General features: G+C 41.5%; 2 protein-coding genes and 1 long non-coding RNA gene across 3 annotated transcripts; 1 reads left to right on the top strand and 2 right to left on the bottom strand.

Moving 5' to 3' along the window:
- The first annotated feature begins 33,685 nt into the window (after positions 1-33,685).
- LBR (lamin B receptor) lies at positions 33,686-56,811 on the top strand. Its single transcript, XM_028724534.2, has 14 exons — positions 33,686-33,894; positions 43,645-43,817; positions 45,521-45,718; positions 46,269-46,352; positions 46,838-47,018; positions 47,895-48,091; positions 49,146-49,200; positions 51,252-51,446; positions 52,283-52,386; positions 52,832-52,957; positions 54,062-54,230; positions 55,513-55,593; positions 55,702-55,824; positions 56,433-56,811. Exons 2-14 carry the CDS (start codon positions 43,653-43,655, stop codon positions 56,591-56,593), a joined length of 1,839 nt encoding a protein of 612 aa, XP_028580367.2. The 5' UTR covers positions 33,686-33,894; positions 43,645-43,652; the 3' UTR covers positions 56,594-56,811.
- Positions 35,071-40,625, bottom strand: LOC144327225 (uncharacterized). The gene is made up of 2 exons (XR_013392158.1): positions 39,860-40,625; positions 35,071-37,273 (listed from the first exon to the last, which is right to left on the bottom strand). It is a non-coding gene; the product is annotated as an uncharacterized LOC144327225 (long non-coding RNA).
- Positions 56,812-59,461: 2,650 nt separating the features above from the next.
- On the bottom strand, positions 59,462-192,990 carry DNAH14 (dynein axonemal heavy chain 14). Its single transcript, XM_077925616.1, is given in 87 exon segments — positions 59,462-59,725; positions 60,351-60,497; positions 62,426-62,583; positions 64,021-64,154; positions 67,016-67,128; positions 68,280-68,476; positions 69,298-69,473; positions 69,889-70,088; positions 72,355-72,552; positions 73,888-74,115; positions 74,834-74,936; positions 76,625-76,835; positions 78,160-78,319; positions 80,125-80,213; positions 81,268-81,477; positions 83,099-83,312; positions 83,315-83,826; positions 84,582-84,826; positions 85,209-85,330; positions 86,492-86,719; positions 87,169-87,384; positions 88,780-88,920; positions 90,806-90,901; positions 91,996-92,127; positions 94,675-94,834; positions 95,396-95,490; positions 96,637-96,762; positions 99,564-99,672; positions 101,040-101,218; positions 101,858-102,046; positions 104,292-104,453; positions 106,215-106,412; positions 107,207-107,296; positions 108,649-108,816; positions 110,954-111,124; positions 111,980-112,147; positions 112,740-112,880; positions 113,985-114,113; positions 116,242-116,420; positions 119,559-119,620; positions 120,970-121,102; positions 122,071-122,220; positions 123,029-123,145; positions 125,001-125,230; positions 125,913-126,021; positions 126,522-126,774; positions 127,844-128,061; positions 130,329-130,398; positions 130,925-131,137; positions 132,926-133,060; positions 134,474-134,563; positions 135,114-135,288; positions 138,047-138,126; positions 139,372-139,558; positions 140,727-140,795; positions 142,103-142,248; positions 143,433-143,486; positions 144,731-144,959; positions 145,409-145,659; positions 146,492-146,579; positions 149,578-149,652; positions 150,405-150,523; positions 150,624-150,728; positions 151,573-151,744; positions 153,808-153,929; positions 156,316-156,561; positions 157,471-157,661; positions 159,001-159,394; positions 159,860-160,201; positions 162,373-162,720; positions 165,358-165,521; positions 166,679-166,776; positions 167,398-167,446; positions 169,770-170,058; positions 171,441-171,606; positions 172,025-172,281; positions 178,174-178,305; positions 179,294-179,432; positions 180,380-180,442; positions 181,726-181,838; positions 183,515-183,679; positions 184,570-184,703; positions 186,105-186,239; positions 186,719-186,915; positions 188,177-188,283; positions 190,923-191,087; positions 192,797-192,990. Coding segments are annotated over 86 exon segments (14,232 nt in total). The 5' UTR covers positions 191,067-191,087; positions 192,797-192,990; the 3' UTR covers positions 59,462-59,512.
- Between the last annotated feature and the right edge of the window lie 41,057 nt (positions 192,991-234,047).

Raw genomic sequence — 234,047 nt, 5'->3', positions numbered from 1 at the left:
AAACGTACCAAAACAGGAATGGTTTAAGAAATAAGCGACCAAGTGGTCTATTGCAGCCTTTGCCAATGTAGTCCAAAACATTTAGAAGGCACCGAGTTGGGGAAGGCTAGCCTAGTGGTATTTTAGAAGTTCAGTGTTTTAAAATATTTAAATGACATAAAAATGGATGACTGTCTTCAGTTACTTTCCAGCAATAGGAATCCCAAGTATCTGTTTTCATCCTGACAGGCAAAATCTGGGGAGAAAAGTAATGTTTTGGTTTTTCACAATCAGACACAATGCAGAAAGCACCTTGTATGGAACTTGCTTGACAGTAGACTCTCAGTCTGAGAGCTACTGTGCTATCTACATTATGTTTAAGACTTCATGTACCATATACCTACAAAACCAAAACAACACTTGAAAAGTAGTAAGTCCTTTCATTTAGCAACAATTTATCACTATATGGAAGCCATAATTGCTGCTGATGGTGCTGCCTACATTGGACTGCTTACTGAGAACCTTTGCAACTTAAGTTGATAGTTTCCTTGTAAATCAGAGCAGGCAAGTCAGACAAACATGAAAGTAACTTGGTGTTATGAAATTCTCTACTAGTATCAGATTCAAGTCCATTGCTTGTACTTAACATTCTTGTATTAACCTTTCATTCCCCGCTTAATTTTATATATACATTCATTTAACAGCAATAATTTCTTGCGAGTTTTGGGGAGGTGGTCTTTGGCTTGCTGTTGGCCCTTGCATTTGTAATAAAACCTGATCTAAGCTATAGTTATAATGGCACCTAACGTCTCTGTGTCGCTTAATAAAATGAACTCTAGACCTGCATGTCTTTTCCTTGGCAGCTACTGTGGTCTAACATAAATTTGTCTTAAAGTTGCAAACCACTAAGATAGGATGCTAACATAACCTAGTAAGGGGGGGTGTTAAGTAAATTAATTCAGTTTTTATATTGATAAGTACCTAATTCAAGACTTAGATTTGATAAAATGTGGTACATACAAATACATAGCTTAATTTTGTAAAAACCAGTTACAGCTCACATTGCTGAATTTTAGTGTGTGCATATATATATAATATATACGTGGTGCATATATGTGAAGTGTATATTTCACTAATCTGTAAAATATCCATGAATTGATTTGAGTTCTACTTTTAATATAAATTCAGTTCCAGTTGTAGCATTAACTGGGACAGGAGTTTTCTGCCAAAGTGACAAAACAGGGGGGAGGGGAGAGTGCAGACACAGTGTGTGTTCTCTATAAAACAAAAGTGCCTTAATCTCACATTAAAAACTGTATGAAATGCATGCTAATTTTCTGTAATCACTTCTATACCTAATGTGCATGGCATTAATATGTAAGTCTGCATAAATAATCATCATTGGAATCAGGTTGCTTTCTTCTGTCCTAGTTCTTCCATCATGTCCATTCTTTTTGCTTTGCTGGTTTTCTAGATGGTTTCTTACTCTGCCACTTGGTATCTAGTTACCTTATGAAATAAAAGTTAATCTTATGTAAAAAAAAGTGAACGTTGTATTATTTTACCCCATCCAAAGCTCTACTGAACCGTATACCTTGGCAGACCGTAAAGAGGACGTAACCTTAAGCACAAGGAAAACCAGTTTCTGTTTGCTTATTTACTTCTCTTTTCAAAGTTTTGTATCCTGTCCTCCAAATGCATTCACTTTACCGAGAGCAGCTTACAACAATCAAAATGCCACAGCCTGCGAAAACAATATAAAAACGGGCTCTGCAAACCCAGCACAGCAAAAGCTTGCTGGAACAGGAATGTTTTTGCCAACTGACAGCAAGTGGCGAGGGCAGAGGTTTTCTATAGTATGAGGGTGTCCAGTGAGAGCCCTTTCTCTCCTCCAAGCCAATTGCACATCTCCCAAAAGTCAGACCCAACAAAGGGCCTCTGCGGCTGGCACCAAATTTTGGGAAGTGGACAGGATGATTTAGAACAGGGTGGCCCAACTGTTCATATCAACTGGGGCTCAAAAGTCCTTCGACATGGAATCTGCAGGCTGCTTCCCAAAACTGGGGAAGTGCTAACTAGGCTTTGGGAACGGGGCTGGTGGATTCTGGGGCCCTGCCAGAGCCCTCACACCTCTGTCCCAAAGCCTAGCATCTTTCTTACCTGGGTTTTGGAAGGTAGCACAAGGGCTGTGGGGTGGGAGGACTCAAATGTTGCTGAGAGCTGCTAAAGAAGGCATTGAAGGCCCTGAGGCTGCATGTTGGAGCACCCTGATCTAGAAAGAGGCAGTCCTATTCAGCCCATTTAGAGGTTTTAAAGGTAGTTACTAACACGTTGAATTATGCTTGAAAACGAACTGGCAAGTATAGACGTTGATGGTTCAGATGCCGGCTAACAAATCGGCTTCAGTCCAGTGCTGATGCACAATTCAAATGTAGAAAAGCACTTTTGAAACAATGCCTGCAAAACTCGTGACCTGCCAAGGCAGGCGCCAGCCCAGTTGTGATGGATGGTAGTCAACCAGAATTTCTGATATATGCTTGATTCTGCTAAAACAAGGGAGTTGCTGCTGACAAGTCACGACACATTGCTGCTTGTCAGCTAATGACTTGGGCCGCCAAGTTTGAAATATAAAAATAAATGACAGTACCATAATGTGTTTACTATAAACTCTGTGATCAGATATACGATAAAATCCTCCTAAAAAGCTATTTTATTGATAAAATTTGTTTCCAGCTCCTCAGTATAACGTCCCAGGTGGGTTACAACAATATATTTTGCAATTATAAAACAAACAGTTCCAAATAGAACAGTTATGCTGCTGTTCACCATTGTTCTTCCTACTTGCAGTGTATGCCTGTATCACATCACACATATCTTTAGGTACACACCCAAAAAAATGTAATCCTTCCAAAGGGGGAAATGGCATAATGATCTCATACACATTTCCCCTTTCAATCAGTTAGAATTCACTTGAAACTGTTTTTGAGTTCCTTTGTTGAACGTTCTTAACAGGTGAGTAAAAATGCAACGCGCCAAGCCAAAGTTGTGTCTTAAATTAGTAAACTACTGTGTCATGCGCTGTACACTAAAAGAGTTTTATATGACAATTGGAACTAGTCCACCTCCCACCCCCATTGCCACAAAGATCGGGCTTTCTCAAGTCCAAATACTATACAAAATTACATCATAAGCTGTGTGAAAAGGTATCATTACTCCAAGAGTGATGTAAGTGTATGGCTCTCTAGAGAAGCTATTCCACAACCTCAGCGCTGCTGTGTAATTCCTAATGCAGGGATAGCAAATGACCACTTCTTTCCTAACGGTTTAAACCTGAAATGATCCATTCCTCTTCCACTTGGACCTTTTTTAAGTGAGGGTTTCACACACACACACCCATAGTAATAGGCCTGTTTGTATTCTATGCAAGGAGATGGATTATCACTGGGGAAGGTCTGAATCCATTGCTACGTTAGAACCAGACCACACTACTAACCCAGTTGGTTGCCTGTTTCCCAAAGGCATGGGAATGCACCCCATACAAGTATGTGTGAAGGTTGGACCCCCCTCTATTTTAGCTAGCCAGCCTCACTCTCTTAGGTTTCCTACATCATCCCTACAAAATGTTCTAGTATCTGACTTAATCCAAAATGGATGGGGATTGTTTCTTCTCCCATACACACACAGTACCCAAACGTTTGCCGAGTTTATTCTTCAGAATAAATGCTCTTTGGGCATGACCACTGAAGTCAGGAGAGGCTGTCAGTCCATGCGACCCTAGGCATGCCTAATCAGAAATGAGTCACACCACGTTCAGTTGCTCCTTGTAAGCTTGCACAGGATTTGCATTAGTATTAAAAGCAAACATTGTTTTAGGAATATAGGCAACTCTAAGGGGAAAGTGTGCTAAACAAACGCTGCCATGCAAAAATTGTTCTGCTTGACAGTAGTGCTAGCATATATCTGTCCAGCCATGAAAAGTTTTGCTTTGGAGGATAGAAATGGATGCATGTTTTAGTTTTGAAATTATTTTGTTTGCAAAGACTATGTGTTCATATCTGGATCATGGGTACCCTTAGTTGGGTCATCTATCTAACTCATTTTGATAGCTGCAGCCTTCTTTTTCACAGAGGCCTTAAAGAGCGCACTTCTTCTTTGGCGTTCACTCGTAGCCGAGTAAGATTGTCTTCCATAAACATGGTTTTAACAATGAGTCCGTAAGTGACTGTGGAGGCCAATTCTGGATCCACACGTACTTCCACAGTGGGGACATTGGTTTCCAGGCGGGATTTGATCACGGTGTGGATTTGCCAAGCGTGCCTTCCTGACTTAGCACGTTTCTCTCTTGCATCCTGAGTTTGAGTGTCTTCAAAGCCCATGACACTTTTGGTAAAGCCTGTTCTCCAACTGGAGCGCTCGCAGGCCAGTGTTTCCCAGTTGTCGGTGTTTATACTACATTTTTAAAGATTTGCCTTAGCGCTCTATCTGTAGCACAGTAGTGACATCTTGTGGCCCTTTTAGGCAGGTTCATTACTCATTTTTCAAGGTGCCTGAAGAGCAACCAATGTTACAACAAGGATGGCTTTGCGTTGGTTGAACTAGGAAGGTCTCCCTTCAACATCTTTAAAACAACTGTATTTTAATGATTTGAAAGGCCTCATCTAAAATCGTCTGATAGACTGATTGCCTTAACTGAAGATGTCTTCGACTAAGTCACACCTTTGGTGTACCTAGTTCAGTATTGTCTGCTGACCTCCAGGTTTCCAACAGAGGACTTTCCCAGCCTCTCCCTGAAACTGCTGCTAGGCACTGAAACTGGGACCTCTTGCATGAAATCTTGTGCTCTGCCACTGAGCTACAAGTCCCCTCCACCATGGTACTGTATATAATTGTCATGGACTGGCTGGATGCAGAGGAGTGGGGGAAGGCACCAGCTTGGGAACCCCGAGGGAACCCACAGGGGAAGATGGCTCAGAGCGGGGGGGGGGGAGGACGGAAGCTGAGGAGGTAACAGGGTTTAGTGAGCAGAAAGAAGCTGTGGAATAGAGCAGCCCAGAATCAGAGGCAGAAGCAGAGGGGGCCCAAGAAGCAGAGTGGAGGCAGGCTGCTGAAGAAGCCAGGGAGTCTCCCCCCTCCTGCTGTGACCAGCTGCCCTCCCCCCTGGTCTTCCAGAACACAGAGAGGAAAGAAGAGTGTGGAACAACAAGATATAAGGCCGACAGAGCCTCAGGCTGCTGGGAAAGGAACCTGTGGAGGACGAGCTGTGGGAAGGCAGAGACCTTGCCTCACTGGGGCAAGACCTATTGGGAAGAGTTGCCATGATCACGTTTCTTTGAATAAAGAGTCAACTTCACAGGCGCTGGCCTGCTCCCTAACAACAATTTATGCGGCTAGTGAGCAACACCAGCGTGGATAAGCATCTTGCAAAGCCACCCTAGAGTCACGCCTCTCCTTCCTCCCCAGCATGGCTGTGCTTTGCTGAAGCAACCTAAACAGGTAGCAGTAGGAGCAGTTGCAGAAAGAATAGCAATGCCTCTCCCTGCCTGCCCTCTGAGAAGGAATTGAGACTTCAAAGTAGCTGCAAGGCTCTGTGAAATGTTCGTTTTGTGGGACTTCCGGTCGGTGCCAGCGCTTAATGGCGGTCCTCCCTCCGAGCTCCGGAGAAGGACTGCTCCGCAAGTTCGGGTCTTACCCGCTACGGCGAGCGGGGGACCCCTAAAATCTCAGGCGCGGAAGCCTGAGAGCAAGGAGACTCGGTGGGCACCTTTGCGCCCCCCGGTACTGTGAAAGAGCCTTTTTAAAGGCTCCGGAGCGGCATCGGGAGTGAGCGCGGTGCTGAGAGTCGCTACCCAGCCTGCGGAGTGAAGCCGCGTCGCCATAAGCGGAGAGCGCTGATTCCTTCCTGAAAGAAAATCTGGACTGGATTCCCGTGAGTAAGAGCAGAAAAAAAAGGAACGGGACCTTTAAAATTTTGAAAATTTGGCTGAAAACGGGAGGGCATAAAATAAGGAAGTCTGCCCCCCCCGGACTGCAGAAATTTAAAGCAACGAAAGACCTCGCTGCAGTTACAAGAAACATAGTTGCGAGCTGTCAACCCTGAGCTGTCAAAAGTATCTCTTCCCCCCCGATCGGCAGGAGAAGGGGGGAAAAAGACAGTCTAGTGAAGATACTCTTAATTCAAAGGGAAACAAAGTTTTTCACTGCCCTGATCCCCTGGGGACGATCTGCCAGGAGTTAACACCGGGAAAATTGTTCTTTAAAATAGGTTTGAAGTGGACATAGACTATATCTTAAATGGTGAAAAAGTTTTAAGACTTTTAAGACTTGAACGGGACTTTGTTACAGATATTTGATTACTTAAATCTAACTGGATAAAAAGTTTCAAAAAAAAAAAACTTTAATGGCGGACTTTAGATTCTTTACATCCGGCTTTCTGTTTCTTTGTTTCCCCTAACTTGGATACTACTAATTGCTCCCTCTTGAGGACTAAGAGGGAAAAAACTGCAAAGTAACTGACTAACAGTGGGATTTTCCATTGCAAGTTTTTCTTGTGAGAACGGCCTTGGGATATGAGTGGCACGGCAGAGGAGATAAGAACCAGATCTAAAGCTAAAGTGACACAAAAGAAAAGAGCCTCAATCTCTGGCAATACAGTGCCTGCACCGGAAAGTGCGACAGCAGCATCAATGGAATCTATGACACAGGCACTGCTCAAAATAAATCAATCCCTAGAGGCCTTAACAAAGCAATCCACAGAAAATTCAAAGAAATTGACAGAACTTACAGCAAGATTGGACTTGAACACCACGTCAGTGGCGACTAATACAGAATCTATAAATAGACTGATTCAGGAATCCACAGAAACTAGGAAAATTGCAGAGAGTGCAAGATCTGTTGCAGGGGAGACACAGGAAAAACTTGCGCCGATAGAGAAAAAGGTGAATGAGCATGAAGCGGCCCTCTCCTTATTGGAACTACAACGGAAAGAACGGAATCTGAAATTAAGACAGGTTCCAGAGAATGAAGAGGACAATCTGACGGAATTTCTCACAGAGGCAATTTTGGAAAATTGGCAAGGAGATCTGGAGGAGGATGAAGTAGAGATAACAACTGCTTTCAGACTTGGCAGAAAGCAAAGCAAGAAGTCAAGGGATTGTCTGATTACCTTCAGAACAAAAGAGGAAAGAGACAAGATACTGAACCTCCATTATCAAAAAGCTTTGGTAATTGGAAACATCCAAGTCCAAATCTTTAAGGACATCCCTAAATACATCTTGGAAGTGAGGACTTTTTATAGAGACTTGGCCAATCTGCTGAGGAAGAACTTTATACTCTTCAGGTGGGAATTTCCACAGGGGTTGTCCTTTATATCTTCTGATAAAGTAAAAAAGAGAGGAGTAGTGATTTATGCAAAAGAAAAATTGGATCCAAAAATGAAATTTAAGGATGAAGAAGGAAGATATTTGGCAATTGAAGTACAGATTCAGGGGGGAAAATATTTGATAATTGGAATATACGCACCAAATGATGGGAAGGCAGAATTTTTTAAGAAGTTGCATGAGACCCTACTGGACTACCTCGACTGCAAAATAATAATGATGGGGGACATGAACGGAGTGGTCTCCACAAACATGGATAAGGCACAAAGACAGACAATTTCTAAAGAAGGAAGACTACCAAAGACTTTCTTCGAGATGACGGAAAATATGGACTTGATTGACATCTGGAGAACAAGGAACCCTCTCGAGAGAGAGGGAACTTTTTTCTCGGAATCTAAAATGACATGGACAAGAATTGACCAAATCTGGGTATCTAGTGTGATGGCTACAAAGATTAAGAAAGTAGAAATCTGCCCAAAAACCTGCTCCGACCATAACGCAGTAAAGATGGAAATGAAAATGACATCAACTGGATCCTTTAGATGGAGAATGAATGACTCCTTATTTAGAGATGAACAATTTTGTAAAAAGGCCCTAAAGACATTGAAAGATTACTTTGAGATAAACTTGAGAACAGAAGTTGAAAAAAGAACAATCTGGGACGCGAGTAAAGCCGTGATGCGAGGCTTCCTGATACAACAGAATTCAATCAAGAGGAAAAAGCAAAATGAAAGGAAAGAAAGAATTTTAGAAAAAATGAAGGAAGGAGAAAAGAAACTGAGGTCAAAACCAAAGTCTCAAGAAATTTTGAGAGAAATAAAGTATTACCAGATGCAATATATGGAACTGACAAATCAAGAGATAGAATGGAAAATCAAACAAATGAGACAAAGGACTTTCGAGTCAGCAGACAAATGTGGGAAGCTCCTTGCATGGCAATTGAAAAAGAGGCAAAAATTGAATACAGTCACCTGCTTGGAGATAGAGGGAAAGAATATTCATAAGCCAAATGAGATAAGTAATTGTTTTCAAAGTTTTTTTAGGAAATTATACACACAAGGGCCAGTAAACGAACAAGAAATAGATGAATTCCTTAAAAATCATGGACTACCTAAAATTTCAGAACAGGGCAAGTTGATTCTGAATGAGAAAATAACAGAACAAGAAATAGAGGAGGCCATTCAAAAAGCACAACTGGGAAAGTCTCCAGGACCAGATGGTTTGACGGCCAGATATTATAAAGCTTTGAAAGAATGTTTAGTGCAACCACTGAAAGAAGTCTGCAACGAAATACTGGAGGGGAAAAAGGCACCTGAAACGTGGAAAGAGGCTTTTATCTCACTTATACCAAAGACTGAGACTGAAAAGAATCAGGTTAAGAACTACCGCCCGATATCATTACTAAATGTGGATTACAAAATTTTTGCAGACATTTTAGCAAAAAGACTGAAGAAAGTATTGATAGGTGAGATTCATAAGGACCAAGCTGGCTTTCTCCCGGGAAGACATATGTCTGACAATGTGAGGAATATAATAGACATTGTGGAACTGCTGGAAATGAACATTAATAGAAAAGCGGTTTTGATTTTTGTGGACGCGGAGAAAGCCTTTGACAACATTTGTTGGAGTTTTATGAAAAAGAATCTCCAAGGGATGGGGGTAGGCCAAGGTTTTGAAAATGGTATAGGTGCAATATACTCTGAGCAGAAGGCAAAGCTAATTGTGAATAATGTGGTAACGGAAGAGATAGCTATAGAGAAAGGAACACGACAGGGATGCCCTATCTCCCCTCTACTTTTCATACTGGTCCTGGAGGTTTTGTTAAATATGATTAGAAAGGACCAGTTGGTTAAAGGAATTCAGGTCGGAGTGAAAGAGTATAAACTAAGGGCATTTGCAGATGACCTAGTTTTGACTCTGCAGCAGCCAAACACTAGTACAAAAAGAGTTTTAGAACTGATTGAGATATTTGGTCAAGTCGCAGGATTTAAATTGAACAAACAAAAAACTAAAGTGTTGGAGAAAAACCTAACAAATGAAGAAAAAGAGACATTTCAGAATGAAACAGGTTTGGGGATAGCAAAAAAAGTGAAGTACTTGGGGGTGAATTTGACAGCGAAAAATGTGAACTTATTTAAAGACAATTATGATAAATGTTGGACAGAAGTCAAGAAAGATTTAGACATATGGTCAAGGCTGAAACTTTCCTTGTTAGGTAGAATTGCTGTTATCAAAATGAATGTATTGCCTAGAATGTTATTTCTGTTTCAGACATTACAAATAATAGACAAGATGGACTGTTTCAAGAGGTGGCAGAAAGACATATCGAAGTTTGTTTGGCAGGGCAAAAAGCCAAGAATAAAATTTAAGACATTAACAGATGCAAAAGATAGTGGGGGTTTTGCCCTGCCGGACTTAAGACTTTACTATGAATCAGCAGCGTTTTGCTGGTTGAAAGACTGGCTGCTCCTCGAGAATACAGATATCTTGGATCTTGAAGGATTTGATAACAGATTTGGTTGGCATGCATATATATGGTATGACAAGGTAAAAGTGCACAAAGGTTTTAAGAACCATATGGTGAGGAAAGCTTTGTATAATGTTTGGATAAGGTATAAAGACTTGTTTGAAAGTAAAACCCCTAGGTGGCTGTCACCAATGGAGGCAAAAGAGGTGAAAAAATTGAATATGGGTTCTAATTGGCCTAAATATTCTGAAATCATAGAACAAGATGGTGAAAAAGTAAAATTGCAGAGTTTCGAGAAACTGAAGTCTAAGGTGAGAGATTGGCTACATTATCGACAGATAAATGAAGTATTTAAACAGGACAGAAAGAAAGGCTTCCAAGTGGAGAAGTCAAAACTAGAAACAGAACTGTTAGAACCCAATACTAAAAATTTGTCAAGAATGTACAACTTGCTGTTGAAATGGAATACCCAAGATGAAATGGTGAAATCTAGCATGATTAAATGGGCACAGGATATGGGGCATGACATTGAGCTTGCTGACTGGGAGCAGTTATGGACCACTGGTGTTAAATTTACGGCATGTAATGCCTTAAGAGAAAACATTATGAAAATGATCTACAGGTGGTACATGACTCCGGCTAAGTTAGCAAAGATCTATCATTTGCCCAATAACAAGTGTTGGAAATGTAATGAAACGGAGGGAACCTTCTATCACCTTTGGTGGACCTGCCCGAGGATTAAGGCTTTCTGGGAAATGATCTATAATGAAATTAAAAAAGTTCTGAAGAGAACCTTTATTAAAAAACCAGAAGCCTTTCTCCTGGGCATGGTGGGCCAAATGGTGCCAAAGAAGGATAGGACATTTTTTATGTATGCCACAACAGCAGCAAGAATACTTCTAGCAAAGTATTGGAAGACGCAAGATTTACCCACGTTGGAAGAATGGCAGACGAAGGTGATTGATTATATGGGACTGGCAGAGATGACTGGCAGAATTCGAGACCGGGGGAAAGAGGCGGTGGATGAAGATTGGAACAAATTCAAAGTTTATCTTAAAAACTGTTGTAATTTGGAAAATTAGGGGCTCAGGGTAATAAGAGATAAAGAACTACAGTTGTATTAATAACTTATGGAAGTTAAATTTATGAAATATAAACAAGTTTATTACGAAAGGGTTGCTGAAAAATCTGGAAACAAGAATGCAGAAAAGGGGTGGTACGGGGAAGTCGATATTGTGTTTGTTTATGTTTTTGCTTTGTTTCTTTTTTACTTATGAAAAACTAATAAAAATTTATTTTTTTTTTAAAAAAAGAAATGTTCGTTTTGTTTCTTCTACCCCTCCCAGCATGCCTTGCTACAACCTGAGATTTATTTATTTTTTACACTAGGTGTAGTCTAATTTATGGCATCTTTAAACCACCTCCTGCAGATCAGAGATCTGGCCCAAGGACCACATTCACCCTTAGCCAACCCTCTGGGCTTGCCAGTCGTGGACAGTGGCCAAAAGAGGGTCCTTTCTCACACACACACATACATACACAGAGGCAAAGGTAGGCAAACACACAGCCCTCTCCCTCAGCTGATCCATGGAGAGCAGAAGAGGAAATTTGCATCTCTATTAAGGCACTACACTCGGCTCACTCTAGCACTGTGTCTACTTTTTTCAAAAACGCTATCATCACTTGCTTGGGGGTCTTGGTGGGTCAGAAAGATTTTCAGGGTGGGGGGTCGAGTGGATCACGGCCCTGAATCAGGATTAGTCACCCCTGAGTTAATTCGTGCCTGAATCACTCTTGACATGTTTGTTCCTTGGCGGCTTGTTTCTCATATTCATACAATTGACAATCTATCCCTATAAAGTTTAGCGGTTTGTAACGCATTTTATGCCTTGTTTGGTTCTGAAATTATTGTGGCTTATTATGGGGTCCAAAGAACTCTGCAGTTAATTCTGCATGCCCACGGGGGAATTTGGTCTTGAGTTTCCTGAACAACAGCCCCTCTGACAAGCTAAATAGCAAACCACTTTAAAACAGAGGGAGCGCTCGAAAGCAATTTGCGGCATGGCATGGAAGTTTGATGTTAAAAGAAAAAGGGGGAAATGAAAATCCCATTAGCCCCGTGACCAAGCCCTCAGATGCTCCTGAAGTAGCTATTTGGATCTCCGCCAATAAGAAAAAAATTTATGCTGACTGTGATCATCTACCAGTAGGGCAACTGTGTTTTTAGAAAAGCAAGCTCTCTATAATTGTTCAGAAACTGTAGTATTTCCAAAGGTTAGGTTGAGAAACATAATTTTAGTGGTTTAACAAAGGACAGCAGTATAACAGGCCCCCAGGCAGAAAAAGACAAAGTGGTTATTATCTGTTCCAGCTCCTTTGGAAAATGTACTGTTTTGAATGGAGGCCCTCAAAAAACGGCAAGTTCAAAAAAGTAAGTTTTATAGAATGATTGTGCCCTGTGCATTAAATTGTGTGGGGGGGGGGGTTTCAGTGAAAACATACTGACAGCCCAGCAAAAATGTGTGGATTTGTGTGAAAGCCACAACCCCTTAGTAAAAACAATGCCTGATTATTTTGTTGCTGCTATGTGATGATGTGTATGTAATATGTGAGGGGAGGCAGAGCCTGTGGGAACTAAAGTGACACACATAATAAGGGTGTTTCTTCCACTTCACTGACATTATTACAATGCAGAGATTCTGCAAGGATGATAATCCATTATTAGACAAAGCTTTAAGGGAACTGGTGAGATGTCCCATAAAGGCACTGTTTTGAATATATAGTTGTGTTTTGTTCTGATGTGAACCTTGAAAGAACTTCTTTAAAGATAGCCTAGAATTTTTCCCGAAGTAAATATTGCCCAGTTATTATCTCTGTATATTGCACAGTATGTTCACATAATGTTGTTTCTTGGAACAGTACAGGGTGCCACCGGGGGTGGGAGGAGAGAGATCTCTTCCAACAGTGTCAACTGGGAAGAGGGTACTTAACCCTTGCCATCCCTACCCCAAGCTCCAACACCACTTTATTGTTACTTTTACTGATAGTTTTACAGATTACAATACTATCTGAATGGCAATAGGCTAGAGGCTAACCGGGGGAGTTGAACAAGAACAGGGACAGAGTACAGTGGTGGACGTAAAATAATCCTTTTACACAATCCTGCTGTCCAGAGTGTGGACCCTTTAAATGAGCTGTAGTGAGCTAGACCATTATTACTTGAAGCAAAATCTGCCATAACCCTTGCCTAATTTCACACAGTATTCCCTTTCAACATATGTCTGATGCATTCCAGGTGGCTAGACATTCACATAACTACACCAGCTGCTTTCCATATTGTAGTTCGGTCATCATTCTAGACAGCTGACTTTTGGAGAACCTCCAGAGATCTTTTTAGTCTTGGACTGTGTCTGAACTGAAGCTGGTTTTGCTCACACCTTTGGCAGTGCTTTGTCTTTCATTGTTCCCTCCAGTATTTTTGTACAATTGAGTGCAGGCAGGATTCTAATATGTGTTCCCTGCCCTACAGATGGCTTGATATGGCCTTCATTCTCAAACACTACCAATTACCTTTCTCTTTTCTTTCAAAACGACAACAAAAACGTGTGCGGTTGCTGCAAGGAAAGCTTGAAGCGAGTTGAACATGCTTAGCCTAGTGAAGATACAACTAAGAGACAATAGGATAGCCATCTTCAAAGACTGCCACACAGACGATGGAGCAAATTTGCTTTCAGTTCCTTCAGAGGGTAAGACCTGAACCAATGGGAATTTTGATGACGATGACAACAACTTACTTACTTACTTACTTACTTACTTACTTACTTACTTACTTACTTATACCCCGCCCATCCCCAGCCACTCTGGGCGGCTCCCAACAGAATATTAAAAATGCAATAAAACATCAAACATTAATAACTTCCCTAAACAGGGCAGCCTTCAGATGTCTTCTAAAAGTCAGACAGTTGTTTATTTCCTTGACATCTGACGGGAAGAACTTCCTGGCCGTATGAGCTGTTGAACAGTAAAGCAGACTGTCTTGGAAGATGATGGACTCTCCTTCATCACAGAGCTTTAGAGCTGTAAGCAGAGGCTGAGGGTGGAAACTCTGACTCTCAAAGGTTGGAATTGGGTGGCTAGGTACTCTCAAGGACTTTAAAAACGAAAGCAAAACACAACCACCCTGCCTTTCAACTCTCAAAGGGCCCCCAGGGGCAGCTTATGTTAAAGCATAAAATACAATAAAAATAACATATAATCAGTGCAGCAAGATCCAAATCACACAAATCCAATGACATGAAATCTATTTCCACTTTTGCTACACTCTCGTATGGTGAACTGGCATCTACAATGACAAAGGCCAACTGTTACCGCTCATTGTTCTCATGGGCATTTTATGGTAACCTTTTCCCTTAGCATTGTTATGAGGTAACAGCTACAATGAAACTCAGAAAGAATAGCAGCTTAAAAAAGCACACTCCCTTGAGCCACTGTGAACCCTAAATTAGGATATGATGGCCTTGAGCTTATTGCTCTGAGGTTATTTCCTATTTCTCAACTGTGTGGTTAGCACTGTGCTTCTTCTGCTAACATGCAGATGGTATCAGTTACATGCCAGTTTCTAATCAAACGTACCCTTGCAGTTGCTCAGAACTTGCCTGCCTCTTAAGAGTTTGTTCAGAAACATTACGTTGTGGTGAATCTCCCACTCCCCCCCCCCTTTTGTGACTTCAGTATTTCAAAAAGTGAAACATCGTTTTGTATTGATGATATCCCCTGGTCTGGTTTCAAAACTGTGGGGGCAAAGTTACCATACTAGGGTAGGGAATCAAATTGAGTGCCTTACAGTGCAACCTCGGGTTATGTACCGTCCTCCTTACAAACGCTTTGGGTAATGAGCTCCGCTAACCTGGAAGCAGATGCTCCTGGTAGCGAACTTTGCCCTGGGATGTGAGTGGAAGGCAAGTGGCGGCGGTGCTGTGGCAGCGGGAAGCCCCATTAGCGAAAGAGTGCCTCGGGTTAAGAACGGTTTCGGGTTAAGAACGGACCTCTGGAACGAATTAAGTTCGTAACCGGAGGTACCACTGTATTGTTTTATCTTACTGGTGTAGCCTACGCACTTTATGCAACCAGCTTCCCGGGGGGAACTTGATCACACAGCCAATCCCCTTGGGAACTGCTGCACACAGGGCTGCCCAAACACCTGACAGCCAGGTTTCTTTTATCAGTACAAATGCAAGAAGACTCTAGCTGGAAAGGGAATTTTTTGGAAATTTGAAGCATCTCACATCTGGCTTCCAGAAAGCATTAATATGGATATTGCTGTTGTAAAGAATTGTGAGGATAATGTAGAGGAGACAGTTGTCTCTAAGTGATGCTTTTGTGGGGCAGGGGTTGTGTTTGGTAGAGGCAGCATGGGAAAAAGGAACTCAGCTGCATCCTAGATTTCCAACTATATCAAGTAAGAGCCATGGTCCAAGGAAAAGGAAATGTGACTCTCCAGATGTTATTGGACTCTGTCTGACACCAGCCCTCTGCCAACATGGTCAATGGTTGGGGGTGATAGGAGTTGAAGTTCAACAATATCTTGAAGACTACAAATTCCCCTTCTATGGTACAGAATATGTTTTTCTGAACAGAATTTGAAATTTCCTGTTCAGTTTGTAATGGTGTGCAGTACCATACAAGTCCATAACATTTTGGCAGATGAGAAACAATAATATGGAGAAAGTTATTTCCGCCCTTTAGGTTTAACTGGTTCTAAGAGCCTTTTCAGCTGTTTTGGACTAGAACGAGAATTTGCAGAGACTGTGATCCAATTTGCTTGCTTCGCTTGACAAAAGCCCTCCATAGTCTTGCTGGTGCATTTTTTAGCAATGCTGCCAAGAGATCAACAGGCTGAACTCACTGACAGGAAATGATCTAAACCACAGCAGCTCTGAGACAGATGTGTGTGTGTGTGTGTGTGCCTGCAAAAGAAAAGCTCTCATTTAGCACAGCTAAAAGAAAAGAAAAGAAAAAGAAGAATGAAGATTTTCAGATTCATCACGGGGCAAAATGGCAACAAGAAAATAACAGGATGGAAAGTGCAGCTGCAGATCTTTCACACAAGTTCAGCTAATCTAGATGTGGGGAAAGGCTTTTCTAAATCCTGATAAGCATTTAGTGTAATTATCTAGTATTCTCTAGAGCTTAAGTCCATCTCATGGTGCTGCTTATCTTATAGGATCAATATATGTTCATGGTTTACAGATATGTTTTGGTGAATGTCAGCTGACAATCCCACAAAAATGCTGTGAATATCTGAAAAATAAAATCAGTGAATGTTGGGCCTCTTAGGTATTGCTGTCAGCATGGACTAGTGGATGTTCAACATATGGGGAATATTTCTCTGGTTTTGGGAACCAATGAAATTCATCTGCGATTTTTCAAGGTTCACCATTTTAGACATTCGCAGAATCACGTACAGACAAATGTATCACAAAAGAAGTGTAAATCAACACACTAGCTTGCTTTTGTGAATACAACACAGACTCTTGAAATCCAATGCAATAATGGTCACATTATTAAGAATGCATAATTTCTCCATAAGCTATTTTAATTGCTAATGGAAACCCACTGGTGAAGTCATCATTCAGAATGCAACACCCTCTGAGAGTTGGCCTTAACTGTTTTCTATTTAGCAGAAGGTATACTTGGGGAGGGGCTGGATGGCAAGAGCAAAGTAGGTCAAGGATGTCTCTTAGCTAGTGCTTAGAAATCCTAATCAAGTTGGTTGTCTCTGTCAGTTTAACTCTAACTGACCCTGCTGGACCTTTAAAATGCTGCTCCTGTTTTCACCAAAGCACGTCTGATTTTTCAGATACCTCCTGCCTTTTTGAGGTGAAGCCATGGGTTCTCATTTCCTTGATACCTCCCTTTTTAAAAGGCTAAATAAATTTGGTGGAAACCACTAGTCCGTTGTTGTTTTTTTAATTGCTGCTTTAAAAACAAAACAAAAAAGTGCACAATAAATGCTGCAATGCCCTCCAATTTTAATTTTAAAAAGAGTTTACAAAATAGGCAGCTGTGACTCATCACTGTTCACAATAAATCTCCACTTAGGTCAGTGATGCTGTCAGCACTCATAATAGCAATGAGTTATATTACTATCTGGAGGAAGAGAAGAACAGCATTCTCCCAAAGACAAAGTATAATAGCGGGGTGGTCTGAAAATGTGGGTGTTGCTTTGAGAGAAAATGTCTAAATGCCAGCAAAAAGATGGTGCTTCGAGAAGGAAGGGAGGGGTTCTTGGGCCAAGGCCTTGAGACTACCTTCACACACACACACCCTGCAAAAAAACAAAACAAAAAACAACTGCTGCCAAGTTCCATTATCCCCAAACCTAACTTCAGTTCTTCGTTTGCTTGTGGATTCAGTTGGCTACAGGATATCCAGAGGACAGCACTTCTCTGAGGGCTAGATCTGATTCAGGGGCTTCCAGCAACTGACTCTGTACAGCTATGGTATTCATTGGGTGGCTTCTGTTCTCCTTCACAGTGGGCAGTTGCTTACCGTATCTTAAAATGCACAATAAATTGTATGCTAGTTTGTCTACTACCTTGTAAAGTGCATAGCAACTCCGCATCTACATTATGAAAAAAAAATGGTCTGGAACAGCCCAAACCTGCATATTACGCCCTAAATGTTCTGGGGATTAGCTGTTTCTGAATTATTTCTAGTCAAGGGAGCATTTCCTCATATGCTGGCTCAGGATACAGCACTGATGTAAAAATCTGAGGCCCGCTTCCTGAATTCTGCTAAGCACAGTTCCTCTAATTTATACAAGAGATCTATTTGGCTTGGCAGCATTTTAAGATCAGAAGAAAGCTGCAAAAAGGTTTTAAAGAATGTTTAGTTTTCCTTGCTTATATCTAGATTTCCTTTTGTTTTTTTAACATTTATTATCCTAGGGCGGCAATCCTATTCACACTTCTGAGTAAATACCCATACGATCATACTGGAAAACAAGTACTGTAGTCATAGACATTGTAATGCTCAGTTGTAGCAAAAAAAAAAGAAAAAGAAAAAGTGATTCAATTATCTCATTTATGTTTGATGGGACTTATTCCCAGGTAAGTGTGCCTAGGATTACAGCCTAAGTCAAATATGAAGGTTTGTTGAATTGAACTGGTATATGCTGATTCAACCTGTAGTTTAGTTTCATCTTCCCACTCACTGGCGGAGGAAGGGGGTGCCGGTGGGTGTGGTTCGCCCCAGGCATCATCCCTGGGGGGGGGGTGACATCGCCATGCTGCTCCCCCCCCGGACTGCTCACTGCGGGTGGCTAGCCCCATCCCCATGGGCAGCTAGCCCCGCCCCTGGGTTCACAACATGTGCGCCACTCCGGGTGCCGGAGCCGCTAGCTCCACCTCTGTCCCCACTTGCGTGGGGGTTTTGTTCCCTTGCCCTGTCCCCTTTTGGCGCTGAAAATGCCACGTATGTCTGTGGGAGGGCACGTGCTGATTGCACGCAAATGGGGGAGTTGCCTAACTTAAAAAACCATGAAGAATTCAGTTTTCTTAATGTGATTTTTTTTTAAAAAAAGGGCAAAATAAGGTTTGTTATTTTATTGCTTTCTTCTTTTTTGCCTAAAAACTGGGGCTTTCAGCTTGAAAATAAAACATTCTGGGTCAAATAATTGCCTGTGCCACTTACCTGAACCATAATATTAAGCTGTATGTAGCCTTTTAAAATAATGAATGTAACAAATGTTATGAGAAAACCTGATTAATGATACACAGGTCTCAAGTTCTGTTACCATTTTATTTTTCTCCTGAGACACTAAATAAAAAGAGGGAGATAAAGTGCATTGGTACAAAAAAAGAAAGAAAACCCAATTGGTTATAGGTAGGATCTTTTTTCAATTGACCAAGTATCAAACTATTTAGCAGACAGACTAGGTATTTGAATCAGCTGTATGTTGAACAGGGGGAAAGATCCTGAGACTGATATTGTTCTGATTTGAACATCAACAGAACAGTTCTAGGGGAGAACATTTTGGGATGATAATGGTGTCTTAGGGACCAATTTGTAATAGAAAGAATTTACTTGTTAACTGTGGAATTAACAGAACTGTGGAGTTCTGTGGTGACAGTTAAGCTTTGTATATACATTTTTGTTCTGCTTATCAGCTTTGGTGTTTTTTATATCAGAAATCAGTTCATTTCTGCTCTGCCATCATTATAATGATTATCCCTTCTGCCTTGTTTTGAAGCCTGTTCCTGACTGAAGAAACATCTAATCTCTATTTTTTTGGCGGGGGGGGGAACCCCTCACTTTTACCAAAGATTCCAGTTCCATAGAATCTCTTATCCTTGATAGTTTGATCTGAAAACTCTGCATAATTGCCACAGTGGCCAAGACGAGCTCAGGTTTCAATGGAGAAAGTTGTAAAATCTGCAACTTGTAACAAAATTTTAATTAAAGGAGAAACTGCTTTCCTTGGCTGCCTTTTAATTAAATAGAGACAGAGATGATGTAGTAATTAGGCTAACCTGTCTGCAGAAAACATCCATCATTAAATTCAAATACTGCCCAAGGCACTTATGGCTGTTTTGTGAAAGGGAGCAAATACCTCAAAAAAAGGCCAAAGAGACAACTGGTGGGGAGGCAAATAAACTGAAATTAAAGCATTAAAATATGGGTGGAATGAATGGGGCTGAGAGAAGAATGAAGGTAAACCCATACTTTTCTTGTGTGTACTGTGACACAAACATGTACTTCTAATGTTGTGGCTGAGGTGTTGGACATTTGTGGTGGGAAATCAGTTAACATGGGAAAGAAGATGGATCCTTATACTGCTTGAAGATACCTGCGTTCCTGCTCTGCATTTCTTCTGAAGTAAGCTTTGCTCAGCACCCAGCTGACTTTATGCCCTTAGGTTAGAAGAGGGTCTATTCCACGCTTGCCACTGCTGCCATATTTAAATACTGGAACATTCATGTGAATCATATTTAGACAACATGAATGTGTAGGAGGTTGAGAACCCATCGCCTAAACTTGCAGATGCACCTGCTGTTCTGTGTCTAGGTGGGAAAGCTTTCCTAGACCAAGAGCCACAATCCCTTCTGCACAATATTCTAGGGGCCACATGCCAGTGCCGAGTGAGACCAGAGGCAAAAGTCTGTCGGCAGAGCAACAAATATTAATTTTACCTTTGTACAATAGGCTAGTTTCCTCATACTTCATAGAATCATAGAGTTGGAAGAGACCACAAGGGCCATCGAGTCCAACCCCCTGCCAAGCAGGAAACACCATCAGAGCACTCCTGACATATGGTTGTCAAGCCTCTGCTTAAAGACCTCCAAAGAAGGAGACTCCACCACACTCCTTGGCAGCAAATTCCACTGTCGAACAGCTCTTACTGTCAGGAAGTTCTTCCTAATGTTTAGGTGGAATCTTCTTTCTTGTAGTTTGGATCCATTGCTCCGTGTCCGCTTCTCTGGAGCAGGTGAAAACAACCTTTCTCCCTCCTCTATATGACATCCTTTTATATATTTGAACATGGCTATCATATCACCCCTTAACCTCCTCTTCTCCAGGCTAAACATGCCCAGCTCCCTTAGCCGTTCCTCATAAGGCATCGTTTCCAGGCCTTTGACCATTTTGGTTGCCCTCCTCTGGACACGTTCCAGTTTGTCAGTGTCCTTCTTGAACTGTGGTGCCCAGAACTGCACTTGCACTTCCCTCTCTATTTACTTATTGGATTTATATACCACCTTTCTGCCAAGGCACCCAAGACAGCTTACAATTTTTTAATACTAAAAATAAACATTATATAAAAAGCAGTGACAGAATCCCCTCAGTCCAACTGGGAGCTGATGGCACAAGCTCCTTGTCCTGGGCTCCCTCACTTATCCCTTCATGCAGGTCACATATACAGTGCTTTTTTCTGGGGGTACACAGGGGTACACATACCCCTAAACATTTTGTGAATCTTTGTACATATAGCTCCCGCTGGTTGTTGGTTCTGCCAGGAGTTGATGGTATGTGTGCTCCCTAGCCTGAGTTACCGTATTTTTTGCTCTATAAGACTCACTTTTTCCCTTCTAAAAAGTAAGGGGAAATGTGTGTGCATCTTACGGAGCGAATGCAGGCTGCGCAGCTATCCCAGAAGCCAGAACAGCAAGAGGGATTGCTGCTTTCACTGCGCAGCGATCCCTCTTGCTGTTCTGGCTTCTGAGATTCAGAATATTTTTTTTCTTGTTTTCCTTTTCCAAAAACTAGGTGCGTCTTGTGGTCTGGTGCGTCTTATAGAGCGAAAAATACGGCACCTCACTTTTGCTTTCCCTCAGGCCACACAGGTCTTTTTTCAGCAGCCCTAGGAATGGGCTCTCTCAGGCCATTCATGGTTTTGTCCTATGCGTCATCCAGGCAAGCAAGAAGCACGGTCAGAATTCAAGGACCTATGCCAGTCAGGCAAAAACACCCAAGAAGGTGCAAGAGTGTGGCTTGGGAGACTGTGACCTGGGAAGAGTTCTGAGGCCTGGATAGAGAGGCCTGGAGGGCTGCTTTCGATGCCTCAGCCTGAGGTGTCCCATCCCTGTAGAGAAGACCAGATGAATTTTTGGAGGATGCTGACTTCAGCCATGATCTCAACCCGCTTCCTTCACGTATTCACTGGTGATCTGAAAAGGCACATGGAAAATGAGTCAAGAAAGGCCCCAGAGTTTATATATATATATACATATATATATATACATATATATATATATATATATATATATATATATATATATATATATATATATATATTAGGTGCACACTCAGTCTTGAAGGGGCCTAGTATCAGCTGAAGTGCTGGATAGCCAATTTCCTTTGTGTTCTGGTTTAAATGTTATGGGGTGCCTGGATGGAAGCTGAGTGATTACCTTGTGAAAGGAACACCCAGTCTCTGAGACACATTGAGCTTCCTGTCATGAGACCCCATGTAACATTACATACCCAAATATTTTTGTGCTCCAGGAAAAATGAGCGAAGACTCAATGAGCTGGGCTGCTTCCTGCACCATTCCACTCCCTTAACCTTGGTTTTTGCTTGCTGACCTTATCTGACTCTGCTTGTGGTTCCTCCTCTTATGTGATAATCTAAGGGGACTTAACTGTACCTCATAAGCACTGGGAAGGCATGCTGCTAATCTATCAACTAATAATGTAGCAGACAGAGAAAGGGCTGTCCAATCTGCTTATTTCTTGGGAATGAATTTGTTGTTGTCTTAACCTTGTTCTGGTCTCATGGAGCAAAGCAAGTCGGTTGCTGGAGAACCAAGGAGCAATGTCCTCTAACAAGGCATGAAAGCGCACAGAGGTCTTTTGAGTCTCTGCCTTTCATATACTCCATCTATTTTTGGAAAGCTGGATACTCCTAAAGGGTAAACGCTCTCACTTAAAGATGTCCATTTATCCTATTTTGTGGTACACACTCTCCGCCATTGGACTGGGGATGTAGTGTGGGAGGCACCTGGTTTCTTGGGCCTGGGGGGGTCAGTGGTGTGAGTGTCCTGCTCGGGTACATGGGCCCTGGTGCTCTGTAATCTGATCTGGTGACCTCCTGCCTGACTGCCAGCCAGCCAGCCAGCCAGCCTCAGATTCAGTGGTCTGATTTCCAGTATCAGTGCCAAAACCCAATCTGGCCCCTCAGCCAGTGACACTGCAAGCTCTAGAAACAATCAAAGTCTTTCAGCCCTGAAAAATTAACAAATTTACTACGGCAGAAGCTTTCATGTACTCAAGACCATTTTGACAGATGCATGAAGCGAAGTCTTCTTCGTGGGCTGGCATGTGAAGGAGAAAGTAATAAGGTGGGAGTTGAACAGCAATGAGATTTTAAAAATTGCAGTCAGTGATAATTAGAGCTTAAACAGATGTTAAAATGGGAACGCCTCCAACCTTTCTGAGAAGCAGATTGGTAATAACTGCTGAGATGACGTTGGTGGGGCAGGGAACCATTCACAAGAAACAGTCATGGTAAGCACAGATATTCTAGCATTGATAGCTAATTAACCCATGTGGCATAATACAAGTCCTTTGTGCCTTGTGGAGAGAACCTAATTACTTCTTTCCTGGAATTAATTAATAGCTAAACAGAGGTATAACAGGATATGCTTATATAAAATATGACAAAGGGTCATCATTTTGGAGAAGATAGTTTTGTAGAGGGAAATGGTGTACATTATCTGTGTCTACATAAGAACAGCCTGTTAGTTCAGGCCAATGGCCCTTCCAGTCCTGAAACCTGTTCTCAGAGTGGCCAACCAGATGCCTGTGGGAAACCTGTAGTCAGCATTCGAACACAAGACACAAGATCACTGCTTCTAACTGTGGAGGCAGTAAATAATAATAATAATAATAATAATAATAATAATAATAATAATAATTTATTTATACCCCGCCCATCTGGCTGAGTTTCCCCAGCCACTCTGGGTGGCTTCCAGTCGAGTGTTAAAAACAATTAAATATTAAAAACTTCCCTGAACAGGGCTTCCTTCAGATGTCTTTTAAAAATAGGATAGCTGCTTATTTCCTTGACATCTGATGGGAGGGCGTTCCACAGGGTGGGCGCCACTACCGAGAAGGCCCTCTGTCTGGTTCCCTGTAGCTTTGCTTCTCGCAATGAGGGAACCGCCAGAAGGCCCTCGGCGCTGGACCTTAGTGTCCGGGCTGGATGATGGGGTGGAGACGCTCCTTCAGGTATACAGGACCGAGGCAGTACATAGCTATTGTGCCTAGCAGCCATCCATAGCACTCTCCTGCATGAATTTGTCTAACATTCTTTTAGCTTTGGCTGGCCCTACTGTATTACTTACGGTAAATAAAATTTACTGCTTCCTTGATGATCTGGCTCACTCTGCCTGTGTGTTTTAAGAATGAAGGAATGTGATATAGGCCTTGGGATGAGAAGCTAAGCAAGCAAGGATATCTGAAGAGAGAAGAAATCCGATATTGGCAGAGGAAGAGCTAGATGTGACCTTGGCTTTTTCTTGCTCTCACATCAGTTACATGAACCCTGCTGTGCAGCACATTTCCTTGCTTTTTTAAAAAAGGAAACTGCATTGATTACTGCTAGTAATCCTTTCCTCACCTGATAACAGGCTTAGGATTCAAAAGAGAACTTACTATGCATTAACTGCCTCTAAAAAACTTAGTAAAGAATGGAGGGAATCTTTTTTTATGAGAAAAGCATTATGTTTCATGGCCAAACCTTAATACTCCTTGCTCACTCTCATCTTAAAATACCACATCCATAATACAAATGCATTCACAATGCAAAAATTGATTTGCACACCAGGCAGTGACCTGGAGCCAAGTTGATTTTTATTTTTTTTAGGTCATTAGCATTAGTTGGTTGAGGGTGCGGCCCTTTGGATTTTGGCAGAAACAGCAGAAGCATTGTTCATCATAAGAGCTGCCCCCCCCCCCTTTTCTCTCAAAACACTTGACACTGAATATATATTTTTTAATTTTGAGGAATGGTAATGGTCTGAAAACAAGAGGTTCATAGCAGAAGTTAAAACTTGGTGCAGACCACTTGAAATTTTTAAATTTTGAAAGTCTTAATAAAAGAAAAAGCATTGCAGCAAGTGATTAAAGAGTGCTTAATGTTTGAGTTGCCTTAGGGAGGGAGTTTGCAATTCCCCTGCTTTTTTGTAGGCTAGGCTAGATGAAGAAACAACACAAATGTCTCAGAAGGACATTTAGTATTCTAAATGCTTATGTCATCTCTGTGGTTTTTTTTCTTTGGCTTGAGTTCCAGAGCAAGTCTTTATAACAGAAAACAATGTTCCTCACCCATTTAAAATGTTCACTTTGCTAAGCTGTAGGTTCTTATACTGATCTTTCCTACTGCCATAGAAAACCCATATCTGAAAGGTTAAGACTTTATACAACTGCATCACAACTCAGTGCTTAAACTCAAAGTTAGCCTGCTCATTTTGCAATGACTGAAATACTCGAAAAACTGAATTTCACATACCGATATCCAAAATACTGCACAAAACGTGTGCTGAAAAGTACTTAGGGTCTCTTCTGCGTAGTACGGGAAAGAGATCTTTCTTGTAACCCTAGCTTCAGTATCCTATGGAAGAACTCGCTCGGCTGCAAAAGAGATTGAAAAAGGAAATAGCATTCTGATCAGCTTTCTGTTTCTGAAGTAAGGGGAAATTATGTATGTTAAACATCTCTCCAACGCTAAGAAGAGATACTGAAGAACAAACGGGAAAGTATAGGTAAAAAAATTAACACCCTTGATGATTGGGGCAATAAGGGAACACACCTTTAAAAGGGGGGGGGTGCAGATGTTGAAAGAGGGAGGCCCTTGGAGCTTGTGAATGTTCAAAGGCTTCTTGGCAGCTGTGAACAGGAAGCCAAACAAAGAAAGTTCTACTTCAAAGCAATACCCATTTTCAAATAATATTTGAAACTTCCTTGGCTGAATATGAGCCCCTGTTAGGCTGGGGGGGCGGGGGGCGGGGCGGGGATGTTTTGTGAGAGTGTGGGTGGGTTTGTTTTTTTTATACAGGGTTACTTTCAGTCATTAGTGGTGTTTCATAGTGAAAAATAAGTCTTTTATTATGAAAATCCCACAGCTTCCCCACTTATGGACTGGTTTTCTTAAATATTCAAAGCAAATCCTTAAGTTTAACCACCTATAGGCAGTGTAGTTTGCTCGACTTCAGTATCCCAGCAGAAGATAAAACATTTTGTGACATTGCCTTTAAAAAGCAAATGTTTACTGCTGAGCCATCCTTCTTATAAAAGCACAGGAAAGCACCTCTGTATTTGATGCATATTTTCTAACTGCTCAAATATATTTTATTTCAAATGCTCCCTGATTTCACAAATATAGAATAAACTTCGGGAATAATTTTAGAAATGAATAATGCATTCCAGTGCTTTGGCTTTCACCTGTCTTATTAACACCATACTAAGTCCAAGTGATTGCCGAGTTGAAGCTGATGTAGTGAGCAGCTGAACTGCAGCATCTATTTTAAAAACATCTGGGAGCTGGTGCAGAGGCTCCTGGAAGTCAAAGAGTGCTTGTAGGAATCTTCCCTTCCGGTCCTCTTCCCAGCAGAACTTTACAAGATACAATACTGTAAAGTGTGGATAAACAGTGGTGGAGCTAGGTGCTCCAGCACCCGGAGCAGGGGGTGGGCTAGCTGCCCGTGGAGGTTCTCCGGCGGCAGGAGCCACTCAGGTGGGGGGTACTCCACTGTTTAATTAGGCAGTCACATTAACTATTGTTTACAGTGGTATTGTTTTTAATGGCATGTTTCATAGCTGTATAGCACCCTGATATTTTATATGACGAAAAGAAGTGCTTTAATAAATAATAAGAGTAATTGCCTCTCTCTCAGCTGCCAGCTAGGTAGGTAGGTAGGTAGGTAGGTAGAAAGAAAGAAAGAAAGAAAGAAAGAAAGAAAGAAAGAAAGAAAGAAAGAAAGAAAGAAAGAAAGAAAGAAAGATGCAGGTGATAGAAGAATGAGGCAAAGGGGGTGGCTCCTCCCCTTTTGCTTCTGGCCCCACCCACCAGCAGCATCTGTTCCCAAAGGGGTATATAGCTGCCAACAGGGGGGGGGAAACCCCGCCACCTTGTCTGTGGGTGACAAGGGTTATAGAGCTACCTTTGAGATAGGACTCTGCATTTTCCCCCTTCTTTCTTTCTGTGTTTCTGTATTATTTAAATTAGTTTCCTTTATCTTATTGTATTATAAAAAGCTTCAATGAAATCTTTTGAAAAAGAAATGGCAAAAAACCTCCACCTTTTGCTCTATAGTCTGACAGTTGTATTTAAGTTCTACTCACGAGTGGACCCGCTGAGATTAAGGGGCCTAAGTTTGTCATGGATTTCAACAGGTCTATTCTGAGTAGGACCAGTGTTGGATAGAACACAATTGGATCTCCTTCTCCGGAAAAGGGTAGTTTTAGTCATACAAAAAGCATACAGATTTCATTTTTGAAAATTGTCCCTTCATCTGTGTTTTGCCTTAAGCGTAATGTTGCTGGTGTACTTCAAAATGACAACACTTTCTTTAATCAGCAGGGGGACATAATTATTCAACCATATGCAGGAAACATCTTTGTTTTCATGCAAGGCTGCTTAGCTGCGATGCCACTGTCAGTTCAAGTTAACTCTCTTGTCTTCTTTAAAGCAAAGATTACCTCCTCAATCTCACAGCCAGGATTGCATTATTACTGTTGTGTGTACAATAATGGAGGAGAGAAGGAAAGACCTGTTGGTCTGTGTTGTTCCACAGAGCTCAGTGGGAGATGATTACCGCATGTCCCACAAATGTTCTGTTACTACAATATTCAATTATGATACATCTTCAATTAGCACCCAGTCCTTCATGGATTATGAAAAGTCTGAATTAATAAAATGGGGAAAAGGGTCAAACTAAACACGCCTTTAATAATGATTATGATCAGCCATGGGGCTGGCCATGACTTACAGAATCATAGGACCCATTTCACACATAATGCTAAGCCAAATAAGGGCTTAACACAAACAAGAAAATGTTTGGCTTCCTGGGGAGAAGTTGCGGCTGCTTTGCTCTCCTGGTCCTGTCACCGCATGGCTGCTCTGATCTCAGCCGTGTTTTGGCTTAGCATTCCATCTGAAGTCGAGCTTGTGGTTTATCTCACTCTGGACAAACCACAAGTGGTAAATCATAGAACAAACCTTGGCCACTGCTTGTGTTTTGTCTGGAGTGAAATAAGCAATGATCTTGAGTTCAGAAGTAGCGCTAAGCCAAATCATGGCTTAGATCACACCAGGGTGGCAGCATCAGGAGCAGAGAAGAAGCAAAGCAGCTGTAGTCTTCTCTCCATGAATCCACGTTTGCCCATTTGTGTGAAGCCATGGTTTAGCTTAGTGTTATGTGCAAACAGGATATTGGAATTAAGATGTTGGCAGGGACCATGTAGGTCACCTACTCCACACCCCACTTACTGTATGATCAAAATACCAGCCCCTGCTGTTTTTTTTTAAACATTTAATCCAGATTTCCCCTTCCTACTGAAAATCCAAATCTGTATTATGCAATAGCCCAAGAGATGGCTGCCCAGCTTTTGCGGAAATAGATCCAGTGAATGAGAGCCCACCACCTCCTAAGCCTTCTCTTCCTCTGTCAAACAGCTCTTACCATTAGGAATGTTTCCTAAGGTGTAGATGAAATCTTCTTATCAAATATGTCTGGCCTAGCATGATTTTGTGATGGCTAAAAGAAACTTTTTATGTCTCCACCTTCATCTTCCCCACTATTGTTCCTCATGATCATGAAAGTATCTAAACAACTGTTTTTCTGCATTATGCGACAATACTGGGAGATGTTAATAATCTCTTCAGGTTAATGATTCATTCACGTAGTTAAGTTGAATAGGAGATGTATATTTATATTCCTGTTAAATTGCTAACAATTTTTACAGTTCATTCTAAAATACCTGTTTGTTTGTTGCTTAGATATGATTGTCTGATATAGCTGTTGGAAACATAGTTTTGCATATTAATTATATCCAGATGGCAGATTGGATTAGAAGATGGGCACAGTGTCTTCACTTTCTCAGCTAACAATGAGAACACAGGATGAGTGAGGAGCTGATCACGAGATGGCACATAGCTGCTTTCAGTGTACAACAACAAATGGATTTAGTTCAGCTCTTAGAAGATGACACAAGTCCTTTCAGGTCATGACAAGAGACAGTGTAAGAAAGACAGGTGTGGTGAGTCATATAGCTTTTTACAGTACTTGTATACCTTAGAGGCATGCACTCTACCAATCTAAATGTATGTTTCAAAACCCTTTGGTGAAATGTATAGAACACTTCTTTTTTTTAATGCAACAGGCAAATAAATAATCGCTTAGAATGACACAAACCACATCAAAAGCCTGAGGCTTGTCGCAGTGCAAAAAAATAAAAATTATACTGAAGAAAATGTTTAGGATTGGGCATGGACAACTTCTAATCCCCTGCCCCTACACATTTTCCTAATGAAGATAGTTACAGTACATTGCAAATAAATAGCTAAGAACTGGTTTGGTAATTCTACCTTGTGATCAGGTCAGAAGGGTTGCAGATTGTTCTCAAGAACTTGTATACATTGCATTGTGTGTTGCAGGTGTTTTGTTACTGGGATTTTCCAGTACCTCTCGACACTCAATAGTTTCGCACAACCTCCTTCAAAGGCTTTTGAAGGTCCATATATTTGTAAAATTTCTGAGCCAGTTTGAAATGGAACAATAAAACCACATCCACTTTTAAAATTAGAAACACATAGCCAAATCAAAAATCGCAGTAGAACAGCAGCAACAGTGGCAAAAAACCCCAACAACTCTCAGCTTGAGGTTTTTAAAAATCATTTTTGTTTTATAATTAACAAATACCATGAAACACATGGCACACATGGCAGAAGGTGCACCAGTTGGCATGCAGAATCAAAGCTGCCAATGACTTTAAACTAAGACTCCTTAACATGATGATAGAAACTAATAAATAACCTGTGCAAGTTGGAGTACTGTGCTCTCTCCTGTTTAGACTGAGAGCCACTATATTCTGCATTAATCAAAACTTCCAAACTGTACTGAAGGACAGCCCAACGTAGAGCTTGTTACAGCAATCTACATGAGAGATTGCTATTGTATGAATGAATGGAGCCAGGCTTGTTCAGAGAGTAAAGATCACAGTTGCCTTCATGCCCAGTGTCACAAGGCGGCACATTTGGGTACTTGTTGGCCCATCAGGAGCAGGGGTGTGTGAACTTGAATAAAATATGGGGGGCGGGGCAGGTAAGCTCCGCCCCACATCATCAATCACAAAACACAGTGCACACACCCTATTTGAATGGCAATGTCCACCAGCTTTGGGGGTGGCACCCTCAAATATTTTAAGGGGGGGGAGCGAAGGGATCTTGACCTCTAAGGGTTGGTGCATATGGTCAGGAGGGTCTACCACTGACTCTGCTTCACCCCAGACCAGATCTCTCTTCCTTCCCCATTACCAAAAATCAGCCATGTGTTTGTGTATGCAAGGTACATCTGAGGTTTTTGGTTAAAAGAGAGCGTGCAAGCGCAGTTAGAGTGGCAGGAGCACCTATAGGTCTATGAAAAAATAAAGTCTGTTGTGTGTATAGTGTTACTGTAGAGTTTAGCCACTAGGAGGCACTGGACTTCTAGCTCTGCAGGTGGAGAAGGGAGCATGCACAACACTAATGCTTTGACTGGCCCCATTCAGATTTGGCAATGTAGCACTAAACCATGGTTTGGTGTTATGCAAATATACAGTGCTTTGCTGCTTGTACGGAACCTGAGATACTAAATTCTATATACCGTATTTATTCAAGTCTAATGCACACAGCGGGTGGCGCTGTGGGTAAAAGCCTCAGCGCCTAGGGCTTGCCGATTGAAAGGTCGGCAGTTCGAATCCCCGCGGCGGGGTGCACTCCCGTTGTTCGGTCCCAGCGCCTGCCAACCTAGCAGTTCGAAAGCACTCCCGGGTGCAAGTAGATAAATAGGGACCGCTTACTAGCGGGAAGGTAAACGGCGTTTCCGTGTGCGGCTCTGGCTCGCCAGAGCAGCGATGTCACGCTGGCCACGTGACCCGGAAGTGTCTCCGGACAGCGCTGGCCCCGGCCTCTTGAGTGAGATGGGCGCACAACCCTAGAGTCTGTCAAGACTGGCCCGTACGGGCAGGGGTACCTTTAATGCACCATCGCATATAATGCACACCTCCATTTTCAGAACCTTGAAACCAAAAAAAGCATTTGCTGGCGAATGTAAATGTGCCATTGAATCTAATGCATACCTTAATTTTCACAACGTAATTTGGCCAAAAGAGATGAGCATTAGATTTGAGTAAATACGGTATTACTTGGGGTCACAAGCATCAAGTCTCTGGCAGTGCTAGCCTCAACTAGCTTGGACATCACAGTGGTTGGTTGTGCATGGCAATAAAGCAGCATTGCCTATGCAGGAAATGGCTTTGAAGCAGTCTCAAACCTCTCTTTAATATAGCTGCTTATATTTCAGTTGTCCATAAGTGTTTTTTTTTCTTTTAAATTTAGTTTTTGCTTTGCAAAGTGTCAAAAATATGAATCAAATATTATAGGTGGTTGAGGTGGAGGAAACTCATTTTTCACGTTTGCTTTTTAATACGATTGCAACAACTGAAAGAAAAACGAGGAGGCCTAAGAAACTCAGCAATTGCAACCCAACATTTCATAATTCTCAGTATAATGATCATCTTTAAAAGAATGCTGGCTCAAATGTCTTAAGAAAATAGTTCAGGCTCTCCAACAGTCTTTAATCTAGAAAACATACACGCACACCAGCAATTGGCCTCCTTCCTACCCATGTAATCCATAGACTTTCTCACGGGATCAGTAACTGGAGCAATGCATGGAAAGAGAAAATGCTGAACACTTGCTGGAGTGGTACTATAGCATGTATATCTTATCATAATACACTGGAATAGAAGGGCTGCACAAACTTCCCTTATGCAACAACCGGGTGTTGTAAATGCACAATTGCAATTGCCACAGGCACCTAGACTGGAACATTGGAATCATATTGCTTACAGTATGATTTTGTTTTGGGTTTTTTCAACTTGTTTACAGAATCTCAAATTCAAATTACAAATTCTAAGGCACAAGTTTGCACCAAAAAAAGAGAAAGTTTTACATTGCACAAGCTGTTTGCAGCTCCAGCCACTATGTGTGTTTGTTATCTACATAAGCAGCTTTTAACAATTTGGGAACGTTTCCAAGAAGGCAAGTGTATTTAAAGGCTCATCCAAGAGAGTCATGTTAGTTACATCTTTCAAATACAGTAGGTGGGATTTTTGACCCAAGGTTTAGGCCCAACAATATATCAGCGCTAAATATTTTTTAAAAGAGTTACATACATGCCTTTTGTTTTCATGCCATGTGTATTGTTTAGGCGGTCTTAGAATGTTTGCTTGTTACACAGGCTGGATGAAGGCCTTTAGAGGCACTAAGCACTGAAAAGGTTATGGTGCCACCACCATGTAATTCAAAATAAAAACAATCCTAAACCATAACATTAAATTTTATTTTTCAAAATAGTTAGATTATACATTTTTATTTGCCTTAACACACCAGTGGGAAGTTCAATAACATATTTAGGCTCTGAGCTAAGATTAGTCAGGACTTACACTGTAAACCTATGAGTGTCCAGAATGTTTCCTGATGGGCCGCCAGAAACCAAATGGCTAGGTTGTACTCAGGTGACAAGCAAATGGAAGTAGGCTGTGGTAGCCTTAGAAGCCACTCACTGAAACATCACACATGATAAACCTGTTACGCACCCCCCCATATGCACTAACAAGCTTCCACAGCAGCTGTGGCTGCAGCTATAACAAGTTGTTTTTACATTTTGGACTTGATTGTGACAATAGCATGGGAACTGGCAGTGCAGGGGATCTTGCATGCATAAGCAGCACTTATTTCACAATAAACTCCCATCAGGAAGCATTCGTACACGGTTGCTGTCCTGACTGAATTCTGGCCTTAGGTAAGCATATGCCAGGGGTGAAACTAGGCTATTGCCATATTTCAAAAGGTGAAATTCCGAACACAAAAGTTGTTGAGCTCTTTTTTGGGGGGGGGGTTGGGGGGTTGGTTGGCATATGCATAGGATTGCAGCTGGTTCAATATGCCAATATGCTGGGACTTAAGGCACATAGTTACTATGCTAGCTGAATAGCCACTATTACCAATGCATTTTCAACAGGGGAGGGAAAACACACACAACCTGAACATGCAAAAATGGCAGGTGTCTTGCCACCCTGCAACACCAGGTGACACCACAGCACTTCCAGACTCACTGGCACAGCCAGCAGCAAACCTTACACGCTCCCAAACGGAGGTTTGAACCCCCTTATGTGCCTCACGCAATCCTTACAGAGCCAGCCTATTTTTAGTCTGTCTCTTCTCTTGTTCCCTATTGCTATGTTTATGGGTTGGTTTTGTATTGCATTCGTTCGTCAGACTTTTGATCACCGCCTTGGAACCTTTTGATGAAAGGCATTCAAGAAAATAAACGTCTAGCACGGTCTTGTTTCGAAATGAGGGTCACGCTCGTTCTCTCTACCATCAAAGCCATGGGGCAGAAGACAGCACTGCAAGTTAAAAAGACCATCGGCTGTTGGAAATAGAAGAGGTGTTTAAAATTTCGGACGTATGCAGTTCAGTAACAGTAAGGCACCAGTCGCAAATGGTTCTGTATATGCGAAGCTCTTCAAATTTCAGGGCGTGCGGCTTGCACCGCTTTGGACTTCCTGCATCTTTTGTTTTTCTTGGCATAAAGCGGTTCAGTGCACAGGGACTGGGTGGGCGGGTGTTGCCTGATCTGTGCTGACAGAAACGTGAGCGGATTGCTTTGCACACCCACCCAAACTCCCCGCGTGCGCGTTAAAACTATGCTTCGCCATCCACAGTGGGAGCGGGAACTTCTGGGCGGCGTCCCCACCACCCTTGATTTCATCTGGGAACCCGCTTATCGACACGTTTGCATCTGTTCAGATGTGCAAAGTGGAAGGAGAGGGGAAGAGCCCGCTCCCCTCTCCATCACTCGGAGAGAGCCGGACGAGCAGCAGCGAGCTTTGAGAGGAGGCGGGTCCTTTTGGCGCTCCGCTACAGGACTCTCAGCTCCCCGGAGTGAACTATGCCAACTGGCTGGAGCGGAGGCACAACTTGGACCGGAACTCGGGAGGTTGAGCGTCGGGGCGCGAGAGGGAGGAACGCGCCACCGACTCTCAGCCAATGGGAGGCCGCCGAGACGGATTCAAACGCCGCGGCTTGGCCAATGGCGGCGGTTGGCGCCTCGCCTTTCGCGCCTCCCAGCGGGACCCGGGGGAGGGATTTGGAACGTCGCCCGCTCTCGCTCCCGTAACCGTCGCTTGAGGCGGTTGGCTCTTGCTGCCGTTGAGTTCGCCCCCTTCCTTCGCCCGCTTGCCCAGGCTTCGCACTGCTCGGCCGAGACCTCCGTACCAGACGAGGCGGCGGGGGCGCAGCGACCAGGTGAGGACGCGTTGTTTGCGGGCCGGGACACACCCCTTCGGCGCCTGTCCTGCGAGGGAGGGTACCGGGCGGTCGCCGCCTCCTTCTGCTCCCACCCTCCCTCCTTCCTTCTCTCCCTCCGCCTCCATTTTCTGAGGCCTGGGTGCCGTCAGGCTGCAGCCTCTGCCTCCCACAGCCATCGCTCCGCGTCCCCCCCCCCATGGCCTTTCGCCAGGCTCTTTTGTTTCGAGAGCCGCGCGTCGCCTCTCTTTACTCCCCCCTCAGTCCCACCCGCGAGGGGCCGCTAAGTTTCTCTCGTGGGCCGTTTGGGGCGCCGCAGAGCCCGCGCGAGCGAGTTGTCCTCCCCTCTTGGCGGAAAGCGGATCCCGCCCCTGAGAGCCGCGAAGCGAAAAGGTCGGAGAGCATCGCAGGCACCTCGCGACACGCAGGAGGGGTCTGGAAGGGATGGCAGCAGCTCTTGAGGGCTGCGATGCTAAGCATCTTTACTAGGGGGTCAGCTCCACGGAACTTGGTGGAACTTGTTTTAGAATAATATTCCCGTTAGGATGGAAGTTCACCTTTTTAAAATAATAATGTTTATCTCCGGCTCTGACGTATGCACTCTTCTCGTTGGTCGTTTCTGGGGAGAAGTGAATAGAGGACACTTACTTATTTCATTTATATTCCACTTTCCCCCCAAGAAGCTCAAAATCTTGTGCGTGAATGTTGCGCTCCCCATTTTATTTTCAACCCTGGGAGGCTGAGACACAGTAGCCTAAGGTCACCCAGTGAGCCATATGGTTATTTGGGAATTTGCATTTCCGTCTGCAGTTTCCTAGGACGACTCACTCGGGCTTTTGATTTTTAGGTCCCCTTTGAAACCACTGCAAATGTGTGAATTTCATGTTAAATGGTTGTAAAACTGTAAATGCTGCTGGAAGGAATCCTAGGGCTGCAGTACTAATTAGCTGTTGAAGCTAATTAAGTGGCACCATCCAAATTTAAAACTGGCAATACTAGATGATCTTTGGGGTCCCTTCCAAGACTACAGTTCTATGATTCTACTTGTAATTAGTCTTCTACAAAAACCTGTTCCGCAGACAAATGTGTGAAAGTGAAGCCTTATTTACCTAGGGATCCATCAGCCTCGCCATCCCCGGACCTTGGAGGGAACAAAAGTACCAGGAAAGCAAAATCTTCTTTGGAGAAAAAGAGTTTATTGAAATCTGTGCACAGAGATAATCTGTACACAGAGACAACCAGCAGGATAGCTCCTGAAAACTGGCTGTAAATACATGGCATTTGGCAGGCATTCTTATACTGTAGGTACACATTTCTCCACCAATCACCAATTGCCAACCTATAGGTACACCTTCCTTCCACCAATCACCAATTGCCAACCTATAGGTACACCTTCCTTCCACCAATCACCAATTGCCAACCTATAGGTACACCTTAGGAGGATAATCACGTTAAGCACGTTCCTCACCCATTTCCCTGTCTTTTGGGCCTACGTGGCTTCTCTTATTCTTTACTTGACCAGTGTCACAAGCCAAACCTGCTCAAGCAATCTTTATTGGAATCTAAAGCCAAAGCTGCTCAGGCAATCTATATTGCAATCTATATTGCGACAGAGCTAAACCGTCCCTTCCTTCATTCCCTCCTCTTCTTTTGGACAGCCTTCTGGCTCGTCCAAGGCAATAGGCTGGTATTCACGCCTCAAAGCTATCACTCGGGGACCCATCATGCGCGACATTGTTTTGTGCACCATATTTTGCAAGCATTGCACCAAGCAGGGAATACAGAAGCAGAAAAGCAAAAGGATTATAAGTGTACTGTCAATACCATAATATGCCTGATTCAACCACCATCGGGGAGCCAATAATATAACCAATTCCATGGATCATGGATCACCTTCTGTAATTTTTAGCGGGGTTTCAGCTATCATTGTTTCCATGTGGTCAATTGTGGCCGAAATGCTGATATTTTACTCAATAACCTAGTCTCCATCTGACCATGTTCACCAGGTGCAGCACCTTCCTTGTCTCCTGCAACTAGGAGAACGAGGAACACTAGGAGGATCATCAAGGGGATAGAAGGATCGGGCCGTCGTCTCCCGCAGAGCCTATGACGCTCATGCCAGCAGAAAAAGAGACACATCCATGTGGCAAGGGCAGTTGAAATAACTCCCATCCACCAACCCCAATCACTCCATGGTTCCTCCCAGCAATATTCAGGGGGTGTGCTCATTGTTGAAGAGCCCACTGATATTTGTGCCCGATTACCTGTTGAGCCTCAAGGATGAGAGCCCACCGGTGAGCTGATGCTCCCACTATGTGGGTCAACTTTTCTACTAACCCTGTTGGGTGGATTGAACTCTCGTGCTGCCTCCCTACTGACCAGGGCATATGGAGGCTGAAATCCTGGGGTGGCAATTCTTATTTTGGGAGGCTCGAGCCACCACGATTGTCAGAGGTGGTGCTGCAGAATTTACTGGCACTTGTTCAGCAATTTCAATGCACACCTGGTTAAGGCTCCCACTCCTGTAATACTTGCATTAAGATAGGTTCTGTCCCATCTATTGCCTGGATTAAGAGTAGGACCTGGTCTATCAAATGAGGTTGGTACAGTGCTCTACCCCCCGAATGACAGTTGGTTACTTCCCCCCAACAGCAAGAGCAGTCCAGAACTTGATAGAATTCGACCGTCTCTGCAACTTCCCGTAGGAGCACTACCCACGCGTGCTGGATAGTGGTGTGGAAGAGGAGCCACAACGGGGAAGCGGGATGTTTCAATATGGTAACCTCATCAAACCCCTGTTTCCAATAGCCAATGAGCACGCCATCTCTTACCACCGGCAAGACGAACCAGTCATAGCAGAGGTCAGCAGGCCAGTAAGGGCGGTATGGCTCGGTGGGGTCAGGGCTGTGGGACATAGAGCAAATCAATACAGAATATAACAGAAAAAAAGAAAAGAGAAAGTCCTTATGAAAGTAGAACCTGGTGGACTTCCTGGATTAGTCCCGGCACGGGTTTTCACGTAGGGGACGCTGCCCGCGGGCGCCCCTCCCATCCAATTCTTCAGCTGTGCGTTGAGATATCAGCTTCTGGTGTGATATCAGCAGAGCGGTCGTCTGCCAGGCATCTGGAGATAGTCAGCCGAAGGGAGTTCTCTGGATCTGGTGTAACTGTCCAGTCTGAAATGGCTTTCTTCACTGAGTATGGTGGACCCAAGGGGTAATGCCGGCAACTTTCACGGCGGTGGGTGTGGAGAGCAGGACGGTATAAGGTCCCTTCCAGCACGGTTGTAGCGGCGTCCGTGCCCAATCTTTTACCCACACTTCATCACCTGGCTCGAACTGATGCAGCCAACACACAGGGGTTGCGAGCCTGGGTCCACCTGTTGAGACAGAAAACTTGGAAGAATATCTGGACTTAATTATTCAATTGCATATCTTGGCTAGCATATGGAGTTAACATTCTAACATATGGGACTGGTCTCCCAAACACCTTAATGGGAGACTATGGACCCTGAGTAATGCCAGGGGTAACATTGTCACCCAATTAGACCCAGTTTCCTGTGTCAGCTTGGATGGCTGATTCTAGGGTCTGTATGCTGTATGCAACTTTCAGTTATAGTGCCTTAGCCAACTCCTGCAACACTGAGTGAACAAAGGCTGGTCCATTGTCAGCTTCTGCCCCTTTGCCAGGTTTAGGGCTCTGGTGAGCGCTGTTATTTCTGCCAATTGTGCTGATGTTCCAGGTGGGAGTGGCTTTGCCTCGATCACCTGGTCTTCCAGGGCTACCACTGCGTAACCTGCCTTCCGGTGTCCAGCCTCAACAAAGCTGCTTCCATCCACAAACCGTGACGGCCACTGGGGGTCTGCTTCATCTTTAAGGTCAGGTCTGCTAGAGTACACCTCATCCATTACTTCAATGCAGTCATGCGTGAGCTCCTCACCTTCTCCTACCGGTAATAGGGCAGCTGGGTTGAGGGCTGTGGTGACTTGGAATTTCTAACGCGGATGCAGTAGTAGCATCTGACATTTCCTCATTTTAGCCTAGGAGAGGAAATACGTGCCGTTCGGCAGATGGCACGCTGACTCTTTCCTAAGCGGCCTCGCCCTCCTCCCCGGGCGGTTTCTCCCAACGGTGGACCTCCCGTCTTCAGGGCCATCAACTTCTCTGCCTGGTACTTCTCCTTTTTTTTTTCTGGGCCTCTTCCTCCCTCTGATTATAAGTGGTCTGGGCTAGTTCCAGCATCCATTCAAGGGTGTGGCCCATAAAAACCTTCAAATTTTTTTTTTAAATTTTATCGGGCGCTGCCTGGGCTACAAAGGCCACTTTGAGAATTGGGGCATTGGCAGCCTCATCTGGGTCCACAGGGGTATACTGGCGGTAGGCTTCCTTCAGCCTCTTTAAGTAGGCTCCAGGGGCCTCCTCTGTCCCTTGCACTCTCATGTGTGCTCGGGCTTCAGCATGAATTCGCCTATCCTCCTCTGTAGCTAGCAGGGCATCCATCAAATATTGCATATCATAAAAAGTGGGGTTGTATGTTTAAAAAATTCCCTCAAACAGCTTAATGATTTTGGCAGGGTTTTCTTCAAATGAAGGGTTTTGGTTCTTCCAATTACAAACATCTGCACTAGAGAAGGGGACATGTTGAACTGTATAAGTTCTATTGGGCACCACCCCATCAGGTCCCGCGGGGGCCGGAGGGTCATATACTCTATGGAGAGGCATCACTCTGGCCGCGCCCTTTTCCTGTGCTTCATGTGCCCTATGGAGGGTCACTCTTTTCACTGCCTTCCCCACTCTTTCTGCCACATTCTTCTCTGTTCCCCTATGCATCCTGCTGCTTTTAACAAATGGGGACTGACGTCCACTTCTTCTGCATAAGGTTCCACATACTTTCTCAAACGTTCTGCCTGTTCCTCTGTTCATATCTTTCCATCACTTGTCAACTTAATCTTCCTACAAATGCCTCATCCTCATCATCCTCTTCTCTTTCCTCCCTTTCTCCATCTTCGCCCAGGTTTAACAATGCATTGTCCACAGGATTGGGGCTGGGCCATCTGCTCCCTGTGGCGGGGGTGGTGCCAGGGCTGTTGCCGGGGCATAAGGCAGTGGGGGCATTAAAACTTTATCTTCTTCCCTCTCTAAATCCTGGAGGACTGGGGGGTTGTCCTCCTGTCTTCCTGACTGAGCAGATACGGCTGCCTGAGACTTTTTGGCAGCATGACTTCAGCCGGGGGGGGGGGGGTTCTGTTCCACATTGGTCTTCCATGTGGAAATGTAGGGGATTTGATCAGAATGGACATTCAAAATGTTCTGATCTAATAGATTAATGAGTTGCAAATCAAGGGTCCTGGTGGACGGCCAATTTATTCTTTTGGGTGGGCCAATCTAATTCACACAATGTCCTCATCCTCCCCTCATCAGCTTGAATCCCCAAAAGCCTTCCAAAGGGGTGCTTTTACTTTGGCCAGAACCCATTTCTTCCAGATACCCCGCTCCTATTCACAGTAAAAATTCTCTCACACTTCACACACAACAGACCTGCCAGAAAATGCACAACCCTGCAATCGCCCAAGGGGAACGCTAAGCCCCGACCTTCACACATCAAGACAAACACTGGAGTATCCGGTACACACACCACACAGAATACACCAAAAATCACAATATATATATATATCCCTCCCTCTTCTGTTCCAAACTTTTGCTGGTGGCACTCTAATGCACAACCCTGCAATCGCCCAGCCAAGGGGCACTAATACCCCGGCCCACACTTGACAATTCAATCACCGGAGTATCTGACATGCAACATACAACATACAAATCACAGCAATATAATTTCCCCTCTGTTTCCCTTTTATTTAACCTTACTGGCACACTTCTACCACGGCCAGTTCCCTTTTCCTGGCGGCACCTTTATTGCCACGGCCAGGTGAGGCTGATCAGGCCTCGCCCTTTCCCTTGGGCTTACCTTGCTTCCGCTGCGGACCTGTCCCCTCGGCGCCATCCTCTTGTTCTCCCTCAACTAGATGTCTCCACTCCAGAACAGTGTGGCTGGCTCCCCCCCACGAAACAGGTGGGGTGCGCACGGGAGCCTGCAAAACACTGCTGAGCTGTTCACCTTGGTTGAGCCTGGCCCTCCGGTCCGTATTGGGGGGGGGGAGGCTTATCCCGGACGAGCCCCCAAAGAAATGAAGCCTTATTTACCTAGGGATCCATCAGCCTCGCCATCCCCGGACCTTGGAGGGAACAAAAGTACCAGGAAAGCAAAATCTTCTTTGGAGAAAAAGAGTTTATTGAAATCTGTGCACAGAGATAATCTGTACACAGAGACAACCAGCAGGATAGCTCCTGAAAACTGGCTGTAAATACATGGCATTTGGCAGGCATTCTTATACTGTAGGTACACATTTCTCCACCAATCACCAATTGCCAACCTATAGGTACACCTTCCTTCCACCAATCACCAATTGCCAACCTATAGGTACACCTTCCTTCCACCAATCACCAATTGCCAACCTATAGGTACACCTTAGGAGGATAATCACGTTAAGCACGTTCCTCACCCATTTCCCTGTCTTTTGGGCCTACGTGGCTTCTCTTATTCTTTACTTGACCAGTGTCACAAGCCAAACCTGCTCAAGCAATCTTTATTGGAATCTAAAGCCAAAGCTGCTCAGGCAATCTATATTGCAATCTATATTGCGACAGAGCTAAACCGTCCCTTCCTTCATTAGCTTTTCATTCAGCCATGTGTATGCGCTGTGTATATGAGGATTTGCAAGCTGTAGTAGTAATAACATACAGTACTAATATTAGAAATATTTTTTAAAAATGATACTTTCTAGTCGCCCCCCAAAGCCTTGCAGAAGGAAACATACAGCAGCTATCTCTAAGCTTGCTGCTTTTCAAATCACTTTGGAGTGATGTTAAGATCCAGTTATACATCCAGTGAGGGTCTGCTGCCGGGGCACACTCTGAACCTACCCAAGTCTTAGCTGTAGTGAAGGAAAGCACTCAGGAGCCTATCATTCCATGGGATTGATATGCACTCCTTGAAGATGTCTTACGACTCCTCAGGGGGCTGATGGTACATCCCAAAGTCCCAATAAATATTAGCCTGCAGACATCAACAGGATTTTTGCTCTTTATTTTGAATTGCATAGATTAATTTAGTGGAGACGTCAGACAAGTGCACCTGACATACCGTAGTCAACAAGGAGTACTGTTGCACAAAAATCCAGTATAACATGGATGTGCTTAGTATTTTTTGCTTACAGGGCTAAATGTGTTATGTGGGAGACTTGTGCCTGTTGCATCAATCTTCGCAAGCACACCTGCAGTTTAAGATCTAATTTTGTTTCATTTGTGTTGTAAATTGCTACACCAAATAACAAGCACACACTTGAGAAATTTGGTATCATTGCAACTGTTATTTAATTCAGTACAGATACTATTTGACTTGCACTGTGTTTTTCTAGAAGTAAAAATTCCATTTCTTGCTCCACATTTATTTATTTTATAAACCTCTTCACTGTATAAAGCCACTGAGGTGGTATATGCTTAAACAGAGAGGCCTCTCCCCTCTGCACCTGAAATGCAGCTTGTTCTGTGTATTTTTACCAGGAAGTAAGCCCCACTAGGGACGCGGGTGGCGCTGTGGGTAAAACCTCAGCGCCTAGGACTTGCCGATCGCATGGTCGGCGGTTCGAATCCCCACGGCGGGGTGCGCTCCCGCTGCTCGGTCCCAGCGCCTGCCAACCTAACAGTTCGAAAGCACCCCCGGGTGCAAGTAGATAAATAGGGACCGCTTACTAGCGGGAAAGTAAACGGCGTTTCCGTGTGCTGCTCTGGCTCGCCATAGCAGCTTCATCACGCTGGCCACGTGACCCGGAAGTGTCTGCGGACAGCGCTGGCTCCCGGCCTCTAGAGTGAGATGAGCACACAACCCTAGAGTCTGGCAAGACTGGCCCGTACGGGCAAGGGTACCTTTACCTTTACCTTTAAGCCCCACTAATTTCAGTGGGCTTACATGTAAGTACGAATAGCAGTGCAGAGTTAACAGTTGTGTGTTGATTAAAGGAATGGATCCTTGTTCCAACTCTTGTTTATGAGCTAACTTCTGACAAGAAAGCAAGTCATTTAATGGATCTTCAGATGTCACCCTGGACCCAAAAATATTTTGGACCTGTCATAACCTTTTGAAATGGGGGCGTTTCATTGACATCAGTTCACTGAACTGGAGTCCAGCTACAGTCCAGCGCTAGGTTAAGCAGCCTTAAGCCTATTGACTGCAATAGGCAAAGCATAGATTGTAACCTCTGTAGCACATAGTGTGAATCTCTTGTACCTGTTTTCCCATTGTGTTTGTGCAGTTTCATATTTTTCCTGTGTGTGTGTTGAACTAATATATTTGAACAGATGGGAAAATCCTATACTCTTTTTTGCACCTGTGCAGCTTAGAACTCGAGTAAAATACAGTGGTACCTCGGGTTACATATGCTTCAGGTTACATACGCTTCAGGTTACAGACTCTGCTAACCCAGAAATAGTACCTCGGGTTAAGAACTTTGCTTCAGGATGAGAACAGAAATCATGCTCTGGCGGCGTGGCGGCAGCAGGAGGCCCCATTAGCTAAAGTGGTGCTTCAAGTTAAGGACAGTTTCAAGTTAAGAACGGACCTCCGGAACGTATTAAGTACTTAACCCGAGGTACCACTGTACTAGGGGCGCGGGTGGCGCTGTGGGTAAAACCTCAGTGCCTAGGACTTGCCGATTGTATGGTCGGCGGTTCGAATCCCCGTGGCGGGGTGAGCTCCCGTTGTTGCTGGTGCTGGCTCACCAGAGCAGCTTCGTCACGCTGGCCACGTGACCCGGAAGTGTCTTCGGACAGCGCTGGCTCCCGGCCTCTTAAGCGAGATGAGCACGCAACCCCAGAGTCGGTCACAACTGGCCCGTACGGGCAGGGGTACCTTTACCTGTACCTTTACCTTTACCACTGTACTAGTACTGTATAATGGTTGCTTTTTTAATGCCAATTTTTCTTTTTAAAAAGGGGTGTAACTATTATGCAGTGGTGACAACTACACTGTGAAATATGGTAAATACATAACCTAGGTCTTACCCTGCCCCACATGGAGAACCAGGAGGCTTGCTGCACAAGTCCTATCTCGGATGCATGCTCTTCTGTCGCTAGTTACCAGGCACTGGGCACACCCATGGGCCCCAACCGCTCACCTCTGGGCAAGACCTTGCCATCACATTTCTCCTCTGTCACTGGCTCTCAGACCAGACCTCAGCTGCCGCCGCCCTCACTCCCTGTGCAGGGCTGCCTCATCCTCTGTGGGCTGAGGGCTGACTTGGCCAACAGGCGAGTCCCACAGGCAGCCCTGGGCCCGCAGGGAAACAGGAAGAGGCTGGGAAACAGCTGCGCCAAGAGCCATTTCATTTACAAAAGCAGGGAAATGCTGTTGAGCAAAACAAAATGTCACATTGGCAAGGCATTTTCACCCCTGCAATGGAGGGATTGCTCTGGGGACCAATTTTAGGGTCCGAAAAAGAGGGGGTTCAACTGTTGCACGGTGGTGACCATTATGCGTTGAAATACAGTAACTCTTGTTAAGTGCTCATACATTTCTTCCGTTTAGCTCATTCAGCACATGGGTGATTTTGTTTAACTTCATTAGACTCAAAGCATGACTTGACTTTTGCAACATCTATGCTAACAACTTCAATTTCCTCCACTTTTCCCCCCGAGATTGAAACATGCCCAGGAGAAAGTTTGCTGATGAAGAAGTGGTAATGGGCCGGTGGCCTGGAAGTGTTCTGTATTATGAAGTACAAGTAACCAGCTATGATGACCGAACTCATCTTTACACAGTAAAATACAAAGATGGAACTGAGCTTCAGCTAAAAGAAAGCGATATGAGGGTAATTAGTCTTTAGAGTAAATAATCATAACAAGAAGGGCTCATTTGTTTACTAATGAACCCTTTGGGCTACACTTCAGTCATTAGTCCTAAATATTTGCTTCTGTGTATATTCCTGCAGTATGAGGATAAAACTATGGGGTGGTATCCAATGCACTTGCTCCATTAGCACAAGGATTTCCATTTGTATAACAGAAGGTTCATGCTGTGCCATCCCCAAAACTACTCCAGAATGTTGGTGGAACCCTCAGAGCATGTTGGGAGGCGAAGTGGAAGTTCCAGTGTGCAGCCAAAAGTGCTTGCACTGATGGAATGAGAGCATTGAATACTACCCATGGTTTGTAAAGTTGCACTATATATCAAGCCATTGTGCTTTTCCTTATTGATTTTGTATGTTTTAAGATTAGCCCATTTTAAAACGCTTTGATGGGCATTCTGTGCAGTATCAACAGAATTTTCCACATGCAGGTGTTGTACCATGGCCATGGAGTTTGTTGAACACTTGTAAAGTCATTGAACAAATTGTAATGCATGTACAGCCACATTTTTTAAAAATTGCTGGGGGCTCAGCTTTGAAAATTTGTAGTATATCAGGCATTTAGGAAACTGAAGAAATTTGTATCCTTTATTTTCAAGTAGATTCAGTAATAACTGCTCTGGTTGTATCAGTTCACATCTGACACACAATGTTTGGGGTTGCTGAATTTCTTAAAAATGCATATATCTCCCACATCTAATCAGCATGTGTGCTGAATATTTTAAAGTCCAAAATGAACTACTTTGGTATTTTAGGGTGTGTTATAGCAACTCAAATAAAAATCATATTTATTTTTCAAACAACTGTATTTAAATATATGTTGAATGTATGTTGAAATAAGCTGTGCTTTATTTTCAATATTGTTGCTAATGTTTGGGATTATGCAATTTCATATTTATTTATGTAGGGTTATCACCTACATAAATCACCATACATCTAGATTTCCCCCTAAGTAAGAGTGGACACACATCAACTTTCAAGGATGAGCACATTTGTTATGGTTTTACTGCTAGCTTGGTTTTAGACTGAGGAGGCAGTTGTGCTTTACAAATCCAAATCCTAAATCTGAAGCTTGAATAGTAAGGTGCAATACTATTTCTTCATTTCACCTCTTTTCAATTTCTTGATCCACCCTCAAGCGATGTTGCAAAAAAACTGAATTAATGTAAAATAATAATAATAATAATAATAATTTATTTATACCCCACCACTCTGGGTGGCTCCCAACAGAATATTAAAAATGCAATAAAACATCAAACATTAAAAACTTCCCTAAACAGGGCTGCCTTCAGATGTCTTCTAAAAGTCTGGTAGTTGTTTTTCTCTTTGACATCTGGTGGGAGGGCATTCCACAGGGTGGGTCCCACTACCGAGAAGGCCCTCTGCCTGGTTCCCTGTAACTTGGCTTCTCGCAGCGAGGGAACCGCCAGAAGGCCCTCTGCACTGGACCTCAGTGTCTGGGAAGAATGATGGGGTTGGAGATGCTCCTTCAGGTATACTGGACCGAGGCTGTTTAGGGCTTTAAAGGTCAGCACCAACACTTTGACTTGTGCTTGGAAATGTAATGTAAACAATGAATATTTTTAAATAGAAGATTTAGAGATATTCATAACTAACTACTAGTTTGTAAAGCTAATGATGTAACTATTTTTATTTTTATTTTTCAGTCTATGTCATCTTTTCGATTTAGAAAAAGTAGTTCCTCCTCCGGTTCCCCTTCAAGACGCAGTGGTAGCAGATCTAGATCAGGCTCCAGATCTCGTTCACCTGGTCGGCCAGCAAAACACAGACGTCGTTCTTCCTCTCAAAGCAGAGAACCAAAAAATGAAAAGAATATGATTGGGGAACCTAATTTGATTCCTTTGGTATTTGAGTTGATTTATTTTTATGTCTAGTCCCTTTGTCAAGCTATGTTCACATACAGATAAATGGAAATATAGAAAATTTTTGTGCAATATAGTTTGACAGTAGCTGCACTTTTTGTAGTTTGGAATCACAAAAAGATATAGCAACTGTACCTTGAACAAACCAGATTTCATGCACTATTCAATTTCTTTTTCCTTTCCAAAGAAAGTAGAAGGAATTGAGTATTGTCAAAAGAAAGTTGGCACAGACAAAAAAAAGTCAAGTATATGGAGCACACCACAGGTTCCATATACTTATTTTCCACTTCTCCACTGTTTCACAAATTCCTCTTCTACTTAGATTTGGAGACCGTTAAAACTAAACCAGGTACTTCCCAAAGTTATTTGTTTTAGAATTTCATTCAAGGGTTCCATAAAACCTGGTTCTCTTGTGTGTCTGTGCTACACATCAGAAATTTATAAAGGCAATCTATGATTGGTTGTGGAATGGAAGGTTTTCTGAAAAATATTTACTACAATGGAAACACTCAATTCTTTTTTTTTAATCCAGAAACTGAATGAAAACAATACCAACCAGTATAATGGGGAGCCAGATATCACAGAAGTGAATTACTCATCTCACAACACTCTAGAGGTAAGAAATAATAGTGTTCAACATACTCAAATCTCCATTGTTTCTGGAAACCTTGTTAGATGTTTAAAGTTAGCTGCTCTTCAGTCCTTGAGATTACAATATCTGCATTAAATGTATTGCTTGATAAAATGGATAGAATGTAGAAAAAGGATCTTGAATATTTTATAAAGAACTTTGACATGATAAAATGGATTGAATGTAGAGAAAGGATCTTGAATATGTTATAATGAGCATTGACAAAGGAATAGGTTGCTCTTATCCTGCTAAGAATGACTGCATTGTGTTGTAAATGTTTTGATGAAAAGGAATTGTGGGGGGTTTTTCCGAGGAAGAGGTATGAGAAGGGAGTGTATGGCAGTGTAGATTAGCAGAGTTGGGATCATAGAAATGAGGGGTTTTCAGGCAGTATTGAATGGAGGGATATATCCAGCAGGTGGTGCAATATGATTTCAAATGACTTCCTCTCCCTTCACTATGGTATTTAGCGCCAAAGAATTGAATCTGAGCGTGCCAGAGAGCGCATCCTCGAACGCTACAATTTGCATTCAAGGAAGGAGGAGAAGAGAACAGAAGAAATGTATTCAGAAGAGAGAATTTTTGAGAAACCCAAACCTGTTGTAAAAGTATGCATGAAGACAAAGGAACTAGAGTTTGGAGGAAAAATTGGTATGATAGTCTTGGCGTACTGCAGCATTCATATAGTTTTTTGCAAATTCCCAAATTCACTTTAGTGGAGGGAAGCAGCTCTGTATGCACATCATTGTATATACAGAGCTGGCATTTCCATTAGAAGTCAGTTTGAGACCTCTCCTGGTAGTGTTTTCTTGAATCCCAGCATACTCAATAAATAGTTACATAATGACAGTAGTTTTCATGAATTTTATTGCATAATCTTTTCCTAGTAATCATGCTTTCTGTGTGACATCAGCTACTATGCTTACATGTCATCAATATCTGGGCAAGTGACTAGAATTGGGACTAGAGTGGAAGCTCAGTTGCCGAATGCTTCGGAAGTCGAAAGTTTCGACTTTTGAACGCTGACAACCCAGAAGTGAATGCTTCCATTTTCAAACACCTCAGAAGTTGAATGGCTTCCGAGGCGTGTTTCTCCATTTTTTCAATGGATTTTGCTGACTGCCCAATGCGCCTTGGTTGTCGAACGTTTCGGAAGTCGAATGGTGTTTTCCAGAACATACTATGTTCGACAACTGAGGTTCCACTGTAGTTCTTGCATCTCTGTGGCCACCTGCTGCCGGCCAAGAGCCTTTGGTACCTTAAAGTTTAGACAAGATCATTTCTGTGCAATTGCTAGAAGTATACATGCAGTCTTTAATTATGTCACCCATTTCAAATTGTTCTCCATTAGGCAATGAAAGCATTATATCTTAAAATAGGTAACAGTCCTGGTATGTGTGTGGGGAGGGGGTGATCTTTGAGTTGCAATATTGTAACAACTGAGTAGTTTGACAACCGTTTTTCTGTTGTAGTAATGCTTCATTTTGTTTCCTGTTTAACTTCTGATTCTGTGTGTTTGTTTTGCAGGTGCCTTTTTAATGATTTTTCTCCTTCCTGGAACTGTATTTTACTTGTTGTTGATGTGTACTCAGAAAGACCCCAGTGTCCTGAATTTTCCTCCCTCCCTCCCAGCTTTGGAAAGTTTATGGGAGACAAGAGTGTTTGGTGTCTTTCTTCTTTGGTTCTTTCTCCAAGCTCTGTTTTACTTACTCCCAATAGGAAAGGTAAAACTTTAACTATAAATTTGTATACTGCGTTTACAAAAATGCATTTTTATTTTGTGTGTGTCACAATTTTTAAAAATATTATGGCTGTCATAAAGCAAAACCAATGAAAATGATGATTTGAGGGACCATATTTGATGAGGAGAATGATCATTGCAATTTTCAGTGTTCCTACTACATTCCTGCCAAACAGGAATGTACACAATTATATTTTACATGATAGATTCTATATGAAACCATTGGGATGGCCTTCAGGAGATCTGGGGCACTCAGCCCTGTTTCTCTGTTACATTTGACTTAGGAGTTACCCAGGCATGCTCTAGACACATGTCTTGATGGAGTGGTGAGCTGGATTGTGACAATCTCAATCACTGTGGTCTGCAGAGGCAGCCTTAGGAACCATGCCATGGACTGTAGATGTACATCTTACAGTGATGCTGAAAAGGGCTTTTTTACATAGTGGTTTCTGCCTTGTACATTGATCTGCCTGTGATGATCAAGCAGATTGATCATAGAATGTTTATGTTGACAAATGGAAATCTGTCTGCTTACCTGGGCATTTTCCTGACAATTAATACTGGCTTCTGGTTACTGTGATCAATATTTTAATTTGTTTTTTTCTGACCTGGTTTTCTTGTGATACATTGTTTTATTGATCTGTTAATCCCCTTAGTATTTCTTTTTTAAATCAAAGGTGGTATATAAATTATTAGAATTAATACAAATATTTCTTCTAGATATCTTATTTTTGTAGTTGTATGAGTGTTGCATTCTTCTATGCCAACTTTGGGATTTTTTATTGCATGGAAAGAGCCATGGTTAATCTATTTTTTATAGTTTTTAAACTACAGATTATTATGCAATCAGTTTTATATCATGGGGATTATCATATAATTGCAAGGTTTAGAATTTCCCCTTTTTCTTGGCTAAGTGGCTCTGTTATTCTACAAAATGTAGAAAGGCAACAGGTTCTTTAAAAAGTGATTGTTTCCCTATAATTTGGTTTACTACTCCTGAATCTAGGTGGAAAAGACTTTTTTCTTTTTCTTTTAAGATTGTAGAAGGGACCCCACTTTTGAATGGAATGAGACTGGAATACAGGATAAATGGTAATTAGGTTTTAAATTCAGCATTACTTTTGAACTGGTAACCTATAATTATTGAGATTGCAAACATGAGCATATATGGTTCAGTTTTCATGCCAAATGATGCTTTGGGTTTTCAGCTATATGGTTACAGCTGATTGTCTGCTTTTAATTTTCCACTTGCTTAGTACTTGTCTGTAGGTGTGGTAGCCTTCAGTAATGGGCAATGGCCATAACCATAGCTTGTTTTATACTTCTAGTGTAATAGGTGTCTAAATGGGCTAAATTTTTATGACACATATATTGTTGTAGTCATAATACAATTTGAATTCTTGTCCTTAACATACTTAGTCTGAGTTGCTGATGAACGATCTCCTTCAGGAGAGGGACAGGGAAATGTGACCATGTTGATTCTCCTGGAATTCTCAGTGGCTCTTGATACCATTGATCATTAGATTTGGAGCAAAGTGTCACTGCTTTGCTGATGACATCCAACTCTATTTCATTCGGTAATAACGGAATCAGGAAAGGCCATGCATGTCATAAACCATGCCGGGATGCAATCATGGACTAGATGTGGGCTGTAACTGAATCCTGAAAAGACAGAGTCTATGTGGATGGGTGATTCCCAGATGTGCCCAATGTGCTTTGTATTGGCTCTGGATGGGGTTGTGCTCCCTCTGAAGGAGCAAGTACTAAGCTGGTTTTCAAACAGCTTAGTTCTTGAACGCCTGAATGCCACAAATCCGGAAGTGACTGTTCCGGTTTGCGAACTATTTTTGGAAGCTGAAAATCTGACAGCGCTTCTGTGGCTTCCAATTGGCTGCAGGAGCTTCCTGCAGCCAATCAGAAGCTGCACTTTGGTTTCCAAACGTTTTAGAAGTCGAATGAACTTCTGGAACGGATTCCGTTCAACTTCTAAGGTATGACTGTACAGAGTTTGGGGGTGCTTGCTAGATCCATCACTAGAGACCTAGCTGACCTCAGTGGCTCAGGTCATCCACTACCAGCTTGGGTTGGTGTGCCAACTAAAACGGTGCCTTGACACAGATAGCATTGCCAAGGTGTAACATGAGTAACCTTACAATTAGTCTCATATATTATGCTATATGTTGGGCTGCTAGAATGTTTAGTAGGACACTCAGTTTTGAAAGCACTGGCTGCCTATTAGCTACCAAGTCAAGCTCAAGGCTTTGCTTTTGACATTTAAAGCTCAAAACACATCGGAACCGGAATACATAGCAGGCTGTCTTCCCCAGTACAGACCTAGCCAATCTCTTAAGATCTTCCAAGGATACCCTCCTGGTCATGGCACAACCAGCACATGGCCATATGGTGAAAGGAAACCAGCTAGATGATATTACCCACCTTCTGGATATTACCCACCCCCCCCCATGTAATTTGTGAGACAAATACAGTAATTAAAATGTATGTCAGAGCTTTCCAAACTCTGTTGCAACATATTAATGTGTTGGCTGCAGTGTGCAGGTGTGTTGAGCAAACACTCTTATAAGGGGTTAGTTTCACCTCCGGTGTGCTAGTGGAACTGAATTACTGTGTCACGAAATGATGCATGTAAAAAAAAGTGTGTCAACAACATGAAAAGTTTGGAAAGCTCTGATGTATGTGTTTAGCCAAGCTTGCCCAAGAACTTTCTGTTTATTTTTAACGAGGGAGGGCAGGGTTGGGGGGGGGACTAAGTGTTGGAAGAAATTTTATTGAATGTTGCATTGTTATTTTTGTTGTAAGCAGCTTAAAGTTTTTTTTTAATAGTAAATGGATTAATTTTTATATAAATAAGTCCCTTTGGGTAGTTAATTCCAAGGTAAATGAATACAGAATTGCAGACTTAGGGTTTCACATCGTGTATAAATATTGCCAAATTGGAAACCTTAAATACCAAAGATTTCTGGCATAAAATTTTGTATCGGAGCCCACTTTATTAAGATGGTTTAATTAGGAAAATGATTTACAATGTTTCTACGCATTAACTTTCTTAAGTGTGTTTTTAGAATAGTGGGGTTTTTTTTACTTGTGTCTCACATATCTCCTGTGGCTTTTTTCTCTCCTTCAAGGATTCTATGCTTTTATCCTAACAGCTGCAGCTGTAGGAATTTCTCTGTATTTTGAAATGGAGTTTTCCTATATATATGACCATTTCCTACAATTTGCTGTCTGTGCTACAATTTTTTCTGTGGTGTTAAGCATTTATCTCTATGCCCGTTCATTAAGAGCACCTGAACAAGAATTGTCACCTGGGGGGAATTCTGGTAAGTATTCAGTTGTGGAAACATACCGTGCTTGATTTATTTTATTTTACACTGGTGCCTCGCAAGGCGATAATAATCCGTTCCGCAAGTCTCTTCGTCTAGCGGTTTTTTCGTCTTGCGAAGCAACCCTATTAGTGGATTAGCGCTATTAGCGGTTTAGCGGCTATTAAAGGCTTAGCGGCTAAAAGGCTATTAGAGGCTTAGAAAAAGGGGAGGGGGGAAGCGAAAAAAAATCGCAAGACCATAGGGAAAATCGTCTTGCGAAGCAACTCAAAAACGGAAAACCCTTTCGTCTAGCGGGTTTTCGATCTTGCAAGGCATTCATCTTGCGGGGCACCATTGTATTTTATTTTTTGTTCTTATGCATTTCTGTTTGTCGAAAGAACTGTCATTACAAACTACATTAACCCCGTTCCTCTGCTCCATAGTCTCTGTCTTGGGGCTTTCAGTGAAACACTAAGGGGAATCATGCATTTAACTTCTAATGCATTTTTTGTCTGATTTAATCCACTCATGCTATTTACATAATTACTAATTTAATTTGCATGTACCTTGATAAAAAGCATTCTTATTGGGTTGTGTGCTCCTGTAAAGTTGTAATAAATTAAACTTATAGCATAGAAGAATGTATACCCACTTTTCTTTTCAGTGTATTTTAAGAATATGGGACAAGTTTGGCATAACTATGTCTTGTAAGAAGTTCTAGACAGAAATCCTGTCTGACTATCTTAAGTACATTAATTTCAGTGGGACTACTTTAACTGTGACTTGGATAAAACCCAGTAACAGTACAGTAGCCAATATTATACTGTGGTCTAATTTATTTTTATTTGTAGGGAATATATTTTATGACTTCTTTATGGGACGTGAATTAAATCCTCGCATCAGAAATTTTGACCTGAAATACTTCTGTGAGTTACGACCAGGGCTAATTGGCTGGGTGAGTAAGTGTTTAAATCTATTTTTGCATCATCTTTGATTTTACAAATAAGACAACTAAGTTCTTAAAATGAAAAATTTACTGCAGGAAAAGATTACAAAATATTGGAAATATCAACATTATGATGACACTATATTATATACTACAACAGCCGCATTATCACTGCAGCATTAGTTGTACAATGTTCACAGCTGCAAGTATCTCTCATTTTACACAGCTATTGTTTAATTTATAAGAGTTAAAATACAAATATGGGAAGATAAATAGAAAGGTTAAAGGGAAAAGAGCACACACTAGGTCAAACTCTGCTTATACATGAGTAAAATACTTCTTGTGAGCAGGAGAAAAATGGTTTGAAATGAAATTAACATTGAAATTTGTGTTACAGTTTCACCAGAGTTGTAAGATAAAAGTTGATTTTAATGTGCAACTTAATTTTTTTAAGGTTGTTATTAACTTGGCAATGCTGTTGACTGAGATGAAAGTGCAACATCTGAATATGCCATCTTTGTCCATGATACTGGTTAATAGTTTCCAGCTCCTTTATGTGGTGGATGCACTTTGGAATGAGGTAATGTTTATGGATATTTGGTAGGATATTTTTTTTTGCCTCCTTTTGAAGTTTTTTTTTTTTTTTAATGTGTTGTATTTCTGCAAACCTTGTGGTTCCTCTAATCCTGCTAGTGCCTCCCTTATGTTTCTCGGTATCCCCATTTTGGTTGTGGAGAAAACCATCTCTTATTTTTATATGATAACAAGAATATGATTGGCTCATCATCACGACGATTGGCTGAAAAACATTGTGGGCTAGGCTGTTCATGAAACGTATGAGGAAATTGTTGTATAACTTGTTCCCCTCTGTCAAGTGAAAGGGGTTGCATCTTTCTGTAGACTGCACATAGGTGGGCTTCTGGGGTCTTCCCTATGGATGCCAAAAACCAGACACCTTTCCCAACACCTGGAGCAACCTTCAGTGGCAGGGAAGACTGCTGTGGGCATTGGGGAAGGCATTTGGCTATATCTTGTCTGAATCCTGAAAATGAATCCTGAATCCTGGTCTGCCGTCTCAGAAGAGATGCCAGATCTAGCTCTAGCAGTCTTGCTCTAAGGGTTGACCACAGAATGAACCAGGCACCATGTCTGCCTGCTGGCTCTTCTTTCTCTGACAGGATAAGGGCATCAAGGATACAGCCCGCAAAGTGATTTCAGTTTTGGAACAGGGGGCATCTTGTACATTCTGTGGTGGCAATCTACAAGATTGGCTAACTTTCTTAGCCAAAGGGTTGAAGCACAAAATAGGTAGCTGTGCATTGGGGCAGGTTGTTTTGGGTGTGTGAGTATGAATGAGATAATGGATGGATGAATGGGGTAAGAGTTTTTGTGTGAATGGGTGTGATGTTTATGTGTGAGAGAAGGGAAAGCAGAGTGAGAAACTAGTACTAGTTTCTCCTGTTTTAGCTCTCGTCTGCCTATGTAGATATCTGAATTGTAAAAGGCATTGAGAGCTCATTGCTGAAAAACATTTGCTGATTTTTAGAAAAGTGTAAATTCAGTCTATGTGTGCTTTGCTGCATATTCCACATGTACACAACCCTAACAATACAGTATAGTGAAAATATTTTGGCCATTAACAAAAATTCAGATCAGTACTCATTTAATTCTTTTAACTTTTTAGGAAGCTATTCTGACAACAATGGACATCATCCATGATGGTTTTGGGTTCATGCTAGCATTTGGAGACTTGGTGTGGGTTCCTTTTCTCTACAGCTTGCAAGCCTTCTATTTAGTGAAACATCCGAATGAACTTTCTTGGTTATCAGCTTCTGCAATTGTAGCCTTGAATAGTAAGTGGCAATTAAAATGAAATACTGCTTTACTTAAAAGCATTCTGGATGCTTTATGGGAATGCTTAATAGATTGATTTATTTTCAGGATTTATTCAAATATTTTCAATCATAGAGTAAGAAAAATAAGCAGAAAAAATACAAAAATTACAAAATCATATAAGCAGGCTCAATAAGCAGCAAGTTAACAATTCTGTCATATTTTTTGTAAACAAGCAAAACTACAGTGACAAATTAAAATATCCAATTTAATCAAATACCTAAGTAAAAACCAAACACAAATCATTCATACAGGTTAAACAACCAGTGATCTTAGCAATGGTTCCCACATTGTTTTTCACTTAAGTCGCCCACTCACTCCCCATTACTCACACAAAGAGGGTCCCACTCTGTGCCAACGGACTCTCACCCTGTAGCTTTTGACTAAGTTAACACCTTTCACCCCCACTCCAACCCATTCAGACTCTCACCCTGAGTGGTATGAATTGTTGCTCACAAGCATCCACATCAAAAACCTCCCACCCCTTGTCCCAGAGAAGTAACAAAGAAAAAAGAAAAGAAGAAGGAGGTGCAGCAAGTTACAGCTGGTTTTTCTCTTGTGGGTCTCAAGGTTCACAAGGCTCCTAGGCTCCTACACACAGGTAGATTTACTGGCCTCTCATCAGCCAGCACAATTAACCTTCAGGTCTTGTGAAGGAATAATATTTCATGGTCAGTTGAGAAAGCCCTTTCCTGACCCAAACTGATGTCAACAATTCAGTTAGTAAATCAAGTAATTTTTAGAGAGGGTGTTTGCCATCAGTCTCTTTGAGTGTCATTGTTTAATAGCATTTCTTCAAGGTAGAGTAGCTATAAAAACTACAAATAGTTCCCCCTCTCTATTTCATATTGTATAGCAGTGGCTTTCAACGTGTGCTGTGACACCATGGGGTGCCTTGAATGATGGTCAGGGGTACTGTGGGCAACCTTCTTTCCTTCCCTCTCTCCTCTGATGCCCTCTTGTGTCTCTGCCTCCCAAAGCCTTGTGCGGCTGTTTCTTGCAGGCAAATGGTGCCTCTGGGGCTGGCCAGGTGTTCTCCAGAGCTGAGGCAGCCTCAGAGTAAGCAAGTAAATTTGTAATATCCACATCAATTATACTCACGATTAGAAAACTGGACAATAAATAGATGCCTAAGAACATTGCTCTTGTCATTGTTATTAATGTAAAATTGGAAAGACAATGGACTGTGTGCTGTTGGCAAGTTCTGCAAGGAAATAATAGTTGCTTCTTTCTTTTCTGAAGTTCTTGGCTATTACATTTTTCGTGGTGCGAATTCACAGAAAAACATATTTCGAAGAAATCCAAAGGATCCAAAAGTTGCTCGTAAGTACTGCTTAGGCAAATTGGTTTTCTATTAGTGCTTTCTATATATTAATATTACACAGTGTGTTCTCGTCTGCAGAGTATATTTATTTGTATTTCATTATACAGACTTGAAAGTTATTCCCACTGCAACTGGAAAAAACCTCCTGGTCTCTGGCTGGTGGGGCTTGGTGCGCCATCCAAACTACCTTGGAGATATCATCATGGCTCTGGCTTGGTCCTTACCGTGTGGTAAGATAGTAAAGTGTCTTTTAGTGAAATCTTTCATGTTTTGCATGGGTGGCAGGCCATCATGTGGGTGATACTTCACCACCTATTGTCCAAGGCAGAAAACAATTAAGAGTTGACTTCAAGGCTGCTTCCTGCCTGCACTTAAACCATTCATTCAGGGTGGAACTATTCAGCTTGGACACTGGCCTTGTGAATTTGTCTGTGTGAGAGTGTGTGCAATCCCATTGTTTAATTTGTGTTTTTACCTCTGACCTCTGTTTTTCAAATTCCTACCAGTGGTTGTTGTTAACTGAGATAACCACCCCTGATCTAATTAAAAATTGTCGTAAGATGACGGCTAGGTGGGATAATACACCATAAGTATATTGTTCTGTTTGTCTTTTTGACAGTAAGTTCTTTTTTTCTTTATCAGCATAGAAAACAGAGAAAATAAATTATGACTTGCACTCACAAATATGATGTTCAAGCTTGAAATCTAATCAAGAAACCGAAAGTCAATATTAAAACCCAGTCATAAATTATTAATGTTAAAGTGATGAACAAAAAAACCCCCTATTTACCTTTTCAGGTGAAGAGTGGAAAAAATAACTGTTTATGTGTTCTTACAGGGATCAACCACATCTTACCATATTTCTATGTCATATACTTTACTGGTTTGCTTATTCATCGAGAAGCCCGTGATGAACGTCAATGTAAGAAAAAATATGGCTTAGCATGGGAAAAATACTGTCAACGTGTACCATATCGCATATTTCCATATATCTACTGAGTATCTTCAAACTGGTGGATAATGCACCGCTTCTGCAGTCAAATCTTCATTGCAATAAACCACATACCTCATACCACTGCACTTGGTATACGTTAATTCTGCTAGATTTTCTTAAAAATTGTGATCAGATAGTAAAGCTGCAGATACCTTTACCAATAAACTACTAAAAATAGTCTTTTCCATATATTTTTAGCCATCTCCCCATTTCAAATTACACACTTCAGTTAAGCAATAAATTAGTTGCATAGCACATTAAAAGCCTGTCAAGCAATGCATATGCTGGATAATGTTAATTATCTGTTCCGGACATAGGAAAGACCATTTTAGGGTTTAATGCTGAAGATTTGCTTGTTTTGTGTAACTTTTGTATTTTTCATTCTTTGGGCTACCTTCAGAGCCCTTGGCCAAAATGCACCAGAAAATAGTAAACGTTACAGAGTCCAATGAAGAGTGACTTCCGATGCTACAGCTTTCTAATCATAGTAGTTCTCACTCAGGTCTGTCTCTTATAACTGGTTCTCTCAGGCTGAATCCCTAGTGGCTGTTGCAGAAGCAGGAATTGCTTCTGGGGAAGCAAATGGACAGGAGTTGCTTCTCTACCCCTTCACTCTGGAGAACAAAATCCCATTTTAAGTCTGAGTGATGGTTGTCATATGCCTCTTCCTTATACTATGTGCTGTAAAAAGTACATTGATTTAAGAGAATATTTTAAAATCCCTTACAGCTCATTCTTTGAGAGTGTCAGACCTCAAGAAGTGCAAGTGACAAAAAACAGTGATACAGGGTGTGGCATGTTGTACAGACTGTGAAAAAATAGGCAGTTTTTTCAGCTATTATAAACCATTGCTTTGTACTATAGCTTTTCTTTATATTGTAACATTGAAAGATTTTGTTGTACAGTGTTTTGAGTATAAGATGCAAATCTTTTTTACTAAAACCATTTCCAGTATTTTTGAAAAGTTTTATAAAGTATTGCTATGAAATTGAGTTGAACAATTGAAGTGCTCATTTAAATATTGCAATGACAAATGTGTTATGGAAGTATATGAAATTTATTCAAAGTTTTGTGAATTGGCATTGCTACCTCAAATGTAGGTTATTTTGCCTTTTTATACAGTTGAAAGTAGGAAAAATGCTAATTTTTCAAATTGCTATGTAAAGCAGCTTTTTAACATGATTAAAGTCAACCACTTTAATTGAACTTTTTAACAAATGTATTTTTGTATATTTGAGTTTTCATAGCAACTCATGCTATGTGGTTTTATGCTGTTTGTAGCAGAACATCTATAAAATTTTATTGAATAGTTTTTTACTGAATTGGCTATAAGGTGGAATTATTTACCTAAATGGAAGGAATAATTGCCATTTTAATATATTAAATTAGAAAGCAGGTCTGTTGAAATTTTTACAGCTGATAAAAATTATCCATTTAATAATAGCAAAGTACCCATTTTTAATTTGACTATATTTTGCATTTATGAATTTGTAGCATAGTTCTTGATAACAATTGTTTTCCGTTTAAAATGCATGATTGTGGATCACTGTAGGGCTTACTTAACGAATGCCCATATCCCCGTCTAACCAGTCCTCTTTGGAACATGAATAGCCTTGAGTGATGGGGATAACAGCACTCTTATGCCCTATGGGGATCCATATTGTACTCTGTATATTTGTATGAGCCATTTTAGTTACTGCTGTACAAGATTGTAAATTGACTGTGTGTGTTGTGTGGCAGAAATGATCATGACAACTTTCTTTAGCCTGCATAACATCTGTTTAGAGCAGAAAAAATCCTTATAAACATTGAGTGCTTCAAAATATCTATTGTAATTTGTTATGCAAAGAAAATTGTAGAAATACCACTATTTTCGGATAATTCTAAAATATCTTCTAAAGGAAAATGAGTAATCTTTTTATATGAGCATGTTCTCCCAGGAGTGTGGTTCCTGACTAATATAAACTGCAATGTGTCATGTTTGTTACACCTTTTTACATCTAAAATGTACTCCTTTAGATTGAACTTCATAAAAAGTAACTTGCATAATTAAAATTTAATCTAGAAATGATTTTGTGCAGATGTAATTATTTACTTGGAAGAGACTTCTAACATTTTTGTTTGCCCTTTGAATATATAAGTAGCTCTGATTGAAGATGTATCTGTGTCCTGGGATAGTTTAAGTTCTTAAGAGTTCTAGCCGAGTTCAGGTGAATTACATGCATTCTACCCAGAAAGAGGTTGAAAAGCTCACACTCCTACTCAGGAAATAAATAAACATAGGATCTGCCATATTCATTTGAGCCCTTCTCATACTACAGAGGTGGAAAACTCAGGGCTGCTTTGTCATGTTCACAAACCTCCCTGGTTGCATGATGGTAAATGGAGTCAGAGGTAAAAAGTGCAGAGCAATAGAAATGACTCATACTTTTTGTTCAGTAGGCATGCTACAGATTTGGATGGCTCAGTTGGTGCTGTTAATGCCAAAGTTGCAGGTTTGATCCCCGTATGGGACAGCTGCATATGCCTGCACTGCAGGGGGTTGGATTAGATGATCCTGAGGGTCCCTTCCAACTGTACAATTCTGATTCAAGACAGTGGCAATCACTTTAATGCCCTCATTGTAAGGCTCCAGCAGCATTGGGCTGGTCACTATTAGAAACAATACTGCGGTAAGCAAGCACTAGAAGTTTATTGCTGGAGCTGAGGAAGTCCAACTTTACCACATGGCTAGCTTGACACACATCTGACTGAACACAAATAAGTTTAATTAACCTGCTACTATGCTTATATAAATAAAGAGAAGATAAATCATAATGAAAACCACAATAAATACTGTTTATTCTTAAGCATCCATTTACCAAAACTGGTCCAACAGTCTGAAGAGTATCAAAGTTTAAGGGGTAATTATTTTTTCAATTTTCTCAGTCATCTAGTTGGCATAACAGTGCAACACCTCTTGTTATCCAGTGGCTGGGTGCTATAAGACTTGGTAGGTTAACTACTGTTATAAAATTAGTTGATATACCTGTAGAGGACAGTGTTCCTGATCTTTCAGGTGTCCTGTATAGTGGACATTCATAAAGTAGCCAGACTTCTTCCTCCTCTAGACAATGGGGTCTTGCATGGGAGGCCATCTTCAAAAGAGAAGTGTTGATGAATTAATAATACATATTAGCATAACACCGATCTTTTAAATAGACTGTATATGAGAGGAATATGAAAGAGTAGCACGCAAAACATACAGTATACAGTATGTGCATGCAACCAATATGCGAAGCAGGAAATCACAGCACAACATAGGCAAACTTTGTGTATCTGTCTCCTCTTTTAAGGGGGAAGGGGTTCTAGATGTTAGTATGAGCCTCTACCTTCAGCACCCATCTGGTGATGGAGCGGTGGGTGAGCTTTTTTTCTACACAAGTAGCCTGACAATTGTTTGCACAAGCACAGCACACTGTTAATTCGTCATAGATTCAGAACAGCCAGCCAGATGCACCACAACTGCCATAAACACCAGGCACATGCAACATGGACAAAAACACTTTACAGGTTGAAACTTGGAGTCAGAATAAGGGAGTGGGTGAGAAAAGGAGTGCATGATGTAGTAAAATGATACAAGGAAATCAAATGTTTCTCATTTCAGGTATAAATATAAGATTATATAGCTGCTCCCAACTTGCAAAATTTGTATCATTAGTGTTACCTGTTGCCACCCTGAGCTTTTGTTATAACACAGAATGTACATTTTATTCAAATCACCTTTTTTGGTAAAAAATGTATGTCTGGTAGTGGATAAAATCTCTGGTGAAGCTCAGGCTCTTCCAATGTCTTTGTAGTGGGATTCCAGCAAGCACCATCTATGTATAAGCCACAAACTATAACTCCAGTTTCACACCGAGAAGATTCCTGAAAGTCAACAAAAATGATAGATGAATGTTTGTTTTTAGTCCACGAGACTCCATAAAACCTTCAAAATTTATGACCAGCTATTATGGTACTGGAAGAGACTCTTGAGAGTCCCATGGACTGCAAGAAGATCAAACCTCCCCATTCTTAAGGAAATCAGCCCTGAGTGCTCACTGGAAGGACAGATCGTGAAGCTGAGGCTCCAATACTTTGGCCACCTCATGAGAAGAGAAGACTCCCTGGGAAAGACCCTGATGTTGGGAAAGATGGAGGGCACAAGGAGAAGGGGACGACAGAGGACGATATGGTTGGACAGTGTTCTCGAAGCTACCAGCATGAGTTTGACAAAACTGCGGGAGGCAGTGGAAGACAGGAGTGCCTGGCGTGGTCTGGTCCAGGGGGTCACGAAGAGTCGGACACGACTAAACGACAACAACATGATGATATAAATGTTTTAAGATAGGGAACTTGACCTGGCTGTCATGGTGTTCTCCTGAGAGGCACCTGACCTACAGGTAGCATTGGCAGGTGGGTCAGTACTACAGTCCTACCTCGGAAGTTGAACAGAATCTGTTCTGGAAGTCCTTTCTATTTCCAAAACATTTGGAAACCGAAGTGCGGCTTCTGATTGGCTACAGCCAATTGGACGTTTGGGTTCCAAAGACTGTTCGCATACCAGAACACTCACTTCCGGGTTTGCAGCATTCGGGAGCCAAAACGTTTGAATAGCAAGGCATTCGGGATCCAAGGTATGACTGTACTATGTTGGTCAAACAAAATCACTATCAACCCAATGGAAAAGGCATTGTTATGTATCAATTTTTCATGCATTCAGCAGTTAGTGAAGCAATCCTTTACAGAGGTAGAATGACGGCTATTCAGCCTCCACGACACCATCCTTCACATCTACATTCAGTGGTAACCTGTAAATTACATTTTAACTGATAGGCAACACAGTATGTTGGTCTTCCTATATGATGTTAAGCATGGCTGAAGCTCAGGAGTAGTCAGTGTGATGCCCTCAAAGTGCTGCAGGACTACAATTCTCACCAGCAATATCAGGATAGCACACTGTTGGCTACCACCTCCCTCCCCCTCCCCTGCATAAGGTGTTCTAGTACTTTTTAAACGGGCAAAAGGAGGCTGGCCCAACTGAATTTGAACTTAAGTAAAGTGTCTCGGAATGTGGGTGGTGCTGTGGATTAAACCACTGAGCCTAGGACTTGCCGATCAGAAGGTCAGTGATTTGAATCCCTGTGACGGGATGAGCTCCCGTTGCTCGGTCCCTCCTCCTGCCCACCTAGCAGTTCGAAAGCACGTCAAAGTGGAAGTAGATAAATAGGTACCGCTCTGGCGGGAAGGTAAACGTGCGCTGCTCTGGTTCACCAGAAGCGGCTTAGTCATGCTGGCCACATGACCCAGAAACTTTACGCTGGCTCCCTCAGCCAATAAAGCAAGATGAGCGCCGCAACCCCAGAGTTGGTCTCGACTGGACCTAATGGTCAGGGGTCCCTTTACCCTTTACTTTAAAGTGTCTCTTGATGCTCGAATTTTTGTGTGTGTGTAGAATTATTGAGTCCTGGCAGGAAGTCATTTGAGAGTTGCAGAAAGTGGTTCCTTTTCCTTTGAAAATGAAGTAACTGTGCTTCAGAAGGAAAATACTTTGGCACTGCAGAATTAGAAGGGTATTCACACCCTAACCTGCCCCTGCAACTTTCCCCCATAGGATTTTCTTCTCTATGTTGTTTCAGAAATGTGTTCCAGACACTCTTCAATAGTATCTTCCCAATATGATCAGAACATATCACATACATTTTCTCAGTATTTTTTTAAAAAAAACATTGTATAAGGCCATAACAATGACTTAGATTAATCATCCAGCTCAAAGCTCATTAACCATTATGCTACATGTGCTCTTTTTTTCTTACCTTAAATGCTTTGCTTATTATAGCTTCTTTTGCGCTGAAAAATCTAAGACCCTGATCTTCATCCTGAACGAATGGAAGAACTTTGTGGATAAAATTAAGAGAATCCACTGGCAATTCTTTCTGGCGAGCGTAATTCTGAAGAACTGCAGTAAGAAATCCTGCAGGAATAAAATACATGTATGAGTTTGTGAGCACATGTTGGAGCAAGAGGTGTGAGACTAGGCTTTAGTCAGCTTTAGTTGACTAAAAAGGAAAAATCTTTATCCACTTTTCCCTCACACTATGCATAACCTTATACACACCTATCATGTCTTCTTACTCTTTTTCTTAAACTAAAAAGCCCCAAATGTAATCTTTCTTCATAGGGAAGTTGCTCCAAACCTTTGATCATCTTGGTCGCCCTTTTCTGAACCCTTTTCAGCATTGCAATATGTTTTGTACAAATGTTTAAACATATTGTTGCACGCCACCCCAATCTGAGTGGCGCGAGACTCCAGGGGTTCTAGGCCTACTTACCAGGGTCTGTGCTTGTTGGACAATAAGGCACAGAGTAGACTATGGGGTCTTTATGGTATAGGCAAGCCCCGATTTGTGCAGGGCTTGTGTTCCGGGTCACTGCATGCTTGCGTGAAATCATGTAACTGAAACACCCCATTCTGCCTTTGCCTCACCCTGCCCCACCCTTTTAGTGAAGTCTTTTATTACATTTCCGGGTCAGTTCTGGGCATAGGGGCCATGGGGGCTTCGGCCCCCATAGTTGAGGGGGCAGGGTCTCCACAAAAATTGATAGACGTTCCCATTCAAATGGTGTGTGTGCACTACATCATGTGGCTGATTATATAGGACAGAGCTTACCTGGGCTCCCACAATATTTTATTCAAGTTGGCACCCCTGGTTCTGGCACTGTGCATATTGGTCATGCCTAAAACGGGGGTTGCCTGTATATGGTTTATTTACACATATATACAACCTGAGTTTAGGATTGGGTGTGGGGACTTCCAGTTTACATTCTAGAAGGGTCCTGTTTCTCTCATGGCTGCTATGTTGGGTTCAAACTGTCAATCCACATTGTGCTGTGACTCCCTTTTCTCCAACTTGCAAACTAATTCCCCGAAACAAAACTATTTTTCCTCTTGCTTACCTGAGCCCACTGCAATTCTGAAACCCCTCCCTCCCAGCTCTCTTGTCTTTTGCTAACTGCCCAGGGTGGGGCTCCACCCCTCTGCACCCAGCAGAGAATCTTTGTCTTGTTGATGGCTTCCTGTCACCAGCCAAAATGATCCACATATGCTACCCAGCACCACAGATCAATAAAATCTGTGCCTCAGCTGGAAAGCAAATTAAGGGGGCAAGTGGCTGGGGCCTCACTGGCACTGCACTTTGCAGTGCACCAAGCCACCCTATGAGGACTTCCTTATTAAAAAAAAAAAGTTTTGGAAAAAGGGGAGGGACATGAAATCTGGGGCCTGGCACAAGAGACGAAAGACTCAGCCCCTGCTATGCCAACCCCTAACAATGACCTGGTAGGCAGCCACAGTTCCCCACTCCTTATCTACACACTGCTGAAAATAGTAACTGTCCATGAAATTATGTACCTTGTGGAAAGAAGAAAGCTGGAAGCCAAAAGCAGCTGGGGTGTGCCTGAGAGCTGCCATCAAAGGGGTCAAGTTCCTCACCAGGTTGCATAGTTGTTTTGGTTAGCTTCTGAAGTACCACTAAATGCTGATGCCTTTAAGAATGATAAGTTTAGAAGTATATATTAATTATGGTTTTAAATGGTCAATTATACAATACAATAAATAATGACAATCTGCACTAGCCAAAGGCTTAACCACTATAAAAGTACAACCCATACATATGTAAGAGTAAATATAAGAGTGTCATCATGCAGCCCCCATTGGAGGATTTCTAGTACCACATCACAATCCTAGATTTTCATGAAGTCAGGGCTAAGAGCAAAAGGGAAGGCAAATTGCACAACAGCAGTGCCTATGGCATAGGAGCATAGGGAGGAACACGGGGGGGGGGTAGTTTAAAATAATGGGAGAGGTCACATTAATTTGGCTGATTAACAGACTATATTTTTGTAAATGTGTTTCTGGGCAGGGGGGTTATTGGCTTGGTTTGTTCTTGTTTTTATTATGTACTTTGTGATTTTATTCTGTGAATCAATCACCCTGGGATCTTCAGATGGGCGGTATGCAAATTCAGTAAATAAACAAATACTGTAAACTGCAAGCTGGTTGAGTCTGGTGAGACGAGCCACAAGGCTTAGTAGATCCCACCAATTCCTTCCAGCTGAAGGCATTAACCTGTGAAGAATGCCATCCATTATCCAAACAACGGCCTTTCCGAGGAATGAAAAATGGAATGGGAACAACAAGTATACATAACAGTAGAGGTGGTTCTTTCTCCCTTTCCACATGTGCCCATCATCCAGAAGGATGAATTGATTATTAAAGAAAAAGGCAGGTCTGGGGAAGATTCAGAAGTTACAGCACAGCTCTGAATGGAGGCAGTTACCGTATTTTTCGCTCTATAACACGCTCCCAACCATAACACGCACATAGTTTTTAGAGGAGGAAAACAAGAAAAAAAATATTCTAAACAAAACAGTGGATGTATGATTTTTGTGGTTCATGCTGTGGCCACAGACATGTGATCTGACGGTGAGTTTGGGGTAGCCCAATGCAAAAATCCTGAGGATCCATGTGGATCCGTGCTTTGTAACCACGTTTTTGCACCACTGCGGCCCCAGGCAACAGTGGGTGCGTGATTTTTTTGGTGCAAGCTGTAGCCATGGACATGCTATGTGATCTGATGGTGAATTTGGGGTGACCCAGTGCAAAAATCCTGAGGATCCATGTGGATCCGTGCTTTGTAACCACGTGAATGAAGGAACTGTCAGTAATGTATGGTATCTCCAATACAGTGATGAAGGAAGAAGGGGGGGGGGAGCTCACACTTGTCCTAGGCAAAGCAGCCAACTCCTATGGGCCTAGGTGCCTTCACCCCCCCATTAAATATTTGAGGGAGTCATCACCCACCCCCCATTGTGGTATGTGAGTGGGGCTTACCTGGCTGTCCCCCCAATATTTTTTGAAGTTGGAAGAGGGAGGGAGGGAGGGAAGGAAGAGAGAGGGGGAGCTCACATTTGTGCAGCTGCCTTGCCTCGAACCGAAGCAAAAAGAGGAGGAGACGCAGGGACACAAGCCTTGTAAGCAGCTTTGTTTGAATTTACCGGTGAGGTGCTGGGGGAGGGACGGAAGGGGATGCCCTCTTTGTCCCTCCTTCCAGCTCATTGTAAAGAAAGCAGAGTAAGAGCCACTTACATGTGTGTAAGGGAGAGCCATAGAGCAGGCAGACACTGAGAAAGAGAGGCTGTCTCCCTTCTCCCACCTTGGCTTTTACAAGCTGCAGGCAGCTCTTGCCGGCTTCCAAGCTGCCTCCCTTCTCCCACCTCCCCAAAAAGCCATAGAGCAGGCAGACAGGAGGGAGAGAGGCTGTCTCCCTTCTCCCACCTTGGCTTTTACACGCTGCAGGCAGCTCTTGCCGGCTTCCAAGCTGCCTCCCTTCTCCCACCTCCCCAAAAAGCCATAGAGCAGGCAGACAGGAGGGAGAGAGGCTGTCTCCCTTCTCCCACCTTGGCTTTTACACGCTGCAGGCAGCTCTTGCCGGCTTCCAAGCTGCCTCCCTTCTCCCACCTCCCCAAAAAGCCATAGAGCAGGCAGACAGGAGGGAGAGAGGCTGTCTCCCGACACTCAGCTGTTGCTCAGCTGTTGCCAGCTTCTCAGCAAGCCAAGCGGAGGAAGAGAGGCTGCCAAATAGCCAGCAAGAGCGGCTCCTCCTGCCTGCATTCGCTCCATAACACGCACACACATTTCCCTTTACCTTTTAGGGGGAAAAAACTGAGTGTTATGGTGCGAAAAGTACGGTATTTGTGAAGCAGCAGTAGTGCCCAAGGTTTACAGAGATACAAAAGAAAAAAACTTTAGAGAGAGAGACCCAAAGAGGGGCCTCCTGCACCCCACTACTAATCCAAGAACCACGGACATAGAATGCCAACTGACTTTTACAGGGAAAATAGAAAATATGGAAGGGAAAGGGAATGGAAGGGAGTGGCTGAGAACTTGAACAGGAGCAGTCCAAATGAAAAAATTCATTCGAGAACCGGCTCTGCCCCTGTGGAGCTGGCTACGTAGAGACTGTGTCACACGTTCTCTTGTCTTGCTCCCTATATAAAGATCTCAGGGACGAGACCATCACGCCGCTCCTATCTGCCATCCCGGGCCACTCTTGTGAAGCCAAATTGTTCTCACTCCTAGCCGACCAGAACAGCTCGACAACAGAGAAGGTTGCAGTCCAAATGCCAACACTTTGCTGCAGATCCCATATACGTATCAGGTTCAAAATAGGAATTTGCCTGCACTGGATATGTCATGTTCATAATTTGTTTCTGGATTTCTATAGTAGGTATCAGAAAATTTACAATTCCAATGTTAACCGTGGCATTTTAACTCTACTCTTGCCAAAGCCATTTCTTTATATACTTCACCAGAATCTTTACTGTTCTAATATTTTGCATTTTACCTTGATTCCATAAAGGTGATAACTTGTTTAGCCCACATGGAAAAGAAAGTCACTCGTAAAACAAGGTCATCAATCCAGGATCCCAGAGGTTTAAGTGATTTATAGGAATGTTGCTGTTATGTAATAGCAGAAAAAGCACAATATCATGTTTTTAAAATTTACAAAAATAAAATTGATCATTCATTCTTCCCACTCAGGTAAAAGAGTTGTGTAATCTCTGAGCAGATGCATGCAAAAACACACACACACACTATACAGGACATGGAAACCCTACTCAACCCCTGGCAGCTGGAAATAGTATGGAAAGAAACAACTTTATGTGATTTAAAAGGCATTGTCCACTCAAGCAGTTTTTTTTACTATGGAGGCTAGAAACCCACTTTTAAAGAGAAAAATAAAAATAGACTGCTGAGATTCTGAAGATGTTAAGAATTACTGCCAGGATTCCATTCTGGTTTTGTGAACTGCTAGGGAATCGTGGTATCAGGACTAAGGGGGATCAGCTGTCTTGGACCTGATCCTCACCAACAGAGAGGAGCTGATTAACAAAGTAGAAATACTGGGAACCTTGTGATGAAGTAATCATGTCCTCGGGTTTCATGATACAGAGGCAAGGTAAAGCTGAGTGTAGTCAGACATGCATTCTGGACTTTAAGGCGGTTCTATGACTTGAAAACAGAGACTCTGTAAGTTACTAAAAAAATAAGGCTGATTCAAAAAGCTTAAGGATGTGATCTCAGAGCCTCTATCTATAATCTTGGAGAATTCTTGGATAACAGGTGAGATCCCTGCAGACAGGCAAACTGGTTTGTTTCACTTGAATAAACCATGATAACTAATACAACAACAAACCATGATTTGAGGCTAGCTAGTGAGTGTAGTTAGTTACAGTGAAACAAATCACGATCTAGGGTTGAGATATAGTATCTCCTTTCTGGTTTTCTTTGGTGGACATGCAGAGACTGCAGTGGGGAAGCAAAGAAGGGGAAATCACATTTGGTGAGCAAAAGTCTGTTCTGCAGGTGGACAGCCACAACTGGGGCTGGAAGTAGACACATCAAAGCAGTGTTTCAGTTAAACACATTGTAAATTTTGTATGAGAAATCAGGTTGGCAAAAACGAAACTCCACAGCGCCATCTTGTGTTGTAGTGCTATAATGCACATACAACACATGTAAAGTGCTTTTTGGGGGCCAATGTAGCTAAGTCCATAATCTCATCCTAAAAGTTTATTTTTTGATTCACAGAGAAACTGTTCACCTACCTGCCACAGTTCAGGAACTTTGTTTTTCAATACTGAATTATAAAGCTCTTCTAGTGCTGTGGTAAAGATAATCTCGCCTTTGATACCTTGTTGAAGTCCATGTAATGACTGCATTATTATGGATAATAAATGATTATACCTTTTAATCTCCTGATGCAAGACAATTAGCAAAGTTGAACTCATAAAAGAACCAGGACCTACAATAGAAAATAAGACCCACTGGTTATCTCACTGATAAGTAGAGCAAGTTAGCTGCATCGAGCTGAATATTTGGGGCACTACTAAAAGGCAGAAAACTGTCAATAATATACAAATATTATTATATTTTTTCTTAGAGAGGGGACACTATTTGGATCTTCTGCTTCTGGCATATTGGTCAGTACCAACTTACAGTATTTACTTATTTAAAACATTTTTAGGGGTCCTTTCTAGACAAGTCCTCTAAAAGCAGCATACAACAAGAAACACAAAGCTAAAGAATCGCAAAATTATTATTAAAGTTTTAAAATTACAAAAACTTAAAGACAAGCAAAAACACTGAAAAATATCAAACAGTCAACGTAAAATAAGTGTCATTAACCACAGTAATAAAGCAATAAATTAACAGCATATTCAATAAAGCACATCAATTAAAAGTAGCTAGAAACATAGTTGTTAAAAGGTTTAACCAAGAGAGAAGGTGTTTGCCTACAGACACACACCCCTGAGCAAATTCTGGACTAATTCTTATGCATTTAGTTCCAAGATATTCCAGCTGTGACACAATGCCATAAATTCCTCCTGCTTCCATGTAAGAATACTCACTGCCAACACTCAGCATCAAATTGCTAATTAGGAGAAATCACCTAATCTTAGATGTTGGAGTGCTATATATTTTATCATTATTTATTGATTTTATTCCTCATTATGTATTCTCAACAATAATAAACAGACCAGAACTATATATACGTATATTCCTTCTTGCAAGATAAAGATAAAGCTAAATTTAATTTTACATTATGTGAATCAAAGTTCTGACCTTTTGCAACCTTTGCAAGTGCAGCCCAAACTGAGCCTGACTTGAAGCTTTCAAATGTAACTTTTTCTTTGGGTTCAGTTTCAGGTGTCTGTCCCATAACTTCTACAGTCAGTGGTAGCCTAATTTGAATGTCAGATGCTATTTCCAATACTATTTCATCTGGAGTCTTTTTGCCACTAGAACAAACAAATAAACACCCAATGTCTTAGAGTTATCAATCATTATCAATCAAGTTAATGCCCCCCTTGTTTCACTGCATGTTGCTCATTGTTCATTGTCAAATAAATAATCCTAGGCATTCTTTGTGGGGTAGTGCACCTGATTTTGCATATTACAGTACATATGCAAAAATTGGTTAATGCTAATATTCTCATGTTTATGTTGTCAATCCCACATGTAACTCCGAGAAGGTGTTGGGAAAATGAACAACAAAAGGAAATTAGAAGAGGTGAGAAGCTGCAACGAGCGGAGTCAGTAATGGGATCTTTTCTCTTCTCTGTTCTGTGTGAGGTTAGGTGATTTAAGCATGCTTAACTCTATTAGTTTGTGGTCATATTCCAGAAACAGAAGAAGAAATCTACAAAGAGTGACCTGATGATGAGAGTGTCTGTAGTCATTGCTGGTTGAGTCCTGGCAACTGACTCAATAAATAACTGTGCTTGAGACTTTAGGTATGCTCTTTCTGCACAATGATGCATTCCAAAGAGTTCTGGAGAATCGCTCTCCGGAAGAGATCGTAGATAGGCTCTGCATTCTTTCAAAGTATCTTTTTCAGATATGGGTTGATATACCTGCAAAACCAATGAAAAATGCTTTTCATCTACTAATGTCTTCAGCCCACATCCTCACAGGAGAACACTAGAAACCAAATAGAGCCATTGTTCAAGGTAGATCAGAATTCACCTTCAAGAATAGATCCATACAAAATAAGTTCGCTCACAAAGCTAGGGAACATTGCATCGGTAGGAATGTCAAGTATATTCTGAATGATATTTATTTCCTAGTATAGGCCTATGAACTTTCACAGGCAGGATAGAATAGAATAGAATTTTATTATTACGGTCACAGACCAGATCCAGGTCACTTACAATATCAGGAAAATCATAAAATACAACAGGAATACATTGAATTGCAATTGGGTATGACAGAGACAATTCAGATATAGCGGCAGTTTAAAAATATATTAAATCTTGATCACTAAAATATAACATAAAATTATCATTTAAAACCTTAATCATTTTGGTAGTACAGCTTGTTCCCTAAGTTTTATGACAGTCGCACAGAATTTGGCCACCCTTAGTGTAATCTCCAGATCCTTGTCTTTTACCAGGAGTTTTAGACATTGAAGTTCGAACCCATTTGCAGATTTTTGTATAACAGGAGTGATAAATACGGCAGCGTAACAAGACATGAGAGACAGTTTCTACCTCCATCAAGCCGCAGGGGCAGACTCATTCCATGTATGGTTCCCCCTCGAATCTGCCCTGCAATAAGGCAGATGGCAGCACGTTGCACAGGCAGGATGTATGTGCTTTGGGAGATGGCGAGGTAGGAGCTGCCACCCAAAGTGGCAAGACAAACCAGTGTTTCATTGGGGGGGTGCTGCTGCTGCACCTCCAGCCACTTCACTGCCAGCAATAGTGCCACCACTCCCCACACCATCATGCACCCCCTCTCACAACTGGAACAGGCACCCCCCACTGCCACTTCCTGCCTCTTGCCACCAGGAACCTGGCACTCAGTACTTGCCACTGCCAGGCGCTTACTGCTGCTAGGTGCTCCTTGGCCCTGATGGCTGCAGTGGCACACTCTTCTACTTGCCCTTGGGCCACCATCTTCCTTCTGCTCACCCTCTTCAGGGCAGCCCAGGGATGAGAAGAGGAGCATTCAACCACCATCCATGAGCACACCTCTGGGGTTGAGGAGCAGGAGGCAGCAAGCAAGTGCCAGTCGCCAGGTGGGGGGGCAGGAGGTGGGGGACAACACTGGGGGTTTTGCCTCTAGTGGAAAGACGTCCTGGGCTGTCCCTGGTTATCAAATATGTCTGAACTCAGGGAATTCACTCTAAGAGAAGAAACAAGGTTCTGAAGCCATGGTTTGAGCCTGACTGGTCATTTAAACTCTCATATGCTCTAGCCAGCCAGTGTTAGAATTCCTGCTCCCTGATTGCAGTCATGGGATTTTTGTCTATCACATGACGGTGTATGTTTTGACTCCACAGAAGTGACAGAAACAGGATGTTTGTGTTACTGTGTTCCGTGAAGTGGGACTATTGTCCTTTGTTTTTTCTCTTTGCTGTCTGATGCTAGAGAGAGAGGGAGCCATGTTGCAGTGCTCCGTGTGTGTTTATTTGTAAATAAAGTAGATAAGCCAAAACACTGAGTTGCTGAGGTCTGTTACGCAAGCTGCGACGACTCTGTGGATCCCTGATTGTGTCGATGTCTGTTGGCATCAGTTGCTGTGATGTTCGGGCAGAAGAAAGCTTTTAAAGCTCCCGAATGATCGACCAGGAGGAAGGGAACTTGTCAGTCGGGCATGTGTCTCTGCCAGGGTCCTACTCGAGAGTAGGACAAGCTCCTGACACTGAGTTCTCTGAGTCCAGATAACAGTTTTTCCATGGCTAGTTCTGCCCTTTTCTCCTCTTGGCAGTGTATATTGGGTTCCAGTCTAGAGGCATTAAGATGCTCGTAGGTGAGCGATATCTCTGCAGTGCAGAGCTGTCCATGCAAAACAAGTCTTTTGGACCAAAATGTACAAAACAGCCAAAGTAAGAGTATCACATCTGGCACTTAGACCCTTTTTGACTACAGTTTTATAACAGAAAACTGTGGTTAGTTTAAAATCACAACAGAAAGTTTTTAATCTCCTTTTGCATGCAAAAGAGGGACACAGGTGAGAAGGGAGGGTAAAATGTGATCCTAAGTCTTACTATGGTGCATGCGCATACAGTAGTAGGAAACCACGATTTCCTGTTAGGGCTGAACCAACCCTTTATATAACAATGTACAGGTTGTTAAAGTGCTGTAAAATAATGAAAAAATAAATGGCTTCCCCTACCCAATCAGCAGTGTAAGCAAAATCCTCCTGCAATACAGAAGGGTTATAGAAATTATCCAAAATGTTAAGAATGCACCGACGATCCCAATTATCAGTTACACGGCCTCCATATGTTACTTCGCCAGTCATATAACGCAGTGCTTCCCAAGGAATCTTCTTTTGATTCCCAAGAAGAATCTCCAGCACCTGGATCGAAATCTTGGGAAGAAAATTTGAAAAAAGGTATTTTCTATTGTAGCATTATTGCTGTGGTTATGTCTTGTCACTACATTTCCTTTTTTACAGAGACAAGCACTATGATTCAAAGAATGAAGCGACTAGCTCTGCCCCCCAGGAGAGCTTTGGACTTGTGTGTCCTGAGGTGTCACTATCTGTACCATATGATGAACTATTTTTTGAAACGGAGATGAATTTAAAGAATAATTAAAGACATAGAATGAGGGTGTATTGCTTAAAGGAAAAAATATATAAAAGCCACACAAGGCATGCCCAAACTATTATAATTTTCTGAAGTATCAGACTACATGAAGCACTTCTAGGTGTAAATGCTTCATTCAGTAGTCCTTTTGCTGGTATTGTAAACAAGACATGTATTTAGTGTCCTTTGTGGCTGGGTCTTGTCATAGGGGTGTGAAAGGGGTGTGCCCAAGCATTCCCTAAAGTTTTTTTAAAAAAAACTGGGGATCGTGGCAATGAGGAGAGTAAAGAGTACAACTTACAGGCAACTGGAGGTGGGGGAAGAAGAGGCAGGAGGCAAGAAGCACACGAATAAGAGATGCATTCAGATTTAAAGGTTTGGAAAGGACCTAGAATGGATTTTCTGCTTCTGCCTGTGTCTGTCTCTGGATTGTGGTGATGGAGTGACTGGCTCCAACAGCAGCGGTAAGTGGGGGGGAGGAGGGGCAAATCATCTCACCACTGCTTTCAGAGACAGATACAGGCAAAAGCTGTAGACCAATATTGGCCTTTTTCTTTTGCCTGTGCCTTTCTCTTATAGCTCTGTCTCCACCTGAGCTTCGCTCACCACCTTCTATGGAGAGAGATCCATGGGGGTGACGGGGTGCTTTTGTAATGTGCAAGCAAGGAGGAGAAGGAGCATCATCAGATAATTACAGTGAGGTGACTGAGGAGTTTAATCCCATAACACTAGGTGAGCGACATCTTATTCTCTAGGACAGGAAGATGTTTTCATCAATTTTGGTTAGTGCACCTGGTTCAAGATAAAAATAATCAGAAATGACTGTATCTATACACTTGGTTATCACTACAGCAGAAATTTGGTATTTTGTTTCCATTGTTTAAGCTGGTACTCATTAAGTACACATTTAGTGTTAATTTAAAAAAATAAATTTTCATTTATTTGTGAATATTGGGTATGCCTTGGCAATTACTTGCTTCTGTATCTGCTAGATTTATGGAGGCATGGAAGCACTACTAGGCGCAGTTTGGAAATTATGGTTATAATAGGTATTATTTTAAGATGATACTATTTACAATCATGCTTTTATTTCGGTCTGCAAGACTTCCTCTTACCTCTAAATCTGAAGAATTAAATTCATATGGAATGTTCCAGCCCAAAGCTCCATATTTCTTTCTTTCATGAACTACAGCACTGAAGAAGCACAGACTGAACAGCAACCTTTTCCATGATGGCCCACAGGTGGTGGTGTTGAATACAGCTTCCGTTACTATTTCAGTACCACTTACTCCAAATGTTTGAAGAAGTGTTCCCTTTAGTCCATGGGGAGGTTCTATTACAATCTTTAGAAAATATGCAGGACGGTTTATGAAAAAAACAAGCAGACTTCAGCAAAATAAATATATTACCTTCTAGTGAATCACGGAAAGATTATTGTAAATACATTTAATTACATGGAAGTCCTCTGAAAGCAGCTGGACTTTCCTTTAGCTGGATGTAATTCTGAGAGAGGTACAGTGGTGCCTCGCAAGACGAAAAGAATCCGTTCCGCGAGTCTCTTTGTCTTGCGGTTTTTTCGTCTTGCGAAGCAAGCCCATTAGCGGCTTAGCGGGCTTAGCGGATCAGCTGTTAAGCGGCTTAGCGGCTTAGCGGATCAGCTGATAATCGGCTTAGTGGCTTGGGAAAAAGGGGGGGGGGAGGAAAAAACCCCTGCAGGAACTCGCAATACATTTTCGTCTTGCGAAGCAAGCCCATAGGAAATTCGTTTTGCGAAGCACCTCCAAAACGGAAAACCCTTTCGTCTAGCAGGTTTTCCGTCTTGTAAGACATTCGTCTTGCGGGGCACCACTGTATATTCAAGTCCCAGTGAAATCAACAGAGTATAAATCTTCTACCAAGATGTTGGTTTATTTGCTTTTAAAGTACTCTACCTTCCCATAACCACAAGGCAGCTTATGTAACACAGCCATTCAGGTGTGCAGGCCAACTGGTTGTTTGAATTATTCACCTCAAGGCCTCTGAACCATCCCCTCTAATTGAAGGGATTACTTTAAATCTTACCTTAAGGCCCTTGCGCAAGATAGGTATAGGGAAAGATGGATCTGGCGTTGAACTTAACCAGAGTCTAAACTGAGGGTCTATATTTGTCTGTGATCCAGTAAATCTGTAGATAGAACAAATTTTGTAACACCACCACTGTCTAAAAACAGACTATGAAGTTGTACTGCACGGCGTTCAATATTATTTAACCAAGAATTCATCTTTACAAGAAGTGGTATAACAACAACTGTACACATACCTACAAATGCAGCTGTATCTCACAATCCCCTTACATAGATATAATTACTACTACTTATTTTTATTATAATAAATTTATATATTGCTTATTTGCCAAAATGGCTTCGGAGTGGTTTACAAATGTAAAACCAATTATAAAAATACATCCCATTAAAAGAGTGAAACAATTAAAACAGCATTAAAAGGGTTACAACAGGAGGATCAGGTCAAGGGATCAGGAGAATGCTTGTCTAAACAGGTTGTCTTCAAGAGCTGGCACAATGTCAATATTGATGGGGCCTCTTGCATTTCAGCAGGGAGACCATTACACAAAACTGTTGCTACTCCACCAGTGAAAAAACATCTCGAATACAGTGTAGCTGAATCTCTCCACCTAGTCAAGCATCTAGTACTCCAACCTTCGACTCCGAGGGCCAGGTCACAAAAACTAACAGCATTGATTCTCTTCATACCATCACATTCTGATGTAGGAAACTGTTTAGGAAGGCTTAAGTTTGAAGTTAAACTGCTTGCTTAACATGGGGACAGCAACAGTATTTTTGTGTGATTTTCCAAGCAACTGTGACAGTGTAAAATTTAATAGTAATGAGGGATAGAGAACATTGTAATAAGATAAACACTGACAGAATATAGTCTTCCCTATAGGGAACTGCATTCCAAATATGAAATTTCTTAATAACTGTTAACCACTGGTGCTATTTCTCTCTATCATGTTACTCTAAAGTCAGAATCCATAGAAATGTGTTTATGAAGAGAATTAAATGCAGAATTAAAATGCTGGTAAATGTTCATGAAGTGTGCTTTTTTTAATTGTAAATTGCTTCAGAAATGTGGAGAACTGAATTTAAAAGTGGAAAAATGAGAAACCGAGAAAACAAAAATTGACAGATCCTTCCATCCCTGTGTAAGAGTAACACTTCTCACTCAGACCAGAAGTTTATCTTGTTTTGAATTCTGTTCTCACACAAACCAACCAGATAGGAAGTCAACAAGCAAGACATGAGTGCTATAGCACCTCCCACTCATATTCCCAGGAACTGGTATTCAGAGACCTACTACTTCTGATAAGGGAGGTAATATATAGCTAATTTATAGCATTTTCTTCCATGAATTTGTGCGATCTCTTTTTAAAGCCATCCATCTTAGATCCTTGAGCTAAGTGGAGAAAATTGTTCAAAATATAGACTACTCCCTATTAATTGAGTGATAGTCAGCATAATTCCCTAGCAGTAATTTAATTCAGCTTCGGGCAAGCTCAAAATAACTGGTGAATAGCTGCAGAACAGGAATGAGCAACCTATGGCTGTCCAGATGTTGTTAAGACTTGGACTCCTATCAGCTTCAGCCAGCATACACAATGGTCAGGAAAGCAGGGAGTTCAGAAAGTGGTTGAGAATGAGAAGGCAATTAATAAATCAAAGGTAATAATAATAAATAAAAAAAACTATATTTGATTCCTACAAGGCAAATGGTGCAGTAATGCCAGCCTACTCTGGTCCTCACTCATCTGAACAAAACTGCATATACAAATAAATGCTAGGGGGAAACACTTACGATTCAACAATTTTGCAGAGTCTGGGCATAAATGAAGCTGCAAGATGACAGTTCTGGAGGAATACCCACTGTCCCTGCAGTATGCTTGATTTATATATCAAATCTTCAGCTTTGCTCCCTTGACCACGTCCCAGAGATATCATTTTCACATGTTGTGTACTTCCTTTTATTTCCTGGGCAAGGCGTAGAAAGAGAGCTGCAATATCTACACCTGTGTAGCATACATAATAACGGTTTTATTTCCACATCCAGAAACCTATTATATTGGGTCAATTAAAAGGTGTGCATATACGGTAATACTTTATGTAAAATGTATGCTGCTCTACAGAAGAATGAGCAGACCTAACATAGTATTCTATATTGCATCATTAACACGATGCCACAGGAATGAAATGACTAGATGGTTTTAAAGGGGGGAAATAATTTGGCATCTCTTTTTTGTGTTTGCCTGCTATCATTTTCAGGCTGTTGTGCACAAATTTACTGTGCACACTTACTTGGAAATAATAGACCTCAGTGGGAAATATCTGTGTAAACATGAACATGATTCTGCTGTAGAAACTAAGTAGGGTAACGCAGAGGCATGGGCCATCTATAAAACAAATAAACTTTTCAATACAATTTATGCCATTGTTATACACTTTACACTAACATACCCAAACCAGCTAAGCGACTGTATTAAATTTTATTACTTTCAATTGACTATTAACAACTAGCACCAAATAGATTGGGCCATATATTTTCTTCCTATGTTTTCTTCCTATATACATAAAAATGTAAGGCAGTTGTCATGCTGCATTTTGCATGGCCATCAACAGGCAGCCATACAAGCTCCAGCTTGACAACAGAATAGCAGGCAGGCAAGGGAGAGAGCAAGCAAGCAGTGTGGGCAGGCAAGCAGTGTGGGGAGAGCAAGAGAGCAAGCAAGCAGTGTGGGGAGGTGCTTGGAGGGAGCTAGGGGGGGTTGGGTGAGGTGTAAAGAGAGAAGAGTTTGCTCAGGTATAAAGGGAGCAGGGATTGGCCAGGTGTCAAGTAAGGTGGTTGGCAAAGGGGTTGGCAGGGTTGCCAAGTGGAGCAAGCAGGGTCAGCAGCGCATGGTATACTCATATAAACATAGTAGGGCAAAGCAATCAAACCCACCCCCTTTTACAGGACTGGCGAGGGGGTTGGATTAGGTAGAAGTGACCCTCTGCCCAACTCTCCCAGTTTAGCTGGGCTCCCACCGGCCACTAAATTTGCAGTGTTCTGAGAGTAGGGCTGAACTGCCCCAGGATCTGCTGGATCTCAAGTGTATCTTACTGCCATAATGTGAAGGCATCAGGTCTGAGTACTGTGTCAGACTGAAGCTGGCGAAGTGTTTAGGTCCACATTTGGCCAGATTGTCCTCCCCTTCTTCCACTGCAGTCTTCGTGTGTGGCAAGCCTGTGAATGTATTGGCAACCCTGCTACTCTGCAAAGCCACATGGGGGGGGCATTCAGATTGTACCCTAATTCATAAAGCAGGTTTTACATACTCATCCTTTATAAATGCTCACCTTGAGTATGAATAAGAATTATTGGAGTTATGGCATTAGATTCTTCTTCATATACTGCTTTCAAATTAATTCCTCCAATCTGAAGATAGTAATTCCCCAATTTCTCAGCTACAAATGTATGTACTGCACTAGTTAAGCTTTCTAACCGAAGAACTTTTATCTATTAAAAAAAATATGATAATATCACTGAATTCATGAAAGATATGATTCAGCAAAGTGAAGCACCTTTAAATTCCATTGAGTTCATTGTGAAAGCACAGCACATGTATCTCTCTCCCCCGTTGAAATACATGCAACTTAAATGTGCTTAACTATGAAAGGATTGCATCTGAATTCCTTAAAACTATCACTTCCTTAATTGCTGTGAGGGAATTTGTGCCCTCAAAAGCTCAAAATATTTGCAAGCAGAAGCTAAATATAAAGTGATCCCTATTGACTAGATTCCACTAACAAGTACTGCAACATATAAACATAAGGAGCAACCTGCGGGATCAGGCCATTGGGCCATCTAGTCTGGTATCCTGCTCTCACAGAGGTGACCAGATGCCTGTGGGAAACCAGCAACAAGATCTGAACACAATAACGTTCTCCCCTCCTGTGGTTTTCAGCAACTGGTACAGTGGAACCTCGGTTGTCGAATGTAATCTGTTCCGGAAGACTGTTCGACTTCCGAAACGTTCAACAGCCGAGGCGCAATTGCCAGTCGGCAAATCCCTTTTTAAAAATGGAGAAACACACCTCAGAAGCCGTTCGACTTTTGAGGCGTGTTTGAAAACAGAAGTATTCACTTCCGGGTTGTCGTTGTTCAGGTTCCGAATTGTTCGACTGATGAAGTTTTCGACAACCGAGGATCCACTGTATTCAGAAGCATCACAACCCTGGCCTCTGACTGTTGAGGTAGAGCATAGCCATCTTGGCTAATAGGCATCAATAGGCCTCTCCCGCATGAATTTGTTGAATCTTCTTTTAAAGCCATCCAAGCTGGAGGCCATCATTGCCTCCCATGGGAGCAAGTTCCATAGTTTAACTATACAGTGGTACCTCGGGTTAAGTACTTAATTCGTTCTGGAGGTCCGTTCTTAACCTGAAGCAACACTTTAGCTAATGGGGCCTCCTGCTGCCGCCGCGCTGCTGGAGCACGATTTCTGTTCTCATCCTGAAGCAAAGTTCTTAACCCAAGGTACTATTTCTGGGTTAGTGGAGTCTGTAAGCTGAAGCATATGTAACCTGAAGCGTATGTAACCTGAGGTACCACTGTACTTGATTTTGGCTAAAAATATTAGTAATTTTGGACACTGACATTTATTTATGTACACTAACTGTACCACTGTACACTGTGTGAACAAGTACTTTATTTTATCTGTCTTGAAACTTCCAACATTTAGCTTCATTGGATGTTCGCAAGTTCTAAAGTTACACGAGAGGGAGAAAAAACTTTTTCCTATCCACTTTCTCCATGGCATGCATAGTTTTATAAATTTATATCATGTCACATCTTACTTGACTTTTCTCTAACACTGCAATCTTTTAAAGATGAAACCTGTGCAAAGACATCTCCTAGTGCAATTGAACTTGCCCCCCTTCTCCTTCCTTGTGCACCTCCCAAATGGCTCTGAGGGAGACATGTGAACCCCCAGAACAGCATGTGGAAGGAGGGGGAAAACATTCTGTTGAGCAAGGAGAAATCCTTGCACTGATGGAGCATTTGCAATAGCACAATAGTGAAATCCTCCCAAAAGATACCAAGTTGTATTCAATGTATCACTAAAGTGAATGATCTGTCAGCACATAGATTTCTTCTTGTGTAATAAAATGTTCTCCACCTCTTCTCCCCCATTCCTCCTACCAAATCTGTTCTGGGGTGTTTCAGAGGAGATTTGGGAATAGTGGGTGGGTGGTGGTGGAATAAAATCCCATTGTGCTAGCAAGAATTTAGTTGAATACTTCCCACTTGATTTTACTTACCAAAATAAGTCTTTCGAATGCAGAAAGTTTCTCCCAAGGGAAAATTAAAGGTCCACTCTCCTGCTCATCACTTTCTCTCAGCTTTGGGTCTGTAAGAGATTAAATAGTAATTTACAACATTACTGAAACTTTGAAACAGTTGAAACCATATAAAAATGTTGCAACAAATTTGTAACTTTTATACAGCAATATAATTGAATAACATAACTGCCAGGATAAAAGTGAAGTGTGGTAGTTCTCAAACGTTTCCCTGAGCTACACTTTCAGAATAAAAATTTGCTCATACCACACCAATTTTTAAATTGGTAAGAAATACACTGGAAAACAAAAATAGACAACTCTTGGCAGTACTTGATTTATAACACAGAGTACAACTACCTTATGACCATGGGACATCTAGAAAGTATCAAACATTGCAGCTACAGAAAAACATGAACCATTCTCCAAATATAATTATAAACGAGCCTCTTACATATGTTATGTATACAAACTCAGTGAGAGGTGTGAGCTTGCTTTAGCTGGGTAATCTCATTTATATTAGGTCTAATTTGAGACAAACTCTCAAATCATCTACACGAATAAGCCTTTCTCTTCTCTGATCTTTCATATTTGTCAGAGTTGTAAATCTCTGTTCACAACAATAGAACTGTAGAATAGCTATTGTTCTTGAAGAGAGGAGTAGAAACAACTGGCTGGGAAGCCAGAGGGCCAGAGCGATGCTTGATTTCTGTCTGAATCCAAGGCAAGCAAGACCCTAATACTGTTGACTCCTCCACTGGAGGCTCAGGTTGTATATATGTGTAAATAAAGACATCACAATCTCTGATGTAACCCTATTCCAAAGGAAACATGAACCCCAGGTAAACACCAGAAACCCCTGGAATCTCACACCACTCAAGAGATTGGGGTGGCATGCAACATTACAAAAGCCTTTTGTGGACTGGAGTCTCACTACATCAGATGCATGGATTGTGATTCTAAGTTGTCAGGTGCAAATTTCCAATGCTCTCTCATCCAAAGGAAACTAACCCCAGGAGCATTGCTTCTTCTATTTTTCATGGTTTGGGAATACAGGGAGTGTTTTCAACAATAGGTTAGAAAGGCATGCTGAAAATCAACACATAGTTTTACATCAACACTTACCTTGCCTTGGTGACACTGGTCTATAGCTTGTACTGATCAAATAATATACATTCTGACTATTTAGAAAAGCTCTCCATTGCTGAGAATTTGTTGAAAGGGAATCACACAACAGGCTGAATGCTGGCATGTGAGTGCTCATGTACCTGCATTCTTTCCACATCATGTCAGTAATCCAATGGAGTGGAGGAGTTTTCTTGAATGCACGTGAACCTAATTGAGGAATAATAATTATATTATACATTTAATTAGTGTACATATCTACTTTTGAGATTTGCAGTCCTGGGATGCCTTAGATTTAAGTTCAATGGATTTCAATCAGGCCTGCTCTCAGATAAATGGGTATAGGATTGCAGCCCTAGAGGAAGTTGTTTCTACTCAGAAATTGGCCGTACACGATATAACAGTATTCCATTGATATTACTTCCACTTTGTTTGAACTTTTGTCAAAAACTACATCACAATAGGGAAGATTCTAACACTTGTTAAATTCAGAATTTAAGTGCAATAGTTCCTTAGTAATTCACCCCAAATCTTTATAACTATTCTTAAAATAATTATAATCACTATAAATGGAGGTGTCTGTCTACATGTGTCTCCAGACTGTCTGTATTTTGAAGGAAGGATTCATACCTGGAAATTTAGGTTTTCACAATTAAAGTGGATTAAATCACTCTATCAGCCTAGTACGACAATTTCTTTAAAAAGAAGCAGACTTTTTGGTGTTAGGATCAATGAAAGATCAATGGGGTGGGGAAACATCCACAAGTACATCAGAATGAATGCTTAATAAATACCAGATATAATCTAATCTCTATGTGAGATTTGTGCAAGGAATTAACGATAGCTCAATATATTGGAGGAGGTCCACAACTACTTTTTTGGTAGCTTGTCCTACGGTCCTCTAACTGTTGTTTTTTAGTTCATGGATGGCAGGAGTGCCAAGTATAGGGGATCCTGGGGACTCAAGCATCCTCAAAAAGTTTGTTCTGGGTGCTCAGCACCCACACCGCAGGGCCCCTGACACAACTTCTGGTGCCTCGCAAAGCACCAGAAGTCACATCTGAGGCATTGTGAAACCTCAGGTATGCTGTCCAAGGCCTTACAAGACCTCGACCTTCAGGTTCTAAGGCCATGGGGTACATGACATCATGACGTCACATCACAGTGTGTGCTGGGCACCCATAACCTGGGGCCCAAGTGTTTCTTCCATCCCCACAAGTCCATGATTTCTGCATTGCAGGAGGTTGGACCAAGTGACCCTTTGGGACCTTCCATCTCTACAGTTCTACCCATTGAAGTGCCTTTACTTGAGTTTAGAAATTAGAAAAGGGCATGCCTAATTAGTACATCTTTAAAAAATGAAAAACAGATTTTTTCCCCTTAGATTTTTCAGTTTCCATCATTGCCAAATTTCATTCTCACTTGTAGAGACAGGAAAAGAAATCTGTGTTTGTAGTATAACAGATCTAAAGAATCTCTAATGTGAGGGAACAATGGAAATTTTAAAGATATTGCACTGGACTCAGGCTACCCGTGGGCAGAAGCTGCCTGTGGGAAGTTCTATTTGAAGAAGGGGTATAAGTGGCGATTTGCCGTTTTGTGCTCCCTGAAAAGGTACTCTGAAGGATTAGAGGACCCTCCAAACATAATGGGGGCGGTGCTGGGGACTGCAGGGGAAACAGCATATATCAATTCTCTCCTATTGGGAGTTTCCACTGATGTGTCTTTTCTGCAAGTAAAAGGAGCTGTTTTAGAAATGGCAAGTCTATTTCTGAGAGGTGCCTGAGAGTACAATTTGACTTATACATTTACTGAATGTGGCCTTCTTTACCAGTAGTCTCAGAGTCCTGCGTGTCCATAATATTTGCCATTATGCTAGACTGAAGGAAGAACTTCCACTGATTCTCTGGTATAAATCCAAGCTTGTTAATAAATAGATTTCCATCATACTTATTTTTCATAATTGCTGTACACATCAGAAAAGCAAAGCATAGCTGATTCTCACTGAACAGAGCTGAAGAAACTCTCTGTTGAATAAGAAATTTAATAAAAACACATTATATTTTACAGATACTAGTATTAGCCAAAAATCATTTGTGGAATAAATACAGGTACACACCTTATAAACATTTTTTGTTAATTTCTCTATTATAGCATTAATATGTCCTTGGAAATTGACTGCGATACTCTCTATTTCGTTCTCATCTTCTCTGGCAGGAAGTCTCTCTGATTGAGTCCTAAAAAGTGACCGAGGCTTAAAAATTCCTGGGGCACTCAACGAAACCCCAATTTTTACTTTGAGTACGTACTCTACAGAGTCTTCAAAGATCTTATGAAACCACTCCAGGGGAAACTGATACATATAGTTGATATGAGAAAGATCTGATACTACAAAGTAGAGGATGGCGCCATGAGTTGCAATAGGAAGATAGCTTTCACGCAGTGCCTCTATTTTAACTTCTGTTGCTGCAGATGCTTCAACACGCTCAAAAATTTCTGTTGAGGTAATTTTAGATCTTTGCAAATTGTCAATAAGGTCTCCATCATCTAGAATATGTCCTACAATTTAAAGGAAGTTTACTTCAATTGTGGTGTAGAAATAAATCAAATAATGCATTATTGATTAAATATCCACTCTTCTGTAAAAAATTTTTTTTAATAAACTGGACTGTAATTGTGGATAAATCTAGTAAAAGAAACAAGGAACTTTTATGCTGCCCTTTAGTTACAGTATCTCCCAGTATGGCTAAAGTAAAATCCATAACAATAATAAGCAGGGTGAACAAGAACATCAATTAAATTAAATTAAGTTTAGCAAATCAGAACAATACAACTATCAGATTAAACTGAACACAGATGACAAGGCCTGGGCAAGAACAAAAGGTCCAAATTTGTTGCTAGTTACTACTGCCCTAATATCTAAAGGCAGGAGGGGTTGGAAGAGGGCCTCTGGGTTGATTTCAGTATTTGGCCAGGTTTGTGTGAGAGGTGGTCCTTTAATTACAATTAGAATGGTTTACAATTTACTTTGCACAGCAATTTATTTATGCAAGTAACTAAACAGAGCACTGTTTTAGACCCATGAGATAGATTAGGTTGAGAGCTTCATAGATGAGTGGGAATCTGAACCAGAACATCCAAACTAACATTCTAACCTCTGCCTGACACATGGAAACCGTTGCAGATTACCTTATTCATTTCATTTCATATAAAAAACAATTCATTTAATTTGTAATTTATTTAGTTACAGGTGCCTATAATTTGTTCAAAACATATGGATGACATTTCAAGGATTTCTGTACATTTTTCATTACCATCTGTTTTTTGGAGAAGCCTAAGTGACTTCTGTTCCAGTTCACGAAGTGTTATTAGGTCAGCAGATATGCTTTCTAGCAACTCACACCGCCGGTGTTCAACCTCTGGTTTCTCCTTAATTAGAACAGCAGATAAAAGCTGATCTTGCAAACCTTCAAATGTTACAGTGAAATTTATCATTGTCACAATACTGCATATTGCTGGCAGAAAATGGGGGTTGGGTTTTTGTGTTGTCAAGTATAATCTGAAACAATAATTAACAATAACATCAGGTGTGAGGCAAGTAAAGACATAGCTGAGTCAAACAAATATAGCTAATTTAAAATATAGTTAGTTTCAATTTACATAAGTAAAAAATTATATAGTGGTACCTCGGTTTAAGAACAGTCCTTAATACGAATGATTCGGTTTACGAACTCCGCAAAACCAAGAAGGAGTGTCCCAGTTTGAGAACTTTACCTCGGTCTAAGAATGGAATCCGAACAGTGGAAGGGCACTGGCAGCGGGAGGCCTCATTAGGGAAAGCGTGCCTTGGTTTAAGAATGGTTTTGGTTTAAGAACAGACTTCCGGAACGGATTAAGTTCGTAAACAGAGGTACCACTGTATCACAGAAAAGAACAGTTACCTGAAGTTTTGGTTGCACTCAATTTCAGAATCTCCTATTCTAATGAAGTCTTGCCCTGATTTGTTGTAGATTTCCTTTTTTAATATTGGCTTCATATTTGAATCCAGTGTTTCACTGAAATCCTACAAAGCACAAAACCAGGTGCTTAAACCTGAAATGCAGTATGTGAGGGTGTTGACATCATAACTGGATTTATCCCCTCGATCAGAAAACCCTTGCCCACCCATCTTTTTCACCTTCTTAGGAAGAGGGGACAGGGCAGGCTACTTTTGCCCCACAGCAGGCAGTGAGAATGAGAGGACAAGATGAAAGATGTGAACAGGGAGGTGTAGCAGCTGCAGAACAATCTACAGTTTGCAGATTTAGGCAGAAGACATTGCGTGGACAGGCGGAGTTCCCAGATCCCAAGCGGTCCCCCCTGTCATGTGGAATAACGAGTCAAGACAACATGCTATGGGATTAAATTGGCCACAACTTTATTAAATTTCAAATGTGGGTAGACCTTGGCTCAGGCATTGGGCGTTCTCCCTCCCCAGTCCCCAGCCGGGGACCTAGGGAGCATCAGGGTTATCCAGTGTGTGTGTGGGGGGGATGGGCCAGCTCTGGAGAACATATCTTCAAGCAGAGATAGCCGCCCCCGTTATGCCGCCGCCGCAGGGGAGAGCAATGACGACCTTTCGGCGTACGGTCAAAGCCTCCCTTCAGAAACCCCTTTAACGGGGAACCCTGGTATCGCCGCCGCAAAGAGGAAGATGGACTAAAGGATTCCGCCCAAGTCCTGATACCGCCAAAGTTGTGACGTTTTGCTACAGGAAAGGCGAAACCTGCCAATGCAGGGAAATTCCTTTCCGGCCCTTTAACAGCGACCTTAACGTAGCAGCGCCCGCATACCTGTGAAGAAAAGTTAACCTGCAAAACCTGTGAAGAAAAGTTAACTTGCAAAATAAGACATTAACTGAGGGTGGGTAGGGTGGGAGAAGCTCTGGAGCCAAGTGAGGATTCCCAGGTAAGATCCTCCCTCTATTGTGTGGGCAGGTAATCCCTCCCCTACCTGGCCTGGTCTCCTTGGCAACGCTTCCCCCAGGTGGGATTGGACAACTGAGGTAGGCGGAGATCTCCAGGTATCCCACCTGAGGGAAGGCAAGCCAAGCCTATGCTGATGGAGCTGCTCCAGATCTAGAGGCTGCGCGCGTCCACGCAAAGGGCGCCCCCCGTTTTAAGCAGGGAGCGGTCATTCTTGTTTAGGTATGACACTTCCTACTGGAGAAATGAGGCTGAACTACCTGTAGTAGGACTGATTCACCAAGACGCATAGAGTTTTCAAGTGTTCTAAAATAATGAGCATCCGTAACACGAATTTGGCGTAGTTTACCACTCATTTGACTTATCCATTTGTACGCTTGTCTTTCTGGATCAATTAGCAAAGGATAACGTTGTCCATACATAATATGTATAGCATTTTCTGTAGAGTACTGGTCAAGTGGCAAGCCTGCATTTTGCCACTTGCGGACCTGTAAAACACCAATTTTTAATACTTAAAGACTATTATCAACAATAATATTTGTTCCACAAATGATTTGAGTGATTCTGAATAATAACAAAAGAAGTATGATAGCTTGAATAAATCCCAAAAGATGATATAAATGGTAGAGGCATACTTTGGTATTTCAAATTTCAAGGTCACACAATACCAAAATTTGATGCCCCCCGCCTCTACATACAATTCTGTGTATGCACTATGTTATAGTTGTGAAGGTCAGCTTGGCATCCAATGGGGGGGGGGGCTGGTTGCACTGCCCTAAATCTACCTCTGCAAATGGGGCCTTTACCTAGTTAATTAGGTAGTGCCTCAGCCAGAAAAATTAGACTCTCTCTCTAAAAAAATCCCCACTCTCCTAGTTTAATTTAAATTTCAAATAAAACCTTGGAAATGTCATTCCCTCTGCCCATGCATTATTACCTCATTTTTTTCTGTCATGCAATTTACTAGCGAATAATTTGGAGATACTAGAATATTGCTTTCTTTGCAGAGTTTCAGACAGTCATTCACTAGTTGCTGACGATATGATGCTGATAATACTCCACTATAGGCAATACACGCTGCTGAAACAAAGGCATCACCCACGATTCCCTGCAACCTTTGATCGAAATTATTAACAGATTCTTTCCAGCGTGCCTAGGATATAAAAAACAATGTTTAGGGCCAAATATCACTGAGTACTGGACAAACTAGTTTGTTTAGAAAGTATAGCATTTGCAACATAATAAACCTATGACTTGTCAGTACGCAGCACATACTATAAGTGATTTTGTAACAATATTTACACTTGTGTAGATATTTATGTTGGGAGTATAAGAAATAGTTTAGTGCTGTGGTATTTGTGAAAAATGCTCTCATCCTACATTTGAAGGTACATAAATAAGCAGTAATTTTTTTTAGCCATTCTTCTCTGCTTTGATTTTGGAATAGCAATGATTTTTCTTTTTCTGAAATTTATCAATAGCTCAGTGAACAAAGACTCTCCTCCCTGAAAGAGAGGGGAGTGGTTGTGGACGGGAGCCCGAACACCGCTCCTAGCAGGGGGCATTGCCCCCTGCCTCCAGCTCACCTGGCTGGCACTCACGCCCCCCCCCCCCGGCGGCCGTCCAACCAGGTGCCATGGGGGGGGGGGCGTGTCCAGCAGCCTTTATGCTGCAGTGCCAGCCTCTCCTCCGGCCTCATTTCTCTTCGTCGTCCTGTGCGAGTCACCCACCCTCCACTCCCTTTGAGTTAGGGCTTAGGGCATTGGCCTTGCTATGGACCTTAGGTTGGTCGCCCCGGTTGCCCGGGGGGCCTGGTAGGAGTTTTTCCATTTGGCATTAGGCTTTTTGGTTTTTTCGCCTACCTCATAGCAATCGTCACAACTTTTTGGTGGTATTGGTGGGTAGGTTAGGCATTGGAATAATGTGTTGTGGTGTGTCGAAGTGCTAGGTGTGGCCATCGCCTATGCCTTCAATTTATAGGGGTATTCCGTTAAAGGAATCTGGCGGTCGTGTATTCCGTCCGAAGCCTGCTTGGCGGGAGGCCATGGCACGACCCTCGGTGACATCGGGGTGAGCCTATAGTTGGATTAGCATCAACAGGTGATGAACCCCTGGTGAATAAACCCACTTGTTTCGCGATCCAATGCCTAAGCCAATACCTTTTCATTGCTGTAATCAATAAAGTTGTGGCCTTTTTCTAGCCCATTAACCTTATATCACGTGTCCCTGTGTCTTCATTTTACTTCGCGGGGGTCGGGTCCTCGAACCACAATATACAGTACCTTGACACCTGAAAACAACCCTACAGTAGATGGTTAAATGCCTAACAACTTTATTACTCTTTCCCCTTTATCCTAGGGCTGTGGTGTGTGGCAATGCTGGTGGAAACAGCTAGCCTCTGATGGCAAACACAGAGTATTCTTCTCCACAAGAATACGGGAGGTTATATGATATGGAAAAGGACCAACAGAAAAGACAGTCTAAGACAAGTAAACAATGAAGCCTAATATTAATTAGAGTCAAACATTAGAGCAGAAAGAAGTAATACCATTTCATCCTTCAGAGCTGTGCTTAACACAGATGCACAGTGTAAACGGCGTGTTGTTTGATCTTTTCTAGCTGCTAGCATTTCTTGCTCAGCAATACTTTCTCCAAAACTTCTTTCTAAATTTTGCTGATGTTGTTCAATCTGAGGAGTTAGAAATTAAAGGAAAACATACTATAGTGGCATATATTGCTGCTATAGATCATACTTTTTATTTCTAGCTCTTTCTTTCAAAACTTACATGAGGTTCTCAGTGGGTTCCTAACAAGGTACTAGACAAGACAGCAACTACTTGCCTTCAATTCTGCTATAATTGGGTCTATACATTAAGACAGGTTGCTTATCTGTAACTGTTGTAACAGACATTGTGCAATCATAGTTGTGGGTTCTGTGCAGAGCAATGCTGGGAGCTTTCTAAAGCTAGGTGAAATAGTTTGGGCAAGAAGCCCATTCCCAACCCCCTGTAAACATGAACAAAGGAGCATAGCTCCAGTCTTTCTGCTTATAGTGGGGTGGGAGAGCTGGAAAAAAATTTCACATCTGGCAACCAAAGCACCACTTTGGTTTCAGATAGTCCATAGGTAGATAATTATAAAAAGCCCAGGACACAAATTTTCACAGCCCTCTTGCAGCTATAGTGGCTCATTTACCTGAAGTAATTTGTGTCCCAGGCTTTTAAGACTCATCTATGTACTAGGGACGCGGGTGGCGCTGTGGTCTAAACCACTGAGCCTAAGGCTTGTCGATCGGAAGGTTGGCAGTTCGAATCCCCACGACGGGATGAGCTCCCATTGCTCGGTCCCAGCTCCTGCCAACCTAGCAGTTCAAAAGCATGTCAAAGTACAAGTAGATAAATAGGTATCACTCTGGGGGGAAGGTAAACGGCATTTCCGGGCGCTGCTCTGGTTTCGCCAGAAGCGGCTTAGTTATGCTGGCCACATGACCTGGAAAAACTGTCTGCGGACAAACATCAGCTCCCTTGGCCAGTAAAGCGAGATGAGCGCTGCAACCCCAGAGTCGTTTGGGACTGGACAACTGTCAGGGGTCCTTTACCCCTGCACATTGGTTGCCAGATGTGAAATACTTTGGCATTATTTTCAGCTCTCCCACCCCACTATTAGTTCCTAACAAATCACTGCAGCAGCTATAAAGGAAGCACCAGAGTAAGAGCAGGTCAAAGAGCAACACCTGGCACAGAGAAAGAGAATGGTGTCATTTTTCCTCACGGCAGTTCCTTCTCAAAGTCAGTGAAATGCATGGATGGGAAGAGGTAGATGGGTCAAACTAAGCACTGATAATTCAAGGGCACATGATAAAAATTCAAAAAAATCCAAAGCACCATAAGATACCAATCCTGCCTCAGAGACATTTGAAGAGAGACACCATATATAAATTATTGATGATGATTATGATGATTAGCAGTAGTACTGTAGTAAATTTGTAGGACTACACAGAGATCACAGAGCAGAACGAACATAACATTGTTTCCCATTCTACTTATCTGCAATTTTCTCTGCTTGTTATCAAACTGAGCTGATTATTTATTATTCCTGATTTCTACTATTTCACCCCCTATAATACATATCAATCTTATTTTCTTAAAAGTTTTGGTATCCTTGCTAAGAAAAAAGAATTACATTTTAAAATGTACAGTATGTGTAAAAAGTGACTTATTTATTTAATACCCATATGTGAATATGTCATGGGAGGGGGAATGGCTCCTAGGAAAGCTGCTCTCTTCATACAATCATTATTCATACCCACACTCCAGTCCCCAGGTGGCCTTTGTCTTCACTTATTTCACACCCTTTAGGGAAGACTGAACTTTAACAGCAGATCATTCTAGATGCTCATTCCTAGGCTAGATGCTCCTGCTGAAATACTTTTTAATAAAAAAGTAGACAGATTTTTGCCTCCATAAGATTTTTTTAAATAAAACAATATATCCCAAACTGAGACAGACACAAACTTTATGTTATTTAACAAGCAATATAAATTCTATAGTATATAACAAGTAGAATTCTTTTACCAGCACTAAACTTCTTTGTTTATCAGTCAATTTTTCATGTGCAAGTTTTAGGAGCTCCTCTGCTTCAGCTACCTTCAATTGTTTTGGCTCTACAAACTATATAAGAAGATATATTTATAATTCAGCTTGAAGGAAGGAATATGTCTATACGGAACTCACTGGACAAACAGAAAAAATATTTATGTACAATACACATATGCAAATTACACATTCCGCTTCATATGATTTCATTGAAAACAGCACCTCTGTGTCAAGTTCTTTCCCCACTTTCTTATGTTTTGGCACACTTACTGATAATGTGCTATCATTACATTTCATGCTCATCTGTCCCCACCAGCCCATGATACATTGCAGAACTGTCAAAGTGCATAACACAATGACTTCCTAACTTGGGGAAATTTACCTAATAGTTGCAGTGAAGACTTGGGGATATGGGCTAGGGGATGGAGACTCAACATAAGGATGTTTTGTCTCTGTGGCCATCCCACGTTCAGCATAAACTGTGTTATTATCTCACATGTGCTTATAAGCAAAGTTGTAATAGAATGCACCAACACACACTTCCTTACACATAGCTGGCTGGAATAACCATAAGTAGGACTCTGGAGAAAATGTGGCTTTTGGTGTACTTATTTATGAGAATGGCTGTGGAGGATATAAAATAATCTATCCCCAGAGCTCAGAACATGGTGTCTGTTTCTCATCACATGGTGAGGAGCTATAGCAATGTTCCCAGTTATTTTTTTTTTAAAGAAGATACTAGTAGCCCACATAGCAGAACATCCCTGTTTTCATCAGAGAAATGTTGGAGGGTATGTGCATGCATGCAAAGGAATTTCCATACTAGACTTTATTCTTTTCTCCTGCACTAATAGTCTAATTTCCCCTCTTCTGTATGCACTGATTTGTATACATTGTAGAATATGCATATTTATACACGCAGGAGAGAAGGCAGATTGTGGCCTGTATAATCAGAAAGTTAACGTTCAAAAGGATACAGTGGTTTTGTTTTTTAATTCCTCAAATAATTTTGGCTGAAATACATTTGCAAAACTGAGTACAAATTCCTGTTTAATTCTATTTAGAATATCTCCCAACATAAACAAAACATATTTTTTAAAGTTTTTCTTATGAGGACATTAATTTAACAACTTTTTATGATGATTCAGAAACAGTAGCTGTAAAGATACCTTTTTTACAAGGTGATAGTGATCTAAAGCTAAAACCCATTGACACATGGAGCAGCAGGCAACAGACACAAGTCCTACTTTTAAGGGGTTGAAATCAGGCATCCTTACATATTTTTTCAACTGCAGAAGCACCTAAAATGAACACAGATCAGTTGTTAAAACCAATGAATTAAAACAATAATAGAGACTCAGCTATACAGCTGCAAATAAAACGTTTTAAGTGTCTTTTAAGTGCAATATACAATGTGACACTAGGTGGCGATGCTGAGCCGTATGGAAAATTTCATGTAGTATTAAAAATGCTTTTAAAAAAGCAGTGTGTAGCGAATAGGGGCAGGGATGTCATCAAATATTATAGGATGGAGGAGAAATTGTCTAACAGCTCTGGAGGAGCTTTAAAAAGAAACAATTTCCAAAAAAATTGCCAGGACATTATTTGCTGACCAGTTTTGGGTCAGTCCTGCTTTCATATTTTACCCAACTGAGTGACTACACCATTTAATTATTTAATGTATTTCTACCCTACTTTCCAGGGCAAGCCCTTACAAGGTAGCATACAATAAAATATTAAAACCTAAACAATGGACAAATCATGTAATGAACATAATACCAGATAAAACTCATATATGGGGAGTGAGGGGGGGGGAATCATTACATCCAAGACCAGATAACTTAATGACTTTGACAGCTGATATGTCAACAAATATTAAGTTACTTATGCTTACCAAAATCAGGTGAATACATAAGACTACATGAACTCAGGACTGGAGAGCTAATACATCCTATTACTCTGAAGCTCTGAAGCCGACTGAGGATTCCCAGGTAAGATCCTCCCTCTATTGTGTGGGCAGGTAGTCCCTCCCTTGCCTGGCCTGGTCTCCTTGGCAACGCTTCCCCCAGGCGGGATTGGACAACTGACTGAGGTAGGCGGAGACCTCCAGGTATCCCACTTGGGGGGAAGGCGAAGCCAAGCCTATGCTGATGGGGCCGCACTGGGTCCAGGGGCTGCGCGCATCCACGCAAAGGGCGCCCCCCGTTTAATGCAGGGAGCGGTCATTACCCCACATCATTCCACACATTGGAAACAGTGTGAAATTTGCCCCTTTGTGCCTTTATAAATATACAAAGAAGAGTGAGTATGCCATATAAGACACAGAGTAGTAGGATGCCATGATTTGTAGCACAGAACGGGGGAGTATTTTTTGGAATACAAAACCATTTCTTCAGGCCAATTTTTAAAAACAAAAGCAGACTTTTCCAGCTGTCTTCGTCCAACTGGAATTCTAGGCATGCCTTGTGTGTGTGATTTGGCTTTGCTCAGAGAATGACAGCGTCAATGCAGTAATCAGGGATGACCACAATGGTGCAAACCAGAGCTAATCCAAGCAAGTGTGTCACACACAGGAGGCTGTAACCGCTAATTGATCTCTCAGAGCACCTATAATTCAGCTAAAACTAATCCTCTATGAGTAATCCTTTAGCAAATCAAGTGTCCATTTTACATTTTTTAAAGAGGTTCACATTCATCCCTTTTCAACCTGTAGAGCAAGCGCACTTTACAAAACTAAAACTTAAGGTTTTTTTTTACTTTTCAGAGAACTATGTTAGTATGACTCAGGCTAGCCCAGGAAATTTATGACATGTGCCTTTTGTTATATAATGGCATTCATATCCAGTCCAAACATTTTGTGAAAAGCCTTTTTAGTTTCATGCTGAGGTTTGCCTGTCATTTCCCCCTGTAACTAGTAGCATTTATTAATTCCATTTTTTCCAGCTTTTTGAAACCACTCCTGAAGGCTGCTCCACATTATTTTAGATATGTTATCCAACTGAATAACCATGGGAGATGATTTCTCATTCTTTTGGAAGTTAAAGACCTTAACTTGATTGCTTTCATGCTTTTCTGCCGCCACCACCCTTACCCTTTGCCTCTGAACCATGCTTGTTATTTTCCTCAGGATTAATGAGGAGTTCTCTACTGAGAGGCCATTGTCTTTCTAAAAGGGGAAGGTTTTTCTATTCATAAACCAGGCTAAGTGGGTTCAATGGAACCCAAATTAAAAGAGAAAAGAGAAAAACTTAAAGGAGGAGAAGCACCTCAACTTTTCAGAAGTAATGGGGACCTCATTGTTACAAGAGATGACACCTTATTGTCCCCATTCATTTAGGGGCATTGAACCCCAGTCTCTCACAACAGCCCATAAATAATTGCACCTGGCTCTTGGATATAGACTTCTACCCATTTGTGAGTCTTCCACCATGTTAGTGAACATCCAACTTTTTGCCTCCCCATTTTAATCTTACTATCAGACAGGGCAAACTTGGGATATTAACTCTAGATAGTTTCAAATTCCTGTATTTTCCTAACGTCATTCTTTTTAGCTTTCACAAAACCAAAACAGCCAGTACTTTGCAAGAGAACTTCCCCTTTCCTGATCGTTTCTCTTTCTTTGTAGCTTAAGATGCATTCACAGAAGGTGACCCTATACTTTTAGCCTTCTCATTTCCTATTTCTGAAATGGTAACTAAGTAAACAGACCAGGAGAAAAAGAAAATTGCAGTATCAGCTTGAAATGTGCATTAAAATGACGTAGCTTATTGTTTAAGGTAATCTATCTGAAAATTCTTAGGTATACAATAGAAGAAACAAAAATAATATACACTGCATCCTTCTTTTACCTTTTCTGGTAGATTATCTTTGTCAAGATTAACCAATCTCTTTAGGAACCCAGGATCTGCAAGCAGTAATTTTGCTGTTGTCCAGTTAGGTTTCTTTTGAAGAAGAACACAAACTGCATTCATAACAGTAAGTACAAGTGGAGGAGGGCGAGCATACACTCTGTGCGATACAGAAGAAAAGCCAACTGAACAAAATGCACTAAATACCTTTTTTTGTCAAAAAAGCCCCCAACAACTTTAGTTAGAGCCATACTACTGGACAGTGGCTTATCCTAGCTCATCAATATACAGTAGCGTGATTAACATACAGCAACATTTCACATGAAAAATCTTAACACTGGAAAATACTTTGGATAGTGCTCAAAATATTTAGAATTTCATGTCAGAAAGGGAACTATCATGACTATTGTGACGTAGTAACAAAAATGAATAAACTAGAGATAATTTGCACATTTATTTACATAAGTAAAACATTTTAAGGTTTGTTGACAGCATTCTTCACTTTCCCCCCTTAAAAGATATTTAAACCATACCTACTTTAAACTACCACAATAGTAGCAATGCTTACCTAAAACATAATGAAGATGAACAGAAAAATGCTTTGAAATGCAGCAAATATGGGGCCACTAGATTTGTTGCTACTTATCCAGCATGATCTGAAAACTGTACTGATTTTTAACCAAAATCATAATCAAACAACAAACATGAGCAACACACTTACCTAACTTCTGCAATGTGGTTTTTGTCAAGTGCATCAAGAGCAGCGACAGCTTTTTCCAAAGTTGGCATTACAGCATTGAGCTCATCTGTTGCTTGCTATATATATAAAAAGAAAAGATAGACTTTGATGTTTTCTTTGACAGTATATAGTTGTACAAATTCTGTTTTTTTTCTATTCTCTGGCTACGTGCTCATATTTATAATATTTGTTTCAAGCAATCTACAGCTGAAGATGGGATCTACATATCCTAGAACCTGCAAAATTTGGGATGGAATCAGAAATTGTACTGGCTCCCATAGTCAACATCAACCATGTTATATAACAGATTTTTGTTCCTCCCCCAGGAACATTGCCATTTTATTGGAGAGCTCAGTGTGTCTGTCATTTTGTCAAGAAGCCCATTCATTGCCTGTTCTGCTCATTACTGATAGCGGGGCAAATCTGCAGCCTGCAGGCTGAAAGAGGTACAGGGACCATGTCATACCCTACGTCATCACACACATTTCGTACCTGGTGTAGGCAGATGTCGGTGCCCTACTTAAGAGCCAGACACCTGCTCCCCTGCCCTCTTCTCTCCACGGTAGCACCTGCCCTCTTCTGTCTCTCAGTGTGATTTATTTGGTTGCTTCAGGACCAGCTAGGAACTTTTGGGCCTATCTAATCTTCACTTCGTAGGTCAGGCCTTTTTGCCTTCTCTACAGTGAATAGCTGGTTGGGGACACTTGATAGCCTGCCATGTTGTTCCATAGGTTGATCTGGCTTTCAGGTGAGTCACATTTGACGGGTGGTTAGGTACGGGCAGAGGACAGTTATGTTTCAGCCTGGTGATGCTTTTTAGGAACCTTTCAAGGGGTTGGGCTGGTCCTGAGGCTTACTCTCTGGGCACTGGGGAAAGATAGGGGCCACCCCTGAGGCCAACCTGCCTCATCTACCTAGAATCAGGCTGCAGGGTGATGGTGATGCAGTACGGATTCCCTGCTCTTCTATATGGTATGAGCTGGGAAAGGTGGTAGGCGGAACAGCCATTTCCCCCTTCCTGCAGGCAGGGGCTGGATTGCCTAGTGGCTGCAATCTGTTAGTTTGAAGTCTTCAAGAGTTTTTCTTATGTTTAACCTTAAAATAAAGTAGCCTTAGTTCAACTCCAGCTCATGTGTCTGTCTCTTTATTCTGCCATCTTGTCACAAGCTGCAAATACCCAGCATGGCACAATAAAAATGAAAAACAATTGTAATATGATATACCTGGGCATATTCTTCCACAGTCTGTGTTTCTGCAGCCATAATTTCTTCATCCTCTTTAACAATAGCTCGAACTTGCTCCACAACTAATGCATCTTTGTGAAGCTTTTCCACAAGTTCCTCTATTTCCTGGTAGGAGAGATCCATTTCTCAGTCAATTAAATTTATTGCAGAATATCTTAATAATTAATCTAGTATTTTGGCTGTTTTATGAACTACTCATCAAGTCCTTAATGTGATGGCAAAGATGACATGCACAGTAAGTACAAAAGGACTGTGCTGCTGGATCAGGGCAAAACGCTCTTCTGTTCCAGCAGTAGTGTCAAGTCACACGCTCCTGAAAGACTTGTAGGCATGGTGTGATATTGATAGCTATCTCCTGTTGCTTGTGCTACCACCTGGTAATCAAAGGAACACCACCTTTCAGCAGGACCACATTCAGAGATGCAGGTGAAAGCTGAAGGCACAACATACAAAGCTGTGCTATGTGGGAAGCTGCAGTCAAGCCTAACTATACATGAATCCTAGTTACATGTATGAAGGGGTTAAGACAACAGAGCTGTGTTCCTAGACTCAGCTAGGTCACACACCCTTTTCTCTGATGAGAGAGGAAGTGGAACCTCTTCCTGTCCCTCTCCTTCTGACCAAGGAAGACATGTCTAAGCAAGCTCCAAGTTTAGAGCACACGCAGAAACTGCCATCTTGACCGTTGGACCTGCTATTGTCCTTGTCCATTCAATCTGCCAGAGCCTGCCTTCGCATGTAGGAGATAGACAAGTCCCAAACTCACTGAGGCTTTAAGACTGATTGACTACCCTTCACCAGGTTTAGCAAACCAGTCAAAGAACAACATGTCGCCCACCAGAGATACTGCCCATGTCAAATTCTCATTATTTAACTTTTGTATCCCATCCTTCCTAGAGACTGTGACAGAGAGCCCAAGAAACAAAGGATTAGAGTGAAAGCATATCAATTTAAAACCCATGCTCAGTCACTGAAAAGTCCTATAGGAAAAAATAATACTATATACAGGCCTAAGTTACTTTTTTAATGGGAAGACTTAATTAAATCTGTACTATTCCCATGTTACTGCCCAACTTTTCAGAACAGAGGTCTCCTTTTTTTATATTAAAAAAACCCAGGGAACAGCAGCTTGTGGGGGAGCCAAAAAGTTTGACCAACTAACCTCATCTGTGCAGAGGAAGAGGAAAAACTCTGCCACAGCTTCAGGGGGTGATGAGGGTAAAGGCACTCCTCTAGGTAGCTATAGATGGGCTTGCTCATCCTAGGAGTAAGATTGGAGCAGCCAGGGAGTGAGGTTGGGGAAAGAATGTGTATTAACTAGCTTCTAAATGAAAGGTGGAATGCTTGGGAGCTGTGTCTTTGGTGTGAGCATCATCGGTGCTATTTTGTGGCTGTACTATTTTATATTTCAGTTGACAACGTATCATTAAAAAAACACAAAACCAGTCTGCTCACTGAGCCTATCTACCTAAATAAGAATGCAAAAATAAATGATATATATGAAAAAATTATCCTTATTCAAGCAGGATATTAAATGGCATGCTGTCACTAAGAAGGGTTGCCAACCTGGAGTCATGGGCACCAGTTAAGATCTCTGTGGGCCCTGGGATGATTATCTCTGTTAAAAGGTGGGTCCAAAGGTAGTTGGTATTGCTTGGTATTTGATGTTAATTTCTGTACATTGTTTTTTCTTTGTTTGTTTTTCTAGCTTGAATAAAAATAGCTTCATAGATAGATAGATAGATAGATAGATAGATAGATAGATGCAAAGAACATCGGGACATAGTTTCCAAAACGAGCATGTAAGACAGGGTAGTCCATGTGGTGCTGTCCAAATGTTGTTGAACTACAACACCCATCATCCCCAACTACTGAGCAGGCTGACTGGAGTTGATGGGAGGCGGAGTCCAACAAAGTTAGCTAACCTTAATCTAACGTCTATCTATGACAGAGTAACCACTGTCAAAAGCTCTGCCTCTCTATTTTTAATTATTGTTTTCAGATGATCATTTGCTATTAATATTGTGGTTCGAGGACCCGACCCCCGCGATGTGGAAAGAATACACAAGGACACATTATATAAGGTTAATGGGCAAGGAAAGGCCACAACTTTATTGATTACAGCAGTGGAAAGGTATTGGCTTAGGCATTGGATCTCTCAAGCAAGTGGGTTTATTCACCAGTAGGTGGAGCCTGTTGATGCTAATCCAACTATAGGCTCTCCCCTGATGTCACCGAGGGTCGTGCCATGGCCTCCCGCCAAGCAGGCATCGGACAGAATACACGACCGCCAGATTCCTTTAACGGAATACCCCTAAATTGAAGGCATAGGCGATGGCCACACCTAGCTCTTCGACACACCACAACACATTATTCCAATGCCTAACCTACCCACCAATACCACAAAAGTTGTGACGATTGCTACGAGGTAGGCGAAAAAACCAAAAAGCCTAATGCCAAATGGAAAAACTCCTACCAGGCCCCCTAGACAACCAGGGCGACCAACCTAAGGTCCATAGCAAGGCCAATGACCTAAGCCCTAACTCAAAGGGAGTGGAGGGTGGGTGACTCGCGGCGAGACAACGAAGAATGAGGCCGGGGAGAGGCTGGCGCCGCAGCAAAAGGCTGCTGAACACGCCCCCTCTCAGGCACCTGGTTGGATGCCTGCCGAGGGGCGTGGGCGCCAGCCAGGTGAGATGGAGGCAGGGGTCTAACGCCCCCTGCTAGGGGCGGTGCTCGGCTCCCGCCCACAACCACTCCCCTCTCTTGCAGGGAGGAGAGTCTTTGTACTGTTTAACCAGGCCCCATATAAAATATAGCCTATATGCTCTAAATTTTGACATGAATCCAGATAGATCACTAAATGTTTTGAAAGAGCAACAAAGCAGATTTGAATGAAATTTTACCTTTGATTTTTTCTCTATTTGAGGACCAAGGACAAGTAACTCATTTTGCATAACTGTAATCTGTGAGGTTGCTTCTAGTATTTTGGTCAGACCAGAATGATAGCAAGTTCTAAAATTAAAAATAGTTAAAATCCAATCACAGTCTGGCCTTTTTTGTTACATATATAGAAATAGTAATATATTAAGTTGGCTTGCTTGACACTAGCATTTTGCAAGACTCTGTAAATCTGTGGGCTCCCAGAGAAACTGTTGTAGCTGCTTTGCTCCTCGGTTAATTTTGCTGCTGCACTGAAATAGGAACAAGGTTTGTTCACAGTTTTAGGTCACGGTTAGTGAGAAGAAGGCTCAACCACAAGTCCCAGTTAGGATGACATGCTAAGCCAAACTTTGACTAAGCACAGAATTTGCAGGAAAAAGGATCATGGAGGAACAAAGAGGCTGTGAGCTCCTCTCTGGGAGCCAGCACATTCATATGGTTTTGCCATGCCACATTTGGGCTTACTGTGTTGTGCAAACCAGATAATTGTAAATTAATCTGGGTCTCCTGAGCTAACTGACAGTTATAAGCCTCTGAACTATTGGAGCAGTTATGTATGCATAGGGTTATGCTGAATCTGACAATTTCTGTTTCTTTCTGTTTCTTATTTTTCCAGTCTTCAGTCATCCACATTTCTACATCATTTTGGAAATGTTTATTTAAAAGTCCTCATGAAAATTCATCAGCATTTTAGTGCATAATTCTCCAAATATATACCCTATAGGACACACTTTTTCCCCTCCAAAAATGAAGGGGAAATCTGTGTGCGTCCTATGGGCCGGTGCGTTCAGCTTTCGCTGAAGCTTGGAGAGCGAGAGGGGTTGGTGCGCACCAACCCCTCTCGCTCTCCAGGCTTCAGGAAGCTATCAGCAAGCCTGGGGAGCCCGCGGGAGTTCCCGCAGGGCTCCCTAGGCTGCGGATAGCAGCCTGCTGCCCGGTGCGCAGGCGCCCTGAAGCAGAGCGCCCTGTGCGCCGGGCAGACATCCGCAGCCTGGGGAGCCCTGCGGGAGTTCCCGCAGAGCTCCCTAGGCTGTGGGTAGCAGCCTGCTGCACGGAGCGTGGGGCGCCCTGAAGCAGAGCGCCTTGCGCGCCGGGCAAACACCCGCAGCCTGGAGAGCCCTGCGGGAGTTCCCGCAGAGCTCCCTAGGCTGTGGATAGCAGCCTGCTGCTCGGAGCGCGGGGCGTGCTGAAGCAGAGCGCCCCACGCTTCAGGCAGACATAGGGCAGCCCCACAAGCTCGGGGGACAGCGGGGAGGCGGAGCGCCGCCATACCGCTGTTCCCCGACCTGGTTTGGATTCCCCGACCTGGTTTTGGGGGAAAAATAAAGGAATTTCCCCCCCTTTATTCCCCCCCCAAAAAACTAGGTGCGTCCTATGGGACGAAAAATACGGTATATTTTCTATACAATGTTGTTTTGTACTGTTGTATTGTTTCATACCTGTCACTCATAATTTTCTCTTTCATTGACTTCAGTATGGTTGAAAAGGTGTTTATGAACTGTAGATAACTATTGGGAGTGATGTAGTAATGCCTTTTAGTTTCCTTCAAGTACTTTTCAGTTATGATAGATACATTTTTATGAATATTAACACATATCTGAACAAGCACACTTAAGTTCTGGCAAGAAACACAAAAAGGAAAAGAATATATATTTATATCACATTTCTGTTTAAGGACATTTTGTTTGTAGTATATTATGATAAATGATAAAACATGTATTCCTTACGTGACTGCTGCTCTGTACTTGCCTCTTTAGGTAACCAAACTAATGGGATGTGCACATAACATAACTTTGAATATTGCAGCACTCTGATTACAGGCATTCCTGCCCCTCCCCCAGTTAATCCTATTCAAGCAAACATCAGAGATGAAGCCAGTATTCTTCAAGACAACATCGTGATTTAGACAACAAGAGAAGGGGCATTTTACTTACCATTTTAATTCACCTCAAATTATAGAGTTAAAGATGCCCTCCATATGTTTTAGACTATAACTCCCATCATCCCTAACCATTGGTCATGCTCTGGGACTGATGATGATTGTGGTGTAAAACATCTGGAGGGCTCCACATTGACTACTCCTGCTTTAAAACCTTGTCCTGAATTTACAAAAATGGAATAGAATAATAGAATAAATATATGCAAAGTTTGAATTTGTACCAAATACTTATTGAAGATCAACATGACCTCACTAGTGAGAACTATAACAAAATATGAAATTACAGTTTACCACATGTTAAATGTACAAATATGCTACCTGATTCTGAAATGTGTTGTCCTGTTTAAAGTAACTTTGTGCAACATGGCAAAGGGCTTCTTCAGGCCAAGTGTCATACCAGTCAACTGTACAGCAATTAATAGTGGCAGGATATGTCCGACAACGCTGACGGAAGGTCAGTCCTGCATAACTTGTTGTCAAAACAATATGAAGATTGCTACGTACTTTCTGAAAAAGATTTAATCATTTGTGGAAAACTTCACCCATATATATCATTTTTCAAAATTATGCATGCAGGAATGTTTAGATTGTCATATTAGTGGTCAATCAAAGGCACACATGCTAATCCCCCCCTTTTATCAAGAGAGATTCACATATATATTCCTCTTAATTTACATTAATAGTATACTATTACCTCCTATTTATTATTTATTGCTAAAAAGTCTGTCATATAAAGTTATACCTTCCCTCCCTCAGCAACTTAATGTTAAACAGCATGAAGAACAAGGTAGGACCCCATGGAGCTCCCAAAAACATGAGGTTGAGAAGCAGTCCCCCAGCACTGCCTTTCTGGGGCCTACTTGTCAGCTAAAACTAAATGGAGCCCTCAAGTCCCATTTATTGTAGATGGTACAGAAGAATGCCACCGTCAATGGTCCAGCAAAAGCAACAGTAATCCTTGCCTAGTTACTGACATAGATCTACTAAGGTGATCAAGGCCATTTCAGGCCTGAACCCAGATTGTAAGGGATCCACGCAATCAGCATCAACCAAGAAAGTTGAGACACCATTACTTATTTAAGCCTCTTGCTCAGGGGTCCTCAAACTACGGTCCGCAGGCCGGATCTGGCCCGCCAGGGTCCTAAATCCTGCCTGCCCGGCCATTGCAGAACCAGTCGCGAAGCTGTTGAGGAGGAGACTCAAGCAGCAGCAGCTCTGCTCAAGAAGCCATGCCTGGTTTACCTCAGCACGCGGGGACTGACTGAGTGGGCAGTTGCCCCCCAATCAAGTAAATAAATAAGAAAACTTAAGTAACTGACCATTTGCTTCAGAGATAACTTGATTCTGCCCCCCCCCCCCAACATAAAGCCTGCTCCTCTTAACACAAATCCTGGCTACACCCATGTCCTAGACCTTGCATTAAATGTGTCAAATATAAGTGATTTTATCAGCAAAGTATTTAACAAATCAGTCACAGCAAGCCATCCTTCAGATTCAGTTGTGAAGTTCGGGAAATGGACTGGGATCTGTGTACTTCCTGAAGCCTGCATTTCCTGCCTATGGATATTATATGGCAGTATCTATCCTTCTGGTGTACTATTTTTTAAGGGAGAACTAATGATCCCTTCACCACTTAAAACAGCTCTACTGGCTGCCACTGAGTCAATGCAGTGGAAGAGCAAGTTGTTTTGCCACAGAGTAGGCTCTAAAGTGTATTAAGCAAGACTCCTTCAGTCTTACAGGATGTTTGAGCTCTGGCCAATGGGAGAGGGCCCACAGAATGATTGTGCCTTCAGTAATTTGTTCAATGTTTGATGCTGTCGGACAGGATCTTGTGAAGGATTCTCTACTAAATCCTCCAACCAGACCATGCATGTTCATGCACAGGATGAAGTAGAACAAGCCGCCCGGACTAAGGTCCCAACAGTAGACTGCCCAGTTTCTGTTCTTTAATCTCATAATCTTCTTCCTGAAGCTGCCATTAATGACAGTGGTTGAAACCCCCAAATAAAGAACAAGGACAGCAAGGAACAAATATGGTAAATATTAAATAAAGAGGTTGGGAAAGTAGCAGGAACAAAAATGAAGCCAAACAGCAGAAGAAAATGAAAGGCAGTTTTTTGTTTTGTTTTGTTTTGTTTTTTTGAAAAGAAGGAAAGCGGTAAGAGCAATGAAGCCAAAATTGAATTAAAAGGCAAGAGAGTGGCTTTTCAGATCTTTGACAGAACCTCTGAATGAGATAGCACGGAAATCCATTGCAGGCATCTGGAAACCAATTGGATCTATTTTTTTCAGAATGGCTATTGCATTTCCCTTCCATCTTTTTTGTTTTGTTTTGTTCCACCACTCCAACATTCATTCAGCATTTTGTGCCCACTGAGCATTTTCACTGAGTTGTTTTCAAATTCCTTCCCCTCACTTAGAAAGAAATGGGCTTCATTCCTTCCCCCATTCACTTTTTTGTGGGGAAGTACGTGTCCAATAAGCTTAGTGATACCTCAGTCACTTGTGGATGGTGTTGTTTTAGCTACAAAAAGATCCACACTCAGAGAATGAGTTGCACATAGGACTTCAAAATGATACATGCAACATAAATTGAATTTTAAATGCAAAACCATTAGGATCTGACATTGTTCCCACTAAATTAAATATGAAAATAGTGCTCCGAAAGGTTTGCATAGATGAAGCTGAGGTAAATGTGTTAAAACACATTCTCTCCAGTTTATTTGTACTGATATATTTAAAATGTTACCTGTAAGAAAAATGAGTAGATATCATCGATTGTGTTAGAGTACTTAGCCTTTTCAGCAACAGATACAAGTGGTACCATGATGTTATCCAGCTCTTCCTTCTCAAATAAATTGGGCACTTGTCCTGATTTCAAAATACAACTTAGGTCCTCTAAAAATGCCTCCTATTAAAAAAATGGTATTAATTAGCAATCTGCTCAGGGCTAGTTAGTTTGCCAAATAACTAAGACAGCCTTCATCAACAACATGCCCTCCAGATGTTTTGAGCTACAACTCCCATCATCTCTACCTAGCAGAGCCATGTGGCTGCAGCAGATGGGAATTGTAGTCCAAAACCTCCAGAGGGCATGAGCTTGGTGAAGGTTGAACTATGGTCATGCTGAAGTTTCCAAACCATCTTCAGAGTCAGCCCCACATATAATTCCCTGCATTATATGTAATCTTGTGACCAGAGGATAGACGGCAGAAGTTAGGCTATCCCTGCCCAGATACGAGCACAACTGGGTCACCAGCTGAAGCTGATGGGTTCAAGCCACTGAGGTCACCTGGGTCTCAAATGACAGCAATGTATCCAGAAGTACGATCAAGCTGTGCACCCACTCCTTCAGCCAAAAATTCTCATTTCAATCAATGTTAACAGGTGTACCTACTATTAAACCACCAATTTGAAAATTTTGGTTTCTCTTTAATTCCCCTCCCCTTACATTGTTTTCTACATTTCCACATCATTTTGTGATTTTTGAGGGGGGGGGGAATTCATGATAGTTCACCAGCATTTTAGTACAGATTCCTAATATACACATTTGTATTCACTTTGGTTTATCATAGAGATTTTTGCAAAGCAATTCCCCCCAATGTATTGGATGTGTTTGTTATTTCACTATATTTCTCATATATGCATTTCTACACACACTTTACCCCAGTATATTCATTTTTGTACATCTTACCTGGTTGGAGAATTGCATTGCAAAATTCGGAGAAATGCAAATGTTAAAGGATGGCTGTGTCTTTCCATTTGTGTATTGTTTTGGAAAGTGTAAATTAGTTAGATAGGTTCACCTTTTAATTTGAACCAAATTGTATTTGTCCCCCAGCCCTAATTTTGACTAGATTGAGCCTCATTTACCCTTATCTTGTCAGTTACTGGGAAAAGTCACACCTGAATTAAAACGAAAGGAGAAAAATAGATGGATGTCATCTTTGCTATACTGGTACTTCCAAGCCTCATATTCCTGAATGTCCAAAGTTAGCTGTTTCATGCAGATGTTAAATGCATGAAAAATAAGGAGTCCTTAAAGAAAACAACTCTCATAGGAAATAATGGTTCTCTCCCAGGTCCACCTTTTGAAAACTTCCTACAAGGAAAGAGTGAAACCACTGCAAAGCAATGCCCACACCCCCAATCTTAACAAGTGCTCTAGAAGGGTTCCATGAACAGTGGTATATGAAATGGATTTAGATAATGTGATATTTGACATTGCACAAGCATACTTCCACTGGTGCAACAGAACTTCCCCGTCCTTGCACTCTCCCTGCACCTCCCTGCACACACATACCAAAATCTGCTCTGGAGGGAGTCCCTCACAATTCATCACCTACTCAACCCTCTTAGTTAGGAATGGGAGATTAGAAAACGGCCTCCTATTATTCGTAACAAAGACAGACACAGGCCAAGTGGCCACAGAGCAGAGCAAAGCATGCCAAGCACTTGGTCCAAATCCTTTTGTATCAACAACCAAAACTTGTCCAGCACAACATGACAACACTATCTAACAGAAGAAATTGTGATGTGAGCCAAATATTCAGGTAAAGAAATATGGAAACTACCTAAATATACTATGATTAAAAAATGGACAATCATAACAAGTGTGCAGTAAACTTTATGCATCTATTCCAAGTCCAATACATATATTAGAAAGGCTTACTTGAATAATATCAGATTCTGTGATGAGAAAAACAGTCCTCCTGCCTTCCACACCTGCCTGCTTACAAACTTCTTTCAGATCTTCTCTAAAATTTCCATAGGTGTAATTACGGGAAATAGATAACCTGTAGAGGCTGCATGCAGATAAGTAACAGGCTAAGGATGCACAGGTTACCTTCCCAGTTCCACCATGACCAACCTACAGGGGGGGGAAACAGTCTAACTTGAAACCAGAAAAGTTGGCTCCGTTAAATCAAACTCGTGGAAATCATAGGATTTGAGTAGGCTTTTAGGATGTGCATAGTGAATTTAGAGAAAACAAAAGTAAATGGAAACAAAAGTAAATAAAAAGCCAGCAAATATTTTGTCACAGCATTTGCCACAGGCACCTTGATGAAACTAAGTAGCTCTGGAGCTCATCAGTGGCTGAATTAAGACATCCTGGGAATCTGATGCATGTGATCTTGAGTACCTTGATGGAATAAATGTGGGGTATAAATGTAACAAAATAAATGAATAAAACAAAATAATTCAGAAGCCTCACTAGATTAAAAGTGATTTAATTCTATGTTTCTGCATAGAAATTTAGGCTTAAGCTATGTAATGAATCGCTCAGCAATGCAGAGTTAAAGTTTTCTATACTATCTATATGATCCAACCAAAGTCTATCAAATCCTTGGTTTTAATCACACAGTGGCCAACCACATGTGTGAGGAAAGCTCATAAGCAGGATATGAGCAAAATAGCACTCCTGTTTGTAATTCCTTGCAACTGGTATTCAAAAGTATATTGCTGCATCTCAAATACTGGAGGAAATATAATCCTTCTGCTCATAAAAGCAATGATGTAAGAGAAAAAGGAATAAAAACACACTAGTATAAGTTTAAAGAAAATGCTTATTTTGATTTGCGATACTAATTATGAATTGAAATAACTGTCACTGGAATTTTACATATTATAATTAAGAATGAAACTATAAGCATTTTTCCTTACCAATGTCATGTGACTACCATTTTGTCGAAAAATTCTGGCTGCCCTTGTTATATGTTGTATTGCTTCTTTAAAAAATACTATGGAAATACCCTAAGAAAACAAGGAGCATAAATTTTGAACATGTTGTTATAGTCAAGTTAGGATACTTATAAGGATCTTATTCTATTCATAGTTATTAAGCATCAGGCATAGGCTTATTGGACATCTGCAAAGCTCCTGGCTCTGCTCCTTCTCTTCCTTGCTGTCACTGTGGCATGCAGCAATCGCAAAACAAAAGAACCCCCCAACAAAAAAAGTATACACTTCCATGATTACACATATAACTTGCAAATTTGCCTGCACATCTAAACAAGGTAATGCGCAAGCCTCGCAACATGCAATGGCCCCAGAATAGTCTATGCAAATGAAGTGGGGATAAACATAAGTTTTCCAGATGGGGATTTAAAATATAAATCAAGTGTGCAGTGAACAGCCATTTCATGAAAATGCCTGTGCAAATGTTACCTTTGTGAAATGAATTATTCCTATTTCTAATCTGTACCTTTGCTCTCTGGTAGGGGTATTGGAGAATTATGACAAAAATGGAATTGGGAGTAGATATTGCCCATTTCTTTTATTCATCCCATGGAAATCAATAATAATCAATCCAGTGAGCAATATTCACCAGTGCTGCTTTCAGTCCATACATAATCACCATAATAATGTTAATTATTAATTATTAATGTTGTTATTATTATTCTCCGCCCATCTGGCTGGGTTTTCCCACTCTGGGCAGTGTACAACACATAAAAAATTGCAAAACATTAGACATTAAAAATTTCTCGATACAGGGTTGCCTTCAGATGTCTTCTAAAAGTCAGGTGGTTGTTGATTTCCTTGACATCTGATGGGAGGGCGTTCCACAGGGTGGGCGCCACTACCGAGAAGGCCCTCTGCCTGATTACGATTATCTTTTCCACCATTTTCGCTGTGTTTCATTTGCATCAAAATGAATGGTGTAGAATAATGTAATCACAATACAGTATAATGTACATAATTTCTATCATTATGTAAATTCATTAAGTTACATAATTTCATCATGGCAGACAGGGAGACAAATGTCATTTTTGGCAAAAGGCCAACTGAAGCAAAGCAGAAACAGTGCTGCATGTGATGAATACAGAGTGGAAGTAAAAACGCCTTCTTACAGCCCCCTATTCTCTGGTTACATCTGTACTCATGCAGACCCAATGGAGGTCTACCCATGGAGGAAGACTGGGATTATATGAGTACAAGCCCCATTCCTTGTTACTTATCTGCATCAGGAGTAGGAATAATACCTGAAACAGAGAAATGGATAAATGTACAAGCAGCAGCAGCAGCAATGGAATTGCTCCCTGTTGCCAGAATGGGGCCACCCATGATCCACCTCATTGTAACCACTTGTAGGTCTTCGGATTTACCTGAGGGCTTACTCCCTGCATTTTAATGCACTGTTCTTCTAGGACCCAAAGTAGATGTGTCTTGTTGGTGACATTTCTATAGACTCTCTTGTGTACAGGCTGGTTTGAATCCAGAAAATCCACAAATAGGGGTGGTTCTTCCATCAACTGATCTTTTGTCCAGGGAATCTATAAAAATTTTACACAATAATAGGCACCAATTGTTCTTTTTACAGCATGGCTTGTGGATTCTGTATGATCTCTTCTTTGATAGCCCAGTCATTTAGTCACCTGGGCCTTACATCTGTCAAAGATTTTATACAGGCCAGTATTTCACTAATGGAAATTAGGACCTTTCTGTTCATGAAAGGTGAGGTAAGGGTTTGAGTTTACCAATAAAGCTTTTCAGACAATGGTATATCAACAGAATCCAGACACAATACTAAGCAATTGCATATGTGCCAGTAGGAAGGAGGAACTAGAAATTCATGTACAGAAATGAGTCTAGTTGCAAAAGCAGTGAGGCAAGCCATATCTGACAATGCAAGACACAGATATATACACAGAGGGACGAATGGGGGTGATTCTTAAGTTAAGGCAAGCTGCAGGCAGGAAATCCTAATCATTGATCTTTGATATTATAATATGTTATATTATTAAACTCCATCAATGATATGCGTTGAGGATGCTAACAGATGCTGCTATCTTGATTCATACCATGGAAATACAATGAATACATACTGTGTTTGGGAGAAGATAACCTTGTGTGTCAGTGTATATATGTGATATAGCCATAAAACATATTTTAGTAGAGTTCACAATGTCATAACTTGGCTAAAGTATGCAAAATCAGGTGGAAAATCAATACTCACCCCTACCTTTTCAGAAAAGAAACCAGAAGCAACAATATGCCCGGACCCTTTAGAAGGAACAGCTTGTGGGAGATTTTGCCCTCAAACCTAACAATGCCTATCTACACTAGTTAGTAAATGAAGGAGTTAAGAACCACAGAGCTGTAAATTTCTAGAGCTCAACAAGGTCACATCTCACCTTCAGGGAAAGAGGAAGCAAAGGTTGTTTCCTGTTCTTTTCCCTCACTCTTTCCTCTTTGAACCATGCAACCATGTAACATGACATCTAAGGCTGGGACTCAGACGACTTGTTTGAGACTAACTTCTGTATTTTGTAGCCAAGGATACATTAGCTGTGTTTCAGCCATAGCACTGAACAATGCATGAGTGAGACCTCTGATTACTTAAAGTAAAGCATTAAACTTGCTTAAGGTTGTGGTCAGTTCACTCTGAGAGTAGAGGCAGGGGAGCACAATAGTGAGTGCTTAATAGTGGGACATTTAAAGGGATAACAACATCTATTTCCTACGCTTTGCAAACACAGCGGTTTTTTAGTTTTAAACCCTGCTAGGGCCTCTTCTGACTAGAAAATGAGTCAAGCCCTGTGCTTCTGAATTCAGGCTGTCAGCCATTTGTTCTTTTGCAGTTCCCCACACACATGCGATTTAGGACTAACTTGGTCTTCCCCAGTTATTTCCCAACACAACTGATTCCTCATATACCTCTTCCTCTGTACCTGTGTCAGGGGTGAGATCCCCCAGAAGAGGAGAGGCCATTACACTGCACAGCAGCTGTCTAATGAGCAGAAAAACTGCAGGCCCAACTGAGGTAAAGTGCAGCCACTACTCCAACTTGCTGCCAGCATCCAGCAGCGCAAGTACAGAAAACACAGCCAGACCAAGTAAAGATGGGGAAGGACCAAGGAGATTGCAATCCCGCTTGGACCAGAGTGGTGCAGAAACATGACTCCTAGTTGTTGTTGGAGCCGGGGGGGGGGGGGGAGAGAGACCTATCAGAAAATAACTAAAATGGCACTCCTGCATTGTGGGAGAGAAGTGGGAAGTGCCAAGTTCCTGGCCCAATCACACTTAAGCAATCATCTCCAGAACCCCACAGCCCAGCTAGGCTCACAGAAACAACCCCTACTTCTTCTCAGCTGTAATCAGGACAATAGGGAAGGGACACAAAATTGAAGAGAAAAAGAGAGACCCCACCATTCCAATTGTGGGCATGGTAGATCTGGGGAAATTAGATAACTCCTCCCCCTGGAGAGGTTGTAAAAAAACTATGAAGACCCTGCTTGTCTCCAACTAGGATGTCATTTCTAACAGGAAAGTCATCTACTCTATCAGATAAAGGTTAGATATACATTTTAATACATAATAAATAAGCAAACAAAATTTTTAAAATCTACAAAAGTATTTGTTGTAAAGCACCCAATAAGCAATGTGACACACACAGAGATACACACTTACCTTGAAATAGTTATTGACCTCATTTGATAGAATTTGAAAGAAAGCTTCCCGTTCTGGAGAATCAATCAGACGATCATGGAAAACTCGGGTGCATTCATGTACAAATAGCAACACTATTGATTCTTTGGAAACAATGACAGACTTGTGAGCTTGGAGCAATCCTTCAAGTACCTGTCAACAATTTTAAAAGAAACTTATTTTTTTGGGGGGGGACCACAGCTTGATTCACAATAATTTTTTTAATTTCTTGTAAGTTCCTGTCCATTTGTATTGATTTCAGTTTTATACTATTCTATGCTACTTCATCTCGGGACGCGGGTGGCGCTGTGGGCTAAAGCTGCAACGCCTAGGACTTGCCGATTGAAAGGTTGGCGGTTCGAATCCCCGCGGCAGGGTGCGCTCCCACCGTTCGGTCCCAGCGCCTGCCAACCTAGCAGTTCGAAAGCACCTTCGGGTGCAAGTAGATAAATAGGGACCGCTTACCAGCGGGAAGGTAAACGGCATTCTGTGTGCTGCGCTGGCTTGCCAGATCCAGATGCAGCTTGTCACGCTGGCCACGTGACCCGGAAGTGTCTGCGGACAGCGCTGGCTCCCGGCCTATAGAGTGAGATGAGCGCACAACCCTAGAGTCTGGCAAGACTGGCCCGTACGGGCAGGGGTACCTTTACCTTACCTTATGCTACTTCATTGTTTTATTTATACTTTTTATTTTTGTAGCTGCAAAAATAAACAGCAAAACAATATACATATATACAGTACATGGTCCCCCGATCCCACCAGACCTACTTACTGGTTGAATTACAATAAAATGTATCACACTTTTTCTACATTTCCCATCCTGTTGTCACATTTTGCCTAATTCTAACCAATATTACATCCCTCTTTTTGTTACAACTTTTCCTCACACATCCCTGGATGTGTAGGATACTTTATAGACGATCCCTGAGCTACATTTGCAAAAGTCCAGGCCAACAAATTGTAAAGTATGTTTATGATAAGTCTAAACAATCTGTCATCTTAACACACCTTAAAAAGATCCCGTAGATTAAACGTGTAATGGCATTTAACTGGAGTTGGACGCACTTTATGAAGCATTCTATAGTACACAGCAATAGAGGCGCATGTTAAATTATCCTTGCATTTCTGAACTTCAGCCATGAATCTTTTGATATGTAAGTATGCTCCTAGTCGCACCTACAAGAAACAAAATATGTAACTTTTATACATTTTCCACAAAATGCTCACTTGAAATACATAATAAACATATTAAATTATGAAGTACCTATTTGTTTATGACTGAGATACAGTATGCGTGACTATTGTGTGCTATGATATTCAGGGAAAATATGTATATTTCTGCCTCATGGAATCACAGAATTGTAGAGTTGGAAGAGACCCCATGGGTCTTCTAGTCCAACCCCCTGCAATGCACAAATATCAACTAGGTCATACAAGATAGATGGCTGTCCAACCTCTGCTTAAACACCTCCAAGGAAGGAGAATCCATAACCTCCCGAAGGAGACTGTTCCACTGTTGAACAGCTCTTACTGTCAGAAAGTTTTGTCATCAGCAGATGACAAAATGGAGGACTGCTGCAAAATAAACTGTAGTGGAACAGAAAATACCAGATGAAAGGATGAATATTTGAATGGATTACGGTGCTTTCCAACATCCCTATTTATGAGGTAGATTGTAGAGGAAAACATTTATATTTCATATATATTTTTGACAGTTTTGGTTGATTTTTTTAAGAGTCGTTAAATGATTCCTGCATTACCATATTACCTGGAAAATACGTTGTAAGGATTGTAAAGAAGTTACAGGCAAAACTAATGTGCAGAAACATGACAGAAGACGAGCACTAATCTCATTACTTCCTTCACTCGGCGGTGTGCAAGTGGCAACCATAGCAACATCCTGGACATTCTGTGAGGGAAAGGCAAGAAAGTAAAAGCCTGAATTAAAATATTTTAAACAAGGCCAACACAATCTCTTGTGGCTTGCCGGCATCTCACTCCTCATTCCCCCTGCAATTACTCCTTTCTGTGGAACAGTCTTCAATAAGTCAAGTTGCATTTTATTTTAGTTTCCAAATACTACTCCTTTTCTGGAAAAGATCCCAGCTCATATTTGTTGCTCCCTCCTGAGTACCTTATGGGGGTACTCTACCACCTAGCTAACATTTAAACTACTCTCACTGTGCCCATGTCTATTCTGGTAAAAAAAAGTGTATTTTTTAGGCAAGCTGTACCAGACCAACAACAGCCTGTTTCCTGTGGAAAAAGGTTTTCCTACCACAAGAGCAAAATCTCCTTTTGCTGCTCTGGAAGGGCATATTCCCTGAACGTGTTAAGGTGTATTTCAGATGATACTTCTTCACAGAATACATAGTTAAACTGTGAAATTCTCTACTACAACAAAATGTAGTGAGGTCAGCAACATGCATGACTTTAAAAGGGGGTTAAACATTATTATGGAGGATAAAGATATTGATGACACCTAGTCAGTATTTCAGTCACTATGCCTTTGCAAATCTGTTTCTGGGGAACAGGAGTATGAAGAATGCAATGATACTCAAGTTTGTTTGTAGGCGTCCCATAGGCATCTGGTTAGCCACTGTGAGAACAGGGTAATATACTAGATGAGATTTTGGCCCGATCCATTAGTCTTCTTTTGTTCTTAATTTACCCCAAAAACATAGAATTGTAATTATCTGTATGCACTGTTTGAGGAGTAAAAATAATCATCCCTTTTTACAACATTTATGAAACAAAGGTTTAAAAATCGAACTATTTGATGCTTTCTTACTGCTGAAATGATGTTACATTATTTGAAATGGTTGTAATATTTAATTATAATTTAAATATACTTAAATTATGCAGATAATATTATTATGGGATACTATAGGATATTAGATTATTTCTACTGTGTATTATATAAATTATTCTGTATATTTAATAAATTTAATAACTTTTAACAAGAAATATAAATAATGAAAATTCCATAAAGAATTTCATATTTACACAGTACCTTCCATGTAAGCTGCTCCGTGTCATAAAAACCTCCTAGATCAAGAAACTGTCTAATTAGCTCAAGTGGTGGCTGGGACCCATACTCCTCTGCTATAGGTGCATTCAGATCATCAATAAACAGTAAAACCTTAAAATAAAATTATTATTGTGGATGAGACACATTATCACAAGAGATTAACAAAAGCTATTGAATGTGCCCCCCACAGCTTGCCAAATAAGTGATTGACAAAGCCTTGCCTGCTTAATATGTTGCCTGGAGTGTGTGCTTGCTCCTTTGCTACTTCCAATAGAAGAAGAAGAAGAGTTTGGATTTGATATCCCGCCTTTCACTCCCTTTAAGGAGTCTCAAAGCAGCTAACAATCTCCTTTCCCTTCCTCCCTCACAACAAACACTCTGTGAGGTGAGTGGGGCTGAGAGACTTCAGAGAAGTGTGACTGGCCCAAGGTCACCCAGCAGCTGCATGTGGAGGAGCGGAGACGCGAACCCGGTTCCCCAGATTACGAGACTACCGCTCTTAACCACTACACCACACTGGCTCATAGTATTTGTAACCCTTGCCCATGAGACAGAGTGGATTGCATGTTTATGTAATCTTACTAGTGGCACATCCATAATGGGGTGAGCACTGTTAGCGTGGTATTTTAATCGTGCAGTTCACCTTATAGATGTAAATATAAGTTGCGGATGTTACTGTGAGTAAATGGAGAGAGTCATCCTTGGGAATTGTGTATATGGACATTTTTACACACAGAATTCTCATCCAGCCTATGGGTACAGAAGCATATTGCTGTATCAGAGTGACAAACAGAAGTAAAGCTATCTTTCTTTTTGTTACGTGCATCAGAAGAGAAGTTGAGGTGTGACTACAAAGAAATTTATTTCAAAAGAATTTCACCCTCAGAATCAAGTTTACTGAATTTGATTCAACATAAATTACAGATGGAACTGAAGTCTTCTGGGAATTAGCTTATCCTTTTGACAATATCCAACTCTCCAGTGAAACAAGCAGTAGTGTGGGAGGAGATTTGGCATTTACTACAGATAGCAGCAATTGAGCCAATTTCTCCAGAGCACTCCTTCTCCAGTATGCCATATTCTTTGTGATATCAAAAAAGGATGGCTCTTAGAAGGCGGTGTTAGACACAAGGTGGTTGTTCATCGATCGACAGAGCCTCCTTGACTCCATCCTGAATTTGCAGTAAACCAGTGGTTCCCAATTAGGGCCCCTTCCCTTTCCTCCCCACCAACGTTTTTTGTTTTTTGGTCATTTTTGCATGATAATATCACACATTTTATGGTCTGTTTTTTTTTAGTATACCTGAAATTATCTGTTTATTAGGGGCTACCCCCCATTTTGTTCAAAAAAATTGCTTTGCAGAAGTAACTACCATAGAGTTATCTCCCCCCCCCAAAAAAAGTATTTTGAAAAATATTTTGAAAAATATCGAGGGTCCTCAGTAATTAGCTAATTGGGAACCACTGCAGTAAACCATAAACCGATTCAAAGTCAAGAAAGAGGGAGGACAAAGAACTTCTTTCTCCTTTACTGTGCCAGTTCTCTGCCCTTGTGCAAGGCAAGTACTCAGCTTTGGTGCTGGGAGCTAGCCTGAAAACCAAGCCTTTAGCATTATATAGTAAGAGGATGGTTTGGGGAATTTGAGAAATTAAAAAGGTTTCCTTTTCCTTTTGAAACAACTACCCAGACAATCCCAAATATGTACATGCTAGAACAAGAAGAGGAGGAAACAACATGAGAAAGAAAAACAGGAAAATACACGTAACCTCAAAATAAAGGCTCTCACACTTCAAAGAGTGGTACAATATGCCTGTTCTATGCCTGTTAGGGAGAGCGGATGTACATATTTTTTTGTTGTGAATTTCTACTTGTCATTAGGCCCGAGTGATACTTGGTCTTCACCATCACGATATTTCACCAGCGAAACATTGTGATATACCAATATTTCACAATGTCTGAAATAAGGATGGAACTGGCTTGGCTTTATGGTTTTTCTCGCATAATTGTTTTTGCGTAGCGTACACACCCACACACCCACACCCACACACCCCATGATTCACAATATATTGCCAGGTTAAAAAATTATGAAACCGATATCACAATACAGACTTCAAACTGGTTTTGGACAATATATCCATATATCATCCAGACCTACTTGTCATATAACATATAATATAATGAATTATTCATAGTATATTTTTAATAAACTTCCCCAAAAGATCTTCACCTACTTCTTACCTGTTTAAATTGTGGAGCACCCAGGACATCTTTACTTTTTAGTATTAATTTCTGAAGAATCAAAGCCTTTGTTTGGGCAGCACTGGTATGAGCACTCAACTGCAGCGTAGAAATAATAGTACCACTTGTACATGTTTCTTCCAGATCAGGCTCTTCTCTTGGCGAGCTCAGGGTTGACACTAATACAAAATTAACAGTTAGAACCCTACAGGATTAATAAACAGCACCTTTCTAACCTATCAAAGTATGCTATTTTTATTCTATCTGCCAATGAAAAGCATTAACAGGTCAAATACATTACTTGTTAATTTTCTGATTATAAGGATATTTTCAACTTAATTCTTAATTGAGGGTTTTAACATTTTTATCTATAAAGCAACAAGATTGGATGACTTCAACAATAAAATATTTTCCCTACTACTAAACATCAATTCATCTGACTGAAGAGGTACTAGCAATCATTAATCTGAATGTTTTACATTGGAGCTGAAAGTGAGCACAATATATACAGAATGTTTTAATACATATTTCTGCACAACATCTTAGCTTTATTTTAAGAATAAGAGAAAATCTCAAACTACCTTGTTGAATGGTAAGCCCTCCTACCATAATATCTGCCCCTGCAAACCTTCCTCCAATTAATTTTTAGTCAAAATATAAATGCTACTTTTGTTCTTTAAAGACCTTTACAGCTAGGGATGTGGGAAGGATTTGTTCAGCTCATATTTTAATTTGAACCTGCCGAATCTGCACTTTCCAAATCAATATGTAAACTGAAACAGTTATCATCTGAAAGTTTTACTTCTCTGGACTTCGGATGGAGGAAAATGGTGGACTGATCGTCTTCTGTCAGCAGCTTGCCAACACAGATGATTATGTGGTGATTGATGATAGCCAGGCCATAAATCTTGGCTATTGAATTGAGTAAACTTGGATATGATAAGAGTGAACAGGATATTTAACCTCTGATGCTCTGCAAAAGCTGTTGCCTACGTTGGGAGACTAAGAAGCTATCAGCACCTCAGAACACTGGCAAAGGTGAGTGACTAAGAGCAGAGAAACCAATATTGTGTCCAAAAGCCACGTAAAAGTTCTAATGGGCAAAACCTCCCTTTCTCTAACTATCTTCAACTATACCTGAGACAGATATACAGTGGTACCTCGGGTTAATAACTTAATTCGTTCTGGAGGTCCGTTCTTAACCTGAAACTGTTCTTAACCTGAGACACCACTTTAGCTAATGGGGCCTCCTGCTGCTGCCGTGCTGCCGGAGCACAATTTCTGCTCTCATCCTGAAGCAAAGTTATTAACCCGAGGTACTATTTCTGGGTTAGCAGAGTCTGTAACCTGAAGTGTCTGTAACCCGAGGTACCACTGTAATTCACAAATTTGAAGGTTTCTCTGTCTGCCTGTAAAAATTTACTTCTGGTGAGTGAGCTACTTTCTGACTCCTGGAGAGCCGATCATAAAAGGCTGAACTAAAAATACACTCTAATTCTTTGAACCAAGAAAGTTTAAAATGGTCAAGGGCCATTCTCTGAATGCTTTATTTTTAATTCTCTGTTTTCCTAATGGAAATGTTGCACTGGAACTGAAAGTAATTTTACTACTTCATACTGACTTTGTGGGAAAGGAATGTGCTTTGATAAGAGATTATGCTGTGAAGATCTTAAAGTGGAGGTGGGGGATTGAATATTTTAAGGTACAGATTGAATTGCTAATAAGACCAAGAACATTCAATATGGCAAAAAACATTCCATTGACTGTTGGCATTTTACAGCAATTATTGGATGAGAAATTAAAAGAAATTAGAGCTAAGATTATTCTTAGGGCTCTGACCCAAATAATGCTGGGCTCTCAATGGGATGGGAGTGTCAGTTTTGCATTTTTTGGTACAGAAAGTATTGGTTTAAAGTGTATAAATATTTTCTATGCTAATTGATTCAAGAAGGTTCTGGAAGCTTCTCTGTGTGATACAAGCTGGTGCAAATGATTCGTCTTGAACAGAACCATCACTCCAATTATCATCAACTTCTGCTTCTAGCAAAGAGGATGGAGAGGAAGGAAGAGGAAACCTTAGCCTCTTCTCCTTAGCTTACTTCAACTGCTCAATCAATGAGGCTGGAAAGGTTTGAGAAATGGGGGGTAGAGCACCTTGAGCAGCTGGAGAAGGATCATGGTGCTCTTGTCCCTGTTCCTCAGTAAAACCTATAAATCACGGCTCAGAATCTGATAAAGCGTCAACCTGGGCCTCACCAGCAGGTAACGGTATAATCTTACCATTCGACTGAGTGGAAGGAAGCACTTTTAGGAGCTGAGGTCTGCTCTGTATTGTGAGTCTGGGACTGAGGTAAAATTATGGAAGTAAGATGCTTTTTTGGAAGGGCTGGGGAAGCAAATAAGTGGAAGGACAAAACAAAGAGCAACAGAAAGGGTTTTTTTGTGAAAAAAACACAATGCACAAACAAACAACTGTAAAACTAAAATGACAATAAGGGAAATCGGAGGTTCAGAAACTAGTAAAAAACCTAGTTGAGTCAGGAGAGTTGGGAGGAACGTACTGTCTGCGTCTAGACAGGAGGAAAAACTGAGGGAGTCCAGCCTACTTCCCACAAGTCTTTGCTGCTGTCTAGTGTCTCCCGACAAGGTGAACACTCATTACATTGGATACGACGCCCCAGGAACTAAAATGTACTCAATAAAAGTATCTTGCAGATAAACAACAAATGCCTTCAGTTCTCCCCAACTCTCCATCAATTCCATTACCTGGTCTGAGCAGAAACCAAGCAGCTTTCCTTGCTGTGTTACGTAAACTAAGCTAGCAGGGGATTGAAACACTCTTGCAAACGTTATCTGCTTGGAGGTCCCTTGGTCTTTCTAGAGCTTATCCAGATCTCTGTTTGCTCCACCACTTTCCCCTGGGAGCCCAGTCTTGAAGGCTGAATCGAAACAAATGGCAATTGGGGTTTCAGCATTGTCATTTGTTCCAATTATTGCTAAAGTGTGATTTTTCTGGGGGAAAGTGGCAGGGAAAAGGCAAAACTGCTCAGACCCGTGCCCAGAAAGGATAGAACAGTTAGAAGTGTGAACGAGCCTTAAATCTGTCCCTATTTTAGGAGCAGTATGACAACCAATCACTAAGGGAATGTCATCAATAAAACCTATTTTACTTCTGCACCACAAGCAATTTCATTGCCTTATTAAATTGTGCCATTTGCTCCAAACATTATTGAAGGTGCAGCATGATATCTTTAAAAACAAAAAAATCTGAACCTGAATATTTTTCTTAATTTATATAACAATCAATGTCATCATACATATCTCTCTAGCTGAAGCGTGTGGTGTTCTCCCAGAAGAACGAAGTCCAGATCTCATCAAGCTAGGTAAAAGAACACATACCCACACAAATGAAAAATGCAAGGTGTAAATTCTAATCAGTACTGGCACAGTACTACAAAACAAAACTTAACCGGTTATTTCTAATGGGAAAGATATGCCACACAAACTGAGAAGATGGAACTTTGCCTTCCTCTTTCCCTTCCTATAGCTCCTTTGTTCTCAAATCTGCTCCAGAGCAGACTTCTATGGTGGTGGGTAGAGGCACAGGAGCTGCAGAGTGAAGAAAATGTAAGTGAAGTCCTAAAGTAAGGTGCTAATACAGTGGTACCTCGGGTTAAGTACTTAATTCGTTCCGGAGGTCCGTTCTTAACCTGAAACTGTTCTTAACATGAAGCACCACTTTAGCTAATGGGGCCTCCTGCTGCCGCCGTACCACCGGAGCACAGTTTCTGTTCTCATCCTGAAGCAAAGTTCTTAACCCGAGGTACTATTTCTGGGTTAGAGGAGTCTGTAACCTGAAGCGTATGTAACCTGAAGCGTATGTAACCCGAGGTACCACTGTAAAAGAAGTGTCTTCATGTTGTGGGGAATATAATTCTCTCACCACAGATGGCACAACGGTATCAGTCTGGCTGGCCCCACAACCTTACAATTAGAAAGGGAGGGGAAGTTTCCAGAGCAAATGGCATAACCAGAACACAGCTCATTCCCCTACTACACAAAAAATCCCACCCCACTTTTTTTCATCTTGCGCTATCCAATCTGATCCTAGAGGTATTACCAAGTTAGCATGACTGAACAAACATTTTCTCTTGTTTGCGCCCTTTCCTTCTCGCCAGATTAAAAATGTATGCTATCAGAGTGCAGGAGAGAGACAACCCCAGCATTAAACTCCCTCCCTCCTTTACTGAGGCTCTCTGTGGCACCTTTAAAATCCTGATTTCTTGCCCTGTGTATTTGAGAAATAAGTGGTTATGGGAAAAATAAAAGTTTTAGCAAGTTTCTCACATGAAAGGTCATGTGTGGAGCAGGTGTTTATGTGCCTACCACCTATCTATCCCTCCAGAATACAATTTAAAGAAAAAGAAAATAGCTGTGCCCACATGTGCTGAAAGCTGGTGGGCCACTCCACCTCTTGCATTCTTCCTCCTCCCCCGGCCCTGACAAAATGCTGAGTTGCTGCTACCACTACCAGTAACAAAGCCAGCCAGCCTGCTCTTGGGTCTCCAGCAGCTTAATAGAACTTTAAAATATACACAAAATGTATGCAGCACATTGCGTTTAGAATATCAGTATTTTAGAGGGCAAGTAAGGATATTGACAGTTCAAAAGAGGCTTGTCCTGTCTGAATGAGGACACCTGATAGCCATTTTAAACTTCAGATGTTACCTGGTTCTTGTTGTTTCTCTGTAATAAAAGACATCTCCTAAAAGAGTTCCCATTCTTATACTTAATCCACCTTGTCTCTGAAGTTTTTGAAGCATGCTCTCAATCATGGTAGTCTTTCCACTACCAGGGTCTCCTAAATATAACAAATAGGTTATTTTATTTATTTGTCCATAGCTTTTTCCATGGACGTGCTCAAGGCAACAAAAAGATAAAAATCACTATTAAACATTTACATAATCAGCAACAAAATCACGGAAACAGCAGAGGATACCGATCACTCACAATAAACAGCATTCAGGAACTGCCTGCAAAAACAAAAAGGTGATCCTATTGCCACCTGAGGAATGATTACAAGCAGGGAGACCTAGGCTGAAAACTCTACTCAGCCATAAAATTCATTTCAAATTGACTGTGGGAAGAGAGATCCCTACACTGCCCTGAACTTTTGGAGGAAGGCAGGGTGGAATACACCAAGGGCCTCAGTAAGTGAAGGGTATGGAGAAGCAGATTCACTCCAAGAGATATGGAAATCCATGCCAGTTTAAGGTTTAAAATTAAAAGGCTTGATTAGCCCAGAAATTAACTGCAGAGGAGGTTTTGGAGTAGCACAACTGGTTCAGCAGCACTGGGTGCTGCGCCACAGGGGGCGTCACAACAGTGCTGGAGAACAAAGTGCGAGAGGAGGGACACACACAGAATTTTAGTGTTGCACAAGACGCCGTTGAAATTTGAGAGCCCCAAATCTGCCACCGGTAACTGGTAATTGGTCTACTGCAGACAGGCTGAAACAACAGTAATCTAACACCCTTTATGAGCATGTGAGGACCTGTGAATTTTTTTTTTAAAAAAATGTTTTAGAAAGTATGTTAAATATGAATATTCTATAAGTATCTTAGCATTTCATGATTATCTGAAAATATATAACAATTCAAATCAGGTCAGGACTTCATGGCCTCCATGACAAGCGTGGGGCTGTCTCAAATTGTCTTTGGTCTAACACATCAGGCTATGCCTCATTTCCAAAAGGAAACAAGAACCCTGGGACCAATGGAATATTTAACAGAGATAAATATTCTGTTTTACAGTACTTGAGAATCTTACCTATTATTAATACTGGATGTTTATTCAGTAAAAGAAGGCTCATTAGGAAATGGTGCCGAATTGTATCAATGTTGGGAATAAATGTAGAAAGCTGACATTTCTTTTCTTCGTCTTTTTCTGCTTTATCAGGATTTGACCTACCTGCAGTTTCTAATTTTAAAATAAAACAAAAACATTTATTTCAATTATCTGAAATATTGTCTTGTTATCTTAAATTTAAGAAATATGAATATGATTGTCTAAATCAGCAGTGATTGAAAGGTAGATTGGGATCCAGGCTGCAGAGCACACAGCACAATCCACTTGGAGCCCTCTGTTCATACATGTAGTGTTATGTATGAATTGGGCAAAAATATATGGAACATTTTGTAACAGGACCATAGGTGCCAACTCTGTGGAGCCCTGGTCCCTTCCACCCCCCAAAATATTTAGGCCCCCTCTGCAATATTTTCTGCAAGTTGGCATCTCCCTCCCTCCGGCAACTACCTCTCCCCCCACCCAGAAATTTCTTGTGTGTAGGTGGAGGGTGGCGAGAGGTGAGCAGGAAGGCCTGCACCCAGCTGTGCATGTCAGAAGAAGGTGTGCTCTACAGACGTGTGGGGAGAGGGAGAAGTAAGGGGGGCAGGCGGGTCCCCCCAATATTTTGTTCAGGTTGGCACCTATGAATAGGACCATTAAGAACTTTATAGCAAGAGTTTATAGTAAACTCTTGATTCATGGAGATAATTTTACCATTAGAAAAATGTATTGAGGTAACCAATTTTTCAATAAATATTCTATGGGTAATATACTCAGGTGTTTATTTGATTTAAGCATATATATGCTGCTTCCCTGTATGTACAATGTGTCTTACAATGAAAAAATACTTCACAATTTTAGTGTATATCTGAGCCTTAAATTTTACTAAACAAAATGCTTCTTTCAGGAACATTATACTAAAATACAACAACATTCTTACCCTTCTGAATAAGAAACTGTGTGCTAGGAACTAAATTTGCCCATGGTTCAAATTCTCCTGTGCGTAAATCCACAAAATAATCAAAAACAGTTTTGTTGTCAGATGGAAACTGAATATCTGAAAGTCAGGGAGGAGAGCAGTATGTTACAAACAAATTAAAGTGTTGTATCTGCTATGAAACGTATAGCTGATATAGTTGTGTCATAGAATTGCCACAAAATGAAATGTTAGTTGGGTAAACAGTTCTATGAGCATTAACAGGTAAGATGCATTCAGGTTTCAAACACAGTTATTCAGTCATGTTTAAACTAGTTAATCTGCAGAGTTTTGCATGTAGATGTTCCCAGGAGCAGTTCCCAACATCTCCAGCTAATTTAGTTCTTTATTAAATTTATTGATTATTGTTCATTTTTTTACTAAAAAATTTAAATTTCTACCTCACGCTTCCTCCCAGAGAAGCCCTGGGTGCCTGCCAAAGGTTCTCCTGTAGAAGGGCAAGGAAAAAGCTGTTGCCACTCAGTGTTGACAATATTGGGCTAAATGGAACAATAGGCTGACTTGGGATACAGCTGTTTCTTGTGTTCAACCACATGGCATTAATGCTAGAAGTATTGTAAGGCATCGTTTCCAGGCCTTTGACCATTTTGGTTGCCCTCCTCTGGACACGTTCCAGTTTGTCAGTGTCCTTCTTGAACTGTGGTGCCCAGAACTGGACACAGTACTCCAGGTGAGGTCTGACCAGAGCAGAATACAGTGGCACTATTACTTCCCTTGATCTAGATGCTATACTCCTATTGATGCAGCCCAGAATTGCATTGGCTTTTTTAGCTGCCGCGTCACACTGTTGGCTCATGTCAAGTCTGTGGTCAACCAAGACTCTTAGATCCTTTTCACATGTACTGCTCTCAAGCCAGGTGTCACCCATCTTGTATTTGTGCCTCTCATTTTTTTTGCCCAAGTGCAATACTTTACATTTCTCCCTGTTAAAGTTCATCTCATTTGTTTTGGCCCAGTTCTCTAATCTGTCAAGGTCGTTTTGAAGTGTGATCCTGTCCTCTGGGGTGTTAGCCACCCCTCCCAGTTTGGTGTCATCTGCAAATTTGATCAGGGTGCCCTTGAGTCCATCATCCAAGCCGTTGATAAATATGTTGAATAAGACCGGGCCCAAGACAGAACCCTGTGGCACCCCACTAGTCACTCTTCTCCACGATGAAGAGGAACCATTGATGAGCACCCTTTGGGTTCAGTCAGCCAGCCAGTTACAAATCCACTGAGTGGTAGCATAGTCAAGACCGCATTTTACCAGCTTCTTTACAAGAACAACAACAACAACATAAAAAGGTAATGGGACCCCTGACCATTAGATCCAGTCGTGAACGACTCTGGGGTTGCGGCGCTCATCTCGCTTTATTGGCCGAGGGAGCTGGCGTTTGTCCGCAGACAGCTTCCGGGTCATGTGGCCAGCATGACTAAGTTGCTTCTGGTGAACCAGCGCAGCGCACGGAAATGTCGTTTACCTTCTCGCTGGAGCGATACCTATTTATCTACTTGCACTTTGTGCTTTCGAACTGCTGGGTTGGCAAGAACTGGGACCGAACAATGGGAGCTCACCCCGTCGCGGGGATTCAAACCGCCAACCTTCTGATTGGCAAGTCCTAGGCTCTGTGGTTTAACCCACAGCGCCACCCGTGTCACAGTGTATAGATGATCCAATAACACTGAATCAAAGAGCAGTAATGCACAGTAAATGTGAAGATGCATTAGCAGGTGATGATGATAGTTGTTCAAATGTGAATCTTAGGCTATAATCCCAACCATGTACTTAAATGTAAGCGGAGTTATAACTGCAGCTTCACCACAGTGGTCTTGGGCCATTTCCAATTCCACTATTCCATTAGTCTTTAAAGCTGAATTGAATAAATTTAGAATGTATTCTATCTGATTAGTATATTGTAAAAACGGAAATGCTTACTGGCTGGTGGTTGTCTTTCAAATATCTCACGAACAAGGTAATTGAAGTCCTGGGTTACAGTCACAAGATCATCGTGGCTGGTGTATATACCAATTAGAGTCTCACCCTCATGTTCTTCCTCTCGTTTTAAAATTCCTCCAACAGCCCAGGTAAATGCAAATATATAAAGTTTTCCCAACATTAGCATCATATTATTAGGTTGCTTCTCCCAAAACCATATCTGCTCTGGCCTGAAAGTAATGAGGGGGGAAAACCCTAATAATAATAATAATCACAATATTTGATTAAGTAACTAGCAATGCTTTGTGCTCCTTTGAGGAAGGTCAGGATACAAAAGTAGTATAGTTAAAACAACAATAGAAGAAAACAAAGTAACTTTATAAACAACATCAACTTTATAAACATCTGGGTAGGCTTGTCTAAACAAGAATGTTTTTAGCAGTCACCAAAAAGAATACAGTGAAGGTGCCTGCTTGATAGCAATAGGCAAGGCATTCCAAAGTGTAGGTCGTGCCACACTAAACAGTTACCGTATTTTTCGCTCTATAAGATGCACCAGACCACAAGACGAACCTAATTTTTGGAGGAGGAAAACAAGGAAAAAAAATATCTGAATCTCAGAAGCCAGAACAGCTGCGCAGTGAAAGCAGCAATCCCTCTTGCAGTTCTGGCTTCTGTGATAGCTGCGCAGCCTGCATTTGCTCCATAAGACGCACACACATTTCCCCTTACTTTTTAGGAGGGAAAAGGTGAGACTTATAGAGCAAAAAATACGGTATGATGCATCATGCATAAAAATAAATTCAGTAGTTAGATCCAGTGTTTCCTATCTGTCTTTTGAGGATATAGTTTTAAATACAAGGATTTCATCGCATTTTGATAATCTAGCAAGTACACACAAGGCTCACTCACCTTTTCTTAAACACAGATGGGACTATTTCACTGCCTACATCTGATATCCTACGAGATGCTTTCATCATTGTTGGTGTCAAAGTAATTGAGCTTCGTATTCTTCTTTCGGCTTTAATATAACAAATCTCATTATGCATTTGGCCCATTCAGAAAGAAATGCAATATAAAACCATAGCTTCAAAAAAATCTTAATTTCCTTGCGTTGGTGGTATAGTGGTTAGCATAGCTGCCTTCCAAAAAAAATCACAATTTCCTATACAATTGATTTTACACTTTAATTACAAGAATATTTTCCACTTGGAGCCTAAACCAGCTCATCCTAAACCATTGCTGAGCTGCAAATATTCACCAAGTACTAATTGTTTTCTGTGGTGTGCAAGTTGGACGTGTCTCTAAAATTATTTGACCCATCAATGCCTCAATATTCTGTGTTGGAGGAACGAGGTTTCTCCAAATGTCTTTGATATTAAGGGCAAAGAGATATCAGTGGTCCCACAGACCACATGCTGAAAAGCAAGAATTACAGAAAGACACCCAGAACACTTTCTATTACACTTCTTACACATGTATCATATCACTAAAAATTAGACTTGTAATGCATTCACTTACGTGGTTGTAATGTATCCTTTTGCATCATTATTTGAAAAAATGAATCAAGAATTCTGCAGATATTCATTACAATCCCCATCTGATGTATAGGGAATGGTTGCATTTTCTTACGTTCATTCAGAAAGTTCATCCCCTTTTTTACACTTGAGTGAAACAAACTTGATAAGTACTCAATATCATTTTGTGCCAATAGTTCAGAAAAGCCTTCTAACCATGTACTGACATATGGTTCCCATCCCAGATCAACTGGATCCTACAATAAAACAAATGAACAGATTTTCAGAATTGCTTCAACATTGCTTCTGCATATTTATGTTCTTTATATCTAGATTCTGCTTGTGAAATATGAAACATGCACATACGTTTTCCTACTATGATACAGATCAGCTATCTGTTCTATGTCTTGGGGAAAATGTGCTATACAGATTTTCTACATGGGAAGAGATGTCCATGTAGAAAGTTGCAATGTTTGAAACGGCTTCCATTAAGGATGATATCTTTGGTTGGCATTGGCAAAGGATGCTAGTTTTTAAAATGCTTACTCTTTAAGTTTTTCAACTTGTACAAGAAGAAAATGCTAACATTTTTGTACCTTTTCTTTTTCTTCTTTTTCTTTATATCACTTTATTTCTTTATAATTCAAAAGTTTTCAATAAAATATTGAAAAACAGGCAAAAAAGAGAAAGATACAAGAAAATACTAAATGAACAAAACATAAAATGTTTAATACAGAACATGCATTGTTCCAGCAATTTGCTACTCAGGGCTGCATCAGACAAAGTAGTTCCATTAGCTGAATAATTTTTGTCTGCACAATTAAACTTCCTCTCCCTGGGTGCCCCCCATAGATTTAAAAGAAGCATATTATACCCAATGGGGATTCCAAGTGGGGAATCTATGATCTTGAGAGAAATCAAGGCAATTATTTAACCAGGGCATTAAAAGAAACAGCAGGTCTATTGTGTTATCGTCCCCCTGATCAAAATGCTCAGGGAAATATTGAGATGAAGAATGAAATCAAGGAAGTATCCAAAATACATGTTATAATAATAGGGGAATTCAACTACCCACCCATAGATTGGCTACATATGTGTTACAGTCATGACAAAGAGGTAAAAATTTTCGATACTCTAAATGATGGTAGCCTAGAATAATTCGTGCACTTCCAGTCTGCAAATGGTGCCATGAGCAGCGACTACCCCTCCTGTCTCTGCTAATTGCCTTCAGGACAACTTCACTTATTTCACTTTCCATCTTTGCTGAGAACGTTAAAAGAAAGTATGAAATATCATGTGAGTAAAAACGTTATTTAAGAAACCTACCACGTAAACCATAGCACATCTACTAACAGTAGCAGGGCTGGCCTGAGAGAGGCTGTCCACTTCAAATATCATTCTGATTGCTGGTGATAAGTAGATTCTTTCACTATTAGGAAGGCATAGCACTCTGGAGTCATCTAGCACAGAATTTAAATTTTCTATCCAAACTGGGTCTACTGGCCCATCCAAGATAATCCATTGCCAGTCATTAATACTTTCACCTACAAAAGAATAAACAAATAAGAACGTCAGAATTTGCTAGTAACATTTATAAGCAACAAGAATTAAAAAATAAAGCTAAAATCTTTGAAAATGATCATGTTATTTTAGGAAAATATATCTTAAACCTCCTGACAATTTTTCTTTGTGCTGAATATCAAACTGGAGGAGAAAAAAATCTTATATACCAGTTTTTATTATTTTATCATATACTGTATTACTTTCTATTTCACCCAAATGCTTATTAACCTGATTGCCTTGGAGGACATTTTGCATATAGGATGATGTCCTTCCTCTGGATGTGACAGGCAGGGTCTTGAAGCTTTGCCTCCAGATCTTCCCTGCCTCAGTCAGGATAGGTTGGGTCTTTTCCCATCTCCAGTAAAAAAAATCTTAGCTACATGGTTAATGAGACTGTGAGTTTGATAATGGTTAATGAGCATAGCTGTCAACTTTTCCCTTTTCTTGAGAGGAATCCTATTCGGAATAAGGGAATTTCCCTTAAAAAAAGGAATCGTTGACAGCTATGTTAATGAGACTGTGAGTGTTGCTGGTTTTTATTGTTAGTTTCCTAGTATACCTCTTTCTCTTAAAATGGGGTGTGCCCCCCAGGTGTCAACGTTTTCTGTGGGCCCTGTCATTTCCCCTGCTTAAATTTTCTTCAGGATGAGGACGTATGAGGGAATTCAAGGAAAGCAATTGTTCCCGTGCTTCCCCCCTTTTTATTTTGGTCCCTGGAGGGGGTAGAGATAAGAGAAGCATGGGTGGACATTGTACAGCGGTCAGCCATTTTTTCTTAGGACCTCCACATTCTCTGGAGGCAGCAATGTCACACAAACCAGATCAAGTGAGACTGTTGCTTCTATTATACCAGACTCTCAAAGTGTCCCTACTTTCCAGGGACAGTCTCAGATTTACAGAAGCTGTCCCAGTTTCTGCTTTGATCCCAGAATGTCTTGCTTTTCCTAAGGCGTCCCTATTTTCATCGCAGAAATGTTGGAGGGTATGTTATACCCTGTGAGGTATGTGTGTGAATGTCATTTGCTGATGACAGGTGTCATAGTACCCTTTTAGAGCATAGTACCCTTTAGAGCAACACAATGAATCCCTCCCCCCCCCAATTAAAACAAGCTGTGAGGGAAGCTAGGCCTCAGTTGTGCCTACAGGAGTCTCTTCTTTCGGTGGTTCTTGTCCAGGGACCGAGGAGAGGTTGCTGTTTGGCAGGAACACTATTTTTCTTTCTCAGTAATTCATTGGGGCGGGCAGTCCATGGGGAGCTTGTTTGATAGTTTTCTCCTCCCCTCTTTATTAGCGGTGACTCTATGTTCCCTTTCTTAATTGCACACACACTATAATTATTATCTTCTACTTTTTCTTTTTTCTTTTAAAGGGACGCAGGTGGCGCTGTGGGTTAAACCACAGAGTCTAGGACTTGCCAATCAGAAGGTCGGCGGTGTGAATCCCCATGACGGGGTGAGCTCCTGTTGCGCAATCCCTGCTCCTGCCAACCTAGCAGTTTGAAAGCACGCCGGTGCAAGTAGATAAATAGGTACCGCTCCGGTGGGAAGGTAAACGGCGTTTCCGTGCACTGCTCTGGTTCGCCAGAAGCGGCTTCGTCATGCTGGCCACATGACCCAGAAGCTGTATGCCAGCTCCCTCGGCCAGTAAAGTGAGATGAGCGCCGCAACCCCAGAGTCAGTCATGACTGGACCTAATGGTCAGGGGTCCCTTTACCTTTACTATTATTTTTATTTATTGAATTTGTATACCACCCTTCATCCAAAGATCTCAGGGCAGTTTACAGCAAAAAATACAAAAGTTGTTTCTATAATAGCCAGCTGAAACAATTCAGGTGCAGGAGATGCCTGCCCTGCTTCCTATCTCCCCCCAGTGATGCAATCTGATGGAATAGCTGCCCCCAGATGACAGCTGACGGAGAGGAGGCCTGATGGGGCTGGCCTGTCACAGCAGAGCAGATGGAGTGATAAACTGTTGGCCGTCTAGTTTTACATGCCAGAGATTTCATACTGCATGCTAGATGCTTGTATACAATACAGTAATGAAGCAACAAGAAATAAATATTTTGAAATCAATAGACTTATGAATAATATTACGAACAAAAGATTCAAACATGGCTCAGGGCAGTTTTCAGTAGGACTGTGGAAGTAATAATTACTCAAATATCAAGATGCTGCATAATTTGGACCCATCACTGTGGAAAGAGAGAAGAACTGTCTGTCATACTTATCATTACAGTACTTATACTGACAGTGAAAATTTTCTCTTGACTGCAGTGCTTCATTTTTTAGGGATGCATCAGCAAGATTCACTGTATTCAGCTAGAAAAATAGAAATGAAACTAATTACACTGCAGATCAGTTGATAAAGGAAGTTAGGCACGTTAAATACAGGATTAGAAAGCTTTCTTCCTAAAGAATTGGGGTAGCAAGAAACTTTTTTAATTACAAAAACAAAAAGCCTTCGGTGCCATGTTTCTGGGAGGATCCATGACTACCAAAGGCAGTTTCAACCTGAGATATAGTCTCTTAAACCTCAGCCAAATCACAATTAAACATAGAAAGTTGACTCCAGAGTTTCCATGAGTTTTCAAATGTTCTCTTGGATGATGGTGGAGATTATAATAGGGGTTACAGGGGGGAAGTGAAAAAGTGTGAAGAAGTGTGCATGCACACAAAAGCTTATACCAAGAACAAACTTAGTTGGCCTCTAAGGTGCTACTGGACAAATTTTTTATTTTTTATATATTTCGACTGCGTCAGACCAACACGGCTACCTACCTGAAACAAAAGTTCAAGTAAAGCAATAAAACAGTGACATAATTAGTTACTAAAACGCTAAACTCACAGTGTACAAGTCCTGCATTTCTGATTTTGTAGTGCTTATGTCTTTCTTTTTAGGTTTTTTTGTTGAAAGTTTGGCAAACGCTCGAACTGCTGATGATAACAGACCATCTGACCACTCCATTGTATTAGGATTTGTCTGCCCAAAAAGTTCACCAAGACTAACACACTTTGGGTTTATAACGAAGGTGTCTACCTTGCCTTTCTTTGGAGAATTCTAAGGAAAGAAAAGCAGACATTTCCTTACCATAAATATCCTGTTTTGGGGATGACCTTCAAAAACTCTTTAGAGTTACTCTTCCCCACCAGGAGGAGACAGGGCTGGCTTTCTGGAATGAGCAGAAACTTCCTCCAGAATATAGATAACTATTGAACAGCCAACCAGCATAAATGGACAGTTTTTGATGACAATCACTTGTCAAAGCAAAGTTAGAGGTGGGCACCACTCAATAAATTTGTTTTCTTGATTATTATGTATTACATTTCTCTCATATTGAAGTGTGACAATGTACTTTCCTTTCATTCCTGATACCTTGAACGCTCTTATGGTGAATTATGCAAAGACAGGATGTTTGCAACAGGATGTTTGTAAAATGTTTTTATTTCATTTTGCAATACAGGTGGTGACTATTTTAGGCGCGTCCAACTGATGTGCAATCTCCGACATACAGGTCATTTTGGACCTGAAAGAGGGCAGAATGGGGGTAGGGCGTGTCATGGTATTGACGGAGAACGCAGGGGAGGAGGAGAGACAAGCAGAGGAAGGGGAGCAGGAAGTGTCAGTGGAGGAAAGGAGGGAAAGTCAGGAGGAGGGAAGGCTCTCAGATGTTGTAGCAGAGCCTCAACTCCGCACAGGAAGCTCTGGCACGGACAGTGCCACTTCCATCTGCTTAGGAAAGGAGAGGGTTAAAGCGGAGGGGGCAGAGACATCAAATGAGAATGCCTCGCCTCTTCTGCTGGAAAAGGGGTGGACGTAAGTCACTCCGAGAATCTGACTCACAGGATTCGGACGCATGATTATGTGTGCTGCTTGTACATATGTAAAATTAAGGATGTATATATGTATCTCTGAGTGAGCAGAGGCATTTCTTGCGGAGAGCATTCACAAGCCATCACAGGGCGGCATGTAACAGGACGGAACGGGGCACCCTTATATGTGCTCCACTGACACAAGCATGGGCTGGGAACAGAACCTTGCTTTCTCCTGCCCTAGAGGGTAGGACTAGAATCAATGGATTCAAGTTACAAGAAAGGAGATTCTGACTAGACATTAGGAAGAACTTTCTCATAGTAAGAGCTGTTTGACCATGGAATAGTCTCCCTCGGGAAGCGGTGGACTCTTCTTCCTTGGAGGTTTTTAAGCAGAGGTTGGATGGCCATCTGCCATGGATGCTTTAGTGGAGTTTCCTGCATTGCAGGAGGTTGGACTAGATGACCCTTGGGACCCCTTCCAACTTTACAATTCTATGATTCTATAAGATGGTATATTTTAATTATTGCAGACAATCACTGCTTTACTGATATTATTTTACACTTTATGTTGCTTTCCATATAACAAATACTTGCATATACTGATCCTTATATTTCTTCCATCTCCAAGATTAATTTAGGTATAATGTGCTGTTGCTCTCTTTCATATCATTATACTTAAATCTTTTATAAACTGAAATGTGCTTACTTTTTTAGCCTCAGATCATATTTAGTCACCACCTTTTAATCCAATATGCTAAAAGGAGAGCAGGGATAGATGTGAGTGCACTTCACACTTCCTGCCCAGTTTTGCATGGTGGCTGCCGACCTGACTTTACACATGATTTTGGTGCCCTCTTAAATCAGGCCAAGGACCATGCATGCCCAACTCTAGTTTTGGGATTGTTTTCTTAGTTTGCCAATATTTCAGATCCAACATTAATGCATATTAGAAATTAGGCATAATAGCACGTGAATAACATACTAAAGAAACAGGTTCAGAAAATAAAGAAGAGACTAAAATAAAATACCTTACCTGAAACACAGCCTCAAGTTTTGAATTGCTTTCTGTATCTACCAATGGCAAGATTACCAGGGCTTTTTCTAAAATTGTTCTGATGGTAGTTTTCCCACCGCCTGTAGGGCCTACTAGCATTATACCAACAGAAGCCTGAAAATACAGTTTTAAATATCAGCTCTGTAACATTAAGGTTCCCTAAAATGTTTAGATTACCAGACAGAGAAATATTAAAAGCTCTTACAATGTGTATATTTTTCATACTAGGAGTATCAATCTGCTTTCCTCCTCAGTACTTTTGCTGAAATAGCTACATTATCTGTGGCCCTCCAGATATGTATTTTTAGTAGTAGTAGTAGTATTTATAACCCACTCTTCAATTTATATTTTAAACCCAAAGCAGGAAACAACAAAATAAAGTAACAATAGAACTATACAGAAAAGAATATAAAAACAGAAAATTCATAAAAACAACTACACTAATAACATAAATAAATTTATATCTCTATCATAACCATTTCCTCTCTGTCAAGGTAGAAGGGGAATGAACCACAAAGCACTCACACAAACAAGACAGAAAGACCAACTATTCTGACAGAATTCTAAGAAAATTCTTAGGCACAGCTGGGATGGAGAGATGGTTCCTCTTCCTGGTGAGGAGGTAGAAGACTGACAGTGACTCTGCCTAATTCACCAGAGAGATGAAGGTAGCCGATGGGTCCGAAGCTGCATGTGAAGAAAATATCCAGTGCATTGTGTGGATTAGGCCAATAGTGGTCCAATGGTCAATAAGGTAGTTACTGCACATGATGTAGAGAGAAATGAGGGGCAGATGGGGCTCATCAACCTGGGAAGGTAGCCCATAAAGGAGAAGGAAAACTCTGATCATAAACCTCTGCTGCCTTGTGGCTATACACATTCATGAGAAAGACTTCGGGAGTAAATTCTGAGGAAAAATCCGTCCTTGCAGGACATCTTGAGAACAAGAAAATGCTAACGAGTAAACAAATCTGGAGTGGAATCCCTAAGACAGTTGGATAGTGTCTTGTACACCTCCTTTCAGAAACTCCTGCAGCCAAGCTGGTGCCAAATGTATTGCTCTGCATTCCTTTGGACCACATCAGTGAGGCTGAGAGGGGGTCTTGTTGTCTGGGCAGCCGAGGATTTCCATATATACTGCCCAGCTTTGTGTCCCAGAGATGCCACTTCAGTGCTGCAAGCACAGCAAAAACAATGTGGGAGGCAGCAGTTGCGAGTTACTGGTCTCTGCTGCCACAGCAGGTGCTGTGATTCTCCAGTGGGTTGGATTCACTCTCAGAGGCGTACTCCGTTGTTTCTTGAGACAGATGGATGCCAACAACAATAGCCTCCATCTTCCATAATCTTTGATCCTTGGCCACGTGGGCTGAGGGTGATGGGAGCTGGAGTCCTGAAACATCTGTAGCACCACAGCTTCTCCACTCCTGGTGCAATCTAAGTTTACTTTGAAAAACTTTGTGCAGTGTAACATACTATGTACTACTGTATCATATTAAAACATGTAAAGTGATGATTTGCAGAACTTACCATAATTTGGTTGTAAAATTGTATAACTTTCTGTATCTGATTTTCCCATCTCTGCAAACATAAATGCTGTATTGCAACAGATATTGCACTCTAAAATCAAATATGTATATAATTAATTAGAATTACAATGATACTTCAAGATTGTAAATATTAGCATAATATCTGATATTCTACCATTGTAGAAAAAGTCGCCATTTTTTGTTGCTGTCACCAACCTCCCTTACCTCGGCACACACAATGCCCTGGAAAAATACTGTGCCTGGCACATTCATATGTAAACAGAATAGATACTGGACCACTAAGTAGGGACTTGGTCCGTCTCTACTTCTACTCCACCCCGGCAGCTATAGCTAAAGATAATCATGACCCATCAACCTGATGGTAACTGAAACCATTCCAGTGAAAAAGTGGTCAAGATTCCAATGTTGGTCATATTATTTTTATTTACAGAAGTATTTCTATAAATCATAGAATTGCAGAGTTAGAAGGAACCACGAGGGACATCTAGTCCAACCTCCTGCAGAGCAGGAATCTTTTGCCCATTTATAGAAGGATTTCTATAAATAGAGGCCTTCATCTGAGGCCCAATGCTTAATAATTTCCCCTTGTAAATAAAACATTTGCTTGCATGTTTCATTACCTGCAGTCGTCTATGCTTTACTTTTTGAACTTTCATCCCTGGGAAAAGATCTGTCAGAATGTCCTCAAACAGTGGGACATCCTCAGCAAGAAACTTTGGTAAATTAACTTCTTTCAGGACAGTAGTTATGATGAGAGTTTCTTCTGAGGTAGAAAACTTTTTCTTTTTACTATTTCTATAAAATAAATCCAATAATAGTAATCATTATAAGTTATTGTACAGATTTACATGCTCTTTCACAGAATCATAGAGTTGTAGAGTTGGAATGACCCCAAGGGTCTTCTAGTCCAGTGTTTCCCAACCGGTGTTCCGCGGCACACTAGTGTGCCGCGGAACGTTGCCTTGTGTTCCGTGGGAGGGAGGCGGGCGAGTCGGGCGGCGAGAGGCGGGGCGGCGGCGAGCACACGCGGGGCGGCGAGCGAGCGAGCTCCCACATCCCACCGCCGCTCGCTTCGGCCGGCCTACTGGAGGAAGGCGCGAAAACCTCGCGCATGCGCAGGCCTTCCGCCTGCGACAGCCCAGTAGGCCGGCCGAAGCGAGCGGCGATGGGATGTGGGAGGGAGCTCGCTCGCCGCCCCGCGTGTGCTCGCCGCCCGACTCGCCCGCCTCCCTCCCACGGCACACCAGCGTACCTCCGTGGGAGGGAGGCGGGCGAGTCGGGCGGCGAGAGGCGGGGTGGCGGCGGCGAGGAGAGGCCGCCCAGTGCGGGGCTCTCGCCGTCTGCCTGCCTGGCTGCCTGCGAGCTCGGCGGGCAGCGCTTCCGCCCGCAGCGCCCGTCTCGCGGCTCTCATTCCCTGCCCCTGCCAAAGCTCACCCAGCCAAGCCGCGCTCTCCTTCCTGCCTCGCTTTGCTGCCTCCTCCCCCCCCCACCCCCAAAGCTTGGAGGTTCCCCGGCAGGAAGGAGGGAACTTAATCCTCTCCAAGGGCTGCGGAAAACAGACATGCAAATGGGGGCTTGCCAGCTCTTCAAGCGCCGCCGGCTTTCTTCGGGAATTACCGCCCGCCGAGCCCGGTAACGCTGACAGGCCGAGCCGCGGGGCTTGGCAGCGCAGCCGGCAGAGTGTGGGAAAGGGCGGCCGCCACGCGCCGGGCAAGGCGAGACTCGACGGGGAGGACACCGGCAGCAGCGCCCCCCCCCCCCCGAAACCCGCTCCGGGCAGGTAATTCACAGAGAGTGGACAGAAGGAAGCCTTAAAGGGCTTCAGCCTCCCAGAGTGGCGGGGAATAATAATAATAATAATGATAATAATAAAATTGACAGGGGGTGTTTTTCTAGGTGAGGGGGTGGGGACTGTAATAACAAAAAAATCAGCTCTATATCAACCGCTGTTTTGCAATGAGAAATTGCAAATAAGGAAGATCAAAAGGAGAATGTTTTTTTGGGGGGACTCTCTTCCTCTTCCTCCTCCTCCTCTCGTTCTTGCTCCTCTTCCTGGCAAAAGGGCTGCTGAGACCCCTTCTCTCTTGGGTGCCGGTGGGTGCTGTGATGTTGACGCTGCTGTGGCAAGTGCCTTTACTTAGCAGAGTGCATTCCCCTTTACACAGGAGGGGAGGGAAAAAATTGAAACTTACACTTTCGTGCGTCCCTCCCGGCGTGACGCTGCGCGCTGACGTCACGGGGCTGTAATGGTGGTGTGCCTCGAGATTTTTTTCATCAAACAAGTGTGCCTTTGTCCAAAAAAGGTTGGGAAACACTGTTCTAGTCCAGCTCCCTGCAATGCAGGAATCTTTCCCCCGAGGCAAGTCTTGAACCCATGGCCATGAGAATAAGAGTCTCATGCTCTACCAACTGAGTTATCCCAATGACAGATGGCCATTCAACCTCTGCTTCAAAACCTCCAAGGAAGGAGAGTCCACCATCTCTCAAGGGAGACCACTCCACTGTCAAACAGATCTTACTGTCAGAAAGTACTTCCTGATGTTTATTTCCTTAAAAAAAGGGGGCTATCACTATTGAATTTTTATCCACACATGCTGCTGCATATCTTATGCAAATATTCTTAAATATATTTATTTGAGCTTATTGCTCTCTACCCTAAAGTTCTGTACAATCAAAAACATCTGATATCTGAAGAAGTGTGCATGCACACGAAAGCTCATACCAAGAACTAACTTAGTTGGTCTTTAAGGTGCTACTGGAAGGAATATTTTTTTGTTTTAATCAAAAACATGTTACTTGAAATAGTTCATATTTGCTTGGGTCTGGCTGTCAAATATCAAATGTCCAAAATTGCTTCCTAAATGCGCTTACAAGAAGGATCACACTAGACAAGATGATGAGGTTGCATGGCTTGATTTCCTGGGCATTTTTGAAGTTCAGAGCAATATATAGTGCCCATATGCCCTTAGCCAGAGGGAAAACAAGGGCATGTGGACTTGATTTAGACTGCAATCCTGTACTTTACGGCCACCAGCTAAGGGGCTATGCAGGGGTTGCCAACTCAACACCCACTGGTGCCATGGTGCCCACTATGCCTTTCACTGGTGCTTCTGGTAAGGTGCCCCAGACTCTAAGCTTTCATTTTTTTATTCTTTTAAGTAAGTACCCAGCCCTCTTAGAAAGAGGTTTTGGGGCAAAACATGAAGTTGCCTTTAAATGTCCAATAAGGTTGACAGCCCTGGGCTATAGGAACTGGCACAATTCCTAATGACACTGTGCCACTAGCATGACACATTCTGCCAGCAAAGTGGGAGAAAAATAGGGAGGGAATGTGGGTGTTAGCATGAATAGGATTACAGCCTAAGTCACATTTATTAGAGAGTAAATCTCATTGATCTCAGTTTAATTTACTCCCGAATAAATATGGGATTCTGCTGCACAGCTCTACTGAGTGTCGATATCTCCTCTTCCAAAATTCTATGCATAGGACATCACAGCCTATAGCGCAATAATGTTACAGCTCTGCTTTAGGCAATTAAAAAATCTTACTTACTGTGTTTTTAACTCTTGCCTCTTCTGACCAGCCCTTATTAACACAGTTTTTATGGCTCTCATACCAAAATCATAATGATCCTAGAAAATATAAAATGGAGCATTCTGCAAACCAGGAGGTAACAGATTGTCAACATTTTGGAAAGCTTAGAAATGAACTCTTTTTTCCATTTATCTCCAGATCTGGTTTATTTTTGAAAAAAGGAAGCGAAGAAGGAGGGAAAAGGGAGAGTAAAGGGGAAAATAGGGGTGGAAAACCATGTTGCAAAGGAGGGAGTAGTAAGAATGGGAATAGGGTTTAAGATGAAAGCAAGGACATGAAAGTGTCTGAATAATAGGGGATGGTGGATTCATCACCTGGTGGAAGGTGAAAAAAGCTCTTAATACAGTGGTACCTCGGGTTACATACGCTTCAGGTTACATACGCTTCAGGTTACAGACTCCGCTAACCCAGAAATAGTACCTCGGGTTAAGAACTTTGCTTCAGGATGAGAACGGAAATTGTGCTCCAGCAGCGCGGTGGTAGCAGGAGGCCCCATTAGCTAAAGTGGTGCTTCAGGTTAAGAACAGTTTCAGGTTAAGAACGGACCTCCGGAACAAGTTAAGTACTTAACCCGAGGTACCACTGTAATTATAATGTGTGGGAGAAGGAAGATGCAGGAAGTTACCATGGAGGTGGTTTGTGTACAAGGGACTTGTACATAAGGAGAGGGAGAGGCACAGACATGGGGTGAAGGTGGAAATGGGTGCAAAGCAGCACTACAGAACGTAAGAGAGAAGTGGCTTCAGAAATGGGGTTGGAAAGATGAAAAATGAGCTTTTGCATGGGGTATGAAAGGGAAGCTCTAAGGGGTTAAAGAGGGGAATGAAGGGGGTTGGCAAGCAGCTCTGTGTGTGTGTGTGTGTGTGTGAGAGAGAGAGAGAGAGAGGGGGGGGGGGGAGAGAGAAGGAGAGAGAAAATGAATTACAGGTTTAAAAAGTGCGCCAGGCTGAAGGAGCCATGCTGAAAAAAATGAGGAAATTCAGAGAAGGAGGAAACTGCCACCACAGTTTTAAAGTGGGGGGAATTGGATGAAATGGAGACAGGCAAAGACTATTGAAAGGAACACAGAAAATAATTAAAAAATAAAAATTCATAATCCCAAAATCTAAACTTAAGATACAAAACTATACGGAAAGTTCTTGTATAGGCTTATTATAGTTATTCTCTTTGTAGTGCAACGGGGGGTAACGTCACATGTAAAACTGTCAATGAGACTCCCACTAATAGGTCCCATGAAAAGGTTCAAGGGTTCAAAGGCTGTCTCTCTTTCTCTCTCATTATACCTGGCGTGAAAGCTGCTTGCTAGAAAGATGATAAAGATTTACTATCTTCTCTGAGAGTGATTTTGCAGACCTGAAACCTTCTGAACACAACATTATTTCAGCAATGAGTTGATAATCTGGTACCATCATTGAGACGGGCCGAAATAATGATTTTAAGTTGTCTGGGAGTTCTACACGACCTTTGTATCTTAAAAGAAAAACAAAAGTCACTAGGTCTATTTTTGCAATTATAAACCGAGAACACTCAAAAGTATTAGTTTTAATACTTACAACAAATAAACAACTTACAACACATTGACAATACTGCATATAAAGAAAGTATAGTAGCTCTACAATAAAGCTCTGAGAGATAATGATGTGGACCACTACTATTATAGGAAACCTATTGCAAAGAATGTTTTTCCTTTAAAAATGTTAACAGTCTGACTTTTTAAAAGCAACTATTTAGATACAGAAAAAGCTTGATTTATTTTGGAAAAATGTAATCATGAAAATTCATCAGCATTTTAGGGTGAAATTCTCCTAATACAGTATACACATTTTTGCAAAGCAATTTTCTGCAGTATGATTTCATATATTATTATTTCCCCCAATAAATGCATTTCTATGCACACTTTATCCTGTACAGTGGAACCTCAGTTGTTGAACGCTTTGGAAGTCGAATGTTTTGGCTTCCGAATGCTTCTGTTTTTGAACACACCTCAGAAGTCGAGCTTCTGAGGCACGTTTCTCCATTTTTTCAATGGATTTTGCCAACCGCCTCAGTTGTCGAACATTTTGGAAGTCGAACAGTCTTCCGGAATGGATTACGTCTGACAACCAAGGGTCCACTGTATATGAAGTTTTGTATCCAATGCTGGAGAACAGCATTGCAAAAACCAGAGATAATTGAATTTCAAATGGTGGCTGTGTTTCAGTTTGCACATTATTTCAGACCTGCAAATTATGCAGGTTTGCCTTGAACTGTGAACTGAATCAAATCCCCCGATGTCTAGTGGAGCACATGCTTTCCATATAGAACAGGTGTATGACAGGTGTGGGGCAGGTGGGCATAGGTTGAGGTGAAACAGCCTTGCAGGCCAAATGAGGACCCGCCAGTCTTAATTAGGCATATAGGTCAGAGACTCTCCACAGCTGATGTAGAAGATCTTGGATTCATTCTTTGGTATCTCTAGGTAAGCCTGCAAAATACTCCAATTTGAAATCATGGAAAGCTGATGACAGTCAGCACTGACAGTGCTGAGATGATGAACCTTTTGTCTGAATTGGGGTAAGACAGTTTTATATGCTCATTTCAAAATGGGATTGCTACCTCTTTTAGTATTTTTTGAAGAACAAGTGTTATAATCACTTACCCAGGATTCATGGTAATAAAAATTGCACAGAATGGTTTCAGTCGAACTTCTTTTCCTTCCAATAGAAATCTATGACAAATATTAGATTGGTTTTTTTAAAAATGTATTACTGAAGTCAGAAAATTGATAGAATGATTGATAAAGTTACTATCACAGCTGAGACAGCTAGAGTGCCGGCAGAGGAAAACTCATTCTGAATTGGACTGAGCATGTGTTAAGAGCTCAGGGTTGAGCCTACCAAGTGGCGATAGCAATGGCAAAGAGGACCTTCTTCACCTCCTCTGTTGTATCTGCAGAAAACAGCAGCAGGAGTCTCTTTCATGTTTGCAATATAATGGAATCACCTTTGCCATTGGGGCCTGGTCATAAAAGCGAGCCGGGAAGGGCTGGGCGATGGGCTCTGCGGAATGGTGAATGCCTCCCTCTGTGAGGGAATCTTCTCAGACCTGCTTAAAGAAGAGGCTTTTAAACTGCTTCTTAGAAAGCCATCTTTGGACCAAGGCAATATGGTCCACTATGGCCCAGTCTCAAATCTTCCATTCTTGGGCAAAGTGATTGAGTGGGTAGTTGCTGAACAACTCCAGGCACACCTGGAGAATGTGGACCATTTGGATCCCTTCCAGTCGGGATGCAGGCCTCATCATGGGACTGAAACAGCCTTGGTTGCGCTGGTTGATGATCTCTGGCAAGCTAGGGACAAAGGTGAGAGCTGTTTCCTAGTTCTGCTGGATCTCTCAGCGACCTTTGACACCATCAACCATAACATCCTTCTGGACCGTCTAGAGGGGCTGGGAGCTGGGGGCACTGTTATATGGTGGTTCCGCTCCTTTCTCCAGGGCCGTGTCCAGAAAGTGGTGTTGGGGGATGAATGTTCAGACCCCAGGGCTCTCATTGTAGGGTGCCTCAGGGCTCTGTCCTCTCCCCAATGCTTTTCAACATCTATATGAAGCCGCTGGGAGACAGCATCGGGGGTGGGTGGGGTGGGTGTTCACCAGTATGCAGATGATACACAGCTCTACCTCTCCTTCAAATTGGAACCAGTGATGGTAGTGAAGGTCCTGTGTGAGTGTACGGAGGCAGTTGGAGGATGGATAGCGGCTAACAGATTGAGGTTGAATCCTGACAAGACAGAAGCATTGTTTTGCGGGGACAGGGGATGGGCAGGTGTGGAGGGCTCCCTGGTCCTGAATGGGGTAACTGGAGGACATTCTGTACTAGGAAACTCATCCACATTTGGAGACAGGATTTCTAAAGGCTTCTTCTACTTCCATGGCTTGTTTTCATTACCAAAAATATTAAAATTGGGGCAAAGTTACATGCATTTGCATGTAGTTAGTAGTTTGGACGTAAAGTATTACTACTTGCAAAAGATATACCTGACAGCACAACTATCTTTAGCTGCCTTGATTGCCTGAATCTGTGATGCAATTGCTGAAAGGACTTCTACATCAATCCTGTTGAATTCATCAAAGCAACACCATGCTCCAGACTGAACTAATCCACATAATAATTTCCCCATAACCTTTAAAAAAATGGAGAGATTTTCATTAGGTGCTAAGTTACCAAGATGATGACTTATTTACCCTTCAGTTATTGAATGCCTTCTGTACTAATGTCTCAATGCGATTTACAATAAAAACAGCTATATGGAACAAAAATGACTTCAAGAATAATAGAATCATAGAATCATAGAGTTGGAAGAAACCACAAGGGCCATCGAGTCCAACCCCCTGCCAAGCAGGAAACACCATCAGAGCACTCCTGACATATGGTTGTCAAGCCTCTGCTTAAAGACCTCCAAAGAAGGAGACTCCACCACACTCCTTGGCAGCAAATTCCACTGTTGAACAGCTCTTACTGTCAGGAAGTTCTTCCTAATGTTTAGGTGGAATCTTCTTTCATGTAGTTTGGATCCAATGCTCCGTGTCTGCTTCTCTGGAGCAGCAGAAAACAACCTTTCTCCCTCCTCTATGTGACATCCTTTTATATATTTGAACATGGCTATCATATCACCCCTTAACCTCCTCTTCTCCAGGCTGGAGAAGAGTTTCTGGAAAGAGCAGATAGTGAGCACCTGTTGTATCTTAACAGGAATGCTGTTCCACATGAAGAGGAATGCTACTTATGAAAGTCAAGCAAATGAACTAAATTTATTCAAAAATACTATGCAGAAGAAAGATGTTTTCTCAGGTGATGCAGTTCATTTATCAACAGGAAAATCTCACTGGTTTATATATAGATATATATAGATATATAATGGTTTATGTAACTAAATTTCAAAACACAAAATTAATCTCAGATTGAATTGACATTCAGTTTTAAGCATCTACATTACAAATATTCATCATTTAAAATTCCAAAATTAATTTACACATATGTTTCATGTTACTTTTTAGCAGGGGAGATATGATTTCAGACTGCAGTGCGACATAATAATTCATTAGGTAAAAGTTTTCTAAGGTCGGAGGAACGCTGCTGAACACTACCAAAATCTCTGGGATGCAGGGTCCCCAACAAAACAGTGAAAAATTGTTGCTTTAGTTGCACCAGCATAAGTCAATTATTGCAATACTACAAGGAAAAGAACACCCATAAGATTGGGTTTCCCAACATGATCAAAAGGCACTATTGATATTGTTAGCAAACTTTTTTAAAAAAGAAATTTAGTGTTCTAAATTCTATATTAAATAAAATTGTCTACTGTACCTTATCATCCAAACCTTCAGAACAGTTAAAGACAAGACACAGTTTTCCCAAGGCCTAATGAAAAAAAGCAGTTTTCAGAGCAGAAGCAATTATATTTGTTTACTCAGATAAATGAGTAGTTTAACAACTGTTAAATATACAAAAATCTCAAATACCTTCAGTTTAGTTTTGCCATTTATATTTTGATATTTTACACTTTTCAAATACTGCAGAAAGAGCTGTGTTTCTGAATTTAAAAGTCAAGTGCAATTTTGGAGAAGTTAAACTCTGTCATAAGAGGAAAATCACAGAAATCAGAAGCATTAGAAGACACAAGGGAATGGGTGAACTTTTTCTTTTTTATGTACCCCAACAGAGGAAAAGAGACAAAGAGACTGAAAAGGTAGAAAGGGAACCAAAGAAAAACAGTAAAGGAAGAGTAGAAAAAGAAACAGGAACTTAGCTGAGTCAAGAAAACATTGAGAGACGGGGGAAATCGAACTCCTCCATCAAGGAAGGAAGAGAATCAGCCTACCTCCCACAATTCTTTGCTCTTGCCTGAGTTTCGTGCAAGAGGAACTACCCAATCTGAAGACTTCATAATCCACCATAATAAATTGGACCTTTGCCACTGTCAAGAAGCCCAGCACAACCCAAAATGCAGTTCTTGTTGAATTCAAAAGTTACTGTGAATCCTAGGATCCTATCACCCCTCAAAGGATACCATCACGGCTGTTTCTGAACAAGAGATTATCAGGTTATACACCACATGTTTCTATGATTCCAAGGAACAAGAGGTAAAATTCTTGAAGCCTCAGGCAAAATAAGCCAAATTACACATCAACCAATGTGACCAAATAGGTCCCAGACACTGGTTTTTAGAAGCAAGGTGTTGCCCAAATAAGCTCACCAAATTGAGTAATATGTATTTTTTTAAAATAATAATCAAAATAGCATAGCATGAAAACCCATTAGCAAATTGGAATAAAAAGGTTCTAACATTTGGGAATCCAAAAGGACACTGAAAATTATAAAGCTATCTAACCCAGCCAACATTACCAAAACTCCTTGAGGAGAAGAGCTTGTGACTATACAGCTATAAAATGTTTTGCTAATTATCAGACTGGCTACTTTTATTAGAAAAAGTGTGTGAGCAGAAGCTGATGGGAATTGATAAGATCACATTGTACCTGAAACTAAGACCCACAACCCTGTCTTCCCAGATGCAACTGCAGAAACATAAATCTATTATGACATATCTGGAAAATACTATGTGTATAAAAGACAGTACATATTGATAGCAAATGGATAGCGCTTACTTTTGAAAGATCTTTGACAGTCTCTGTTTTTCCTGTACCAGCTGGACCAGAAAGACAGCCCCCTAAATTCAACTGAAGAGCTCCAGTAACGGTTAGCCAACATCGATCTGTGAGAGGAGTAATAACCAATCTCGGAGAGCAGCCCAGATATTCAAAACCATATTCAAAAGAGGCATAACCTTGGATAACCTTACAGGGGTTGACATCATGCCATTCATAACGCAACTGCCTGAAATAAAATAATTTGTGTAACAGTTTTGTCAACAACGTAGCCCTTTTAATCAAAATTATATATGCATATAAATTGGTAACATATATGTATAGATTTTTCAATGTTAATAACATTCAATGTTCAATATTCCATTAAGAGCACAGTTCTGTCATAAGGTTAAGAAAATGTGACATCTACAAGCAAGGATTTGATTTAGGAACATAAAAGTGAATCTGCTCAGGCATGAGAACACTCTGAAGTGAGGCCTATTCAGCACCTCAAGACAGGGAGAAATACATGTGCAGGACCTATCACTCCAAATTTGAGATTGCACTTTATTTATAGTATAGTGTTTTTAAAAACCAGATAATATATAACTAACGTGTTATCTATTTTGAGTATTGCAATATCCTTTCATCTTATCCCAAAATCCAAAATTAGAGCCCAGAATGGGTATATTGATATACCTTGTCCATGCAAAATCTTCAGCGCTACAAATATCATTATTTATCAGTACAGTCATTACATCCCTACAGTGAATGATCAAAGTAACCAATGCCTCCAATGTGCTTTGCTTGTGGTAGGGAAGAATATCTGACGCTATCGCTGCTAGCTCCTCTATAAGGCTGATAAGATCATCGCGGCCTTCTTTCAACTCCATTTTTGCATGTGAACTCGACAAGCTCATTTCACACGCACGAGAAAACATTATTTGACTCTAGAAATGAAAATATTTATTAGCAGCAAAAATTATGATTTGTTTACTTGCATTAAAAATTAAATATTGCACAACATTTTATCTTACTTTTTTATGTTATTTTTATTTTTTATCATTATTATTATCATTGAAAAACTTTGCTCTCTCCCTCTTCTCTCCTATTTCTCACAGCATCAGGGAGATTTGGGAATTCTGAATGAGCAGGCTTTGAGAGAACCCAAAACTAAACCACAATCCAAAATCATGATCTAAAAACTAAACCAGATCATCCAAGATTAGAACAAAACCTTGCAACCATTTCAATAATGATAGAGATATTTATTATCAGCTAAACACAAAATATTGTGTTGTTTTCCAGGGACACACTGAACATTCTGTATAAATCATCTATCCCAAATTAGAAACTTACATTTTTCAATGGTTCATAAAATGTTATTAGATTTTTTTCTCCTAGTTGTCACTATAAGGAAAGACACCGTGCAATCCCGTTTAGCCTGCTATATTCTACTAATTATTGCCAAATTTATACAATTCCCATTTATAGGGAAAAGATGCTTTCTTTTGATTCCAGTCCTACTGGTACAGAATAAAGAATGTAAGCACTAAACTATGTAAAGCCACATCCCTTAGCACCAAAATCCATCTCATCAGAAATAACAGTAAACCTTGTGATTTGCTCTATCACCTACAGAAACTCAAAAGCAAGATAGGTTTATCGTGTATACACCTAAATAAACTTGTGTGTGCTACTACAGAACATTTTAAATACAAAATCTTCCAAATATGTTAAGTGACATGGTAAAGTTTTGAATGCGTCTTGTAGTGTGCTTACCACAAGTAGTATCACCTGTCCTGGGTGAGTGAAAAACCATTCTTTAAATTCCATTTGATTCCATTCTGCGATTCCAACTGTTATAAATCTTAAAGTACATTATATAGTTACAATAAATTAATACATCTGTAGTAAATTCACTAGGCTGTTTTCTAGCATATTATACAGGAATGTAAGTGAGAACGGAACTAGACTTTGCAAGAGACATAAAGCTGCCATTTCTCCACTCTGCCTTATTATGTAATCTCTCCTTAGGATGTGGGGGAGGCGTGACATTGTTTCCTGTCTTTCTGGGTTAGGGAAGGGAGTTGTAACAGGCAAGGAACCCTTCCCCACCTTGATCAGCGCCAATCGGGGGGGGGGGGGGTTAGAACGACGACAAATATATTGAAAGCCACCTCAAGAACTTCAGTTAGTAGGTGGGATATAAATATTTATAAATAAATATAGATTGATACAACATGTAGTACTGTGTGATGCCCTAAGCCTGCCAAGCAACAGAAAATAGTGTGAGAAGGGTGTTCAGCAATGTACAGTGCAATGGCATCATTGTGTTAAACTACAAATTATAAGGAGGTGAGGAAAAGAGCCATGAAGGCATGACAATTTGTTGTCTCTTGTAGTGTCTAGTTACATCTTCATTTTAAAACTTCATAACTTTACAAAATTGCAAAGAATAGTAATCATGAGTTCAAGCTTTGTTTTATATCATTACACTTGTGCCTATATAAAACATGATTCAAAATCAAAAGAGAAACCAGTCATTCCAGAATTGTGAATAAAGGATAATTTATTTGGACCCTATGGCAATAAATCAGTAAATATCTAAATAAGGTATTCTCTCAAGATGGTCCTAAAACTGCCATAGCTGTCTTCAGTTTAGGTATGCTGACAGAATGTTCTAGGTTTCTTCATGTTACAAGTGAACACTTCTAGTTTGCCACAAAGCTGGGGATGGGGGTGTCAGGGCTTTGCCTTCAAAAGTTTCTATAATACAGTAGCTTGATTCTGTAGCAGCAATCACTTAAAGTTATGGTAACCTTTATCTTGTATACTGGCAGTATCTCACTAACTACAACATTTTGATTTGTTTGTTTGCTTTGTTTGGGCATTGTTGTTCCTTTCACTGACTCCTGATGTTTCTCCATAAGTACAGTGGCTTCCTGCTGGGAAGTCATGGACCTTGTTCTGCCATGATGAATGTATGCACCTTGGCTATTCCACTGTCTGTTTTAACACCATAAACCAAAGAGGCATAATCTCTGCAAACTGTTGAATCACCAACAGATTAGCTCATAGAAGATTGATTAGCTTATGTGTCTCGGTGGTGGAACCAACACCTTGGACCATTTGGTCCTTGCCCAGCCTGTCAGGCTGGCATCCAAAGTGATCACAGTCCTGTCAAAAACTCGCCCCCAAATGCTGGGGCACAACTCTTGTTGGTTCAGATGGTGTCCATGTCATGAGACAAAGGTTCTTGAGGGCAGAAGTAAGGCGAGGCCTACACAACCATTCAAGCCTAAGCCTGCTGTTAACAGCAAACTGCTGAATCATTGTGACTCATCTACAGGATGACTCATTCTCTCTATAAATTTGTATCCTGTTTGCAGGCAGGCCCAGTGTAGTGTCTGTGCTGTTGTTATAATGTGGTGCTGTGAATGTAAAGTTAAGGCAGACAGAGTGGCTCCTAGTTTATCAGTAACTAGGACTATGCCTCTATGAAGAGTTAGATAGCTGCTATGAGCACTCTGTGTATGCTCTTTGACTATGCTGTTTATGAACAACTTTATTTTCTCAAGTAAATGTTTTATTCTGTTTATAAGGAAGACTCTGCTTGATTAATTTACCGCTGCGCGGCAGTCTAATGATCAGGGTATAAATCAGGGTTTCCCAAACTTGGGTCTCTGGCAGTTTTTTGGACTACAACTCCCATCATCCCTAGCTAGCAGGACCAGTTGTTACAGATGATGGGAGCTATAGTCCAAAAACTGCTGGAGACCAAAGTTTGGGAAACCCCTGCTGAGATTCCCAGACCTTACCAGACACCACTGGTTTGCTTCAAAGGAAGCAAAAGCTAAGAATCATTCTCTCTGTTCCCCGAGCCTGAGATGAAACACTTGATCAGTAAGAAGTAATCAATATGGTTAGGAACTGGAATCTACCAGGCTTCACTCCAAAATAGACAAACATCAATCTGCCACCATAAGAACTAAGAATTTTGCTTTCACTCATGGATAGAATTACACATGTGACCTTTTGGGTTCACCACGTAATAGCCTTCATCATTTACTACAAAAGGGAATGTGTTTAGAAGGGCTAGGAAATACTGCTGCTCTGCCAACACCCTACTGCCAGTATATTGAAAAGAATTGTGTTAGAACTAAGCAGGCCATGACTGCAGCAACTTGCAAACCTAATTAAAAACCTAAATGTACAATAAGAAAAAGGATGAAGTTACTTTGGACTACTGCAATGCGCTCTACGTGGGGCTACCTTTGAAGGTGACCCGGAAACTACAACTAATCCAGAATGCGGCAGCTAGACTGGTGACTGGGAGCGGCCGCCGAGACCATATAACACCGGTGTTGAAAGACCTACATTGGCTCCCAGTAAGTTTCCGAGCACAATTCAAAGTGTTGGTGCTGACCTTTAAAGCCCTAAACGGCCTTGGTCCAGTATATCTGAAGGAGCGTCTCCACCCCCATCGTTCTGCCCGGACACTGAGGTCCAGCTCTGAGGGCCTTCTGGCGGTTCCCTCACTGCAAGAGGTCAAGTTACAGGGAACCAGGCAGAGGGCCTTCTCGGTAGTGGCGCCCGTCCTGTGGAACGCCCTCAGATGTCAAAGCGATAAACAACTACCTGACATTCAGAAGACATCTGAAGGCAGCCCTGTTCAGGGAAGTTTTTAATATGTGACATTTTAGTGTATTTTTTATCTTTGTTGGAAGCCGCCCAGAGTGGACGGGGTACAAATAATAAATTATTATTATTATTATTATTATTATTATTATTATTATTATTACTTGCCTTTTATTGTAATAAATAATTTTACAAATTTATGTAACTTCTCTAACACAGATACTTACCTTCTTACCATATCATACATGGTGTTTTCAACATTTCCTAGCCACAGTTCAGCAGGACCTCTAATACGAACATTCCTATGAGACAGTATTTGAAATTTCAGCACTTAATAAAAGCACATCATTAATGTCTTTTTTTCAACTCTTTTCCCACTCTGTCCTTAAGGGTTTTGATTTTTTAAACTCAACCTTTTGTTTAAAAGGGAGCCAGTAGCAGTCAGGATAGAGCCTCCTTCCAAACACCTGCATCATTGGTGCTTACAGTGCAGGCTGGTGCATTAGATTTATTAGGACACAGCCCTGCAAAGGAGATGTGCAAGCAAAAATATAAAACCCCAAAATCTCAGTCACACTCTCCCCCCCACCGCACCTCCGCACCCTTACATTCTTCTATTTGAACCAAGAAAGACTCTTTTCTGTCCATCTTCTGTTTGCTGGCCAATCAGCACTCTGTACCAGCTAGACATTTATAACAGATCACTCAGATAATCTAACTAGTCATATACTTGTACTTATGAATAAACAAGCTCAAAAAAGCCTACTACAACAAATTGCCTGAAAATATATGAGTGGTATCCAACTAACTTGTCTTGTAAGTGCAAGGATTTCCAATTATGCAGTGGATCGTTTCCTCCTCTTCTTGTCCCACGTGTGCCCTGTGCCCTCCCAACATCTGTGCCAGCAGGTTGGGGGAACACTCAGAACAGATTTATGAGGCACATGGCAGGGAGTTCTGGTGTGTAAGTGGAAATCTTTGCAGGGATGGAACAAGTTATATGGATTATAGAATTATGGCTGATACCTTAAAATTAAAAATAACTATACCATACTTTGGTACTAGAAGAATTTCCCCTTCAGCAGAACCGATCATTAAAACCACTGGAGGTCTCTGTTCTTGTGGGCGTATATATAACTTCCTTATATTTGCAAAACATTTCACAAGATGAGGCTGCAGCAAATATGTTAAACAAAATAAAATAATAAATACTAAGCCTATAACTATGTGTAAAAACATTAAAAAGTATGATGTATGTGATATTAAATATTACCTGCACAACATCATGATTTTTGCTGTCAGCTAATATTTCGATAAGTTCAGCATTGCTGAGAAAATAAAATCTTGGAAAAACCATACGTTTAACTTCAAGATAGTCCTATTCCCAAAATTAAAAATGAGACAAAATTTGACTAATTATAAAGTGAAAATGAAACTATAAAACAGCATCCTACACTTTTCATCGTCTAGGAGCGTGTTCCTCATTTATGTCAGTTTCCTCATTCCCACCCTCTAATCTGTTCTTTTCCATATGTTCTTTTGGATTTTGTTGAAATAGATGTGAAAAGAATGTCAATATCATACATGGTGCCAGTCTGAGGCTGTGGGATTGAATGAAGAACTAGCCTTAGTCTACCCCATTAAGAAACCAGAGGTTTATTCATGCAACTATATGCATGCTCTGGCAATTTTGTGAGGTTCATTGAGGGCTTACTCACACAACTGAGACTATGGCAGCTGCCGGCAAAGCATTACCTGCATTATCTCCCAATCTTGATTTCACAATTCAGCATAAATGTGTCACTGGCTGCTGAGTGGAGGGTTCAATCCTAACAGCCCTAGGCTGATGCTTTCCTTAGCAGGATGGCATTCTTGTTCAATCCTTCTGGCTACAGTGTGCTACTTCACAACTACTTCCCTTTGTCTTTAACTACACAGCTCATCTCCCCTATCTGTTCCTGAAGGGAAATAAATCTAACTTCCTCACAGCAGAAGTCCTGGAACTCTTTACTTCAACAAACATCTCACCCCTTTCGCTTCTGAGACGGGAGGAATCAGATGCAGTTAATCTCTTCACTGACAACATTTGAAGGACTGTCCTTCAAACTCCTGATATCAGTGCAAACATTCTGGTGGCCGAAATAACAACAGCCCATACCTCACTTCAAACAGGTCTTTTGGGGGTTGCTTCCACTGCAATTAAAAAACTTAGTATTGTTTACCTCAAGAGCCTTCTGTATTTTCTCTAAGTGTGCATTGTTGGTTTGCAGAGTTTCAAAAACTCCTGCTGTTGTAGTTGCCCTAAGAGCATTTGGATTATCTTCTGTACGTTTCATGAGATCTTTCCATTTGCTATCAACTTGAGAGAAAAGATTTGATTCTTCTGGAAGCTGTCTGTTTTTAAAAAACAAATATTCTTAAAGCATAAAATGTAGAACAATGAATTTGTCTTCATGGAACAGTTACACTATTCCTATAAAGGTAAAGGTACCCCTGCCCGTACGGGCCAGTCTTGCCAGACTCTAGGGTTGTGCGCCCATCTCACTCAAGAGGCCGGGGGCCAGCGCTGTCCGGAGACACTTCCGGGTCACGTGGCCAGCGTGACATCGCTGCTCTGGCGAGCCAGAGCCGCACACGGAAACGCCGTTTACCTTCCCGCTAGTAAGCGGTCCCTATTTATCTACTTGCACCCGGGAGTGCTTTCGAACTGCTAGGTTGGCAGGTGCTGGGACCGAACAACGGGAGCGCACCCCGCCGCGGGGATTTGAACCACCAACCTTTCGATCGGCAAGCCCTAGGCGCTGAGGCTTTTACCCACAGCGCCACCCGCATCCCCCACTATTCCTATAGTCTGTATTTAAAGCACACATTTACAGTAACACTGAATTAACAGTGTGTCCCACAGGACAAAGGAGGACTCTTGGAGCAAGGACTGGATGGGGCAAAGACAAGCACCTGGGCAGAGAGGCAAAAGGCCAGGGAACTCAGAAAAAAGGGAAGCCAGGATGATGCAACAAGGTAGATGAATGAAGCAAGATGGGAGCAGAATAAAAGATGGGTTGTTTGGGGGCTTTTTAGGAAATAATAAACACTAGGAAAGGTACTCTCACATTAAACATACAGAGACAAACAAAACTCACAAAGAAAAGGAAACCAAAGTCCACAGACAGACAAGAAGTAGAAGCCAACTATAAGCTAAGCTGTCTAGATTCACCTCATATGAAGGCAGGAACTGAACTGAGTGAGGATGGGAAGTACATACACACTCAGCTCTGAACATTTTCTAACTTGGACACTAGGTGGTGATATAACCCATGTGATAGCCTTCCGCCCATAGTAAATCATGGTTTGTTTGGGAGTGAGCCTGAGTTCAAAGCTAATAATAAGCCAAATCATGTCTTAACTCTGGGTAGCACAGCAGCAGCAGCAGCAGCAAGATCTGGGGAGAACCCAAGTAGCAACCATTTTTGCTCTCAATACCTGCACCAGTGGGGGGGGTACCTCTGACACGTGGGACTAATTGGGCCCAGCACAGATCCAATTTTGGCCCTAACCAGGTCCACCTGTCACATACTTGAAGTTATATATGATGTCAGGTGCGGAGTAAAGAAACAATCAAATGCTTAAAGTATGCTCCCAATTGTTCATTGTTCCTCAGCAAGTGGGAATTGGTGACAATAAGCTCCTTTGAAGCTGCTCATTTGCAGGTGTGGTTTGGATTCAAACCATACCTGCAAATGGACATTTTCCCTTTATGGGCAGCTTTAGAAGAGTTTGGATTTGATATTCCGCTTTATCACTACCTGAAGGAGTCTCAAAGTGGCAAACATTCTCCTTTCCCTTCCTCCCCCACAACAAACACTCTGTGAGGTGAGTGGGGCTGAGAGACTTCAGAGAAGTGTGACTGGCCCAAGGTCACCCAGCAGCTGCATGTGGAGGAGCGGAGACACAAACCCGGTTCCCCAGATTACAAATCTACCACTCTTAATCACTACACCACACTGGCTCTCAAGTCTGCAGAGGAAAAACTGCTATTTGTGGGCACGATTTGAAGCCCAACTGAATCTGCAAATGGACAAAGCGGTTTGGTGGTTCCAAAGGAGTTTGCTGTCTGTGTAAGCATTAACAGCAAGCCCCTTTGACGTTGTCACCTGATGTCATAAGGCAATGGACAGGTGGACAGGTGGGCATTTCTGATCTAGTCCTCAGGTTGAAAAAGATTCCCCATCTCTGACTGCTACATGCTTGCTCATTCATCTTCAGCCATGGTTTTGTTTAATATTACAGGTGTATTAGGCCCCACTGTAGTTCCCACCAAACCAAAAGAGTACCAAATACATTTCAGAACAGGAATTAAAAAAAAAATATGATGAACAAATTCATGTTTTATTTTACCTTAGATATGAAACCTTAATTATTCAGTATAGGTGAGACAGTACTGCTGGACCAGACCTTACCTTTTTATTTCTGGAGCACAAAAGATTGGCTCAAGATAAATCCAATTCCTTTGACAATTCAACCATTCCTCCAGAGTACAAGAAAATAGGTTTAGTTTACGATCCCAAGCATCCACAAGACTCTACCATAAAAACAGAATAATCATAAACTGAAGCAATATCATATAATCCTCTTTTATAAACATGGCTTAACAAATCAAACTCACAGTCAGACTCACAACATCACAAGTTGGTAACCTCATATCTTGATTACTGCAATGCCCTCCATAAGACTACGCTTATGCATGGTGTGGAAACTGCAATACAGGCAAGTCCCCATTTATGCAGGGGTTGAATTGTGATGCACTGAACGCACTGATGGAAAGCTCATATGCCTGCTGTGCCCTACCTTACCCCCTTCCGGGACCAAAACCAAAGTGTGTGTCAGCGACCACACACGTACCAAATGCATGCAAACTGGGAGTTCCATGTACTGCCGAATGCAGCAGCAAGGTTGCCAAGTGTTGTGGCTAGCCATGGACATGTAACATCTCGTGAAAAGAACTTCACTAGCTTCCAATTAGTTAATGGGTCAGGTTTAATATTTTCATGTTAATGTCTTCTTCTTTGGTGATCACTCGTAGCCAAGTAAGATTGTCTTCTATAAACACGATTTTAACAATGAGTCCGTGACTGTGGAGGCCAATTCTGGACCCACACATCCTTCCACATTGGGGACATTGGTTCCCAGGCGGGAGTTGATCACAGTGTGGATTTGCCAAGTGTGCCTTCCTCTTAGCATGTTTCTCCCTTGAGTTCTGAGTTTGAGTGTCTTCAAAGTCCATGACACCTTTGGCAAAAGCTGTTCTCCAAGGGGTGCGCTCACAGGCAAGTGTTTCCCAGTTGTCCCAGTTCCCATTTTTTTAGATTTGCCGTTAGACAAGTCTTTAAACCTCTTTTGTTGACCACCAGCATTACACTTTCCATTTTTAAGTTCAGAATAGAGTAGTTGCTTTGGAAGATGATAATCAGGCATCCACACAACATGACCAGTCCAACAAAGTTGATGTTGAAGAATCATTGGTTCAACACTGGTGATCTTTGCTTCATCCAGTACACTGATATTAGTTCATCTGTCTTCCCAAGTGATGTGTAAGATTTTTTGGAGACGTCGTTGATGGAATCTTTCGAGAAGTTGGAGATGGCGTTTGTAAGTGGTCCGTGTTTCACAAGCATACAGTAAGGTTGGTAGTACAATAGCTTTGTAAACAAGCATTTTGGTTTTCCTGCAAATGTCCTGGTCCTCAAACACTCTGCACATCAATCAGGAGAAAGCCACACTCGCAGAGCTCAGGCGATGCTAGATTTCGGCATCAATGTTGACCCTTGTGGAAAGATAACTGCCTAGGTAGGAGAAGTCTTTGTCTAGCTCCTTCCCTTTGACCTAACACCTTGGGTGACCCTGCTGGGAGTACGAGATTCCAGATGGCTTCGCTCACAAGGGTTATAGGAACGTGCAAGCCCACTCACCATGACAAGGTAATGATCCAGCGAGTGAGATATTAATGTACAAGTCCCTAAACACAGTGCTGTTTTTCTAGAAAAAGAGGTGCCGGAACTCACCATGAATGCCTCCCTCTTTCTCTTAGAATGGCAATGGCACCCACCTAAGAGGTTCCAGAATACACTAGAAAGGTGCCAGAACTGAGTTCTGGGGAGTTCCCCCTGAAAAAAAGCTCTGCCTAAACAGCTCAGGACCAGGTTACCTGAAACCATGCCTTCTTCCATATAGACCTGAGTACACATTGCTATGGTTTTCAGAGACCCTCCTGGCTGTGCCACAAGCTGCAGGTCTGTCAACAATGAGGAAGACAGCCTTTTATGCAGTAGTACGTAAAATCCAGAAAAGCCTTCCACTCAGAAATAAGGCATTAGTCAACACTGTTACAGTTCCAACACATGTTGAAAGTTTCTGGATTTTGCTGGTTCATGATGCCTACCTTTGTGGTTTTAAATTGATCTGACTACAGATTGCCTTCTGAGTTTAATATTATTGTATATTTTGTATTTGTTTTGTATTTTTTACTCTTGTACACCTCCGGAAAATGCTTGCATGACAAGCAGTATAATTTTTTTAATTAATTAATTAAGAATCGTAATTATTTAAAGCATTGGTCTTCAACTGGTGTACTGCAACTCACAAGTGAGTAACAATTATATGTAAAGTGGGCCACACATGCAGTGTCATGACCATTTTTTGGAGACAGAATGCAAAAGAAATAGAAAGAAGATAGAATAAGAAAGATGGAGGAGGAGAAAAATATAGTTGAACAAATTTTATACAGATAAAAAACCATACATAATTTAAAGATGTGAAATAGGTCTAGTGTTAGAGCCATCTGGGAAGTTCAAACATTACTGTTTTAAATAATCATTTTGGGAGATGTTGGATTTCCAAAATGGAAAGTAACTACGTAAGACTGAATAACTGAATACAAACTCTATTCAAACATCTCGAGTAAGATTTACCTTAATTGGTCCAATGAAACAAGAACCTTTAATTGTTGAAATTGTCACTTGAGAATCTTCTAACAAAGCAATTATATCTTCAGCAGATGAAATAATCAAAGTAGTTGATGTTTCCGTGTGATATTGAGATAAATGAAATTCAGTTTTGTACCAAATGTCAATTATCCTTTTCAGCATCGCTTCAAGAGTTGCTTCATTGGACGCTGTTACAGATACCTCATTTATTTCTTTTCTATACTGAAACATCTAAAAGTTTAAAAATTAGAAACATTTTTGTCTGCTGGTAGACAGAGATAAATATTGTTAAATGAATAACTGTAATATATATTCAGAAAATGTATACACCAAGAAAGTAATTTTCAAGATTCCCTGTTTGACTTGAGGCTAATGCAATATCCTTATTATTGCCACCTCCATGATTTCTCCTGATAAAATTTATTCGTATACCCCTATGGTACATTATACACAGTTCACCAAAAGAAGAATAGGAATTTCTGGGCTCTAGATAGAATGTAATGGTAGTTTGATTCCTGTGGCTTCACAGTTATGCCCCCTGCCATGCTACTATCATTCAAATGATGGAATCACACTTGCTACGTGCGCAAAGTAAAAAGAGAAATTATTCAAAATTTACAACAAACACAAAATTCTGACTTTTGCACAGAAAAGTCTGGCACCTGGCCAAAGGCTGAAAATCCAGCATGGCCTCATCTTGTATCTAATTATGACAATGGCTACTTCTGAAATCAACCAAGTTGTGGCTTTTTTAATTCCAGACAGTTGTGGTGTCCATTTATTCACATCCCCTTGTTAGCCAGGATCCCTGGGGGGTGGGGACTCTGCGGCTGGGCATGCAATGACCACGTAAAGAGGCTTAATTAGAAGCCTCAGGAACATGCAGTTTCTCAAAGCTTTTTGGCTCCATTTCATATATCCATTGACCTGAACCATATATCTAAGAAGAGACCAACTGAACTGATCCCATCAAATATGGGCAAGACAAATATGCTAGTTCTCTAGCCACTTTAAAATGAAATAGATAAATCTATTAACTGTAAAACTTGAAAAAATGCCCAAGAGACTACAAAACCTAGAGGATGGGGTGGGTGGGTATTCTACAGCATAATAAATGGTACTTATAAATCATGCAATTACATTGAATTCCAGAATCTTATCCAGGGTCAGTCTTTTATCCCCATTAATTGTCTGCTTAACAATATTCTGTATTGTTTCCCAATGCCGCAGCTGAAGACAGGGATTCCGTAAAGCTATAATGATAGGCAAAAATTCCTTGAACTCATACAATGATTTCTTCATAGCTGGTAAAATAGTATTTTCTGGCAAGCCTTCAAAATATGAAAATATTATGGACACATCAAAACACTTTTCATAAAGAAGTTTATTTCAAAAAATATTCCTTTCTTTTGTGAGCTTTTTCTGGTCTTTTTTCATGGGTGCCTTCATATTAAAGCTATTTTATTTTCCCAAATAACATTCTGAATTATTTTCTATTTACAAGGAATGTGGCATCCAGCAGTGCTGGGATTAGGGGGCAGAGGGGGCTTCAGCTCCCCCAATATTTTTCAGCAGGGGGTGGCACCCCCCCAATATTGAGGGGGCTGCTATCCCCCACCACCCAAGGCACCCTCCACGCACCCCAGCATCAGCCCCAACTTCCATCCAGCAGCCCAGGAGCGAGGCAGCAGCTGGGACGAGCACAGGAGATTTCTGCTCCACTCGTCCCATTTGCAGCCTGGCAACCCGGGATCCCAGGAACCAGGTGGCGGCTGGGATGAGTGCAGGCAATCTTTGCTTCGCTCGTTCCAGCTGCAGCCCAGGAGCCAGGTGGGGTCTGGGACGAGCAAGCACATAAATGGCACACACTGGGTGGTGTCACATGGCGCATCACGTGACACATCACATGACCATGCACTCTCAATGTGGGGGGCGAGTGGGTGCCCCTGGTGGCATCCATATTCTGAATTGCCTTAGGAGAGCGAGAAAAATTCTCAGGGATGACTCACACCCCGGCCATCACCTCTTTAATCTTCTACCCTCGGGCAGGAGATATAGAAGTATAATCAGCCGTACCAACAGGCTAAAAAATAGCTTCTCTTTGTAGGTTGTTAGGCTGTTGAACGGAAAATAACATAGCGCAATTGACTTGCAAGGTGGTGTGTTGTTCGATAAGCAAGCAGAGTGCAACGAGACTGAGTGTTGGGGGGGAGGCTCATTTAATTTCATTGTACACAGGTTGTACAATGACAATAAAGGTATTATTATTATTATTATTATTATCATCATCATCATATTACTAATATTTGACATAGTCACGACAATCAAGAAGTACATACAGTTAGGTTTTTCTCTCTCACAAATAATCGTTCCTTTAGAAAGCTGTCTGCAGTTTGGCACAATGAACTGACCAAGTGAGACATTTGAGCAAGCACAATATGATTTGTTCTCTTTGTTCAGAACACTGCTATGTCATAATTATCTATCTCTCGTGTTAAAATAATCTAACACAGTGAAAACACTGGGCAATTTAGCCTTTTATTGATAAACCTCCATAGTCGAATTAAAGCCAAAGTTGTCATTATTCCATTTCAAAACCCAGTTTTTAATATCTAAAGAAACCATTTTTATTTCAATTAATTCATAACTACTGCAATTTTTTTTTCTTACCTTTTTCCAGAATCTGTACAATCTGCATGAATCTGTTAACATCTCTTTGAATTAAATCCACGTCAAGGTTCCAAAAAATTGTATGTTTCCACTTAAAAAAAAGCCTAGCCCATTCCTGCCTTGAATCCCACAACAATTTACGCAATACTAGATCACTTTCAATTTCAGAGAGCTCAACAGTTGCCCTCTGACAGTCTCCAGACTGAGCTCCATGTGACATCTTTTCCAAGGAAGCAGATTTCATCTCACTAACTGAACTGTCAAAAACAGTCTGGTAATTTGCATAGTTCATTATTTTCTCACTAATATCAGCTGCTTCTTCTATTAGGCTTTCAATAATCTCATTAGCCATCTTAGGCAAGGTTTCACTGAGGAGAAGGACAGGGTTTCGTACCTAAAACACAAAATAAATGATAAAGCAATCCCAAGAATGCGGTGGAGAGGGGGCAGCCAGGAATTTTCATACATCTTGGATAAAAATCTTAGCCAAATTGGGGTTCCACCTTGATTTTGAGTTGGGTTCTAAGGAGCTGCTGAAGCTTGTTTCTAAGTCTGGTTTGGGAGAACTTTGAAAATTTTGAAGTATAATTAAAGCAGCTGTCCATCACACAGCTTCCATATTACCATTTGCTAGAGGCAGGTCCACTTCCAAAGATTCTTCTCCATCACGTCTCTGTTTAACTTAATATATTTTACATCGGGCAGGGTCTAATTTAATTAGTTTCTCATTTTACCAACACCTACCTCTGAGAACAAAAATGCAGTCAAAGCTAACAGGGAAATTAAGTGCTCCTACGCTTTGGTCTCATTCCTCTGCAACTATAAACAAGGTAAAAATGATATTTCACTAGTAACTTACTTTGTTTTTGTATTCCCTCAGTTCAGCCTGAAGATTGTCAATATATTCTGCCAATCCTTCATTGAACTTTATAACATAATCATCCTTCATTTTTTCACAAATAAGGATAGTTGACTGAAGATTCTGGAGTGTTCGCACAACAGTCTGATAGAGAGCAAGTTGCTGAAGTGGAAGAAAGATGTCATAGTCTTTTGCAATGAAGTAGAGCTCAGAAAGACTGTTATACTGAACCTTTATTTTTGGTAGTTCTTCAGAAATTTGTTGGAGATATAGCAAATGTTCAATGAATCCATCCACCGTCAGTAGTTCTTTGCTCAGCTTTGCAACTGCTGTCCTGATGACCTAAATGCAATGACATATTAATAAAACATTTGAATATATTGTTAGACTGCTGGGAAGAAAAAGGAGGAAGTGGGCAAAACCATCTTGGCTGCTGACTGGAGAAGCTGCAAGCCAGAGATTGGGAAGCATGGCTGGCTACTCTGCACTCAAGCTGGCTGAAGGTATGAGAGAAACAAGGAGAGACACTCTGGAGATGTAATGGTGTGGACTCTCTTCCTCTCCATGTAGATCCAGGTGTATATAGGTGTAAAATAAGCCCTATATCTTAAAACGCTACAGCCTTCTCCATGCCCTGAATTCACAACAGAAAAATGACCCTGGGTGAGTGTCTGTACCCCCTTGAATATTGCTACCACTTGACAGATATTGGCGTGGCATGTAACAATATATATAAAAAAGGTAAAGGGACCCCTAACCATTAGGTCCAGTAGTGGCCGACTCTGGGGTTGCGGCGCTCATCTCACTTTGTTGGCCGAGAGAGCCGGCGTACAGCTTCTGGGTCATGTGGCCAGCATGACTAAGCCGCTTCTGGCGAACCAGAGCAGCACATGGAAACACCATTTACCTTCCCACCGGAGTGGTACCTATTTATCTACTTGCACTTTAACGTGCTTTCGAACTGCTAGGCTGGCAGGAGCAGGAACCAAGTAAGGGAGCTCACCCCGTCGCGGGGATTCGAACCGCTGACCTTCTGATCGGCAAGTCCTAGGCTCTGTGGTTTAACCCACAGCGCCACCCGTGTCCCTAACAATATATATACCCCCCACCAATATAAAAAAAAATTACCAGTATCCAGAACAGTGATTCTCACTATGGGGCAGGACCCAGAGGTTTGTGAGTAGGGGGTGAGTGTTTCAAGAAAGGAAAGGGATTTGCAACAAGCAAATCCAAAGACACTTTCCTGGTAGAAGACAGTATATTTATCTATTGAAGCATTTATATAACCATTATATCGTGAAAAATCAAGGCAATGTACACTGCTAGAACATAAACATTAAATAAATTAAATTAAAATGTTAAAATACAACTAATCATTAAGGTGTTCTGTCTCAAATGGTTCTGGAAGCCAATAGGCTGCAGAATATTCATTCATTCATTCATTCATTCATATGAGTGTTTAAGTATGGATCTATCTAAGAAGTCGACAATCTCAGTTGGGGCATAAAGGACAGGGAATTGAGCTCTCAAAAGTAATGGATCTGACTATGACATAATTGTCTTCTCAGCATACTGAGCAGTAGTACTTTGTGCACTAGCTCTATATTGTTACTAGACTTCTGACTAGCTGTTCAGTACTTTCCTTTTTATGCTCACGTTTCCACTTTAGCCTGCTGCAACAAGTTGCTGAATCTCACCAACCTGCTAGGTAATACTGAGTTCAGTAAGTTTATTGTGCTAGCTGAAGGCCATGACAAAAGCACAGAAACACAAGCAATTTCAAATACTAAATATAAATCAAGGCATCTACTAAAACAAACAGAATCCTCAATTTCTGGTGAGACTACCACCAGGCAGCCTCCACTACTACATAAAGTGTACTTCAGATTTAGCCCTCCGAATTCCCCTTACAATTCATGGCTATTTTGTCCAATTCCATCTTCCTCATATTCCCTGGGGCCAGTGCAGAAAGGGGTACTTTCTGAGTCACTAATGCATTGGAGTCATTCAGTAACCACTAAGCCCGCTCCATCGGGGAAAGACTGCTTCCTTGAACATACAAGGGCTTTAGAAAGTGATTAGAAAGCGTATAAGGGGCAATAACAAATAATGAATAGTATCTTCTAACTAGGTAATATTAGAGTAGCTTCATCTCCAATCCAATCTCCACCGACACCTGCACTAGCAAAGAGATTGAAGCCAGGTAGCTCCCCCAAGGTGAGAAGGTAGTGGTTCCCCGTGAGATTTGCTTACATCTGTGATGGTACTGGGGCAGAAGGAGGCTGTACAGAAGACATTCTGGCTGGGCATCTCTTCTATACACACACACACACACACACACACACACACACACACACACACTTATATCCTACCTTTCCAAATATTTCTCAGTCTTTTCTATGACTGGCATAGCTATTTTGCAAAATTTTGTTTTGCACTGGTGGCAGTGGAATTTTTTTTCATATAAGGCATTTATCCTAAAAGTTTATTGAATGAAAAACTGAAATACTTACTTCTACAAGATGTACATTCTTTGCATCCATTACTTCATAAAAGCAGCTAAGAATTATACTAATGAGAGCTTCAAAAAATGGGAGGCAATCCTTTTGAAAGTTGAAACTCTGAACCTTAAACATACAGATGTTCTTTTCAGTAACCATACATACAATCTCCTTTATATCAACAGTATAGTTTTCCAGAATGTTTCTGAACTCTGATGTAGACATTTCTCTATTTAGTGAAAATATAGCGTCAGTTGTATTTTTTGCTTTATCAACCATATTGCAATAATTTAAAAAGTTTCTGCTGTAAGATTCTACTCGGCCCAGTGAACAACTTTGAAGAGACAGAAGGTTCAGAATCTGCAGAGTAAAACAGGAAACAGATGATAAACTTAGAAGTCAAAGGCACATTATTCTAAGCCAAAATGTTTTAGTGATGCAGAAACGATACTGTAATGATCAAGAAAGCCCAGGTAGCTAATTCAAATGTAATGCTATTCTGAGATTCCTTAAAACAAGCTAAACTCTGGTAAAGTCCTCCTCCTTGCTGTTTGAGGGAAAGAGAGAGTATGTGAGCCCAATGCCTTCCTTGGGCTCACTGAAGCTCATACTCAGTGCTAAATCATTTAAACACAGCCAGTTAGTAATACATTACTGAAACAGCATGGTTGCAAATCTGTATTTAACTGTGATAGTGCACACATAATCCAATAAAATGGATCATCTATTGCTACTGGAACATTTTGGAAACCAGGTCCTGTGAGTGACGAGTAGAAAATCAACCCCCATTTGAATTTTTGTGCATATTTATTTGCATTACTAGTTGCAAATTGGCTTTATATTCACCAAATACCAATATATTTGTCAGCTGTCAGAATAAGACATATTTGGGCTGGATTTGTGGCAATATCATATTAATTCTTCTAATGCCATATCATGTCTATAATTGAAGCAGGAAAATGGAGCTAGCAATACAATGTAGTTTCTGGGTACTGGGGGAATTCTGCCAGGTGTACAGGAAAATATTCGTTTTTAGATTAAGATAAAAAGAAAGAAATGCCCCAAACATGTTAAACAGATCTGACCTCCATGAGTTACATAACGTTGAAAGCAACTGAGTATGAGTTTGTAGGAGAAGGGTAAGAATAGGACACATTTGCCCTTCTTGAGCTCCTAACTGCTTGCAGTATCCAGGAGGCAGGATTAAGGTTGCAGGAATATGCACTATGAGATTAAAACAGCGCCCTCTGCATGCTACATAAATCAGTTTCAAGAAGAACAACTAAAGAAATTACACATTTTCCCTTTTCTCATTGTCTCCAGCAACCTCTTTCTCACCCCACTATTTAATAAAGCACTCTGGTGTTTGGATGTTAGTCCTTTAGCAAAGCTGGAGAAAATTTCTCCACGTCAAAACCTGCTCTTTTCATTTTTCTTATATGGTATAACAAAAACTTGCTACTCTAAACACAACTGTGATCAATAAAGTTGTGGACATTTCAATCCCAAAATGTTCTCATGTCATTCTTGCTGTTTACACAGCAAGAATGTCCTCTGGCTTACTGCGCCCACAACCAGTTTGCCTGGTACAAAATGACTGGTCTCCCCATCAACCGGAGGGTGCCCTCTGCGTGGCCGCGCACAGCACCTCCAATCCTCCTGGCAGAATGCTCCTGGTTCATCTCCCCACATTACAGCCCTTGAGGTGCCAGCCAAACTTCAGTTCAGAATGAACCAATTGTGACGGGTGGAGGAGCCAGGAGAATGGACCAAGAAGGGGTAGTCTTCACTTCGGTCTACTCTTTGCATATGTAAGGGGGCGGACCCTACAGTTTTAGGCCTTGGGCGGAATCCTTTAGCCAATGGGTAGGCAAACTAAGGCCGAATCCGGCCCAATCACCTTCTAAATCTGGCCTGCGGACGATACGGAAATCAGCATGTTTTTACATGAGTAGAATGTGTCCTTTTATTTAAAATGCATCTCTAGGTTATTTGTGGGGCATAGGAATTAGTTCATTCCCCCCCCCAAAAAATATAGTCCGCCCCCCCACAAGGTCTAAGGGACAGTGGACCGGCCTCCTGCTGAAAAAGTTTGCTGACCCCTGTTGTTGTTGTTTAGTTGTTTAGTCGTGTCTGACTCTTCATGACCCCATGGACCAAAGCATGCCATCTTCCACTCCCTCCCACAGTTTGGTCAAACTCATGCTGGTAGCTTCGAGAACACTGTCCAACCATCTCGTCCTCTGTCGTCCCCTTCTCCTTGTGCCCTCAATCTTTCCCAACATCAGGGTCTTTTCCAGGGAGTCTTCTCTTCTCACGAGGTGGCCAAAATATTGGAGCCTCAGCTTCACGATCTGTCCTGTCACGACCCATTATCTTCCCTAAATGGGTGTAGGGCGTGAAGCGGTGACACACGCCCCCCTGCGGCAGCGATCCCAGGTTTCCCCGTTAAAGGGGCTGTGTTGAAGGGAGTCACTGGCCATACGCTGAAAGGTTGTCAGTGCACATATGTCTTCCAGAGCCAGCCCACTCCCCAGACAGATCTGTTAACCCTGATGTGCTTCAGATCCCTGGCTGGGGACTGGGAGGGATAAACACCCAATGCCTAAGGCAAGGTCCTCCTACATCTGAAAGTTTAAATAAAGTTGTGGCCAATTTTAACCCCACAACACATTGTCATTCACCACTCATTTCACCCAGGTGGCTACTGGGGTCGGGGGGTCTCCACCTGGCCACACAAAGAGCTTTTAAGCGCTTCACTTTCTTTACCAGGCTCTAGGAAGGCTTCACACAGGATCTGGGAGGATCTGGGAGGATCCTATGAGACCTTCCCAGAGCCCGGTAAGCAAAGCTGAGAGCTTAAATGCTCTCTGCCTGCCCTGCTTGGCACACCAGCTTCAGAAAAGCAGGGATGGTCACACAGGGGTAGTTCCAGGTTTGTTCTGATTATATGTGATTTTGTCTTTACACACTACCCCCTGGAACATAAAAACATACTTTGCTTTCATAATCTGGATCAGTTCCTAGAATGAGATCACAGTTTGGCCATGTTGCTAAATGCTGTCCTGGTTCAGGATCCATAGAAGGTTGCATTATTTTATGTAAAGATTGAGTTGTGAAGATCGACAGCTGGGCATCTTGAGAAAATGGCAGAACCTGATCTAATAAGAGATAATAGAATAGTATTTATAAACTCAGAAACTAGCCCTGCACATGGAGTAGAGAGATAGGAGAGAGATAATTTATTACGGTCAAAGACCAGCTCACGTAACAAAACACAATAAAAACAGCATTCATAAAGATAAAATATACAATCGGAGCAGATTGCGGCATTAGCTCATGAGTTAAAATTGAGATATATACATACACCTGTACAACTGAGATTTGGGCTACCATAAAAAATTGACCCTGAGGCACCCCAAAGGGCAACTTCAGCATTCCCCAATAGCTATTTTATTCTAGAGGATGATCTGTGCCTACAAATCTGGGCGCAGAATCTGGCTACCAGCCAGGTCGTCTTTTTATCTTTGCCTAAGAGGAGAATTAAGTTTAGACTTGTCTGAAAGATCGGCAAGCCTCTTCAGTAAAGGATCAATGGTGTCTCTACGGATCTCAACATAAAAAGGACATCTAAAAAATATATGTTCGGGGCTTCCTATTTCCCCTAATGGGCAGGAGCAAAGTCTCTGTGCGTATGGGACTCTTATATAGGAGCCTTCCAGAACCAGTGAGGGCAAGGCCGAGCTTCTAGCAAGAGTAAAGGCTCTCCTTGCGTTTCTGGATGTGAGGAAATAGATATGTTGCTGGAACATGGAGTATGAATTCTTAATAAATATAAATCAGCAACCCCACCCCCCACAGATTAATCTATATTTGAAACTTGGGCAAGCGACAGAAACACTTTGCAACAGTAATAGAAATATCAATTCAGATTATTTCAATAAACTCTTATGAAACAGGGAGAGATATATACTGGTATATATCTATTTTAAATAAAAAATAAAATTTTAATTTCACCAAGTTTGAAGACATCCTTTTGCGGCTTCTTGAAATTGCTTTTTGTCTTTACCATCCTCAACAATGTGGTGTCATCAAGAAACTGGACCTCACTACTCACTCTTATCTCTAGTAACTTATGAACAAGCTAAAAAAAGCACCGGTCCCAATAGAGATATTTGGGGGACCCCACTTCCTACATTCCTTTCACTGTGAGAACAGGCAATTTATTCCTTTTCTCTGCTTCATCAGTGCAAACTATATGTTAATTAAATAGTAAAAATTATACATAGCACTGCATTGTTTGAGTGAGATTACTTACCAATAATGTTTTCTAGTGCATCCACAATTCCTTGGAACTGCATTGAAAACTCTCTTCTATTAGGAGCTAGATAAAAATCTGTAGCGAATGCTGGAGAGCTAGATAAGAAAACAATGAATTTCCTCTTTATTGGCAAAAGGTCTTCAGAAAATGTTAAATACAAAACAGCAAAGAGCTTAAAATCTAAAGTGTAGGGCTATCAAGGTGTGTGTGTGCAAGAGAAAGACTCGCCTAATATTAGTATTGTATTCTAATACAAATAACATTAAGGAAGTTCACAGGGGGAAAAAGCTCTCTGTTTTCTCCTCTTCTTTCCTCACAGCATTCCCCGTACCCCATCCCATATTGTTCAAGAAGAGCCCTTCTCTGATATTCCGAAAGGGTTTTATGGAGTTCTGATCAGGTGGGTTAATAGCATTCAAGCATCAGAAAAATAAGTAAGCAAAGAATACCTGAAAATAGGAAAACTTAACTGAAATAAGAGGTCAGGGAGAGCCAGGACAAAAACAATAAGAGAGAAAAAACTGAGTGGACTATGCCTGCCTCCCAGAGTTCTTTGCTCTCCTGCGTCCATCATGTGATGAGAGACATTACCCCAACCCATTCAGGTCATCAGCAACCATCTCAAATTGTAAAACCAATAAAATAAATAAGTAGCCCTTTTGCAGAGTCAGCACAATATATGATCTGTAAAACAAGGCCCCTATGATTAGACATACCTTTTATATTTCAGTGATTCCACATTGGATTTAGAAGAATGTGTTCTACCTAATCCAAAAAGAAAAGCAAACACTTTAAAAAAAAATAAGCCATTGAAAATATCAATCTTTGAATGTCATCACTTTCCTAAAAGGAAACGTTTTCTACTGAATTCTTAAAACAATAATTTCAAAACATGTTATTTGGATCCATTTAAATTGGAGTTTAATAACAGCTTTGCAATGAAAACCGGCTTGGTCCATCCTGTATGATGACCTTTGTTAGGAGAAATGGGGGAGTGTGCCCACAGATGCTTCCAGGTGACCTGCTCATTGAGCATTGATCTGTTTGCAGGGAAATTAGATGGTGTTAGCTATCTAATGAACATTTATTTGGTTTTCAGGGAAGTGAGACATGTCAAAACAAGCACTGTCCAACAATTTCCAGTACATTTCCCCATCACCTTTCTTATCGCAAAAAGTCTGGTCAACCATAATTTGCCAGTATGAAACAGAATCCCACCCAAATAGCAATAGCCCTCTTGGTTCTTTTGAACTCTTTTGTCTATTTCTGGGCATAGGAGTCAACTCCTAGGAGCCAAGGTCCCTTCGGCCCCATCCTAATAATATATTTGAGGGGACCGGACCTCCCCAAAGTTGATAGGCATTGCCATTCCACCGGTTTGTGCATGCCACATCATGTGATTGATTATGCAGTGTGGGACTTACCTCTGCCCGCCCCCCAATATTTTATTCAACTTGGCATCCTTGTTTCTGGGATCGCTGTCCAGGTTGGGGGTGAACAGTTCCACTTTGTGGTAGTTCCAGTACTACTTAATAATAATTTATAATAATACTTGGATGGCTATTTCCAGCAGAAGGTGCTAGGGGGATGTTTGGCCCCATGGAGCCTCCAATGTGGGGTGCCACTGAGGTTATTTATATCCCCCATGCTATTTAACATCTGCATGAAACTGCTGGCTGGGGTGATCCACAGCTCTATTTCTCCTTTACAATGGCAAGAGTGGCAGTGGATATGCTATGCCAGTGCCTGGCTCCTGTAATGGATCAGGTGAAAGCCAATAAACTGAAACATAATCCAGATAATGAGCAGCTGTTAGTCGGTAGCTTCTTACATTGGACAGGCAGGATTCAGCCTGTCCTGAAGGAGCAAGTGCACAGCTTGGAGGTACTTCTGGGTTTGTTACTTTTTCTTGAGGCATAAGTGGCCTCAGCGGTAAGGTGCGCCTTGCATCCACTTTGGCTGGTGACCCAACTGCAACCCTATCTGGACAGGAGTAGCCTAACTTCTGTTGTCAACGTTCTCATAACACCTAGGTTAGAATAGTGCAATGTGCTATGCACTGCTTTATTTTTTTTATTTAGTTATTGAGTTTTATATGAAAAAGTACTTTGTGTTACATCTAAAAAAAAGAAAAAATACAAACTAAATATCCCACCCTCCCATGCCTTTTACCCAACCTGAAGTCATTGTTCAGATCTAAATAATAATAGTGAAGTTCATATAGCCACTAAAGTGTGGAGAATCCAAAAGTTGCTGATACCAAGATAAAGGAAAATGTTAACACAACCATACCTTATGGAATGTGGCAGGTACTACTTTTGAAGATGGTTGAGAAACTGCAGCTAGTGCAGAATCCAATAATCAGATTTCTGATTGGGGCAAGACAATCTGAGCAGATAATGTCAATTCTGGCACAACTACAGTGGCTTCCAATTAATTTCTGGGCTCAATTCAAAGTGCTGCTTTTGACCCATAAAGTTTTATGCAGCTCAGGACTGCAATACCTGCCTCTCCCCGCAGAAACGTACCTGGAAATTTCTCCATGTGCCTCTTCCTAGAAAGCTGCAGAGGATTGCAACATAAGAACAGGCCTATTTGTTTTACTCTGCTAAAGACTTCATAGCCTTACAACCTGTATTTCTCACACATGTGGGATAGGAGGTTTAAATTGTAATCTACAGATTTAATCCTCTATCCATCTCCTACATAAACATGGTGTGATAGCTCCAGAGCTAATGTCACTTGTCACTGGGCCCGTCCACATTTCTGCTTGTCCCATGTCTAGAGAGCACAGGTCCAAGCAGTTGTTTTCCTTGCCCTGATCATTTCCCATGCTCTTCGGTGCTAAATTGGAGCAAACGTCAATCTGGATAAAACTCAAAGAGCAGTTTGTTCCAATTGAACACTAAAGAGTGGTTTTCCCCACGGGGAAAGCAGTGGGACAAGAGGAAGCATGGCTAAGTCCACTGGCCCAACAGTTAGATCTTGGAGAGATGGTATATCTAATGTGACTCTGAGTTGCGCATCTGTGCTCATGCAGACTCAAAGACTCAAAATTGTAATCTCAAAGAACTCAGGTTACTCTTACTCAAAATGGTTTTTTCATCGGTGGATGCATTTGACTGTAGTAGCACAGAATTTTCCGATCCTTCATGTTTGCTTTGTCTGTCACTTGGAGATAATTGTTTCAAATCTTCATCTTCCAATGTTTCATTGAAAGGTACTAATGAGGTTTCTGAGAGATAATCATCCTCCTCTTCCTGGATGTATTTTCGACAAAGTTCCTTTTCATAAGGAATTCTAAGCTCTATATTTATTTTAAATATTGGCACATATTCTTCCTCTCCTCTCAGTTGCCTTTTTACATCTTCCAGTATCTAAATTTGTATAAGAAAAACAAAAATGGCTTACATTTTTATTAAGTTTTTAATCATTTAAATGCAAATGGAAAATCTGCACAGTATGAAAAATTATGTGAAAAATATTATTTAAAAAGTGTTTAATTATAAAATAGAAATAATAATATTCAGAAAAATAATATATTAATAAGGAACAAAACTGAATAATCCACAGCATTAATATATTATAAATCTGTTTATTCTTGCTTGAATATGAGGGGTTACTGTTGAGGTAGGTCCAGAGGCTACAGTTAGTGCAGAACTTGGCAGCTAGGTTGCTCGTGGGGTCAAACTACTACTAGGACACAACACTTTGTAGGATCTTCTCTCAGGCCAACTTCAAATTATTATTATTATTATTAATTGAATTTACACAATGCCCTATACCTGGAGGTCTCAGGGGTTCACAGAAAATACTTTTTGGAACTAATTTCTAAAGCCCTATATACCGAAAGACCCAGTTACTTGAGAGACCACCTTATCTCTTATATATCCAATAGGTCGCTGCATTCTGCAGGAGTTTCTTCCTAAAGTCCCAAAAATATCACCAGCCTGCTCCACATTAACAATTCGTAACAGAGTTTTCAGTGTGGCATCTATGTTTCATTATGACAGGTACCCAATATATGTATTTCCCAGAAACAATGGAAAACATTTTTTATTTTGACATGGTTTTTTCAGCTGGATGAAAGGATCTCTGCTCATTTGATATTGTTCTTTAACCTAACCAGTTGTTTTCATACTGTTTTATAAAGTTTTCATGATATGTTTGTAAATCACTTTGAGACATGTAAAAGGTGATTCATAACTTAATAACAACAACAAAAATCCATTCTATATTATTATTGTTGTTCTTGTTGTTATTAACATTCTGAAATTAAGTGAAAAGGAATGAGTCTAAATGAAAACTATTTTTGCATTGTCCCTCAAGAAGCATGGAGATTTAGCACAAGTTCTTAATTTCTTACCACTGTGATTCTGTTTCAAAAGAGACCCTTGGGCTTAGAAATTAATGAAATATAACATGAAGAAAAATCTTAATTTTATTATACCTTAAGCATTAAAAAAAACCCTAGGAAGAAACTGCCTATAGCTTCCAAATAGCGTGTCATGAGGCATGGAGAGACTATGAGAAACGTGAACCTAAAACTCATGTATTAAGTTTGCTTTAATTTCTATTGAAATAAGCTATATTAGGATGATTTTATTTTGAAAAGTGGAGCATGAATGAATTAACAATCAAACAAAGTGAGATATAAATGAATAAAAAATCTAGCAGAATGCAATCATGCATTATCTTGTAGCTACATTCAGTCCTTCATAAGGGTTAGATTAAGAGATTTTCATTGAAAACAATTTACCTTGCTTATATCACTAACAGTAATGATTTCTACTTGTGGCTCAGGCCTTTCTGAATGGCGTGATAATGCCTGTGATATCTCAAAATAATTGGCTTGAAACATCTGTTGGTGTCTATTCTCAGTATTCGATAAGCTATTTGCTCTCTCAATTGTTTTTTTATATGCCCTGCGTATATGGGGGGAAAAACCTAAATTATTTTTGAACAGATATAGGACAAACTATTTCTACTAAGTAATTGCACACACTTTTATCCTGCCTTTTCCCAAAGAGCTCAGGGTAGTAGATACAGAATGATACTGGTAACTGCCTTAAAACATTAAACTACATATTAAATATATCAGAAAGATTATTTAACTATTTGTTAACTATATAATTGGTGTAACAATTATGAGAATTAATATTATACTTGGCTCTTTACTCATATTCAACAACAAGCATTTGCTCCAAGAAATTCTTTTTCATAATCTTTCAAAACAGGTACCTATACTTAATAATAAAAGAAAATGACAAAGGAATCTTATGAACAATACAATAAAGCAAAACATTTTGGACATGTGTTTTCATCATAAACAGGTGAAAATACCATATAAGGTCCTCATTTGTCTTCAGTTTTGAAACTGTCTTATTATGAGAGCCTTCAAATATCTCCAAAAGAAGGTTTAAAGCATTGTGAACCAATTTTCGAAGCAGTTCTTGAAACATTCGGTCAACAAGCTGAAGAAACCTAGAAAAGTCTTCCATTATGTGCCGCCATCCAGCTATCTCAAAGTGTTTTGGCTTTTTTCTGGGATCATCTGGCAAATGCAGAAAAAGCTTTTCTGCTCCCTTCATTTCAGCTATCTATAACATTTTGGAAAAAATAATTTGGAAAAAATAATTACTATATACTGAATAACCTTTTTATAAGATAAAATATTTGCAATACTTGTTCTAAGCTACTAGTAATTTAGGATTGCTTCCAATGAAAGAATTTTCTCTGGTAACAAAAAACAGTTTTTATCTGGTGAACTTCTGGTCTTCTCATTATGTATAATTGTTAGATTGGTCGCTTCATACAAAAGCTTCTATGTGGCATAAATTAAAACAAAACCAATTAAAACATCAGTTTACAATCAAAATACACAGAGTTCATAATAAAATAAGATGCTGCTTGTTAAGTTGTGGGTTGACATAGCAGACGACACAGCAATTTCTCCAAAGCAGCTCTTTATTTTGTAAGCTGGAACAGAACTAACGGAGGAGCTCAGTCAGCCTGCTTATATAGAGCTACAGAACAACTGTAACTGTTGCCATTTTCTAAAACTATCCAATCACTGAACGTCACTTTTTGATCCTTCATTTGCATACAAAACTATCCAATCACTGAACGTCACTTTTTGATCCTTCATTTGCATAACTATCTGCAGTATCCCCCTGCTGGCCCAGGGTGAGAACTTCAGTACATAACACTGCTTTAAGAACCATTTAGCTCAATCACAAATTTCAAAACTCACCATGCAAGCTAAAGTATTCAACAACAGAATGAAACGGGGACTAAAATGAACAGATAGTCAAATAATATTAACATGTTTAAAAAGATTAAAAGATCAGAGCTCAGCACCAGTTGAAATAAGAAAATCAGCATTCTCCAAGAATGCCGATGATAACTTGAGCACCTTGCCCATTTCCCACTAGCCTTTAATTGTTCAAGTCTTCTGGATTAAGAATGATTTTTTTCAGTAGTCATGCTTCTATTTCATAGAATCATAGAATTGGAAGAGACCACAAGGGCCATCGAGTCCAACCCCCTGCCAAGCAGGAAACACCATCAGAGCACTCCTGACATATGGTTGTCAAGCCTCTGCTTAAAGACCTCCAAAGAAGGAGACTCCACCACACTCCTTGGCAGCAAATTCCACTGTCGAACAGCTCTTACTGTCAGGAAGTTCTTCCTAATGTTTAGGTGGAATCTTCTTTCTTGTAGTTTGGATCCATTGCTCCGTGTCCGCTTCTCTGGAGCAGCAGAAAACAACCTTTCTCCCTCCTCTATGTGACATCCTTTTATATATTTGAACATGGCTATCATATCACCCCTTAACCTCCTCTTCTCCAGGCTAAACATGCCCAGCTCCCTTAGCCGTTCCTCATAAGGCATCGTTTCCAGGCCTTTGACCATTTTGGTTGCCCTCCTCTGGACACGTTCCAGTTTGTCAGTGTCCTTCCTGAACTGTGGTGCCCAGAACTGGACACAGTACTCCAGGTGAGGTCTGACCAGAGCAGAATACAGTGGCACTATTACTTCCCTTGATCTAGATGCTATACTCCTATTGATGCAGCCCAGAATTGCATTGGCTTCTTTAGCTGCCGCGTCACACTGTTGGCTCATGTCAAGTCTGTGGTCAACCAAGACTCCTAGATCCTTTTCACATGTAGTGCTCTCAAGCCAGGTGTCACCCATCTTGTATTTGTGCCTCTCATTTTTTTTGCCCAAGTGCAATACTTTACATTTCTCCCTGTTAAAATTTATCTTGTTTGTTTTGGCCCAGTTCTCTAATCTGTCAAGGTCGTTTTGAAGTGTGATCCTGTCCTCTGGGGTGTTAGCCACCCCTCCCAGTTTGGTGTCATCTGCAAATTTGATCAGGATGCCCTTGAGTCCATCACCCAAGTCGTTGATAAAGATGTTGAATAAGACCGGGCCCAAGACAGAACCCTGTGGCACCCCACTAGTCACTCTTCTCCAGGATGAAGAGGAACCATTGATGAGCACCCTTTGGGTTCGGTCAGTCAGCCAGTTACAAATCCACTGAGTGGTAGCATAGTCAAGACCGCATTTTACCAGCTTCTTTACAAGAATATCACCTTGTCAAATGCCTTGCTGAAATCAAGGTAGGCTATATCCACTGCGTTCCCTTCATCTACCAGGCTTGTAATTCTGTCAAAAAACGAGATCAGGTTAGTCTGAGATGACTTATTTTTCAGAAATCCATGCTGACTATTGGTGATCACAGCATTCCTTTCTAGGTGCTCACAGACTGTTTGCTTAATGATCTGCTCCAGAATCTTCCCTGGTATTGATGTCAGACTGACTGGGCGGTAATTATTTGGGTCCTCTCTTTCCCCCTTTTTGAAAATAGGGACAACATTTGCCCTCCTCCAGTCTGCCGGGACTTTGCCTGTTCTCCAGGAATTCTCAAAGATGACTGCCAGTGGTTCTGAAATCACATCTGCCAGTTCTTTTAATACTCTTGGATGCAGTTCATCTGGCCCTGGAGACTTGAATACATCTAGACTAGCCAAGTATTCTTGTACTATCTCCTTAGTTATTCTGGGCTGTGTTTCCTCTGCTGAATCATTTGCTCCAAATTCTTCAGGTCGGGCATTGTTTTCTTTATCAGAGAAGACTGAGGCAAAGAAGGCATTGTGGAGTTCAGCCCTTTCTGTGTCCCCTGTTTGCATTTCACCATCTTCTCCTCTGAGTGACCCCACTGTTTCTTTGTTCTTCCTTTTGCTACGAACATACCCATAAAAGCCTTTTTTGTTGCTTTTAAGCTCTCTAGCAAGCCTGAGTTCATTCTGTGCTTTAGCTTTTCTGACTTTGTGTCTACACGCGCTGGCTATTTGTTTGAATTCCTCTTTGGTGGTTTCCCCCCTTTTCCATTTTTTGTACACATCCTTTTTTAATCTTAACTCAGTTAAAAGTTCTTTAGATAGCCACCCTGGCTTCTTTAGGCACCTTCCATGTTTCCGTCTCATTGGTATTGCCTGAAGTTGTGCTTTTACTATCTCCCTCTTAACAAACTCCCAGCCATCATGAACTCCCTTTCCTTTTAGTATTACTGTCCATGGGATCTCACCCAGCACTTCCCTAAGTTTTATGAAGTCGGCTTTCTTAAAGTCAAGAAATTGAGTCCTAGTATGCTTGGCTGCTCCTTTCCACTGTATAGTAAATTTCAGAAGAGCATGATCACCCGCGCCTAATGATCCTTCCACTTCTACCCCACTAACCAGGTCATCAACATTGGTTAGGACCAGATCTAAAATGGCTGTTCCTCTTGTTGCTTCTCCCACTTTCTGGACAATGAAGTTGTCTGCAAGGCCAGTGAGGAATCTGTTTGACCTTATGCTCTTGGCTGAGTTTGACATCCAACAAATATCCGGGTAATTGAAGTCCCCCATTACTACTATCTCCCTTCCTTTTGCATGCTTGGCCATCTGTTCCAGGAAGGCATCATCTATGTCCTCCGTTTGGCTTGGGGATCTATAGTAAACTCCCACAATGAGGTCACTGTTATTCTTCTCTCCCTTAATTTTGACCCAAATGCTCTCACTTTGGCTTTGAGGTTCTAAATCTTGGATCTCTTCACAGGTATACACATCCCTGACATATAACGCCACTCCTCCTCCTTTGTTGTCTGGTCTGTTTCTCTGAAATAGATTGTATCCCTCCATTATTACATTCCAATCGTGGGACTTATCCCACCAGGTTTCAGTGATTCCTATTATGTCATATTTAGTTTGCTGTACCAAGAGCTCAAGCTCATCTTGTTTATTTCCCATGCTTTGCGCATTAGTGTACAGACATTGAAGTCCATTAATCATTCCCCCGTGTCTCTTATTTAAGGATTTTTTCCTCCCACCACTAGGTCTGCGTGCTGTTTGCTCCATTCAGTCTATGACATTTGGATGATCATCTTCATCAATTGATAGACTCCTACCTTCAGGAGCACTGTCTCCCTCCCCCACATTAGTCAGTTTAAAGCCCTCCTGATGAGGTTTCTGAGATTTTTTGCAAAAACATTCCTCCCAACCGTTGTGAGGTGCAGCCCATCGCTTGCCAGAAGTCCATCTTCAAGAAACTGCAGTCCGTGATCTAAGAATCCAAACCGTTCCTGTTTACACCATTTGCGAAGCCAGTTGTTCACTTCCACTATTTTTCCCTCTCTCCCTGGGCCACGTCGTTCAACTGGGAGGACAGATGAGATGACAATTTGTGCATTTAATTGCTTCAATTTCCTGCCCAGAGCCTCGTAATCTCTTTTGATCTTCTGGAGGCTATTGCTTGCAGTGTCATTGGTTCCCACATGAACCAAGAGGAAGGGGTATTTGTCAGTGGGTTTTATGATTCCTTGCAGTCGTTCAGTTACATCTTGGATCTTAGCCCCGGGGAGACAGCACACTTCCCGAGACATCTTGTCAGGCCCACAGATCACTGCTTCTGTTCCCCTCAGTAGGGAATCCCCTATCACCACTACACGCCTCCTCTTAGGTCTGGTCGGGGTTCTTCCGTGAGCTGTCCATTCCAAGGTCGCCTGCACATTCCCTGAGGACTGCCTTTGCTGCTCGTCTTCATATACCTGATCGACTGTAATGAGGGAGAGATCCTCAAATGGAGTCTGCTCCTCGTCTTCCATGCTAGGGGAAAGGACCTCAAAGCGATTGCATATTTCTAAACAATCAGAGCGAACCCTGGGCCTCCTACTTCTTTGAGTCACGTTTCTCCATATATCTGGCTCCTGTGTTGGTGAACTAGCCTCCTTCTCAGGGGAGTCCCCTGTCTCCTCCTTGGTGGAGACGGTGTGCTCTGTTGCTTCCAAGAAGAGCTCCAGCTCTCTAATTCTTTGGAGCGTAGCTACACGTTCCTCCAGTTGCTGGACTTTGTCTTTTAAGAGGGCAATCAACATGCAATTGCTGCAGGTAAAGCTGCCTGCAACCTTTGGCAAGATGGCAAACATTGCGCAGGAACCACAGGTGACTGCAGCTGTTCCCTCACCCTCCATCTTGAGAACGTGTCATTGGGGGTGACTACAGCGGTCCTCCATCATAAAAAGCGTGAAGACAGGACAAATAAATCCCCCCCCAAAAAACCCTAGGTCTCCCCCAACAAACGTTTGAGACTAGCTCCCCTAAATCTAAAAGATGGATCAAACTAAGCTCCTCCCACAGCTAATCACCTGACTCAACAGAAACCCTGCCCCCTCTGACCTTTGCACAGGGAGAGCAGCTAATCAGCCACAAACACACACACAAGAAAACCCTTTTGCTTCTTCTTCAGCTGCTGCCCTGTAAGCTCTGATAAGCTCCTCCCACAGCTAATCACATGACTCAACAGAAACCCTGCCCCCTCTGACCTTTGCACAGGGAGAGCAGCTAATCAGCCACAAAGAAACACACACACACAAGAAAACCCTTTTTGCTCCTTCTTCAGCTGCTGCCCTACAAGCTCTGATAAGCTCCTCCCACAGCTAATCACCTACCTCAACAGAAGCCCTGCCCCCTCTGACCTTTGCACAGGGAGAGCAGCTAATCAGCCACAAAGAAACACACACACACACACAAGAAAACCCTTTTTGCTCCTTCTTCAGCTGCTGCCCTACAAGCTCATTTCTTTTAAGGAGTCTGAGGCGACTCCCTTCCATAAAGAGGAGTTTAATTAATACCTTACCATTGATACATTTACTCAGTATTATCTACACTGGCTGGCAGCAGCTCTCTATCTAGCGATGCCTGGTATGAATCTGGGGACCTTTTAAAAGCACATCATGTACTTTGCCACTAAACTACAGCCTTTCTCCATCTAACAATTCCATTTCACTTAAAAAAATGAATAAAATACACATTAAGACTTGAAAAATACAAAGAAACTCCAAAAGCATGCCCTCTTTCTTGCTATTAGAGGGGGAAAAATAAATATAGTTGAAGTGATATACAAGAATTAAAATATTCAGAATTAAAGTACAAAAAAAGAGAACTTGCCTTTAAGAAAGAGGTCCGGATTACTTTGATTACTTTATCTTTAAAATCTTGTAGCTGAGTGAGTGCCTGTTGACTTTGTTTGTATTGTTCCTCACAAAATTCATCCAAAGTGTATGTGTGGGATATGTCTATCTAAGAAAAAAAGGGGGGTGGAATATATATAGAATAACCCAAAAATGCCCTAAATCTAATGCAAGATCCTGTGTCCATTGAACCACCTCATTAATCCTTAAGGGCAAAAGCAAGAAATGACATAGCATCAGCACTAAAATGCAAAAAGAGAAAAGTTAAAAATCTGTGAAATTCTGTTCATCTTTATGGAAACACAGCAATCAACTTTGATAGCACTCCTTCCTTTAAACCAGCAGTTCTCTGCTTAACTTCCCACAATAATGGACCACAAAACATAGCAATAAATATACAGGGTATGAGAATTGAATCAATTATCAGACTTCCAGGGGAGTGTCGTGGCTGGTTATTTGCATCTGTTGAGGCGCTGTCAACAGATGTAATTAAGTGGTGATTAATGAAAGCTGCTGTCTGCAAAATTGGCTTAATATTACATGTCTGTGAATCACCAAACTATCACTGGGAAGCAGGGAAGCAAGTATGGAGTCTTTATCGTAAAAAGAAAACACATTTAAATCTTTCAATAAATAGATAAATATTATATTTTAAAATAATGTATTAGGAATTACATAGATCAGCATGATATTAATCACTTTATCATATATGCAACATACTGTGAAACTGATCTGATGCAATTGATTCAGTTGTTACAAGCCAAATCCCAGACTTAATGACCTTGAACCTGAACCAGACCTAAACCAGAACTTTAGTTAAAACTGAACATAAACCAGAACCAAACTAATACATTTGATCTGATTCTCTTGTTTCTCACACTGATAGGTCATAATGCCCTCATCATTTATCAGATGAAATCTTGAGAAATGGAAACCGTACATTAATGCATTCATTTTATTATATTACATTTTAATTGGATTCCAGATTTTCACTGGCTTCCAACAGTAAATATTTCTGTATAAGTAATTATATTTAAAGTTGTGGAAATATTTTTCCCTACACTTTTTCTATCCACTGAAAATATTTTTCTTCTCACCTTTATGAAACTGATAGTTTTATCTTCTGACAATTTGTGCTTCTCAGTGTTACTCACGTCCTCACACAATGCTTGAATATAAAGCAAGCATTTTTGTAATATCTCATCAGCCAGAAACAAACGTTTATACAACAGCATTCTGCCAAAAAGAAAACCAGTTCTAAGTATAAAACCCATACAGATTCTCAGTTCACAGTAATAAATGTTAAGTGACATAACAGGGATCCCATGGAAATTCTCCAAAATTGTGTGCGTGCAGTGGATGAATGAATGTGTGTGTACAAACACACACACACACAAACACATACTAATATAACCTTTATAGTGTCCCCCTTTCCCCTCCAATTTGGAATTTATATCTCTGACTATATATGTCATCCTATGAAGGTAGACCCTGTTCATTTTCTCAATGTTACTTTTAATCCTTTACCTATTTTCCTCCATTTCTTCATTATTTCTTTATGGCTGGGGAATGACACCAGTTAATAAAAAGTTTCTGTATTTAAAATCACATAAAGAAGGTTCTGAGGAACTCCGAAAAATGGCTGCAGTCATTGGCAGCCACGGCCCTACTGGGGATAGGATTCAGGGCCATACAGTTTCATCTGACTCTGCTTCAGTGGCCACAGCCACAATCAGATGCATCTGTTTGTGATTCACGGACGAGACAAGTCTCACCCATTATTCCAAGGGCACACTAAGAAAATCCATCTAACTACATCCATCAGGGGTGTAATGTACACTTCTCTGTTCCTATCCCACCACTGTAAACCATAATGGGCCACTACACACTTTGTAAAAATCTGAACTTCTGACTTACCTAATATAGTAATAGAAAATGAAAACCACTGCACAGCTTATTTGCTAACTATATTTCAGAAATGATAGGTAATAATAATAATAATTTATTTCTACTCCGCCCATTTGGCTGAGTTTCCCCAGCCACTCTGGGCAGCTCCCAACAGAATATCAATTAATAATAATAATAATAATAAGCAATAAAACATCAAACATTAAAAACTTCCCTAAACAGGGCTGCCTTAGTTTCACAAACTGTCTACACTAATATATTTTGTTCACACTTACTTGCTGTTCTCTATTTTTGATCTCTTAGCATTGCTTTTCCAGGTGATAAAGTATTTCCTCTTTCTAGAAAGAAAAAAGTACAGAAAGAGATCTAGAAGATTGCACAACAAAAAGATAATAGAGCCACATGTTTACTTCAATTTTGTCACAAAAAGGAAATATGTAAATATTTAATATCAGACCCTACTCAAAGGTCTCAACTCCAGTAGCAGCAGCATTGTGAACTTAATAGCATACACAAAAGAACCCCCCAAAAAACCCCTGGTATCTCTCCCAAGGAACTTGCAAATTCTGCAGTGAGAGAGACAGTAGATACTAGAGAGGAATAGAAGAAACAATGGGAAGAATGAATATGAGCAAATACTGTACTAACATTGGTTACTTACTGTGAATGGGCCTTGTAAATTGGCATAGGGAAATGTCCGCATGGAAGATTGTGTATATTCCCTCTGTGCACAGCCTGCCCCCTCCCTGTAACCTTGGCAATGTCTGCCCAGGCCCAAGGATTCCTCTGATGTGCAATGTGCGTAGTCAACACCTTTTATCATGTTAACACCTCGATCCCAGGTGAGGTCCTGGTTGGAAAGGAAGCTTAACTTGTATTTTTCCATTGGCCTGGAATCTTCCCTTCAATACTCCAAATATTGATTCTGATATTCATTAATTTATTGGGTTTAGGGGGTCTCCCCTCGCAACATCCTCAGTAACATATAGGAAGAAATAATAATTTGAATAATAATAATTCTGATTATATTGGGGTAGATCAAGAGATGCGCTAACAGAAGAAAATCTGGCAGTGACATACATAGGAGCCAACTCCTAGGGACCGTGGGGGCTTTGGTCCCCACAATAAAATATTTGAGGGGGCTGGGCCCCCACAAAGACAATGGGCATTTCAAGTCAAATGGTGTGTGTGTGTGTGTGTGTGTGTGTGTGTGTGCGCGCGCATTGCATCATGTGATCGATTATGCAGGGTGAGGCATACCTAGGCTCCCACAATATTTTATTCAAGTTGGCACCCCTGGTGACACATGAACAGTTGTGCAAGAGTTGGTGGAAGATATTATGTAACACTGTGCAAATTACAAAGTGCCTAGGATGGATTAAGTAGGTAACAGCAGGAGAAATTGTGCAATGCTTTTTGCAGGCACACATCTTGAGAACTTGTGGAAAAGACTGTAACCTTGTGCAAGAGATTTGTGCAAACTGAAGAACAACATTCAATTCCTATTCTCCCTTCTCATGCAAAGATATTGTGTTGTAACAGAAAAAGCCCTTCTGTAAGAGGAACAGCACTCCAGGATTCAGCCTATAATGTACTGAAAATATAATACAATCTCTCTTACCTGAAATTAAAACATATATCGATACTTCGTAATGCATAATAAATTTGTCTTTCACACAACCACTCGATTACTGGTATTATTTCCATTTCTTCTTTTCCACACACTGAAGTAAACTAGAAAAATGAAGCAAAACTACTTTCAGGAGTTCAAAGATTTAACTGTTTCCGCTTATTTTAAACTGTGAAGTTTCTCCCTTCTTACCTCTATAGATGTGTTCTTTTATAATTAACCAGCACCCTATAAACACATTACTTACCACTATTTATGTTTTTTTACATCTACTTAATGAAAAAAATAAGAATGTCGCACACAGGAATTCTATCATTTTGCCTGAAAACCTGACCATTGATTCTAGAATTCAGAAACATTTGATTTTAGATAATCTCACAATTATGTCACTCGACTCAGTTTGGAGATCCAGCCATCAGTACACAAGCAATTCCAGTTAGACCCTTTGCTTTGGAAGGCACACTTTGTGTAGAACAGCAGATTGTCTGATTTTAAATTTATGGAATTTACTTTTTTTTTTTTTTTACTGTGGCCCAGGTGAGCCAACATACACCAAGAATTAAGGACAAGGTGCCTCTGAAAACATACTCAACTCAGGAGAAAAGTCTACTCCAGGTTTCCTCCCAAGCTTTCTTTGTGTCAGAAACCTAATTTAGGATAGTGAGAGGATGCCTTTTAATCGTTGCTATTGTTAGAAAACAGGGAATCAGGAATTGCATGTTGAGACCCCGCAGCCACCCCCTCGTTGGAAATAACTCACACAAGGACACAGATATTAGATTTATGTTATTGGGCAAAATTCTGGCCACAACTTTATTGAAATAACAGAATGTGAGCGGTATTGGCTTAGGCCTTTATTGGACCTGACTATATCTGACTCCTGCCCATTGTGCAGGAAGTCCAGTAAGGGTAAGCCACCGGTAGGGGGAGCCCTGTCGATGCGAACCAACTCAAGCTCCCCCTGGTGTTCCCGTCGGGGTCGTGTCAAGGCCCTAGCCCCCAGCTTCAGACTAGATCTACACCCCCGGATTCCTTTAAAGGAATACCCTTAAGCGTGGAGGGGCAGGTGATGGCCACACCTCCCTCCCCCCACACAAGGTCAAACAATGCCTAACCGCAACCCTAACAAAGTTGTGACGATTGCTATGAGGTAGGTGAAAACCAAGCGCCCAGTGCCAATTTGCCAAGTGGAAAAATTCCTACCAAGCCCCTCGGACAACCAAGGCGACCAACCAAAGTCCATAGCAAGGCCATTGCCTAACCTGCAAAATAGGGAGGGAGGGTGGGTGATTGAGGAAGCGAGCCAAAGAAGAAGTCCTCTGGCTCGCTCCTCCGTTTAAACGGCTCCGGCCACGCCCCCCCCCCGGCCAGCAGATTGGCTGGCCGGGCTCTGATGTGGCCGGGATCCCCCAGGCAACGGGGGACAAAGTCCCCTGCCCCCGGTGGGGAGTGGGTGGCCACGTGGTCCACCACAACTCCTCCCCACTGGGAAGTGGAGAGGATTTCTCATTGATATACAGTGGGATCGCTTCTTGTGCGGGGTTATGTTCGGTGGGGGGAGAATAGCCCGTAAATCACACAATGTCAAAACAACCTCCTGGAACTGCCTCTGCATGAGCAACCTTACCTTTCGGAGCTGGCACAAGATCTTGCAGAACTGTCAGAGATCTTGTGAGATCTCACAAGGCCTGTGAAGTCTGTGACAGCATTTCTTAGAGCCCAATAAACAAGGCAGAGAACTGAAAAGCCATTTTTATGCAGGCTTTTCCCTGTTGCTTACCTTTGATACATATGAAGCTGTAACAGTCCAATGTTCTTTACTTTGTTTGGCCATACTTGGAGAGACTACTTGGAGGTCATATGGATCATAGTCTGCTTTAGGGTCATTTCTACTTCTTATGAGACAATATACAAACTCTCCATCATCTTTCTGTAATGCACCTTTCTGATAACAGAAAATCAGAATGAATTAATGAAGAACTTAACAAGCGTTTCTGAAACTTGGCTCCCCAGCTGTTGTTGGACTGCAACTCCTATCATCCCAGACCACTGGGCCCAGCTAGTTAGAGCTGATGGGAATCTAACAGCAGTTAGGACCCAAATTCGAGAAACACTGATTAAGCTGAGATTGTAAAGACACATAAGTCTTATTAAAATCAATGTAGCTGGACAATGTGTGAATTCACAAACATTGGGCTTTGGAAATAAACAGAAAAGCTCTTAAGAATCTTAATAATTATTAATTATGAAGCACCAGCAATTCACAATACAAACATTAAGGTGGATAGTTCTCATTTTGAGTGCTGTTAGTCCAAATCAGACTGCCAGAAACAATAGCCTAGGAAGTAGAGCTGGTGTTGTGCAAGAACAAAAATCGTAGCTCTAAACAGGAAATCTTTTATTTAATTAGATAGCATATGGATTTATCTATTCATCTATCTATCTGTCTGTCTATCTATCTATAATCATTAGTCAATACTGTAGTCAATACTGCAGAACATTTAAGAAGCAAATGCAGAAGGAAGATTTAAAATATTTAATTATACCACCCAAGTCCTTAAGTTACGGTGCAATAGAAAGCGAAAGACATAATATGTAAAAGTTATCCATCTACCAAATACTAGCTAGAGTTACCTTTCTTCCATGCCGGCCTATCTAATGAAAACCAGAACCCAAGGGATCACTTCTCTGGTTTTTTTTGCTAGGATTTTGTCGCACAACCACAATACAGAACCATCAAAATCAAAGACAAATTTTCATTAACTTCAACAGGTTCCAAACTGAATCCCAAATACATAAATTAAACAAACCAACTTGAACTGAAAAGGTAAATACCGGCAATGTGATCTTCTGAAAATTAGCTAAATTTTCCGGTTTAGCTACAAATCCACGTCGTGGTAATGATGTCTCCCACCCAAGTCTATCTCTCAGTCTCAAAATATGAGATACTACATCGTCAATAATTGGTTCTGGAAGAGAAAAGAATGTAGTGAGTATTATTTTGTGTATAAACATTATAAATGTTCAAAAAAACCCTGTAATTTTGGTTAAGGCAGTAATAACATCATCATCATCATATAACCCTGCACATCTGGCTGGGTTTCCCCAGCCACTCTGGGCGGCTTCCACCAAAAGATTAAAAATACAAAGATTAAGTCTTTGTATGTGTAAAAATCCACATGCCATTCTAAAATTATGACATTATAAAGTGATAGAACTATGACTACGTATTAAGCTTTGTCAGTCTGTGTAAGTTATTTACAGTATGCACACAAAGGATACATCTAACTCAGGGGTAGTCAACCTTTTTTACCTACCGCCCACTAATGGATCTTTCTTGATGGTAAAATTTCCTTACCTCCCACCAGTGCTTGATGGAAGGAGGATTCAGCTTGTGCCGTAGAACCCCCTACCACCGCCCACCTAGAATCCTGAAACGCCCACTAGTGGGCGGTAGGGACTAGGTTGACAACCCCTGATTTAACTTAATCACACTGTAGACCTACTGAAATCAATGTGTATGACTAATTTAAGTCCATTAAGAGGTGTGTCTTGTTTGGCACGGGGTGTCATGGGGTGCTTCTATTACATAAACAGTAATTTCTGGTTTGAGGCAAGTCGCTTCCACAGAACAGACATTCCCAGTTTGAAACATGCTAGTCCTTTTTAATGTGGATGCTGGCTTAAATCAAAGCAGAAATCATTATATTTAAAGACAGGTCAATTCACCCTAATTTGCATTTAATTAGCTTGAAAATTATCTGAGTTCTTCTGGGGAGGAAACAGAAGAACCCAGATTTTTCTGAACCACTCCAGGGCTCAGAAAAGTAACTCTTCCTTCCTTGACATCTTTCCTCAGACCCAAATCTTCTTGCCAACCCTCTCAAAATCCCCTGCATTTCTTCCCTGCCAAACAGTGGTTGAAGCAGGAATTCCCTCCCCCTGGAGACACAGATGACCAAAATGCTGATGAGACATCTTCTTTGGTGATTTTTTCCCCTCTCTTCCAAGCTTTTGAAGGTTTTGTTTAGATGCCTTACAAAATTGTTCTGAGTTTAGGATTATTCTGCACTGCAGCATTAACTGTTTTATTACACTTTCAATTATGATGATTTTAGATGTGTTTTATTCATTCTAAAGTGGGTCACTATGAGAGATGAAAAGTGCATGTGTCACATTTAGATGTCTTTTCAGTGAATTATACTGTATTATACATAAATTACTTTGCTTAAATGCATTATTTTGTCTGGGGTAATTTTTTTTTTCATTGGCTACACCACAGACAAAAATCACCCATGGATAAAACAAATGCAGAAGTACTGACTTCAAGAGTGCATGTGGCAACAGCATTTGGCTTTCAATATACACACCAGTTTTATCGTAACAGGGAGGTTTTTTCTCTCTGATAGTTTTGTGATCGTAACCAGCTTGAAATTTCATGCATGTTCTTTTATGGCAACTTAAACGGGTAGAAACAGGAAGAATTTCAGACTTTTCATTTTCACCTGGAACAGATAACCAATATAATTAATTACATAACCACTGTATTAATTATAAGCCCAGGATATATGATTACTGAAACTTATTGCCAGTTTCCGCTTAATATTCTTTGTTCTTCATAATATTCTCTGTTGCTCATGAGTGAATGGCATCCATCTCTGTCAAGAGAAAATAACTTGGTAACTGCAGTAAAACGAGCTGAATTTAGTCCTTCCTTCCCCAAATTTAGTCCTTTTCCCCCCAAATGTGTCTCAAATTACATCTCAGTTGCAATTTGTGTGTGCATGTGTGTGTGTGTGTATACATAACATGTCACACAATAGCATACATTTTCAAGAGAAAAATCTGATTTTCCTTATATAATCTCTGCACTTGCAAGATGTGCATAAGAAATTGGAGAAGGGGAAAATTGCAATTCTTAACCATTTCAGAATTCTTTTACTAGCTTAGCTATTTAATAACAGTCTTAGTGTCTCCATTATACCTTTACTTTCAATGAAAACATCAGATGATACATCACTAGTACAGCTGGATTCTTCCTGAAGAGGAACTAAAGAAAGTCTCTCATCATTCATATCTCCCAGTTCAGAGTATTCCATGCTCTGATGCTGATCCCATTCAGTCAGTTCAGTACATTGACCAACAATTGGTTTTATCTTTTCCTTATGTATTTTTGAGAAACTAAAAACACAAAAAGAAAAATCTGAAAACTATTCTACATGATACTTTTAGCACATGGAAACAACTTTTACATGCCCCAGAATATGCAGTGCTTGTGTGGAAGCAGTGTATTAAAACATCACATTAATTAAGGAGCTGTTTTTAAATAAAATGAATTTTCAGCTGAAACATTGGCCTGTTTCTCATGTCACTTTGCAAATGAACGACATCCTGGTACACTAAGTGAGAATCGCAGCTACTTCATTCCTCACCTCCTCCTGCTGCTGTACTACCTAGAGTTGACTTAGCATTACAGTCAAACCTAAACTTGTGGTTTGGTTCCCACAAACAAATCACAAGTGGGAAGCTAAGAATAAATCTTGGTTATAGCTCTTGGGTTCGTCCGGAGAGAGACAAACCACACGTCTGGATAACCACTTAGGCAAACCATGGCTTATGTTCCAGCAGTGCAGCAGCAGTGGAGGGGTGAAGCAATTTATTATGATAAAACTATGAAGAAATTGAATGCTGCCAATCTCATGTTTTCTCATAACGCTTATGTGGGGAACAAGGAGACACTTACAGGGGAAACTGATTGGCAGAAAGTGTGCTTAATCTCCCCCCTCCCTTCTAATCTCCCTTGCCAATGTCTCTTCCCCATCCATTTTTAATTATTTTTCTCCCAGCCACACCAAAACCATCTCAGCTGGGGGGGGGGGGGGGAAAGCTGGATGGAGAAGCATTTTGAGGGACTAGCAAGCCCAGGAAGTAGTTCAGCCTCCAATCGTCCCAACAATTTTCTCCTGTAGGTAATGCCATCATCCTCACATTCCTGTTATCACGAGAAATGCAGGTTTGGAAACATGCATTTCCCAAGATAGCTCCATCCAGTGTTTGTGTCTCTTGAAGCTTATATGAATGCATATATTATTTAGATAAACAGGTCAGTTTCCCTTAAGTAATACTTTCATTGATTACTGAAATAAATGAATAGTCTGCTACATCTATGTTTTAAAAAACAGTGCTGACCAGAGCTAAGAGTCTGAAAGACTCTTGAATCCAGATACTGTAATGGTATCTGATATAAATCTAAGAGACTAAGAGACACTACAATGTGATGGATAGCCAGCTTACTACTAAACTCCTTCTGTGTACATCACCTCCCTGCTTGTGCTTTACAGAGACACACAATCAAATAAAAAAAAAGAGGAACGGTTAAAAAGAGGAAAAGAACAACAAGCTAAATCCTAAGCAGAACGTAGACAATAGAAAGTTTACGTACACATATGCAAAACCCATTTTGCCTTCTTCTGCTTTGACTTTGTGTTTTTTTGAGCCCTCTGCTCTGTAAACAGCTGTGCGAAGCTCAGATGGAATCGCAGAAGAAACCTGGAAGGAGTGAATGTTACAAATTGGTATAAAGAGGTATGGCAGATTGCATTACTGGGGAAAATGATTAATAGATTGAGACTTGCATCGTGTTGCCATTTCTTGAAGAGCAAAAAAGAGGACAGCCTGAACTGCTGCTAGCCTGAGCCAGGGAAAGAGGTGTGCAGGTACACAGAGCTGCCAAGCCTGTGCACCTCTTTCCCTGGGCTCAGGCTGGCAGTGGCCACGGCATGCAGAGCCATCTAAATTTAACCCCGCCCCCTAAAACCTGGACATTTTCATTGAAATGTAAAAATCCCTCAGATGGGCATGTTGCCCCCCCCCCCCCAGACATATCCGAGATTTCCCGGATGTATGGCAACCCTAGACTTGCACATTTAAAAAGACAATTTTACTGCAACTTGGGTAGACTGTATAGATTTTATGAGTACAGCCGAATATGGCAATCTTCTGGCAACAGCTCTTTGTACTGTATGGTTGACACAACTTTCCTACCCCCTCCCTTCTTTGGTGAACTAGGCTCCCCTGTGGGAAAAGGGGAATTTTATTTTATTTTAATTTTATATAATCTATTTTTCATAACATCTCTTATATCACTAGGTGGTGCTATATCCATATGAATATTTTGAATAAAAGTTTAATTATTCATATCACTTCAATCCATCTCAAAGCAGTATATATTTTAAGATTTTGCACTATTATCTTGGGTGTGTTTCATTTTTTATATGTATCATGATTTAATAGATATTGTTTGTCTTTTGCTTAGTTTGTCACAATCTTTTATGATCTTGTATATTTTATTGACATAACATCAAATCAGTTATTGTGTGGTTACTATTGTGGAAATTTAAGTTGCTGTTTTATAGCTCTTATTTTGGAAAAGTGATGCTTGTTGTTAAACATTTAATAAAAAATATTTTTAAAAAGAAGGAGGAATCAACTGGATAAGAAAAACCAGTGACGACATTACTGTGTCAGAACAGGAATGAAATGCAATGTAGCCAACATTAAGCACACGGGCGCCAACTTGGATCCTTGACTGTGGGTGCACAACATGCTGCACTGCATGTCATAACTTTGCAACGCAGCATGCATGCATGTGCACCGTAAGAAAAGCTGGGCCTGGGCCGGCACTTCCTCAGGGCCCAGTTTTTTTCACAGCACAAAATATTGTGGGTGCTGTAGCCCCTATAGATGGCGCCACTGATTATGCACTTTAGCATTACAGTGGTACCTCGGGTTAAGTGCTTAATTCGTTCCAGAAGTCTGTTCTTAACCTGAAACTCTTCTTAACCTGAAGCACCACCTTAGCTAATGGGGCCTCCCGCTGCTGCCGGAGCACGGTTTCTGTTCTCATCCTGAAGCAAAGCTCTTAACCCGAGGTACTATTTCTGGGTCAGCGGAGTCTGTAACCTGAAGCGTATGTAACCTGAAGCGTATGTAACCCGAGGTACCACTGTATAGTCAACCATTCACTACAGTTATGCCACCTGCACTAGGATACTCATTCTCATTCAAGAGCACATTTTTTAAAAAAACAAACTACATCCCTGCTCAAGATAGTATAAAGGGAAAGCACGCATCTTTATATCAGTGCTGAAATCAAGTCTCTCAGACGTACTGCACAGATAATTTTTGAGGAGGACAGGGAAGAACATAGGAATACTATGCTCACCCCAAGTCTTACTCTATTTACTTGGATGTAATGCACACCTATTTTGGCCAAATTACGTCATGAAAATTAGGGTGCGAATTAGATTTGATGGCATATTTACATTCACTAGCAAATACCTTTTTGGTTTCAAGGTTTTGAAATTTGAGGTGCGCAGTAGATTTGATGGTGCATTAGATTTGCGTAAATACGGTATAACAGCAAGTGAAGCAGAGCTGAACAAAATGTTTTCATGTTAAAGGTACATCGAAACATGAGTTTTGATGAAACAGAGAGATTCTGATAGTTTTCAGCTGGAAGAATATTCCAGAACCATAGAACCTCCACAGAAACATCTGACTCTCATGCTCACGATCTGAATACTGTATCATGAAAAGGCAATGAGACAAAGGCCTCTGAGTTTGATCTTAGGTCCTGAAGGTTACCAGCTCCTTAACTACTTATGGCTATATGGGAAAAGCTAGAACCGGCACTATGAATTGTGTTGGAAAACAAAAAGAAAGCTAGTGAAGCCTCAATGAGATTGGAGTTATATGCTCCAACCTGTGAGCACCAGACAAAAGTCAGTCTGCCATATTTTAGACCAATTGAATCTTCCAGACCATCTCTGAGTGCAGTCCATATAGAAGACATTGCAGCTCATCTTCTCCAGGAAAGACTATAGCTGGAATATGAATAATACAATTCATCACAAGTCATTAGATACCATTCCACTAGATAGTCCAATCACATGAATCCATTTCAGATTGTGCAGGGTAAACTCCAGTTTATGTCTCATCAATAACTTAACATCTTACATTTGGCAAGGGAACTAGCTTTGCTTTACTTAAAATTAAAACACCTTAATTTTAAATGCATTGCTACTGCTTGTTTCCAGATAAGCCACTAAAAGAACATACTATAAAACACTAGAAATTAACAAGCAACTGCTACTCAGTGTACAAATTAAAAAATGATAGAATCTCACTGCCAGCGGTTTCACATCTTCCATAGAAGCTTGTTTGGGCTTAATAAACTTTCCTTCAACCATATGTGGTACTTTAGTATTCTCTGGTGTAAGCTGGAGACGAGATACCAGTGATTTTTGACGTCCTCTTTTCTTTTTATCCATCTTGGATTGGTATCTTTGGTCCTATTGCCAAGAGAGTTATCATATTATTTTTGAAATGTGGCAACCTGTTTTCAATGATATTTTTCTTTATTGCCAGAAGAAATTATACTCCCCATTTATAGTGGCAACTTAAAAAAACAACCCTGAGGTTTTGCTTGTCATAATTTTTATTAAAATATGTATCTTATATAAGAATGACAATGACCAAGGGTGCCAGCTTGAATAAAATAGGGGGGGTCTGCATAATCAATCATAAAATGCTGTGCATGCACACCATTTGAATGGCAATGCCCATGGGCATACCCACGATTTATTGGGGGGGGGGCGGGTGTCAGTTAAGTGTTGTTGTTTAGTCGTTTAGTCGTTTCCGACTCTTCGTGACCCCATGGACCAGAGCACGCCAGGCACTCCTGTCTTCCACTGCCTCCCGCAGTTTGGTCAAACTCATGCTGCTAGCTTCGAGAACACTGTCCAACCATCTCGTCCTCTGTCGTCCCCTTCTCTGTGTGCCCTCCATCTTTCCCAACATCAGGGTCTTTTCCAGGGAGTCTTCTCTTCTCAGTTAGTTAAGTACTTTTATTTATTTACTTGAGTTGGGGGCACCTCTCTACCCCAACCCTTGGCTATGCCCACAGCAATGCCTAACAACTTGGGGGGGGGTCCGAAGGGACCTTGGCCCCTAGGAGTTGGCACTTATGTTCTTACAAGTAATTTATGCTGGTAATTTACACAGCTGTGAAACTATGAGATACCTTAAAACAAAAATATTTTTCAAATGGCCATAACTGAAAACTTACACTGAGCTTGCAGAGTATCTATGACATATGATAAAAGCTATTGTTTTGACTCAGGCTATTTACATCTCAGCCTGCCTTTAAAAGGCTAACGCTCTATACACCTCTAACCTATTTGACCTATCTCTATACAATACCTGTACAAAATTATGGGGGGGGGGGCCTTCAACCCATGGTGCAAGTGAACCTACATGCAAATCTATTTAAAAATACATAAAACATCCTAAGCTTTACAACATTTGGTTTTCTCATTGAGTCACATTAGGCAGGCAACCTCTTTCCTGTCAGGTTTCCCATTTGTTTTTGAATTTAAAAGACCTGCAAAACAGGCAGAAATTCAAAAAAGGATACAGTAATCTGTTTTCAAATACCTCCCATCTCCCTGCTGTATTAAAAAGCTCCCCCTTACAGCTTTTAACCTTGGCTTTTGAACTGCAGAAGCAAATGTTGGTACTGTATGTTTCTGCCCTTTCCGAGGCTACAGAAGACCAAAGGCCTCCAAAAAGCTTGTAGTCCTGGAAAAATAGGCATAGAAATGAAGCAGCAGGGCGGGAGGAATATAGAGGTCTATGGAACCAGGAGAGAGTGAAAACCTGGCGGAGATAAAGGAAGGGAGCGGGAAGAAGGAACCCAGAACAAACAGGCAAAAAGGAAAAACTAAGGAAAAAATCCCTTCCAAGATGGTTTTGGGTTTTTTGCTGCGCCCAGAGCAGAAGGGCAATAGCCTTACTACTGTGGCGAAGGCAGGAAGTAGATGTGGAGTTAGGGGGCTGTCCTGCTCCTGATATATTCTTCAAAAAATTAACTTTATCAAGGATCACATGCCTCCCTTAAAGGAGAAGGGGAGAAGCCTGTAAATATTTTCCTTAATGCTTCGCCCTTCTCTCACCCCACATAACCTGAGGAAAGTCTCCCAGTCCCTCTCCTCTCACCGACCTACGAAGGATGGTGGGGAGAGAAGGAAGGGGTCGTGTGTTTCTCCGGTACGGAAACAACAGATGCTCTTCGCGGCTGCTCCTTCCTTAAGAATGGCTGCGTTAATATTGAGTCTCTTTCTAGTGACCAGGCCAGTGGACAGAAAGGCTCACCCCTGCTCTCAGAGGGACCACCTGGCAAAACCCGCCCCACCGAGGCTGAAGGAAGTGACCGTTATTCCAACGGTAGAAATAGGCCCCGCCCCCTTCTCCGCCTGTGATTGGCCGCCCTACAAGGGCGCGAGTGGAATCCACTGCTGCTCCTGGACGTCAGTTCCAAGAGCCAGGGAAGGAGGGGAGAGTGAAGATCAACATCAGGAATAAAGATCGACATTGGGATCTGCTGCCCTTATGCATCCCGCCGGCTAAGGCAGGTGCCTCACCTTGCCTCGTGGGTGAACCAGCCCTGGTAACCTATGACTGGCAGACCAGACTGAAAACAAGTGTTGGAACAGGGACTTCGGTCTTTGAATCTAACTGCATTGTTGCTTCACATTTTTACATTAAAATATCAAAATATTAGAGCTCTGAATTCACTTTTTTTTTTAAACAACTTAAACTTACAACCACAATCATTCAAAATATTTCAAGTTACAAGCACAATCGTCAGCCAATTTACATTTATATCACATTCTTTTATTTTCTTTTTTGGACTGTCCCACTAAAATTTTATTTTTTAAAAAAATATATTTTTATTGCTCAATTTCCACATAACAAATTATCAAACCATATACATTATTCAACACTCCATAATTTTCCCCACCTATCTAAATGTATTGGCTTGCCCAGATCTTGTGACCACTTTATCGTTGTTTCTTTTATTACTTTATCTTTCAGTTCCCATTCAAGGAGTAGGTGGTACATTTTCAATATAATTTTTTTATTTGACTGCAGTAGTTCACTTTGCAGTTTAGAAGTTTTCTGTTCAAAACCTGTTTTTTTATCTTGGTTAAACAGGTGCACTATTTGATAATATTGTAACCAACTATTGCAATAGTCCTTAATCTCTTCGTATGGTTTTAGTTTTACAACCCCCTGCTCTTTTGTTAGTAATGGTTGGTATGTTGGCCATTTCTTTTCCATATTTATTCTTTTTACCACTAATACCTCTAGTGGAGACACACACCAGGGTATCTTTGGTTCCAGTAGCCATCGATAATTTGCCCATACTTTGTATAAGGGCTTTCTGATGACTGTATATGGTTTGAATTCACTTTTTGAGCATTTAAAAGTGCAGCCAGTCTTCATGCATGGCTTTGGAACATGAGACTTCTCCGTGCAGCTAGGTTTTTTTTGGCCTGCTGAGGAGGTCTGAATGGGAGATTTAAGTAAATTAACCTTTGTTGGTATCTGAGAGGTTTGGGGTATTTTTGACTGGAAATCCAAACCAGCTTCAGACTTATCTCTGACCTGCAATATTAACAGTGTGCCACATTGCAGAGTTGTAGTGTGCTGCACTCAGCCCAACCTGCAATGTGGGTGTTAAAGCAACAGACAACATTGCAGGGTTGTTGTACAGTCCTGTATCAGCTTCAGCCCAATGTTCAGTTGGAGTCTAACACTGCTGAACAACGTTGGAGGGTTATAAACCACTTAGCACCTGACCTGAAGTACTTCGTGTGAAATACTTGCAATATGTGAACCTTGCAATATGGACAATGAAGTGTACTTACTTTGGAATTTAAGAGTCCTTACGGAATTTAAAACATTTTTAAAATAACTGAGAAAAAGCAGGAACTCTGTTAGAAACTTTTGGGTTTGCCTGGGTACATGTGTCTGGAATCACTGGTACCCAATACCACCCAAAGTTCAGTCAACATTCTGCTTCCACTGTGCACTCTCAATATCCATGCTGTTTGTCAGGTTTCTCCTTTCTTTATGGTTTCCCTCCCCCTTTCTAAATATATTCTGTACTGCTGCAGACCTTGCTGTTGTTTAGTCGTTTAGTCGTGTCCGACTCTTCGTGACCCCATGGACCAGAGCACGCTGGGCACTCCTGTCTTCCACTGCCTCCCGCAGTTTGGTTAGACTCCTGTTGGTAGCTTCGAGAACACTGTCCAACCGTCTCATCCTTTGTCGTCCCCTTCTCCTAGTGCCCTCAGTCTTTCCCAGCATCAGGGTCTTTTCCAGGGAGTCTTCTCATGATGGGGCCAAAGTATTGGAGCCTCAGCTTCAGGATCTGTCCTTCCAGTGAGCACTCAGGGCTAATTTCCATAAGAATGGATAGGTTTGATCTTCTTGCAGTCCATGGGATTCTCAAAAGTCTCCTCCAGCACCATAATTCAAAAGCATCAATTCTTTGGCCATCAGCCTTCTTTATGGTCCAGCTCTCACTACCTTGAGATTCCCTGAGATTCCTTGAGATTCCCCAAATCTGCCAAGACCTTCTTGCATATGGGGGCTGCTGTTTTGACTATGTCAGCATGGGAACTCTCTCCTAAAGATCAGGAATAGAATAGAATATTATTATTTATCCCATGACTGACTGGAGAGGTGGGAAAAAACCCAAACATCCTATTTCACCCATGCCAATATAATAAACACAATATTAATTATGTAGCAATTGCAGAATTGCTCCGCATCCCCTCACAGCAATGAAAATAAGTTCAGCTGACTCATTTATGAGTTGAAAGGCCACAACTTTATTGGTGTGAATGGAAGCAGGCAAAGGACAGTTCCAGGAAATGTTCACACTTCTCGTTTCTCCAGATCTCTCTCTAGATCTTTGTAACTTGCAGTATACAAAGAAGGTGGTAGATGGGAAGATGGGAAGCAATCCAGACCTCCACAAAGGGATGCTACAGACATGAGCAGGGAAGGATTGTGTGCCTTAAATGACTAGCCAGGCTCACAAATGAAACCATGTGTGAATTTTCTCTTAACTCCTTAATATATAGATAGTACTTACATACTAGTGACTTATAAACTGTAAAATGTGTCCATAATTAAAGTAACCTAATATTGTATATTTTAAGGTCATCTTATCTAAACTCCCAGACTGTTGGAAATCTGAAACAGTCTGTAAAAAGTCAGCTCAGATCTGGTTAATCCATGCTTGGTTTATCCTCATGTGGGCATCCCAAAGATTTAAATAGTGACAAATCTTTGATTTGTTAATCTGAAATGCTTAAGTCCAAATATGAAATTTGCAGAGGCATTTATTTTAATCAAGCCTGACTGGATGAATCAGGAACAAATGTCACACTAAGGAACTATGCTCACATATTTAATATACCATGGCAAAAACCTAAACTACATACTGATGGGCTCATCTGCTTCTCACTGTTGCACAGATTTATTTACAAAACTGCCGTTAAAGCAAATAGGAGCCATCTTTATATGGTCAAGAGAGTGAACGCTTTTTAATATCTCCCTTAAAATACAGACAGAGTTAATTCCAGTGGAGTAGTCATGTTAGTCTTTTGCAGCAAAAACTGCAATTATCAGTCTGCCTATTCGGTTTTTAATCTGCGATCATCTCAAGGAGTTGAGGCAAAAGTTTGTTACAAATAACTTTCATATAAAGGACTGCTTTAAGTTAATGTAATTTAAAAAGGATAAACCTTTCTACAGATTGTATCTGTCAGCTGCTTCTTAAAAAGATTATGGGCATGATCTAGTCAAAGCTAAGTACTTTTAATTTACATGTATTTTAATGTGAAAGTTATATGCACATCCCTTCTCAATGAACTCAATAAGACTTGAATGTCCTTAGTGTCTGCTGGATCATGTTGTAAACATCTTTTCAATAGAATGTACTTGTGGAATACATGGAAAGTATAACAGAAGTGCACATTATTATGCTTTATAAAAAGAAACTAATTCAGAATGGCAGTGTGACATTCTAACTTTTAATAATAATCTAGAACAGTATCTGCTAAGCAGGTTATCGGGTTATCAGCAGAAAGACAAGAAACTGGAATGTACAGATACATATCATCACACTCAATCAGCTAAAATCCCACAGAGAAATCATGTGCTGCACATTCAGACCCAGGTGATATGTGATAACTTCATCAAACCAGAAAGAAGAGGAAAGAGTTAGTCTATTGTTACCAATTTAGTTAATCCTCTTGAGGACTGGAGAACAGTAACTTCAGCTGAATAAATGCGAACATTTTCCTCATAAATGGAAGCTTTAAGACATTTTATTCACAAAGGTGGCTTCTTTAGCCACCAGTAGCAAGAGAAAGGTCATATTTAATGTACAAAGCTGTGAGTCAGGTTCTCCCATGGATGAATATAGTATTCCACTGAAGATATAAACAGTTTAACTCAGAATGGCCCAATACAAGGTTAAAGTCCTGAATTATCAGGGGTCCAATTATTATGACTAAAAAGGGAATAAAAAGCTGGAGTTGCGCTGCTAGTTTTCAAATTGGCTGAAGTGACAAATTTTAATAGTACAAAATGTGAATTCCTTTTCACATCTTTTGAGCTAAAATTGGCCCATGGCCACTGAAAATCAGTCCAAATAGGATAGTCTTACTAATTTATATTAGATTAGATTAGATTAGATTAGATTCTTTATTGTCATTACACAAGTGCAACATTGCACAAGTGCAACGAAATTGGATGCCATCCCTTAAAAACAACAAAAGCAAAACAACCACAACAACCAAACAAACCACATTCCAGCCACACCCACACCCACACCCATCAAACTCCCAGGTCACACTATCGAGTTACAGCATTCAAAAAGGCCACAGCTCTTGGATAGAAACTGTTTTTCAGTCTATTTGTCCTTGACTTGATGTTTCTATATCTCCTGCCAGAAGGCAGTAGTGCAAACAGACTGTATCCCGGGTGAGATGAATCCTGCAGGATGTTGTTTGCTTTCCTAAGACAACGGGAACCGTACAGTTCTTCCAAAGATGGGAGAGGATGACCAATAATCCTTTGGGCTGTGGTTATGACCTTCTGGAGCACCTTCCTCTCCCTAGCTGTACAACTGGAGAACCAAGCACAAATACAGTATGTAAGAATGCTCTCTATGGAGCCTCGGTAGAAGGACACCAGCAGTCTCTCACTCAGATTGTTCTTCTTTAAAAGTCTGAGGAAATAAATTCTCTGCTGGGCCTTCTTCACCAGAGCAGTGGTATTTGCGCTCCAAGTCATGCCCTGATCGATAGTTACTCCCAAAAACCTGAATTCCGCCACCCTCTCCACCCGTTCCCCGTTGATATACAAGGGCTGAATGTCCGCCTTTTTTTTCCTGTAATCCACCACCAATTCCTTGGTCTTAGCCGTATTAAGAGCCAGATTGTTCTCTCCACACCAAACACAGAGCCGCTCCACCTCGTCCCGATAGGCGGACTCATCCCCTCCTGAAATGAGCCCTACCACCGTAGTGTCATCAGCAAACTTGATGATTTTGTTGCTGGAATAGATGGCTGTACAGTCATACGTATAGAGAGCATAGAGCAGGGGACTCAACACACAACCCTGTGGTGAGCCGGTGTTAAGGCTAAGGGCTGTGGACATATGTGACCCTACTCTAACCCTCTGAGAACGTTCTGACAAAAAATCCAAAACCCAGAGACAGGTGGAGTTGGAGAGTCCAATCGCCTCTAGCTTGGACACCAGTCTATGGGGGAGGATAGTGTTAAAAGCAGAGCTAAAATCCACAAACAGCAGCCTCACATAACTCCCCGGCTGCTCCAGATGGGACAGAGCAGCATGGAGAGTGGTGGTGATAGCGTCTTCTGTGGATCTATTTGCCCTGTATGCAAACTGGTAGTTGTCAAAAGTTGATGGAAGACAGGAAATAATGTGACGGCGCACCAGTTTCTCAAAACACTTCATGATGATTGGAGTCAGTGCAACTGGTCTGTAGTCATTCAAACTACTAATTGTGGATTTTTTAGGCAGAGGGACAATAGTTGACAACTTCAGGCAGGGTGGGACAATAGACTGGTGTAAGGACTTGTTGAAGATCTTAGTAAAGACCCTCGCCAGCTGATCAAACAGAATATAGCTCAAACAGAATTGCTACATGCAAGGTTAAAAGTTCACCATTAAGACTACAGATATGATTAAATGGCATGCCTTGATCTAGATATTGTTGGACTTTTAAAAAGACAGAATGTGAATCAGGATGCACATTTGAATACACATAATATTGAAATATGGTGCATTGTGACCCGACAGAATCCATATATTTAGATGTGCATTGGAATGAGCAACTGATTTACATCTGTGGTTCCTTATTCTGCCAATGGTATATGCCCAAAGCCTTGCTTACACTCATGTATCTCATTAGCTGGGTATGTATTCAACAAGGTCTTAAACTGAAGGCCTAGAATACTGGTAAATCATTTTCATTGGGAGAGCGTATAAAAAATGCCTCACCAACATACAAAGGTATGTGAAACCCACAATTCTATTATGAAAAACCATTTTTATATGCAAAACAAAAGATAAATTGGCTACTTTTAAAATTAAAAATAATGAAATGGCAACAGTTGAACATTAAGATATCAGTATTTAACTGTAATGCTATATCTGTACATTATTATTCTGCCACTAGCTTACGGCACTGCATTACAAATATGTATTCAGATTTTCCCTCTTAATATACAAGCAAAGCCTTGAAGTCATTAACATATTAATACCATAAAAATAGCACAGCACAGTCTTCTCTTCAAAGGATTATTCGTAATAAGATTTCTCTGGCCAGATTCTCACTTTCTGCTGTCACGTACTCATGTACTCAGCATAGAACCCAAAGCAATACATAACAGAGTGGATCTGACAGTAATAGCATATTTCTGATCAGTTTATTCAATAGGCTCACTAGCTAGTAAAGTAATCTGAATTTTTAGTCATGGAGCCCAATCCTTTGCATAATTAGAAGGAAGTCCTACCGAGTTCAATGGAGCTTTCACCCCAAATCCACGTGGGGCAGGGTTGCGGTCGGACTCCATGGCCTCCCGCTGGTGGCGGGACGTGGGGAACGTCCTGTGTCATCAGGAGGTCCCAGCCACGTCATTGGCCCGGCTGGCCAATCCGGCTGGCTGGGGGGCGGGGCTGGAGCTATTTAAACTCTGGTGCGAGCCAAGGAGCTTCCTCTGGCTTGCCTTTCTGGATCTCCTGCCCTCCCTCCCTCTTTTCAGGTTTCAGCATTGGCCTTGCTATGGACCTCGGCTGATCACTGTTGAGGGGCCTGGTAGGATTTTTTGGGAGCCTCACAGCTATCTCTAGCTTCTATGAAAACAGATGGACAAACCCTTACTTCCCATATTCTCTGGGATCTATAATCAACACATGGTATCATTTAATTAGACAATTTGCAAACTGCTTAAATGGTAGTGTTCGAGGCATCTGAACTAAATTATACCATGTGAGGTTCCCAATGTGTGTGTTTCTCTGTGGAGCTTCCCTTTTTTTTTTAACTAGCACATTTTTTTGTGAGTTTGAGCTAGTCTAAGCGTTTCTGTATCACCTCAAGTTGTTCTGGCACTTTCATCCATTTCCTCTGCCCTCTTTCATTCTTGGGACCCCTTCCGGGAGCCCTCTCCACAAACAGATCCTCAGTCCGGGGGTCGTCAGGCCAATATAGGGCCTCTATCTTGCCCCCAAGCCACACCTCTTTTCTCATGGGGGTAAAACCTGGATCCCCCTCACAGCTCCAGTGCCTCAGCCTCTCCTCCTGTACCCACATTCACGTACTGCCCTCCTTGTCACTCACACCAGGGGGAGTGATGGGGTCAACTAGACCACAATGGACCACGCCACCTAGCCATCCTGCCCCACTTTCCCTAAGACACCCCCACTCCCTTCTCACAAACCGCCTTCATGAACCAGAACACCCCAGTCTCAGTGGCAGCTCCCCATTTCTCCCCTCCCCCCTTGGCACCCCCACAGAGCCCATGGGGGAAAGTAAGTCTGAATTCAAAGGTAACGGGCTGTAAACCAGAGCATGAAAACTCACTCCACATCCAGCAAACCTCTTCACCTGCGGAAGAGGTTACATAAACAGCTAACTCAGATGGACTCCAATTTCAGATCCAAGCCACATTCATTAGCACCCCCCATAGTTTGACAGGGATGGAGATTAGAGGAACTCACAATTTTCAAGAATAAAAAGTGAAACTGTTCAGCAAACAGAGCTATAACATTTCCATTGCAGAGCACAGGGAGAAAAAATCAACACTTACTGCGGATCCTCACGGTGGACTCAGCAACCTAGAAGCCCCAGCAGCAGCCCCTTCTCAAACCGAGGACCGGTTGAGTCTGTAGCTATCCTCCCTGAAGAATACAAAGGGCTGAACCGGATTGGCCCCAATTAGGTCCAGCTGAACTGGGTTAACCCAAATTGGATGCCTGTGTGTCCTGAGAGAGGCTCCCTCCTGCAGCAGACAGAAAGGGGATGCCTAAGTTTTTCAGGGGACGTCAATAAAGTGGCAGGTGACCCCTGCGAGAGCTCTGAGTGCCAGGACTGGGGTGGGTGGCGCTTTGAGGGGATGTTGTGCATACAGTCAATGAAAGAGGGCCTTGACGCCTCCTTGCAGGCTTTGCACCCAGGTGTGTCCTTTTGGCAGCCCAAAGGGGTTTATTGAAGGTGTGTCCGCAGGGGCTTCCTTCCTCCCACGGAAGCGTGCATAGCATCCTAGTCTCCAAAGGTGAGAAGCAAAGCCTGTTGAACTTCCTGGATTAACTCCTGACTTACCTGGTTTAGGGTCATAGTCGAAGGTGCGCCCCAAGAGGGGAAACTTGAATCTGCAAGGCAGGATCGGAATACAACAGTTGACTCTGTGCCCGATATACCGTCTCCAATCATGCAATCCAACTTACTTATGAGTAAACGTGTTTCAGCCATATTGGGCAGTGAATGGTCACTTTCAACGGCCCCTGTCTTCCCCTTTTATGTTTGCAAATGTGGCAATGGATGTGCTCCTCAAGGTCTTGTGTCAGTATTAGACTGGACAGGAGAGGAAATAGTCACTGTCTTGTCAGATGAAGATGCCAACATGGATTAAATATCGCTAGTCACTCATTAACAGGTCTTCATTTAATTTAAAAGTGCTGTGTTAAATAATAACGACAAATAAAGATGCTGTGTTCCTTATACTCAATTAAATGAAACTATTTCTCCAGTTTCTTGTTACATAAACTGCAGGAATCAAACAAAAGTACATAATTAGCCACAAATGTATCCATTTGAAGGGAAATGATACATGAAAGCGTTTCAGTACAGCAGACACCCCCTCCCTGCTTTCAAGATGACAACAGGTAGCTTAGTGTTGCTAGGAAACTGCAATGACAAAAAATGTCTCAATGGGGTCTACTTTCAAAATTAAAAAGGGCTGGAGAGAAACGGACAAGATAATGAATACCTAAGAAGCAAGAATGTCAAACGTACATAATTTAAAGCTCTGGATTTTACAGTTGAACTCTTAGAGCACAGTAAGTTGTTCTTTACAAATGTAGACCTGACCACAAGGCTTGTTAACTGCCTGATTAGAAATAAACAAATTGTCAAACCTCATGCAATTAAGATTAAAAAGGCATGGATGCAGAGATTTAAAGGAGGACGCAGCTACTATAACATTTTGGAAGCTGATGTTTACTTCTTCTGGAAAATAATCACACAAAGACACTTTGGCAGGTGCAGTTTCTCATAAAATAGCGCCTGTCAAAAGTTTTGTTATATCCGTGGCTTTCTGAACTGCATTAAAACTCTTTCAGCAAGACTTCACCACCTGTCTCCCCACCAGCCAGGAACATGTGTGCAAACCACTTGCTAAATGTAGATGCTCCCTCCTCTGCCGGCTGGTTTTTCCACTCATGCTACAATAGATTGCTGAATAGAAAACTTTTTCCAAGCCTGCATTACTTGAATCAAAGCTGTCTAGGGTTAGAACAGTCCCATTCAAATAGAAGTTGGGGACCTTTATATTATTATCAGAAATGAAGCCCCAGCCATGCATTTATAATGGAACGAGTGAAAAGCCAGCTGTTTGGAGCCAGCTTTACTACAAGCTAGAATAATGTGATTAAAACCAAGATTCCCACCCTCCCTTTTCTCGGTGTCACATCAGCTGAGCTTGCACAACATAAGGCACATAGAACCAATTGTGCCTCCCTCTCTTGAGAAATTTCAAACACTTTCATTTATGTTCCGTTTCCACCCCCTTGGAAGCAGTTGTTGGCCAGGTTGGCTCCTGCCAAGGGCGTAAGCCCGGGTTGGGTGAGGACACAAAAATGGTGCCTCTTCAGTCTAGCTGGTTTTGACCTTTAAAGCCCTTCATGGCCTAGGACCCTCGTACCTACGGGACTGCCTCTCCCAGTATGCCCCACGGAGAGCCTCAAGGTCCATAAATAGCAACACCCTAGTGGTCCCAGGCCCTAAGGAAGTTAGATTGGCTTCAACCAGAGCCAGGGCCTTTTCAACTCTGGCTCCGGCCTGGTGGAATGCTCTGCCTCATGAGACCAGGGCCCTGCAGGATCTGATTTCTTTCCGCAGGGCCTGTAAGACAGAGTTGTTCCGCCTGGCCTTTGGCTTAGAATCAATTTGATTCCCTCCCTCCCTTTCTTTTTTCCTTTCTCCTCCTCTGATGAGGCTGCATTATAATGTTTTAATTGTTTTAATGTTGTATTTTAATCTTGTTTTTTAAGTTGTATTTCAATCAACTTGTTTTTATTATTGGTTGTTAGCCGCCCTAAGCCCGGTCTTGGCTGGGGAGGACGGGGTATAAATAAAATTGTTGTTGTTGCTGTTGTTAGCTAGGAGTGGCTAGGAGCCCATCTGAGCACTCTCTAGGTGGCTCCCCCACTGCTCTTAAAGGGATGGGGGGGGGGGTTGGGCGCGCCAATACAGCTCTTTGCCAAGGGCACAAGGGAGCCTAGGTATGTCTCTGTCTGAAAGAATATCTCAGTCCTCCTTGTTATATTAGTATCACTGCTCTTTCCCAGGGGTCAGCAACCTTTTTCAGCCGTGGGCTGGTCCACCGTCCCTCAGACCATATGGCAGGCCAGACTATATTGCGGGGGGGGGGGGTGTAGATGAACGAATTCCTATGCCCCACAAATAACCCAGAGAAACATTTTAAATAAAAGCACACATTCCACTCATGTAAAAACACCAGGCAGGCCCCACATATAACCCAGAGATGCATTATAAATAAAAGGACACATTCTACTCATGTAAAAACATGATGATTCCCAGACCGTCCGTGGGCTGGATTGAGAAGGCTATTGGGCCGCATCCAGCCCACGGGCCTTAGGTTGCCTACCCCTGCTCTTTCCTGTTCTGCCAAGGCAATGTGAGAAGCCATGTGCTAGGCTGACTCTTAGTTTTGCTTACTAATATTTGCTTACCCATGTGGAAAGAGCTCACATTGTGGCGTTGCACAAACTTCCAGGCAGGGCAATGCTGGTATAGCAACCACAGCAGAGGCTCCTTACGTTTCCCTGGTGCTGCAGAAGTAATCCATGCTCCAAAAATTTCTTAACTAACAAATGTCACAGTGACACAGATACTACTTCTTAAGGATATTTTACATATTTTGTCGGTTAAAAAAAACAAGCAAAACAAAAGCATGCTCTCAGTATTTTCTCATTTCAGCATATAGTTGCATTTCTGGTGAATGTGTAATTACAGCTTTGTTGAGAAGTATTTATTTACTAAGATGTACTAAAGGTGTATGTTCTTAAAGAAAATGAATGTAGTCTGTATACATTAGCAATTTAAATCCACTTCTGCTGAAAATGACAGACATTCGCTGTCACTGATTAGCTGTCTACACACCTTACATTTAAAACTCACAACTTCCCCCAAAGAACCCCAGGAATTAGTTTGTTAAGAGTGCTGGAAATTACAGCTCTGCATATTAGGACTCTGGAGATTCTTTGGGGAGTCATGTCCTTTAAATGCACTGTGTGTATGTGGAAAGGTCTAGCCTGAAGGTAATTGATATATCAGCTTTGTGCTGAGTCTAGTCAGTGTTTTGAATGCCACCTTGAGTTCAATAATGGAAAAAGGCAGGCTATAAATGGGCTCCATGCATACTTTTAGAAACCTGTTTTGAAGATAACATGGGAAATTCTGAAGAACTGATTGCTTTTCCAGGCATCATTTGGGGTGCTGGAGCTGATGGAGTCTTTGATGCTCAATGTTTGAACTAGCATATCTTTCCATTGCATCCTTGTATCACTGCCAGTACAATACCACAAGCAAATGAGAGCAGGGCCTTAATACCTGATTTACGTACCAGAGTTCTGGTAGAATATGGGCTACAATAAGTGAAGAGGTAAATGCCTACCAGTATGCAAAGGTGTTTGTCTCTTTTAAATGAACAACTACAATCAGCTCTTGAACATCTGGAAGTATATGGCTGCATTTGTACAGGGAGAAGGAGACCTGTTATTTTCACATAGGCTTAGACCTAGCCACTCCCATTACAGTCGGTGTTTGATTTCCACGATGAGATTGTGCCAAGGTTTAAGCCCACCCCAGTGTCACTGTTTCTTGAGAACTCTTTGATGTCATGTTCTGCAGCACTGCACGAACATGGCCAATCCCAAGTGTTTTTTTAGAACAGGCGTGGTGGAACTTATGATCTGGCCAGTGGGTCAGACAATGAGCTCCCTCAGCATGTCATTTTCACAGGTGGTCACCAATATGTCAATCTCCTGATGTCAGCATGATGTCAGGTGACTCATTTTTCATTTGCAGTGTGTCTTGAGTTCTGGGAGCGGAAGACTTGCAGGTATAAAAATACAGAGCTATTTGGGAGATATCAACTTTCAGGTAAGATTAATATCAGTGGTTGTCAACTGTGCAACATCTGTGCTGCTCGCTGGATTGCAGTATAATGTCGGCACTAACTAGGCCCAGTGCCAGCATAAAGGTTCTTTTTTATACCGATGGATGGGAGTAATAATAGTTAGGTTTCCCATTTCAAAATGGATTTTGCATTACAAAGGCACGCCTGCACAAAAGCCCTTCTGTGGCAGTTAATTTTTTTAATGTTTTGATGGGTATTTGTGTGTCTCTTGCTTCTTATTCTGTTCTACATTGCTCTTCACTCATTTGCAGTACATATGTGCAAATGGCAGCAACGAGGGACAATGTACTTGTGAATATCTATTCCAGGCTGTCATTTCAGTCAGCAAACAGGCTCACAAGTAAATATCCATTTGCAGCAGCAGGCTGCAGCATCTACCCCAAGCAAATTTGCTCACAAGTAATCATTCTAGTTTTATTCGAATGTCAGGCTGGAATGTACTCCTGGGGAAGTAGTTCATTTTATCAAATGACAAGCTTGAAGGGTATTAATATTTCTCTAAGCGTGTGTCTAAATTTGCAAAGGACATTATGGGGAATTAATGCTCTTTTTTCCATTTCAGAAAGGCTGCTATTCCAGGATAACATCCGAACTGAAATTCCAGTTAGGGACAGCATACCGCATATTGCATCAACTGGTTCCAATATGTCCTGGAACATTTCTGGGAGAAACAGCTAGTATGATATGACATGGTCACACAGTCCAATCCAGTATACATATGCTCAGTTTTCTTGTGTTCAATAAGCCTTACTTTCAGAAAGTATGCCTAGGAGTGCAGGCTCTGCACACCTGGAAGGAACTCAGTGGGATTTGCTTCCAAGTAGACATGCACTGGATTACACCATTAATGTGGTACTTATCAGTGTGTTGAGTCTCTTGAAATATGGTTCATCTTAAAGCAATATATGGTCCGTGTTAATTTTCTCCTGAAGGGGTTTTACTAGAAACTGAAATAAAACACCTCATTTGATCAGTAATACAGAAAGGATTAAAAGAGGCCCAAAGAAAGCATAGCAAATTCAGAATAGTAATGAACAGCTAGGGTTCATAGTGATGAAATTAAAATTATGATTGCTCTAAAAGGACTATGGATATAGATACAAATCCTCTCCGATATGTAAAATGCCCGTGAAGGTTCAGCTAGCTGAGAAAATATATATTGCCTCTTTTGTCTCATGTTCCATGATAATATAAAAATACACTGGTACCTCGAGTTACAAACACCTCAGGTTACAAATGCTTCAGGTTGCAGATTCCACTAACCTGGAAGTAGCACCTCTGGTTAAGAACTTTAACTCAGGATGAGAACAGAAATTGGGCGGTGGCGGCAGTGGGAGGCCCCATTAGCTAAAGTGGTACCTCAGGTTAAGAACGGTTTCAGGTTAAGAATGGACCTCCGAAATGAATTAAGTTCATAACCAGAGGTACCACTGTACTATGAAAAGCTAATGTTTTCACAATGATGAAATCAGCAGCATTGACTGTCTATCCCATTTCTTTTTCCTAGCATCTGCATCACAATAATTGTATATTGTTTATTTTGCTGAAAACTCAGGAAAGGGGCTTACATTTTTTACATTCAATAAAGAAAACACTGAATACAGTGACTGCCATTTGAAACAGCTGTGCCATATAGTGAACTGATGCAAGGTTCAAATAAACACCACATATTTCTGAGTTTAAAATATTCTACCTTATTAGACTTGACATTTGCCTTAAAGTGCCAGCCAATGAAGTAAAACTCTTCTAAAATAAACTGACAGGGCTACTGATGACCTTGCCACCTCAAGGCATTATTTTAGCTTTGGAGTTTCATTAAAGATATAGCAGCAAATACTGACGTGTGCCAGCTCTACAGAATCGACCATTTCAGCATTCCTGTGGGACTGATGGGGAACAGCAGTAGCAAAGGAAAAGAAGCAGCTACAGCTGACCTTAACTTAATCATGAAGAAAGATTAATGGTGTTTATATTTAAGATGCAGCTTGCGCAACATTCCTCTGACTTCACAAGTTGAGTTTGATTAACAGGCAGGTATGGGGGAGAAATTTCACTTTGTTTGCATTTTGATGAGAAGCCACCTAATTTGCACGTTTCAAACCAATTCATAAACTGAAACACAATTACCCTTCCAAAGCCACACCTCTGCAAATTTTGCGATGCAGTTCTCCAACCAACCCATGTGCACAACATGCATTTATTAGTGAAAATAACGTACCGAATTGTATTATATTGCGAAATTGCATGCAAAAATATGGATATTGGTCAAATCGGCATGCAAAAATGCACATATTAGGAGAAAGTTGCGCTGAAATGCCGATGAATTTTAATGAGGATTTATTTTTAAAAAAAACTTTGCAGATTGCTGCAGAAATGCAGATAGTTGAATATTTAAGATTAGAAAAATAATCTGTCTGTTTACTGGACTTCATTAGTAAGAAGAAACTGTTAATGGGAGAGAAAAATCACACCACACTGCCCGCAGTTCCTTCCAGCCAGCAGTGAATAGTGAACTAGTACCTAATAATAATAATATTTTTTTATTTGTACCCTGCCCATCTGGCTGGGTTTCCCCAGCCACTCTGAGGCGGCTTGCAACAGAGATTAAAAATACATTAAATCATCAGTCATTAAAACTTCCCTAAACAGGGCTGCCTTCAGATGTCTTCTAAACATCAGGTAGTTGTTTATCTCTTTGACATCTGATGATCTGTGGGATTCTAGGTTCAACTGTATCAATTGTCTGATGTTCCCTTCACCTAAAGCTATCCTTCCAATCTAGGTGGAGTCTACACACATATTAAAAATCCTCTGAAAATGCTTTTTTTAAAGCGTTTTTTTTAAAAATACATTGAATTTTCCATAAGGCTCGCCATCACCACCTAGTGTTACATCATATATTGCACTTAAAACACACTTTAAATGTTTTATTAGCAGCTGAGTCCCTACATTGCAAACTATAGCTGTGCAACTTGTTGATACTAAATCAATTTAAATCTCATGTAAGACACGAAACCAATCAGTAATATCAATTAAATTATTCACAGTACTGTAAGGCCAAGCAGACAGAATGTTAGATCCTGGGAGATTCAAATTCAAATCTCTGCTGAGCCATAAAAATTCACTGGGTAGTATAGAAGCTGATTTCAGCGCTGCAATCTATTAGTAAAGGCCATCATCTTAAATCCTACATTATTATAACCTTTTGTTCTGTGTGATGGAACAGCACTGATTAGGAACTGATACAATGTGAAAAGCTGAGCATGCTTCTATTTGACACGTTGTTTTGAATTCATGCATTGAATAATTGCTTGTTCCTCAGGCTGAGCTTCCTGTTAAAAGATTTATCATGGGATTATTTTAAAAAGCTTACAGCAATATATATAAAGAAGATGAAATGAATTGTGATTATTTGTTCATTTAAGTGTCTTTATAGAAACTGCTTTTGCCTTCCCTGAAATGGTCTCCTGTGCCCTTGCCCAGAATAAGGAGGTGAGTCACAAATATGGAGGTAAATCAGGCCATTACTGTATTAACATTATTATCAGAAGATCAGCAGTGAAAATTATGAGCTGTGTGGGAGCTAGATAAGGTAGGAGTCACTGTGCAACCTCAACTGCCTCCCCTAGCCCAGTTAAAGGTGAGCTTTCCTCTGCCCAAAGCTTGAAGCAGTGTATTGGTGTGGCTGCCCCATCTGACCCCACCTTTAGGTGTGGAAGAAGGCATTCTCTTGAATCACTATCCCCCACAAGCCTCATGTTTATTTATTTGGTGGGTTCAGCATAACACTAAGCCACTTTTTAATAAATTATAATTTAAGGTAAAAAGGTAATGGACCCCTGGACGGTTAAGTCCAGTCAAAGGTGACTATGGGGTTGTGGCGCTCATCTCGCTTTCAGACCGAGGGAGCCAGCGTTTGTCCACAGACAGCTTTCTGGGTCATGTGGCCAGCATGACTAAACTGCTTCTGGAGCAACGGAACACTGTGATGGAAACCAGAGCGCACGGAAACACTGTTTAAATTCCCACCCCAGCGGTACCTATTTATCTACTTGCACTGGTGTGATTTTGAACTGCCAGGTTGACAGGAGCTGGGACAGAGCAACAGGAGCTCACCCCATCATGGAGATTCGAACCGCCAACCTTCTGATCGGCAAGCCCAAGAGGCTCAGTGGTTTAGACCACAGGGCCATCCGCATCCTATTTATAATCTATAATTTAGTGTTGTGTGTGAACTAGGCCATTAATGTATTGTTTTCTGTGTTTGTGGACTTGCTGCAAAGATGCAGTTCTTTCTAAACCATGTCGACTACCAGGTAAGAGCATCTTAGCAAAATTTGTCAAGAAGTGGTTATGCATGATGCTAAGATGGATCATTCCAGCTGCAGCTAATCCCAAAAGCCTTCTGTCATTATCACAGACCAGAATGCTTCCTTCCTTTGGCACAGATGAACAACAGAGGCATTTTTAATGCACTTGGGGCATCTTCCTTTTATGCCATGTGTGCTGAGAAAGTTTTCCAAGCCAGTGAACAAGATATTTGCCTTCAGCCTTATGGATTTCAGCTGGAATGGTATTATTAGGATCCGTTGCCTTTCCGTTCATTTTATTTAATGACTTCTTTCTGTTTCAATTACAGAATGTTTGGGAGCCATAAGGTGATTTACATCCTGCTGGGATGATTGTTGTATAGCTTCATCACTCATGGATTTGTATTATTTAATAAATTTCTGTCCCCCTCTTCCTATTGAAGGAGCCCAGGGCAGCAAACAATGAAACAGCAAACGAGTCCTTATTGTATTAAGTACAATTAGCCCATCTCTGTTTGTCATGGCAGTGGTTTCATCCAAGTTTATAATAAGTCTAGAACCATGGGATTGTGGGTTATAATCTCCTTAAGGACATCATAAAGCTTCATAATGTTTTAATTTGCTTATATCTGCAGCTCATCAGTTTTCTCACTCCATCATATATCCATAAATACCTATGGACAGTGACCAATGCTTTTGGTAGTACTGCTGAGAAAACCCTAAACCAAGTCTTTGCATGGCAAACACCACTTGGCACTAATAGGGTTTTCTCTTGCAGACTGTTAACAAATGAGCAGGCTGGTATGTGATGAGGCGTTCTTTCCAATATTTGGGACCCAAGTCATTTAGGGTTTTATTTCATCATAAGACACCAACGGTCTAAACTGTTGTTGCATGGAGGGCTGGAAAATGTTGACACACATTTATGAGAAATGTAACATAGACAGATTGAATCAATTTAAAGCAGCTGGAGCCAGGAGCTATTTACAGAAACGTGGCTTATTTTCTCTGTATATTTTGCATTTCTGAAAAATCATACAGCTGCATTTGGAAAAACAAAGGCCATACTTTCTAACACTGTTATTTCAGTTGAGCATTTCCTAATTTATACAAACAAAAGAAAGCCCTCTTCTGGGGGCTTGGGGTTGGAATGTGGCTTAATTTTTCATTTAATTATGGTAATCAAACTGTTGAACTCATGGCGTTGTTTGCAGCCCAATTTTATGTATGCCTTCTCAGAAGAAACGCCCATTTGCTTCATTGGAACATATTTCCAAGAAAGTGTAGGTTGCATAGAATGCAGACTGAATGTGTTCCTTCCATTCCTCCCACTGAAATTTTAGTAATTGCACTAGGAATGTGAAATACTATATCCTCTGTATTAGTATTCAGTAAGTGCAATGTCTTTTGCACTATTGTCTATGGTTTAGCATTTTACAGTGTTGTATAAAATAACGCCATGGCAACCATGTTTAATAACTGTAGAGTGACAATGAATTCGAAAGTAGATAATATTGCAGTATTTGACCAGTGGTAGAATCTGAAAAATAATTTCCATAATGGAAGATCAAATGTTATTATGCAGTCAATATATTATGCAGTCAAATGTTTTGTCTTCAGTGGGTCATGTTGAATGTTTAAAGTATATAAAACATGGCATTGTGTGTGTGTGTGTGTGTGTGTGTGTGTTTTGAAATGCCTTATACCTCAATTATAATTGATCACGGTAGTGCTGGAGCTCTATTCAGCAGCCAATTCAAAATGTCATGAAAGAGTAACCACCAAACATTCATTTTAAAATTTATTATTGTTGTGTTTTTACTGCCAAGGAAGGCAGAAGTACTGTTTCTGGGGGACAGGAAGAGGGCAGGTGTGGGGGACTCCCTGCTCTGGAATGGGGTAATTGTGCCCCTAAAAGACCAGGTATGCAACCTGAGAATGATTTTGGACTCACAGCTGTCCATGAATGCACAGGTCAACTCTGTGTCTAGCGTGGCTGTCTCTCAACTCCATCTGGTATGCCAGCTGAGACCCTGCCTGTCTGCCCACTGTGTTGCCAGGGTGGTACATGTTCCAGTTATCTCCTGCTTGGACTACTGCAATGCGCTTTGAAGGTGACTCAGAAACTACAATTAATACAGAATGTGGCTGTTAGACATAGCACTGGTCCTAAAAGATCTACATTGGCTCCCAGTACATTTCTGAGCACAATTCAAAGTGTTGGTGCTGACCTTCAAAGCCCTAAACTGTTTTGACCCTGTATTCCTGAAGGAGTGTCTCCATCCCTATGAATTGTTCTTCATATTTGTTTGTGAAATAAGCTCTTCTTTCCAAAATGGACATCCCTGGGGTATGAGCTAAGACATGTGCAGAGTGGAGATAGGAAGAGAAATGGAATTTGGATTTCTTAAACCAAATGGAATACACCTAATAGAAGAAGAAGAAGAAGAGTTTGGATTTGATATCCCGCCTTTCACTCCCCTTCAGGAGTCTCAAAGTGGCTAACATTCTCCTTTCCCTTCCTCCCCCACAACAAACACTCTGTGAGGTGAGTGGGGCTGAGAGACTTCAGAGAAGTGTGACTGGCCCAAGGTCACCCAGCAGCTGCATGTGGAGGAGTGGAGACGCGAACCCGGTTCCCCAGATTATGAGACTACCGCTCTTAACCACTACACCACACTGGCTCTCACATTATACAAAGCAGGTCCCTCTTTAATCCTAAGGTACCCCCCCCCCCGAGGCTAAGGGCAAACTGACACACACACACACACGCAGTCCAAGTACAGATGATGACTGGACTGCCAGCTGAGCAACAGTTCAACACTGGCAATTGGGCAGTGTCTCCCAGTGCGCCTGAGGGCAGTTGGCTGGGTGATGTATGATAGGCCAGTGGCCCACATTGTGCTGACAAAGGGAAATGGCATGGGGACCAAGAAGAATTGTGTATAAGGATGCCCCCGCCCCCATCATTCACCATCTGATGTGATTATCTCACACTGCCTAGTGGTAAGGTAAAGGTAAAGGTACCCCTGCCCGTACGGGCCAGTCTTGCATCTGGTGAGCCAGCGCAGCACACGGAACGCCGTTTACCTTCCCACTTGTAAGCGGTCCCTATTTATCTACTTGCACTTAGGGGTGCTTTCGAACTGCTAGGTTGGCAGGCGCTGGGACCGAACGACGGGAGCGCACCCCGCCGCGGGGATTCAAACCGCCGACCTTTCGATCGGCAAGCCCTAGGCGCTGAGGCTTTTACCCACAGCGCCACCTGCGTCCCGCCTGCCTAGTGGTAGGCCAGCACTGATCCTAAAAGGATGATTGATTGAGGTGTGACTAGAAGCTCCTGTAAATGTTTTTTTAAAAAACAACAACACAAAAAACAAGTCTTTTGTGATCTGCAAGGTCTTCCTTCTATCATTTGCTGTTGTTTTGCCACTGCACATTGGTATTGTTATGAGTTCACTTGTGTTGATTACTGTGATGGGGCCTATTGCTATGGTAACAGTAGTGACTAATCTGATGGATGATCAGGGGCTTACGAGAAGGCGTATGATGGTCCCTAATAGCTTAGAATCTCTCCTGCCTTTGGAATGTAGTACGTCAGAATTTGGGAGGCAGGCGGAAAGACAATAGTTTAAAATTGGTCATAGGGACAACGTTGGAGTCAGTGAACTGTTGAGCTAGCTAAAAATGAAGCCTACATACACACCATACATCTGGAGCACATTTAAAGCACCCAGATCCCTGAGAATCATGGGAACTGCAGTTTAATCTTCAGAGCGCTACTATTCACAGCTGTCTTACAAAACTACAGTTCCCAGAACTCCTTTTGGGGGTGGGGAGTGGTTTAAATATGTGGTGTGTAGACAGCCAGAATGTCCTGTTCTTAGGGAACCTCATAGAGAAGAACGTTTACCTTAAATGGTTGGGTGGCATTGCGTGACAGTGCTTCTTCCCACCATGATCCGGCGAGGGACTCTCAATCGGGGAATTTTCCCAGGCTGGTGCGTTCCTAGTTTGGGCTTCACTCTGGCCTGGGAAGTGGATTAAGGGCTACCTGCCAATTGGCCAATTGCAGGCAAGCTGCTTGGATATGTGGGTTCTACTCTGGTCTGCTTCTCAGGTTTTTAACCTGGCTAGCCTCCACCTTAGTTTGTTTTGCCCCCACCTCTGTCTTAGGAGTCTGATTGCTCCCAAAGTGTTCTGCCTGTATTTATTTTGAAATACATCAATTCCTGACATAGAGCAAATGCTTCATTTTTGGTGCCACTTCTGACAAATTGTTAATTTCCCCCTTTGTTGGAATAAACTTTACAATGTTCTGTGGCGACCCAGGTACGCCCGTGCAATATTAATGTAAAATCTTAAGGAAAGATGCAAATCTGCAGAGAGCCAGGGGCAGTTAGTGGATGTCTGCCATTGCAGTGTGATTGGTCAAGGTGACTTAGTGCTTGTCCATTGGATATTTAGCAGCAAGAACATAAAAAGAGCCCAACTGGATCAGGCCAAAGGCCCATGTAGTCCAGCCTTCTGTTCTTACAGTAGCCAACTGGATACTACTGGGAAGCATGAAAGCAGGACCTGAATGCCGTGGGCTCTCTCCACTGAGGAATTCCCAGCATATGGTCTACAGAGCCAAACTGCCTCTGACAGTGGAAGTAAAATAATATGCTCTTAATATGTTTACCATGGCAAACACCAATAAAAGACCAATGTATCAAGACTGCTGCGTGAATTGACTCGTAGTTACACAGAGAATACCAATAAATCCTGCTATATTTTATTCAGATGAGATTCCAGCATAATTTCGCTGAAATCGTATTCAGTTCTGCTAGGATGAGATGGGCTAATGCCGTTACAAAATTAATGGAACTATCAAGATTTATTTGGAATATATTTATGTCTTCCATTCCCTGTGTAATATAAGCATACAGCATGTAAATTATTTTACAGCCCTGATTGTGCTAATGAGGAGGATTCATAGAATCATAGAATTGGAAGGGGCCCTGAGGGTCCGATGCCCTGCAATGCAGGAATGTCAAACAAATAAAAGTGTGTGCCTCCCCTGTAAATTATAATGAATGCATATTTCCTTGCAGTTCTGAAGTGCAGTTAACAGGGCATCAATTGTCTAAAGCAGGCATGTCCAAAGGGCCTAATCTGCCCTGCCGGTCGGTTTAATCTGGTCCCTGCGGCAGTTTACTTCCTGGGGTAAAATCCTAAAAACAACAACTCAACAACTCTTCAACCCTAAAGAAAGCTCAACAACTTTGGTCGGCCCTCACGGCCCTTCACTTCATCAAATCTGGCCCTCTTTGAAAAAAGTTTGGACACCACTGGAGATACCTGAATGGACAGGGGCAAGGTTCATTTACTGCTTACATATCCTCTTATTAAAAACAAAAAACCCCAGCACTCTAGACAAGCATACACTGCACTATGCTATGCTGACTCTCAACCAGTTGAAGTATTGCAACATGCAGCAGTGAAAACAAAACCCAAGGAATGATCTGAAGGCATATGATGTCATCACCTTGTTGAAGGTCGGAGTCTTTCCAGCGCCTGGGTGGATGTCTGCCTGGGAAGCACATGTATGCTGCCTTCCATAATAATAAACAAATACAGTCAAAAAATAGAGGGGGGGGGGAGGATTGCAGCGTCAACTTCTGCATGCTGAAGGTCTTGGGTTCAATCCTTGGCATCTCCAGGAAGGGCTGGGAGGGAACCAGTCAATACTGAACAAGATGGGCCAAGTGTCTGAGGCTGCATTCGTACCACATGTTATTCTTGAACCAATGGATATTGATTACTGTTCTTTTTCCTGTGTAGTCCACAGACAGTCTAGGGCAGTGGTTTTCAACCAGTGTGCCTTGGCACCCTGGGGTGCCTTGAATGATGTTCAGGGATGTCGCAGGCAACACTGGCCTCTGTCCCTCTTTCCTTCCCTCCCTCCTCTGATGCCCTCTCGTGTCTCTGCCTCCCAAAGGCTTGTGCGGCTGTTTTTTCTAGCAGCCCTGGCTACAGGCTCCCCAGGCGAATGGTGCCTCTGGGGCTGGCCAGGGGGTGCTTCCCAGGCCCCTGTGGGGCAGTGTGAGGAGGCACCTCTCTTTGGGGCGAGGGGGGCAGCTCAGAGACCAAGGGCGGCAGCAGTGGCTGCCTGGAGGACTTCCAAGGAGAGAGAAGAAACTGAGAGAACACTCCACAAGGGAGGCTATTTGAAAAGGGGCGAGGGGCTGCCGGCTCTGCAGGCAAGGGGTGACATAACTGGGCTCCTGAGCCCCACGGGGTGCCGCAGAAAGAATGTAGCTGGTCAAGGGAACAGTGGACTCAAAAAAGTTGAAAGCCTCTGGTCTAGGGACTCAGCTACATTCGTAAAGAAATAGCACTTTACATGTGTTATAACACTGTGACACCAGATGGCACTGTGGAGTCCCATCTCTCGCCAATGGGATTTCCCTGTATGAAGTTTACAACACGTTTAACTGAATCACTTTTATGTGTATAGTTCCAGCCTAGATCTATTGCACCTTTTTTTTATCCCAAAAAGTGGTTCTAGAGAAACTTGTTTCGAAAATAAAAGCTCATTGCAGATAATTTAACAAAAGACGATATTGTTCTGTCCCTCTTTTGAAAGGATTGTTTACCAAGAGATCTGTGCAAAATGGAACAGACTTTATCCATTAGTCATAAAGTATCCTAACAATAACAATAGGAGCCTTTTATTGTGTGTGAGTTTCCTGGTCAAAAGCAACCCAAGTGATATTCATTATGATGGTTGATAATTTCTGCTTGGTCCTTCTGATTATTATAGGATGTTCAGAAACAGGCTGAATGCAGGTAGCATGATATTTTTGTGCCATTGTGAGAAGAAAGTCAACGTTAAGTTAAAGCAAGATACAAATAAAGAAAGCTCAAGGAAGAGATTATTTGAAAAGGAAGGGAAGTTAAATGTAATTTGAGAAAAATGTCTGAAATGATGCACTCAGGAAGTGAAAATTGAACATTGAGCGTTGTTGCAAAGAGAGTACATAGGTGGAAAATTACCTTTAAAGAAGAAATTAGATTTGGTACGATTTCTATACACCTTAAAAGTCATGCACTTCAATGTACTGAATAGAGATGCAGCTTTGCAGCGGTGGGTCTTCCATAGCGGGTGTGCAGAGGCCAGCTGCATGGGGGAAGAAGAGGGGTGAGAGTCTTCAGAACAATGGAGGGATGAGTGGGGCTGCTGGGGAAGGAGGAGGTGGAAAACTTCTTCAATGAAAATTCTTATCTTTGAATCTGAAACTGATGAGAGGCAATTTCCCACTTCTCAGGTAGCCTCTCATATAGAGAAGCTTTGGGGGCTGTAGGCTTCTGCTGGGAGGGGGCACGAGGGGGGATTTCTTCCTGTGTCCTTCTTTAAGGTAAAGGTAAAGGTACCCCTGCCCGTACAGGCCAGTCTTGCCAGACTCTAGGGTTGTGTGCTCATCTCACTCTATAGGCCGGGAGCCAGCGCTGTCCGGAGACACTTCCGGGTCATGTGGCCAGCGTGACAAGCTGCATCTGGCGAGCCAGCGCAGCACCCAGAAACGCCGTTTACCTTCCCGCTAGTAAGCGGTCCCTATTTATCTACTTGCACCTGGGGATGCTTTCGAACTGCTAGGTTGGCAGGCGCTGGGATCGAGCAATGGGCGTGCACCCCGCCGCGGGGATTCGAACCGCCGACCTGGCGATCGGCAAGTCCTAGGCACTGAGGCTTTAACCCTTTGTCCTTCTTTAGGTTACCTTATTTTTAGGATTATCTTCGGATAACATATCTATGGTACCTGCGCTATGCCAGCAGTATTGGGACGATCCATGTGAGTAACCATTTTAGTCCAAATCTCTTTCAAGGTTAAAAACGAAATTGCTGTGTTTATTATGGCCTTTCATGTGAATAAATTGCTAAATGGACAATAAGCTTGATACCATTTCATCCTCCTTAATGGCAATCATTTTCAAAGACATCTTCCTGGAAACAAACTCCATAGCAATTCCATTGAAATAGTGCAATGTAGCTGTACCTGTACAAAATGAAGGTACGCTCTATTGAAGAATAGGTGTTTTTTTCCTCCCAATAAGCAGCCATTATGGCTTTTTGCTTCTTAATAGAAAAGAATGTAAATGTAAGGCAAGAACAAATGATTTGGCAGCCTAGTTGAACATCATGAAAAACCAGGTGAGTGGTATTTGGGGGGGGCACACTATCGCTTACTTAGTCCTAATTTTTGTCTTTTGGAGCTCTGTGGTAAGTTACAGAATGGGATGGTCTGTCATGAAATGAATGTTAAGAGGAAAGCTGTCAGCTCAAATGCACTTTTGATTTCGTATTGTCTGTCTTTTTCTTGTGCTTGGCAGTTGTACAGCAGCTGCCTCTAATTTTCTCTCCCTGGCTGCAGATGAGGGTGTACTATTAATCGACTTCTAAACCAAGCACATCCTCTCCTTTGGTATTTTCAGCAGCTACGAAGAATGGAGAGGAAATCGTGGTGAAACAGATTAGGTACCAACATTTTGTGATGATTCAAAATATATACGGGGTGGGAAAAGGTTAGCTTGGTGCCCTTTTTATCTATTGGTTCATAGTTTTTTTTAAAGTTTTTTTTAATCTCCTCAATTATCTTTCAATGATTTACATCCTCTGTGAGCTTCCATTTTAGGGACAGAAATAAACCACTGCGTAGGTACACTTAACCCAGCCAGCCAGGGGGCTAGCTTGCTTACGCATGTACCTGTAGACCAGATTATTTCTCCATACTTCAGCTCTGCATATTAGGAACTGTATTTATCCACCAAACTCATCCTTCTTCTTTCCGTCAGCAATGGACTATCCTAATGTATGCATATATAGCTCACCCTTCATCAAGTGGTGAAGTATTATGGTAAGCTATTAACTTTGCTTTTTATACTGTTCATGGTAGAGACGCGGGTGGCGCTGTGGTCTAACCACTGAGCCTCTTGGGCTTACTGATTGGAATGTCGCTGGTTTGAATCTACACAATGGGGTGAGCTCCGGTTGCTCTGTCCCAGCTTCTGCCAACCTAGCAGTTCAAAAGCATGCCAGTGCAAGTAGATAAATAGGTACTGCTGCGGTGGGGAAGTAAATGGCATTTCCATGCGCTCTGGAACTCATCACGGTCCTCGTGTGCCAGTAGCGGTTCAGTCATGCTGGCCACATGACCCAGAAAAGTTGTTTGCGGACAAATACCATCTCCCTCAGCCTGAAAAGTGAGATGATGAATGCAGTACCCCGAGTCACCTTTGACTGGACTTCACAGTTGTAGTCTTGTGCTGCCAGCCACAGCAGAGCTCAGAGAAGGGAGAAGCCAGCCAACCAGCCAAGGCAGAGTCCATATACAATGTTCAGTCTAGTCCTAGGGTCAGGAGTATCTCAGTTCACATAGTCAGACGATCCGGGGGTCAGGAAAGCTGAGGTCCAAGATCACAAGAAGCAAGAAGCAGCAAGGTCTGGCCAGGAACAATGAGTGTTGTTTCCACCAACTGACTGAGGCTGGAACCCCTGCTTAAGAAAGTTGGAGCCAGCTGGTTCTCATCAGGAGCAAGAAGGCTGAACAGCTCCTTCAGGCTGCTGCTCAGCAGGTGAAGTCGACTCCTGGCCCATGACATTCACCACCCAGGGGTCCTTTACCTTTTACCTTACTGTTCATGGTTTGTCTACAGATTTTGTTTCGTTTTGTTAGAGCAGTTAACTTCAAAAAGCCAGTTAGCATTAAAAAAAAATGTATTGAGTATTCTAAGTCTGTTCTTTGGCTGAAATTCTAGAGTTGCAGATGGCATAATAAACATGTGGCTGCTGCTGTTTTCAGCTATCATATGCTTATTGTGATGTGTGTGTTTGTAATGTCTAGGTTGACTGTTAGTTGTGGCTAAACACAGAGGCTACACACAACAGAAATACTTCTTACTGTACACCAGGCCCGTGGAGGGCATAGCCTGAAAGCAATAACAAGCCAGAGAAAAGAATGTGGGTTAAATATGGATATAACTTTATTGGAAACAACACATCTCCAGTTTGTTGCAGCATAAGACAGGGATCTGTCTGTTGGGCAGCTTGCCTGCTGGCTGACGTCACTGCCCAGCTTGCCTGCTGGGATAACCAAGGCAGTCAGCAAGCCGCTAGGCTCCATTTTGGTGCAGGCCAGGGCTGCCAAGCATGTGGGCCCACAAACAGCATGGGTGCATAGTTGCCAACTTGTGTCCCTCCCCTCAACTGGGGCAGAAGCTTTCCCCCATTGCTTATGGGGATCCCCTCATAAGCAATGGATCCTACCCAGGTTCACTAGTGGAAAAGTTGTGACAGGGTGAGAAAGCCAATAAACAGCCTTGTCACGGGGAAGGCAAAAAAATAATAATCTCACAGCCTACGAGCCAGTTAAGGCTGTGAGTAAAATTCCCAGGCCTGTCAACCATTGACCAAGTGCTGTCCACAGCAAGGATGGCTGCAGTCAAGGGAGGGTGGATAGGGAACCTGTGGACTGAGCACACTGCCATACTTTTGCCCCATGCCAGTCTTCAGAGACTGGCCACAAGGACAGGCAGACCATCATCATAGGCTTTGCCCCAGGAGCCCACTGAGGCCACCTATAGGCACCCAGGGGGCCCAGTTCTGTCTCTTCCTCCCCCCATGCACACACATAAACACAAACATAAACACCACATATCTAATCTACACACACACACACACACACACACACACACACACACACACACACACATATGGATTTGAGGCACTTGGGGACCATTTAGGATGTTGACAATGAAATAATTCTTGTCACTGTTTGTCTCTCAGTTTCAGTACAGGAAACAGAGATAGGGAATGAAACAGAAGGGGTGCAAGATTGAAGGCGTATGACTGTTCTTCCCACAAGGAGTGCAGGTCCTTCAGATGAGTGGGAAGAGGCAGAGCCATGACTGAGATAAAAAGGTGCCATCTTCAATACAATGCAGAGGAGAAGACTGCGGATATTTTCAGAGCAGAGGCAATAACAAAGGAGGCACCCAGAGACAAGTGAAGTGATTGTGTCATTTATAAAAGAAAACTATACAGAGTGTCATGATGGGGAGAGAGGCAAAATCTCATTAAATGCTTTATCAAATGCAAATAGAGCATCTGAATATATAAACAATATCATAAGATAGATTGTTCAATTGTTATATAAACACATCTGAATAAATATTAAAGGAATAAACAGCTGGGTAGTTTAGCAAATCTTGTAACTGGCTGCACTGCCATAGTATGATCTAATGCTAATTCAAAAAGCAGCGTTCATCATCTAGTACAAGAAGAGGTGAATGTAAAATGACATTTCATACATATATCTATTTCTGTTGTGAGTATGCAGTGCACTACCATTATGACTCTCCAGGCTATCATAACATGATACACTTCTATCTAATGTTTACATGCTTAAATGTGACATTTCCCAAAGATTTGTTTCATAACGTTCTGTGTGGGGAAAAGAAACAGGATTTACTCATATAGATGATCTTCTGCACTTCAAAAATGGTTGCAAAACGTTTTCTTCACTTCTGCTCTGTGATTTCTGTTCCTCTGCTGCATCTGGTTGGTAGCTTGACTCCAGTAATGAGTTAATTGATGAGAAGACCAATGCAATTGGGGGAATGGCTTTGTTTCCCTGCTGCTTCTAGTGCTGCTTAGGAATACCCTGTGGTTTCTTTCATACCGAGCTTCAAATGCGATGTTATTATACCTGACCTCATAAATGGATTGGAGAGTCCAAATCTTTACACTCTCCCACTGTTCAAAAACAAATCTCTCGGAAGTAAGAGCCATTAAAATTCCATTAGAAACAGCAGGCAATAGGTCTAGAAATCTGTAAAACTGCTCTATGAGGGATGAGTGAAAAGGGCACCATTATACTTTATTTATTTGTTTTCTGTTTGGACTGATTAACAAATCAAGTACCTCCTAAATAATTTGGAGCGATTCCATGTTTAGAAAACATCCTGTTCTGTTTATCTCTTTTGGGATAAACTTTCCATCGGAAAGGGTATAGACAGAGATTTCATATAATCACAGAATCATAGAGTTGGAAGATACCCAGAGGGTCATCTAATCCAATCCCCTGCAATGCAGAAATCTCAACTAAAGCATCCATGACAGGTGGCCATCCAACCTCTGCTTAAAAATCTCCAAGGAAGGAGAGTCCACAAGCTTCTGAGGGAATCTGTTCCACTGTGAAACAGCTCTTACTATCAGAAAGTTCTTCCTGAGGTTTAGAATCTCTTTTCTTGTAACTGGAAGCCATGGGTTTGGATCCTACCCTCCAGAACAAGGGAAAACAAGCTTGCTCCATCTTCCCTTTGACATCCCTTAATATTTTTGAAGATGACCATCATATCTCCTTCCCATCTCCTATCCAGGCTAAACATACCCAACTCCCTCAACTATTCCTCGTAAGACTTGTTTTCCAGATTGTTGATCATCTTGGTTGCCCTCTTCTGCACACATTCCAGCTTGTCAATATCCTTAAAGACAATACTCCAGGTGAAGTCTGATCAACGCAGAATAGAGTGGTATCTTACATTTGTGCAACTGCTTTCCCCTGCTTAAGTGTAGAACCTTACATTTGTCCCCATTGAAATAAATTTTGTTAGTTTCGGCCCAGTTCTTCAATCTGTTATGGTCCTCTTGAATCCCAGTTCTGTCTTCTGTGGCATTAGCTACCCTTCCCAGTTTGGTGTCATCTGAAAATCTGATGAGCAGCTCCTCAATTCCTTTATCCAAGTTGTTTATAAAGATGTTGAACAACAACAGACCCAGGACAGAACCCCGAGGCACCCCACGTGTCACTTTTTCCCAGGATAATAAGGAACCAATAATGAGCACTCTTGGGGTTCAGTCAGTCAACCAGCTAGAAATCCACCTAACACCACATGAAGAACATGGGGGACTTTGTCAAAAGCCTTACTGAAATCAAGATAAATTACATCCACAGCATTCCCCTGATCCAACAAGCTTGTAATTCTATAAAAAAGAAATGAGATTCATCTAGCATGACTTGTTTTTGAGAAACTCATGCTGTGTCTTAGTGATCACAACATCCTTTTCTAAGTACTCACAGACCAACCATTTTATTATCTGTTCCAGGACCTTTCCTGGTATTGATGTAAAGCTCACCGGTTGGTAGTTACCTGGGTCTTCTTTTTCTCCCTTTTTGAAAATGGGGACAACATTTGCCTGCCTGCAGTCTGCTTTCCTGTTCTCCAAGAATTCTGAAAGGCTATAGATAGAAGCTCTGAGGTTACATCTACAAGCTCCTTTAGCATCATTGGGTGAAGCTCATCAGGCCCTGGAGATTTGAATTAAAGTCGCTAGATGTTCCCTTACTACCTGTTTTCCTATCTTGAGCTCAGTGGCGTAGCGTGGGTTGTCAGCACCCGGGGCAAGGCAAGTAATTTGCGCCCCCTAACCCGTGGATTTGCGCCCCCTAACCCGTGGATTTGCGCCCCCTAACCTGTGGATTTGCCCTAACCCCAGATGTTGCGGCCGGGCCCCCCTGCACCCCCCACGCTACGCCACTGCTTGAGCTGCAGCTTCCTCTTGCATCATCCTCTGTTATCAGCAGGTTAGGTACTGCTTTCCATTTGGGTGAAGACAGAGGCAAAACAGGTTTTGTGCAGTTCTACCTTTGTTTTGTCGTCCAATAGTATTATCTGTCTTCTCCACTCAGAGAACCTACTAGTAGCTTGTTCTTCCTCTTGTTTAGGCACTGAGTCGTGAGCGCCGAGGGTAGATTGCAAACAAGCCTTTTGATTTTATCCAGGGCCAGTGTCAGCACCTGGCATACCCAGGCAGCTGTTGGGGCCCATGTGGCCTGCCGGGCACCAGGACTGACGTACACATCCTGCTGGCAGATGGGCTTACCTGGAAGTGCCAGCCCTCTTGGGATAAGTGTGGTTAGGATGCCTGGATGTTTTCTTTTATAGATTTTGTACTGTACTATTATCTTGCCAGCCTCCCTGATTAGAAAATCAGGGGGGAAATCCTTCAACATAAATGATACCTATAATGAGCACTATTTGTCATCATCTCAAGAACATCTTAAAATTACTAGTATAGAGTCTAATCTTTCTAACACTGACCATATGATTGGCTAGCTTCAGTTTTACATTTTATCTCCACTCTCGTGGTATAGATATGTTCATGCAATTAATATATCAATTAATGTTGCCATTGAACCTGGAATGTAAGAGTTCTCAAATGAGCATTCAAATGGAAATGAGTGCACTGTTGGAAACTGCTTCCGTTGGTCTGAATTCAATTGTCTTGGTTACTTTGTAAGCAGAGATTGCTTTTTTGGTACTTCAGATATGATATTGCTTTTCAAGTGCTAAATTAGCTATGCAAAGATTCATCCAGAAATAGATTTGCAAGCATATTAACCGGCTCAGCTTAAATCAGAGAATTACCCTCATTCTACATAAACTAAGAATTTCTTCCCATCAGCTCCTGTGCTGTCAAGGATGGGGAATTGCTTTGACAGTACAGTTATGAATTATCATGTTGGGATCTAGTCAGGAATCAGCTTGTGATGAGACTAGGCTTTACGTTATAATACACAGTTGGCTGCTACCAAAAACAGCAGCTGATTTCACCACCTAGAACCTGATATCATGATACTGTGTATTCGCTATGCCCCCTGCCAGAGGCAGTGAATGACAGAAGTGAAGAAATGCACATGACATCAGGGCACTGTAGTCCGGATGTTGATGGACTACAGCACCCATCAGCCCCAGTCAGTATTGTCAATGGTCAGGGACAACAAAACTTGGAGGGCACCATGTTGGCAACCCTGAACTAGGCAGTATAGAGTGGGTGAAGGGAACGAAATAGGCAGCACTATTCTCAGTGACAGCCATGCATTTACTACAATGTCTAGTTCCACAATGTCTAGCATGGAGTGATGGTGCTGCTGCTGTTGCTACGGTTACAGCATCAGTCATCAGAAACAGATGTGGCATAATGGCTTGGGAACTGGGTGGTTTTTACAGATATTTTAAATAAAGCATTTTTAACTTGTTTGGGGGCTGCTATGGGGGAGCTGCACTATTGGTTTTGAAGTGCGTGTAGTATTTATTTATTTATTCATTTGTTCACATCCATGTGTCTCAAGAGACAATGGAAGATTGCAGTAAAGTCAAACAGCTGGAGAGTTACAGCACCTGCTATGGCTGTAGAGACCTATACAGGATCTACAAACTGATCTTTTTATTTAAATCAACCAAATCTACCACTAATCTAATGTCTAATCCTAATCCTAATCTAATGTTACCTGCAGCCTGTCTTGTTTTTATAAAGCCGGTCTGATCCCTCTTGATTACCACCGCAATGACCTGTTGGATTCTTTTTGCTAGTAATTTTTTTCTATCAACATCAAAGATATATTCACACATTTTGTGTGATCCTTATTTGATATGGGAATAACTGTGATATAAGCTTGGTTAAATATTGTTGATAAGATGCCTTTATCAGGTATCTCATCATACAACTGATGAAGTTTTGGTACCAATAAATCTGTATATGTTTGTATGCTTCCTCATTCAAATATACGTGCAGATGCTATCTCAGCATCCAGCTCAAAGTATTTTACAGCCTCTGCTCACATGTGTTGTGTAAATTCCTTATCATTAAGTAGGGAGATATTGAAGTACCAATTTTTCCCTACTTTAGTTGATTTATGAAATTCACGTTTCAGGATAACTGCGTTATGATCAGATACATAACTGATGTCAATACTGCAATCTTGAATTTGATGGTACAGTGAGGATGAGGTTAAGAAATAATCCAATCTCAAGAAATTATGGTGTAGGGCTGACAGAAATGTGTAATCTCTTTTGGTTGGCCATGGTTCTATCAGATTAAATTATTGCATATATTGTCTAAGCCTTTGCCTGACTAAAAATGTTTTCTTCCTTATCGGTGTATTTCTATCTAACTCAGGACCCAATATTTCATTAAAATGTGAGGGGGATTTATCTGTGACATGTCACCCCATTGATCGCCAGGGTTGACTTGGCTGATCTGGCTGGCTAGGCGGGTGTCCCCTCCCTCCCTCATCGCTCCCAAAGCTGCGCACTTGGTGGAAGAGGATGGCCATCCCAGATAGAAGGAGTGTACCATTATTCGGTCAAGACTATACCATAGATGTGCTCCCTGCTAGAACCTCCAAACAAGTCCCTGCAGGCTTGGGCAAAACGGTTGATGATACTCTGTAGAGCTTCCTCAGATTGTGCTGTCAAGTAGTAGTAGTAGTAGTAGTGATAATAATAATAATAATAATAATAATAATAATAATAATAATAATAATAATTATTATTATTATTATTATTATTATTATTATTATTATTATTTATTCCCAGCCTATCTGGCTGAGTTTCTCCAGCCACTCTGGGCGGCTCCCAATCGAGTGTTAAAAACAATACAGCATTAAATATTAAAAACTTCCCTAAACAGGGCAGCCTTCAGATGTCTTTTAAAAATAGGATAGCTGCTTAGTTCCTTCACATCTGAAGGGAGGGCGTTCCACAGGGCGGGTGCCACTACCGAGAAGGTCCTCTGTCTGGTTCCCTGTAACCTCACTTCTCGCAATGAGGGAACCGCCAGAAGGCCCTCAGCGCTGGACCTCAGTGTCCGGGCTGAATGATGTAAAGTAAGTGTCATCTGCAAACAACGTTTCTCAGATAACAACCTGCCACACTTTTGTCTTGGCATGGAGATATGCCAGGTTGAGCAGATCCCATTCACTCCTTGAATGGAAGCGCACACTATTTTCAGTTGCGCCAAATCTCCACTTATGTACTCCTTGGCTCTGACTACCACCCTCACCCACCCCTTGCCGAAGAGCCAAAAACCTTAAAGTGCCCTAGCCTAGTACCTCCACGGTTGGCATCCTGACACAGCTGCTTCCCTTCCCCCCGTGTCAGAGGCTAGGTCACTGCTTAAAGTTAGGGTCATGGCATTACTAAGTGTAGAGATTGGCACAGTAAGTTTATAGGGCAGGGGCAGCCAACATGGTGCCCTCCAGACACTGTTAGACTGCAGCTCCCATCAGCCCCAGCTAGCATGGTGAATGGCGAGGAAGGATGGGAGTTGTAGTTCAAAGCATCTTTGGGGCTCCATGTTGGCTGCCTCTGTCATAGGGCATTCCAGAAGCATTTTAGCCACTGTAGAAACAGAGACATGCCTACACATCTACATTTTGATAGAACTTTTCTAATGAAATTGCCTCTCATAGCCAGCATAGCAGGATAGTTTTGCTCCAGTTTCAAAGCAAAGGATGCCATTGTATCAACCTCAGTGCAAGCCACACTGTCTGCCTACCTAACTGGATTCTGCCCCCTTCTCACATTATGAATTTCAATAAAACTAGATAGTTCTGAATGCTGCCTGTCAGCTCAGGCTCACTTTGGATAATTACCACACAGTCAGAACTAAAATACTCCTACACAGCACACCGCTGCACATCAGATGCTCTGGAACTATGAATTGCTTTGATTGCTAATAAAACACCTTTTCTTTCATTCAAAATGCTGCAGACCTGAAGTGAACCTGAAAGAAGGCCTGCCTTCCACGCTAATAAGAACTCCCATCTCCTTAAAGCCTAGATAATTCATATTACAATTTTAAAGACTTATGCTGCTAAGGAAACTTTCGTGGTGTGACATGCGACACACTAGCCTTAAAAAAACACACTATTATTCTGAAGCTAGACAATGTTTTTGAAATGGAATATTAACATAGCTCTTAAGTTTTATGACATCTTTAAGTTAATTTCATAATGCTTTTACACCTGTGGGTGCAATGTTATTATCTCAGCTTATTACAAATGGGAAACACAGGGACACACAAGGCTGAAGTAACTTGATCAAGGTATAAAGTGAAATCTATATGCTGTTACATATTCCAGAAACACTACAGAAAGGGCTACGTTTCATAACAAAGACTTCCTGTAGGTGTAACATTCCCAGTCTCCTCGCCATAATCAAGAGCATAATCAAGAGCAGACCACAGGCTTGTAATCTCCTTTCCTTTCCTTCCTCCCCTATCTCCTGCTGAGAGATCCCCTTCCCTTCCCCTTTGGAATTAACCATGGTGCTGCATTACATCTCAGCCAACAGGAACACTAAGGGTGCAGTCCTATTCATACTTACCTGGGAGCAAGCCCCATTGAGTTAAATATAACTTACTTCTGAGTAGCCATGGATAGTTCTGTAACACTGGTTAGCTTTAAACCAGTTACCAACCAGGGTTTGAAGTTGGCCAAGTTAGCATTAACAACGGTGCATATGTATCGCTATGCCTTGACTTGATCTGAAAGGGGGATGGAGAAATTCAAACACAAGAAGGGAGGTGAGAGAGAGAGAGTGCATGCAGTGTGTGCCCCTGCCCTGTTTGCCCTCCTCATGTCAGCCACAGCTATTTGGCAGACTAAAAGGAGTCTGGTTGCAATGGGGGAGCATGGAGGAGCCATCCCTATGTACGTTACTCCCCATGGAAATCACATTCCTCTCAGCCCACCAGGCAGTTGCTTTGAGGGTTTGGGCAGAGGATGATCTCTCCCTGCTAGGTAGGAGAGGGGTTTGCCTTTCGATGCTCTGTTAGCATTAACACTGGTGCAAATGTAACGCTATACAATAAGATCTGAAAAAGGGTGGTGGACATTAGGAGATTTGTAGGACAGTGCCATCAAAATGCTGATGACACCCAGGCCACTTATGCATTCAGCTCCCAGAAGAACTTTGCTGTTCTATATATTGTCACATTTCTTTTTTAGTATTTTACAATCATCAGCTGCTTTGAGCACCTTGGCAGAAAGGCAAGAGATAAGTCCAACCAATTAGTCCAACAAATGGTTGTGGGGAAAGGGTGAACACCCACCCACCATGGCTTCTCCAGTTCCAATCTGATTCAGCGTTGCTATAATTGAAAAGAGTTATTATGAGTGATCGTAATCCTTGAGTTCCCGCATCACATTTAGGTGTACTGTACCCTAAACAGCTGAGGGTATTCTTCCCAAACACAATTTAGTGTGACTGCTTACCGAATGAACAAAATCAAACTTCTTGTTGCTGCATTAATACAATAAAACCAAACTAATAGGCGGGTGAAGATTGCCCTTTTTATGAGCATTGATATGAGCAAGAAATATTTAATATCCTTACGTGGACTTGAGAGGTGAAGAGCCTCCGTCTTAAATGAGCCGAGGACTGAAGATGACAAAGTTGATGTTAATCTGCTCAAGATTAAATGTGACAAGATGTTCCTTGGCACCTAAGAAGCCATAACTATGTCCTTTCTCAAATAAATGTGTTTAGCTAGCAAGATAATTGTATTGACTCTGGAAATAAAACATTATGAAAACAAGATGTTAGCTATTTGATCATCGCAGCAGTCCTATAAATCCTATACACTGAAGCAAATTGTGTAATAGTAGCAGTTTGGTGAGAGAAAATCTTTATTTTCTTTTGCGCAGGAAGGGTGTCACACAATCCATTTTTCTGCTATTTACGTTGACAGAGCAGAATCCAAAATGCAACTTTAATTGTGCCCAAGGATTTGGGCATGCCCAGTGGGATTTTGGGCTTTGGTCAACAAACGCGCCCCACCCAGACATTACTCTTGCGGCGAGGTATCACCACCCATGATTCTGTGGAAAACTCTGCCCCTCCTGATTCACAGTTTACAGTTGGCCTATAAACATTTTTATTATATGAATATTTTAAGTTGATTTCTAGTTCAAATAATCTGAGATTGTTTTTTATTGACTTCACACTTGCTTTCAGTTTTCTCCAATTAACCCACACTATTGTGATCAATTATGCTAGCTGTTGAAAAACAGACACCCTTCTTTCATAAGAAATTGCCAAGGCTTGTTCTCATATTGAAGAAACTATAAAAGACAGGCCTGATGCAGAAGGATGCTGATAGTAGCTGAAAGAACTCAGAAAAGTCATGCAACTTGAATTCCTGTAACTTGGCACTTAACAGGATCTATGTTTTACACTTAAGACCTGTAAAAAGAAAAGGGTGGTGGTGGTTACAATCTAGATCCAGTGACATTAATTTGGTCCTGACAAACTACAAGTTGTGGCTAAGCTTTGTGGCTTGTGGTTCATCTGGGGGAGAAAAACCATGAGACCAGGGATTAACAAAATGCCACATCAAACCATGGCTTGGCTCTGGACAGCACAGCAGCAGCAGCTTTGAAGTAAATCCCAGTTTTCAATGGGGATTACTCCCAGGTGAATTTGCAGAGACTTGCAATCTTAGCCTGCAATTCTAACCATGTCTACTCAGATATACTGTAAGTCCTATTGTATTCTATGGGGGTGCATGGGATGTTAGGAGAGGGGTAGTTTCATAGAATCATAGAGTTGGAAGAGACCACAAGGGCCATCGAGTCCAACCCCTGCCAAGCAGGAAACACCATCAGAGCACTCCTGACATATGGTTGTCAAGCCTCTGCTTAAAGACCTCCAAAGAAGGAGACTCCACCACACTCCTTGGCAGCCAATTCCACTGTCGAACAGCTCTTACTGTCAGGAAGTTCTTCCTAATGTTTAGGTGGAATCTTCTTTCTTGTAGTTTGGATCCATTGCTCCGTGTCCGCTTCTCTGGAGCAGCAGAAAACAACCTTTCTCCCTCCTCTATATGACATCCTTTTATATATTTGAACATGGCTATCATATCACCCCTTAACCTCCTCTTCTCCAGGCTAAACATGCCCAGCTCCCTTAGCCGTTCCTCATAAGGCATCGTTTCCAGGCCTTTGACCATTTTGGTTGCCCTCCTCTGGACATGTTCCAGTTTGTCAGTGTCCTTCTTGAACTGTGGTTTGTTCACCTTTGGTCCCCACCCTGCACTTAGCTCTCACCTGTGGCTCTTGGAAGCTTTCAGCATGCAGCAGCCACACGCTGGGAAATGGTTTCAACTGGATGGCTAAAACAGACAAGGGTAACCAGCGGGTGTCAAACCTTGGCAAGTTAGGGACTTCACCTGCATGCAGAGTCAGACACCAGTGGATTGAGCGAGCAAGGCTAATAGTGGGTACAGGGGTCAAGAAGGAGGTTTCTGCATGTGCTGTAGAGGGAAATGAGGGGGCAGATGGTGAGGCCAAGAGAGAGGAGTCTTGTCATCTGGCCAGCCCAGGAACCCTATATGCACTGCCCAGCAATGTGCCCTAGAAAGGTCACTTTGGTGCTGCTAATACAGTAAAAACCATGAGGGAGGCAGCAGTTAAGAGCCTTTGCAGCCACAGCAGGCACTGTGATTCTCCAGCAGTTGGACTTCAATCCCGGAGGTGTACTCCATTGTTTCTCAAGACAGATGGATGCCAACTCAACAACCCCAGGCAAAATGACTTCAGCCTTAGTAAAGTCTCTATCTATCATCTATCTATCTATCTATCTATCTATCTATCTATCTATCTATCTATCTATCATCTATCTATCTATCTATCTATCATCTATCTATCTATCATCTATCTATCATCTATCTATCTATCATCTATCTATCTATCATCTATCTATCTATCTATCAGATCAAGAATTCACACACAGAGCAGACCCAGATGTGTTTAGGAAGAGAATGGGATTACAATATTGATTTGGTGAAACTGTTCACGCAGCATAGGATGGAGGAAAATAGTTTTTTGTAGCTATGAATTGTAGCACAATTAATAGAAATGTTAAAGGGGGGACACAGCCTGCAATAATATCAAGGTCTGTTGTATAAAGTGTACTTCGCAGCAAAACCTACGAATGTGCAATTGCCTCAAATGACAACGTACACATGCATCTTCTTAAATGACAGTGATTGCTGGAAACACGCAAGGTCTGAGGCAAGCCAAAGTCTTACTTTTTAACTCAAAATCCAGAAAAAGAAAATTGTGGAGGCAGTCCAGGTTCTATATACTGTTCGTTGTGCAAAGTTTCTTGATTTCAGTACACGTACAAACATATCCTGCTAGTCAGGTGTTTGCCTGGGCAGATGCACATACCTATTGCTGTTGAATTTTTTGTAGCTCCTCTCTCTACTCAGCATGCAAGAGGTGAGTAGAGAGACTACAGAGAGCTAAGGAAATGCCTCCTTCTGACATACTTTTCACACTTGTCTATTACTCATTGTGCAGCAGGAAGCCACTCAAAAAGTTTTACAGTAAACGCAGCTAATTGTTAGCAGGGAAAGGATTCTATTTCCTGCATCAATTTGATGTATTGGGAATCAAACCAGTCAGAACAATGACATTTTATTCATGATCAGTGCAATTACTGTGACTAAATGCAGTACAGAGTAAGGCTAGAAGAATGGGGAACAGCATTCCATTGGAGGGGCTGCTTCCAGCCTTGCAACTAAAGAAATGTATGAAAGCTGATGTGCAAGGCCAAGGCGGTTTGCTATTTCACTCATAATGTGAGTACACAGTCATTAATCCAAGCTCTTTGGAAATTTGCTCAGTGTAGCACCTCAGTGGACTTGCACCTGCAAGAAAATGCAGATTAGAAGCAGCTCACAATCATTAATTTTTTTATTAACATAAAAATAGGAAGTGCATGACCCAGGCTAGAAATCACACCTGGGTCCCACCCTTATTTTCAGCCAGGCATAATCTGTTCCTCACCTTCCCTCCAAACAAGATGGATACACTAACAGTGCAATCCTATATGCATCCGCTCAGAAGTAAGTCCCACTGAGTTCAGCAGGATTTTCTTCCAGGGACATGGGTGCAAGACTGCAACCAAACAGTGCAATTTTATGCATATCTACTCAGACGTAAGTCCTGTTTAATTCTGTGGGGTTTATTCGAAGGTAAGTGTGTGTGGCATTTTGTGAGCCACTATTCAGCTATTGATCCAGCCATTCACAGAAAGAGCTACCCATTCAGAATATGTGTATCATTCACAATAACAAAATGTATTTTAAGAAAATATTGTTATTATTTTACTTCAAGCCACCCCAAAAAGAAGATTCTGATTATTGCCTTGTTTAATAAACTTACTGGAGAAGCTACCTTACCAAGGCAATTGTTGCCATACTGCTAACTCAACTTTGCAATGATTTACAACAGAAAGGTGAAATTTTAGTCAACTGGGTGATAGTTGCATACAGCAGGACCTAAAGGGGGGGGGGGGGAGAGACATATGGTGGCTGCACAACGTTCCAGATTTTCAAGCCAATAATATGTACGATTGCTTTTTATCTTTAACCAAAGCAAAATATTCTGAATGAGCTAAGTTTCTATTGCTACCACCTCATTAAGGTCAATGGGACGGCTTTCCAATTTCTACCTGAGTTGGCTCACCATTCACATTTAGCTGTACAGCATAATCCTATGCATGTTTATTTTGGGGGTGTGACATTCGCTCCCAAGTAAGCGTGCACAGTATTGCAGATTTATGGTGGTTCTAGGTAGAGGCTTAATATTGCAAACAGACCTTTAAAGGTAAAGGTACCCCTGCCCGTACGGGCCAGTCTTGCCAGACTCTAGGGTTGTGCGCTCATCTCACTCCATAGGCCGGGAGCCAGCGCTGTCCACAGACACTTCCGAGTCACGTGGCCAGCGTGACAAGCTGCATCTGGCGAGCCAGCACAGCACACACGGAACGCCGTTTACCTTCCCGCTGGTAAGCGGTCCCTATTTATCTACTTGCACCTGGGGGTGCTTTCGAACTGCTAGGTTGGCAGGCGCTGGGACCGAACGACGGGAGCGCACCCCGCCGCGGGGATTTGAACCGCCGACCATGCGATCGGCAAGTCCTAGGCGCTGAGGTTTTACCCACAGCGCCACCCGCGTCCCTCAAACAGACCTTTAAGATACCACAAATGGGTCATTTAATCAAATTTCTCCCAGAAATCTACATTAAACAGGACAGGGGGCGATTTTTGATACTAACACTATGGATGCTGCATAAAACCTGCATGCATGAGAAGTATTGATCCCACAATAAACACTCAACTGAAACCCTTAGGCTGCAACCATATACCCATTTACCTGAGTAAGACCAACTGAACTCATTGGGGCATACTTCTGAATAAACATGTATAGGACTG

The sequence above is a fragment of the Podarcis muralis genome, chromosome 3 (genome assembly GCF_964188315.1).
Source record: "Podarcis muralis chromosome 3, rPodMur119.hap1.1, whole genome shotgun sequence".
Classification (NCBI taxonomy): domain Eukaryota; kingdom Metazoa; phylum Chordata; class Lepidosauria; order Squamata; family Lacertidae; genus Podarcis; species Podarcis muralis.
Note: the sequence above shows the minus strand (reverse complement) of the source record. Positions and strands in the feature narration are given on the sequence as shown.

Coding starts and splice junctions, on each gene's coding strand:
- LBR (XM_028724534.2), top strand. CDS start 43,653: ATGCCCAGGAGAAAGTTTGCTGATGAAGAAGTGGTAATGGGCCGGTGG. Junction 51,447..52,282: donor GTCACCTGGGGGGAATTCTG/GTAAGTATTCAG, acceptor TTTTATTTGTAG/GGAATATATTTTATGACTTC. Junction 55,825..56,432: donor GGCTTGGTCCTTACCGTGTG/GTAAGATAGTAA, acceptor GTGTTCTTACAG/GGATCAACCACATCTTACCA.